This window comes from Pygocentrus nattereri, chromosome 3 (genome assembly GCF_015220715.1).
Source record: "Pygocentrus nattereri isolate fPygNat1 chromosome 3, fPygNat1.pri, whole genome shotgun sequence".
NCBI classification, from domain to species: domain Eukaryota; kingdom Metazoa; phylum Chordata; class Actinopteri; order Characiformes; family Serrasalmidae; genus Pygocentrus; species Pygocentrus nattereri.
In genome coordinates this window covers 19845333-20054947 of record NC_051213.1, presented here as the reverse complement: position 1 = coordinate 20054947, position 209615 = coordinate 19845333, and the positions used below count along the sequence as shown (strand labels likewise).

Here is a 209615-nt window from a genome sequence, read left to right as displayed (position 1 = left end):
TCAGTGGCAAGCACAACTTCGTGACAGGCCGTGGGCTCATCTCTGCTGCTCTGATTGATTAAAAGAGCAATCCGACCCAACTCTGCCAGGAGTGCGATTACTTTTCTGTGCCACTAGCATGAGGTGCTGGCCTGTGCGCCTCCAAAATGACGCCAGTGCATCAATATACTAAACTCAGCAGAGTGGGCTGCATACAAACCACAAACTGGCACCATGGTCAGCTCCCTGACAGATGAAACGCACAAGTATCAGCTGAAAACAATGGCTGATGAAAATCAGCAAGGCATGTGTTAATTAGGGACTTCAGAACATGTCCAGTCTTGTTGGCTCTTTCTAAACTAAATATTTGGGTTCTAAATGAAATACCCAACAAAGAAAGCATTTAATAATTGCCATCTTAAATGTGTAAACATGATGAGGCAAATGCAGTTTGCAAGTGAGCCCCCCACTCCCTCCACCAACCATGTGAACCACATGTAGGACTGAAAAACAGCACAAGCGGCCTTGGTGATTAGCAACGACATGCAAGCCTTTTCAGTGACCAAACATTTCCATAATATTCCATTTGCATTTTATTTTGGAGCAATCTCCTGTCAATGTTCCAGACGTCTACTGAGCGAGCAGCCCTGGAGTGGCACCAAGGTCTGCCAGAGGAGTCATACCTCTTTGTTTAAATGCTGTATTGCTGTGGGTTTTTTAATGAACTCTAATGGCGATCCAGGAGGATTTTAATTAATCTACACGCACACACAAAAGGGCCCCACATTTAGCGCTTTCAGAAGTGCGGCTGGATATTAAAATAAGACATCTGACAGGACTGCAGAAAAATGGAGGATTTAATTGCTCCAGAGATGGCAATTATTATGAGATTTAGAAAGCCATTTTCAATGGCAGACAGGAGTCATTTAGTCCCGGTCCTAAGTGCAGTGGGGAGCCGAAGGTCACGTCACTGTTGTCATTACTTCCTGAATAAAGATGCTAATGAAAGGCTTGACTTACTTCCCTCTGCTCTCCATAAAGGTTGCATTAGAGTCGCCCAGCACGGAGTCCAGGCCATCTTTGCTCATATTAACTCCCAGAGAGCCTTGCAATGTGCACAAGTGCTAAACATCTCCCATCATCCGCTGTGTAACCAACACCATTACACTCCCTAATGAACCTGACTGTAAAGGTGAGAGACCATGTGCAAATGTTTTAAATGGCGTGCATAAAATTGTATTTATAAGGGCACACTTTCACTGCAGGCTGTGTAAGAAGGAGCTCAAAGCCTTTGTTGTTAGATTACAAAATTGGGAAGTCATTTTGAAATCAAATGCAGCAGTTTATACTCTAATAAACATAATTAATAGAACTGAATTCTACAAATAAGGTGTGACAATTGCTTAGTCTAAAATTTTAGCAATGGTAAAAGACAATCTTGAATGTTTTGATACCTTTGGAACTCTTGTGCTTGATTTGAAACTGCACGTTTTTCAAAATACACGTTCATGCATCATACTGGACAGTTTGCTTCAATCAGAATAACCTGCATCTCCACTGCTTCTGGATACAATAATACTGATTACGTGTGTCTCATTTTTGTGTATACATCTATGAAGCGTCAACATTAGCAGCTGGAAATTTAAATTGAGGATCTCACCTTTTTTTGTCTGATTTATTCAGAATTCTAATCCTTTTCTTGCCTCACGCCTCCTGAGTATTTACTTTTTAGGTTGAATTCTCAACAACGATGATGTGCAAAAAAGACTATTCTAATAGATTAACAGACCAGCTTTACTCTGTAAATTCATGTCAAATTTTTATAGGGTCCCTGTTCCATGCACAGACAGTATAAATATAGTAGTAATGTCGAGGCATGGAAACGAACATATCTTGCTTTTAATCAAGCTGTCAGTTCGCGCTAAATTTATAAGCATACCTGATACCACTAGCCTATGTGATGTCAGGTTATGTGTGAAACCCGGCTTTTAGTACCACATTATTATTTTGTATTAATAGGTTGTAGTCTTACTTTTGTTCTCTTCATTATCAGTACATAATAGTGTGGGCTGTAATCTGCCGTGCAAAAAAATAGAGATTTCTCTGCAACCAAAAGATGTTGGTTAAGCAGCTGGTAAAATGTCTGCACTTGAAGTGTTATCCGGCACTCAAGAGTGCACTTTTAATTGTATACATAAATGTCCTACTCCTTACTAAAACTGATCCAGAATACATGTACAGATTGTTATCTTACAAAAATGGAGCTGTTCATAGACTCTGCATATATTATCAGATCTTTCTTGCAACCATGCTGGTTGGACCACTGTGGAGCGTATTCACCCCTCTTTCTTTTTAATGACTCTGGCCTGAGTTGCTTTGTATTGCATCAAAGAATATCCCTACTGCACTTAGAGCTACTAACAGACCTTTGCATTGTAGCTGGAGGCTTTTTGATGTAGCACAAATGCAAGGCTGACTTTGACTTTTCTTCAAATTATTATTCAGCTAAAACAATATTATGTCTATTTTAAAATATTATTATTTTATTATTATTGCTGTGATTCAATCAAAAGCTTTCTTGATTTTGAGTGGTCTATTCTTAAAAGCTCCCAACTGATGACAGACACGGCTCAGGTTCAAATAAAGGAGCATTACTCATTTTTGCTGTCTAAATGTGTTATAGCACCAGTTAGAACTTTCGCTGTTTCCCTAAGACCCATGATGAGTCTTGACAAAAACGTTTTCTGCTTTCTTTTATTGGCAAAAATATACTTTCATGACAGTCTGCCAGTTCAAAATCTCCCCTATGTATAAGTTTTGTCATAACCACTATACCAGTGTTCCTCAAATAAGCGCAAATAACACAACATAGAATCATAGAACACCGACAACGCTAACGTTATCCCACTTAGCTGAGTGGCTAGTTCACAGATTTGTCAGTCACGTTTAACATAAAAATGAAAACATAGCAGTCCCTCAATCACCTCCTGCTGTCTAGTCTGTCACATCTAGTAGTTCATTTTGTTTTCAAATGTTGACATAAAGGAATGGCTGGTTCTCTGGGCCTAAAACGGACACTAGATCAATGGCCACAATTCTGTTTCCTCTCATACCGCCTGACAAGCTGCCTAACCCGGTCAGCTTCGTGTGACGATGCCTCGGTCAGGACCTTGGGCATGAAACAAGCTGTTGACCAGCTGCTAGCGAAGCATGAATGATTGTAATATTTTCCAAATTTCACCAGTGTCTGATGGCCCGAGACACAAGTGTACAAACATACATATGAGACATGACCTGAGAAATTCAACAAAGCTAAAGCTGGCTTTAAAATTTCTTGTTTAAATTTCCCATTTCAGTGTTTCTGCTATATGTATTTCAGAATTTAATGAAATGTCATGAAGTTGCAATTACAAAGCTCTGCAGGGGGCTTTTAATTTGAAATGAAAGTTCCATGAAGTGGACGTATTTTGTGCAAACAGTCAGAGCGCAGTTGGGCCGAAGTGCCGACTGAAATGGTCATCAGTGAAGCGGACTATTCAGACAGTTTTAGCAAGCTGTATTAAGTGAACTGGCCAACATAGCACACCGTGAGGAGGTTGGGTTGACTTATTTTGCAATGTTATGTTCAGTGTTACATTGTGTGGACAGATGTGGTCTGAACTATGAAAAAAGTGGGGCAAAAGGAACTGTTTATCTGTTTTATACTGTGTAAACCTGACTACTCGAAAGGTTCTGCCCTGCTACTGCTGCTAAAAAAACAATCTTAGAGCAAATCCTACCCCCTACCTTACAGCCTGTAGGAGCATTAACATTCAGGATCGTGTACATTCAGTGCGCTACACTGAGGCAAGTGTAGAGGACAAAGGCTCAAATATGAGTGAGTGAAACTGAGTGACTGGTTTTAGAGTGTCAGAACAACAAAACATTTCTCATTATTAAAGTTGCAATAAGAGCTTTGTTTCTGCTCTGCCTCTTCTCACAAAACGTAGAGATAGCGTGCAGGTAGTGGGAGAAGGGGCAAAGTTTAGGAACAAGAAACAAGGTGTAATAATGCATATTCATATTTTATTTTTAATGACCTTGAAGGTTTAGGAATCATTTTAGTAGTTTCTGCGCATAATAACAATACATTAAAATTTGTAACAGTTTATTATTCAACAAAAATTACTAGTTTTTTTTTAGATATTTATTTATGCCTTTGCCTATAAGGGCTTCATATACACTACACTACTAAAAGTCAGGGATATTTGGCTTTCAGGTGATATTTCAGGATGAACCTAAAATGCACTCTAACCTTTACAGGTGAACTTAATGTGACCTTCTCTAAACTTCTGAGCGCACATGTCCAACTCTTCAATGTTTCAGTACTATTTGCACACTTCCTGTTCTCTAACAAGGAGCTTAACAGCAAGGAGGTGGTGGTGGTGTTACAATGTGGGCAGGTGTGTGTAGTCAATACAGAACTGCCCTACACTTTGTGAATGGTACAGTGACAAGCCCATACTACTTGAATAACAACATTAATCCAGTCATTGTGCCTCTGCATGAACAACACAGGCCTAATATCATCTTCATGGACGACAATGCTCCAGCTCATCAAGGTCGCATCATTAGGGAACAGTTGCTGAAGACTGGGGTACCTCAAATGAAGTGGCCTGCAATTTCTCCAGACCTGAATCCCATAGAAAACCTAATTTCATGATATAATCCCGAAAAGCCAAATATCCCTAACGTTTTGTGAGTAGTGTGTGTGTGTGTGTGTGTCTGCATATATATATATATATATATATATATATATATATATATATATATATATATATATATATATATATATACACTGTGAATACATTTTTTGGCAACACTGCACCCTACTGTATTATAATATTTAAAGGCATTATCATGATACACAATATGCAATAGGCATCACAATATCAAATTTTTCTAAGGTTTGATAAATTGTAGCAGATAATAAAAACATTAATTAATTAAACCAATTTTAAAATACTATCAAAATAAGTATAATGATTTTTTTCAACATTTCACACACTGTGCTGAAATAAATCCAGTTAAACATTCTCACTTTGTAATGAAAAATAATGGTAAACACAGAAAAGCATATTGTGATGCAGTTTATCATGATAATGATGAATATCGTCACATTGCCCACCCCTAACCACAACCTAATTGATGAAAGCACACATTCAGTTTCTTGTGATATGATTGTGAAACCTAACAACGTCTTAAATGACAATGGTCAGTTTGAATTACTGCGATCTACTCAAATAACTAGTCTAATGAAGAGACCAATATGTGGCAGAAAAAGTAAAACAGAGGGCAACTTTTCACAAAGACCCACAAACAGATTACGAGATCATTTTATTTGAATCAAATGTTGTTGCTGTCTTTGCCTAGTTAATGGTTTTCTGGAGTTTTTAACCAAGATTTTAACTAGTATTTGAATGATATTCTAAGGCAAAGTTCTCAGATTATTTATAACTACTCCTAAGTTTTAATTTTATATTACTAACTTGCTCATGCTAGATGCCAGTCAAAAAAACAGTACAACCAGTACATTTACAAAACCTTGTCCAACAGTTCATCATCTAGATCATTTCTACATAAGCTCTTGGCAAGCAAGCATGACCACATGTCCTGATTGACAATCTCAGTCAACAGCATGTGGTGAAAGGGTCATGTGTATTGGAACGTAAAGGTAAAGGTAAAGGTCTCTTGTTAATTTTTAACTCTTTAGCAATAGTTTACTGACGTTCATTTTACAGTGATACACATTCCACCAATGGCCACAGTGCAGTCCAGCCATGCTCTGCTCAAGCACGTTCACACTCTCAGCTCTTCCTGTAGTTAAGCAGCTACATTTACTCGCAAAGGTAGGCTGGCTTAGACCCACTCCTCCAATTCTCAGAAGACAGAGAAGGAAAGAACATGTGACACTCACGTGTCTGGAATAGTTATGAAATGCTTTAATGTGCAAACTGACAGTCCGGAAATCTGCATTAGCACAACATAATAAGAACAGCAGCTCACTTGGGAGGAGCTATATCTCTACCAGTTTAATAACAAAATGTTAGCTTATATAGGTTATGTGTACTGATTATGTAAAAATAACTACGGTTGTAACACTGTCAGTAATCAGCGTTAATACTTACTGTATCAGGCTATTAAAGCGTTAGCTCATAATGGCATAGCCTAAAACACGTTACTCGGATTTTACCGAGCATCATAACGGCTTGGCATAGCTCTTCATGTAAACACATACTTTCTTTAAAAGTGTCTTTTCTTCGAAAAACTGAGAAAAAATACCGGCCACAGCCTGCAGTAAAGGCAAATCCAGACGTCAGAACTAAACAAGTCAACTGTGACAGCAGTGTTTACCAACGCTGACGTTTCTCACAACACACAGCGGCTAACTTTTACCCAACCGGCTAACTTTCCACGAAGAAGGACGAAGTTAAGGACGCGGTAGGTAACGAGCACTGAGCCTGACATTAAAACGACAAATATGAACGTTAGTACACCACTAACTTACACCAGGTGCATGAAGAAGCGTTTCAGAAGAAGCAGTGGGTTGCAACGGTTATAGAACGTTACACAGGGCGTTTTTGAATCACAACAGCGACTAAAGGACAGCAGGTTATAAACGTACGTCAACACAACAATATAACTACGAAGAAGGCGAGGCTGAAATGGCTGCAGTGTTGTTATTGTTGTTGTTTGTGGAGCAGGGATAGAGGATAAAGGATAGAGGAGTGTTTCTACCTCGATATCTGGCAGGTCCTTGCTCAGCATTCTAGCCATTTTCTTTTTGCGCGGAACCAAAACACAGAGACGCTTTTATTTTCGTTTGGAGAGGCTACAACCGCGACGACGACGACAGCGACAGCGAGCCGTGTGTGTAGAGTCCAGTGACCTGTTGGATATCCCGCAGCCTGAAGAGCTGCAGCGGTCCGGGGAGGCTGATCCACACACACACACACACCTCTCACATTCACTCTCACACACACCCCTCACACCCACACACACACATCTCTGTGCACGAGTGCTTTTCACTTACTTCCTTGAAACTCTAGCTTTCGGGGGACAAGCTGACTGGAAATTAACGCTAGCTAATTCATGCGCAGGGGAACGTGCTGTGGGAGCAAAGTGATGGTGGGATAAGGGGCTAGAAAAGGAGGAGAGCACAAAGGGCAGGGAAACTTTGGGGTGTTACATATGAGACTGTCCACTCTGATTGTGGTCAGGATGACTGGATGCAGACTACTGTACTGGTTTCATTATGGATCACGGAGAATCTGATTCATTCTGCACATATTCACCCTGTCAAAAATCAAACTATTGAAAGTTTGTATTGGTTCCTGGTGGTGTCTGATAGTCACTAATGGTGTCTGTGTTTTTCTGATGGGTTGATATGGTAACCAATAAGACAGTTCCCATTAGAAAGCAAAGCCATCAGGTTTTAATCTTTTTGGCTCTGGTGGTCTTTATTCAACATACATTCTAGTAACATTAGTCTATACATGCTTCTGTACTTTACTTGGAAAACATGTAATACTGGTCATTCCTGTCAGCAGAGCTTCTGTGGACTGGTGGTTGCAAAAGTTGCTGCAGATGCTGCCTTTTCTTTTCTGAACCCAGTGTTGAAACCCATATCAACCAGTACTGATGACAATCCAATAATTCTCCTTTAAAACTACTAGGGATGCACAATGATATCAGTGAACTTGTTCTTTAGGTTGATTTTTTTTAAATGGTCCAATATACATCAAAAAGGCCTCAACTGTTATTATTATGTCAAGCTTGCAACAATAGAAGAACCATGTACATCTTAATCATTTATTTACTCATATATATATATATATATATATATATATATATATATATATATATATATATATATATATATATATATATATATATATATAATAAAATATTTGGAATTCAATATTTGGAATTTTAATATGATATTCTAAAATTAGGCTGTCGTGCTCAAATCGCTCAAAAACGGCTACCCCACAAGACAAAATACACAGTTAACATGAAATCCCAGTATTCAAAGCTAGATCTGTGACAGGATCAGATTGGATTGTTTTTGGGTTTTTTTTAACCCTATATCAATAGAGCATTTTTTCCTGATATCGTCTCGATGTTGATGTCAATATGCCATCTTTTTAAAAAATCACAAAGTTGGAAAAATTATTTTTTCATTTTATGCACAGCCTACAAAGTCTGCATATGTATGGAATTTAAAAGCACTAATAAAACCAGGAAGGGTCCAGACATGCAGGGAACATTCTCTGTTCTCAGCACATCAAGATTCTAAATCTGCTATAGAGAGAGAAAGAAAAAAAAGGAGGCAAATTCTGAAGACTCTCTGCTCAGCCACTGTCTCCCTAAAACATGTCTCACATTTCATGTTTTTCCCTTGCTTTAGTGTACACATAGCAAGAAAACTGAACACAGAAGTTGTGGAAAGATTTTAAAAGCAATCTGAGGAAAGTCTTAAATAACTGAGAAGTAAATAATAGGGACAGCCTGCAGAGAGAGAAGGCTAATCCAGATTTTCTCACAACAGCTCGCTACGTTTCTGTGTGAATTAACCATGTCAGCGGGGTTACGAGCTGCTGCGAGCTCTTTATGAGGAAAGAGCAAGAGCCCTTACTCACTGGCAGAAGAAGTCAGCATGGATGAAATATCAAAAGATTGAAATAAACAATATGCATTATGCCTAAATATGCATGCACTGCAAAGAAAAACATCTTAGCAATTTAAAACATTTTAAATCTAGTCAGTATATTTAAAATATATCACATTGAAGAACATTATTAGATTCTCCAACCTATTTCTGGACATTTCTAAGTAAATTTATCTTGAGAAATGGCCTTATTCTGTTGTCTGATAAATTTGCTTGATTCTGGACATATCCACTTATAACATATTATGTACCAAAAACAGTTGTAATTAATTTTTACATCATCATTTTCATCTTTGACTGAATCAGGCAGCTTCTTTTACTGTGCCTTTAAGACAGATGTGTATAAATTATCTCCATTCTGATTGGGTGCCCTATGTTGCGCCTAGCTCAAAAAACTAAAATATTCCTTATAAGGTCAGTGTAAGTGGACAGGGCCAGACTGCTATATTCTCTACATATGTAAATATGTTGCTTGAACAATGTTTGCATACTTCATCAAACTTATTTAAAAATATGCAAGGAAACTTCGGTTTACATGATATAGGCCTTTTAAATAATTGTATGGTATTCTTACAACAGTCTCCTAAAAAGAAATATTAGATATATTTATTAGATTTAAGATATTTTAATTTGACAAGATGTCACTCATACAATGTGGTGCTTAGTGTCACAGCTCAAAATGTATGCAAAGTTGATCACTGTGACCAAGCTAACTACATTAACCACAACTGTGGTAGCCTATGAAAGCGTATCAGTATCAAAATTAAAATGAAAATGTAATTTTTATTTTTTTGAGAAATAGCCTTTGGCAAATGGAGAAGTTTGCCTTTATATTTCACTCTCATGTATACAATGTTGAGCTCAAAATGAAATTTAATATTGTGATTTTAAATTGCGATTTGGTATACTAGTATTGACATTTCCTTTATGAAGAAATGTAGATGTTTTATGAGTAGCTTTATTTACATGAAAATATATTTCCAGAACTGCATATTTGTGCTTAACGTGATTATGCAATAATTGTGTCAAAATGATCATTAAAATGTAATTTATCGACATGTACTTTCACTTTCTAATAATGCGTTTATTTTACATTATCAGAGAGAGTACCATGCTAGAAAGAGGGCAGAATTCAAGTGTAAAATGACATCCCAACCTGTCAATCATCCCTTCATGGTGGGGCCAACAATACACTCAGTGGAAAAGGCTTTACCTAAAAAACATGGCAGTTGAAGAGTTTACAGCTACTCTTGCATAAGCAGATGAGGTGAAGAATAGATGTCCAACCATTTGTGATACTTTATGGCTTAAGTACATGACCCCATGAGAAAGTGTTTAATGAACATTTTCTGCTTTATCTTTCTGGTTAATTCAAATGGGGCTGAACTTCTCACCAGCTTCTTTTTCTAAATTTCCAGAAATTGTCTTTATTGCCTCAATGCACCCAAATGTTACAGCAGCACCGTTTAAGGTGGAATGGAAAATTTGAAAAATAAACTAACTTGTCCAACATGCCTCATTTCATAAACTGAGCACACTGGCTGAAAGTGAAGCTGGACATAGAGATTCCAGTTTGTGCCATGCAGGGACATCTAGAGTGAACATCAGAGGTGGATGTATTCAAATGTTAATACGTTACATGGAAGGCTGCAGAATTAAGCTAGCTAAAAGCCATTGTTAATGCTAGCTAACGCTACATTCCCAAACAAAGCTCAATGCTGAATTTACCAGCTGGGTAACATGATCCAGCTCACTGTGTCACACACAAATTCCAGCGATTTCTGTAATACTAATCTTAAAAACAGCAAAAACATAGTATTAGAGACGCTTTAGTTAAATACAATTCAAATCTGACACAGTACATTGACTGATGGCAACTCACCCACTGTGACCAGCAGGTTGTGTGATTTACACATGTCTATGTGTACCAGTACAATTACAACTAAATCATTTTTGGTAACAGATAAAGTGGAACAGAGCAAAATATCCACATGTAATGCTCACTAGGTAAGTTAGAAAATAGCCCTCCATGCTGGATTAATCGCTATCTGCCACAGCTGTAGCCTGCGGTTGCTTCTTCCCTTATGGGATGATTGACAGGTTGAGAAGTCCATGACAATGAAAATGCAATGCAGTCGTTTTTTCAAAGGTATTTTGCCACAGAATGAGCTCAGTAGCAGTGAGAATATGTAATGACAAAAAGGACAGTTGCTGTTTCCTACTTACAGTTTAATTTTGCCATCTTTATTTAGCTTGTTAATAAAATTTAAATGCTTTATTACAGAGTAAAATGCATGTAAGATAAATTACATTTCAACACAATTTTGACAAAATTATTGCATAATCACTAACTATAAATATGCAGTTCTGGAAATGCATTTTAATTTAAATAAAGCTACTCATAAGCATCTAAATCTCTGTGTATATGAAATGTCAATACTAGTATACCAAATATCAAATTAAAATCACAGTTTTGCATAAATACATTGCATAAATGACTGGAAACATGTAAATATATTTCAGTTTTACATATTGCATCTTCATTTTCATTTTGATAGTGATATGCTTCCGTAGTAGCTTCCTCATCAGTCCACATCAGATGCATTACAAGCAATTGGAGAAAATGATGTATAAAGCAATTTATTTGTTACTTTTTCTTTTGTTTGAACTAACAGCAGTCATTTCTTTAAAGAAACACTAACACTAGAATCAGTTAAATAAACAATATTTTGTGTTTGTGTGTGAGAAAATTAGCTTAACCCTTTCAAAGAAAGTGTTCAGGCATCATTACATTAGTATTAAATTAATCAGATGTGCTGCTTACAGAATTTAACAGATCTGTGCAATAGCTGGAGTGCAGCAAGAAGTCAAGAACCAAACCTATATTCCTCTAACTGTATTCTACTAAACAAGATATTAATAACTTCTGGCTGTATTTAGCAGGGGTTAAACATTTCACATCTTTTGTAGCATAACATACGAGTGTCTCAGTAAATTTTTTGTCAACATGACAAAAATAAGAGGATCCTGAAAATGCTAATATGTTAACGTTTCAAACTGAGGTTTATTACAACATTAAACATCATAAGTGCAATATTTGAGACTTCAGAGCTGCACAGTGGAGGTTTATGGGATCCATTCAGACTACAGCATATATTAAACGAAAGCTATCATTTTTAATACCCTGAACTAATGTGCTAATACATTAGCACCAAGCCAATATACTAGCCACAATACAATGCTACAGTACAATATGTTACAATGAAATTATTGACATTGTGTTGTTAATTCCCTACTATGTTTGTTTTTGTAAAGTTATATAGTGCTCTTACTGGCAAAAACACTCTAAATGTTGAAATAAATTGTTTTAAAGTTTTTTATGGCTACCTAGGACTTTCTCATAGTACACAGTACACCCTTTAATCTCTAAAAGTGATTGAATAGGTAGTTTCAGTGGTCTGTTTGCTAGGGAGTGTCTTTGGGAAGTGCCAGAATTCAAACTGGTATGTGCAACAGCTGTGCAGATGCATTTCATCACCCATTTATCTTGCAGGGTTTTTTTTTTAAAGTCCATTTCATCAATATCTTTGTGAGTGGTGGCTTCTTCCACAGTGTCCTCTTTACTTGGCAAATATTTAAAACATTGAAAATTCTTATTGGCAGTGATTGTGTGGTCTAGCACAAAAAGCACAATGCATTGATCTCCTTTGCATTGAAGCATCCTCAAGTCCAATACTGTCTCATTCTTAAGCAGCTCCTGTAATGCACGTTGTAAAGAGTGTTGATTACAACTCACAAGTCGAGCCTGAATGTGCAGAGATAACAATAACAGATAAATTACATGATACATTTTACTGTTCGAACAAAGGACTTCAGTTCATTCAGTCCAAGATGTCCGTGCTTAGAAGCAGTACATACTTTCTGCTGTCTTTTCAGAACAAGTCAGAGCATTTGAGTTAGCAGTGTCCTAACAACTTTATGAGTGATGTGGCAATAAAGTATTGAATTTGAACTTATTTAAACCATATATGCAAGTAACCTATTTCACCCATGCATGCACTTATGGTCATTCACAAACCTTAAGTATTCACAGCGAGCATCCAAAGTAATTGAGCAACACTGTTGATTGGCCAAGTATTTTACTGATTTTGTTTATTCAGTTCTGAGATTGCTGCAGCACTTTATTTCCATGTAGGAAATTGTGAATTGTTGAAATTTTGAAAGCTTGTAGTTTCATACATTTTGCATCTCTGACCTGATTTAACCTATTTTCATCCATTTAATTCCCATTGTTTGAGTAAAGTTTCCTTCTTGTTCTCTGGCAGTGAATGACTTGGCATTTTAGAAAGGACTGATGTTTTTTCCCTGTCCAATGTTAAGACATGGGTCAGAAATCGATTAATTCATATTAAATCCCCCACCCACTACAAGCTTCCCAGAGACACACTCTTAGGTCCTGGTCCTGCTGCTTTTTTGATGACGCAGCATAAATTTAGCACATGAGGCCTGTCAATCTGTGTGTACAGCCTCGGGGTGTGTGCTGCCAGTTCAGTCCTGATTTACAAAGACCGGTATCTCTAACTTGTGTTTATTTAACCTTTAGTGGTGGTACACATCCTTAGTCTATGGAAATCAGTATGTTTTCTGAGCAAAAAACGTGACAGGCTGCATAGAAGTCACCAAGTGTCAGTCAGCCAAATATGGTAATGAGAATGTTTAATTATTATTATCAGTCAGATTAGAATTATAGCTGATAACTAATGGCTTGCCACCTCTTTAATAAAACTTCTAAAATTACATTCATATACTGTTGTAAGTTGCTGTGGAAAAGATGAAGATCATCTGTTAAATTTCAATGTAAAGTTTATAATAGTCCAGACCAAGACCTGGACACAAGTCTGAGTCAAGACCAAGACCATAAAAAAAAACAATTATATTCACAACAAGTAGCGTAAAATGAATGAGTCAGTGATGAGCAGTGCAGGACAGCAGAGGAAACAGTATCTGATTTTCAATTTTTAAATTGTCTAAAAAAATTTAAAAAAGAATCAGAATCATGTTTCATTATGTAAATTATGTCTCAGTCATGTTTCTCAATATGTAAAACATGAACACATTATGTCACAGTATGCATTTCCGAGCACATTGTGGATATTGTCAGTACTGAAACTGATTAACTGCATGCTAATTACAAAGAAAGCAGATTTAGTCCTGTTTAATTGGATTCAGTGTAGTACAGTTTGTGAAACTGTGAATCACTGTAGCCGTAGGTTTTGACAGTACAGTCATATGCAAAACTTTGAACGCCACTGGTGAAATTATATGCTTTGTTGATTTTCTAAGTGAAAATAAGTTAACACATCCTGTTCAGAGAACACACTCAATTTTCCTGCAAATGTTAGAGCACAATTTCTGTTTATTTGCTGAGTTTAACATATTGGGGAAAAAAAAAAAAAATAAAATATATATATATATATATATATATATATATAAAATGTGTCAGAATTTCTGTATGCCATAATTCCATGTTAAGATGTTGAATTCAGCAGTAATGTGCAGAAGTGTAGAGAATATCTGTCACGATTGGCCCCTCCCAGTCCTGTCCATGTGTTCTGTTTTGGTTTAGCCCATGTGTATTTGTTTTGGTTTTTCTAGTCCTGCCCCCTCGTTTTGTGACTCCGCCCCTGATTGTTTTCACCTGTCCCTCATTGTCCCTTTGCTACTTAAGCCCTGTGTTTGCACTTTGTCTTTGCTGGTCTTTGTATTGGTCTTCGTCTGGTGTATTGGTCTATGTTTGATGTTTGTTTGAATCTCTGCTGTGTTGTTTGAACCTGTTTATAGTTTGAATGTCATGTCTGCCAAACGATCTGTCCGTATTGGCTCTACGACCCTGGACCGTCTTGACCCTGACTTTGGATTTGCCCTCAATAAAAGTCGCTTACCTCCGCACATGCATCCGCTATCTCGCTCTCCGTTACAATATCTAAACTTCTTTTCACTTAGAAAATCAAACATTTGTATTTGACCAGGCTCACCCAAACTTTGCATACAGTTGTATTTTTTTAAATGTGGCACTTTCTACTGAATAGATAGCATTTAGTTTCTTGTTTCTTGTCAAACTGATTACAACTGCTGCTTGGTTTAATAATAGAAATGTTATTGGAATGGCTTAGCAGTTTTCAAAGATTTAAATGATTGAATATTGATATTCAAATATTATTAAATATTTGTTGCATTTGTTTCCATGCTGGGTGACACAGTGGTGCAGGGGGTAGCACTGTCACCTCACCGCAAGAAAGGGCCTGGTTTGATTCCCGGAGAACCAGGGTCCTTTCTTTGTGGAGTTGTTCTCCCCATGTCCTCCAAGTCCCATTAGTCAATAGATTAGCCATATCTTTATACATCTATATATGGAGATTACAGCTGTTGTACCTCTGTTGTAGAAGTACATATCCTTTATCTGTCTTAATGGGATCATGCATAAATGGATTTACCAAATTGAGTCTAATTGTGTTTACATGCATCTGGAATGAAATTCAAATAAAGAAAATAAAGATTTTGTTCACAGCAAGTAGTTTCCCCCAGATATATGAGCGCTGAACAAATTAAATAAATGAATGACTACATCATTAATCTTTTTTGATGAAGTATAATATCGGCACAGGTTTAGGTTTTACCTTTATTATAAAAATATCTTTTGATATCCATTTTGTGTTTTGTGGTTTCAAGGCATAGAGGTCACTTACTGTAAAGTATGTACCTTTTTTGTGTAGTTGTAAATGAATGGGAATGTAAATATTAGGAAATCCTATAAAAATGACAGTACATTTATACCATTGATACAGTAATCCAACGTGCTTTATTTCTTCAGCCTAAAAGTGTAGCGTGTGAAATAAAACACATGACATGACATTGTATTTAAAACAATTACCCTCAAATAGGATTTATGTTATATGTGAGCATGCCAAATCCAATTCCCCAATGTCCATTTCACATGTTGAGAATAATCTCCACCTTAATGTGATTATTCCCTTTTTTAGATTGCATTTCACTGGGTCACTGAAGTTCTCTGCATATTTTTAAATAATTTCCCGTTATTACTTGGAAATGGGAACATTTCTAATCAGGTCATACAAATTTCATTACATTGCATATTTCATGACTTCATCAAACTAATTGAGTCATTTATCTAGCTTTTTTAATAGTCTACATGTTTAATACCCGTCTCTGAATTTTGCCATGTGCAACGAGCACCCATCTATCCTCTGAACAGTATTTTCACAGTCTTGAGTTCAAAGATTGAGATTGTAGCATTACTTTCCAACTGCTGTGCTGGAGAAATGAGTTAGGAAGAATTAGAAAGCAGCTTTTCTCATGTGTCACTTCACAATCTGGCTGCTCTTTTCTGCAGTACTACTCAGAACTGTGAAAACGACCAAGTCGTCTGCTTATGTTGATGAGTATTTGCTAATGCCGGTCTAACCTTGTAGTGGTAAAGATGACTTTGCACCTCGGGCTACTAAAAGTGGATGTTATCACAAAAATATAAGATTATGGTACTTGTAGGCATCTTCATGATCACAGTGGTTTGTTTCTCTGAGACTTGTGAACAGATGAAACAGACACAGTGCACCAGCAAAACAGTAATGCTACATTTTAAAACAGGCTATAAAAACAACTTAAAAATGACAGTATGTAGGTTACAGTGCACTGTAAAATAAAGAAAAATGATTGAAAATTCTGTTAAATTACAGTACATATTCTGTGTATATACAGAATTATTCCTTCACTTTATATACAGACCATTCAGTAATGTCAGTTTTATATGAGAAAAAAAAATCATATATGTTTCCTTCAACTGAAAAAAGAAAAATATTCCCTATCCCCCACTAGAATCCAACCAATATATTGGTTGGCTATTATTGGCAACCAATTTATCAATTTTTATTGGCAACCCACAGATTTTGTGATATCAACAAAGGTATTGTTGACAAAATACATTTTTTGTGGCTGTGGCATTCAAATATACAATATACTGACAGTAGAACAACGCCTTACAAGTAATACTGAGAGCCCAGGTAGCTACTGCGAAGCTTAACATCACCACCTGTTTACTTTTATCACCAAGACAAATTTTACTTGTAAAAAATTTAACACTAAACACCATCATGGCAAACAAAAACATCAAGTCCTACCTTTCAGCATGGAGATAACATGTTGTAACACAAAAAAGAAAGAAGAAATTGATGAAAAGTGAGAAAAAAAAGGTAATTAAGAAACTCAACTTCACAGAATTCTGGGTAACTCTGTCCTCAGTGATACATTAAGAACCGAGTACCTGAAGTAAAATCTCCATCTTTAAAAATAAAAAATCTAAGAGATTAACAGATTAATTAAAATGAAGTGTTTCTTTATTGTCTCCTTTCAGAATCTGCCCCTATATATGTGCCATGTACCACAACACATTCTTCTCCTTTAGCAGGAAATGCTTAACTAGTGTTAATTCACATTAGCTAACATAGCTAGCTGGCTTTAATACACTTGAGCTCCTTTCATGTCCGGTTTATGGGCAATTAACATTAACATTTAGTTAGCATTAACATTACTGGGAAATTAGATGAAAGTAGTTAATGTAGCTGCAAAATGTCAGAAGAAAAGAATCTGAAAATATATGGCTAATCTTATGCTGGCTTGTTCATGTTTGAATGCATCACCATGGCTGAAAAGTAGCTAGCTGCTCTAGGGGCAGTTTTTTTTCTCTAGTCTTATATGGTGCACTGTCCACCGCAGTAAGCAGTGGAGCAACAGGTAAAATACCCAGCATGCAACGCATGCTAGGAAATGCTGAAAAGTGACAGTGAAACACAGAAACAGAAGCATTTTGTTTAAATTGTAGAGGAATAACCGGTTAAAAAATGAGATTTTTTACTTGGGTGTGCACCATCCTGCAACAAACCATTGTTCACAGCGATGTGTAACTCAAATGAAGGCTGACACTTGGATGTTCCACTCTGAACATATGATAAATAGAAATGAAATGTGTTGAGTGGTAAGTTTGTCTGTTTTCATTTCTTTGTGCATTTCTTGTTTGTTATTATTTGCATTTTTAAAGCCAATAGTCTAATTGATGTCCCTTGTAGAAACCATGAAATGGTGATGTTAATCATCATTTTTATCACAATTTTACTTGTTTTCTCTTTTGGACAAAAATGCAATTTTGGCTGAAAATTTCCTAAATTCTCCTAAATTTAGCCTAAATTTTGGTGTGTGCCTATTTAGAAGACAAATAATAATAAATTAAATAACATGATATATTGACATTCCATCAGCTGCTTGCTGCCATGCAGATTATGCCATTACTGCTTGTTGTTGTTTCTAGCTTCTGTTGTTGTTTACATAGTCTGTCTTTTGAGATACTCAGAAAAGCCCACCCTTACATAATGGAGATACTTTTAGTTACTGTCAGTATTATTTTATTTTGCGAACAGGCACAAATAAGTAAAGCTAAAGTTTAAACTCATCTGGTCTGCTTTTAACTAGAGCATGATGCAATCAGAGCAAGTTCAAAATGTAGAGGTGCAAATTTGAAAGACATTCAAGCAATGTCTATAATGAAAAAAAAAGCACTTCAGTCAGCTTATATCATTAATGAAGTATTTGATATAGAAGTATTGGCTTAAAAAATACAATTAATAACAAACGTGAACTGAACAGAGAGATGAGAACAGGGCTACTTAACTGGAAGATAAACAACATTTAGACTTTTTGTTTTACAGAGCCTGCATGTTTCATTTCTATTTATCATGTGTTTAGTGTTAGACATCCAAGTGTCAGCCTTCATTAGAGTCACACACTGCTGTGAACAATGGTGTAGAGGCAGCACTCTGTCTTTGAACTGCAAAATAATGAGCATAAACATCATGGCCTATACTGCATACAGCATCCAACCCTGACTAAGGCACAGACACCGCTGACTGGAGGATGCTATGCGTAGGAATTGTTTCATTATATAACATAGGTTGTTAGATTATATGGAAGATAAAGTCTTTGGCTACATTGAGCCATGTGATAATTTGTGGAATTGACTAAATGCTAGTGAGTGACATAACCCCTTAATGCAAGTTCCTTAGAGAAATGTCCATTTTAAAACTGGTAAGACTGAATTGTTTTTTTCTTCTATCAATAATGGATGATATTTACTGGTAGACTATGGGTGGAAAATTGCCCAGGGATGCGGCTGCTTCCCCTCACTTCATTTGGCTGTGTGACAGGATCCATAACCCGCCCTGAATCCCATCAAATGATGGGGGATGAAGTGTCATCTTCTCTCTCGATGCCTTTGAGAAGTTTCACCTCTGCAGGGAACTGTCATCAACCTCCCCTTCCCTCTCTCTTTCTCTCTGTCTCTCTCTTTCACTCTCTCTCCTATCAAGTAGGCTGATCCAATCAGAGACTGGGTGAGCTGGCATGTCCGCAGCAGGTGAGCCGTTCCCCTTTGTGTCTCTGTGTGTTTGAGCCGCCTTTGTCCCGGCCCACCTGGGCAGCCTGTTCCCCTCTTGTGTATGGGTGAGTGTGTATGTCTTTGCTTCTTCTAACCCACCCCCAAAAAAGAAAAAAAAAAAAACATTGTATAGTTGGAGGAGCAGAAGATGTGACCTAGGAAATAAAGAGTTTAAAGTGTTATTGTTTTCCAAGAAATTATTTTCATATATTCTTGTTCAAACCTGAGTGAGGCAAAATAGCCTATACATCTTGATATGTCTGAAGAGTGGAATGCTTTATTATAATTATCGTAAACACAGAACATGCATTTTTTTTACACATTCGTTCATTATTAATGAATGTAATAAACCATTTTTGCCCATGTTATAGCATGCCAATGCCTTTCAAAGGTTATGAGACAAATTAGTTAGGCCCAAAGAGCAGAGTTATGTCATAGGACATGCAAACAATTTTGCATTTACATCTACCAGCCTTCAACAATACCTCCACATTCAGACTTACAAATCAATTATTATTTTCTTCTGGCTTATCAATCCTATTTTCTGGAATAATTGAGCTGTAATCTAATTGGTCCACTGACCCCTGACATAATTAAATGTTATCAAAGCGATCTGGCGGCGAGTGGCACGAGCAGATGTTGCGTTTCACTGGAGTAATCAGTCATCGATCTCCCGCCTTCGGTCCTTCACAATTACCTTGATTTGCTCAGTCCAGAGTGAGTGCCCCCTCGTCCTGAGTGAGTCCATGCCCCCCCGGCCTGGTCGATACCCACCTCCATCGGCCCTGTGAGCTTCTCTGTCTCATCAATGCCTTTGGTCAGGATCTGTGGGATAGCCCATGCTTGGGTGGATGGAGGCCAATCAGCACTCTTAGAGCCTGCAGGCACATCCTTAAGTTCACTCAGTCCATGAGGAACAGAATCTAGCGCACCTATGATTGGTCACTTTCTATTGCTGCCCTTCCACAGACCCCTTTTCTTTCTTCATGAGTGTCTTTCAAATCCCTGAACTGTCATAGCAGCTTTACCATTTAAGTTCAATGGCTTTCCATTCTGCACCGTGGACAATAGCGCTGGCTGCTAAGAGAATCAATAAGAAACCTTGAAGAATTCATGCCAGCTGATATGATGTAATCTCTCATTGTTACCTGGATAATATCTAGACTCTATGCCACAGCCTCAGCGCTCAGCTCCTTTGTGCTGTCTGTCTGTCTGTCTGTCTGTCTGCAGATTCTCTAGCATGTCTGTGTGGTTAGACGGAGGCCGCCTGATCTGCTGTTTCTCATCGGTTTCGTCAGCACAGCCGCACAAGCTGGATAATTAGATCAAACAATGGGATTAGAGCTCGTTACAAAATGAGTGCCTCCTCCATGCTTTGGAGCCATGTCCATGCCGCACTTTGCAAGAGTTCAACTCTAAGGACGCCAGGATGGCACTCCATCATTAATTTTGGTTGGCGCTCTAGCTGGCCACAGCAGGACATTCTCCTCCCGTCTTGCAGAGAATAAAGGGTGCAGGAATGGCTTGAAGTCCCGAAGTCAGGTGTATTCCTTTCTTCAGTGAAAAAAGCAAGCATCCCAGGTAATAAAGGACTCGTTTCAAAGCCAAGCCTTCAATTCTGCAATTTCAAAACTCAAGAAGCAGGCTAATAAGCATATTTTAATGTTAACACTTTTTCCACGAGTAGTTATTACCAGGAGCTTCTTTTTTGGCCTTGTGGCTGCAATACACACCAATAAGGTCAGACAAGATTTAATCGTGGGTTTAAATGTTTTATTTATAGACTCAAATATCATTACAGCAGTCTGCCAGGGACCCCACAGGCTGTTGGCAATAAAAATGGCATCTAATTAACAAAGAGCACAGTAACAAAAATCTAGATGGAGTTGATTCAACATTCACAGCGCATTGATATTTCACCACTTCACTTCAGGGGGTTTACTTTTCTTATACTTTTGCAGTATAATTCATGTTTTTGTCATGTTCTCTTGTTATTAAACCCAAACACCACACAGCAAGTACGAAAACAGAACATCATTATAGATGTAGGAAGTTCAGGCTATCACAGTAAGATACCTGCAAGGTCCATGGTTGTTACATGAACATGTTAATTATGTTAATATTGATTTCTGCAATAGGCCAAATGGTGGCATAATATTGGTGATTAGTTGAATATATAAATACGGCACTACCTACAATAAACATTTGCAATTTTAATGTATTTGTTCACATAGATGTACTGATATTCCTTTGTCTCTTGCTCTCTCTCTCTCTCTCTCTCTCTCTCTCTCTCTCTCTCTCACACACACACACACTCCCAATTCCAATACACAGCAGTCCAAAAGCTGCAGTATTTGGGGCTGCGGGGCGCTCTTGCCAAGGCAAACAGCACTCTGGTGCAGAACAACAGATTACCAGAGAGTGGAGTGTCCTGGCTGCTACCATGATGAAACTTCATGGAAATAACCTGCAACATTTGCACTTTGGGTGGAGCTGCAGAGCAAATGCATTTCCTCCCCTTTATCCAGCTGCCCTGCCTCAGATGCCTTACTGCATTGCTGGACAAAGAAAACACACATCACCACCCACCACCATTCCCCTCACTCCCACTCTGTCCTCTGGTGAACCCCACACACAGTGTATCAGAAAGACATCAGCTACTACTCATATGTTTGTGCACAGCCTCCCTCTGTCCGTTCCTCACAGCCGTCCTCACACCTCCACGTTATTCCCACTGTACCACAGAGACCAAAGAGGCATTAATTATAAATCAAGCAGCTCGGGCCGTTGCCAATAAGACGGCCGTCCCATGCAAATACTCTAAAATGAAGTGTTATTCTTAATTGCAGGTCACTGTGAAACTGATGTGTCAGCTGCCGTGGCTGCTAATTAATTCTGCTCACAAACGAAGCCGTCGACAGTCTCCATCTGCCGGTGTTTAACCTGGTAGAGAGTGAAGTGTCGTTTTGTCGTGCCCTCATTATGACAAAGCGCTCGCCTGTAATTATGACTTTTAATGGAACACGAAAGATGGTGCAACTTTTATGTACATGCACAAGGTTTAGTTTACTTGCGTCCCTCTGGAATTTGTTAAAGAACAGCCCATGGCCCGACTCTATTGAAAATGTAACTTTGCTCATTAAAAAATGACATTGAATAACATCTGAAGCATTAGGTGCATGAGAAAATCACCGGTAGAATTTCTTCCCCAAAAACAAGTCTTATATTTCTTCCCCATCTGAAGACTGTTGTCTATTGCCCTTCTCAAAGTATCATTAAAGGACCCCCTGAACAGGGGTGCCCAATCTTTTTGTCTTGGAGGGCCAAATGTTTTGCATGCCATGCTTTGGATAGAAATGCATTGGAACAACAACACTGGATTCTATGATGCACATTTTAATAGATTAAATAATCATTTTTGTACTGAGATGTGTGAATGTGAAGAACCTTTTTAAAATTTTAAAGAACCTCCAAATAATCTAAGTGCTCTGTACCACCTCAAATGTTTTTCCTAGATACATTCAACCAAGCCAACAAACTTTTGTTTTCAAGAGTGTACACAAAACTTTCTACATCTATATTATTATTATTATTTGTCCTAGTAAACACTTTTTTCCTTAGGCTTGGATTCATCTTTTGTGTGTTTGGCGGCTTCCATCTGTGCAGGCTGACCAGGCCTCCCTCACACCCAGAAAGCGATGATGATGTCAGCGTTGAACATCAAGATTAGCTGCCATAATGTCTCAGCCTGAGAGAACATGCTCATGCATCATCAATAATTCAACACTAAATAAGCTGCTTCCAAACTGCTGCCTGCTGAGCTGAGTCACCAAAGCTGCCTCATGGTGCACTGGACACCAGCTCTGGGAGGCCAGTGCAAGAGTGAGTGCTGGTGGCAGGGTGGTCAGAGAGAGTGTGTGTAGGCAGAGTTCACTCTCAATGAAGAGAGTCATGGTGGCACATGGAAGTTGACTGGGGCTCTCCACTTCCTCTCTGTGCACTTGCTGTGCTTCTCCATAGGCGTCAATGGCTGAGCCAGACAAGTGGCTGCACTTATGAGTCATATCAAATTCATACAGTTGGTATGAGCACCACTAACAACAGTGCTGAATGACAAGGGGCTGCACGATGCTGTAAATATACAAATCTGGTGGAAACCTGGAATTAGTTTACTATATGCTAAGAATATGCAACCATTCATAATTCTTTAGTAACATAAGTGGATGGATGTAATTACTGTTGTAATAAAACCTCATATCTCCAAAATGGCAGCTTTACAGGAGACTGAAAAAAAATGTTTTTAGTTTTTAATGTAATGAGATTTTATTCCAGATAATTTTGGAGCATTTCTGTTGATTATACTTTCTTGAACTGTTCACACTATGTGAAAGACAAATGGCATTTTTCAAATGATTAAAATAAAAAAACGGTGTTGATATGACAGCAAAGACACTAAATGTGAATCAGTTGTTTTGTTCATTATTTATGTATTGAAATTATTAAAAAGATGCTATACACAAATAAAACAATTATATGATTATTACCATGCTTAATATTAGTTATATTGGGGTAATAATGTAGTAATAATATAGTAACAACAAAGTACTATTAAAATAGCAATAGAAAAATATGCAAGCAGGGTCAGAGGGAGGACACAGACTCTGACACTCACTCTATAGTGTAGATCATTCTAGTAGCCTGCAGGACAGCATGTTCAGCGATTAATATTAGACCTTGAATATGCAACCCCCCTTTCTCTCTCCTGTTCTCTTTCTTTCACCCTCAAAGCAGCCCTCACGGTGCTATAATGGAAAGCATATTCCTCTGTTGCTATTTGCAGACGGCAAAGCCATTCATACATCAGCGAGGAAAAGGCAGTGTCTTGAGACTCTGTAGATAACAGAGTCTGGGGCAAGTGTCTGGATGCCCCTGCTTTGCATTTGAATGACACACCAGAAAACATCACTGGATTTGTCACCGTAGCCAATGGAGTGGAATAATGGGAAGACCATACAAGACCACATTACACTAGTAGGATAAACAGATGCATTTAAAAAGTATTCAGGACAATACTTGGATGAAACTACTTTCTAGAGATTAAGATGAATTAGGAACTGTAACTCTTAATCGCTTACGTTTACTGTGACTCAATAAAACTAAGTAAACATGTTTGTTGTAATGTAATAGTTTGTAATTTAACAGCAAGAGCTCACAAAGTAGTTTCATTGTTGCTAGTGGATTGCCAAATGTTACATGATACAAATGCCAAATATTGAGAATAAAAAGCACTTCACCTTTTTTCATTGTATAATGACTAATTTAAGCTATTACAGAAGTGTGGGTAGGATATTTCTCTCATTAGATCATATAAAATATTGCACACAAGAATGGCAAAGTTTTTCCAGCTAATGAACATTTCTACATTAAAGCACGATCAAGGACAAACGTCCTATTTCTGCATAGAGAGGCTCATTTAGGGATGAAGTGAATTGGCAATAAAAGTGACCTGACTGTGCAATAAGATCTCCACTGTCTAAGCCCACAGGCACAACTGAAGCATCTGCGTGATCCTGCACTGGCGCAGATTATTCCCTATCAATAACATGAGCCTGTGCTTAAGTGAGAGAGAGAGAGAGAGAGAGAGAGAGAGAGATAGAAGTGCTTGTGCTGCAGAGAGAGGCAGACAATAGATGTTAGCTTCCACTTGCACTGCAAATGCACATTTCTTTTTTTTTTTTGCTTCTTTTTTTTTTTTGACAACAATCCCTTCCAATAAGATTGAGCATCCTGTGTTCAAGGGTGGGAGATACCTATGGGCCTCAATGTGAGGGAGGGTCTCTGGGGGGCAGCCAGCATTTAGGAGAACTGATTAATCTTACTCTCTCTCTCTCTCTCTCTCTCTCTCTCTCTCTCTCTCTGTGTGTGTGTGTGTGTGTGGTGTGTGTGTGTGTGTGTCTGTCTGGGAGGTGATAGCTCATGGTAGTAGCAGGAGGCCTGGCCCTTGTTAAGCGTGCATCCAGCGAGAGATGGGGTTTACATAGCTGTGTGTGTGAGTGTGAGCAGGGGAGATGAATGAAAGGCTGCTGAAACTATGAATGATCACCCACTGCACCTCTGGAACAGAGCACACATTGAAGGGCCAAACTACAGGCTACGCACACACACAACCATAGTACTGTGCAAATGTCAGAGACCACCCACTGCTTATTTTATTTCCAGCCATTAAGTACAGGTGTATGTGAGGATATTATATATATGATAATCCACTCATAAAATTAATGAGAATTTAAAAAAATAGATTTCAGAAAGTAATAAAAGATGTTGAGAAAATGGGACTCTTAACAACCGTACAAGACCTGGTAGACCATCAAATGCATCACTATCAGATAAACGGTTCTTAAAGCTTATATCTTTTAGACATAGGACTCCACTCTTGCTTCAGAGCTGAAAAAATCCATACATGTTTGTTCCCATGCTTCTACTGTGAGAAGACAACTCAACACTAGGAGTCTGAAACAAGACAAGCTGACAAGAAGATTGTACTGAGAACAGGAAACAGACAAATAAGGCAAAAATATAAACACCAAAACTGGACATATGAGATGTGAAGTTGTTTTGGACTCATAAATGTGAATTTGTTATGTGATTTATTTGAACCATAAGGGGCAAAAAATGCAATCAAATGAACTTTGGAGGTATGGAAAAATATCCCTGCAGATTTCTTTGAAAAACCAAATATAAGCTAAAACTCATAAAGAGCAGAAGCTATGATAAAGGCAGCAATCACATTAATTGGAAATGGTTAAAAATGTGATATTAAATGAGTTCTTCTTAATTAAGGCTTCTGTACAATTATCTGTTAAAAATATAGCCATTTTCTGAACAAAACTTTGTATCTCAATTTTTTTCTTAATTTTTTCCTATTAACAATCCAGATTCCTCCCACCCCCTCTGTCAAGTTACTATTTTGTTTTGCTCAGAGAGCAGCAATACGTTCTCTGCTTTTTTTTACTTATGGTGAAAAATAAATAACTTGCACTCCATGGACATTTCAACTCTGAAAATTCTATAAATCTAATATAAGTGGTTTCTGACTTTTGTACAGTACTCTCTCTATCTCTCTCTCTCTCCCTCTCTCTCTCCACACACACACACACACACACACACACACACATATATATATATATATATATATATGTGTGTGTGTGTGTGTGTGTGTGTCTGTATGTATATATATATATATATATATATATATATATATATGTCTGTGTGTGTGTGTACATTAAATTTCAGAGCAGTTAAGCATCCTTCAACATCATTCAAGTCACTCTTCTCCAGACTACTGGGGATTTTCCAAACTGAAATGGTTTTTACTCAAAACTCCTCTTGGAGAAATATTAGTCACAAGAGTTTGTGAAGTGGGGTGAGATAAAGGAGTGGAGAGGGACAGAGAGAGCAAGCGATTGCGCTGGAATGGGATGAGTGGTGTCCATGGAGAATTTGGAAGTAGTGGATGTGACTCCTCCATTCAATCTGCACAATCTCCAATACTGGCTGAATAAATTGCTTTTTAAATATATTGCTTAGCTCCTATCTATGAAGCACTGATGTGGATACATTTCATAGACTGCTATTTAAACGAGCCTCAGCCCCTTCAGCAGTGTGCTCTTATTAAAAAAATACTGCTGGCTTTGACTGCCCATGCTAACCTGAAATTAATCGATAAAATAGCACATGAGGCAACACACACATACACACACACACACACACAACCCTGGCCCTTCATACACATATGCTGAAGAATAAGTAGCATGCACATAATTAATGTAATGGAGTTTGGTGTGCGCTATCAGCTCTTAGTATCAGCATAATGATGATCTGCACCCGTTATAAGAGTCAATAAGCCTGGGGATATGAGCTTAATGTCTGCCTCTGCCTTTTGTGCTCTACTGAGGGGCGGCAGCCATCGGAAATGCAGCTCGCTAATGCAGCACATTTCCAATTGATTAATGCTGCAGATCTTATTTGCAGAAACCACATTATGTTCCTGAAGGAAGTTGAGGCAAGATAGGGAATCATTCCAGCTATGTGTGAGGATATAAGGGGGAATCCCATAAAGGAATCCACTTAAAGGTGTTTAGGTTCCTCCCTTATATGAGCTGAAGCAATAATCAGGAAGATAAGTCATCCAGTGGGTTCCTATTAGTAAACAATGCGGTTAGATGATTCATTGCTAACACTTGCATCAGGTTTTTTTTCCTCGCTGATGTGAGAAATGAAAATAATAAATAGGAGAAAACATGAATGGGTAGAAAAGATATGGAGCATTCAGGCAGACGAATAGCCTGCAAGAACAGTAACACTCAGTGTAATGTACAATCAGTGAAGGCCCTACTGTACCCCAACCATTTTCCCCAATTGATCTAGTGTGCTTGGTCTAAAAACCCATTAGTGTAATAACATCTTAAATAAATAAGTATTGTGAGGACAATATGTACGTTGTTCAGCAGAGCTTTGTCTCACTAACACATGATAAGCTAATCAATAACCTTATCTCACACTGTTATGGCATTCAGATGAGCACACTGTCTTCTGTTCACAATAAATACTAATAAATAACTATTAAACAAATAAAAGCTGACTAATAATGCATAACCATTATTTAGGAAAATTATCATTAACAGCTTAAATACATTATTTTGTCTGTTTGGTTGTCATTTACTTTTTTTTTTTATTCATTACATTCATGAACTAGAAGCAGATTGGCCTTAGCACCGTCCACTAGGAACTCCTGACCACTGGAGTCCGCTGATGAATGAATTTGACTCGTACGCATGCTGACGAGCCTGACATGTGAGTGACCGGCACAGAGAGGATGTGATGGGCAGAGGCAGCTGTGCTTTGACAGAGAAATATCTTCATGTAAATGTCCCTCTCCAAGGATGACAATGAGCATTAGGGCCACTGTGCATTTGCTACTGAGCGCAGTATTGCTTTGCAGAGCTATGCTATAGGAGCATAAATGGATTAGTGCAGATGAAGCATGCAAAGAGCTTAGGCCACAGTCAGGCAGAATAAACAGGATAGGAGGTGATAATCTGTCCAACTGTGATAAGAACACGGAAATTCAAACTTACAAGCATATCAACATTATCTATAAAGAGCTGGGCAGTTCCTAGGAACACTGACAGAAATGGTCCATGTGCAGCATGAAATATGGATCATCTATGTTTTTTTCAAGCAGCAGTATAAAATAATATGAGTTTTTTTTTTTGTTCTTTATGAATGGATATCTGCCCTACTGTAAATGTGAAAATGTTCAATGATGTTTATGACACGTGGAGTTTTTTCTGTTTTCCTTTTAGTGGAACTGGGAATTGTAATGAAAAATAAAAGTTACATCTGAGACAAAATATACAAATGCATAAATTTCACTTAAACAAAGCTTTATTCATGACATAAAGAGCAGTAATATTACATAAATAAATATGTAAATTCAATAAAGTGCAGTCATTTTGAGGTACCTTGCTGTATATATTTACAATATTCTATAATGTGCTGTTAGATTGAGGTAATTCATGTGATGACATCGGAAGAGTAACAAATATATATATATATATATATATATATATATATATATATATAATTTCAGTGCATTTATTGATCAAAAATAGAAAATAAAATCTTAATGAACTGTAAGCTAAACTATGCACTCATGCACTCTTTTTATGAAGTTTTCTAAACTGCAGAATAATACTTAAAAAATGTATATATATATATATATATATATATATATATATATATATATATATATATTAGCTAATTCAATAAATATTATCTCACAGTTATATTATGGAGAATTTACTTATTAATAAAGATAATGATTAATACACTGGTATAACAAATCTGTTGGGGGAGGGGGGTGACAATTCAGTGCCCTTTGTTCAACTGGCTCTTTGTAGTCCTTGTCCTGCTGTGTTTTGATACACATTGATACACATTGATAGTGATTTGAAATTTGAAGATATTTTTTCCTAGCATTAGTTATCAGAGAACATATTATTTTAATGTGAGACTTAAGCGCTATATTACATTAAGCTCTGGCTATTGTTTTTTATTATTATGTACAATGCAACTGTAAGTTGCGAATGCCCTCTGTATGTTTTGAATGTAGTGGAAAAGCACATGATGTGGCATAGCGGAAAGGTTTTGCTGATCAGATTAAATTCTTTTTAAAGCAGCAAAAGCAAAACTATATCTCTGGTTCAATTACATAAAGGCTTCTACAGTTAATATGTTCCTTTAAAACAAAGCTATAATTATGCCATAGAAGAAAAAACACAGGAAACATGACATATTATTTTTCAGGTTTGTGGATCCCCTAGTGGTAAAGGTGCATAAAAAGGTTCTCAATTCAGCGGCTCTTCTCTGTTCATTAAAGCACAGCCAAAAGAAGGATAATTACAGGGTGATCAAGAGGAGAGCCACTGAATTGTTTTCTTTAGTCTGTCTGAAATGCTAATGTGTCATTTCAGTGTGCTTAATGATAATCAAGAGTAAATTGGACTGTTTGCAGATTTAGAAAACCTCCCTGTTAATACATCAACATACTTTTTTATTTTTTTCCTCCTGCTGAATGATATATGCCTGTTTTTCTAGAGCATTTTGAAAATAAAGGAAAATACATTCCTGCCAAAAAGAAGATCTCATGTATATTTATAAGATTTGACGTGTCTAAGGGTATGCTTTCATAAGTCAAGTAGATCCTATTACGCTGCTTAAATGGATTTTCATGGGTGTTAGAGTTTAGAATGCACCATCATATGCGGTGACTGATACATATTCATGATGTGTGCGTGGCTACATGGCAAGCAGAGCTCTAGTCAATCTAAGCCTGTGGTAATTGTTTATCTGCTGTGTGTTCTTTTAGAATCAGTCTTCCTCCTCAGCGCATAAATTGAGCTGTCGCTGGCTTGGTGGACATTTTGTTTTGTATTTTTTTTTTTTCCTGTTCTCAGCCCGTGTGGCGCGGCAGGCTTACGTGCAGAGCCCCCCACACGATAAATGTCATTTCAAAATCAATTTGCATGAAAAAAGGTGGAGTGGGAGGTGAAGAGTGTGTGGTCCTGAGGACAGATAATAAATATTGTAGACTACATGCATTTGCATCTGCAGCCGCCCAGAATGTACAGCTCCCTTTACCAAAGCTCCCAAGCTGATCAAAAATAAATAAATAAATAAATAAATAAATAAATAAATATTGTTCACATACATAACAGTAAGGCACCAAAGCTCACATTATATACTAAAAGCAGTGCAACTGGAATGCATAAGCAGATGATGAATAAAAATCAATTATAACAACATTACACACCATCCAAACATTCCTCTTCTTTTTTCGTTTCATTTTGGGAGATATCCAGTAAAAGGCTACGTGGTGAACAGGAGTGGCCAGCCCCATCTACAGAGACTCAACAGCACAGTCATCACCCTCAGACACAGGAGATGCAGCTCTGTCTGCGTGCTTGATAAATGGCCCTGTGTGTGAGTCTCGGTGCATGCGTGTGCGTGCGTGAACGCGCGGATGTGAGCCCCTGCTCTAAACGCAGCAGGGCAGGCAGGTGGGCTCTCTGGGCTGTGTGCTCTCTCTAGTCCCCTGCCGTCACCGCCGACATGACTCTCCTCGACTACGCGTATTCTTAAGCAATAACAACGTGATCCGTATTATCCACCCAAGAATACCCGTCACCGAAGAGAGTCTTCGTATAAGGAGAAAGCAATAACGGAATCGCAAGCACTGTCCTCGGCCATTTGGCAAACAGCAAGGCCTTTCAAAACAATTGATTGAAGATGTTTTGTAGCACAAGGCAAGACCCCATCAATGGCTTTTCTGCAAACAGAAATTAACATTTTTCAATCCATGCTTTTCAGAGGAACACGTGAGGCAATAGCTTGGTTTTGCTTTGTTAGTTTGTCCTCCAACAGTCTGGTGAAGCCTGTTGTGGTGAAGAGTGTATATAATGTAGAAGCATTAGATTTGGAGAAGAGGTGTGGAGAATGGGAGGGGGTGGGGGCAGGGGAGTCAAAGGTGAGGGAATTGCGCCCCCACCTCAGCATGCACGTACCTGAGTCTCCAGCATGTGGAGAGCGTGGCCCAAGCTGGGTTCCTCCAGCACCATAGCATAAGCTGCTGACCATCTCCACACTGCAGACAACATCCCACTGTACAAGCCCTCCTGCAAAACACACAAATGCAGGTTAGGGTTCAGGGCCTTTCAGTCCTACCTGCACATAACTTCTGATAACTACTGTCCAACCCATCTCGTGCCTCTACTGTGTCATCTGTCTACAATTAATGAGAAAATAGAAATAAATAGCAAATAGTACATTTTACGCATTCTGTACTGTAAAGGGAATTTTAATTAAGCATGTCAGGACTGGCTACATACCTCTATGCCAAGATCAGGACAAAATGAAATGAATTCATTTAAAAACGCAATTCTATTTTTATACTCCTATTTCCACTTTCATGAACAGACACAGGAAAACATATACTCTATAAAACACATTTTGACTGTAAGTAGCATTAAGGAAGAGTAAGTGTGTGAAGAATGTGTACACTGACAAATTGTCAAAAATGTTTGTGTATATATATATATATATATATATATATATATATATATATATATATACACATATATATATATACATACCTCAAAGAAAGCATAATTAATCATGTACAGTATTTCAGCAGTAAGTGCAAAATAGTTCCATTTTAACTGATCTCTTCACATGAAGACAAGCCTGCTCCATTTCATTGATTTACTTTTTTAATCAATAGACCTGATTCACTATGCAGGCATTAGTGCTTTTCCTTTTACTTATAATTTCTTCTGATTTGTATATTTTTAGAATGCTTATGATTTTACTGCAAATGTATTTACAAACATAATTCCAGAGTCACCCCAACATTCTGGAGTGACATAAAAGTGAATAACGAAAATGCAAATTTTAAATGGAGAAACTGACATTCTCATTTTGGGAGTTTTTAAGGGCACATTTGGCACATTTTGAAGCCCAAACTAATTTAGACACCTTCTTCTAACAGCAGAAAATGAAACTAATGTATATACAGTATTCATAATTCAAATAATAGAAGAGAAAAACATATAGCTACTTTTTACATTTTTGACAGCATGAGTAGTACTGCTCCTAACACTGACACAAGTGATAAAAGAGAATTTATGCTGTTTTATATGTTAAATCAGGTATAGTGAACAAATGACAGCTAAGAGCACATGCCGGAAAAAAAAAAAAAACAGAATTGAAGGGAATGAAGACAAGCTTACCCCTACTATATCCCAATATAGACAGACACTAAAACAGACTGGGGAAGATAGAGGAGAGAGATGGAGGCAGATGGATGAACAGTGAGAGAAAGAGAGAGGGAGAAAGAGAGCTGGACTGAAGCTGTGAACACAATAAAAGCGGCTGTGGAGCATCCTGGTGCTGTAGCAGCCTGCTGCACCCCCACCTCCCTCAGCCCACTAAACAACGGGACGTACCCCTCAAATACACAGACACACACACACACACACACACACAGGGCACACTCGCCCAGCATTATAGCCCCAGGGCACTCTCTCCACCTCGGAGACATCACACACTCTCTCCAGCTCCACACACACACAGAGCAGCGGCCAGGGATCCTCCCCCCATCACCCATCACCAAACTCCGAGAATTAATCAATGCCCTTCCATGCAGATCTGTTTCTGTTTGTCTTCAGCAAAGTTCCTCTGGGTGCACTCAATCACTTTCCTCTCTCAGAATGACTCTTTTCTTTTTTTCTTTCTCCTCCAATTTTTGTTAATTTCTCTTTCTCTGTGTGTGTGTGTCTGTCTCTCTCCCTCCTCTCTGAAATGTCTTTATGATGAAATTGTGTGATACACTGATTGCAGGTTTGCAAAAAAGCTGCGTGAAAACCTCCACTGATTTTTTCCCTCAGCCTGGCTGCTGAGCATCTCTGAGCGAATCTGTGAATCTGTATTCTCTCCCTGACTCCACTTCTCCCTCTCTCTCTCTCTCTCTCTCTCTCTCTCTCTCTCTCTCTCCCTCTCTCCACGAGAGCTCTGTGGTGCACTATTCCAGCCCCACAGAAAAAAAAAAACACCACTTCTGGCAGGACCCTTTACTGATTGCAATTTAATTGCAAAGAGCCCATGAATATGGTAATATCCTGCAATACTCTTGACAGGAGCAAAGAGCGGTTCTGCGATGATGCAGGTCTCTGCACAAATATGCACTAAAACACACAAAAAAAGAAGGAAAAAGGGGACAAAAACACATGAACTAACCAATGATTTTTTGGACAAAAGCTTCAAATGCAGACCTGAAAACTACCATTTTCTCCTGCCATTGATAAAGAAAGAGAAAGGAAAAAGGGAGAGTGGCGCTGAGAGAAAAGAGAAAAGAGTGGACGCTGAAAATAAAGAGAAAAAGAGAGAGTGGAGGCTATGACAAAAAGACAGTGGATGCTGAGAGAAAAGAGAAAGGAGAAAAAGAGTGGACATGGACAGATGTCCACATGCACGGCTGTGGAAGTGACTTACCCTCCCTGCCCTGGGGTCCGGCGAGTGCCTCCTGCAGAGCTAAATGCCGGGGATGAGGTGTCTGCTGCCTGCCTGTGATGTGCCGGGGGTAGCACGGCTGAGGCTCTCCACACGCACTCCTCAGAGAGCCACAGAGAGGGGGAGAGGGAGAGAGAGTGAGGCGGCCAGGCAGAGTCCCACTGTGTACAGGTGGACACCGCTGCTGCTGCTGCTGCTGCTGAGGCTTCCTGCTCCACAAAAGCATCAAAAAAGCCTACTCTCCTCGCTCCTGAGCCCAGTGATCACCCTGACACAGCGGATGAACTTACAGCAGCGGAAGAGAGAGAGAGGATGAGAGAGAGACAGAGGCAGACGGAGCAGAGAGAGGGAGAGAGGGCGAGAGAGCAAGAGAGCATGACAGAGAAAGGAGAGAGCTGTGTGTGTGTTCGGTGTGTGTGAGAGAGGGAGATAGAGAGAGGGGAGAGAGGGAGACGGAGAAGAGGGGGAGAGAGAGAGGAGGGTCTGAGTGAGTGATGGAGGGTGGGAGAGAGGGAGCGACAGAGAGAGAGAGAGAGAGAGAGAGAGAGAGAGAATATCTATCCACACTGCTGGTCCACAGCCTTGTAGCTATAGGTTTTTTTCCTTTTTTTGTAATACTGCGATTTCTCTCTCTCCTCTCCTCTCTCTCTCTCTCTCTCTCTCTCTCTCTCTCTCAGCTCTCTCTCTCCCTGGCTCAGAGGAAGGGAGAGAATAATTAGATTTGAGCCACACGCACACGCTTTCCAAGCGCACTGAGTTGTGGATGCGAGGCTGCTAATGGTGGATTAATTGAGGTAGATGTGAGGTGCTCCATGCTCCACAGGCCCCCCGTCCTGACGTCCCGAAGGGAGCGCGTCCCCCAGCCCCCGCGGGACCACTGTTAATACACGATCAAAAAAATTGCCATCGTGAAAATGACTGCGCTCGCCATCCCCCCTCTCGGCAGCATATGCTGACTGACACCGCTTAGTTGGCTATTAAAAAGAGAAATGTAAAAACACTGCCCAATCTGATTCCATCCCCTCAACAAAAACACCCTCCCAAAAAAAAAAAAAAAAATTGTGCTGTTGTCAACAGTGGACGCACAGGAGGACCACCACTCTCTCTGAATGGCACACCAAAGTGAAGAGGATTCCTTTGTTGAAAGAGGGAGGAGAGGAAAGAGAGAATTTCCCTGAAACGAAAAAAAGGGAAAACAACAAATGCACCTAATTTCATTCAGAATGATGTAAGGCTGTCTTAATGCCAATGAGCCTTTTAAGATCCCACAACGGGGCCGACTTTTGAAGCTGACATTTTCAATTACGACGGTCTAAAATGATTTCAATGGGAAGTGTTTTATTTTTATTTATTTCCTTTTTCCCCCTCTACATCTCTAACTCTCTTATCTGTGGAAGTAACAGGGTATCTTTGTCTTTCAATCCAGCAGATCAGATGAATCAGAATGAATTTGTGTAAACACACCCTGCGCACACCACCAGCCTCTTTCCTCTCTCTTCTGCAACACAGTATCCTCTGCATGGAGCCACAACTCAGATTAATCTCTATTAAAATGCTATCAAACAGGTATTATGCTGAGATGCTGGGATGCTGCAGTGCTTGGCTGAAGAACACTGGTGCTTTCAGCCAAAAAACAAGGCTTGTTGTGGCATTGTAGAACCCCAGCAGACCCTCCACACACTCCTGCGCTGCTAAATGCAATTCTTCCGATACTGAACACATACAAATCATATCTATATTGGGGATAAATGAAAAGAAAAACTGCTCTATCTGGTTATTGGATTATAATACAAAGCAGACAAAGGAATCGGACATGGTGAATTTCATGCCAAAAGCAGCCATCTACTGCCCCCTGTTGACCATTTGGTCAGCTGAGCATGAGGGCCTTTATTGTTCCAGGCAACCAGTCCTTATTGGTAAGGCACCTATTGCAATTATTGGAGAACGGCCAAATATTCTTTATCAAGTGCTAATCGCGCCTGGAGACAAACAACAACAGCTAAGATGTAAAAGGAAGCAAAGATGAACAGGTGACTGTGCGAAAGTGAGAGAAAGCCAGCAAGAGGAGGAGAAAAAGAGAAGGGGGAGAGAAGCGAGAGAGGGACGAAAGCTCGCATTCCAGCTTTCTGAAGGAGAAGAGAGGTGTTCTCTCACGAATGCCTGGCTTCTTGCGTTTTCATTCCTCCAAGGCCAACACAGCCTGGCACAAAGACATACACATAATGAAAAATCCATCCGCCTTCCTCTCTTCTCCCTCTCTTTTTCTGTTTTTTTTTTCTTTTCTGGACATAAAGTAGCAATTAAGGTGAGAGTGTGGCATTGTGTGGGGGGAAGGAAGGAGAAGAAGTAGAAGAAAGAGAGAGAGACTCAGAGAGACTGAATCTTATCCCTGCTCTGCCTTTGTTTGCTCGTGCTGAAGTAATTGAAATTGACTTTCAGAAGTGGTGGTGGTGTTGCTGGTGGTGTGGGGGGGTGCATTAATTGGTCATCATCACTGATGAAGATCCAGAGCAAATAACTCCCCACCAAAAAAAAAAAAGCCACTAGAATGGTGCACTGGAGGTATGATTGCACCCCTTTTCACAACTGCTCTCAGGCAGAAGACAGATCTTTTTCAATCAATAGTGTTTAATAAAGGATTGGTGACTGTCATTTTGACCACTCTTCCAGCTTCAAAAAGAGAGGAAGAGGTAGTGGTGGAGGTGGGGAGGAGAAACAGAATGCAAGGAATGACCTGATGAATGAATATATGCTTCATGGCCCAGTGTGGAGCAGGAGAGCACCGCTGATCACACATGCAGTGGCCTCTAGTCGGGCCTTCTTAGCTAACATGCATGTGAGTGGACCATAATGACCTGCTATTAGTGTTGTATTATTTGCGCTGCCCATCGTGCGGACTAAAACACATTACTTCATTAGCAACTGCTTCCCTGCCGCAACCGTTCCCTCTTTGTGCAGAGGGGGCGGTTTTCACTCTGTAGAAAAAGATGATTTATTCAAATTTTATGCACTCAATTTATTCACCTTGTGGCTCGCGCTAGTTGCAAAAAAAACTGTTCACCTACTCCCGCAACGCACAGTGCTGCGCCACGAGCCTGGCAACATTTCAATTCAGCACATAGACACACACACGTGCGCGTTCACAGCCACACGTGCACGCGCACGCACACTGTATGCTTCATTTGCATACACTAACATACACAAACAAGCCCACACAAACGCACATGTCCAGTAAATACGATTTCTTCAAACAGACGTGGGCTGCCGAAACGCGCTCTGGGGATGGAGGGAGAGGAGAAGGGTGGGCAGCAGAGGCCTGTAACCAAATGGCATTCTTCTCTCAATGTGGACATCTTAGGAATGCATTATTAAGGAGAGCGAGGCTTCGGGCTACAGCTGAGGGACCGACCAACAATAAACAAGGAGAAAACGCCAATACTTGACTGAAAGTCATAAGTGCGCTCTGTGCGCCTCTTTCTCTTACCTGCTGGAGTGGGCAGTTACAGCGTGTGCTCGCGTGACGCGCTCACTGTGGGCGTGCGTGCGCGTGCGTGTGTGTTGAACAAATATGAGGAGTACGTAGGTCCACCACACATCTTCTCCAAATACACACACACACACACACACACACACACACACACACACATATATATATATATATATATATATATATCTATATCTATACAGCTTTGATTTGAAACATTTAAATACTTATAAACATTTACAAGTTCAAGTTATGGTTTTAATCAAATGAAAAATTATTCTAAATTAAGCAAATTGGTAAAATGGGACATGTTAAAGGCTTTGTAAAAACTTTTTTTTTGTCCCTCCCACTAAAGCGTGTATTCAGACCACTCTGAGGTGGATTTGATCTACTCATCAGAAGCTTTTGCACACACTTGTGGAGTTCATGCCAGTCCACACTGTCATTAAAACAAAAGCTTTGTATCAAACATTTTGTAGATTCTACTTTCACTCAAACTGTTTTGCTCATATAAAACCCGTAATGACACAGTTTATATTCAATTTGAAAATAATGCAAAATAGACGTATTATCACTGTTGGTCTCGGGCTTTTGAAAATTCCAGCTGCTCTTTACTGTATACATATGCTTGTAATGGAATCTTGTTACATTATTGTACATTACATGTTACATTAAACAACCTTTTTCTTCTCCTATGAAAGTTTGAGGTTATTTACAACATTTCTTTCAGAAAATGTGCAAGTGTTCTTCAGTAAAAGGAATGATTATATTGTCATCTGCAAAACTTTTAACACCCCCAGTCAAATGTTTTGTTGAATTTCTAAGTGAAAATAAGTGATAATAACACATTCTCTACAGAGAACAAATTCCTGCACATTCTAAAGCATGCCTGTTGTTTATTTGCTAAGTTTAACATATTGGAATCTTTTGTTTTTCCCAAAAAAAGTCAGCAAATAAATAAAAAATGTGCCTTAAAATGTGAGCCATATTTGAGTTTGTTGTGTCTCTGTAGAGGATGTTTACTTATTTTCACTTAGAAAATCAACAGTGCACGTCATTTGACCAGGGGTGTTAAAACTTTTGCATGAGACTGTATACAGAACCACCAATACTCACAGAAGCATTTGAATTTCAATAGTTCCTTGGATGGTTAAATGGTTGTTCTATATGATGGAAGACTCACTGTTTATAAAGAGCCTTTGGTTTAACAAACAGTCCTAAATAGCATAAAATGTAGGTCTTTTATTGTTACATATTATGGAATATTTTTTGTTTTATTTATTCCTTTATTTATTTGGTACTAGAATGCTTTTTTATAGGAAAAGTGAATATAATAACTCAAATAATGTTCTCTGTCCCCTGCACGTAAGCATGTAGTGTTGTAGTGGTGGTCTACTGTGGTTGAGTCCATGGCGTTATCAGGCAGAGCACTGGAGACCCCTGGCTGCAACATTCTGCACACCAACTGCACTGGTGGTCCTGACAGTGACCTCTGCAATACACCCACACACAGATACACTTTCCATTTGAAGTTTGGGAAAAATTACCTTCTTCTGAAGTAATTTTTGACCCATGGATTTTACTAAAGAACCCTTGAAGAACCTCTTTTTAAGTGTCTAAGAAAAAATACCTTCACATACAGTTATGTATGTTAGTATAAAACAGCTGTTTACTGATATTTGGGTTTATTTGTAGCACTTGAGTTATTATATTCATTCATGTTCAACTAAATGTCATTCTTGTTGTGAAAAACAGGTTCATAAACCTAAGTTATGATTATGACAGATTTCTTCTCCAAATTATTGTTAAAATCACATATTAGACATATTATTTTTTTGGCCGAAAAGTTATATAAATACAGGAAAGCTTTGGGTGGTAAAGAGTGCTGCCATCTCAATGAGCAGATAAAATGCATGGGAGTTTGGTCTTATTCCCAGTGTAGAACTGTCACAAATACTGTCACAAACATGTACATGTGAAATTGTGTCCTTCAAACTAAACATGCTTATTTAATGCTATTGCGAACTGAAAAAGAAAGCATGCTCATTTGAAAATGACTTAATTATTTGAAATGATTTAAGAAATGTTGAGGTATTTGGCAGCAAATATTAAAAATGAAAGACTAGCTTATTAGCCATGCTTATAAAATGTATGCACTGAACAGTTTGGTAATATAAGCTCCGATCTACAGAGAGTTTGATGAGATGTTAAGCTGTGCTCTTAAAAAGCCTTCAGGCAGACAAGAAAAAAAAGAGAAGTTCTAAAGGGAAATGAAGTGTGATATGCTGATCATGATGAGTCTTAGGCAAGACTCACACACAGTCACTAACATATAGAACCAGTGTATTATTACACAGTAACACTCCTGCCCCATATAGAAAGCTCCATATGAAAGGTCACTGGCTCTAAATTGCCACATATTGAACAGCTCTACAGGAGCTGTTGCTGCAGTATCTGAAATGATGCTGACTGTGAGACCCTCTATACTCAGAGTTCCATACTTCAACCACCAGATCCTACAATAGTTAGGACCATAATGTCATTAACAAGCTGAAGTCTTGATCCGTGTTAGCCTGGCGGTGCTTCTTGAACAATATCCGGTGAAAACATAAGCCTTTGTTTAGAATAAATACGCAGTGCTACAATCGCTGGTACCCTTGGAAAGGTAGGTAAAAAAGGTCAGGCACATGTCTTTGTTCTTAATTAGCTCAACCTCACACTAATAATATAAGGAAAAAGTGTAACCTTTAATTGTATTTAGTCTAAGAAAACAAAAACACTTATTGAATTTTTTTTTTAATTTAACAAAACCACATCTGTCACAGCTTGGCACTTAAGCATTTAGTACTTTGTGCAATCTCCCCTTGCCAACATACCAGCATAAACCCCTTCTACAATGCTTGATGAGATTGGAGAATACAGAGCAAGGAATCTGAGAATCTTCTTCAATACTTAGTCTCTCTTTATACTCTAGCATGACATTTGCTGACATCAAAAGTTGATTTTCACATATTTCCTAATTATCCAAGACCATTTTTATGAAGGCAGTCTTTACAAAGGGTGCCAATAATTATGAAGTTAACTGCATTTGGTATGAGGCACTATTTCTGGACAGCCATTTTTACAATAATATATCATCACTGTCTGAATGAAACTGGTAACTAAAGCTTTAAAGTAATGCAAGTTAACCCCTTAATTTTCCAGGCCTAATGCTTTAAAGGCTTGCTATTCAGTGCTTACATGGAATACAATGCAAATTGGCAGATCCAAGCTATTAAATGGATTAATGTTAATGACATTTTATTAAGTAATTTTGAATAATTTCTATTAGTCCATTCTTCATGAAATGACTAATCAGTGTAAATGGGAGCTGGTTTTTGTGTGATGGTGTAAAAAAGACAACCACACAAACAAAAATACAAATAAATAATGGGCAAAGTTTCAGTCTGACAACAATGATATTTTAGAGTATTATATCTTATGCATACTTTCTGTATAGATTATAGAGTTCCTTTCAGAATTATTAGCACGTTTGCAGTAGAAGGCTTTGTCCTTGTTATTTATTCTTATGCTGAAAATAGGAAAGTAATCTTATTTTTCAGTGATGTGGAATTATTAAAAGAAGAAAATATCCTGCACACTGAATATAAATCTCATGTATAAACTTTATTATAACTTATACTTGTTGACTGGTTCCTTATTTTGGAATCCAGCGTTTATTTGGGTGAGCTAATTATAGGAAATACATCTAGAAACCTTTAAGCGAGGGTGGTGGAGTGTGTGCTTGGGGAGTAGAGAGAGATATAACAAGTTGAATTAAGCCCAAATCCTCTGCTCCTCCCTCTCAATCTGTTTTTACATTTTTAAATAACTCATTGTGTGCGTCTATGTTTGTGCATATGTGTGTGCACATGCAAAGCACCATCCACGCACTAAGGCTAGGTATGCAAATTGGGTGCTCTCTCATGCAAATTATTTGCTAGTTATTAAAAAAGGGAGAGGTTGTTTAGAAAATCTGCCACCCCAGTGAGTTTCAGTGTTTCACTGGCTGTGGACACAAGTGCCTCTAATGTACACTACATGAATAGGACAAAAAGGCTGATTAAAACACATGCTTAGTGCAACTCATTTGTGTGGGAAAAATGCCCACCATGAAGTATGCCAGTGCATACAAAAGCCTGGCTATATTAAGCTCTCGATCTCAGCAGACATGAGATATACCTTTCTCTCCGCTGGAAAGCTTTCTGCGCCGCTGTCACCTATCAATTGTGGCCGGTTGGCTGTCGTCGAGAGACTCAACCAATCTCATCCTGCCATCCATCTGTCAATACTGACAAAGCAAAATTATTGCACGTCACCGGATATTTATGGCCAGAGAGCTTAAAGCCGACAGGATTGTTCCATACTATTTGAGGCTTCTGCCCATAAATTGACCCAGAAGATGACCTCTGCCGTTAGTTGTGAGTGTCTGACTCTGCTCCACTCTTTAATAAAAAAGGAGAAGTCTTTAGTAGACCATCAGTGAATGCAATGGTGATATACAGAACAATGACTTAAAGAACCAATTTAAAGAATCATTACAGCTAAAGAAACCAAGACAAAGCATAATTACAATTTTTAAACTTTTTGGAACAGTTTTATGAAAAATCAAATAAACAATTTTGAACTTACCCTAGATGTTATCAATCTGCCAAGACATGTTTGGAGTTTGGTCTAGTGCTGCTAACCAACACTAAGTGTCAATAGTCACCCAAATCTTTTCTGTAAATATATCCCAAAAATTGCTCTCAACCTGCTCAAACCACATCTATGTCTTTATCCAAGTCACACAGACCTGCTAATTTGGTTTAATGCACAATATGACTAACTATGAACATATAAAGAACAGAGATGTCTAATGTAATTTCATATGTAAACACGCAAAGGGCAACTGGACTCCGTAGGGGAGGTGGAATTCAGCACAAGAAGTCTCTATGATTTTAATAAAGAGCTGGATGTGGTTTGAGCATGTTGAAAGAAGCTTTGAGGATGCATTTGCAGAAAAGATTTGGGTGATAATATTACAATAAACATGAAATCTAAATTAAACAAGGAAAAAGCAAAATGTATGAAAATCTGTTTCATTACAGAACTCAAAGGTTTTGTTGAGAACCTTTTGCATGTACTGTACTGTGCAAAAAGACTAAGTAAGCATGTAAGCACATTTAATTAAAAACACAATTTAACATTAGAATAAATCCAAATAAACATAAATATAGTAAACAATAATGAGAAATTCATATCTTAGGTTATCTTATGATCAAATTAGAATTTTTGTGAGGTTTTTTCTGAGCAAATAAGTACTTACTGTCCAGATCATTTTTTAAAATATAATATTCTCAGGTACCTACAACACCACACAGTAGTTCTTTAACAAACCTTTAATAACAGAGTGCTATATAGGACTATCTAACCATTGCTGAGGTAAATGGTGTGAAATCAGAGGCCAGAGGATAAAGATCCAAAGCATAGGCCAAACTCTGAGTTGCAGCGTCTCTTTGCCTGCCCTGCACTGCCCTGAGAACAGCCTCATTATCCAATTAACACTACTCTCGCAGGGGATGTGTGCGCACGTGTGTGTGTGTGTGAGTGCATATAGCAAGCACTCAGTTAGTGCACGGAAGAAAAGCCTGCTCAACTGTTAGCACTCAGTGTGAGCATTGTAGAGAGAAGCAGTTTTGTGTAAATTTAAGAGAGTTGTTTTTTCTGCCTATGTGTGTTTTTGTGGATGTGTATGCATGTGTGTGTGTGTGTGTGTGTGTGTGTGTGTGTGTGTGTGTGTGTGTGTGTATGCATGTGTGTGTGTGTGTGTGTGTGTGTGTGTGTGTGTGTGTGTGTGTGTGTAAGTGTGGGCGAGTGTGGGCGAATAGAAGTTTCAAACGTGACAGAATCCTAAATGCCACAATCTCAAGAGCTGATCTAGCTTCAAAATTAGATATCAGCACTAAAAAAAACACACATACTGGTAGATAGTTTGAAACTGGTATCTGTCAGAATGGTCTGCCTATTTAACCCCTTAACCCCTTACACGGGCCCGCTGGTGAGCCCAAAGTTTTTTTCACAAAAACACTAAAATGTAGGAATAGCTCAACCAGTTTGCATTGAAGTCAGTGTGGTTACTGAATAATAAGGCTCTGTATGTAATAAGGTTACATTTCACAAATGTCCACAAGCTGAAGCTTATTATTAAGGAATTATATGGAAAAAAATGCAAAATGAGTTTTTACCATGTTATATCAGTGAGGAATGGAAGAGCAGACTATCAGAACTGCCACTCTTGATTACAGTACTATGCAAAAGTTAGAGACCACTCTTCATTTATTTAATTTCCAGTGTAAATGGCCATGAAGGTACTGAGTTATTCATTTTTGGAGATATTTCTTATAATCTTATTATGGATCATGCTGGTTTGTGCAGGTCTGGTACTCGTTTAGCTAGTCACCCAGCATGGCCATGGTGTTGAAAACACAACATATGCTGGTTTTGATGGTGAAGCTGACCATCATACTCGCATCCAAAATACATTTGTTATGATGGTCACCAGCCATGCTGGTCTACATTGGCTTTTCTGGTAGGATTAACAACCCTGCAAGATGTGGTAGACCATCAAAACTGTCCCCATCAGATAAACAATACTTAATGCTTGTCATCAAGGTGACACAACACTGTGAATGTCAAAGGATGTGTAGCTGTCAAAAACTCATTACTGAGAAAATGAAATTGTCAAATAAAAGAAGTTGCTGCTGTTTTCAGAACAACAGACCTCCCCAGAGTTCAGACCTCAACATCACTGAATATGTTTCATGTGTTACATCACTGAATGACTTTATTGAACAATAACAAATACAGATACTTATATATTTGTACATTCATAACTTATAAAAGATGAGCTAGGGAGCCTTTAAAAGACTTTGAAAGTATTATAATGGGAGTGTCTATTGGGCTCCAATTTTTTCTGTTAGTCAGACCAGTAGGAGAATTTAAAATATGCATTATCATCATGCAAACTGCCAAATCATCCCCAATTCATCCAGCACTATTTAAATGAAAGTTTTTTTTAGGAAGTAATTGAGTTTAATTGATTAATAATGACACCCCGCCATGAATGTTAAAGGGCTCTTTTATGTTTTTTGCCCTCTTCTTGCCTCATGATTAGATGATTCTATAGGACATGGCACCTATCAGTGTGTGTGAAACCAAAGCTGCATAGTCATATATTCAGGAGCTGGGCAGAATTGTAAGAGACCCTCAAATCTTTTAGAAATAACTCTCTCCTGTGCAGTCACAGCCGCTGCCAGCATATTTGCATGCGTATGACTCCAGGAAGCGCTGTGTGCAAATGGAACTGCATAATGTTCACTTATTAGGTTTGATGCCCCCCCTAAAAAAAAAAAAAAAAGAAGTTAATTAACTGTCAGTGTTCTCATCACTCTATTTCCTTTACTTTTCCCCCCTCCTTCCTTTCTGCACGGCTTGCTTGCGTGTCATTATTTTTGGCACATTTACCCGTGTTTACTCTTGAATGAACAGATATTTATGTGGTTGAGGGAGAGTGAGCTGAAGTGGCGCCAGTTCACTGACACATTCTTTGAAATGTTCTGCTGGTTTCTGTGACACATGACACTGGAAGAGTGGGCTGAGAGTGACAGAATTACACTCATCCAGCCTGCTGCAATACTGCCATCTGCTTTCAGCACGGCAGTGTCATCATCACACACATACACACACATGCACCTTCCCACACCATACTACCAGCAAGCTATCTATAGCTATAAGCTATATGACAAGGGGTATCCAGACCTTTGCATTCATACAAATATGATGGGGTGTGTTTGTGTGTGTGTGTGTGTGTGTGTGTGTGTGTGTGTGTGTGTGTGTGTGTGTGTGTGTGTGTGTGTGTGTGTGTGTGTGTGTGTGTGTGTACATAGAAAAGCATTGCCAAAAGAATGGGACTCTCTGGAGCAGCCACACAGTCTATGGTCACCATGCCCCTTTGGGATACACTGAAATGGAGTTTGAGATTCCGTCACCTAGGGTCAAGTTCTCCAAAGAAGAACAGAGGCTGGTTAACAAAATCAGGCTGGTTAATCAAAAAGATCCTAAAAGGCTCTTTCAGAACATTCTAGACTAACAGCTACAGGGCCTATTTGATCTGAATCATTTTCCTCTGTGCTACACTGGTAATTTGCAAGTCAACATTTAGAAATATCATGGATTGCTCTCACTTATCTTGAGGGAGAAGTCCTAATTGTGGGAGTACTGTGTGTGCTGTGGGTTTGGAGAGGGTATGGCAGGATGATTTGGGTTTATGAGTATCTTAATTGATGCAGAGAGGCAGTGTGGTGAGGGCTGTATGACGGCTCTTACCAGAAGCCAGCCGTGAATCACTCAGACGAGGGGTGACAGAAACATGGCACCCACGAGACATACACCCAAATCACCATCACTTACTGAAACCCCACTGACGCACTGCACCGATCTGTCTGCTAACTCCACCCCCCTCTTTCTCTCTCTCTTTCTCTCACTCTGATACTCTCTCTCTCCCACTTTTTCTCACTATCTCTCTCTCTCTCTCTCTCTCTCTCTCTCTTTCTCTCTGTCTTTTGCTTCCTCTGTCTCTCAATCTCAGTCTCTTGCTTTCTCTCTCTTTCTCCTTATCTCTCTCTCTCTGTCTCTCTCACTCTATGTACCTCTCTTATATTCACTCTTCCACTTTCAATCTCAGATTCTTGCTTTCTCTCTCATGCATTCTTTTTACCTCTATGATACTCTCTCATCCACTTTCTCTGAATCTCAATCTCTCTTTCTCTGTTCTGGTTCTTTCTTGCTCTATTTCTGTTCCTCTTTCTGACCTTCAGTCTTGTTTGCCTTCTAAACAGTTATTTGTCATTTGTCACAAATGTACAATATTTACCCAGCAACAGTTTTTATGTCTGTCCTGAATTCTTGGTCAGTGCTGAAGACTTTGAGAGCAGAATGGTACTGTGTTTGTACTTTGTTGCTCTACTAGGAGCAGTTCTGACATCTCTGAATGGGTTGACTCATTTCAGTCCATTGCAGGACCCCTGATGGCCACCCTATAGATTCCATCTTGCACCACAGCCCATTGAGCAGAAATGGATACAGGGCAGGTGCCCTGGCTGCAGAAGCTGAGGGTGTTGACCTTTTCTACGGCAGGGCCAATGAACTTGTTCAGCAAGTGCATTACAACATAACATTTCTTGTACAGCTTCAGGGTCAGTTTGACACAAGACAGAAAGCTCATTTACCAGCCCCCGAGAAGAACTGCAGGATTCTCGTGCAAGCCCCCTATCCCTGAGAGATCAGGGGATTTGCAGTGGGGAGATTTTCATTGTACTCTTCCTGCTGATCAGTAATCTTTTACCCAAGCTCGAAGGTGTCCCACTTCCTCTGGGTGTGAGATTGACACCGAGCTGCGTATTCTGTGCCCTGCTTCTAATGCTAATGGTGCAATATTCCATTTTTCTCGAATTGTGTTTGACTCCTTACTGAATTATTTTGCTTGAAATATTGTACGGTGCACTGGGAGTGCTGCTTTCTGAAACAGTATCACTGTAAATATTCATAAATGAAAGACTATTTTGTTTACTCTTGTTTTCCATCCAAGCCAGGCATAACTTGTGCCTTTAAAACTATGAATTTATTGAAAAAGTACAGATCTCAGTGTTTAGCATTATTATTCAGATATATCTTATATCTCTGGTTTTAAAATTTAAATGTTTTACTTGCTCATAAAGGGACAGCTTGTTTGTTTGCATATTTGCTTGTTCGTCTTTCAGTTTTCATGATTTGGACAAAATGGTCAAGTAAAGGATTAACAATCACTCTGTTTTTCTCTTGCAGTCTCTCTCTTTCTTTCTCTCTCTCTCTCTTTCTCTCCTTATTACAGACTTCCCTACCATAAAGGACATAGCACTGTAAATGTTAATTTGCAGTAGTGCACTACAGACTGTGCAGTTTTCTCTCTCTTGATGTTTTTACTGGTGACTTTTTCCTCCATCTGGTTGCACATTTGGAACAGAGAGGGAGAATACCTACTCCTAATAATTATTATGTATTCTGTGTATCTCAGTGAGAATGTTTTTTTCCCCTCTGTCTCTGTAAACATCATCCTACAGCTGTGCGTTGATGTCCTCTCTGTTATTCCTCGACATATGGCATTATTTCCATGGTCCAATCTCAACCCAACTGCTGCTGGTGGAGTTGACTGCAGCTCTTCACTCGGAGGCCCTGATCACTGCCAGTGATTGATCCCCTTGTTTTTATCAGCCCTAATTAAACATTTAGAGCCACAGGCTCCCCGTTGCTCAATGTAATTTCCTCTAAATTCAAAAGTCTTGCGGCCCGAGAAATCTTTATTATTGGCAATGAACCCAGTGCGATAATGAGCAAATAGGATGAAACACCCAGTTTAGCAGCCCCCTGTCGCCATTTCTGGGGGGTGGGGGTGGGGGGTTGCAGAGAAAGAGCAGGAGGAGCTGGGCGTAGAGGGGGATCAGCTGCAGTGGCTCATTACCCAAAGATAAGGACACATTCACAATAATGCAGACATTCAGGGGAAAAGGGGGCCAACTCCACCAGTTAAACTCACAGCCACGAGCAGTACAAACAAAAAGGAGGAAAGTATATCATCACCCTTATTTAGAAACTAGGTAAAGTGCTAACACACATACACACACAGGCATAGTGTTCATTAGCAGAGAAACATTTTAAACATTTATTATGACTAGAGAAACTAAACAAGGGCCATTTTTTAAAATATCAATTTTAGATCTGACCAAATGCCACCTTTATGTGACTTGAACATGTTACATAATCCAGTATAGTGACCAGACATATCACACAGAAGTTAGGTTGTAAATCTGCTTTCAAACTGCTTTCTGTGAGGGGTACTCATAGAGCACAGACCTTAATCAAAATGCACAGACATCCAAATGCCAATGAAAGATTAGGTTTGGAATTCTAATATGCAGTGCCACCAGTCTTATTGCCTGTTTATCCTCTCTCACATCATTGTTATCTTGTAGGACTAGATATATGGTAGACCTTATATGTCAAAAAGAGATTCATTGATTAGATTATATAATGTTTGATTCTTAGCTAAAGTGATACAGGCTGTATAGACAGGGGCAGAGCTTCCCAGCCTTCCCAGCCTTCCTTGCAGGTATGTACATTTTTTCTTAATTAGCTTTTATTTCTTTATTTACAGGTCATTTCACATGATATTTTTTTATTTGTTGATATTACAACATGTTTTTAATAACATTCTGCATGAACATTCAAGCATTTGCTCCTAGACGCCAGGAAATATGCACATATCAAATGTATACAAGAAATACACGAGTGCTCAACTATATTTAGAAAGTATATTAATAATCTAGTAGTCTATATTATAATGTTATGAAATAGTATAATACAATTTGAGTTCTATAAATAAATTCAAGATTTGTTTACTCTCATTTGGATTCATAATACAGGGCATTAAATAATACAATGACATTCTTCTACTACAGCAGCATTCTCTTACATATAATATATAAAAATAGAAATAGAAATAGCAGCAATAGGGGAAGAAGTCATTGAACATAAAAGAGAAATACTGCACATACTAGACAAGTACACCAGACAAGAAGTAACAATAAATAAAGAAATTGCATGAAACAGTACCAGTGACTGGCTGTAATGGCATTGCACTGTGAATTTAAAGTGTAGCAAGATGTAGATGGATATGACAAGTATAAAAATACAGAGTAAGAGACCACATGTGAACTACTGAATATACAGTGTGCTCTTGTAATATATACAATGAATAAATGGTCATCTCACACTTAAAGTTTACCATGTGTTTACTCATATGATTATGCATTTCTTCTACTTCTACAGATTTTGCAATAATTGTAATTCCAAGCAAGTGCTTAATTCCAAAAACATTGCTTGTCATCCCTGCATGGTATTTTCCACAGAATATGTGTGGGTTACCACAGTACCCATAAGCAATGTCTGTGATGACCTGTGAGCTCTACAGCTATAATAACCACTCGTGCCTAATGAAATGCATATATCTGCAGCAGTTGCACATGTCCACAAGTCTCCACCAGAAGGACCTTCTGTGTCCCTTTCATGCTTATGTATTAACAACATTAAAGTCAATCTGATGCTTCAGTGCAGGGAAAGCATTACTCTTTTAAGAAGCACATGGCACTATCTGTCTCTATCTCTCTCAGTGTGGGGCCTAATGGCTCTGATTGTTCTCCAAATTCAATTTAGACAGGATATTACCGTTACATGAGCTCTCCTCAACAATGCCATTTCCCTTGCTTACACAGTACATTACCCAGCAAAGCTCAGATCCTCAATGCCTTTCCTCTTGCTAAAACCGAAAACATGTCTCCACAATCTTACAGCTCTGTGAACAATGGCGGCGTGATTGGCGATTTCGAACTGTATTTAACAGAGACTTAATTGAAATCCTGCTGCAGAGCATGCTGGATGTATTTGAACATACAAGCTGCCCTATTTTCGGCGTAGCGGCTCACACAGTGAAGTCAATCAGGAGAAGAATTGCATCCCGCAATTGGTGATGATCATCTCACACATGGACTCACATGTGCGCACACATACATGCGGGCTGTCTTCACCAATCACATCAGCGCATTCTCTCCAGTCATCATGGACATGTGAATCCATAGGTAAATATTCCTACCATCTTTCCAGTCAGATGAGTATAATGGTTAATGAAGGGAGATGATATTTGTCAGCAGTGCGGATCCCTGTAGCGCCGTGTGAATGAGCCTCCTCATAATCGTCACAGCCCATTGTGTGGGCCAAGCCTGTGAAGTTGCATAGGCCAGTCCAGCGCTGATTATTTTAACAAATAGCATTCCCATTCAAGTCAACAGAAAGGTTTCCAGTGACAGCTCGCATGACAAAAGGTCAGAGGCAGGCTGCTTGGCGTTAATTAAGTAAAACTGGTGAATGTCAGAACTACAAAGGTCAATGCTAATCCCTTGATATTGTCTGGTCTCCTCCACTTCCATGCAATGAGAGTGGGGGGTGGAGGGGAGAGGGGGAGGGGGAGGGGTTGATTCTGCTGAAAACATATTACGGGGCATATTCATTCAGTACTCTTTAAAGATTAATGCAACAGCACACTGCCAACTGCACAGCTGATGAAATTCTGTTCATCTTCCCTATCATAGCATTGTTGCATAGGAGTACATCTATACACAGCTAATTTAACTGACACTTACCAATAAAACTAACAAATAACTTTTTGAAAATAATTTGTCATTCAGGCAAAACCGTTAGATTAGTTTGTATATAATTCCATCAGTACACCTTCTACCATTACTACTAGTGTCACTACTACTATTACAGATCTTATAGTAATTACATTTCCAAGTAAACGTTTAAATACACTGTTAATCCAATGCTATTGTATGTCCTCCTCCACTTCTAGGCTATAAGAGAATGAGATGAGGGGGGTGTTCAGCTGGAAATGTGACGCAGGGTATATTCATTCAGTACTATTTAAAGATTAATGCAGCAACATGCTGCCAATTGCACAGCTGATGAAATGCACCATGGGAAAACAATACTCTAGATATCACAGAAAGGAAGGTACAGAAGTATTAGATCATGTGTGGACATGACTTGCTATTAGCTTTTCTATTTATCTTGGCAACATTTACATTATATTGTGATACCTAAACAACATGAGCAAGGTGTACTTGTTCTGTAACTAATGTATATAGAAAATGTAACTAGAGGATTATACAGAGTAATAATCTTAATGGGGAAAAGAAATTCTTCCACATTTTAAAATTAACGTCCAAATATAGAAGCCCGGGGAAAGATTTGGTGTGCGGGGTGGACGCACGTCCGCTCGCTGTTTGATTATTGGCAGTCTCTGGGGAGGCTGTGACACAGCACGGCCCTGAGTAGTTTATAATGAGCGATATCTCAGCTCTCCTCTGTGTCCTGCATTGATTATTTTTAGCCTTTTGCACTCACTATAATGCCTAATATAATTGTTCGTCCCACATGCCAGCATTCAGTACACAATACAGTAAGGAGCAGGCTAGAGAACAGTATAGTGCAACACTGGATTAATCATTGCATTAATAATCTTTTCTGTCAGTAGCAAGGGATCACTGGAGTATTGAGGAAAAATATGTATATGGTCTGTAAAGACTGTGAAACACAGAGAGACAGAGAAACAGAGAGAGAGAGATAGAGAGAGACAGACAGAGAGACAGAGAATGGGATTGTGTCAGTCAGTGGTAACACTCTGTAGTGATGTGACAGAGAGAGAGAGATCATCCATATCACATACAAAATATTGTTCATTGTCCCTATCAAAAACTTATCTTCTAAAACTATATTTCTGAATTGCTAATTTGATAAACCAACTTTTACCAATAAAAGTCTGAATAATCCTGAGAGATCCATTGATGCAAAATCATTTTCAATGTCATATTTTGAAAAATGGGCATTTTGTAAAAAAAAAACAAAAAAAAAAACAACAACTACTTTCACATGTGTTGAAGATGCAAGCTACCATTTACTTTGAGAGAATATTTCATGATGAATTGATCTATATGAATGAACTGCAATATGTCTTTGAATAAAGTTTTGTTACAGTAAGACATCTAAGAAAGCTTCTTCCTTCTCCTAAGAAGAAATTTTTCTTTGTTTAATGTTTTTTACAACTACAATATAAAGGGTCAATGTTGTTAAAAAATAAAGGTTTTACTCCTATGTCCTCTAAGTCTATGTATGGAAACTAACCTGCAAAACATCCCATTTTGAATTCATTGTTTTTTGTGATGTCACAAAACCCAAATGCAACAGTTTAGATCTGCCTATTCACATTGAAGTTATAGAGAGTGTTTCAGCCTTGAAGTTATAGGGAGTGTTTTTGAATGAAGAACAATACAAGGCAACCACTCAGAACAGGTTATTTGCATGAATCAGTTATAAAGAGCCCATATCCTATATGTTTCACATTTGTCTCATTTTGGTTCAGATTTCTGTCATTTTGGTTCAGATTTGTGTCATTTTGTGTACCAAAAGTGGTCATAATTCATTTCTACATGATCATTTTACAACCTCTCTCTAGCTCTTACAATTAAGCAGGGTATTTTGTTACCTGTGTCTGTAACACACATGCAAAAGAGCTCTGTTTTGATTGGCTGTAAATACTACTTATAATATATGTAAATTAGTTTGTTCCTGTAAACCACAGGGGTGTGTGTTCAATAACAAACAAAGTAACAAAGTATCATTATGTTATAATAAGTTATAAGTTAGACAACAGCATTTGGCAAGACTGGGTTAGTCAGTGTTATACTGCTTGACAATAAATACTGGATACTCAGGAAAAAGGTTCACATGGTCTGTACAAATTGTGATGTGCAGTTAGAGAGAGAGCAGAAGAGACAGAGTGATTGTGTCAGTGTCAGAGGTAACAGAGTAGTGTCAGACTCAGTGGTAGCACTGTGTATATGTGTGTGAGTGGCTGTATTGGGGCTAGGCAGGCACTGTTGGCTGCTGCAGCCCGTCACAGGCTTGGGCTCTGCGGAGACTGTGCATTAACTCGTCAGGAGATGTGACAGTAGCACAATGCCGCCGTACCAGCTGCCGGCCAGTGCTCCGCGCTCTCCTCGCGTGCACAAACCTCATTTCCATTACAATTAAAACCTCACCGATGGATTCAGAATGATGTTTGCTCTGCAGGGGGCTAATATGCCTTTCCTAACAGTCTGATATTGTAGTGATCCAGGTGGCTACACCCCCCAACCCCCCCCCCCCCCCCCCCCCCCCCAAACCCATCCTCCTCCCACACACATGCACGCAGAAGCACACCACAGAGTCTGGACGCATCTCACCAAATGCTTTAACTTTCCCAGAAGGTGTGTATGTGTGTGAGTTTCCCTGAGGTTATGTGTTCATTGCATTCATTAAGGAACTCTTGTGGAGATTAGGGCTGTAGTTGTTGTACTGCTGGGTACTACTTTGCATAGTTTATCCTGCTCCATCATAACATTTCACCTCAAATCTCAGAAAAAAAAGAACATCTATATATTATATGTGAATCTTATTTTAGTTGGCAGGTGGTATCTCACTGAGGTTTATCATTTCTTTGTTACACTGTCCCGGGAGAGTGGACAAAGTGTCATGCCAGGAGAAAGAAATGCAAAAAAACTAAATGTGCACACGAACAAACAAACACACACACACACACACACACACACACACACACACACACACACACACACACACACACACATATATATATATATATATATATATATATATATATATATATATATATATATATATATATATATATATATATATATATACATACACTCTTGGTTGGAATTATGTATACATACACGTTTTGCTTCAGCACAATACTTTCATCAGTTTCATGCATTTTTAAATGTATTATTTCTGTAGTTCCTAAATCATCAGCATTAAACCAAACCCTGATCTGTGCTTAGTCTGGACACTGAATTTAAGAGAGCCAGAGACAAGATAGCAGAGTATATGCAGCAGCCACATCCAGGAATTGGTTGTCATACATACTGTAGAGTTTCTGAACAGTTTTCTGATGTATCCACAGTTCAGTCGCCAGGTCTGATTGAACTCTTGCTGTGTCAATTTTACACTGAGTTAACAGAACAGTGGTGTTTGTTAGGCTAATGCTGAGGGCTGATTTAGACTTTGCTTGTGGTAGAGATGGATCTGGACAACTGGAAAGAAACAGCAGGAGTGTAGTTATTTGCAATTACACCAGGGACTCTGGAGAGAGCAAAGCCAATGAAAGACAGAACACTTTTCAATGCAGGACACCCCTGTAATTTGGAAAAACATTTTTCCCGCTTCCCCTCATACTCAGCATTAAGCATGAATTATTTATGCAGGTGCCTCAATGTATTTTTAATCATTAGACAAATTGAACAGTGAACAGGGCTGCTGTCATTAATATCTGTCGGCCATGAGAGTATTTCCTTTACTCCGGCGTGCATTTTAGCCCAAACTGTAATTGCTCATTTTTCAGGAAATGATTAGAATAAAAGGGTTGCATTACAGCAGGAATGTGAAAAGAAAATAATTAGTGCTGAGGCGCAAATCTAATTTGGAGGAATAGGGAAGCCTTTTAGCGAGAAACCACTGCATGTGCCGCATTGTTGATTAGAGCGGAATGCCACACGGGGGTGACAGGGGCCTCTGCTACAGAATGGGATGTGGCTCCAGGTCATAAGGGGAAAGGAGCCTTTTCAGAGGAGCACTTGCACCCCTCCTTCAGGAGTCAGGTTATCCGAACCTCTCCTGCATGCGTGGAATCATTACAGGCGCCTAAATGCTCCAGCGCTTCGACCAGCACTCTGAACACACTGGCCTGGAACACAGAAGCTGCAAGAGAACTGATAAAGCCAGTGGAGCAGCAGAGGGGGCAGAGAGAGAGGTGTGGGGGGGTACATATAAAAAAAATCCCAACTTCCAGGTTAGTCCTTCAATTTGTATTCATACACTTCTTTTTACTTTTTTTAGCTGGGAATCTGTTGTGGTGGTAGTGGACCCTCTGCCCAGAGAATGGGGGGACCCTATCACAGCAGCTGATGGAAATGTGATGGGACTGGTGATAGAGAGGGAAATGTCTGCAGCTACTAGGATGGACTGTAAATGGTTTGGACAGGGCAGATGAAGAGCATGAGCGCAGATACTGGAGGACCATGGGCTCCATGGCAGGTTTCATATGAGATGAAATTATAAATTAAAACAGCTTCCTATTTTCCAATATGTGCTACAATGGCAACATAGCCCCCATCTCAAGGCTGATTGTGTAATGTATTCAAAAACTCAAGATTGAGAACTTTTTATGGATTTGAAGAGTAGCTAGAATGACTATGTTTGCAGACTGTTTTCATATCCATGCAGACATCTCTGGGCTATAATACAGCTCATTGGACTCCAGTTAGTGGAAATGAAATGATATCATGGCTGAGATATAGTGTAGTGAGTTGTGATGCCCCACTGACCTGAAAATGATTCACTGCACTATGATCTCAGGCCTTAAGAGATACACTGACCCAAACATTACCTCACACAGGGCGCTGCACTACAACTCACCAGGCTCATTACACCTCATCAGTGCATTATGAGGCTAGTAAATGTTAGCGGAGACAAATTGAGCCATTGAATTTCTATATGGGGCATATAGTAAACCAACTGGTGGACCGGCGTGGCCCAATGATCTCATATTCCTCAGAATGTACAAGTAGTGACTGTTCTTCGGGTCACCTCTGGAATATATCATAAACACTGAGCACAGATGTGCTCTTTTATTTGCACTTGCACTGTGCTCTGGAGCATTTAGATGTCTGTAGGGAGATGTCAGAGAGAAAAGGGCTTGCTTTGGATAGGGTGGTTAGGTGATGCTCTCCGAGGGCCTGCCAAACACTCTTCGAGCCCCTCTCCCTCCCCCTTCATTCCCCCACCCCCTTCACCCCCACCCCATCTCCTTCACCCCACAACACTGCCTCATGCATAATGCACATGGCTTGCAACTCATTTCCACCCAAGACAGCCCCAATGTTATGAAGTGCAAGTTAATGGGTAAACTAATTGCAATAAACAGGAGTGGTGTTTAGTGTGTGCAAGCTCTTTAATAGGGAAAACAGGCCTAATTAGGGAGTGGTGGTGATGTGACAGCGGGTGCGGCTGAGGCTTCTCCATTCATCAGAGGGGGAGGGGGGTCACACCAAAGCGCTCTGATCATCACCCGTTCAGCCGGACCTGTGAGCGCATCTCAAAGTGAACCGCTCTGCTATTGATCTATTGCACCATGCGCCACCAGCAGCACCAACGAGACCTTCCTGTCCTTGTCATAAAAAGAGCCGCTGATGTTTTATCACCTTCACACACATACAGATGTGTGGACGTTGGCGCACACACACGCACAGACTCATGGGTTGAGCTATACACTCAGTCACGGGCACACATGATCACACACATTGGCTCAAACACAGCAGAGGAGCGTGCACACACACTCGTACGCAAACAAATGCTCAATAATGATGTTGGATCCACTCTCATTGCTTTTTGATGAGAGGGAATTGAAAGAGCGGGCCGCTATGATGTGGTCTAACAATGCTGGCCCTTATTTGCATTAAGAGCAACCAGGTAGCCTGGGTAATGGCTTTGTGGCTCTACAACGGATGTCTTTGAAGCTGCAGAATCAATGTGCCACTTCAAAACTTCATATCCTTCCAGACAACACTCCTCAGGCCACTCAGGCACTACCATGAGACCAAAGCAAAAGCAGGAGGGGCAAAAATGGCCTTGGGCATTTTCTTTTTCTCCCAATTCCGCTATAACAAATATTCCTGTGTGGGTGTCATATATAGTAGATATCTAAACGCATAAAAATAAATGGGAATAGACAGGTAGGCTACTGGTTCAGCTTGATGAGACATCCAAGCCAGCAATGGAACATATTATTAGATATTAAAAAAGAAAATCCACTCAAATGTCACTCATGTAAAAGAAAATTTGGTATTTTTTTAATGAGAACAAGCTCTACTCATACAAATACTGGCTTTGCCACATTCTGCTGTGGCTAAAACACACATTTTTGGATGAAGGCTGAGCCAGACTCCACTATTGAAAGTGACTGTGGGGATAATGTGAAGAATGGAAGGTGATGGTTAGTCATTACAGCCGTCAATGAGGGTTCTAGAAAATGAACCGTGGCAGGCCCGGCTTCTTCCCAGAGACATGCTGTCACCCCGCACCAAAGCAAAGGGTAAGCTGATTAAATGGGACCTTTTCCAGTGTGCCTGTTTATTTAGCTCCCATAAAAACAGCTCTCTCCATTATGAGATAGAGGCTGAATAGCAGAGCAGCATGCTAGCACCTCAAACAGCCAGTGTAATTGGGAAGCAGGTAGCATCTTTAGCAATGGAAGACTTGTAGGAAGGCCCCAGCGGACATGTTGGGGTCACACTATCCAGGCAGATTAACATAACTAAAATGATATGCCAACCTTGGGTCATTCCAAGGGATGCTAATTGCAGAGCCAGAGTTTAAATCAATACCTCAGAGAAAATGCAGTTACAAAAGGAAAAAAAAAACATATACAAATTATAGTTGGCTCTTTTTTTCCTACAAACACCTCATTAGAAAGAGACAGTGTTATCATTGTGCTCCTGAAGCTTCTGTCTTTGTGTCTAATGCCACCCAATTTGCTCTGTTTGCTGAAAAGGCTGTGCTGTGGTCGGTGCCTATGCATTACTTTAAATTTTAATGCTCCATGTTCACACTAGAGGCTTCTGGGGGCCCATCAAGGCAGGAGCAGGAGCCAGATGTCCATCTCTTCTCTAGAAGGATGTGGAAGTATTACATTAGATGGTAAATCAACACCGGCGTTGTTAATTATTTAGGAAAACAAAGTGCTGCAGTCATAGATACTCTGCTGTGCGGCCGTGCAATGTTTAATCTACATAATGTATCTGGAGGCAGAGAGCTGAGGAGTGGGATGGGAAGGGGAGGGGGGGCTGGTGGTGGATGGAGAGTGTAGAGGGAGAGACAGAGAGAGAACGTGAGATAATGAGACAGACTGAGGCAGGACTGAGGATGATAGGGGCAGAAGAAAGTACACAGAGGGAGAAGACATGTGAGGTCCAGGAGGGATGGAAGGATAGAAGTGAGAGATGGGATGATTAGGGCCAAAATAGAACAGAAGGTAAATTTCAGATGTTTGATATGAAGGACCAAATATGCCATGATAAACAAAAAGGGGCTAATCATGGAATGCCGACAGGGCTGAGAGACAAAAGAGTGAGAGGCACACAGAGAAGAAGAAGGAGAAAAGAATGAGGAGGACAGAAACAGGGAGAACAGGGAGAACAATGAGGGATAAGCTCACTGTGTACTCAGTGTACTTATACTACTGCTGCTGTGATGTTCTCAGCTCCTTGCTTCAGTTCTCTCACTCCTCACTGCAAAATGCTTTACAGAAATAAAAGAGTGAAATGGGGAAGATTTCAGCGATGATTTGCTATTCTAAACCTTAAAAACATTCCAGTTTAAACCCACTCCTACTTTGAGACTCTGAGCCTTTAGTTTAAGTAAAGTTACTTGAAAGTAAAGGTTCCCAAACAGTTTCTGGGTTGGTCCTACAGTTCTAGGACACAACATTGAAGGGTCATTTAATGGAAACTCAAAGTCTCCTATGTGTGAGGTAGTATGTAAACACTGTTAAAAATTCAAAATGTAATGCTCACTGCCCAGGCCATACAGTCCATTTACGGAAGTTGCAAACATAGCCTGTTTTCAAATCATTGTTTTTGTGATGTCACCAAAACCAGCATCTCCATACAGAACAGTCATGAGCAAAAATTCTGATACCCCAAGTCAAATGATGTTTTCTTAACAACCTTAAATGTGTCAATTTCAAACTTTAGTGCACAATTTTTATCAATGTGCTAAATTTAATAAATTGGAAAAAATAAAACATGCACATGTTTGCATCTTGAAAGGAGTTCAAATGTATTTTTTGAAAGAGTTCTATATAGCACCAAAAAGAGTCCTTCTATTGTAACAAGACTGACACTGTAAAAACAGAAGAACCCTTTTTGGTCTCATATGAAACCTTTCTCAAAAAGATTCTATATAGAACCATCTACAGCACATTCTCCATCAAACTGAAGAACCCTTTCACGATGCAAAGACCTTTTTTTTTAGGGGCAGTCGTGAGCTGGAGGTTAGGGATCTGGCCCTGTGACCGGAAGGTTGCCGGTTCGATCCCCAAGGCCAACAGTCCATGACTGAGGTGTCCTTGAGCAAGACACCTAACCCCCAACTGCTCCCCGGGCGCCGTGGATAGGGCTGCCCACCGCTCCGGGCAAGTGTGCTCACTGCCCCCTAGTGTGTGTGTTCACTAGTGTGTATGTGGTGTTTCACTTCACGGATGGGTTAAATGCGGAGGTGGAATTTCCCCAGTTGTGGGATCAAACAAGTATCTTTTTTTTAATCATGCAAATGGTTCTTTAAGAGTTCATGGTTCTACACAGACCCATTTTCTTTACAAAAGAACCCTGGAAGAACCATCGTTTTAAGAGTGTATTAAATGTGTCATACTTTTGGAAATGCCACATTAAAATTTTACCCAATTCGTAAAATTCAACAAATAAAACAGTAACTGCATTCAAATGTACAGAAGCATGTTCTCTGCAGAGGATGTGTAACTTTTCTCATTAAGAAAATCAACAAAACATGTCATTTGGCCAGGGGTGCCCAAATCTTTTAATAGGAATCTTTTATTTTAAAAGCTATTCATTTAGCTCAGAATTTCACAATTTCAACAAAATCAAGTCAATAAAAATTGACTTTTGACTTATGTATGTCAATGTTTTTGTTTAACCATTTCCAACCTTCTTCTCAATGAAGCTCAGTAGTGTTTGTGGTTATTATCCAACATCTGGAGTGGCTCAATCAATCTTTCACTGAAGTGAATCAAGTGTGCTGGTTGCAAAATATGACAAATCCATGCAATGGCTGGGAGCGCTGGAAACAAAATCTGGAACAAAAGGTTATCCATCTATCAAACTTAACAAATATTGATTCTTTTAATGACAATAAAAAAACTTTTTTTACTATATTATTGTATACATGTTATATGATCTTTTAACAATAAAAATATGCTTGCTTTCCAGATAAACAGTTTTAAACAATTTGTTTTGGTACCTAGGACTTCTGCACAGCACTGACTATCTACCTATTCAGTGTATAGCACATTAGCTCCACCCATTCACTTTGAAGAGGCATAGAAACAGAAACAGCCTGTTTAATTCTAAAGGATAAAGAGAGCTTGTAAAATGGTCATGCAAAAACGAATGATGATAATTGTTGTAGAACAATCTAAACGCTTTAAGTGGACCTCATGATAAAAATGAAAGCAACAGAATCAAAGAAAACTGCTGGATATTAACTTTAAGGTGCAGAACCCTTTAAGGTGTGGAACCTTTTCATCATGTGGAACTTTTATAAAGGTTCTTCATACATGTACTACACTGACAAAAATGTTTGGTTTTTTTCCTCTGAAATGTTTATAGGGAACTAAAAGGGAGAAGAGGTTCTATGGCATCACTTCATTTTTAAGTATGTACAAATGAATGCAAGCAAAGAGACAAATTCCTCCAGTCACTCAGGACATGTAAAACAACAGCAAATCAAGTTGTGTCATGAACATCTAAACAGCATCACTGCTGTTATTAATAAAAGAACTGAAGTGAAAAGGAATGAGAGATGTGGTGAGAGGAGGATGTGTGGGCATAAGGTCTAGGAAATGATAGTGTAGCAGCCATAAGCCTAATTGTTGAAATCAAGTCAGCTGTGCTGTGTGCCTGGGCTACATTCATCCAGCACCCTCCTCCTTCTGTTCCCTGCCTGCCTGTCCCCTCGCTTCCTGAACCCAGCCTTCTGTCAGCTTCTCAAGTTTGGAGAGTAAACTACAGAACACTGTGGCTCTGTTAGGGGTGTAACGATGCATTTAGCCCACAATTAGATTCTATTCTTGATTCGGTATTCTCATGACATTCTGATATTCTGCTGCACACTAGAGCTGGGAGGCAGGAGGGGCTCTAGATTAAATAGCTCAATTCAGTTAGATTCAAATGTATTTATGTAGTGCTGTTGTCACAAAGAGGCTTTGCATAAATCCCGGTCCAAGCTTCATGTGAACAAGCCAAGGGTAAACTTTGAGGGGAACCTAGACACAAAAACTCCTCCTACTCTGGTTAACACTGGGTAGTAATTGGTGCTAATTGTCTATAAACTTTTGTCGTCAAACAAGGCAAATGCATTAATTAATAGAACACAGCAGGAAGTGTGTTATCACGGCTGTGATTTGGTCGCCGTAGATCATCACAGCTGTAATATGATAGCGATAACACATGACCCTGAGTGTTCCATTACTTTTATACAACAGTTAAATAGATAAAGTAAGAAATAAATAAATTGGGCTGTGAATGTGGCATTTCATTGGTTTTAATGTTATTTTTGCCATTCCTTCTGCCAAATTATAGTTCAGCTTGTTGCTACGTCACAGTAACAAACTCCGCTCACTCGCTGCACAGCAGGCAGTTCGTTCTCCAGCTCCCTACACAAACAGTTTGGGAATTTAGTGTAGTCTCATCTTCAGAGTCTGACCATATCAGATGTAAGTCAAATATAATCTTCGAAGTATCCATTTTCTGTTTGTGTGAAAAGTAAAAATAAAAATGTTCAAATAGCTTGAGCGTCTCCTGTGAAAGTCATAGCTTAGCAACGGTGTCTCAGCGGAGTGATACAGTGTTGTGAAAAACCCGAGACGTTATGGCGAAGTAACAGCACAGTTAGAACGCTTCTCCAAACAGTTTGCATGGCCGGAACTAGCTGTTATATAAGATGGCATAATTAATAGAATGTCCATTCTCCTCCATGCATTGTCACATCTCTATGACGCACGCTGTCAAAGTTCTGAATTATGATCACAATGTCACAACACATAGTTACACGCCTGGGCTGAATGAATCAGCATTATGTATGTCAGATGGTCAGACATTGAAAATTAAATGGGCCATATCATATATACATTGAATTCATGTACATATATTTATATGTGTGTGTGTGTGTGTGTGTGGGTGTGTGTGTATGAATTCAATGTAATTTCACAAAGAGTAATCAGTGTGGGTTGTTTTTGACATTTTCTAAGAGGATAAAAATGACTGAATGTCCCTACCAAATGTTCATGGCATCTTGTTTAAAAACAGAAAGAAAGAAAATGAACAATGAACTCAGACGGCGCCAACCACACCTGATGCTCGGCATGTGTGCGACACAGTGATTTGGAATTCCGCTGAACGCACATGTGCATGTTCTCCACTTTCCTTATCTCCTCAGCTCAGCCTGCAATCGCTCGCCTCTCTATTCCAATTTATCTTATTTCTGGCTGATTGATTAGTAATGCTTTTTTTATTTGTTTGTGGAGGAGACTTAATTAGATTTCACAGGTTAGAGGTCTACATACTGAAAGTTCAAGATAATCATTATTATTCTAATTAGAGGATGCCATTAAAGCAGGTTGTTGTGGGACATTTGGAAGGCGAGTGGGGCAACGGCATGTGGCACTGCTGTCAGTGTCATTAAGACCGCTGTACAGTCTTCTTGTACTATGTGTTCTATGTTTATGCATAAAGACAAGAGGGAAGCACAACGCATGCCACACCTCACACATCCTCACAGAAAAATCACCCGTGTCTTGAAGAGAAAGACGTGGACACTAAAAAAGGAAAAGTTATGAAAATGTCAACGCAAGGATTGGAAATATGTCTGAATACGTCTCCCTGAAAGCTGAAATTTCTGTAGTCAGCCTTGATTGCCTTTGGCTGCTATGAATCATAATGTGCTCAAAAGGCATGAATTCTTCCTTTGGTGCCGGGAAACATTGCAGTGAATTTCTCAGAAGCCTAATAGACACTTCTGATTTTATTTTTTTTCTCCTGCATGCAGAAGAGTGACAGCAGATCTTTCATCACTAGTTCAGTCCCATCTTTGCACATCAGTGCCAATGAGCAGATGACTTGATAACAGGCTTGGTTACTGGCCAACCTTCAAACCTTCAGAAGCCATTGTAACATGTAATGGCCAAAGTAGATACACTGATGGCAGATGCTGAGTCTTTGTACAAGATGTGGCACAACACTGTATAGAAACCACGTGAAAGCATGGGTAGGTACTATTAGCTTGGTAGTGGAATGAATAAAAAGCAGAAAGCAGCACAAGCGTGTCGTAATGTGTGATCATTAATATGACGTGTACAAGCTTCTAATGATGGTGATAATCAAGCCACAGTTGCTGGATTGGACACCTGGTAGGAATTCAGCAGCAGTCACATTTAAAATGCATTTAGTTGCATGATTACATGCATATGAAATCCTATGTAATGGTTCCCTTCAGAATTCTAGAAATCTCTAAGAACAAAAAGGAAGAAAAATCATGAAAAAAGGTAATAACTAGAGTACACGTCTTGGGAGGAAGAAAATAAATAAATGTGCGCTTTGCAACTGTGCATCCGCCAGTAGTGAGAGACGCTAGTCTGCGTGTGGTTTTAATTAGAAAGCAAAGCTTTTTGACAGTAAATTGATTTTTAATTGTTCACTTCTGCACTCACTCCAGGTGGCTCTCAGAGTCTTCTTCATTTGCTGTTTTATGCGCTTTGTGCAGGGTACCAAACCAGCACTACATCACAAGATGTTGCAGACCTGCCAGCAATTTTACCAAATCACAAAGATTCCACGTTTGAAGCATATTTGAGCGTGTTTTAGACGTAATTGTCTGAACTGCCTTCCCTAGCCAGCGTCTGCACTCTGAAACAGCAGCAATAAGGCATTTTCTAAAGATGGTCTGGTCGGCCACTCTAATGGCCCTGACAGGAAGGAAATGTAATTTGAAAAGAGCTGATCTATGTAAGCCATTGTTGTGGCATAATGCTGATCTAATTATTAACTACCACTGATGGAAGAACAGCGCTGTGTGGATTTTTGTCAGGGCATATTTGGGATGGTGCCACAGAGCAGCGTTGGGTGCCAGGCTTCTTCTATTCTCCTTAGAGTGAAGTCATGAGTTTGCATCTGCCCTGCTGCTGCTGACTTGTTCATGAACTAATAAGAGAGCAAGATAAGAAAAGAAAAGAGCATATTGACACACTTGAGATACAGTTTTGCATGGTTATGTGTTTCCTGTACAGTTAAAAGTAGTCATATGAAACTCAAACCTAGTCTTATATCAAAGCTTTTCAACTGCAGAACAGATCCAGCGGGAAAATAATATGTTAATATGAGCATGGTCTGAGTTACAGCATTGAACAGAGACTTACAGTTGAAAATCACTGCTTTTGGTTTAAAACCATGTATCATTTTATTCAGATGCGCCCCAAGAAGCATGAGGATCAAAATCAAGTTTAGAGACTATCATGGAGTAAGCTGTTCAAGGCACTAATTTTAAAAGCAGACTTTGCCTTTTGCTGAGGTGCCATTTATCACTCACATTTTGTACAATTAAGGAGCAATTAATGCCCTGTATTGAACGGCTCCCACTAATACTGGCACTCCATCAAAGCCCAGCGCACTAAGCTCTCCCTTTAATACCACCATCAAGAACAGATCTCTGAAGTGCAGCACACTCATACTTGGATGGTCAACATAAGACCAAAAAAAGGAGAAAAAAAAGAAAAAAGTGGTTCTAACATCAGGTTTAAATCAATCTCATAGACAAATGATATCAAAAGGCAGCAATATAATATGATTGTGGCGCCTGTGACCTTTTCTGCATTCGGTGCACTACCAGTCTGGGTTGAGCACAGTAAAGGACTGACCTTTGTAGAATTATTCTAATACTGTCTAATCTGAATGGTTGAAGGATATGTTGCTTGTGCTTTGTGCAAAAGGTTACACAATCTGTGTGGTAGTGGCATCTTTCCAAGGACTTCTTATTTGTGGGAGTTTCAGCTGGAATCAACAGTCCATACCAGTAAGATATTTTATATTTGCTCTTCTGCGATTTCTAATTAGAGTGCCTCTGATCATCTGCACTCTCATTCATTAATGTTATTGCAATGATTGCCAGTGGCACCTACATTACATTACACTGCATTCCCTACAGCTTATCAACCCAGACCTGTATCAAATAACAACCTAAATTCACACATTCAGTACAAAAACACAGAAACTGTATATCTCAGTGTACATAATAAACACATCAGATTACTGGATCAATGAATAATTATGTCTATACAGAGTACTTCACAAAATCTGAACGGATACTCTGAGCATCTCTCTCCCTTTACATTTCCCTGTACTTAATTCTACCTGTTTGTTTATCTTGCTGCACAGACCAATAGACAGATCAACAGACAGACATGCAAAGCCCAGTTTCCCAAAAGCATCTTAGTGTTAAGGTGAGCTTAACTGTTAAAGGGAGGGTTCACTGTGTTGCTTGCTCTACCATTTCAGAGTCATCTTTGTGCTGAGATGCTTTTGGGAAATCCATCCCAGATCGACAGACAAAAGCAGACAGACAGACAGGCAGTCAGACAGACAGACATGCCACATGAAAACTTTTGTGGCAGATGTCCCTGTTTTGCCGTTGTCTGTGCTACAGTGACATCTTTTGGCGATGTGCATCAACTGCACACACAAAGACAACAAGACTGTAGTACAGGCAATCTAATGTAGGTTGGTTGAAGTCCTGAGAACTACATTTATTCAGTTTCTGGGCATAAAAAGTTTGGATCTGTACCTTGGTGAATATTTTTAAATGATGAGTTTTACATTTTAAGTAAACCTGTGAGGAAAGGAAAGGGCTAAAATATAATATCATGCAAAACCATGATGGATTGAGTTGTATGGATTTTGCAGTTTGTTTCAAAATGTGTCATTTACTGCTCAGTCAGTACAGTCCATATATGGGAATTCTACAAAAACAGCTTGTTTTGAATCCCATTGCTGTGATGTCACAATAACCCACACACTTAAATCCATCTATTCAGCTTACAGCAGTTTAGCTCCACTAACTCTGAAGTTATCAAGAGTGTTTCAGCTCTGAGTGCTTTTTGAACAAGGCACAACAGAAGACATAAAAATGGGATAAAATTGGCAAATGGCCAAGTAAAAATTAATCATGACTGTTTTTGGTACATAAAACCACACAAATGTAATTAGTGGAGGTCAGAAAAAATAAAATACAAGAAAATGTTAGAATACAGGCCCTTTAACATTTATGTGCTTCAGTTCACTGTATGTTTGGTGACAGCATCTGTACTGCTTTGCAACTGGGCACTCTAGAGATGGCATATTGGTATCAGTGGGTATCAGTATCGGACTGATATCAGCAGAAAATGCTGGAATGGATATCAAAGTAGGAAAAAAGAATGAATCTGATCTGATCCTTTAGCAAATCTGTCCTGAAATAGTGCACTCACACTGATGTTGTTAGCTGTGTATTTATTTTATGTTCTTCTTAAATGAAGTGTTTTCATTTTTTCTGTTTAGATCAGTGTTAATGCTTTGTTCTGGCATATCCAAAAATAATCATGAAAACAATCTACAGCTTATACAGAGTGCAGCAGAAAGAGTTGGAAGAATGACCATATTACTGCATATTGCTGCAGCGCTGGAAGCACTTTACTGGCTTCCTGTTCAATACACTGAACATCTGTTTATAGTAAGTCTGTTTATTTGTTTTTAGAAGCCATTAATGAACTGGAAGTTTTTACATGTCAGACTGAGCTTTCGCAATATTTACCAGCATTTTCAGTTAAAGTAACTATGTTTAGTAAAAACGTGCCTCTTCAAACTTATCTAGTTTTATTTTTGTATCGTTTTGACATTTTATGAGCAAATTGTTTATTTGAATTTTATTTTATTTTGCACATTTTTTATTGAACATTTTGTTTTATACATCTTGTTTTTTTGGCATTATCTTATCCTTTATACGTATTTGTTTTTATACTTATTTTATTTTTTAGAAATTTGTATTTTCATTTTTTATAGTTTTACCATTTTATCTTTCTCCACTTATGCTGGCATTTATTTAATGTATGAAAGGAGCTCTATAAATAAAATGTATAATAAATAAATAAATAAATATGATCAGACTGGCTTGTACTCAATGTGCCAATATTGATGTTGGCATCCATAAAAGTATAATTATACCACCTGTGGAACAGAACGCCCACTGTGGAGTTTTAGCTTTTTATATCAGTAAATAAATTCTGAATAATAAATAAAGAAGTCCAGTTCCTCTGCTGCTCTGTGCTGGATGAACTGAGAAGTTCCACTGCAGTTCTGAAAGTTACTCAGTACTTCAGTGGTTTCGAGCTGATCGTTACAAATCCACTTCCAATTCAGTTTTTAAATGAATTTGTTGACCTGCTGTTATAAGACTGACCTCCGTCAGAGCCTCTGCCCACCTCCAGAGCAGAGAGAGCACGCAGCGGTGTAGGAATCAGACTGGACTACACTTCCAGTTCATCCACAACTTTCCCAACCTGGTCTTAGCGCTCGCTCGCTCTTTCTCTCGCTCTTTCTCTCGCTCTTTCTTTCGCTTTCTTTCTCTCTCTCTCTCTCTCTCTCTCTCTCTCTCTCTCTCTCTCTCTCGTGCAGATTCAGCGCTCTTCGTTCCTGACGCGGCATTTCCGTTTCTGCGCACTGCGCCGCCTCTGCCCGACTTTCACACTTTCACGGAAAAGTTTGCTTCATGAAGAGCAAAGTTAGCTGAGAGAAAGGAGCGATTTAAGCCATGATGAGCGGGACTGTGGTGGACAGCAGCAGCCCCACTGCTGCAGCCCCGGACGACATCTCAGGATCAGTGTTGGAGCTGGACGAGGACGAGGATCTGGAGGTCTTCAGTAAGGTAAATTTAGGAGAATACTTCGGTCAAAGTTGGGACAGAAGACGGTTTCGCCTCTCTGAGACCCGAGAGACAGTGAGGTGGTGGCTGCTGCTACGTGGTCTGTCTGTCTGTCTGTACTGACACGTAACATCTCTTAAAAGAACTTTTATTGAGCGGTTGAGTTTGATTTAACGTTGACGAACAGGAGGAACTTCAACGCCAGACTGAAAGTTTCAACGATCCGTTCAGCTCTAATAACATGGCTCGGTGGAAAGAACGAGCGCTACTGTCTACAGCGCTACTGTCTACAGCTCTACTGTGTTCGCCTCGGGAATCAAAGGAAAGACAGAAACGTGTTGTCATTGTGTTGTGTTGTTGTCATTGTGTTGTGTTGTTGTCATGTTGGATTTTTAATGTCAGAAATCGTCGATTCAGCTCCAGCTTTACACCGTTATAGCGTAGCGAGGCTGTAGTGACTGAAGATTGGCTACAGTAGGATCACTGTGAGAGTGAACGTGAGAGAGAGGCTTCCTCCTGTGGCATTTTCGCCTCTTTTTAATAACACATTTATGTGCAGATTGAAAAAGAGTGAAGGGAAAAGTAGCCACTGTTTTTTTTTTTATTGTGTTGTTTTTCCAGCACCAGCTGAAATTTCTGCTGACAGCAGCAGAGTTTGTTATGACAGGAAGCCTCCATAGAGGCTCAGCCAGGCTGTGCAGGCCTCCTCTGTTGCTTGGTTATCTGAGCTGGTTATCTGAAGTTTTTGTAAAGCAGAATGTTTTAGTTTAGTTTAGTTGCCTAAAGCTTCTGATCAGGATACACAACAGACACACGTTTTGTGAAAGTAAGAGAGGAGTCTGTGGAGCCTCTGTGTTATAATGCCTCATAAGGCTTAATGGCGTGAAATGGTAAGAAACATTTGCCCTGAGTCTCTCTGAAACTTTAACATAGAATCGCCACGTTTTCTAAGGGTGGAACAGTTTCAGCACAGTATCAAAAAATAAAAGATATATGTTCAAAACAGTGAAACCACAGTAAATGAATGGTTTATTGATCAGTTATTTCAGGGTGAAACTATACTAAAAAAAGTTGAATCAGTACATTATTTATAATTGTCAGAATAGGTGTAGATTTGGCACCTTTTATTTGTGCTTCTGTGACATGTTGATGTTGATATTCTATTTTGGGGATCTGAAAATAGAGACATGCTATATAAAGCTTTATATGCGGCATTGCAGGTGTTTTGTATTGTTAATAGCTCAGCTGTACTATTTTATGCAATTGCTGTTTTATATATTCCAATCTGCAGTCTTTCGTTATTTCATGGTCATGAAATTGATGAGGATGTGCCATATAAATAGTTGCAGTGAACAAAGTAATTGTCTTAGTTGTTAGTTGAAGGCAACTATACAAGTAGAACACTAAAGTGACCAAATTGGATAATTAACTATGTTGCTGTCTTGCATCTGTTAATACTCATGTATTTCTCAAACAACAACAGATGCAGCTTGAGCTGAAATAAACAAACATTACTAACCACTGCCCTTTAAGGGGTTGTTAACAAACATCAAATAAACAAACATTACTCATTAGTATCTCTGAAGTTGTCATAGCACCAGTCAGAAGGTGGAGCTTGTTTTTGTAAGGCCCATGACATGTCTCAATAAATGCATTTTCTGTTTTTTAAAAATATTTACATGTATTTGTCTCAAACTAGCTGATGAAAATGCCCAAATTCACATTGTATTTTTTGAGATGTAAACAAAAGTGTCTGATTAACTGGAAAAGTGTGACAGGCCTGGTTTTGAAGTAAGAAAATATCATATTACTAGATTTTTGTAAGACCATTGCAATCTCAGATTGACATTCTTTGAAGACACATAATAATTTAGCCTGTTTTCTTGTTTTTTGCTTAAGGATACAAACTTCATGGACGGAAGCTCTTTAAACACCTCTATGCAGACCTCCCCTGGCTCTATGGTCAATCAGTACAAGTTTGAGGAGGAGGAAGAGCAGTCTGACACTAAAGACATTTTCGTCACAGTCGATAACCCTGAGAGCCATGTGACGGCCATCGAGACTTTTATTACATACAGGGTTTTGACCAAGGTACACCAAGAGCCACAGTTTTCTAAGTGAGCGACTGAACACAGAATCCTGCATTGTTGGTGTGCACTGTCTGAATGCTTGTAATTTCTTGTATCCCTCTCTTACATCAGACCACTCGTAGTGAGTTTGACTCTAGCGAGTACGAAGTCCGCAGACGCTACCAAGACTTCTTTTGGTTAAAATGCAAGCTGGAGGAGGCTCATCCCACGCTTATTGTTCCTGTAGGTAAAATTTATCCCACTTCCACACCACCCACAGTATGCTCTAGAGATTCACAGATACAAAAGGTTAGAATTTAAAATGTCAGGTTTCAGTCTAGACACTTGAATCTAGACATATATGTATTTTATTTTTTCAGCAAGCCAATTTGACTGTGTGCTTTCAACATGTAAATTATGTGCCATCACTGTCATAACAAAACCTGGTAAAAGAATGGAGTGGATGTGACAGTGAAAATACAGACAAGTGGCAAATTAGAGTAAAAAACATAATGTATCAGCAAGGTCTTTGGCTTTCAGTATGAAATGTCTTTACATTATACTGGAGGGATGAATCACCTTTCTTCCAAAGGATACTCCCTAATTAATGTTTGCACTTTTAGTGCATTGCCAATGCATAGAAGAATCTAGAATCTTCACACATGATAAATCCAGAAATCATTGTTATGTGCTTTATACTCTACTGCCATGCACAACAATGACTTATTTGTGCTGCTTTAGCCACTACCAGAGAAATTTGTGATGAAGGGGATGGTGGAGAGATTCAATAATGACTTCATTGAGACGAGGAAGAAAGCGCTGCACAAGTTTCTCAACAGAATAGCTGACCATCCTATTCTCTCATGCAGCGAGGACTTCAAGGTGTTTCTCACGGCACAAGCCTGGGTAAAACAAACAAACATACAACACACACACACACATGCATAAATAGTTTCAGTAACAAACTCCTGGACCGTATATTCAGCAGTGGCACATTACAGAAGCAATGCTATTTCAAAGAGAAAAATGCAGGTGACATTATCTAACCCATTTTAGATGGGCAGGTCAGATATGATTTATAAAACTGGAAACTCTTTATAAAACAGCTCCATAAAACTACACTTCCTTTCTGAAGATAACAGAGATTTTTCGTCCACAAAATCATTCTTACAGCTACCCTCTTCATCCTAATCTGATTATTCCTGAACTTCACTATATGCAATGTTCCCCTGTTCATATTCTCCCATGCACTCACAGTTCCTCTAAGAGGATCAGCCTTTGATAACAGGAGGCACACTGAAGGCTGTGTAAGATAAGTGCAAGATAAGTATAGAAGAAGGTCTTTGCTTTGTCTTGTTACATTATAGAGGAATGTATTGTTGTGGCAAATTAAAGTGCCACACAAGTGATCTACCCAACTGTTTTTTCAAAAACACTTGCACTTAAATTTTTAAACAGTTAACTTCCTTTGGATGCCCTAATATGTTTACATGGAATGTGTTTTAAATGTGCAGATTTCTCATCATTTCTATTAAAACCATTTGTAGGGCACAGCATCACACCTTAGTTATGCACATCATAATAAATGTGAACCTATCACAGTCTAGTATACTAAAATATGCTGGTTAGATGTTAGATTAACCTACAGCCAGAGATTTTCAAGCAAAGGCCTTGGGTTTATGAACAAGGAGGCAAGGCCCAAATATGCAAAAATAAGAGTAATCATGCATATTCGTGTATCTGCATTGTGAATAAGTGTAAAGGTTTAGGGATGCTCTCGTGCCATTTTTAGTAGATTCTTGGGCATAACAATAATCCAAAAAATTTAAAATGTTTAACAAATTACTATTCAACACATTTTGTTTTTATGTTTAAATTATTATGTTAGGGGTACTTTAACTGTGTCATCACTTTCATATGTAATGAAATATTCTTAATTTTTCTTCTACTGGCACTTCATGTTTCTAGCACTGGCAAACTCCTTGTTGTTAGTGTTCAGCAGTTCCCTTTCCACCCTGATCTTGTCTGCAGGAGCTGGCCTCACATAAAAAGCAAGGGCCAGGTTTCTTGAGCAGAATGGGGGATACAGTGCGAGCAGTAGCTGCCACCGTCAGAGGGGTCAGAAACCGGCCAGAGGAGTTTAATGCCATTCAGGACTACGTGGAGGCGTTCAGTCAGAAGATGACCTCGATGGACAAAATTACCCAAAGAATCATCAAAGAGCAAAAGGGTATGCTTTCATATATTCCCAGTAGGGATGAGAGTGTTTTTAGAAGAATATATATACACAATATATATTATATAAAACACTATTCCATGTGTAACATAGAATTGTAGAAAATGTCGGGACACAAGCAATTAATTATCTGTCTCACATTAAGCGAAATGGCATATAAAGGAGCTGCATTTAACAATATGTTCTGCTGGTAGTCTGTTAAATCACATACAAAGATAAATCGCTAAAACAACTAAACAGTCAGGTACAAGTCCTCTCTCACACTTTTGACAAGAACATTTTCAAATATTTTCTTGTTAGGATGTTTGAGTACTGCTCAGTAAAAATTCAAAGAAACAGTGGCTAAAATACCCATGCCTAAGACTCACTTACTCCTTTCTGCTTTGTGTCCAGAGTACTTGGAGGAGATGAAGGAGTGTGGACCCATCTACACTCTGTGGTCAGGTTCAGAGGAGGAGCTGGTGGAGCCTCTGAAGATGATGGCAAGTTGCTTGGACAGATGCTGCAGGGACAGTGAGGAGCACACCCAGTATCTCAGCAGCAATCTACTCCCAATCCTACACGAATATGTGCTCTCCACTGAGACACTCAAGGTACTCAATATTGTTGCCACCTTGGCTAAGTAAAGAGAAAATGATTGATATTTTTTTCTGAAGTAATATCAACAAAAACAGAAATGATTAAATAATCCTAGCCTCAAATAGTGCTTGTTTTAGGTTTTGTTTAGTATGCCCCCCCCAACCAAGACTTCTCTTTAAAACAAACAGTGCCGTGTTCTTTTGTAAGCCGTGTTTAATTTGTGTTCGACAGCGCTAGCATTTCATCTCATTTGTGCTGTAACTGGAGGCATAAAGCCTGGGTCAATACTGTGATCAATATAATGTGCATTATGTTTTAGCAAGGCTTATTATGTATTTCATCCAGTCCTACATTTCATTAAGGTGTATTGATCATGGTATTTGTAATACACAGGCAGTACTTCGGAGACGAGACAACATCCAAGCGGAGTTTGAGGCTAAGAACGAGGCTCTTGCCACTAAGAAGACAGACAGCGAAGCAGTGAGTGCAATATTGACTCTTTCCTTTTTCCATTTAATCCACCCAATGCTCTCTTGCAATTTCCCAAAGATTATTAGTAATAAAGCCTTGCTTCAGCAGCCATGTCTGCTTTCATTTGAAAGCAATCCATTTTAAGCCTAAAGAGGAATATGGTGAGATTATATAAATAACTCAGGAAAGCTGAGGAAGTCCCACTAAGCCTGTATGCATTTCAGCTAGAACATGGTAAATACGGTTGAATATAGCCTGTGCTAATCATGTCATGCTTAAATCTTTTGGGCTTTTGACTTCTTACATCAATTCCATCAAATGTCATGAGTGCAAGAATGATCCCCCTGTGGAGAGGGGAAAGGGGCATTATTAGGTAGAGTCCTTTTGGAGAAGTGCTTGAAGGTTGTGGAGGTGCCCCTCCAGCTTAGCAATAACCTTTCTCTAGAGAATTTAATTACAGACGGTGAGCAATGACTTCCACTGTGCTGTATGACTCTTGAAATGGAAAGATTATGTTTTATGTTTTTAGGTTGTGTCTGGTCTACAAGCATATAATGCTGAGCAATATCTCAAAGATCTTAACCCTACTCAATATTAAATTAAGAGTAGAACACACCAAATGCCACATAGCATAACCGTCCCCACACAACCCTGTTGAATTTGAATACAACCCTATGCAAACACTGTTCTCTATCCTTGTCTGCAGAATGTCACTTTGACTTGTTATGTAACCAGTAATGAGAAGCAACCAGAAATGTTGGCTTATATGTTGTTTCTGAAAGCATGATGGAAAGAGACACATTCTCAGACCTGTATCACTAGAGGGTCAGTCTCTTTAATAAAAGTGTAGACATTAATACAGTCAAATGCAGACCTGTGTTCACTTGTTGTATGTGATGTTTCATCCTCTATTGGTTGTGTCCATGAAGGAGTCTAAGATGCTGAGTTTAGCCTGGGACAGCCTGGTGGGCAAAGACCCAGACGAGATCAGACAGCAGAAACAGCAGAAGCATAAAGGAGAGATTAAAGAGGTACTGCTTTTGTAACAGCAGTTAGGCATGGCTTTACTAGCTTCTACTTCTGTTTTTGTAAGCTTCATTGTTTTGAGCTGGTAACATTTTCTGAAGAACTGGAATTTGAACATGGTTCAGGGCCAGTGGGTATTCACTTCTGGTCATGAAGAGCCGGTGTCCAGCACAGTTGAGTGATTTCCCCGATCAGACACATCTTTAATTAATATTTAAGACACATCATTAATTGAGCTTAGACTGTATTTTTTTTTCTCTCTTTATTGTCTTTTCAATTTAGCAATAAATGACAAAATACTCAAAATACAGTTTGCCATATAAAGAATATAAAGCGACACCCTTTTTCTGTACCATCTCTGTTCTTCCCAAAACCATACCACCCTCCACTCCCTCTCAGCACCCTACATACATTAATAAGTTAAAGAGGATGTCCACCAATTTTTCAAACCTTCTGCTTAATTCACTTGTTAAGATGGAAGCAAAGTCATTCTTATTGGTTTTATGTGAAATGGTACATTGAAGAGATTTCTTTACAGTGATGGTGGAACACTGCCACTTATTTTCTATTCAAGATGACCATTTGTGTTCTGTGTCTTTTCATACATAATGTTGGTAATGGTAAAATAGTGGTAAATGATAAAAAAAAAGGTTTTCTTTGTGTACTATGTTTGCCGTACAATGCCCTGCCTGTACCTCGCCACCATGAGTACGTTTAACGATGTAGATTTTAGACCAAATTTTTAACTCTAATAATGTTTCAGGCTTCAGGTGGTGTATTCTTAACCATTTTGTGGGGGATTCATTTCTTGAGATGTCTGGTTTGTGTCACCACCACTGTGAATAATTCTGCTGTGGTGAATTTCTCATTATAGAATGACTTTGTTGACAGGATGAGATGGTGACTAGCAAGCAGGTAAAAGCTACAACACTGTAAACATGGCATTCTCTAGTTTTGCAGTAACATAGCAATCACAGATCAATTGATCAATTAATATTATAAGCCATTATCTGTCACGGATTCGAAATTTCAGCTTAGTTAGTCAGTGTGTTTGAGCAGAGAAATCGCCAAGCTGTGCTGGACGCTGGTCCTACAGGGCTGAAAACCCGTGGTATAGGCTTATGAATGACTGTATTCCGTAATGCTCTGATGTGTCATCCTTGTGTAGATTCCCTAGTCCCTTTTACTCTGGCTGTCCTTGCGCTGGCTCACGCTGCTGCATGTTATCATTAGCTGTGCTGGTATCGTTGCAATGGCAAATGGATCTTCTAAATGCATTTCTTTCATCCACCAGAATGATGGTCCTCCTTAGAGAAAAGAGATTAGGGTGCATGTGGTTATCAAATAAATGCTTCCCTCTGCGTTGTCTGTGTTGCTGGCCGTGCTCAAATCTTGTCAATTTGTTGACAGTCATCTAGCCTTCTGAATGTGTGTGATGTAATATTCCATCCAGCAGATGTCAGTAAAGGTCAGAGTAAGCATATGGGGAAAACATTGAACCTCTCACTTCCACGCTACCAGAAAGCAGCAGCGCATATGGGGTCCTGTTTATGAACGTTTAGTTCAAAAAAGAGTGTCATGAAGCATTAAGTTGAGCTTCTTGCATTCTCTGATTGCCTGATTTCTCTCTAATTCATTACTTCTAATAGGCTTCAGACTATTTAATGATGAAATGGAGACCTTGATCCTAATGACTAAGTGTGCATGTGCAAACTAGTGTGTTTGTCAGTATTAATGCGCCTGCTGTGCATCTTGTAATAACAGTGAGGGCAAATCAGCGTAACTAATGATCTGTCCTGGTTGTCACCGGGGAGATGCAACTCCAGACAGTTACAGAGCACACCAGCACTGCCTCCCTCCCTCTGTGCGTCGGCCCCATTCAACCCAAGCCATCTCCCGTTCCACAAGACGGCCCTCACATTATCAGAGTCTACAGACACACACTTTCACACACTCACATACAGACGTGCACATGCGCCTCTCCGGAAAGCACCTGGGTGAAATGACAGCAAACACAGAGCACTTGACCTTCATCAGCTCATCTGTCAATAAGCGACTGCTCCCCCAATCTCAGTTTACTAATTTGACATGCACTGCTCCCCACAGACCTTAGGCATCCCAGCCATCTATTAGACTGTTTAATCATTTCGCTTCATGCTTCAGTGCAACATGATACTTTTTGTGTTATCAGAAACCAATTGGACCCAAGAGAACACTTGCTCACACAGCAAGCTGTTTGATAAAGACGAGTCATTAGGAACCACCTTGATGAGGTGGTCAGATCAGTGGTGGTGCAGTAACAGGAGAGCCATTGCACTGTAATTTAAAAAAAAAAATTGTGCACCTAAAAGGTACTTTAAGACTACATGGTGATACTTTAATAACAGGCCCTCCTTAAATAGCAACAATTCTCTATTATATAGTTTGTTAATGACAGTTTACAGTTGTGTTGTGCAGCAGTTGAAATGATTAACCATTTATGTAGTGACATAATGAAAATAAGTACGTTCTTCAGAAATGTATTATATTTACATGTAAAAAAGTAATACAGGATAAATGTATTACAAAGTTGCAGTGTTACAATGTGATTCCAATTAATGAAAGATTATTGTATGTGTGAAAACTATACATTAACCACTTAAATACTTAATCATTTAAAACATGACAGGGCCTTTATTTATACAACCAAGTAAATGCTTGATAGTTGAAGTTCCATATTTTTTGGGTTATGAGTATCAAATAACTAAATCATTATTAGCAAGCTATAATTAGTATTAATAAAGTATAAATAATAAAGTATTTGGCATCTAAAATTCAAATAATAAAAAGGTTAATATTTCAATTGGTACCATTTATTAATGCATATGTATCTATTATATAATTTTGAATGGTCATTAACATTTACACTATAACAAATTGGTGTAACTGCACCTTAGCACATAAGGGTTACCAGTGGGCAAAAAACCTAGAGCCTGAGCTTGTGTCATTGGTACAGTGACTGAGGCAGCCTTACTTAAAAACAGAGCTGAGAATGTGCCAGGGAACAAATTATCGTAATTACACTGAGTCAAGCCATCTCAACACTTCCAATAGAACTGACCATATGCATCATTATAAATTAAAATTGAACAAAAAACTTAATAGCAGTGCACTCAATAATGAAAGGGTTTTACAACACTCTGAAAATGTCCCTATTTCAATTGACTGGTTTGTGAATGAAGGGCTAGGCTGGACTTTTACATCAAGCATGATGTCACCAGCAGATGCGACTTGGCAGGCTTTTGGAGGGAAGCAGTGTGGGTGTGTGCTGGATATGTTATGTGATGGTGTGACTGTGTGCATGGGCAGTTGAAGGAGGAGATTGATAAGCTTGAGGACAAGCTGGAGTGGGCCAATAACACGCTGAAGGGGGACTGGAGTCGCTGGCAGAAGAGCATGAGGTCCGACCTTAAAGCAGCCTTCACCTACACAGCAGAGAAGAACATGGAATACTACGAAAAGGTGAGCAATGTCTGTTCATGTGCCATTTTGGAGAACGGGTAATCAGTCTAGTCTACTTGGTTATTTCTTCTAGAAGACATGAAAAACTTTAACTGCTGACAACTGTACCATAAAAATATATTGGGCAAGTTAAGAAATATATCTGTATGTAACTGTAAAGTTTTGTAAATTATGTTCACCATTTGCCACCAGGTGGAAGGCTTTGGATCTCTTACAAAGACTGTCTGATGGATGCATGTGGCTTTCTGCCTGCAGTCATTTGCATCTCCGCTTTGGGCATTTGCCAGTAGAGGGTGGTAGTATTTCATTGTATACCCACTGACAGTTTACTATAAGTAATGGGCCTCCAAGGCTATAAAGATAGGCTGGTATTTCCAGTTAAAAAGGTTTGGAGGGCTGAGGTATTATGATGGATGGCATTAGATGGGTATACTCTCTTTTTATTTGCTCTCTGTAGCTCTCTCCTTCATGCCTCAGAGTTGAATCAGAAATCGTGACCCAAGCATTGATGGTGCAATACAGTCTGGAAAGTGGAACTGGCCTTTGCGGATGAGGGAGGGGTGTTCAGGGACTTTGGCGAGAGATGTCTGATGTTTATAGAGTTTGTGATGCATCATCACTCTCACTGCTTCCATAGCCCCTTGAGGCCATCCTGAGCTTTCATAGAACCAGAGAAGATGTGTAATTATAGCAAGCGAGAATATCACACATTCACTGTATTCTAGAGCTCGCATTCTCAGTGTAATCCACTGAGAGCAGCAGCATCTACAAGTATGTGTTCCAACTGTGCACTAAAACAACAGAGTTTAATAATTACAATCATTAAGTACGTTATCATGCTTCAGAATAAAAAAAAATTAGAAAACATGTACTTGCTATCCCAAAAAAATCAAAAATAATAAAAAAGTATCCCCAGAATGGTAACTTTACAGGAGAAACCATAAACAAAACCAATCTTCACTTTTAATGTAAATGAATGTAATGAGATTTTTTCCACATTTTAACCATTCAGTTTTGAGACAATGTAAAAGACAGCAGCTGATGATGAAAGAAAAAAAAGACTGAAGAGACCTTTTTTGGAGAGTGTCAGCATATTTAACAGAAAAGTAAATAGAAACCTCAACAACTGAATATAGTTTCATTTTTTTCAGTATTTTTGTGTCCACCTCATCACCTTATCATAGCTTCCATTCATTTTGGGTGGCCTGCTTTCAGTTTTTCAATGAAATCTGCAGGGATATTTATTCGCACCTCCAAAGTTCAGTCTTAGAAATTGGTTGAATTTTCAGTTTCTCACAATCCAAGTAATCCTAAAGACATTCAGTGAGGTCTGGGGCGGCCAGTTAATTTTTCTTAGAATAGCAGCAGCTTCTTTGGTTGGTTTGCAGACTTTCTTGTTGTTTTTCATTTTCTTAGTAACAGCTTTTTGACGGCTACACATCCTTTACAATCTTGATTTTTCAAAGATCTAACAAAATGTTTTAAGTATACTTTTTATCTAGTGCTGACAGTTCTTATGGTCTGCCAGGTCTTGAACGGTTGTTAGGAGTTGTATATTCTTTATATCTTTTGTCTTTATTTCTTGAACTCCAGTTACTGAAGCTCTTGTTTTTCTGCTTATTTTCCTTTTACCTTCCAATTCCTTATGCAAGACAAGAAGTTTGTTCTAATCTCCTCAGAAATATCTCCTGACAAATGAACAACTTGTGCTTATTTACAGTTTTGACTGGAAATTAAATAAATGAAGCATGGACTCTGATTTATACACACGCCTGTAGCTTTCTTAATTTGTTACAGAGATGGATCCATATGGTGTTGTGCAGTGTTGTAATGCATGCTTATATATGTTTTGACCCTTCTTGGATCAGGGTGAGCAACCTTGCTCTAAGGATTCATTCAGAAAGCAGAAGAGCAAGGAAATAGCTGTTGGCTTCAAGTAATAATACTCAGCAACAGAGCCAAAGAAAGACAGACAGTGGGACAAGAAGTTTCCCAGCTCACACACCTTGATTTCTGTTTCTCATCTCTTTTATTGGTAGGCATCAGTCTGCTGTAGGCTGGTCTGTTATTGCTGTGTACATTTGAGGGGAAAAACAAGAAAGCATACTAATTGCTCCAGCTGTTCTAAATGAAACACCTCTGGGTCATTCATCCGTTATTGCAGGTTCCCAGCAGAGAAGGCCAAGGCAAGATTTGAATCAAGACAAGCCCATTCCTCATATTATTGTGTTTGTTGTAACCTCCAGGCTAAGGCTCATTTTTGTTTAATATCAAGGAAAAAAGACCAAGCAGGTGAGTGAGGTGAAACTGGAGAAGAAACAGAGTAAGAGGGAGAGAAGGAGCATGGAGCTCCTACAGGCTTAAGTGGACGGTTCACAGAAGTGTGAGATTTGTTCCCATGGTGAGATGCTGCATTAAAGTGTGCTAAAAGAGGTGAATGAAGCTGAGGATAGGGACTATGCATTAGAGTTCTAGCTCCAGAGTTTGGTATGCAGGTGGTGATGGGGGACGGTTGTGTGCCTGTAGCTGCCCCAGGCCCTCTAAATGATTAATGCACATCAGAATGACCTCAATAAGGTGAGGCAAGGGGATGAAAACCCTCTTCTGAGACTGGGGATGAAGGCCATGGGTACTGACAGGACCTGAGGGAGAGTGCTCCACTGTGCCCCCTATAGCAGACAATACCCCACAGTACTGTATACTCAGAATGTAGATTAAGAATGAGGGGGTGAAAGTAAGAGCATATGTGGGAAGATGGATTTGCCAAGAAGAAAGGAAATGGGAGAAAACTCTGAGAGAAGGAACATTGAATGGAGGTGAAGACATGACAGGATCTGCAGGGTCTGTTCAGACTACAAAGTCAGATTGTTTTCATTGTAAAATAAAATGCTTATTTTGTATTATATTTACAAATAAGAAGCCCATTTGTAAAATGGGTCTGTCAGTTAGCTCTTGGATTTAAATAATGGGCCTATGTTTAAGGAGGAAAAGCACAATGTCAGTGAGCAGCTGAGATGCTTCATGTAAGACAGAACCTATAATTAAATGGATAAGATGGGAGTTTTGAATATATTGTAATTAGAAAAGTATGTATCTTTTAAGTATAAGCTGATTGTGTAAGGTGACGATCCCCAGTCTAACCCTGTCTTCCTGCGTGGGCTGATATTGTAATTTTTAGAGGCATTTGCATGGTAGCCTATACAACACTGTGGGCACAGCAGGCATACACTGTAAGATGGCAAGTTCAGAGGATTGCCATGGAGACACCATAGCAACAAGGATGTTGCTCAGAGATGGGGAAGACAAGGATCCCATCATTATATGTTGGACTTAAATAAGACAGAGCCAAGCATTTTCAAGGTTTCCAAACATTGCCTCAGAAACATCCCTTATGAGACGTGCAGCACAGCAGGGGTTGATGTTAGGTTTTCATTTATTCATTGTAGGAGCCCTTTACACTGGATGTTTCCCCTTTGAATTCAACACTTCTCACTGTTTTCTCGAGCAGCAGTGCCATTGTTGACTGCAGTGCAGAAAAGTTTGTTTCCTCCTCCTCTCTGCATGCACTTTGAAGTAGCTGAAGTTGAACTCAAGCCTGTCTTAAGTCATGCGTTCTAAGCCGATGTTTGTAAGCATGCCCATCCTCAGACTGGTTGATTATTTGCTCTGCACTGCCTGTATCGTTCCCAGGTTAGCTCTGTTTACCTCCACATCAGCTCCACAGCTGGAGCTGAGGCAGAGAATTGCTGGTTAATGGGGACAGGCCCTCAACCTCATAATGGGGCCAGGCCCTCAACAACAGCTGAGGTTTCTACAGCAGTGTCCACTGAAGCCTGCGGCAGCAGCATATCTGATACAATGTTAAGTCACACTACTTTTCCCATTCCATCTCAACAGGAACAAATGCCTCTGAGCTTAGAATATCAGCCCGCTATCAGGGAGTATCGACAGCCCCAGTCCTCATCAGTGAACTAATACGCTTGTTGCGTCTGCAGACGTGTGTCAGGGCGTGTCACTCGGTGCTTCCACTATGTTCTCACCAATATTATTTGTCTTCTTGTAGTGGTTGCCACTGTATCGCACTTATGGTTACCCTCTGTGCAGTGCTTTGTGGGAAAAAAAAATCACAGAATTTAAAAGACGGGCCATGTGGTTTATTAGTAGATGCCACACAACTAAGAAATTTTATTTGCATTTAATTTTCCAAGGGTTATTATGAATACTCAGTTAAACTCCATAAAAAAGAACTAATTAAAATGTACATTCTGTAAGAATCTGGAGTGATTAGTTGGTAATTTGCATGATGATGCATAGTGTAATTTCTCATGGTCTCTCTTACAGTAAGAACCTCATTCTCACTTATGTTTATGGGGGATTTTTTGTCAAATATTTTAATTAGGGATGTGAATTTTGGCACAATCTTTTAACAAATATCCAGCTGTCATTAGCCACCCATTAAATCATTAAAGCCCAAAATCAAGGACACAGCCCATTAAAATATCAATTAGAAAACAGAAACCTCCAGATCTAAAAGCTGACTGACTTGAGTTACACTCGGAGACATTGTAAAATTGTAAAAACTTGATAATACATGCTCTTTTCAGTGCACACAAACTAAATTCTATGTTAATGCACCAAACAATTAAAAAATGGCCCTTGCATAGGCTGTGGAAGGTATTGCTGATGGGTGGGGCATAAACATGTATATGAAGTAACATGTTAAACATGGACTCACTGACAACTGTACACAGATCAGACATAACATTATGACCACCTCCTGGTTTCTATGCTCATTGTCTATTTTATCAGCTCCACTTACTGTATAGATGCACTTTGTAGTTCTACAGTTACAGACTGTAGTCCATCTGCTTCTCTGATACTTTGTTTGCCCTCTTTTACTCTGTTCTTCAGCGGTCAGGACCATAATGAACCCTCACAGAGCAGGTATTATTTGGGTGGTGCCTCATTCTTAGCACTGTAGTAACACTGACACGGTGGTGGTGTGTTAGTGTGTGTTGTTCTAGTATGAGTGGATTAGACACAGCAGTGCTGCTGGAGTTTAAACACTGTGTCCACTTACTGTCCACTCCTACCTTGTAGATGTAATGTCAGAGATGATAGCTCATCTGCTGCTGCACAGTGTGTGTTGGTCAGCCTCTAGTCCTTCATAAGTGGTCACAGGACGCTGTTGGCTGGATATTTTTGGTAGGTGGACGATTCTCAGTCCAGCAGCGACACTGAAGTGTTTAAAAACTCCAGCAGCACTGCTGTGTCTGATCCACTCAGACCAGCGCAACACATCAGTGTTACTGCAGTGCTGAGAATGATCCACCACCCACATAGTACCTGCTCTGTGAGGGTCCATGGGGGTACTGACCACTGATGAATGAGTAAAACAGGGCTAACAAAGTATCAGAGAAACAGATGGACTACAAAGTGAACCTATACAGAAGTGGAGCTGATAAAATAGACAATAAGCATAGAAATAAGGAGGTGGTCATAATGTTATGTCTGATTGGTATATGTTCATAATTATATGACCAAATACTAAAAGGGTGACAATGACTATAATATTCAAAAGTAGGCTACAGAAAATAAGCTCTTGAAAGCTGTTGCCATGCACCACATGCTTTTCTATAATCTGTCATTTTTACCTGTATGCATAATTCTTAGTATGAATGACAATTTCACTTATTCAAATAGTTACCTTAATACTTTTTTTTAGCCAAAGTAAGTTTATTTTTCAGTTAATACTATTTTGTTAATTTACATCCCTAGTTTTGATATACTTTTGTTATTGAATTGTAAAATAACCAGTAATATCTCAGTTAGTAATATAATCAATACTGGCAGCCCTACGTTTTACATTTCAAAACATTTCTGTCTTGTCTTGCTGCAGACTTCTCTTTCATCTGTGTCTGCCTTCTAACTTCTTTCTTCTGCCTTGTACGATCTTAGTCAAGTGTTCCTTTGTGATGTCTGCTTACCAAAGTGTATCATAGTGAGCTAGCAAATAGAGCAGTGTCCATCAGCTGTCAGTTTGTGGTCTTCTCCAGCCTGAGGGTATCAATAACCCAACTGCCCAAAGCCAGGGTCAGTCATAAGCAAGCAATCATTTCCAGAAAACAAGCGAGTGAGGGGACAGCCTGCCACCCCACTCACTTCCACAACTCTCTATTGTGCTTTTACCCTGAAGATAGTGAATCAAACACACTGTGTCCTTGAGCCTACCTTGCAGTATTTTTCTATGTCTGCTGTGAAAATTCAGGCTGTTTTGAGGGGAAACAGTTTATTCGGGTTTGAACTTTTTATGTGGTACAGTCATTTCTAATTCTCTCATTTGGAATAATTTCTCCAGCACAAATGGGAAAATCACTCCGACAGATCACTCACTGACTGAGCGCTTTAGTATGTATTACGCTTCCATCCTCCAATTTCGGGAGAGAAATGTGAAAGTGTCTTCTTTAACTCTGACTTTCCTACTCACTGTTGCCTGTTCATTGTCTGATTGGGTGTAAATTATGTTGGGGGTGTATGCGCGGTCAGCCAACATGCTGTCTTTGATGTTGTATTTTCTGGCAGGTATACTGAGTTTTCTCTCCTCTACAGGCATTAATATTCTAGTCTTGCTGAGTCAGATGTCTACACAGACAGCTCAGAGTGGGGAGTAGCTTGTAGATACTGTACCTTTTTACATGCTTCCATAACTCTGCCATTCATACCTCACCCCTGGCATGCCCTAATGATGAACTCAAACATTGTTCTTTCCTACAGTTTTCTTAGCTTTAAATGCTCTCTGAAATGTAGTTCTCTATCCAGAGACATTATAAAGGAGGAGGAAACCGTTTACTGGTTAAAAAAAACATGCTCAACATGGGGTCTGTTTACTAGGAAAAGCAAGCCAGTCAATAAAAGAAAATATTTGTTTGCTTAGTTAAGCTGCACATAGGAAAAGCCTTCCCTCAATGTGTTTATAAGCAGTATAAGAATAGACTGAAAAAAATCTTTTTGTATGTTATGTTATTATATTTGAGCTACAAAACATTCATGAGACTTTTGTCAGATTTTACCAGTGATGTTTTTGAAACATTGAAAAATGGTGGAATTTCCCTTTAGTGATGCTGCTTAATTCAGTAATTGAGATATAAACATTAGGAATAGTTTGATGAGAAAAGGTTTATTGTAGACAAGTTTACTGACTCGGGTTTCTTTACAGTGGTGGTCCAACAAACCATGTGTTTTTAAAAATGTTTTAGGCCAAAACTTTTTTAGGCCAAAATCTTCACAAAACAGTGTCTTCGACATCAGACCGCATATTTGTAACCATTTCATGCAAGGTAGGCTTTAGAGCTTTTTAAACTGTTTAGATGTCTGGTTCCTATCACCATCACTGTGAACAGGTCTGACTTGGTAAAATTTCTCTAGAGCAGAGCATTTCACATCAAACCACTCTGAATGACTTTACATCCTAACCTTTTAATTATGATAAATTGATGGAATTTCTTTACAAGCTTTTAGTTCTTTGCTTATACGTCCCACCATATTCAAAGAGAGAGGAGTCTGGTCTAGTATGAGTGGGAAATTAGCATTTTCCAATGTTTTGCCACAATGGCCACTAAATGGACAGACGCTTTGCCCAAACGTTTACCCAAATCTGGTCAATTTATATTCTTTGTGGTCAGTGAGCTATAGCCTTTTACTACAGCTATTTATAACTGTGGTCCGGTGAAGTGAAGTGCCATCCTGATTAAGTGCCTTTGACAGGCAGTCGGCCACAGTGAGCATGCCTCTGGTGTGCCAACCACGACACAGACTCTCAAGTGCCAGGCAAGTTGTGTGGGCTGTTGGCGGTGTGGGGGGGGTTGGGGGGGTTGTGGGGTGTTTGGACCTGAGAGCGAGGAGGACATTAATCTAGAGCCTGGCAAGTGACACATAAATGGCGCGCGAACCTACGCTCGGCCGCAGCTTGTGAATGAAATTGGGTGCTAAATTGAAAGTTGCCATGTGTCAGCCCTCATGGCAGCCTTCAAAATGGCCTCCCATTACTCTGGAGTCAGGGGGCCTTTATTGATGAGGGGAACACCGAAGCCAGACAAAAGTCCATAGGTGCAGACTGGGGAGAGAGACGAAGATGGAGACTTGCTGCTGTCATTCTAAATGTGTGTTCTCTTGCAGTGTCTGGCAGTGTGGGAGTCATTCCTGCTGTCTCAGAGGACTGAGGCCAGTGAAGGAGGAGACAGAGACGAATCTTAATCTCCCATGATGCGTTTAGCCAAACCACGATGACCAAAGACGAGTGTTTACCTTGCAGTCCAAATGCTCCAGTACCACTGCTGCAATATGAACTCAGCTGTGCCTTATTATCAACTGACGAGGGACAAAGATTTGTAAAGGACCTGTTATTTCTCTTATCCTCTACTGCTATGAGTGCCTTTTTTTTCTATGCAGTTCACAGAACTTGTCGAACTTGTGAAAAAGTGGCAAATATTTTAAATACGATTTTTGATCCTGTTTGACATTAAGCACTAAATGCACTATTGGGTTTTTAGATTTGACAATAAAAAAGAATTTATGTGAATGGAATAGAAACCCTTCATGGCTTTATTACCTTTTGGATGCCATCACTTTTGTGGTTTTATTCAAATGTTTGTTTGGGTGTAGGTTTTATCTAAAATTGCCTTTGCTAGTTCAAAGTATTTGACGTTACAGGTCGATCCTGAACTGATTGACTCATTGCTGACATTCCAATGTGAAGTGAAATAATATACCCTAATCACACAATCGAAAACGCATTTTTAATGGAATTACATCAATCTCTTGATTTGTTTAAGGGTCAAATATTCTATCACAGCTGGAGTAAATCCCAGATTCATTGCTTTTTTCTTTTTTTAATGTCTTGAAGCATCTAAAGCTGATATCTACAGTTTGTTTACATGATTCAAATTTTCAAGTCTTGAAACCATGAAACTAAAAAAAAGTGTACATATTTTTCGATACCGTATTTCAATAAAAGATGCATCAGTCATCATGCAAGTTTATTTGCATATTGTGTCAATTGTAATATGTGGCATGTTTTTGTTTACCCCTATTTTTAGATTCATAGCTATAAACAGAATAACTGTAAAAATCTCCTTTCGTGGTTTTTTCATATTGTTCGCTGTGGATTTTTTGTTTTCTTTATCATGGGATTTTGCTCTCACTCTGGGTGTGAAAGAACAGGCCACGGAGCTGCATGTTTGATGCTAAAGTAGGTTACTCACTTGGCCTAATCGCATTAAACATTTAACTGCTCTCTTTAAATAACACTGTGCCCTGAAATTATTGCTTTTATCAGCAGTTTATTTTATGCAGAATTGAAAGAGAGAGAGAAAGCAATAGGTCCACCGATGCTCACTCGCTCTCACTTTTGGAGTACAGCCAGAATTATGCCACATCCTGAGCGCTCAATCTTTGATTTACAAGTTGCTGCTCTGGTTGGGCATAGAGTATTCTTCCTGATTTGTGAGACTGGAGCTCTTGTGTTAACACTATAAAAGCCATCACCAGCAGAAGGTCATCTTGCTGTTTACGCCCCACAAACTGCATTTTTTACAATATTGCTTTTCCCTTCACAAAAATGTCCTGTCATTACAGTTCTTGTGCTTGAATAATCCGCTTTTGAATTACTTTGACTTTTACCCGTCTATGTTTTCAGGAGAAAAATACTTCTCGAGCATCGTTTTTCCTGAAAAATACAAAAGTTTCTGCATTCAGTTGTGCCTGCCTGCAGCTATGACAGCTTTTACATGAGTTGAAGCTGCTAAGCCGAATCATCTGAAATGTCAGGACCTCCACCATCAGTTAAGATGACCATATTTAAGTGTGACATTCTGGAGTAGATTCTCAAAGAGATTTTCACTGACTAAAATGTAGCTATATGTAACTTAAGCCTTTGCCTATTTATTCATTGTTTGTTTACTTCATTATAAGAAATGGCTTCATCACAGATATTCTGGTTATTGGCTGAATTCAGAGGCTAAACATCAGGTGGGCCCACTAGAAGGGAAACAGGATGAAGGTGACACTCAGATTTTAGGAGCAGATTAATTTGAAATTTGTCCTGTACATATCTTTGTAATTACGTTTTCCTGATTTGTAAATGATTTGTAATTGAAATTTAATTATGAAGGTGAAACCTTAGCAAATGAACTATATTTGAAACAATGTATTTTAGATACATTCAAATACAGTCAGAATTTAGATACAGTCAAATATACATACATTACTTTTATAAAACCTACTCAGACTTTTTGAGTGATTTTTTTAAAAACTTTTTTCAGACCTGAAGTGAGAATGGAGCTTGATTTTCTCCTCTCTCTCAAAGATGAAAGCTTTAAGGACTGTTTTATCTGATGGTGACAGTTTTGGTGGTCTAGCAGGTGTTACATGATTGTTAAAGGGTCCCATTTTCTCTATATATTTTCACCATTTTTTGTATTCCAATTTTGTCTAATTTTCCTCTCTCCTTTCTTATTCTTGTGGGTCTTATACCTAATCTCCTGAAAAAAATAATAACTGTCTGTTCTGACTGAAAATTAGATTAATGAAGGGCAGTCTCTGATTTTTGTACAGTATTGTATTGAAGTACGTTTTCCTCAAAATAAGCTAAATAGGCTTATGTTAAATTGAATGGCTTTTTACTGTGCATTAATACTTGCCTTTTTGTTCAAATAATTGTACAGCTGAGACAGATTATTAACATTTTATCAATCAGCAATTTCTAGGGCTAAGATGCCCTATCAGTTAATGGAAAATTACAGTATATTACTTGGGTTCAGCCTGGCCTGGTACCTTTGTGTGGATTGATTTATGTCTAACCCCAAGGTATTTCAGTCAAATACAACACTCATAAATCTGCTTGGTCAGTTAAGTGAAAAAGTCTCCATAGCAGTGAGTCATGATATAAAAGGCAGCTAAGCAGTGGAAAGTTCATTTCCATGCCGTCATTCTCACCAACTGGACCCTGGTTGAGGAATCTGTGCCTGGCACATCACAGCCTTTTACAAAGTTCCTCATCATTAAGAGTTATGCTGGCATTGGGTGAAATTCACATGCCTCTGTGCTCTATGGTCTTCACTCTCAGAATTCAGGACCTGACAATCCTGAGGGGCTGACGGACTATAATCCTAAAAGAATCTATTTAAACAGTTGACCATAATTTCTGGCCAGTTTATAGCAAGCTGTAAAACACTGGGAATTGTATAGAGTAAACAGATATTTTTGCAGAAAGTAAATCTACAGTATAAAAATGGCAGCAAGATTGGTACCTGTGTAGTTTGAAATCTTCCTATCTGAGCCTCTAAAGCCTTTTGTATAAACTTAGGAGAGAATGGAAAAAAAACTATGTAGTCTCTGTTTACAAGTAGAACCTGCTTTGCATGCTTTTTCCTGTTGACCTCATGCAACTAGTGAACCGTTACCAAGTTCCTGCTTAATGTTGTATGTCTCTGTGCTAGTGTGTCACTGGGTGTGAAATGAGAGTGAGAGAATGTGACTCACTGCGCACTTGCCTCAAGTCCACAAATCATTTAAAAGTGTGATCAGTGGACAATGATGGAATATGGTTTCTGCTGAAAATAAACCAAAGAAGAAAAGGTATGTTTGTTATTCATTTCTTTGTATTTGAACATTTTTCCTTGCCTCATGATGCAAACAAAACTGATTTGTTTCTTGAAGACATCAAATGACTACTTACAGTGGGTTAATTCCAAGGACTTAGTGTCATTTTGTGTGTGTGTATGTGTGGATAGATAGATAGATAGATAGATAGATAGATAGATAGATAGATAGATAGATAGATAGATAGATGGATGGATGGATGGATGGATGGATGGATGGATGGATGGATGGATGGATTCCCATCATTGGAATGTGAAAAAGTGTTGGCTCCCAGCTCAACTCATCAGCCCAGAGGAAAAAAAAAAAAACCAAGGCTGTGAGAGGGTGAAGGTGAGTCAGTGACATGAGAAAATAAGGTGTAATAAACAAGCAGATTCTGCATCCTCCATTCTGTTTTGTACTCTGCAGGCTCATTTTCCATGCTTCCAAAAGCTTTCCCTGAGTTCAGTGGCTGTGTCTGCCCTCATCTCTCTTAGTTATGCTGCCTCCAAGCCATCAGAGAATAAAGGACTAAAATACCATAGGCACACCATGATGACAGTATTTCAGTGAACTGAACATAGAGCTGAGATGCTCTGGGCAAGGCTTGTTACCATGGCTGTCTTAAATAACGCCATTTTGTGTTATGCTGCCACAGATGTGAACATCGAGTCATCTATAGGGCCGATCTGATCAGAGGTAATGGGACACATTCCACAGGAATAATTATGGACATTTCAGGACTCATTGGACAGGGAGTTCAGACTGCAGTCACTCTCAAATGAGAAGTGTGATGAGCTGTGGAAAAAAATGGACAGCCATTTCGCTCATGGCTCACAGAAACTATTTAGGATTTGGTGTTCAGGGCTTAAAAGTTCCTTTGCACTGTTAAGTAGCTTTCATATGCTTGCTGTTACCAAAACAACAGTAGATACCAGACACTAGCAACTGCGCTGAATACAATGAAGGTCAGTGTTATTTCCTTGTAGCAAACAAAACACACTTACACTAAACCCAATATGATGTACTTTAAGGTCACAGTCAGATTTTTAAAAATATATATTTTAGTGATACAGTGATACTGACTCACATGGCAGTGTGAAGTACTCTTCATGCAGCTACACACAGTTCAAGATCTTATACCACGAAGCTCACCATGTGACAGTAATGACAGTAAAACAAACATGTCACTCACACAGAAATACCTGCCTTTCTCTTATTTCAGTGACACAGGTTAACTATTTGTATTGCAGTGCTGGATATGCAGGACCGTGTCCTGTCCTCCACAGGCCATGAGAGATTCACTCGCTTGGAAGTAGCACTCTTGCTTAATGGCTTACTACTAGTTTGGGTTTGCCTCAACTGGTTGTCCACCTCCCTTGGTAGCCCTGGCTTATCAGCTTAGGTCATCGTACTTCTAGTTACCTCAGTAGCATCTGTATTGCTGGTCCTCCCAGATTGGCCCTTTGACCATCTGGACTGAACATGGTCACTACTGAACAGCACTACTAATCCAAGATTACCACTGTGACAAATAAAGAACTAAATCTTGCATTACTAACAGAGCTGGCTATCTCCAAGGCCTTGACTACAGCTACTACAGTGACTTAACAGCACCAACTGCAATGAAACAATGGGTTCCACACTGTTTTATCCATTAATATATATGTCTGACATTTTATGTATAGCAAATGTGGTATGAATGTGATCAATCAACCTATAGTTAGTTATATAGCTTAAAAAAAGAAGTGCCTCATTATAGAGCATCCAGGGCAGAACCTGAATGATGGTCTGTTTTTGCTCCTTGCTGGAGTAGACCTTAATGCAGATATTACCTTTTTGACAAGCTTTTAGAGAAGAAGCAACTAGCACCAGGTCTACAAAAATGGATAAGAATTTGTTGTCTATAACCATGTAGTATGACTTGAGTGTCGTCACTCGCAGCACTATAAACCGGCACTAAATGCAGAAAAGAGACTCAAATGACCATGGCTGTGGTGCTATGGCATAGAGACAGTGCTCTTAGGGAATACCTACACACTGTCTTTCAAAGACACATACCTGTGTCTCTTCACTTTAACCTACCAAGTGGGATGCATAGGCACGGATGAGCCTCAGGCATGGATACCCATTTTCTCACTTAGTAGTTGCACTGAACTTCTATTGTGAAGCCAGAGGAACTTCTTGATGCCTTTAAGCATTGTGCTATGCTGCTTGAGACTGTGGTTAGCGTTGGCTGTATCAGTACCCCTGATGCATGAGACCTGAAGGAAAAAATAGGTCCCCTGGTCCTGGTGTATGCACATCTTTCCAATTGTGCTGAGACGCAGGGTTTGTCATTTTCTGGCAAATGTTGCCATTTTTTTTTCTTTTACCTGCTTTTGTTGATTGTTGCAATTTCAACTGCAGTGGTCTGCAGCAGTTACACTGAAAGGCAACATTAAAGCATGTACTAGTATTATATCAAGAGCATTTGTAATGCAGGTCACATAACCCAAACCTTAACCCTAAACATTCCTGACAAGACATCCATTTTACTGTAGCTCTGCTGGTATGACTCTCTGTAATTTTTGTGCTACCTTTTGTTCTATGAATGTGATATCTTATTCATTTTAAAATGGGAGCAGAATCTCATCCCCACTACAATATAGTGATTCTCTCACTCAACACACACCCACTGCCATCAAAAATAAAGGAGCCCCACAACAAAGCATCAGGTCAACCCCTCTTGGTGTAATTTTTATGGGGCTCACCTCAAACTGGTGGTTCTTTTAGATCCACAGATTTGAAGGTTGCCTGGCTGTTGACTCATTTAAAGCTTCATTATCTCCTGCATGTGCCTGAGATATTCTTGGTCTATGTTTCTGCATCAGGCAATGTGGGTGGGTTATCTCTAGGTGCACATTGTTTGATCAGAGCCCTCCTTAAAGGTGCATTTTCCCTATACTTGCCTAGAAGTCTTTACTTCTGGTCTTAAACATTTTTATTCTTTTATTTATTTATTTATTTATTTACAATTATTTTTTTATTTTAACCCTTTATCTTCATCTTCTGTGTACAGTGTCCTTGGGTACTTTTTTACTGAGCCTGCGAGTTCACTACAAGCTGTTTTCTCAGGCCATTGCCAGGAACCTTATTTAAATATAAGGGAATGCTACGTCCATGCTCTCTGAGATCACTATGCTTGGGTTGGGGAGTAGACAGCTCTGATATCACCCTATTGCCCAACTCAGATAAGACTAAAGTCTTATCTCTCAATCTGTGTGTCAGTGTATTGAGCTGGCTTCCTTTGCCAGCAAACAAAGGTACTCATCACTTCCTTGTCCAGTCAGGGCCTTGAGGCAGCGTGTTGACTTAACTGTAGACTTTCATCAGATGGGACAGTAGGTTATCTGCTTTGGTGGGGACTTTAAAAAGGCTTTTTCACAATGGTGACAAAGTAGATGGGAGATATAGATGTGTGTCCATCCATCAGCCAATGACTGATCGCTGTCTTGCCACTGATTGCGAAGGTTCTTTCACTGGAGATCCATGTAGGGGTTACTTTGTCATGTATTGTGTACAGTGGCTATTTTCATGCAATCCATGAGTCTCCCACTTGAGCAAAATGTCTCATGTCTTATGCCACTCTGTGACCCAGCTGGGTCAAAAGAAGCATCTGGAAGCCATCCAGAATGCATGGAAACATAGCTGTCATGCATATTTAGCTCTAAAAATGATCCACACTAAGCTGCTTTCCAGAGCTTAAAATATCAACTTTTATCACATGAATTTTATGCAGTCTGAGATTATGCTTCTTAATTTGCAGGAGTCATTTTCATTTACATGGCATTTTCAAAGGGCCTAAAGCACTCTAATGATGAATGTATTCAGAGCATGCTAATATCTTTATGTATTTGTTGCTGATGTGTCAACAGAAAAGATGAAAAGAAAAACCTTTGCAGTGCCTGGGAGGGCTTCAATGCTGATAATGGCCCGAACGGTAAGCAATCAAACTCATTCAGCCCCTCATCAATTCATCTCATAATAGTGAGCATGTTAAAAGCAAAGCATCTGCCGCAATGAGCCCGAGGAAACTAAAATCACTGTGTTCAACACATGATCCTAATGCCTCCTCAAAGTCGTAAACACCTACTGAGTGGCACTCCTTCCATGCTACTCTTAAACGGTTTAGTCTGTGCAGAGAAGAGAAGATACTGGCGACATGGTCGGTTTTTCATGCTGCACACAATGGTGTGCACCCCGTGTCTAATCACACTGTTCCTTTACCTGAATCCCGGGCTACGATCAGGAGGTAGCCATTATGTGTGTGGCACATGCAGATGTGCTGCTGTGCTCAGCTGGATGCCCAGCGTGAGAAGAAATCAGTATGTGCTGTAGATAGAGATTGAGAAGCATGGCTCCCTGCCTGGTGTATGGTGTGCACAGGTTTCCAATCATTCTGAGATTCAAGGCAAGAGGCCTTATTTGCAAATGTTTGCTGGCTTTTTAAAATTGCTGCTATTCCAGCTGCAGTGCAGCAGTTACAATGAGGCTGGTAGTATAGATCAAAGCATGCAGCAGTGTGTACCTACAGCATCTGTCGTAACTTGAGCATTAGTCGTGTAGAACACATAACATTCCCACAATCCCATATATGACAAGACATCCTTTTTTACTGCAGCTCTTTAGGTTTAAATCTAAATAGTTTTTATGCTTTCTTTTATTCTTTGAATTTCACATCCCAACATCAACCTGTGTGAGCCTGGAAATTGTTAAATATGAGAGATTAAGCATGCCTTTGCCCTCTTTACCTCTGGATCATTGACATTTGGGAGTAATGACTGGTGTCCTGTCCTAGAGTGCCACAGCGGGCCAGTGTTGTGGAAGAGAGCCGGAGAGTAAGTCATCGATCAGAGCCAGGCTATGCCAGCTTTAGGTCTGACATTTATGGCTGGAGCCTGTGATTAATCATCAGCCTAACAAGGCCTGGGCCTCTCAGCATCCCTAATATAGCTGGTCTAAGACACACACGTAACCCTAGAGACTAAGCAGTGCTGAGCACTTTTAATTGACAATGGTCCTGATTAACGAATGCATGTTCATGTATTCCCAAAAAGATTTTTTGTTTTTTTACACAGGAACAAGTATGATTTATAACTTAAGTAAGTTCAAGCTGAGAGACTATTAATTGTTGCCAACAAGTAGCACTACTGCTCCCAAATTATACTTTTAATCAATGAATGTCTTGAATGTAAATAATTTAGTTTGGTGGCGGACTTCCCAGTAAAACTCTCTGAGGTTCAATGAACTTATTTCAATGCAAGTGCTTTGACAGACACCCTGAGTCAGGCTCCACAACAAGATTAAAGTAATTCCTTTCGCTGTCAGTAACCATGAACACTCTTTCATTTATTGCAGATGATAATATGTTTTATGGATGCCAGAAGCCTAAACAGCAGGTTAAGCAGAAATGTAGATATCTGGATGAGAAGAACATTATGTTGTCACATCATTTATTAAGTGAGCCCTGGTCCACTAGCTCAGAGGGGAGTGATGTGGCAGAAAAATTACCCCCAGGATGGGATGCATCTCAAGATAATACTCTCTCCACTAAATCTCCTGTGGCCCTCCCAGCAGAAGCTTGTTCTTTGAGCCAAAGCACTTTTGACACTGACTGTTTCCCAACAAATAACAATATGTTCACTAACTTGATAATCCATAAACGGAAAATCATTAATGGTCTCAGCCCAGTGCGCACAAGCAGCTTAGAACTGCAACGAACCCTGCCGCTGATACGATGGGCTCCTGCTACCTCTCAAGTGCAGATGACCGAGGAGCCAGTGGCCTGGCGAAGTAAAGGATTTGTTACAGTGAACCGTGAAGCAAGGCCTGCTGAACTAACACAAATCTGGAAAAGGGCACCTAGCAAGAAGCTGGAGTGGTGCCAAGAGAGCCTGGCCAGGTTGGCTCATCTGCAAGCTCAGTCACCCAACAATGCCTCGTTTGTGGCCAGAACCAGACCAGTGATCCGGAGAGCAGCCGGGCTAACTGTGGGTCATAGGAGGGTGCAGGTGCAGGACAGTCATGTGGAACAGAACTTCTGTCAGAAAGCAGAGACTAAACGTACAGGTCTGCCAAATGGCAGCGGGTCAGCCCCACTAGCACAGACACATAAACAAGGCCTTTGGAGCTCAACCCAAACAGAGGCAAAACACAGCAGAGAACTGGGGCAACAAGATGGTGGTCATTTTCATGGGGAACAAGGAACCATTTCCATGGGCTGCTCAAATTTGAGCAGGCTGTCGGTAAGAAGCTGTTTGTTGCCATACTTCTATTGTCAAATCAAATGATTAGAATGACCAGCCACTTTGTAATTTTAGCACTGTGTGATTCAGTTTCTGTCAATAGCATGCTTCAGTTCAAAACAAAAATGACATAAAAAGCCACTCCTTCAAACATTTCTTTATGTGACACAATGGGGCTGCAAGTCATTGTTCTGCCCTGAAAACTGCTGATGGATTCTTCTATAAAGGTATTGAACTGTTTCAGGGACGAGTGAAAATAGTTTTTTCCTACCATATACAGCCCACATATGGAGCCATTGCTCAGAGGAACATTTTCAGGTAGCTATTTTTAGATTGCAAGAAAGAGTGGGTCCCTTTTCCTTCAAAATATCTTACACTTCTATCTAACAATGTGTTTCTGTGACTCTGTAGATGCCTGTGGTAAATTAACAATTAGCATCCATGGCAACCAAGTGTGTGTTACAGTTTGAAACAATGCCATTCTTGAAAAGCCTGGCACACTAAATATGCATTGCACAAAACAATTAGAATGTTCAACAGATAGAGAGACAGAGATACACACCATTCAAGTAACTCCTCCGATCACAGTTTACTCACCGACTATGAGATTCCTGTGCTTGAAGAGCAACAGAATAATTTTTTTTTTGCTTAAAAAAAGACAATATATACTGCACCAAGTAAAGAGACCATTTATTTAATTTCCAGTTAAAATTAAGCCAATAAGTAAATGTTAGGATAAGAAGAAAAAAAAGTAATGAAAAAGTGAACAACTAAATATAGTGTCAGATTTTTCAGTGTTTGGTGTGTCCACACTTTGTCTTTATTACAGCATCCATTCTTTTTTTGGAGACTTTTCATTTTTTCAAAGAAATCTGCAGAGATATTTTTCGACACCTCTAAAGTTCAGTCTTAGACTTTGGTTGTATTTTCTTTTTTCATAATCAAGTAATCCTAAACACATATTGGACCTTTTTCCTCTCAAAGACAGAGGAAAGAAGTACAGTTTATCTGATGTTGACAGTTTTGGTGGCCTACCAGATTTTGCTGTAATTTTTTTTCTCTTTATCTTTTATTCAGTTTTGGAAACCCTTGTCAATAAGTCAAACTGTTTTTTGACTTATTTACCTTTGACGTTCCCCCTACTTATGCAAGTGGATTATCTTATATCTGATCTCTTCTGAAATATCTCCCTGTGCTTAATGACTGTTTTGACTGGAAATGAAATAAATTAAGGGTCTCCAACTTTTGCACAGTAGTGATTAAACTGGCTTAATTGATATTACGTTTCAGTGGTGATGAACTGGCTGGAAAAAGCAATATTAAGTTTGAAATGAAAAAAGTCAGTCTTCCATCACAGGGTGCACAGATGCATAATGAAGGGAATCGTGAGCCCTTCATGCACTATTTTGTCCCTTGGATTCTGTAAACTGCCATATCAAAATCCTGATGGTGACAGTTGAAAGTTAGCACAAGGAGCATGGCAAACCACTTTCAGTCCCAGTGACTTCACCTGCAGCAGGTGGCTTCATTTCTTCAGTAGAAGAGTTCTAGAACTATGATTGGTGACTGTGATAAGGTAGGAGGATCTGCTGGAGACAACATGAGAAAAATGACTGGCTGTGGAACAGAAGCATTATGTTGAAGGGTGAGAGGTATTAGACTCAGCTCTAGGCTGCTGAATGACAGATACAGATCTGAGGCTGATCCACTTCATCTCCCCTGATTGCTTGCTTGTGTGTTTTGTTCATGTCAGGACACACTGTCTTTGCTGGGATACCGAGGGTACAGTGAGACCACCACCATTCCCCGAGATGTCACCTTATTTCATGTTCTCCAAGTTCTACAGAGCAAACCAGTCAATTTTCAACAGGTCAAGGTCCAGAGACGCCTTGAGGCCCTTTAGAGTCTGAAGCCCTGAATACATCCACTAAGGAATGTTTTATTTTCTAAACTCAGAACAGGTCATGGAGACGTCCCTGTGACACACTCAAAGCAAACAAAGTCAGAGTATTATTTTTTATTCAAAGCCTTTAAATTTTATTTCCTCTACAGTGTAAAAGGTCATAATTTGATGAAAGTCTTTAAAGGACGCAGTGAGCTGGAACCATGTGAAACTTATAAGACCGACCTACAACATCCATACAAAACCAATAGCTATGCAGGTGGAAATGTCACAGGTGAAGAACGTAGATAGAAATCAGCAATTAAAAAAGTTCAGTAGGTTGTAAAAATGAACCTTTAACAACCAAAAATTCTGTACAAACTATAAAACAAATAGGAAATATAAGTTGTGAACACAAACAAATATGCAAAATATAGACACTATAAACAAATCAGTATTTCCAAATGAGAAAAGGAATCCAGCCATCCGGTTTGAACAGCAATCCAATGAGTTATAACACAAGTCATTTTCTTCCTTTTCTAAATTTAAAGTAGCTTAATGATGAAGTACACGTTGTACATTATGTACTTATTCTGTTTTTTTACAAACACACATATGCACTCACACACACACACACACACACACACACACACACACACACACACACACACACACACACACACAGCACGAACATAAGAAAATAAACAGCAAGAAAACCTGACAAACTATACTGTATGTGCATGTTCACTCTTTGTACACATTTCATTACTTTTGATATAATACTGTTACAAGCACTGTAATAATTTATATCCACATTACCAGATTACTAATGAATCCTGATTATCACTATATGTACTTATTAAAGCAGCAGTTTAAATGGATGTTATTTTTCTCTGCAGTTGACTTTTTTTTCGTCTTTTAAAGTGCTAGAATTCTAGTATCGATTATACTGAACTTTGTGTGAAGTGCATCAGCAAGGATTATAAAAATATACCATATCATGGGACACAGCCTCATGGGTCCATGTCAATGTGTTCTTTGTCTCTGATCCTCATGAAAGAGAAAGCTTCAAATGTTATTGCTCTTCTACGAATTGGTCACATCTGCAGGAAATTGCAAATACACATGGCAACTCATTCTTTTTAAGAAGAGAAGGTGCATATATTAGCACCTTAGAACTGCTAATCTTTCTAAGGGCTCTATACTGGGGCCAACAGACACCTAGAATACTCTATTGCAAACAAATGTGCTAATTCTGTTTTCAGGATTAGATTCATGTGATTAAGTTCTTTCATTATTTTCATTGCAACTGAGGTATCTCGGTTTGATTTTTGATGTTACGGATGAAGGGGGTCCTTTCTGCCATCGCTCCTGGCTTTACAGACATATCTGAATACAACATGCTGATTAACATGTTGGCCATTAGATTAACATGCATTTGAAATCAATAGAAAAGAGAACAAACAGTTAAAGACAGTCTAAAAACAGCCTGGCAATCTCTGGGCCTGAGAGAAGCGGAATCCGTTTTCAGCACAATTGTCTTTGCCCAACTGACTGTTTCAAGTGACTTATCGCTGCTATGAATGATTAAATCATTGTTCCAAATTGAACATTAGTTAGACTTCTATTTAGGAAAATTACCCAGAATGCCTCTGAGAGAGTGCTTGTGATTGTCTGCTCGGCTGATCCATTTTTCACGGACTGAGAGGGAGGACGACGCACAGCAGGGAAGGCTATGCTCATTTTGGGTGCCTTAAAGCTTCACTGTGGTCAGTTACTGTGCCTCAGCTTGAGCAGTGGTTCTTATAGAATATCACCAATACAACTAATATTACAGTTATAGAAAAACTGTACCATTTATAGTAGAGGTTTCTTTAATGATTGTTGACTTGGGATTGCTCATAAAAATTAATTCAAGTGCACTTCTAAAAATATAAATGAAATGTTTTGATGACTCACATTTACACAAATCCAGTTTGATTTTCTTTAAATGAAAGCATTAAAAATTATGCCACAAACATATTATCATACATATGATACAGTGGGAAAACAAAGCAAGAAAGCAGACTTATCTACAGCATTAGGTTCAGTTCACTTTGAATCTGAAACTTGGTAAATTCCATCTGCCACCATAAAATAGGTTTCTTACACAGACAGTCTCTCCAGTAACACACAGTGAATCTTCAAGCTCCAGTTACGAGGGGCCAAGAACAAAACAGAAACGGGAGAGGGGGGTTGGCGCTTGTGCAAGTAGCAGTACACCGTTATTCCATGATATGACCATCATTTTTTACACACACATACATAAGGGGAGAGTGATCCAAAACAACATCATAGAGGATATGACTGATGCGGTTAGCATTGCACCTTGACTATGATGACTGGACGGTAAAGAGCGTGGATGTCCAATGTGTCTGCCACACTGCCGACTCAAGGTCATGTGACTTCATCGAAGGCGATGTGATTCTGTGAGAGACAGAGAGACATACATAAGCATGCTTTGCAATATGAAAAACATTCACCATCCTTTTACATTTTAAATAAGGGATCACGAGTCACACACCAAGCCTTTCCTCACAGGGTCTGTTCTTGGACGACAAAATGACCATGTTTACCCTTCATGCAGATACAGGCTACAACATGTCACTTTAGTAAAGTGTCAGGAAATGGTAATGCGTTAGGACAGAAACTCCTTACATTTCTTGTAGATCTTACATCTATACCAGCTAACTTCGGGCAGCTTTCTGGTGCCAGTTTGGTGAAAGGAAAGGGAGGGGAATTTGTTTTGGGCAGCCATTCTAGCTTTGTGCCTTCAAAGCAGCCAAACCCGCCACCCGAAGACTGATGCAGGTGTTGGGGAAGAGCACACTTTAAAGCGGGGGGATGCAACCATGCAGCGCAGCCGCTATCGGCTTTGTGCTACCTTAATAATCTTGTTCAACTGCCATATAACCCCTGTCTGCAGGCCAAATCTGAAAGCAAAGGAGTCCCCATCAGATGCAGTCAATTGTACACAGACATGAGAAAAAGAGGATTTGTTAGAAAAATGCTGTTGTTATTCCAGTACAACCTCCTGTGCTTCCAGCATTCCATTTTCAACACATAAGACTAAAGGTGTCAAAAGGGTTCTTTGGCATGATACCATGTAAGAACCACTTTTGGCTCCCTAAAGAACTTTCAATGGATGATTCGTCAAAGGAAATAATTTACTGTATGCTAGAGATCAGCAGATCAAGCCTTTAACAACAAATTCCCTTAAATGTAATTTAAAGTCTTTTTCAGCTGCTCCCCTAGTGGCCATTCTGACAGTTAGATGGACATTCATAAAATTATCCAAGTCAATCAAATAAAATATTTGTCCAGTTAACTCTGTTATGAGATTAATTAAGATACAAATGTAATCTAATCTGAAATGCTATGACTCTGTGTTGAGCTGCTAATAAGCAATGAGGGGTGAAAAGGGAGGAAGTGAGAACCCCCTGCTGAAAATAATTCACACCTCTCCACACAGACAATGAAAAAGTGTTAATAAAGCATCCAAAAGGTTCTTTATGCAACTAAGAAAGGCAGTTCTTCTATGGCATCGCCCCAAACCCTTCATTTTTAAAACTGTAGCCTTTTGCTTTGATTTCTGCACTTACATGTACAGGATTAAACAAAGATTCTACTACCAGGTAAACACCACCACATAAAGCTTTAGAATATAAACTGAGTGACTTTTATAGTTAATCATATCTGACACAGCAGGGCTCTGGAAGATGATGAGATTATCATCACAGGTCACTTCTACAGTCTGACCCCTAAACAACACAGTGGTACAGAGTCTCGCCCTTTGCCCTTGACCGGACAAATTAAGTTCTGTTGTCAGTGATATTTGCTCTGAGCCAAAACATTTCTGCGTCAAAAGGGAGGAAACGTCACTCTGTTTTTTAAACTCTTTTCCATGAGGAGTGCTTTCAAATGAATTATATGTTGTGACAGCAGCCTGATGTAGGGGACATTTCTGTAGGCAGCAGAGTGGAATACAGCATGTCACTGTCCTCCTCTCACATACGCTATTCATCTATGTGTGCTTTGTCACCAAAGACAAATATCACTGATAAAGATCTCCTGCTTCCTCAAATCAGCAGCCTTGGGAGGACAAAGAAATAGGCCATTAGCATTTTTATTGGTGGAAATATAACTCTCATCCTATACAGATCACCCCATGCATTTCAACAAAACCAGCTGCAGACCCAACACATTGCTGATCCCAGCTTGTTTTAGCCAAACAAGCAGACAAGTAAAGCATTTAATCTCACACAATAAACAAAACTAATGTCACAGCAATCAATGATTAAATTGCTAAACTGTTTGCTTGTGTGTTTGTTCACTTGGTAACTATTATAAATTACTTTTAAAGGCTTACTTATGGTGTAATTGCCCTCTAACTGGGAGCTCAATGGTAGGAGTGCAGCATGTGGCTTAATTAATACCTGAATGTTTGGTCATAACACTGCTCAGCTGTGGAGGACAGCTGTAACAGAGGAGCTAAATACAAAGTTGCCTAAGGAAGAAGAATATTTTGAAATGCATTTCATCAAGTTCTCCTTGGGCTTGCTGGGGTGAATCACAGGTTTGGTAGATCTCCATCAGATGTGCAGTAGAAGACAATATCTATTTTTAGACTTGCCTGTTCAGAGACACTAATACAAATGTTTAGCTGTTTAGAGACCTTCGGAGATTCAAGATTTTAAAAGCAGCATGTGGACAAATCAGCCCTCATTAGCTCACCAGACCTTTTGGCTTGCATGATTATTTCGAACAAATTAGGCCAATCAAACCTGGTCTGTAGCCCCACTAACATACAAGAATAACAATATAATGCAAGTTCAAGGCAATTAATGCCAGCCTGATTGCTTCAAATTAAGGGAGGACAGTAGAAAACAAGCTTCAAAGGACAGGAACACTCAGCTAGCAGAGCCAAACACTCTGGATACAGGCTGATTATGAACAGGTAATTGGTTTGTTCAGAGCAAATGAATGCGATTGGGTTTTAACAGGGATTTAATGGCATGGCTGTGTACTCCAGAGGCTTGGCAGGCACTGCTCTTCACACAGGTGTTCATACGTTTATTGCCTTGTGCTCTGCAGGTGGCGGAAGCGGCTGCTTTTGCCTGCAATCCAGTCAAAGAATCCCAGGAGGCGTGCTTTCAGAGAGCGGGGCGCCACGTTTTCCTCTTCCTCTCTCAGCTCGGCCATCTGAAGCACGGCCGTATATGCACATACATACACAGACAAGTCAAGCAAACATTGACTGAAACAGTTCTAACGTATCTTAACCCATTCATGTTTTGATGTTGCACCAATAATCATAGTGTCACATGCTAAACAGAGTATGACTGTGGGTAGAACTATATAAATCCAGCTATGCTCTACCTGAGATGCGATGTATTTCTCCAGGGGGCTTTCAACTCTAGGCATGCTCATCATAGGCGCACTGCTCATGCTTTCCTGCTGGGGGTCTTCACTCAACAGAAGCTTTCCTTTGAAGTTGTGGACCACGCACACAACCTGAAACACAGCAGAAAACAACGCTTATGTTATTTGTTTTGTGGCTAGGTTTCTTAAGTGTCTACACTAGGGAGGGAAATGACAGCAGGTAATGCATCATACACTCTTGAGCTGGTGGGGGACCATATACAGTGCCCTCCACAATTATTGGCACCCCTCGTTAAGATGTGTTCTTAGTTTTTTTTTTTTTAAATAATATAGGACAACAATGCAAAAAAAAAAAGAAAAATCCAACCTTTAATTCAAGTGCATTTATTCAGTGGAAAAAGAATCCCACATTAAGAAATAATTCTTTTACATATAATCATCTGTGCCATAATCATTGGCACCCCTGATGCTAACTACAACCCCTTTTTGCCAACAAGACAGCACTTAATCTTCTTCTATAACATTTCACAAGATGGGAGAATACAGAGATGGATCTTCGACCATATCTCTTTGCACAATCTCTCTAAATCATCCAGAGTCCTGGGCCCTCTCCTATGCTTCAGCTCACCCCACAGGTTTTCAACTGGGTTGAGGTCTGGGGACTGAGATGGCCATGGGAGTAGCTTGATTTTGTGTCTGGTGAACCATTTTTTTTTTTAGATTTGGCCACATGTTTGGGGTCATTATCTTGCTGAAAGACCCAGTGATAACCCATCTTCAGCTTTTGGACAGAGGCCACCAGAGTTTGATTAAAAATGTCCTGGTATTTCATGAGTTCATGATGCCATACACCCTAACAAGGTTCCCAGGGCCTTTGGAAGAGAAACAGGCCCACAGCATCACAGATCCTCCCCCATACTTCACAATGGGCAAGAGGTGCTTTTCCGCAATACTCATCTTTTGTGTTACGCCAGACCCACTTAGAGTGTTCATTGCCAAAAAGCTCTATCTTGGTCTCATCTGACCAAAGCACACAGTCCCAGTTGAAGTCCCAGTACCGCTTAGTGAACTCCAGACATTTACGTTTATGCCTGTAAGTGAAAAAAAGGCTTTTACTGTGCACGCCTCCCAAACAGCTTGTTGGCATGTAGATAGCACCTGATGGTTGTTATGGAGACTTTATGACCCCAAGATACTACTCTTTGATGCAATTCTTTAATAGTGAGTTTTGGAGAACTTTTTACTTCTCTTACCATCCTCCTCACTGTGCGTGGTGGCAAGATAAACTTGCGTCCTCGTCCAGGCTTGTTTGCCACTGTTACAGTTGTTTTAAACTTCTTGATTCCTCTGACTGTAGATATGGGCAGGTGTAGGCGAGTGGCTATTTTCTTGTAGCCTTTGCCTGACTTATGAAGTTCGACACACATCTGCCTTACTTGAGTGGTGTGTTCTCTTGTCTTTCCCATGTTGAAGAGTGGAAAAGAGAAATAGGCCTCTGTGTTACATCATATTTATACCCCAGGGAAACAGGACGTGATGAATTACTAATTAAAGGCTCCTAGATACTCTATCAACTTTATGAACTGCAGTAGAAATCACAGAAATGCTTCAATTACATTCATTTTCTAGGAATTGTTAGGGGTGCCAATAATTGTGGAACAGGTGATTTTATGAAAAATAATTTCTTACTCAGGAACTGTTTTTTTTATTCACTTGTGTTAAAGGTTACATTTTTCTAGAATGTTCAGTGTGAAATTATGCTTCTGAAATAAAAACTGAATTTATTTTAAGGCTTTTAACACATCTACCGAGGGGTGCCAATAACTGTGGAAGGTGCTGTATACACCTTTGAATACAGGACTGAGGGCTGAAATGAACATCATGGGAAACACTGCAAAAGTAAAGACTGCATGACTGATGTGCTTCAGACACTAGAATAGAGCAGATATAAAAAGAGGCTGATGCAATGTACTGTCTAACCTCATATACAGAGCAGGGGAAAGAAGATCTTAGGCTATATAACTCTAAAAATAAGACTGAAATGAGGGTCATTTTTCAAGCAGCCTTGTAAAATCCTCATTCCAGTGGTCTCATACAAACAGACGCCAAACTCACTGCATTCTGTCTCGCTGCACACAATGCTTTACATAAGCCTAACTTATCCATCCTGGCTTATCCAGCTTGCCAGCCCTGCCGCAAAACATTGCAGTGGAAATGTGTGGCATATTTTTTATCAATGTGTTTTTGTGTGTTTATCCCAATTTGGTTGTATTTATTTCATTGTATTCCCAGCGTTGAAGGTCAAAGCCCTTTCAAACAGCCACTCGGATGAAAATAAGGCCCGACACAACATCTCCTTGAGTTGTTCACTCTTTCTTGAAATGCGGCAAAAGAAACTTTTGCCTTTAAATCTGTGTTCTCTCTGACATCTGGACATGCACAGAGGTGGCAGACATTTGGGTATGTTTTACATAGTTGCAAATGGTACGTTATTTATTTTCTGTCTGTATGTAAAATTACAAATATCATGCAGAAGAAAACCTGACAAAAATTGTATTACCGTATATCATAGTATATTATTTAGCATTCAATCATTCAGCGCTGATTCCAAAAAACTATTAACTTTGAATATTATTGTCACATCATTAAATATTGTTATATCACTGAATGTCATCAAGTCGATTCTGACTCCTGGTGACTGTATGGGTAGGTACCCTGCCTTCTGTTTGTGTCTTCAGACTTCTTAATCGCCTCTGATTCCTATTGCTGTATCAAAATCTTTTACTTTTAAAGGATCAGAGCATAAGTGTTTTTTCAAATGAATTAGTTCTTGTCATAATATGTCCAAAATACGAGTTTAGTTATGTGGGCTTTGAGTGAGAAGTTTTTTTTTTAAGTCCGTGCCAAAGTTCAAGGCAATCAGCATTTTTCTGGACAGCTTTTTAAATGTTGAAATTTCACATTCATAACGAACCACAGAAATAAGACACATCATTACATTTGAAGATCTTTTTAAGCTCTTTCATCCTTCATTCTGTGTACCAGTTGAGTAAAAAAACATCCACCACTTCTACATTCATTCTTTATTTATTAGTGAAAGTTACTGTTTCTTGATGTTCTTATGTTCTTAATGTTTCTTCCATCAATCTTGAATCATCAATATTTTTCCTCGCTTCTCTTATTAAATGTTCATTGCATAGGATGAACATACAAGGTGATAGCATACAGCCTTGTCTAACTCCTTTGCCGAAGTTTGTCCATTTTCTGTCTGGACTGTGGCTTGTTGATCAGCTTGTTGATTAGAAGAGTGAATTGCTCTGAGATACTTACTATCCTGAGGACATTCCATAATTTATATGATCGACAGAGTTGAATGCTTTCCTGTACTCCATGAGCTAGTGTAAGGCAGAGCAGGGCACAGCATATTTGATGTTATATTAATGTTCGATATATACATTTAACCTACACATCTCTGCTAGAAATGAAAACAAAAACTTTATTTGCAGCACATTTATTAAAAATTCAGTCAAAAGTAGACTGAGTACCAACATTAGAACTAACCCTTGCATGGGATAAATTGTAACAAATGAAGGGGCTAGTGGTAACAATCACTAAATGTCATGCAAATTGATGCAAAACACAATGAATTCAATGCATTCTATGTTATTTGAACCAAATGAGCTTTCCAAACTGATTATAATATATAGAAATAATATAGGTGTGAATTCTGTAGCTTAAAAACACAACTTAGTAACCAAAAAAACAGACAAAAAACACTTTATATGAAAAAAGTATGTTTATGGTACAAAAACGTTTTTTCTCAACATGAATCATGCATAATATTTGTCAGATTGTGATCAAAATTCACAGATGACATTGCTATAATAATACAAGATCAAAACTACAAGCCTGTTCTGCTTGAACCTGATTAACTACTTAAATTATATCCATGTCACATTTTACCCTGCATTAGTCTGTGCCTTGCTTTCCCCTACATGCCATATGTAAACGTAAATTCAGAAATATTGATACAGTCACAACTGCACTGCCAAGAGTTCACTTATATATAATGATATTACCATATCAATATTTTGGTACAGTTTTAATGACAAATTTGAACCGCAACATCTCTACACTGCTCTGTTTTTAGTCAGATCATCCTTGAGGGAAAGTATGTCTATCTCAAAGAGGCATTAACACTTTAAACAAAGGGATCTCATCTATGCACTATATGAGGCAAAACTCTTGAGCATTTGGGCCTCGTACATGACATGTTTTAATATTCTACCATTTGTTAGCAAACAGAATGCTACCCTGCCGCATTAACTAGAATTCATGAATATCTCAGGCCCTAGCTCCTTTGCATTAGTTCACTGCAGCACCCTTCCATATCTCACTAAATACAACACTTCCCCTTCATCCAGTACACTCTGACCTACTAAAGATACGTAATGCCATGCTTATTGCAAGCAACACATTATCTGACTTGTGTGCACAAGCTGTTGATAATTAATGCCATGAAATGCATTCCTACTGGTGGAAAGTGGGTCACAGAATCTAATGGTTTGCTCATACATCATCCATGCAGCTCTCATATATAATAACAAAATATAACATGCATCACTGCACTAAAATAGTCCAATGATTACTGTAATAGCATCATTTGAAGATGAAAGCACAACTCTTCATACAGAAGAATGCTTAGTTGTAATGTGCCACACAAATCATAGCAACAGCAGGAGTAATTCATACTAGATAAAGGTGAAGGCAATACTCTGTAGTCGGAAAGGACAGTGGCAACCTAGTAAAACATAATGCAGTGTTGCCAGGATTTCGGATCATCAGAAAGCACTGCAGCTACATTACATATCGTCTTGTTTTTTTTGTTTTTTTTACAGCTATGACGAAGGTTTAATTAGATATTTATGCTTTTACTTCACATTCACTTAGACAGAGCAGAACGAAAGGCTCTGACACTCTCTGATCACTGCAGACACACTCTGGCCTCTGACAAATTAATTGCTGAAGTCAATCAAATATTAATTGAAGGCTTCTGTGCTTGGCAGGTCATTAAAACAGATATCAATGTCGTTCTTGGGCCGTTCAGTATTCTTTTTGCCCATGATGGGATGAGATGTATTCAGAGAGGAATTATGTAATTTCATATATTCCAATTCTTAATAACGTCATGAGAGCTAAAAAATCTTTTTGCAAGGAACAATGAAAAGGACATGAGAAAGATTTATGTAATCTACCATCCAAATGATACCAATTTGAAACTTCAGCTCCCTGAAGGCTGTGCAGTAAATTGATGGGTGCCAGGGTGACTAAGCAGCTCCTCCGTACCGTCACAGTGTATATCAGCCCTCTAGTTCTCTTGGCTCTCAGACTTCTTCACAGCCTGTTCTCTTCATCTTTGTATCTCGCTGGACTAAGTCTCTTTTATTCACCAACAGGCCTTATCGAGTGAAGTCACTCAAATGGAAATGCGCAGTGTGAACTTCAGTATCATACACACACACAATTCCTACAATATAAACACTTATTCACAGCTATGCAGCAATACACGACCTTATCACATTCCTTCACCTGGTCTGCATGAAATGCAAATTTCTAGGGAAAATATGGGCAATCATTTAGGCCTAATAACAGCTGTTCAATCTGAAATTGTAAAAAGGTGTTTTCACAAAGCATTTAAATGGCCTCAGAGCCAGCCCATTGTAGCCAACTGGCCAAATCAACAGCTAATGTAAACCCTCACATTCTCCTGCTGCTGCTGTCCTCTTCTGTCAACATGGCATATACAGCCTACAGCAACAGAACATACCAGACTTCTCTCTACTCCCTCAGTGTGAGACATCTCATGAATAGGGGTTATACATTTGTAAGGCTGTATATAGCCCATGCAAACATGAGTATTCTAGCCCTTCTTCTGTAGAGAGGGGGTAGGTTTGCATCAACTCTAAAGGCTTAATGCTCATGATTTGCCATTTTTGCCAGCAATAAAAAAAGGCATGGTGTAGTTTTATATTTCTCATTTGTGGCTCATTAAAACAAGCACAGAAATTTAACATAGAGGTTTTAAAATGGGGAAAATTCAAACTGACTTGGTTATTGGTGCCAGATGGGTGGTTTGAGTAGCTCTGTAACTACAATTTCCTGTGATTTTCATGCACAGCAGTTTCTAAAGTTTACACAAAATTGTGCAAATCAAAAAGGTAAGTGAGAAGCAAATGTGTGGGCTGTAATATCTTGTTAATAAAACATGTTTCGAGTTGACATTATCAACAGTGATGATCAGAAAAGCATCTCTGAATGCACAACATGTCAGACCTTGAGGTGGATGGGTTACAACAGCAGAAGACCACATCAGGTTCCACTCCTGTCACCCAAGATCAGTAATCTGAGGTTACAGTAAAAAAGATGCCACAATAGCCACAATTTGCTCATCTTCTAATGGCTACTTCCAGCATGATAATTCACCTTGTCAGATAGCACAAGTTATCTCAAACTAGTTCCATAAACATGACGATGAGTGCAGTATACTTCAACAGACTTTCCAGTCACCAGATCAGAATCCAATGTGGTAAACCAGGAGATTAGCAGCACAACCGCTGAGTGTATCATGATATCAATGTGATTAAAAGTTATTGTTGTTAGTTCTTGTCTAATTACATTTAAATAGTAAAGAAAAAGCCAATGATGACTCCCAAATTAAAAGGATTAACCCACTGTGGGCTACAGACTAAACCTTCCACAGACAAAACCCGGCTCTCTGCTTAGAGAATGCTTTGGTTCTTTTTTGCAATTCAGTTATAAAAGGTCATTAGAGGACACGATGCCCACAGCAAGTGTCACTGCGGTGCCCTCCTGCTCACAGGCTCCATACAAGGAATGAGACACAGGCAGGGAGAACGCTGTCATGGCTGCTACTGTATTTATCTCCTCTACCACAATGCCATTTGCAGTAAAGCTCCATGAGCTCTCGGAGAGCTTTTACTGGCTGGTTTCTGCACAATAACACATCTAGAGCTGGCTGCTGGAATAAGGAGGTAAATCCATCTCCCTGTGCATGCTAGCCCCAAACAGCACAAGCAGATTTAGGAGGGAGCTGGTATATTCGTGAGGAGAAGAAAGGACTCTTATTCACGGAAGGGGAGAGCTTGGCTACGTGAGCAGTGGGGCAGTGCCCCTCTGCCTCTGCATCACTGCCACACAGTAAAAGAAAAAAACAGTCTTGCAAAAATCAGAGTTACTCATATGATTGTAGTATCTATCTATCTATCTATCTATCTATCTATCTATCTATCTATCTATCTATCTATGTGATGTTAACCATTTACTCATTAACTGTTTACTGACAAATACATAAATGTTTGACCAATACATTCAGTTAAAATGTTGACTGAATTCCAATTAACAACAGACATTTGAATAGGTGGGTTTTTTATTCAAATTAAGGATTATTTTTAAATTGTACATTTGATGGCTGAAGAGTGCAACTTGTTCTTTTTTTTTGTTGTTTTCTGGAGTCTGCTGCTGGAGTGGATGGAGTTCACTCCTTGACTCTACTTAATTTTAACTGGTGGTACCAGAGCCATTGATACAGGGGTATAGCAGATATTAGGGTGCTTTCATGCCCACCTTGTTTGGTCTGGATATTTGCCATTTTCAGCAGGTGTGAAAAGTGACATAGTGGGTAACGCCGTTACCTCACAGCAAGAAGGGCCTGGGTTCGATTCCTGGCCGGGCGACCAGGGTCCTCTCTGTGAGGAGTTTGCATGTTCCCCCCATCTCTGTGCGAGTTTCCTCTGGGTGCTCTGGTTTCCTTCCACAGTCCAAAGACATGTGGTCAGGCCGACTGGACATGCTAAACTGCTTCTAAGTGTGTCAGTGTGTCTGACTTGTGATGGACTGTCCAGGGTGCATCCTGCCTTCTGCACAATGACTGCTGGGATAGGCTTCAGCTCACCCCTTGACCCAGAACGATAAGTGGCTTAGAAAGTATGTGTGGTCCAACAAAAAAATAAAAAAATGTATAAAATGCTGAAACATATGTAATTTTCTGAGAGGATGAGGACATTCAAGTTTTCTCGATTGAAACGGAGAAGCCACTTGTGGAACTGACAACACACTGATGTCAGACACATGCTCCTCTACAAACCAATCAATGTTATGTTGCCACTGTAGGTGACGACAGGACGTAGATATGTCTGCAAAAATTCTTTAGTGTGCTAGCTAAATCGAAATGTGAAACCAAATCTACTCAGATCAAATGTATACAATGTCACAAAAACATAAACCATGGTTCTTGGTCTGAACATTCAGGTGTGGAAACACGCAAAATCATCCTAAATGTACTTTACAGAACTATTGCAACTAAGCTATTTAGCCACATGATGCAGTGCTAAGATAGGCTACAACTGAATACTTTTAAACACCATGTTGTTTCTGTTATGTGTAGGTTATAACCTACAGATGTATTTGTTGACTAGACCCAATGACAAAAAACCTTAAATCCTGTGAACTACCAACTTTAAGTTGATTGTTGTTTAAACTATGCATATGAACTTGAAGCCAGCTTCCATACATGTTAGTGTTAACTTGGGCTAATAATATATAATAAATGTAAGTAAGTAGACAACATTATGCTTCTGTCATTTCTGTTACATTGGGCTGCATTTCTTTTTTCATTCAATAAAGATTAAAACTTTGCTCATATAAAATGCAGTGTGAATTTAGTCTGCCAGATTTTATGACTAGTAACAGGCGTATATGGGTCAAAAGAATTTGCATCTCTAACAGGACCTAAAATTTGTTAGGCTCTGTTCTTCTCTTTTTGAGGTCATTTTGGTATAAAGCGTCCAAAGGAAAAGCTGTGGGTGCTGTCACCAACAAAATAGAATAGAGAGTTTGATATATATATATATATATATATATATATATATATATATATATATATATATACACACCTTACATATTTTTAATTATGACTGTATAGAGATGGTACAAAAACACTTTTTCTTTTCTGATTCCAATTATGAAAACTTTAGGATCTGCTGATACCAATATCAGCACATATCTGATATTATTTCTTTCAAAAATAATAAACTTTAAAATAAACTATTTTTAACTCTAGCTTTTCACTTAAGACGATCATGCTCAAACTGCTCAAACATGCTACTACACCACAGGAATAAAAACACAGCAAACAACAACACAACACAGTGTGAGTGAGTGCTATTTAAGCTATTATATATAAGGTAAAAGCTATTTCAGATTTGTTACAGGGCTGGAGCAGATTCACCCCCCCAACACAATATCTGTTCCAACGTTTTCTGCTCATGCTGGCTCAATACAATACCACTGATAACGACATGCCATTTCTAATCAACACAGTTATGTAGTGTCAGTCTTACATGCAGATGAAAGTCTGAAATATAATGTACTGTGGAAAAGTTTGGAATCACTTTAAATAAGTCTGGAATCACAATAATTGTTATTCATATTTTTAATAATAACATCTACAGTGTAGACTAAAATATTATACATGAAACACCAAAATGTATTCAATATTAGTCAAAGTCATTCTCACTGTAACTTTGACTGTAACAAAAATCTCTTTTCAAGATCTCTACCTCAAAATTTCCTCATCCCTTTTCAAATACATTATTATATTTATCATACAGCATTCATGATGAATATTTTATTGTGCCATTTCTATACTTGTGTCATTTTGATGACCAACTGTTGCTAAGTAACAACAATGGTTTCATTACTCTCAGCTGCAGCAATCTCTATTTTGGTAGAAGAAGATGCTAAGATTAAAATGAAAATACTGTCCAGGGTTTCTTTACTTTTTCCTTTACTTTTCAAAACAGCAACACAGAAGCAATGCAACAGTCACGGTTATCAAGAATAAAGTCACAGATGTGATGTTATTGGTGATATCTCCTCTCATGTTCTATTGCCTAAAACATTAGCGACATCCAACACAGATTCCAACCTACAGGCTATAATCTCTAGTGCTTTCAGTAGAGACAAGTGGAAGAGTCAAGCAGAGCCATCCATCACTTACAATAAGCTCACTAGTATACATAAAAGACACAGGCAATATCACTTTCAGCAGTGCTTAATTATTGTTTAATTCTATGAGAAGAGTACACAGTATGTTTATTAGGCGTAAATGGGTGTAGAGTGCCAGGTCACAGCGCTGTGGCGTACCTGTTTTCTGCACTAGATGTGTAATTTCTCATCACTCCCTTCAGGCAGTTGTGTGATTGACGATTTCATAATGACTGTCAACTTGTGCTAGTCAACAGGCAATCACAGTGTCTAGCCCACTGGAACCGCCCATTACACAAAGAGCATGAAATGACCATAGCACAGATAAATGCTCCTTACCAGAAAGGTGGCTATGGCCACTCCAATGATAAAGCCGGCGATTACATCCGACCAGTGGTTGCGGTACTCTGCCACCCTGTTGATGCCTGTGAGGAAGGCCAGGCACATCAGACCGAGCGACATGACCGGCTTGGCCAGCCTGGTTCCTTTGGCTTTCACAGTGCACGTGATGTACATCTGAAATGAGAGGAAAAGAAAAGGAATCCATGTTCATGTCATCTCCATCAGATAAAAACATTCCACATCTCTTGCAGATAATCAATTACAGTGTAGAGTGTTAACCTGGATTACTGCAGCTTTAGTGCTCCTGAGGGAGGAACACTATGCCGTATCAGCGAGAGGGAGCAGAGCAACAAGACGGCCGTGAGCGAAGCTACAAGCGCACTGGGGCTGCTCATGCTTTGCTGTCACTACTGACAATATGCATTAGAAAAAGCTCTAATCAAGCTGGGCCTATAAATGCCACGCAGTATATGAGGAATCACATGAGGGTGTAGAGCAATATGCATGTCAAATAAAAGCAAGTCATGTGGGTGCTGGTTTTGTTTTTTTCAGAGCAATATGTTGACATGATTCAGATGTATTGAATGACTGCAAATGAATAAAATGTATTACATGAACACAATTTTGTTGATGTAACATTTCATTTGTGTGTAACATAACATATTTGAATCAAGAACAGTTTTTGTGTACTACGTCATCACCAAAAAATCATCTTAGCAAGGTAAGGGTCTTTTTACAAAAGCTACAGGGTTTATTATAGTTTTTTTTTTTTCCCAACGGGTCAAAATACACATGCAGTACTGTACAAATGTCACAGAATGCTGTCATGTGCCATTCGGGACAAGTTTTTCCAAGAAATATTTCTGCTGAGATTAGATGCAAGATAATTCACTTACATAAGAAAGGAAAAGGTAAGAAAAGGAACATAAGTGGGGAAAAAGTCTCCAAAACTGAAGTTCAATTCAATTGATTAAAAGATATAGAGGACATGGGACCCCTAACAACCATGCAAGACTCAGTAGACCGCTAAACTGTTTAAGAGAAATGACAAAATCAAGCTCCACACTTGCTTCAGATCTAAAAAAAAAAAAAAACAACAGATATTTCAGTCCATCCTTCCACTGTGAGAAGACAACTAAACACTATGAATCTAAATAATGTGCAGCTGTCAAGAAACTGTTATTGAGAAGGATAAGTCTAAATTTGTAATTGCAATTACTTGGATTGTGAGAACCAGAAAATGCAACTTATGAGACAAAACTGTGGAGGTCTGGAAAAATATCTCTGCAAATGTCCTTGAAAAACAAGATTCCCAAAAAGAATACAAGCTGTAATAAAGGCAAAGAAATGACACTAAAAGGGAAAAGTTTTATATTATATTTAGATGCCCAAGTATGTGTGTGTGTGTGTGTGTGTGCGCGTGTGTGTGTGTGCGTGCGTGTGTGTGTATGTGTGTGTGTGCGTGCGTGCATGTGTATGGCCCGAAGGAGGTGACTGCAGTGTGCAGCTGCCTAACAGTCTTAGTTAAATCAGGCTGGCTGAGGAAGAGGCAGACAAACTGCCCAAGGCAGCCCTGTTTATGGGCCAGCTGACCCGCCTTAAAAAGAGAACTGAGGCTCCAGCACTTTGATAAAACTTAACTTCTGACGTTTTCACATTCTACAAGCAAGGCTATGCTGAAGGTCGTAGGTAATCGCCAATCACTCCTGAGGACACAAGCAACAAAGGCAATAATTGTAATCCTGAGCCATCATCCAGCACCATCTCCCTTGTTTGTTTAACTACTTGTTTGGGACTCAAAGGTCAGCAAGCTGTGACGCAGTTTCAAAGAATCTCCAGGGGCGAGAGAGTTGTGTATAGTTTTATTGTGTCCTCCAGGCTTGATATATACGTATGTGTGTGTATAAAATATACATTAATTTTGACTGGGTACTACACAAAGGACTCAACAAGGTTTGTTTCATGAGCTGTGTGTTCATCCAAAAAACCTTGCTCAGCTATTACACTGATACATTTTCTGAAAGTGATGCCCAACATTTAAAGGAATAGTTTGACATTTTCCAATCTGTATCTACCACATCTGTATTGTACTATTGAGCAGCACACAACTTTTTTTTTACTGAAGACCAGCAAACTAATTTACTTTATACACTTATAACAGCAACCTCTAGCAGAGCTACTGAATTCCATTAATAATCGTTTGATATGTGAATAAATGTTTTTGAAGCTACAGAAATTAAAATACAACGAAATTACCATTACAATAGCAATACAGGACACAGGGTGAGAAAGACATGAGAGAATGTCATACCAAACCTGTTCATAACTTCTGAACACAGGAGCAACACAGTAAAAAGCAATTCAGGTTTCATTTGTTCTATCTATTCTTTTCTGGAATGTAGGAATGATCAGAGATTCACTCTACTACACTGGTAACATATCACACATTCTTCCCTCTGTAAAACTAGTCTCATCTCTAAAAGACCAAATTAGACATATTTATACCTTCATTTATAAATGAATGAGGAATTTATGATAGTGTACAAAAACAGTACTATGCAAAGGTCTCTGTGTTTAAAACTATTTATCTAAGCAGTGTGTGTTTGTGCTTACACAAAAAACCATATAACATTAGAATAAATACAAAACACAAAAGCACTAGTGTTACAATAATTATAGGCATGTCATGATCTTGAAAATGATTGAACAATTAATTGCTGCACAAATAACTGCAATTAAAAGTTTTTTGCTCATTGTATTCAACTATTAATGCGCAAACTAGAGCAGCTAAACTGGATGATGTTATCTTTCTTCTTAGATACCAATAGTAAGTAGCTCCAAACTGACCACAGACATAGCTCAAGCTCAAATAACCAAACATTAATGTCACTCTCTAAACATCTTAGTACCAATCAACCATAATGCATTTTAATAAATTGTTTTTGTTTTCATTTGTATACATCTATTTACCTCAACCCAACTTATGAAAATGCACCCGATTTACATTCTGTTTGCTGCAATGTAAACATAGAACCGTAAAAAAAGATTTTGATATTTGAGCTGATTAGAAGAAGTTCGGTTCCAGAATTCCCAGACATCATATATATCTGTTTTATCACAAGCACACCTGATCAACTTAATGAGGCTTTGATTGAGCCAAACCAGGTATTGGATAACAACTACAAATAGCACTGTGCTGCCACCAGGAGAGGTTTGGAGGTGGTTAAGAGAAGATACTAACATACATAAAATCACTACCTTTTGTATTAATGTCCTTTGTGTTTATTCTAATATTATGTTTTTTTTTCTTCATGGAATTCAGACGCAGCCCATTAGCCTAAACATAACTTTTGAGCAAACATATTTTCTGTTGTGTTCTAAGCACAGGCAAATGCATCAAAATCACTGTCCATGGTAAGTGACTGCGCCATGGACCATATTTCTTCAACCCAATTCTTTTTCCCTCTGTAATATCCTTTCCAACCTTCAAAACTGCCTGGCCCTGGTCTTCCGACACATTAACCTTAGCATCTGAAACAGTGCTCACATTTAGCTCAGGCCTGAGTCACCCATCCCCTGGAGCTCCATCAAATATCATGTTGTCTCTGTGTGCAGCAAAACTTTGTCTTTCAGGTCAAGGGCAGCGCTTGTGGCAATACTGAAGGCTGGAGTGTGTAAACTGTCAGAAATATCAATTTTACACACTACTGCACACCAGCACTCCCTCACCCATAGAGGACCTTCCTTTCTGTTAGGCCAGTCTGCCAAAGGCTGCTATATCAGCTTGATTTACATCACTTAATGGCTTAGAAGAATATTTTTCAATTCACTCTTTTAAGAGCTCTGAAATGGACATATGGCCTTAACAGAACACTTTATCACTTTATCAATGATTTTCTACTGAATGTTGCAGTGCAAGTCTGTACATCTTTCTGCAAAGACATTTTGTACTGCCTTGAAATATCATTAACTCAATTTAAAACCCATCTTTACATCCTGAATTTTTTGCATTTTAAAAAGCATTTTTGTACGTCATATTTGTATACCTCATATCATATATTTCCTATGGTGTGCTATTTTTGAAATGCACATACATGTTAATCACATATGTCTGTGGCTAATTTTTGCCTGTAGTGACATTAGGACAGGACAGAATATGTGTGCTGATACATAAGTTCCACATCATGTATTTTCAGAAGGGCTCTTGATCCAACTATCAGCCTCTTAATGACCATTTCTAATATTCTAAAAAAGCCCATTTTCACAGACATCAGCAGAAAACAATGCCTGACCTACATAAAGGCTGATGTGCTCGACTGATAGGATGAAATAGTCCAAGCAAAGAGGCCTCCTGGGGACCAAGACAGAACATTTGCATTCTAAAACCCTCTAGACACAGAATAAAAATCCTTAAAGACTGAAATCCCAACTCGTCCCCTACTCTTTTTACATGCTAAGGTTCAGGTACATTAGGATTCCTTCTGATGGCAAGCCATCAGCTCTCATCCCCCCAGCTCCGGTCTTGTGTAAAAAAAGCCCAGAGTGAAGAGTCCATTTCACACCTGGAACTGCATCAGGAAAAAGACTGGACTGAAATGAAACAGATGCTCATTAACTACAGATTTTGGATCCTCTCTCTCTTTTGCTTTTCATTCAGGAGCATGGAGTGTCTCTAATCATACCTTTTCATTAAGCACAGTTGGAGTGTGAATTGAGAAATAAAACAGAGTCACGAGTGTAGACATTTTCCAAAGCCACAGGAGGAATGGGAGAGAGATGCAGATGCGAAAGTTGGCTATAGCCTGATAGGGCCATATCTCATCTACACTATATTTCCAAAAGTATTCGCTCATCTGCATTCACACGCATATGAACTTGAGTGACATCCCATTCTTAATCCATAGGGTTTAATATGATGTTGGCCCACCCTTTGCAGCTATAAGAGTTTCAACTCCTCTGGGAAGGCTTTCCACAGGGGCTAGTAGTGTATTTATGGGAATTTTTGACAAGTTTGTCAAGTTCTTCCACACCAAACTTGCTCATCCAAGTTTTTATGGACCTTGCTTTTTGCACTGGTGCGCAGTCATGTTGGAACAGGAAGGGGCCATCCCCAAACTGTTCCCACGAAGTTGGGAGCATGACATTGTCCAAAATCTCTTGGTCTGCTAAAGCATTAAGAGTTCCTTTCACTGGAACTAAGGGGCCGAGCCCAACTCCTGAAAAACAACCCCACATCATAATCCCGCCTCCACTTTAAACTTTACACTTGGCACAATGCAGTCAGTACCATTCTTCTGGCAACAGCCAAATCCAGACTTGTCCATCTGATTGCCAGACGGAGAAGCCATGGAAGTGATTGGAACACCTAAACTTAGTGATTTGGATGGTGAATACTTTTGGAAATGTAGTGCATCACAAATGTGACACTAGACTCATCTTTGTCAGAATAATTTGCAAAACAATAAAGATTGAAATAGATTTAATTAGGTGCTAGGTTTGAAAATAATCTAAAAGCATTTAGATGACAGTTGTGTTATGTAGGCCCATAAAGCGAGGCCTTCGAAAATAAGCAGGCTAGTCTTAAAGCTATATTTTCGTTCCGCATCAGCAATATATCAAATCGACAGATTGCATAGGCAGTTATGGCCAGAATAAGAGTTCCCATTTTCTGTTGGCACTCATTAAAAGGGAAAAAAAACATAGCAAACACAGCCATCATTGCGGCATATTGCACTGTGCCTTCCAAGTCCATGTTTTTTCGGGCTGATGAACAGAATGCAAATTCACCTCCTGCGACTGCACATCTGCATTTCAAAAGCAACCAAGGGTGATGTCATCTCCTCTGTTTGCATGGCAGATTAAAGCGTTCCATGAAGACTGCTCTAAAACAATGATATATACATCTTTCTTTATTCTTTGTCTATGACAATGCTCAACAGGAAAGCAGCAAAGTGAAGGAAAAGTAAGCTATGGCTCAATTGTTAAAATGTAGAATGTGGCCATCACTTGAGTGCTTCCACACCTGCTCTTGTCTGAATGGCCTTCCAGCTCCAAACCAAGACGCCTTAGTAGCATGAAGAGCAGTTAAATATATGAAGAATATCCTTGTTTTTAAAAAAATCATCAAAAGTAATTACTTTCTTCCAGATGCATGCCTAATTTTCAGAAGGATGCAGGAAGGAGAAGAGGAGGAGCTTGTAGTAATGCTTGTAGTTGTAAATAAGCTACTTACGGCCAGATAGAGCGCAGCATAGACGCTGAGGGCTGCTTCTTTGGAGGGGAAGGTTTTGCGGGCACGTAGAATGTCCTCCTCATTCCCAGTGCAGGCCTCCTGGTGGCTGATGTAGCGCAGGGCCTGCTGGCAGCCCAGAGCTGTGTAGTTAGGCTTACATACTGTCAGGAAATGAGGCGCAAGGTTCCCTGTTACCACCTGACCCGCATTCACAAAGATGTCTGTAGTGAAGAGACCGAACATGTACACACCTGTAGGAACAACAGTAAGAAAGAATAAAGCAAACTCCTTTTAGAGAGAGACATTCAGCTCACTGCAGTCCGCAGCACTGCATACTACTCTGACAAAGTAGACTCTTCCTGCAGGCTCCATAGAGGTCATTCTGCTTAACCGTATCAGATTAAATATTTGAGACTCCGTGTTGAGTTGCTAGTGAGCAATGGTGGGTGAATGGGCTGGGCTGTAACATCAATTCACACCTCTCCAAAAAAACAGCTGTGCCGAGATAAAACAGCCAGCAAATCTGCTGCTTTCTTGACATCAAATTGTCATGTACATCTGCCACAATAACAAATGCACTTTAATATGATAAAAACACTCGCTGGTTCATCTACAAAGATGAAAATGTACTTTGCTTCCAATTTTGTAAATTACATACATTTTCTTCAAAATACTGTATATTCCATCAACCTTAAATGAAATGAAAGAAATGCATAATTCAAATGATAGACCCCCAAACTAGGAAGAAATTGTACTCATTTTATGGCTACTGTGAGAAAAGGTTAAATCAACACAGTTCAACACAGAAAATGCAAGCTGCCCTGGAAGTCCACCTATAGTTATACGGTATCGTTAATGTCTAACATCTTAGAGTTCTATACAGGTTTCTGTAAGAAAACAAATGCATAAAATAATTCACATTGTTGCATCACACAGAATTTTTTTATATGCAGAGCATTAGATAATGCACACTGAAGAGTTTTCCTTTTAAACGGAATACATTTCAGAGCTGTCTCTTCCCTTTGCAATTCTGACATGCTGCATATTCAAAGCTCTCAATGAGATAAGAAAAAGACAAAAGTCTGTTCCACGACCGCTTTAATTCACTTTAGAGAATTATGAACGGTTAAATAGGATTTAGTTGAAGAAAGAAAATATTTAGGATGCAAACAGCTGACCATGAACAGTGTGATGAAAGCCATTTGGAGTGGCGGGATTATAGCCTTTAGCAGTAACCAATAGCCAAAACCAACACATAATTGGCCAAAGCTTCAATGCAGGCTCCTAGCCTGTCATCAGTCTGTGTCCATGCATCCAAACAAAGCTTTTTCTTCTTTGAAGACCATTTTGCTGTCAGACATTATCTACGTTGCCTTCACTGTCATCAGTGGAGAACGCCTTGTTTCTTTCCTGTTCTGAAATGTCACATACTCGTTGCCAGGTTTCCATTTTTCCACCTTAAAGGAGCTCAAAAGCTAAAATGACAGAGCCATTATTACAGGCATCAGACTTGAGTCAACAATGAATCATTTGAAAATCATGAACAAAATGCATTTAGATGACATTAACAAAACTCCAATTAACTTTTGTATACTATCAAACAGAATCTGTCAAAGGACTAATTGACAGTTTTTAGGCCTCATGACAGAGCAAAACTCCAATTCTGGCACCAAAACATAGAGGATAGGATCTTGTCATATAAGGCTGATATGCCTTATTGCACCCAACACCACAGTATAAAGATTAGATTTAAAGCATCAATTAGGAATTGCAGAAACAGAACAATGGCTGCCTGAAACGATCTCTAGGCTTGTTTAAATATACTGCTAAAAATATATTAATTATGCATTTTAGTGCCTGTGGCCATGTAGCATTATTGTTGTTTGAAAGATTCTGTTGTTATTGCCTGGCAGCTGCAGTTACTCCTTACTGGGGCTTTAAAAGGTCTTCGGCTGGCACCACATTGATCCCATTCCCTGTCATGTAGGCAGTGTTGTTGAAAGTGCCTGGGTGGCCTTGATAACTTTGATGCTGACTGGGGTTCACTGCAACAGACTGCAGTGCTGGGCCCTGGCTCCAGATCAAAGCTGCAGGTGCAATGCTCAGCACGGTCCACACAGACGGCGTGGGAGTCTAAATGGACCTCATCATGTCTTTTTTAAGCCAGGCAAAAATGCTACACTCTGGCATCCATCAAAGACTTTTGTTAGGATATTCGGATTTGAATGAATTATATTTCTTTTGCATCAGTGTATGTGTACCATAGCAGTACAAATGTCTTCAGCAGATTATGCCGTAATTAGTCTCTTCTGTATTTAGGGAATCAATCTTTGCCGCAAATCAAAGGGAATAAATCATTCCATCCATTGCATTACAAAAAAATAATGATATAATAAAAAAATCAATCAAAAAGTGTTTTTTTTATGTAACTTCCGAAACTATGCAGTACGTTTTTCTTCCCTTGAAAATGCAGTTGACACTTGAGTCACTCAGTAACTTAGTTTCAATAGAGCATACTTAGAGCTCCATGACACACTGCAGCACAAACAGTCTTTGAAGTCATCTTCAAATGCTCATTCTTCCCAGCTCTCTATTCCATACTAGGACTAAAACCTAACAAGGTGCCTCTCATAGTTGCAGAGCAAGAGAGCTTTTTTTTGAGTTAGGCATGAGCGTGTCATGACCCACAGCCAATTTCTAAATTTAATCTCTTACAAAGAATAGCACCATGTGAGTCATTATGCAAATAATAAGAGGCAGTGACTCCAGGTCATGAATCAAATGGCTTCAGCTAAGCTCGCTCTACTGACAAACAAAGAATTGGATTTACAAGTGTCACAAACACAAACACCGGCAAAGAGCTGATGGAAATGACACTATGTGTTTCTTTCACAATATAACAAAGTCAAGGGTATACGTACTACAAGATTAAATAAGCCTGCTCTTCCTGATAAAGGGTAAATCATATAGAGAGGAAACATGCATATCTCTGACTGAAAGTTTTGGAAGAGGGCCTTGTGATTAATCAAATTAAGATTAACCTTCTCAAATAATCAGCAGTGATTAGTTGGCAGTTTGGACGATAAACATGCATGCTGTCAAAATAATAAGCAGAATACTTATATAATTCTTATATAAGAACTAATATAATTTGACTCTGTATCTAAGCTATATTACAGCCTCAAGTGTGTTAATGTGCTCCCAATATAACAGGAGATAACAGCTTTGAACTGCTATCCAGATGGGGTGGGGATACTGTTTGAGCCCACCAATTCATCAATTGTAAGGTCATTCATAGAGATCTCCAATGAAACGAAAAACTGCATATTACTGTCACATATGTAATGTCGCTTCTTCTGGATCAGTTCTTCACACATTCTGGGAATGTCCTGATATTTTAAAGCTTTGGAATCATGTACATTTCGATTCTTATCTAATCTAAATAAACTACAAATGTACAACACGTTTACATTAGTTCTTGGTTTAAATTTAATACAAATTAAAAATGTTATTTTGTTGCTTTTTAGGGGTGTAGTTAATGATCAGTAAAATTCAATGTTTTTTATGAGTCCAATTGGAAAGAAAGTTTTATTTATGAAGCAAAACACTAGGGAGTCACTAAAAGCGGATAGAAGCAGCGCATCTTCATGCACAAGCAGTGGTTTCTAGTTAGCTGTTTTTCATGCCAGTCCAAAGGCCCTTTCAGGTAAAATCCCTGGTGATATCTCAGCAATAATCAGGTAGAAGTATCGAAATGTTTCTATCTGTCTGTATTAGAGCTCTAATTTGAGACAAAAAAGATGGTTTTAAACATCTGGTGTAGTGCAAATGCTTTTCCTATTGTTCTGGGTTGCTAGCTAGCATGCTCTCCCCTGAATTTATTTCGTGGAATAACAACAGTGCGCATGCTAGTCTGCACTGCATTAAGAGTAATGCAGCCAAGCTTAGCAGTTTTTTTTTGGGTGGCTTTTATAATCTAAGCAAATTCATACAGAAAATTCATGTAAAAATTCACATAGAATCTAAAACATGGTCACCCCTACACTCACTGACAAGAGTTGTCTGTAAGTATTTTTTTTAATGTTTTAAAACAATGTGGTTAAAGATACACTGTTTACTCTGGTGTTGATAAGATAAAGAAAACGTTTTTTTTTAAATTAAGCATTAAAGTGATAGGTGTACCAGGCGTTCCTTGTTGTTATAGAATATTCAAATATTGAAGGTAATATTTGATTGAATATTCAAAAGTGAAATGACATAAAAGTGACAGACCCAGTAATTTTACCACTGCTAAGAATTCTACAGAATTTTATTACACTCAGGATCGGTATGCAATTATTTTGGATACTTAATCTACTATAAATTGTCAATATGACAAGATCACACATTTTGATATGAAAAAAGAATCTGTAATAACACCAGTTTGAATAATAAGGGATGGTAAAAGGAATCACAGCTACTGGAGTGCTACAGCCACTGCTGCTGAGCTTGCAGTTGCTTTTAGTGAGGTTTTGATGATTCTCTTGGCACTGTGAGGGAGGCTTAGGAGAAATTCTTGATGTGATCTGTGTCAGCTAATGCCTTCAGATCCCTACCTCACTGCAGTCCACAGCACTGCACACTACTCAGATACTTTGAAGCAAGGGGTGTACAGAAACTGCGGTCCACCCACAGTTAAACAGTACCATCATTATGTGTCTAACCATTAAGGCTTTTATAAAGCTTCTGTGTAAAAAAAAAACAAAACTATATAATGATTCATATTTTACATACATTTCAGATGAGGCAGTGAAGTCATTCGGGGGGGAAATAGGTTGAGCATAGAAGGGAGCCTATTTGACTATGTAAATGCAGGACTTAACAAAAGATGGGAGTGGATTTCCTCTGAGGATCAGGCTAATAATCCCCTTCACTTCTGTATCCTTATCTCGTAGAGACATGAGAAAGCATGAGAGCGAGCTATACGCAGCCTCCTCTCCATCCGTTCTTTTTATCAGCTAGAGAAATGCGACTAAGGCATGAACTATAATGGCATTAGAAACAAAGAAATATAGATGCTGTAAGAACAAAGTGAGGACAAAACTACCTGTGAAATAAAATATCATATCAGATTAAGAACATACCCAAAAAGCGGAAAGTCCTGCGCACCAGAGGATTGAGGTAACAGCAGTCTCCGGTCACAATGGTCTTCTTTCTAGTGTCAAGATCTTTTGATGTATACTGCATCAGGAACAGCACTGCTTCAGTCACTGTTATCTGAAACAGTATAAAATCACAGAGGGAAAAGAGGTTGAAAATTAATAACTCATACTGTCTTAATGACTACAGAACTAAGTGGATGTTTCATAGTCTCAAGTGAGCAGTAATTACCTGACATAACAGAAAAGTCATAATACAAAAGGAACCAGCCACTGAAACAAGCTCTTTAAACCACCTGCTGAATTCACCGCAACATATTGAGGTCGATTAACTTGGCTTAGACAGTCAGTTTACATTACTTGGGCACTGAGGGAAGACACACAGGTGTCCACTGTTCATAGGTACACCAGGAGATAGTAGTGGACAGCATGGCCAAAAACTAACTCCCAGGAGAGTATCCATTCTTTTATGTCCAGTAAAATTGACTACCTCTGACATGAATTTCACAACAGGAGGTGACGGAGGGACAGCTGTATTTTTTGTTTTCATTTAAAACATGACAAACATCTTTGACTCATCCATTCAATTAAATGATTAATGATTGAACATTAGACAAATGATTGAACATTAGTGTGTTTTACGCTGTTTGTATGTTGTATTATCTGCACTTGTTTGTGGCATACAGGTATAATGTTATGTAATGCGTTATGATAAAACTTAGAGGAAGAATTTCATAGGGAATGAACCAGATATACAGTATACCGCCCACTGCTACCTGGAAATGAGTGAAAGCCTGAGGCTTGAGTCTTACTCACACAGTTTTAAATACAACCGCCTCTCTCTGTCTTCCATCTGCAGGAGTTTGAGGACACCAACAGGTGGGATGTTAGACAATAGGTACAGTGGTCCAGCAAACCAGAGATGGGAGCAGTCACCAGTGTGTGAAATGCTATAATTGAAAAAAAGTGTCTGCCGTTGCCAATGGAGACCAGAAAAAGAAAGAGAGCATAAAATGGGAGAGGTGCTTCAATTAGCCTCTCTCAGCACTGCAGGATTCCACAGATAGCTGCTTCCTGTCTAAACCTTTTTAGGGTTTGGCCTAAAAACTCATCCACTTTGGGATTTGCAAATGACCACTAAGAAAATGACTTGCTTTTTGTGCTGATGTCTATGAAGCATACAAAAACCATTAATTATAATTGTAGCTTGCTTCATGCACATTTTCTCTGTGCACCATTAGTGAAAGACCACTTAAGTGTAGTGGTCTTCAAACCCTTGTGCCTCTTATACTTCTTGTAATAATGTAATACAATAAATTTGTTAGCTGTGATTGCACTACTCATTTGGGACTTAATTAGGAAATACACTAATGTATCAAAACATCTACTAATGTCTAAAGGTCCTCTATAATTGGCATTACATCCAATAATGGTGACATCTATTAAATCATTAAATAATGTTTTAATGCTAATGTTTTAAAACCATGTTCAACGTCCTTTTAACCATATGTTACAAAACAAATTACAGATACAGTGACCTATGGACATACAGTGTCTTGTAATACTCAAAGATTCAATCTTTTTTGGATTACAAATGATACATATACGTTTCCAATTTTTTTTTTTCATCTGTAGATCATTTGAAGAAAATGAAAAACTGAAATAGATGAAAAAAGAATCGCTAGCAAGAACACAACTATCTCTTAGACATAATTCCTACTTGTAAAATATTAAATTATCACAATTTTATCCAAACAAGATTTATAATTATGAATTTCCAAAAATCACTGTAAATGAGCCACAGAGTTTAGTGGCCAGAAGTGGAGTAAAACTGCATTGGTCCGCAACATGAAAAGCTGCATAAAACCGGTCTAGAAAAGCATCAAGGTGTTACCGAAAAAAATCCAATGAAACATGTCTGAAGTTTGTCAGAAAGCACAGAAAACGTTTTGTGGTCAGATAAGAACAAGATAAAACTATCTGATATCAACTTAAAGTACTATGTATGATGCAAACCTAACACTGACCAGATTTCATTCTTACAGTGAAGTGAGGTGGTGGCAGTATCATGCTATGTGGATGCTTTTTGTCACCGCAGATGGGCTTCTTGTTAAAAATAAAGGAATAACAGGTGGAGCAAAATATGAGGAAATATTTCCAGTGAACCTGTTTTGGTTTGCTAAGAAACTGAAGCTTAGGAGAAAGTCGACATTTCAGCAACAGAAACATGATTTCAAGCACAAGGCCAAAGCAACTGGAGGGGGGCAAGAACAAAAAGGAGAATCCCCCACAATGGTCCATCAATTCCATTGTGGCGATGTAGAACAATTCTATAACTGTAGTTTGTGAATTCAATCCAAAACTGATCTGTTCAGATTGATAAAAAATATTGCAGTATAGTATGCACAACTGATACATACCCCATAATACATACTTACTAATGCAACAAACATGTTTGAGATTTATTTATTTATGTATTTAGCACACAAACTATTTATTTTTGAAACATTAAACATGTTTGAAATCTGAAAAAAAAAAAACTTTTCAGGAAGGTAAACAGTTCTGGGAGGTACTGTGCATTGAAGGTATAAGACAGATTACAGGGCCATGGAAAGAGTCCCCCTGCTTGATAACTTTTGAACTTTGCTGGTCTCCTCTCTTGCCTTGCTCAGTAGTGCTTTGGTCTGCTCCTGACACACAAGGAACCCACAGGAGCAGCTCTGGGGCAGCGTGATTTATGAATGCCTGTAGTCCATCTTTACACTGCTCACCCATGGATGAGCTCTTAGAGAAACCTCCACATACACACGGATTTATACACATGAAAAAAAGCACAAGACTTTATCTGTTCCCCCAAAACCCTGCCCCCAACATCTTCACCACATGGTAGAATCTGGGTTAATCTTTAGTTGAACTCTGTACACTCTGCATTTCATGCTATTGGTGTAACTGTGGTGCCAAGGCCGAGTCCTGTGAGTTGCACAACATTTGCATGCTATTCCAAAAAGAAAATACATTTTCTGAATGTAGGTATGTCGCTATGTATATATTAAACTTGTTTAAAATGATTTGTATATACATTTGCTACATAATATTTTTCTAGACAGTGTTTCTGCTACCATGCAGTTTGGAATCACATGTCATATAATAACTGATTTATACACAGAAATGTTGCAAACTAGACAACAAAATGTAACCTAATGGTTCATTCTCAATTTAAAGTATTCTGGGAAGAGCAATTTATTACATAAAAAATGAACAGTAATGATCCAGTTATAGTAGTTTCTTAGCCCAAAATAACAATGAATAGCTGTGTATTCAGCAAGACTTAGATCTTCACCAAAATTAGTTTAACATTGTTGAAAACATTTACATTTTTTGAAAGAAGATGCATTTTTCATTATTTATTCTATTGAAATTAAACATTTTAGAATGTTTTTACGGTTTGCTATTGTTCAGTTATTTTATTAGCTTATGCTTTTGAATACTGTTCACTCAAATAATCATTAGGTTGCCTGACTACTAATATAATTGATAGTGACAGTGCTCGTGAAAGCATAACATGTATGTGACAGAAACCCTTTGACTTAATAACACTTCTTTTCTCTACTGTTGGAGAGCAAAACGTTCATGGTATTGTTGTCACTGTCTTTTACATTCAAAAGCCGCAAATGTAATATGTAAATGACTGCAATTAAATGGTTATTTTGCACACAAGTGCTGGGCAGTATCACTGAAATTTGATATCACAATATATCAGAGGGTAATTAACCTCACATTACTAAAATGAACTCCAGTCACTGGAGTGCAAAAATACAGTGAAACTGCATGGCAACAGAGATGCTTAATTTTTTGGCCATCATATCGTATATACAATGAACATGTTGCTTGTCATGTATTGAAAAATCTATTGAAAATATCACTAAAACTGAAAAGCAATATCATGGGGTGTCAATGTAGGACTATACTAAGTACACCAGTACAGAAAATATACAGGCTAGCACTACTGTAAGTTGTGTTCTATGTGGTAGACAAGTCACGCTGGAGTGAGCAGCATATTAGCATATGTTCTCAATGATGTCGATGATGTAGCATATGTTTTCTATGATGTAGAATGAAAATATGCAGTAGAACCAATTTTATTATAACATCCATGTAACTGTAACAACCAGCATTTTAACACTGCCATAGAAAAAAATAAAACAGGGACACAATGCACACAAAATAAATAGTGACTATATAGTTATATGCAATTTATGCACAATGTTTCAATCCATCAAAATACCCACATGCACACATCAGAAACACCTGAGATTTGTCAGGGTTCTCCCAGCATGAACATTAAGGCAAGAAGTGGAGATTTGAATGCTCATTTGCATATTGCAGCCATCTGCAACTTGCATATGATTGATATGGATACTGTTATTGCAGTAGCCAATGCTGTGATAATGCTAAACTAATGATACACTGCGCAGCACAATCCTCAGTCTTTAAACAGTATAAAGGAGAACAAGTCTGCACAGATAGAAGTGACAGCATACCAGCACATAAACAAAGAGCTAATCTGCATGAGAACAAACCGAGGCTAAGCCCTCAGTTCTAAGCTCTGAGAATGAGGCTCCACTATCTCCCTTGATGGCACCCTCTACTAGAGCGCTGCACAGCCTTAGCAGCCTGTCACCTCCGCTGCAATCACATGCCATGATGAGGCTTGAGGAGCACAGAGGGGAAGGCATCTCTGCCAAAGCCTATGCTCTCACGCCTGCAGAACACAGCACATTTCATAGACTCTTCTGTGTTTGCCACAGGGGACCAGCTCTGCTGGGACAGCCACTTTTGCTGCTGCTGTAGCTGCATTTGCTTCCTAGTTATTGTTCAACCTAATCTACACTTAATAAGAATAAAGATTCTTGCCTTGGATGTACAGTCTTAGGAAAAACCTTTAATTAGTAAAGAATTTTTGCACTGTATTAAGGTTCTTTAAGCTTAAAAAAATGTTTTCATATTACAGATCTCACTTACAGAATGTGCAGAGTGAAAAAGTGCTTTTGGCATGGGGGGGGGGGGTCATAGTGCTACATTTGTGATGTGCTGAGGGCCAAAAACACAAAAAAAAAATATATATTTCCACATGTATTTTGTCATCTGCCTTCACACGCATATGAACTTGAGTGACATCCTAATCTTCAATCCATAGGGTTTAATATAATGTCGGCCCACCCTTTGCAGCTATAACAGCTTCGACTCTTCTGGGAAGGCTTTCCACAAGGTTCAGGACAGTGTTTATGAGAATTTTTGACCATTCTTCCAGAAGGGCATTTGTGAGGTCAAACACTGATGTTGGACGAGATGGCCTGGCTCAAGGTCTCCACTTAAATACACTCCAAAGGTGTTCCATCGGGTTGAGGTCAGGCCAGTCAAGGTCTTCCAAACCAAACTCATCCATGTATTTATGGACCTTGCTTTGTGCACTGTTTCATGTTGGAACAGGAGGGGGCCATGCCCAAACTGTTCCCACAAATTTGGGATCACAAAATTGTCCAAAATCTCTTGGTCTGCTCAAGCATTGAGAGTTCCTTTCACTGGAACACCAGAAGGGGCCGAGCCCAACTCCTGAAAAACAACCCTACACCATAATCCCCCCTCCACCAAACCTTACACTTGGCACAATGCAGTCAGACAAGTACCATTCTCCTGGCAACTGGCAAACCCAGACTTGTCCATCAGATTGCCAGACAGAGGAGTGTGATTCGTCACTCCAGAGAACACGTCTCCACTGCTCTAGAGTCCAGTGGTGGCGCTTTATACCACTGCATTCGACGCTTTGCGTTGCCCTTAGTGATGTAAGGCTTGGATGCAGCTGCTCAGCCATGGAAACCCATTACATGAAGCTCTCTACACGCTGTTCTTGATCTGAAGGCCACATGAAGTTTGGAGGTCTGTAGCGATTGACTCTGGAGAAAGCTGGTGACCTCTACGCACTATGGGTCTCAGCATCCACTGAACCTGCTCTGTCATTTTACGTGGCCTGCCAATCACTTTCACGTTTTTTACGTTCCCAATCACTTTCACTTTGTTATAATACCACTGACAGTTGATTGTGGAATATTTAGTAGCGAGGAAATGTCACGACTGGACTTGTTGCACAGGTGACATCCTATCACGGTAGTATGCTGGAATTCACTGAGCTCCTGAGAGCGACCCATTCTTTCAATAATGTTTGTAGAAGCAGTCTGCAGGCCTAGGTGCTTGGTTTTATACACCTGTGGCCATGGAAGTCATTGGAACACCGGAATTCAATGATTTGGATGGGTGACTGAATACTTTTGGAAATATAGTGTACAACTAAATAAGAAGTTTTAAAAATGTATATTATAGAAGTACCCTATATGTTGTTACCTCACTCTTACTGGGTGAGTGGTAGGGATGTCCATATGTACATGGTTAACCAATTGGTATAGGTATTATAACAGTGAGATCACTTTTCTGGTATTTATTATGTTTCTTCATTGAAAGGCAGAGAACACACACACACATTATATATATATATATATATATATATATATATATATATATATATATATATATATATATATACACACATACTGCTCAAAAAAATAAAGGGAACACTCAAATAACACATCCTAGATCTGAATGAATGAAATATTCTCATTGAATACTATATATATATATATATATATATATATATATATATATACACATATACACACTGCTCAAAAAAATAAAGGGAACACTTAAACAACACAATATAACTCCAAGTAAATCAAACTTCTGTGAAATCAAACTGTCCACTTAGGAAGCAACACTGATTGACAATCAATTTCACATGCTGTTGTGCAAATGTAATAGACAACAGGTGGAAATAATTGGCAATTAGCAAGACACACTCAATAAAGGAGTGGTTCTGCAGGTGGGGACCACAGACCACTTCTCAGTACCTTTCTGCTTTCTGGCTGATGTTTTGCTCACTTTTGAATGTTGGTGGTGCTTTCACACTCGTGGTAGCATGAGATGGACTCTACAACCCACACAAGTGGCTCAGGTAGTGCAGCTCATCCAGGATGGCACATCAATGCGAGCTGTGGCAAGAAGCGTCGTGTCCAGAGGCTGGAGGCGCTACCAGGAGACAGGCCAGTACACCAGGAGACGTGGAGGAGGCCATAGGAGGGCAACAACCCAGCAGCAGGACCGCTACCTCCGCCTTTGTGCAAGGAAGAACAGGAGGAGCACTGCCAGAGCCCTGCAAAATGACCTCCAGCAGGCCACAAATGTGCATGTGTCTGCACAAACGGTTAAACACCGACTCCATGAGGATGGTATGAGGGCCCGACGTCCACAGAAGGGGGTTGTGCTCACAGCCCAACACTGTGCAGGATGCTTGGCATTTGCCAGAGAACACCAGGATTGGCAAATTCACCACTGGTGCCCTGTGCTCTTCACAGAGGAAAGCAGGTTCACACTGAGCACATGTGACAGACGTGACAGAGTCTGGAGACGCCGTGGAGAGCGATCTGCTGCCTGCAACATCCTTCAGCATGACCGGTTTGGCAGTTGGTCAGTAATGCTGTGGGGTGGCATTTCTTTGGAGGGAGACCATCCACCACCTCATCAGGAGCATGCCCAGGCGTTGTAGGGAGGTCATACAGGCACGTGGAGGCCACACACAATACTGAGCCTCATTCTGACTTGTTTTAAGGACATTACATCAAAGTTGGATCAGCCTGTAGTGTGTTGTTCCACTTTAATTTTGTGTGTGACTCCAAATCCAGGCCTCCATTGGTTAATAAATTGATGATTTTTGTGTGATTTTGTTGTCAGCACATTCAACTTCATCCATTCAGATCTAGGATGTGTTATTTGTGTGTTCCCTTTATTTTTTTGAGTAGTGTATATACACAATATGCAGGTTCAGTGAACTGCCAATTATGTGTTTTCATAGCTTGCATGTGCAACTAAGCATGTATATTACATTTTTCTGCAATGAATCACAAGTGCGTGAGCACACTGCCAAGGCTGCACTGTTAAAGACATCACTGGAAAGGCAGAGGTAGTGGTGTAGCCTAAGCTGTGGTTTTAGCTCATTAACTCATTTGAAGAGACAGCCTCAGTTACTAATCTGACACAAAAAAACCTACTGACTCCTTTTGGCAATTTTTGAATAGCAAAATGTTTTCAAATGTAATCCTCAGAATGCTTGCCAATTGTTATTTAACACAAATGCTGCCACCTAATAAGTTGTTGTTTCCCAAAGTCCACAACATATTGAATGTTGAAACTGAGAAATTGTATTGTTTTTTGAAAAATATATGCCCATTGCACATTTGACACCAGCAACACGTTTAAAAAAAATTGAAATGGGGGCATGTTTACTACTGTGTTGCATCACCTCTTCTTGTGACAACACTCTGTAAGGGTTTGGAAACTGTGGAGACCAATTCTTGTTTGATACAGTATTTCAGCTGGTCAATAGTTCAGAGTCTACTTTGTCATAATTTACATTTCACAATGCGCCAAATGTTTTCAGTGGGTGGCAAGTCTGGACTACAGGCAGGTCAGTTTAGCCCCTGGACTCTTTTACTACAGCCATGCTGTTGTAATAATTACAGAATGTAGTTTTGCATTGTTACGCTAAAATAAGCAAGATCCTCCCTGAATAAGACGTCTGGATGGCAACGTGTACTCCAAACTTGTATATATCGTTCAGTGTTAATGGTGTCTTCACAGATGTGCAAGACATTCATGCCATGTACACTAATGCACACCTATACCTTCATGGACGCTGAGTTTTGAACTGTGCATGGATAACAAGCCGGATGGTGCTTCTTTTTAGCCGGGAGGATGCAGTATCCATAATTTCCAAAAAAGAATTGTAAATTTTGAATTGTCAGACCACAGCACACTTTTCCATTTTCTCTCCACCTTAAATGAGCTCAAGCCCAGAGAAGGCAATGAAGTTTCTGGATCCTGCATATATGATTTCTTTTTTGCATTTGTGGATGCAGCAATGAACTGTGTTCACAAACAGTGGTTTGCAGAAGTATTTCTGAGCCCATGCAGTGATTTCCACTACAGAATTGTGCTTGGTTTTAATGCAGTGCTCATAAAAGGCCAAAAAAAATCACAGCCATCCAGTTTTGGATTTCACCCTTGCCCATTATGTAGAGATTTATACAGATTCTCCGAATTTTTTAATGATATTATGTATTGTAGATGTTCCCCAAGTTCTTTGCTATTTTACTTTGTGAAATGTAACTCATGAATTGCTGCACTATTTGCTCAGACTTTTACAGAGTGGTGAACCCCTCCCCATCTTTATTTTTGAGAGACTCAGCCTTTCTGTGATGTTCTTTTTCTAGCCAGTCATATTAATGACTTGCTGCCAATTAACCTAATTAGTTGTGAGATATTCCAATAGGTTTTGTTTTAGCATTATACCACTGTACCTGTGTTTTGTTGCCCCATCTCAACTTTTTAAAAATGTGTTGGTGGCATCAAATACAAAAAGGGCATATATTTTTCAAAAAACAATTTCAACAGTTTCAGCATTTGATATGTTGTGTTTGTACTATCAATCAAATATTAATAAGATGTAACTGATTTGTACATCATTGCATTCTGACACTGTTGCACAGTGTCCCAACGTTTTTTGAAATGAGGTTGTAGAATATATGTCCCTAGTGAGGGGATGGGGTCAGGTCAGGCCAACATGTTCACAAGCTAATTTTACAAACCCTTTCAAACTGCTTTAAAAACAGTTAGCAGCTTTTTTTCAAGCGTCTGTCAGTATAGCTGTGTAGAAAAAAGAGGCAAGAGTGTAGGCAAGAGCGAGAGAGTGGCAGAGAAGAAGAGAGAGAGAGAGAAAGAGAGAGAATGTGAAAGAGAGAAAGAAAGAGGGAGGACAGGAGTTCAAGTTCAAGTTCAAAGTGTTTATTGTCATTTGCACAGAGGAAACAGGTTTCCTTATATACAATGAAAAGCTTACTTTGCTCCTCGCTAAGAATGCCAAATATAACATTAAAAATACAGAAAGAGTACATATACAAGCATATATATTAATCAAGAAATAACGCACTAAATATAGGCTACTAATAGAGGTTTTTAAATTTACAACAGGTTAGGTTGCAATGTATAAATTACAGTGGTATGGATGGATAGTGCTGTGCCTTGCCGGGAACATGATTATCTGCAGCAGAAGGGGCGCATTGACATTCTGCTATTATAAACAATGAAACAGTGATGCTGACAAATGCTACTGATGCCAGTCTACATTGCTTTGTATGACACTCAATCTTTTCATTAAGACTGATGCATGTACATCAGAGATCGAAGCAATTCTTCAAATATTAATTTAGAACTGGCAGAAATAAATCATTATTACCTCGGCCAATAATGTTTGAAACATCATTATTTACGTTACCTTTTGCTAACAGCATTTCTGCTTTCTTGGCCTTTTAACACTAGTTATTCTTGTCATGATCCAGCATGTACTTATCCAGCCTTCTGCTGAGTGCACAGTAGAGATCAATTAAGACTTTAAACATTGAGCCAGTGCATGGGAACATTTGTCAGTGTTTCTGTGACCTGAACTGTGGCTAATCTCAGGTGAAAATAGAAACTCCGTTCACCACACCTAATGAAGAGGAAGCAACATGCTGCGCCTCCATTTTCAACCAGCATGCAGTTCCCAACATCACAGCAAAACCTGGAGACTAAGCAAAGCAAGTCCATCAGGACCACAGACTGAGCTAATCAGTCAGGTATAAGAAAGGTAGCTGCTCTTTTCACTTTGTTCCATATGAATGAGACACTTACACTTTGAGAGGTTACTGAGGTCTTTCATAAGCATAGAGAATGGAGAGGGACACAATCCTTTAAAAATTAAGCCAACTCTTGGCGTCGAGATTCTTGCTGCTCCAGGCAATTTCTCTCTCATTACTTTTTTAGGGGACCACAGGATAATATTTCAGTCGCCCTCAAACCACCACACGAGAGCACTGAAATACTAATCACTGGAAGTGGGATCTTCAAAAAGAGAGTGATTTGCATAAGGTCATAAATAATTAAGACTACTGAAATGGAACGGTCAGGGATTTAAGCACAACCAAGGAATGGGAAGACTCCAGCATAATCACTGAGAATTAAGTTATACAATCTAGTAACCATTTAAATTTGCACCAAGGCCTACTCACTACTGTAAATGTATACTATAGATGGCTCCTCTAAACCATCATGAATATGAATTTATAATTACTTCTTGAAAACAAATAAATTACAGCTGCTTTAGGTGAATGCATCATACATTCTTTCCAGGCATCCATGTCACCTCATCTTGGAGCGCAACAACCTTCACCACATTACATGTGGCTATTGAAGCTAAGGACCAAAGACGCCTGAGAAATCATGTGTGGGAGAATTTAAATTATCAGATGATAAGAAAAATGTTCAGTGCAAAATTTTGTGATGAGAGATGTCTACCATGGAGGCACATGTTTGATGAAACATCTGAAATCGGGATATTTTGTACATGCATGTTTACTTACACAAAAGCATAATGATCCTCAAGCAAGTACCACCATGTGTCCAATCCACTGTCTTCAACTCTATATATTACGCAATCGCTTGCAACTACCACTCCAAGACGATAATCACATTTAAGTATTTTAGAACACTGTAGAAAGTGAAAGTGTGTGATTTGACTGGATCTCTATAGAGCTTAAATTTCACTTTTAAAGAACAACTGTGTGAACTGAAATAATTATTAAAATGGAAGCGTACCTGTCAGACGACTAAAAATCTTCAAATAATACTGTTTTTAAGGGTGATTTTGAGAATGAATGTTTCAGCGCTCATTCAGAAATACCAATGAGCAATTGAAGCCTCTAAAATGCCTTTCGGCAAAGCCCTAGTTTTCGCAGATTTCCTGGTAACCCTCCATACATTTCAGCGAAGGGTATGGAGAAGAAACAGTGTCATTAATATTTATAAAGCATATTGTGCTGCCCACCCTCTCATGTTTTAAAATTGTTTACATTCAGCTCTCTGATTTGTGTTTTTATGCATGTGTGACAAACACGTGTGATGTCACATGTAATGCTAGGAGACAACAAAGACAAATAACATAGGGTAGGGGCAATATGAATACAGGGCAATGTGAATACATAGATAAAATGATTTTAAATTACGACTGGAGTGAAACTGACATTGCATGACCCTCAACAAAGAACATAAAAGGTTTGAGAAAGACGCTTTCGTGCAGGCTTCCATGTAAGCAGAGATTTGTCATTTGTAGGACCTAAAGAAAAAAATGCCCATTCACTTGATTCACACACCTTTTCACAAAAGAACAGCGCACGCCAATTACAAGAAAACATACAGGCAATTTAACTAGACCAGACCTGTAGTGGCTAGTGGCAGGAAAATAAAGCGTATTTCTTAACAAGAAATGTCAGACTGACCTAGTTTCTCAAAAACTCTGAAAATTCACACATCAATTTATTTCAAATATTCATTTTATCTGTTCGGCTAGTTTTGGCAGAGTGAGATGTTCAGCTACATCCATAATTCACAGCATCTTCTGAAGTGAACTCAAACATGCAAAGATAGTTTTAAACATCAACCTAAACACTGCTAGTACACACAGCTAAAAATGTCCAAATTCTGTCAAGTCGTGAAGTTTCATTCGCACTGTCCAGGGGTATAGTTCAAAGTGATCATTCTGATATATGTGGACTGTTATGAGCTGTCATGATTACTGTTTACAACTGTCACGAATCCGCAGAGTCCTAGCAAGGATTTGGACTTGATCTCCCAGAATCCTCTGGGAGATCAGTTGACTCCTGGAGTCTTCTCAGGTATTGTTTCTGTTTGTGAACGACTGAGTCTTATATCTTTTTTTGTATTTTAGTGAATGACCTGTACTTTTCGTTTCTCCAACTCTGTGTTTTGCTGTGCCCTCTGGATTGTTTGCCCTGGATCTCTGATTACTGTTTTTGACTTTTTTGCTTGTTTTTGAACATGCCTTATGCCCACTCCCTTTTGGATTATCACAACAGTGCTATGTTTGTTTATTTATGTCGTGTCTTCTGGATTTGAAGCCTGCCTGTTTTTTGACTACGAACTTGGACTCTGATTTCACTAGTAAAGCCTCCCTTTTTTTCTTTAACCTCGAGTGTCTCAATTCTGTTAAAACATTACAACAACCATGGCCCCAGTGGGTTTTTCAAATTATCAGATCATCACCAGTGAGTGAATATCACAAGTTTACAGATGCAGAAAGTACTTGTGAAATGATGTTTATAGCCAACATGCTGCATGCAACATACTGGTATGTTCACTTTCTTTTGTTGCTTTATTTAAATAGCTTTGATTTTCCTACATTTCTGTTTCTTAATGGTTTTTATGGGCTAAATTGGCAATTCTTAATCCTGGTGCTTGAGTGCCTCTATCCTGTGTATTTTTTTATAGTCTCTTTTGTTTCCAACACATATGATGCACCTTATGAGGTAAATAATAAGTCCTTTCTGAGGCGAAGTGGGTGAACAGTAGAACATGCAGGGCAGTGGTACTCCAGGACCAAAATTAAGAATCACTGGGCTAAATAATACACTTGTTCAATGGATTGGCTCTGCTATTACTGGAGCAGCTATGGTAGTAAATATTGCTGACAATATCTTTAGTTTGCACTGTGCATGTTAGTTACCTCCCTAACTCCGACCAACATTAACAAACATTAGGCTTATTTAATTTAAGTTAAACTTCTAACACACTTTTGTGATCTGGTATTGCAGGCCTCTGGCAAACATGACCTGCAATCTAAAACAGCCTCTCCGATAAGACTGAAAATTTTCTAAAGAAGTGGATACTAAGGACGTCCCAGTCATGTTTTTGTCTTTTTCCTTGAGCCTGATCCAAGTCTGAATCCAATATTTGTCTTGATCCAATATTTGATTTTTTTTATAGATAAAACAAATGCACTGTACACTTTTCAAATACATTACATTTCAGCATAACTTGGGAAACAATTATTTAAAAAAATACACTCAGTTGTAGACAAAGTCTGTTTATGTCACCTCAATGACAGTGGCATGAATAGACCACAACAGAGTAAAATAACTTTAATGAAAGACTGGCTATTTAACTTGCCTTAGCACAGCCAATATCAATCACCAATATCAATATCAATCTTTCAGATCACACCAGAATATTCCTATATTTTGGAGTCAGAATATTTGAATATGTTTAAGTATGCACTACTTTGTCGCACTTGTGTTCCATTTGAGCAAGCAAAGATCTCCGAATTAATTAAGTACCACCATATGATTGCTTCAGTCAAATGTTATTGAACATCAGATAGTATTGACGTCTATAGATAATCCTCTTGTTACCAAGGTGTGCTGAAATTTTCAGAGTCTTGGGGCCTTAGCTTAGGGCTAGTGGCCTTTCCTTAGCTCTCTGGGAATGCTGTTCCTTCTTTCCATCAGGTTTGGACTTTGCTAAGGCAAGAGGGCTTTACCTTATCTTTTAGCCATAAGAAAATTCCAAGCACCATGTCTTGCTTTCTTAGATGCAAAAAGCAATTGAGCTTGTTATTGTACTTCCAGTTGTACAACCTGTTCTTGCATACAATATATGGCTCAAAAGCAGAATGTGCTCCAACTGGTTTGCATGAGGACCTGTGAGTCTTAGATGACTAGCTTGTGCCACAGCTTAAAGACTAGCTACCAATGGTCTAGTGATCAGAGGTGGTTAATATGTAGTCACAAAGGCCCTTCAAAAGCTTATCAAGCTGCATCATGGACGTGTCAAGAGTGAAAACCTGATTAGATATTAACTAGCTAATTAGACGGTAATATGGCAGGGTATAAATTTTAGAAGTTCTAGCACACTTGAAATCCAGAACATACTGTATTGCCTGGATTATGGCTATGGATTATACTTTCACATGATATTCCTCTAGTAAATTCCTATGGTACCAAGGGTGTAATAAAAAGTGAGATAGGGATTCAATCATGATTTAATGTGCATTTGGCAAATGTCTTACTAGTGCACTAACAACTATTTTAACACAATTTTTGCCTGATAGACCAAGGGTAACACTTACCTTGGTCCATGTTGGAACTGACAATAGCCTAACAATCAAACAAATATCAGACAGCTATTCCATTAGCATAAACTTCTAGTGCTAACAAATGTCTATTAATTATTTCATAAATAATAGAATATAAAATAGAGGATCAGATGAATGTCAGCTACATCTCTTCTAAAACCGCATATCAATACATTTTCAGCTACATTTAGAACTGTGTATCTTGTTTGTACATGCTAGTGATTTTTAGTGATTTTGATTTTAGCAAAAAATCAGTACTGTCAAATGAATGTCAGTTGACTCTCAAATTTATGGAGAATAAAACACACACAGTCAACCTTGTCAGAGTGCAGTCTTTTTTAAGTCTCTAGTGCATGTCAGATTACTCTCAATATTGTGTGATATATGTCCATAAAACTCAACAAAGAATAAGTTGTCTATCCAATGACATTTTTCTAGCTCCAAAAATGCACAACTGGATGCACCTAAATAAAATGAAAGGTCCTTTATTATGTACTGTATGCATTTTAGAATAGAGAGACAGGTTTGTGGGACGATTATCCATTCTTTGTGTTTATTGCAGAGAAAGACCAGATGGTGCGGAGATTGTCTATAGTATGTTTTCAGTAGAGAGAGAAAGTTCTTGTCAACATGTAGTTAATATAAACATTATACAATGAAAAAAAAGTTGCGAGTAATCTGACATTCAGTTGAAAACACATCGCATTTTATCAAGGCTAACCATCTGTTTTGTTCACTGGACGGTCCAAATAGCAATTCAAACATAGAAAAGATGAGTTTTCGAATACCAACATATACATTATATAGTCAATACATCAGAGTGAACTTACATGCAGTTGACAATACTGATTTTTTGCCAATATTACTAGTAGTGTCACGCATCCCTCTGGCTCAGAAAATACGATGATTTGCAAATCCTTTTCAACCTATATGCAATTGAATACACTACAAATACAAGATATTGAATGTTCAAATGGATAAACTTTATTCTGTTTTGCAAATATTCACTAATTTTGAATTTGATGCCTGCAACACGTTCCAAAGACGTTGGGACAGGGGCAACAAAAGACTGGGAAAGTTGAGGAATGCTCAAAAAACACCTGTTTGGAACATTCCACAGGTGAACAGGTTAATTGGAAACAGGTGAGTGTCATGATTGGGTATAAAGGGAGCATCCCTGAAAGGCTCAGTCCTTCACAAGCAAGGATGGGGCGAGGTTCACCACTTTGTAAACAACTGTGTGTACAAATAATCCAACAGTTTAAGAACAATGTTTCTCAACATGCAATTGCAAGGAATTTAGAGATTTCATCATCTACAGTCCATAATATCATCAAAAGATTCAGAGAAATCTCTGCAAGTTAGCGGCAAGGCAGAAAACCAACATTGAATGCCCGTGACCTTCGATCCCTCAGGCGGCACTGCATTAAAAACCGACATCATTCTGTAACGGATATTACCACATGGGCTCAGGAACACTTCAGAAAACCACTGTCAGTGAACACAGTTCGTCGCTCCATCTGCAAGTGCAAGTTAAAACTCTGCCGTGCAAAGTGAAAGCCATATATCAACAACACCCAGAAACGCCGCTGGCTTCTCTGGGCCCGAGCTCATCTGAGATGGACTGACGCAAAGTGGAGAAGTGTCCTGTGGTCTGACGAGTCCACATTTCAAACTGTTTTTGGAAATCATGGATGTCGTTTCCTCTGGGCCAAAGAGGAAAAGAACTGTCTGGATTTTTATCAGCTCAAAGTTCAAAAGCCAGCATCTCAGATGGTATGGGGGTGTGTTAGTGCCCATGGCATGGACAACTTGCACATCTGTGAAGGCACCATTAATGCTGAAAGGTACATACAGGTTTTGGAGCAACATATGCTGCCATCCAAGCAACGTCCCTGCTTATTTCAGCAAGACAATGCCAAGCCACATTCTGTACATGTTACAACAGCGTGGCTTTGTAGTAAAAGAGTGCGGGTACTAGACTGGCCTGCCTGCAGTCCAGACCTGTCTCCCAATGAAAATGTGTGGAGCATTATGAAGCGCCAAATACGACAACGGGGACCCCAGACTATTGAGCAACTGAAGTTGTACATCAAGCAAGAATGGGAAAGAATTCCACCTACAAAGCTTCAACAATTAGTGTCCTCAGTTCCCAAATGCTGTTAAAATTAAATTAATTAATTAAAATCATTATTTAATAACGGTTTTGTATGCTTCAAATGCTTAGTCAGGTAGCTAAAAGGGACTTGCCTGAAAAGATGCACTACCCAGGTAAGGTGAAACTTTCTGCTGACAAACAAGTGATGCAAGTCATCTCATCATAACCAAATACGAATACATTTAATGCATTTGGCAGAAAATGTAAAACCATGCTTTAAAAAAACAATCGTAAATTATCGTCAGCACACAGTGCATTATAAACTCTAAATATGTTTTGTTGCAAAAGCCATTATTGCAAGTTCACACTGAAAATTTTACAGAAGAAATAGTCAAACAGTAATTTATCTGTATTTTGTTGGGTTATTTTTTCTTAATCAAACTGACCCAACAGCAGTAACTGATATAACCAAAAATGAACAAAAAAAAAAAAGGATTTTTGAAAATTAATTAAAATGGAGATTTTTTTGCAAATGAACTCTTATATATGGCATATATGCCTTACATGCATCAGAGTCCAGGGATTGTTGACATAGCCATCAATAAATTTAAGAAGAATGTTTCCAATAAGGCTGCCCAATAAATTAAATTTTATTTTCAATTACGATTTGGCCTCCAACTATAATGAAAACAAGATAATCAAGATAAAACTGTCATTGTGACACATTCCTCAATGATGTTCTCATTTTGTGTTATAAATCCAGTGCACCCTCTTCCTTTATAGGGTGCTTTTGTCTCTCCCTAAAAGCCCAAACTCACTCTCAGCCAGAGTGTTGCATGTTTAGTTCAGCTCAAGCAAAGATGACAGAAAGAGAGCCAAAACAGTAAAATCAATTCAGCTGTTTGGAAACGTTTAAACGAGTCTGCAGAAGAACAGTAATAAACACTATGCAAGATTGTTACTCTCCACAATGCAATACAACTAATCTGTTTAATCACCTGAATTTCAAAAAACAAACACTTCAACAAATACATCATGTTTCCAAAGACAATGAGTAATTGTGTTAAATAATTGTGAACTCAACACTGACCAAAATAATCGTGATCATGAATTTTACCAAAATCAAGCATAGTTTTTAAACAATCAACACAACACAAATATGGTGAGTAGCACACAGACAGATGCACTACTTCTTCAGTGCATATCCAGAGCAACAGGCATTAGCCACTGATGCAAGTCATACAGCAAAGCTTCTAACAACAGCTAAAAGTCAGGCTCAATCTGTGTATGCACACACAAGGCTGAAACAGCAGGAATCAGACCAGGTAAACAAATACAAAAATAGGCTAGCGGTTCAGGCTATAAAGTATGCCAGATCTATCTGTTCACGCTGCATATTTTTTGGTAGTGGAAATTCATTAAGTCTCTAATCAAACAACTGCAGTGTAATATAATGCAACATTGATGGCATAATTTGTACTTGTATCTTGTTTGTTACATAACTGGCAAAAAATTGTGCTTCTAAATGGAACACTGCTGTGCTGAGACAAGCGAGTCACAAAAGTAAACAATACATTTTAGCAAAGTTGTTTGATTCACGCAGTATCTTGCTTTGAAAATCAAATAGCTGATTTTAATGTGCATTATGGCAAAACATCCCAACTCCAATCAGCACAAGAAAATCTACACTAATGAAGACACACTACCAAAATCTACATCTATGAATGCTTACTATCACCTTTGTTCACATGCTCAGGTCACCTTATTGTACAAATATACAAAGAGAAACAATGAAAGTAACACAAACATTACCTCTTTCCCTCTGAGATAGGAACTGACAACTGCTCAATGTGTGAAGAACAATTTAAATTAGTCTAAAAATAAGATGAGATATGACAGATTAAATAACAGACAGTGAGAGCATTAACAAGTATGCATGCAAGAGTTTCAGCTCAAACTGAAACCTTAAGCTCATCATTTTGCCACACAAACCATATTTTTCAACAGTGCAGTGTGAGTGGAAGTGTGGTGGCATGTACAACAAAAGACTGGGAAAGTTGAGGAATGCTCAAAAAACACCTGTTTGGAACATTCCACAGGTGAACAGATTAATTAGAAACAGGTGAGTGTCATGACTGGATATAAAGGGAGCATCCCTGAAAGGCTCAGTCGTTCACAAGCAAGGATGGGGTGAGGTTGACCACTTTATGAACAACTGTGTGAACAAATAGTCCAACAGTTTAAGAACAACGTTTCTCTACGTGCAATTGCAAGGAATTCAGGGATTTCATCATCTACAGTCCATAATATCATCAAAAGATTCAGAGAATCTGGAGAAATCTCTGGAAGTAAGCGGCAAGGCAGAAAACCAACACTGAATGCCCGTGACCTTCGATCCCTCAGGCGGCACTGCATTAAAAACCCACATCATTCTGTAATGGCTATTACCACATGGGCTCAGGAACACTTCAGAAAACCACTGTCAGTGAACACAGTTTGTCGTTAAAACTTGGAAATTATGGACGTTGTGTCCTCTGGGCCAAGGAGGAAAAGGACTGTACAGATTGTTCTTAGCGCAAAGTTCATAAGCCAGCATCTCTGATGGTATGGGGGTGTGTTAGTGCCCATGGCATGGGTAACTTGCACATTTGTGAAAGCACCATTAATGCTGAAAGGTACAGGTTTTGGAGCAACATATGCGTCTTTTTCAGGGACGTCCCTGTTTATTTCAGCAAGACAATGCCAAGCCACATTCTGCACATGTTACAACAGCGTGGCTTCACAGTAAAAAAGTGCGGGTACTAGAATTGTTTAGAATGCACCTGAGCTGTTGTACTTCACTGCACCCCACAGGAGACATAGGTGAGAACCAAAAATAATTGATTTTAGTTGCCACTTTTTTAAATGTCAATCTGCCTGGAGATCAGCCTCCATGTGCATCAGAGAGAGTGCAAACTTTTGACAACTTTAATGAAACTGTCTTGTTCTCGTTTATGTTATTTATTTCTAAATAACCATGCTAGCTGTACTGACTACAAACCACAGCAGACAAGAACATGTGTGCCAAGGGTATCAAGCTCAGACAGTGTCATAGCAGAGTTACACAGAAGCAAGATGATTTTCTTTCTGTATTGTATCAAAGTGAACGTGAGCTGATTTTGTTATCACTCATCTGTAGCACTATTTCACTCGGCCTGCCTGATGGCTTATTGGAGAAGCTTGCAAGCTGTGTATGGCCTGGCATCTCCTTCAGTGAAGAAAAGTGTTGAGTCTACCAATACCACTGGGATATACAAACAGATGACTTTTTTCCGTCAACACAACCAATTTCCTCAAAAGAAATGACATGATATATAAACTGTACCAGGGCACATACGTGGATTAAGAAGCAACACACAGTGAAACATGCTTCATTGCTGATTAGACCATGAAGGACAGAAACAGAGTAAAAGCACGCCGAGCACTTTACAGAGCGGCTCCAGTCTGGCTAAGGCAGACATGATAAATATCATGTGAAAGGTAGACCTGTCACAATTATTGCATAATTGCCTGACTGCAATTACCTCAGCTGATCACAATTATTTAAGAAGATTGTGTTCATATGTTTATGTTGCAACAAACAGAATGTGAGTAAGTTGGTGTTTTCCTCTTTGGTTTGTTGCAAATTAGTGCCACTAAATCACAGACCTTAAAAAAAACAACAACAAAGCTCTGTCTTTCAGTTAATGCTGCATGTACACTGAACATGGTGAGCACTTTTGACATACTCAAGAGAAACATACAAGCGCTGCTTGACACAATACATGAGTCGGTGTAACTGTAGACATTTGTGTGAGTGCACATGCACAACAGCGCAATCTCATTTCATGTCTGTACTATTATCCCAAATATCTCCTTGGAGATCAGCAAAGTACATCTCTCTGTCTGAGGATCAATCTCTATCTCTCTCTCTCTCTCTCTCTCTCTCTCTATCTATCTATCTATCTATCTATCTATCTATCTGTCTAGCTCTTAATCAATAAATCAATCTGATAATAATGACAAATAGGCAGCAAGATCACTAACTGGCAGCTACTTTAATAGTAATTGTTTATAGGTAAATCTACATTCCAACAGAGCGACTAAGAAATAATCTCAGCTAAAAAACACCAGGTCCCATGTTTATCAAATATGTAAAAGTAATAGCATTAATGTTTGATCGGGGTCAATATTTTTGAAGCCTCTTAAAACCAGAGTGCTGTTCTAGGATCATCTCTTATTTACTGTGGTTTCAGTATAAGGAACATGTTCCTAGACTATTACCATACTTTAAGAATTTTCATGAATACAGGCCCAGGCCTCATCATATCAGGAAATTCTACTCAGTTGAATATGAAGTTTTCTGACAATTTGTAAGGATTATTATAGATAATAAAGCTGACCTAAGTCCATGTTGCGGACTTGGTAGCCATGTAAAGCCATATAATTTGCAAGCTCCATGCAAAAGAACATCTTATAAAGTAGGTTGTGCTAGGTGCTCATTCCTCAAGTGGATCAAAAGTTTGTGAGAGCACTGAAAGAACATTCAAGGAGAACTCAAAATATGGTGAAGGGTGTGTCTTCGGGGCGAACCTTCTTTATGAGACTGTGCATCACGTTAATACATGAAGTCGGATGACGCTACCCAAAAAAACTCTGAGAAACATGAATGAAGCCTCTGATTTTTAAACAATTATTTCAGGCTTTACAGAAAATATCACAACAGAACACAGGACTCCATATTTTAGTGTGTTCTTTTCTTTCTGATTCATACATACACACAAAACATACATTTTTTCCCAAGTGGAAAAAAAAAACATTCAGACAGATGATGTGCAAAAACAAAACATGGCAAACATGTTAGACAATGATCTATGTGAATAACTCACAGGTAGAAGTTTACACTGAAACCCAAACTGTATTCAGTTAAATGAAACGCCTACTGAAAACAAGCTGATGACAGATCCAGCTTGTAGCATCCTCAGTGATAAAACGTACATCTGACTCACTGGCCGCTATGATGATGTTTAACAGGCAAGATTTCTGGTGATTACAGACAGGCTTAGCAGAGTGTGACATGCATGAAGGTTCTATCATAACTGAGACTCTTGTGCTTTCGTGGATGCATGGTGTCATTTAGCATCTGAAACAAGGGCAAGTTAATTACAACATCAAACAGAGAATGTACTGTATCACTATGGAGGTTTGCATCAAAGAGCTTATGAAAATGAAAGGGCAAAGCTTTCATGATATATCCACTTCACTTAGACATACACAAACCCTGGCACCTCATTATGTCTCCTTATTTGATGGAAAAGATAGGGAGATAGAGATTATGAAAACAGATCAAAGCTACCATACCAATTATACAACATTTATACCATAAATACTATTCGACATACCATGTATATGTACATAAACCTTATAGTAGACTATGGGTACCATATAATACTGTATATGCCATTTAACATATGATATGCATTGTATAATAAATCATTATAGCTAGTGTTCTAAGATAAAAGGCAATATTTGGTGTTTGTTTTGGCATTTTAGACATTTGCTATTCGATCTAACACAGTAAAAGATAGGAGTAATGAAGAACAGATTAAAGCTAACATACATCCTGCCCTAATTTATTACAGTGCTATGAGACCAAAGGCAGGACTTTGCATTTATTTGTGGTCCAGTTATTTGATAATCCAGTTCACAATCAATACTTAACACAGTGGAAAACAGGTGTGATGAAGAACACATTACCACACAGCCTGTGAATACTTGGCATTACAAAAACAAGATAAGTTATTTTGATTTTCTAAACATTTTCTTCACTACTCAACTTAATAGCGTCTACACTGTCCATCAGGCCACATAAAAGTTTAGACCCACGACCTGACCCCTCCCCTCAACCACTCTGATACTCCAGCAAAGGAAACTCACCACCAGTGTTGGGACCCCTGCGACCACTGCGTAGAGCACTGCGGGTGGGATGGCACTGGTCTCCTCGGGGCCGAGGTAGGGCTTGGTGTATGCACTGTCGTAGCAGAAAAATCCCTGCACGTGCACGTTGAACGTGTCCGTGTACTCGAAGTAGTAGGCCAGCATGACTGTCCCCGCCATGATCACCAGCTGAAAATAGAGCATGGTCGTTAAAGGTTGGGGGGCGCGCATTTAACGATCTGCTTCTTCCTGCTGGCCTAAAAGCAGCCTGACCGCCTTCATCTCCGCTCACACTCTCCTCCACCTCCTCATCACGCTGCTGCTCCAGCTCCTGCTCGCTCCGCCGCGCGAGCTCGAATGAAAGTGCACTGGAGCTTTTTTCCACACCCGTATTCCGACAAGGCACGCCCCCTACTGCTGTACGATTGGTTAGGGTTGCCGTTTGGCGGATTGATTGAGAGTATGAACGACTGGCCAAACTCAGAGCGGGGGCGTGACACTACTAGCCAATCCTAACTGAAGAGGCCGGACGTTATTGGCCAATTACAACGAAGGTTGAGAGACACCGCTGACTAATCAACGCACAGGAGGCGGGACTTGCCGGAATAGGGGTGAAAATAACGGCAGCAGCTCCGTGCGTTGAGCAGCTGATGATGGGGACTGACGCAAACGAGCAACCTGTAAGAGCAAAGCTGCTGCCTTTGCTCAGCCTCAACCTCTGACTGCTACAGCGTGCACCCACAAGGGCCGAGTGGAGCCTCATGAGAGGTCACTGAAGTAAGCCTGTAATGTGGACCTGCTCTGAAAGGGTCATCCTTCCATCCTAACTAAACTTAGATCTATGCTTAATCAAGATTAAGTGAACCTGCAACTCAGCAGTGAATGTGTATGAGGTGGAAAATTTGCAACTGGACTCTAGTATTTATTTTATTTTATAAGTATTTATACTGCATGTTCTCACTACATTTAATGCCCAAAGGTTTGTAGACACTCCTAATTGGTGAATTCAGCTCCTTTAAGGAGGATCTATTACTGACAAAGGTGTTCAACTGTGCATGCACAGCAGGTTAATAGAAAAGCACCGCCAACTGAATGGTGATGCTCTGGAGCAGCTGCACATTAGCTGAAGGTCAGTATGCCCACTATGCTTAGTGTGGGCTAGAGGAGTATAAAGCCCTCCCCAGCACTGAAACTCAGTTGTGCTCTCTCAACTGAAGAAGCTCCATCCAATACTTTAGGGATGAGCTGGCGTGCCATTTGTGATCCAGAACTACTGACCCAGTGCCAGTACCTGGCCTGGCTGAATGCAATCCTCAGAGCAATGTTCCAAGTTCAAACGTTCCCAGAAGACTAGAGGATATTAGCACAGAAAAGCTCCTGATTAATTTCTTTGATTTCAGACAAACAGGTGTCCACAAACTTTTGGACATGTGATGTATCAAAATTATAAACATGGCTGTGGTTGTGGGGCTGCCTGCCTTTTTGTATGTGGGAGTTTATAAAATGAAATCCATTCAGATATGTGGCATTGGGAAAGAACAATACACATATTTTTATGTTTGGAGCAAACTTTAGAGCTTCAGTCAGCACTTTAACAAAGTGGGTTGAAGTCTGACCTTGTTGCTGCACCATTGCAGATATCAGAACACACTTCAAAGGACTGAAGGCGACCTTATAGAAACAGTACAATGGCTGTGAAGGATCAAACCAGGCAGAAGCCTTCAACACATCCAATTACTGTGTGCAGTCATTTCAGGATATTTATGCTTATAATTATCTGATGTCTGTTTGACTCCTCATTTTGTTCCAGTGACACTACAGTTTATATTTGTTAGTATGTAAGCAAATCAGAAAAGAAGAAACAGGGAGTTAGCTGGCTAAAATCAATGGAATGGTTTAACTGTCATCTAATTGACCTTAACACATTAGGATAACTGTGCGAGACAGAAAATACTATTTTTTCATAGTTTGCTGTTTTAGTGATGAACATGAATTATTTTAGACTGTGCTCTCTTGTGTATGCTTAGCTGGCACAAAATGGCATCACATGTCTACTCTAAAATCTTTTGACGGTTAATCACTTCTCAGAATCATTCATAAACTAAAGGGAGCTCATGGGAGGGAGTCGTCTTCTGCTTCCAAACCCCCAGATGTTCACATTAACCTAGTAGAGATACATTGACAGAGCTGGCATATGCATGATGGGCTGATGATTTGGTGTACACTATGTAAGGAGTTCCACATCTGCTGTGCTCAGAGAATTAATCATGATAATTGGGCAGCTGTTATTTACATCAGCGTGACTGCCAGCATTTGTCTCAGTGTGAGCACAGCAGAGAAGAAAACAGCATGTGTCAAAGTATTTGTGAATTATGTGTGATTTCTAAAAATACAGGGAAATAAGGAGTTGAACAGAATTAAACATCTTTCTCTTCACATGGCAAGTGTTTATTCGTTTACTCAAGGTCCTGTAGTCAAGAATTTCAGGAATGCATTTTATTATTTGAGATTGTATTACGTTTGTGTAATTTATGCTGCTAAAGGTTTTAAGAAGTAAATGCAGGCTCTTACTGAGTATCATACATAATGTTACCGAACATAAACAGCTTACTTTACACTTTTAATAGGCAGATACACCCACAGGAACATACTGACCTATATTAGGTAACCACAGACTCTTCAGCTACCCATATACAGATGAAAAGAAGCACAACAGAACCACCAAGTACAGTAGCTGTCTTCCTGCCATGGAAATCCAGAAAATTACAGAGGAATATCAAGAAAACAAACAAAAAAACTATCAAACAATAAAGCAATCATCTGCTAAAAGAGATCATGGCTGGAGATTCTTTAAAGGCAATCCCCTTTCTGTACACATTTCATCTCTCTCACCATGTTTAAATAAACAGCACTTATTAAAAGGCAAAACAACAGAGGAAAACTTAAAAGCGGTGAGCTTCAAGCTGCTGTGGCTTATCTTGTGTGCCACACTTCATAAGAAATTCATGCCCTGTCTTCAGGAAGATTTGACGGGATCCTGTATTTTATTTCCTTTTTTCTTTTTTTTTTCAGAAGGAAAGTATTTGAATTTTTTTTTTGGAATGAAAATGCAGGTTAGCAAGTACTGAGGCAGGGAGAGGAAAGCTGTCCACGTGGTGTGACGCAGCTCTTTTCAGTGGCACTCTGTATCAACCTCTCCTTTCTGTGGTGCAGGTTAAAAGACTGGTGGTTCTACACTATGATTTCAATTTGTCCTAGTGCTAAAACAACATTAATTGATTAATGTTGCTAAAGAAGCGCCTCTGAAACTATTGTGTAGAAACTTATTTTATTTACAGTGCTTTATAGTTGCAATGTCTACAACAATTTCATATTGACATTTTATTTACTAACCAAACTACCAGTGATCCAACAGGTGTCTTAATTTGGTCTTTTATGTGTAATGTTGATAATAGTTGAATGGTGCTAAATATGAAGAAAATATGTTTTCTTTGGGGACTATTTTACCTTATAATCTCCTGTATATAACTCCCTCCCATTGATGGCTTTTAGAAAAGACATTTTAGGCCAAAACATTGTCTCAAAACTATCAAACAATGCCCCAGACATCAGGCAGCATATTCATAACCATGTCATGTAATAAATTTATTCGATAGGATTTAGAGAAATTAAGCTTTCAGACATCTGCTTTCACCACCACTGTGAACAATACTGACTCAGTAAGTTTCTCTGAACATTTTATATCAAACCACTCTGAATTTGTTTGTTTAGATATTAACCAGTGACTAATGAATAAGTTATGATAAATCGAATTCTCCTTTAATGCCTGAAAACTGAAGAATGGCTCCATTTAAGATAAAAATCTCAAGGAACAGTCAAAACAAGAGCTTTTCTTTACAGCTTTTCTATATCCATACAGGCAAAAACAGCAGGTATCCATAAGAAAAGAAGGAAACTACCAACTCTGCATGTTTGATTCAACACCTTTTAAGAAGAGTCAAGATTAAATGATACCTATGAAAGACAGAGGATTGTGGATCATTATACATGAGCAAGAAAACAGGTTAAACTGAATGTGCTTATATCTTTGTATCTCAAGCAAGCAAGCAAGCATGTTTCCTGGTGAATGATGTGAAGATAATTAAAAAGTAGATCAAGCTCATCAAGACCCTCCCTTAGGTCATTATCGTTTTAATTAATAATACATGCAAATATGTTGAACGCTTCAAGCAAAGCCCTGCTTGTTTACCTAAGAATTGTGTCTCACTATTCATGGAAAGCTTGAGTGCCGTTATGATTGTTCTATAACCCCATTTCCAAAAAAGGTGGGACACTGTGAAAAATGTAAATAAAAACAAAATGCAATAATGTGCAAATCATTTAAACCCTATATTTAATTGAAAATGCTTCAAAGATAACATCAAATGTAGAAACTGAGAAATTATTTTTTGAAAAATATATACCTGTTTTGAATTTGATGCCAGCAACACGTTCCAAAAGAGTTGGAACAGGGGGCAACAAAAGATCTGTAAAGTTGTGTAATGCTAAATAAACACCTGGTGGTTGATTGACAACAGGTCAGTAACATGATTGGGTATAAAATGAGCATTCCAGAGAGGCTGTCTTTCAGATGTAATGATGAGGAGGGGGTCACCACTCTGTGAAAGACTGCATGATCAAATAGTGCAACAATTCAAGAATATTGTTTCTCAATGTAAAATAGCAAAGAACTTTTGCTTTTCATCATCTACAGTAAATAACATCATTAAATTCAGAGAATCTTTGTATCTCTGTTTGCAAGGGACAAGGCCAAAGAACTGTATATGTTGGCCATGATCTCTGGCCCTTCAGGTGGCACTGCACTAAAAACAGACACAATTCTGCAAGAATTGTAGAAATCACTGCATGGGCTCAGAAACACTGTCTAAATCAAAAGTAATTTAAAATGGACTGAGAGGAAGTGAAAAAGTGTCCTGTGGTCCGACGAATCAACATTTGAATTTCTTTTTGAAAATCATGGACACTGTGGGCTAAAGACCACTCAGCTTTCTATTACTGCAAAGTTCAAGAGCCAGTGTTCATGATGGTATAGGGGTGCATTAGTCCACATGGCAGGAGTGACTGGCACATCTGTGAAGGCACCACTAATCCTGGACGATATATACGTTTTGGCAACATATGCTGCCATCCAGACGACTTCCTTTTTAAGGGAAGGCCTAGATTATTTCAGCAAGACAAACCATATTCTGCATGTTTTGCAACAGCATTGCTCTGTATTAAAAGAGCGCTAAACTGGCCTGCCTGTAGTCCAGACCTGTCACCGCTGAAAACAAGAAAAAAAAACAGAGGAAGACCCCAAACTGTTGAGCAGCTGAAATCCTATGTTAAGCGAAAATGGGAAAACATTTTACAAAACTACAGCAGTTGGTCTCCTCAGTTCCCAAATGCCTACAGAGTGTTGTTCAAAGAAGAGATGATGAAAAACAGTGGTAAACATGCCCTTGTCCAAACGTTTCTGGAATGTGTTGTTGGCATCAAACTCAAAATGGGCATGTATTTTTTCAAAAAACAATTGAATTTCTCAGTTTCAACATTTCGTTTGTTGTCTTTGTACTATTTTCAATGCAATATAGGGTTTAAATGATTTGTGCATTATTGAATTTTGTTTACTTGCATTTTGCAAAGTGTCCCAACAATTTAGGAAATAGGGTTGTACATGAGGCTGGGTGCGCATATTTCTGTGATAGTTCTGTTTATATAAATGTTGAAAAAAATGCCCAATCTGTATGTTTTAACTGCTAAAAACGAGGCTCCAAGAAGTAAACTTTAAGGACGGTGTGTGCTGCTGGTCACTGGCGAGCTATACATCAATAACTGATGATTATATACAAGCACTGGACTTCACCAGCAGAGGGAATGATGGACGTAACATTCTGACTACGGCTCACTGTTGTGTAAAAGTGATACACAAGCTCAGTCCACGCATCTAGTTTAGAGGGATGACAGAGGGAAGTGAGGTATTTCAGCTGTGATAGTCATTTAAAGCCTACTCTGTGCAGACGGTGTATATTTGCCTGCAGGCTCGAGATTTCCCTGGCCTCTCTGAGGGACACATCTTCTCTTAATAACTCGTCCAAGTAGTGGGAAGCTCCACACTCTTGTGAAAAATGCCTACAAAGTACATGAGATGGATATGAGTGAGACTTCATCAAAGGCCAGCACATATTGCACTGTATTAGACTCTCTTATGCATCATAAAAAAAGAGAAACCTGCTCTCTCCGTCTGAAAAAGTTTGGCTGCGCTCAATAATCCGCTTGTTCCATCATTTATTAATCCTACTCATGATTCTTTTAAAAGACTCTTAGGCTTTGTTTAAAAGAGATGTGTCACTGATGGCTTTAATCATGTGCTTTATTTTTCTAAAAGAGAAGCTTAATTAAGATATTTGTGTGGGCCATATTCATACTGTGGCAAAACACAGCTAAGGGTAACTGAGGATTAATGAAGTAAGAAGGCGCTTGAAGTAGTGCTATTATACTGTGTGTAATGCGGTGTTGCTTTTTTCTTTCCCTCAGCAATCCATTTTACATTCTTCAGTCTTTTATAAGTCACAAACAATAGAAGAAGCCCACATCAAAGATTCATTCATTACAAAGAAGAGGTAGAAGTTTCTGGAATATAAAAAGAAACCTCCTCTTCAGTTAAATTACAGGAGCCTTTTTCTGTCATTTTCTGAACCATGACAGAGATGTTCAAAAAGTTGGAGAGTAAAAATGTGGGCATTATTATCTCCAAGGTACAGGTACAATAGGCATACTTTGGATGTTCCAGAAAGGTCTACCTCTTGGGTAATAAATCTTTGCCACCATGACCAGAAATGCTCTCAAGCCAATTCATGTGAGTCTGAGTTGAATCTCAAGTCTCTAGGGTGCGAGTCAGAGTCAAGTTTCATGTCACTGGAGTGTAAGGGTGTATCAAGTTTTGGCCGTCTAGTAGAAAACGTCAGTCTCGTTATTAGCTACAGGCATTATATTCCACAAAAGTTGCTACTTGTTATTTAAACTATGACCTAAAACTGTGTCAAAACTGTGCCAAAGGTTTAAAGGTTTCAAACCACAAAAAACTAGTGTCTTCCTAGCATTGTTTTTAAACGATAGTGTTTAAATCCTGTCCTGTGATGGACTGGCGACCTGTCAAGGGTGTATCCTGCCTTCCGCCCGATGACCACTGGGATAGGCTCCAGCACCCCCCCGCAACCCTGAGGGAGAAGCGGCTTAGAAAGTCTTCTTCTTCTTTCGGCTGCTCCCTTTAGGGGTTGCCACAGCGGATCATCTGCCTCCATCTTGCCCTATCTACTGCCTCCTCTACTTTTACACCAACCATCTCCATGTCCACCTTCACTACATCCATAAACCTTCTCTGAAGTCTACCTCTTCTCCTTCTGCCCGGCAGCTCCATCTCCAACATTCTTTGACCAATATATCCACTATTCCTCCTCAACACATGTCCAAACCATCTCAACCTGGCTTTATCTCCGAACTGCTCCACCTTCACTGAAAGTGTGTTTTTAAATCTAGTATGTAAACATTGTTAAAATTTACAAATTGTACCATTCACTCCCCAATTATTTAGACCATGGATGGAACCTAAACGGCCTAAATAGCTCATTTTGATTTTATTGAGCATTACAATCTCTAGACTATGTGTACAATAGGAGTATTTCCACACAGATGTCCTGCCACCCTTAAGACCACACCACCAAATAAAGTGGAGCGCCAAAATTGTAAATGTTTTAGTCACTTAACTCTTGGAGCAAAGCTTCAAAGCAAGAATGTGCAGCAAGTTCTGCTGTCACTGCTGTTTCCTCACGCTAACAAATTCCAAGCATTTAGCATCCTGTTTGGCTTGCTTTCTTTCAAAAAGTTTTCACCTCCACTCATGAGTTATTAAACTTCATTCAGTTTGGAATCATTGCACTGCTCTTAGGAGATTCAATTGAAGTTCATGTTTACACGGTGGGAAAGCATATGAGCATGTTCAAAATCATTAATGCAGCCTTCCACTGCATTTTAAATTCTGTCTGCTGCCAGCAAGCCTCTAATGAGCCTCCACCAGTTAAAATCATACCATAAATGTAAACACATTCTAAGTCAGCAGATCTGAGGCTTACATCCTTTTGAATACATAAAACACATAAAAAACAATGAAAGATGATAGATGCAACTGCAGTAACAACCATTAGGTGAGCGTTTAGAATATTTCTGTATGACAGATCAGTAATAAGCAAATAAACAGGTTGTTCTCAGGCACACGTTCACAGAACGCTAACATTTTACTGTTGTGTCAGCAGTGTATTAAATTTTATTGCTGACTGAAGGATTGGGCTATATATAATCATATGTAAATTTTTGCTGTACTACTTACTTTCATACAAAGAATTTTCAAGATATACTAGAGATGTACCAGTTTTAGTACTGAACTGATTCTGCCAGTGCTATTCTGTTTTGTGTTGTTCATATGTACCATTTCAACTCATGCTATACTGGAAATTGGGAGAAACATTTTATTTTAAGAAAGCACACAAGTACCAACTCTTCTGGAGAGTGAGACAGCAACAATAAGAGCTTAAAACATCAGGAGAAAGTTGCATGATGTAACTATCTGTAACAGCATTTCATTTTATATTACTTGAAAATGTTAACATTATCAATATTACAGAGCACAGTCATTTTCATGGCAGCGTATCCCAGACTTTTTTTTCCAAATTGATAGGCACATTTGAAAAGGCTAATTAAATTACAATTGCATTTCCCATGTGAGTGTGCATTATTTGATACATTATTTGTTGCGTATTTGCATTTATGTGAATAACAGCTGGAAAAAGTTAATATGGAAAAGCAATGAAAGACATTTAATTCTCATTGTCTTAATGGTCTGACTGACATATTAAGAAACAAAACAATCGCAAATCGCAAACACATCTGCATTTCCTCATCGAAGCACTTCACCTCTGTCAAAATTAAAATGTTAATGATACCCTCTTTGCATTTTTCACTGTCAGCATGGCACTCCTGTCAACCAAATGCTTCGGGCAGGAAGTTGGTAGGGACATTGTAGTGCAGGGTGTATGAAAATGTCTGAACTTTGATGGTACTGGCGAAAAGCTAGATGCTGATTTACAATACAAAGCTAGTAATAGTAACCACTTCTAGTGACACATTTAACATCTGCTAAACAGGCTGAGGATAATTCTGATGAAAGTGATTTTGTGTTGTTCCTTGTGGAAGTGATTCTTGATTGACTAGGAGAACTTGTGGCTGCACAAGCACCAATGTTAGTGACATCATGACCAGGTTTGGGCAGAGGCTTGCAGGACTGTCAGAACAATACTGGTGCTGGAGGACCACTGCTCTGCACATCTCAGCGCTTTCCCTGCTTCAACACACCTGTGACAAATAGTCAGCGGTTGTTAACGAGCTGTTGTTTTGTGTGGAGTTGATTCCTGACTGACTAGGAGAGCCAGTGTTAGTGACACTGTGACCAGAGGCTCATAGTACTGGTGGAAAAACATTGCTCTGTACTTTTTTGTGCATGCATTGCTGAAACACACCCATCGCAAAGTCAGTGGCTGTTAACGAGCTGGGAGCCCGGTTGACCAAAAACATATTATTGTTAAAATTCTTCAGGACCAGGGTTGGGAAACACTTTGCTGGGTAGGCACAGTGTTTCCCAACCCTGGTCCTGGAGAAATTGCTTGGGAAGTGTTAAAATATCACTAGCAGTGGTTGCTAATGCTCCAGTACCACTAAAGTTTCTTTTTTTTCATTGCTTCTTCCTAAAATATGTCCCACACTAAAAGCACCTCCCGACCTCCCACCCCACGTTTGACTGACAGGAGCACATTGCTGACAGTGAAATGCAAATACATTTTAATTTGAGCAGAGCTGAAGCATGACAATAAGGAAATGCAACTGCAAATGGGTGATTATTTTTACGTTTTTTAAAGTCAGTCAGACCATTAAAATTATGAAAATGAAATGTCAAAAAGACTTTGCTTTTCCATATTAACATTTTCATTAATGTTATATATAGAAATGCAATTGCAAATACATTTATTTTGCCTTTGAATTTGAATTAGGCCTTTAATAATGCACACTCACATGGTAAATGCAATTGCAAATACACAATTTAAGTAGCATTTTCAAATTAGCATTTACATTTAAAAACATTCAGAACACGTCTATATTTTGGATGGCGAGGGATTATACAAATCACAATGTATCTCCAAATAAACCATATATACAAGTGTTGAATGGTTAGAACAGAAAAAAGCTGGAACCAGTGCTTTGTATCAGTAGGTACTTCAAGTTTCACATTTGAAAGGCATCAGCTGTACTACGCAGTTACAGTGGGTTGCAAAAGTATTCAGCCCCCTTGAACTTTTCAACCTTTTGCCACATTTCAGGCTTCAAACATAAAGATATGAAATTGACATTTTTTGTGAAGAGTCAACAACAAGTGGGACACAATCGTGAAATGGAACGAAATTTGTTGGATATTTTAAACTTTTTTTAGAAATAAAAAACTGAAAAGTGGGGCGTGCAATATTATTCAGCCCCCTTGCTTTAATACTTTGTAGCGCCACCTTTTGCTGTGATTACAGCTGCAAGTGGCTTGGGGTACGTCTCTGTCAGTCTTGCACATCGAGAGACTGAAATTTTTGCCCATTCTTCCTTGCAAAACAGCTCGAGCTCAGTGAAGTTGGATGGAGAGCGTTTGTGAACAGCAGTTTTCAGCTCTTTCCACAGATTCTCGATTGGATTCAGGTCTGGACTTTGACTTGGCCATTCTAACACCTGGATACGTTTATTTGTGAACCATTCCATTGTAGATGTTGCTTTATGTTTTGGATCATTGTCTTGTTGGAAGATAAATCTCCGTCCCAGTCTCAGGTCTTTTGCAGACTCCAACAGGTTTTCTTCCAGAATGGTCCTGTATTTGGCTCCATCCATCTTCCCATCAATATTAACCATCTTCCCTGTCCCTGCTGAAGAAAAGCAGGCCCAAACCATGATGCTGCCACCACCATGTTTGACAGTGGGGATGGTGTGTTCAGGGTGATGAGCTGTATTGCTTTTACGCCAAACATAAGTTCGATTTTGGTTTCATCTGACCAGAGCACCTTCTTCCACATGTTTGGTGTGTCTCCCAGGTGGCTTGTGGCAAACATTAAATGAGACTTTTTATGGATATCTTTGAGAAATGGCTTTTTCTTGCCACTCTTCCATAAAGCCCAGATTTGTGCAGTGTACCACTGATCGTTGTCCTATGGACAAAGTCTCCCACCTCAGCTGTAGATCTCTGCAGTTCATCCAGAGTGATCATGGGCCTCTTGGCTGCATCTATGATCAGTCTTCTCCTTGTTTGAGCTGAAAGTTTAGAGGGACGGCCGGGTCTTGGTAGATTTGCAGTGGTCTGATGCTCCTTCCATTTCAATATGATCGCTTGCACAGTGCTCCTTGAGATGTTTAAAGCTTGGGAAATCTTTTTCTATCCAAATCCGGCTTTAAACCTCTCCACAACAGTATCTCGGACCTGCCTGGTGTGTTCCTTGGTCTTCATGATGCTCTCTGCGCTTTAAACAGAACTCTGAGACTATCACAGAGCAGGTGCATTTATACGGAGACTTGATTACACACAGGTAGATTCTATTTATCATCATCAGTCATTTAGGTCAACATTGGATCATTCAGAGATCCTCACTGAACTTCTGGAGTGAGTTTGCTGCACTGAAAGTAAAGGGGCCGAATAATATTGCACGCCCCACTTTTCAGTTTTTTATTTCTAAAAAAAGTTTAAAATATCCAATAAATTTCGTTCCACTTCACAATTGTGTCCCACTTGTTGTTGATTCTTCACAAAAAATTACAATTTCATATCTTTATGTTTGAAGCCTGAAATGTGGCAAAAGGTTGAAAAGTTCAAGGGGGCTGAATACTTTTGCAACCCACTGTATGTGTCGTCTGGGATGCATCAAAATGACCCAAATTCCACAGCTGTATTAACTAGGTCTTAGCCTGGATAATCAACAGTTGATGAGTGAAGATAAGAGATATGTCACAAATACCTACTTATCTAGATCTATATTCATATGGTGTTCTTTATGCTGCATTAAATTTGATATGATCTGATACTCAAGTGATTTACTTGTCATTTACCTCACCCTGGCAACACTGAGTTTTACTGAGACAAGTTTCCTAGTAGGGCTGGCAAATACTGATAAAATTCAATATCACAACACTTTCCAAACATATCACAGTATCTGATGATGTTTAAATATTAATAAAGTTAATGCACCCAGGCAGACATAGCTTGTTTTAATTGGATTGTTTTGAACTGTCCTGCTTGTTGACACCAAACTTCATATGATGTTGTTAAACACACAGAAATCACATTTCCAGAAAATAAACTTTTTTGTTGTTCTGTGTTTTGAACTGCTCTTTGAACACAATCTGAAGCATGCATTACAGTTAACCATGTTCTTATTATTTATTAATCCTGCTTAAATTTTTTGTATTTTTGCATAACAAGAGTATAGATCATATATCTCTCAGCACTCTTTCCCAAGGTGCTATATAGTATTACTACTAGATAAATACTGCAGCAATGGAGACTATAGATTTTATGTGCAAATAAAGTGCCATCTGGTGGCCCCTAAGAAGATAGGCTATCAGGTAAGAATATCAGAAAAAATGGTATCAAATTACTCATAGGACTAAATATGAAGTAGAATAATAGAAGAACTTGCCATAAAGCAGAATATTATTCTACTTCATATTTTTTGCTACAATAGCAGAAAAAAGTCTCCACCACAAACCATTTCCTGTGAATAATATAAAATATTGTCTCATTTATAACCATAAACACCAGGCTTGTCTATCCAGCTGTTGCATAAATGACAGTTTTGTCACAAAATGTACTATAGTGAAATTATTTAGTTGTATTACATTCAATATGCAGGTTCTTTGAAGCATAACATTACTCTATATTTTATCAGATCCAAAGCCGGTCTATAATGGTCATCCCCCAGCAGAGCAGAACCAGGCATCTCAGCTAATTGCAAATATTTACAGGGCAGTGTAGCACTGATTGCTCTGGCATGGCAAACAGCTGTCTCATTCCAGCAGGCTTGTGCCAACCTCGGCTCCTCAGATTAATGAGCCTGGGCCAAGAGGGAGCGATGACCAAGCATTTCATTACAGGCTAACAACAAAAGCACATTCAGCACAGCCACTCATCCCTGCTCCCTTTAGACGGATAGAGATAACCGCACTGCTGCAGACAAGGGAACTCTAAGTCTTCTGCCCCACTTACAGTAACACGCTTAAAACTGACATAGCATGAACTTATTTATGTGAACTAATTTATAATGCGAAACTGGATTTCCCTTGAGATTGATGTAGTGTCTTACACTGTTGAAGTTTAGCAACCTCATAAGTGGACCTCTAGCAAAAATATTAATCACAAGAAAAAGGATGGATATGGGCACTTTAATAAACTACTCATGTTGTCTATGTGCACTTTGAATAGTGGTGGAAAACAATTGGGACAAAAGGAAGCAAAATAATTAATTCTCATATAATATATAGTAGATTCTTATTTGTTGCAGTTATATGTATGAGCATTTTTTGTGTCATGCAGACTTTATAATTATTTTAGACGTATGGCCATCAATTTAGTAATTACATATGAGGACCTGCAAAAAATTTCCGGCTAACTCTCCCTAGTCTCTGGAGGCCCTGCAGATATGTACATGAAAAACAGCACATATTGACAGAGTTCCCATCTGTGCATCCCTAATCATATTATTCAATTTAGTGATTAGGTTCTCTCAGAAGAATAAAGAAGTTCCAAGATACATTTTTCTGTCCTAATTTTTACACTACCTATTAAAGACACATCCTAGTATAAAACATTTGTTATAAGTATACAAATTTTCCTAATACAATACATACCTATGAATGTTTTTGTCAGTGTGTGTCATAGAGTCCTCCACTTGCTCATGTATTAGCTCTTCCAGTCCCACTTCTGCTCCAGCGTGAAGCCCCCAGACTGCATCAATTGTTGTCACAGATGTTGTAAAGTTTTGTGCACACTGCTTGCATTTCTCTTGTGTGTAGTTTGTCTTCCTTGTTTATTTTTGCATTTTTTCTGGATAAGTATGAATACCTCAGTGTTAACTCTGCCTTCCTTTCGTCTTTACCTCTGCTGCTTGTCATGACATATGAATATGAATATATGTATATGAATTCTGTTTGTTACAGAACAACCAAAATAAATGCAATAACACAAACAATAATTATTTTCCAATTTAAGAAGTAATTTGGACCACTAATATCTTGAATCTGACAGTAGCATACAATGTCAGAATTTACTAACATCGTCTTAACCATCTTCTCATCAATGAATTTAGGCTGATTGTGAAACCAACTAACATGGCAAAAAACTGAAAAGTCAGAGATATGAATCTCAGCAATGTCAGCAGGCAGGTAGCCACAGATTCAGCCTAGTAGCCATCAACAATAGTAGCAACAGGTGTAAACAAGCCATCATCTACTGTCAAAAGTGCCTTTGAGCACAGCATTTAACCTCCATCTGCTCTAGGGGTGGGGGAGCATGGTTGACCCTGCCTCTGGCTCTGTCCTCTCCAACTCTAGACCACATGGGGCCTGTGATGTATGCCGAAATACAGGTTCACACATTTACAAAGAAAATGTATGAACCTAAAAAAGCCTTCCTCTGTAGGACAGCAAAAAATATGTAAGTAGTATAAGTGTGCCAGTCACAGAGAAGAGAATGGCCCATGCAGTGAATCCTCTCCTCTTTGGAGTATTAGGAGAGCAGTGAGAGCAGAGTGATTGAAGGCAGTGAGACTGACCATGGCTCACAGGTGCTGCTGACAGATGGAGTGAATATGTTGTATGCAGCAGGGGAGCCCTTAAATCGATGGAGATGCATACGGTGTACGATGAAAGAAGGCCGACTTTGGCTGCCTTGCCCAGACGTCTTCCCTACAGTGATTTAAAGCTCTATCTTTGGTGTCTGGAGGGGGTGGGGGGTCTATGGCGAACATACCTTATAAAGCTGGTCACAGAAGTGTGCTGCACAAAATAATTTCATGGATAACATAAATTGCTTTTCGTTTCATATTTCTGCCAAATGTGAAACATTTCTTCTAAATAGATCTCTTTAAATTCTAAATAGACTGTTTACCTTTCTGGCTACTATACTGAAGCATTCAGTCTCTTACTATACCTTACATTGATGGAATCCATTTTAAAATCTAGGTCAAGCACGACTAGAACAATGCCAACATTTCTGTTGTCTGCCCACACAGACAATTTAATAGATTCCAGGTATTCCAGGATAGTACTGTAGTTCCTAAAATTAAGGCTGAATTTAGAGGCTTGAATGATAGAGTAAGCTTGGGAAGACATGTCCTTTATTAAGACCTCTGCAGACACTGAGAGCCCACTCACTGAGCCTGAACCTGAATCTAGCTGCACTGCACCACTGCGGGGGATTCTCTCTCCTACAACCCACTCCACAAAAATACCAGAGCTGAATTTATTCAGTCTAGATCTGTAAGGTGGTATCATCTATACACCAAAATAAAATTGTTATATGATCTACAGATTAGTGTCACAATATGATACATGATATAAATGATATTTTTCCAACTTCTCGTTATCCCATAGAATTAAACAGGCTGTTTTTGTGACTGTGTCTTAAAGACTGATACATGTAAATGATCACTGTTCTGAACACTGGCTGCCCTGGCCTCGTTCAGAAAGCAGAACAGGCTGAAATTTCCCTTGTAACTTTAAATTGAATGGCCAGGGCTAAAGTGCAGTAGGCAAAAAAGTGCATAAATGTAAATTTATCAGTTTTTGTGATACACTATATTGTCAAAAGTACTTGCTCGTGTGCCTTCACACGCATATGAACTTGAGTGACATCCAATTCTTAATCCATAGGATTTAATATGATGTTTGCCCACCCATTGCAGCTATAACAGCTTCAACTCTTCAAGGCTTTCCACAAGGTTTAGGATTGTGTTTATGGGAATTTTTGACCATTCTTCCAGAAGCACATTTGTGAGGTCAGACACTGATGTTGGATGAGAAGGCCTGGCTTACAGTCTCCACTCTAATTCCTCCCAAAGGTGTTCTATCAGGTTGAGGTCAGGATTCTGTGCAGGCCAGTCAAGTTCTTCCACACCTAACTCGCTCATCCAAGTCTTTGTGGACCTTGCTTTTTGAGCACAGGTGTGCAGTCATGTTGGAACAGGAAGGGACCATCCCCAAACTGTTCCCACAAAGTTGGGAGCACGAAATTGTCCAAATGGAGGCCCATTACATGAACCTCTCTACACACTGTTCTTGTGCTAATCTGGAGGCTGCATGAAGTTCGGAGGTCTATAGCGACTGAGTCTGCAGAAAGTTTTGAACACTGTGCATCTCAGCATCCGCCTGTGGCCTACCACTTTGTGGCCAAGCTGCTGTCGTTCCCAATCGCTTCCACTTTGTTATAATACCACTGACAGTTGACTGTGGAATACTTAGTAGCAAGGAAATTTCATGACTGGACTCGTTGCACAGGTGACATCCTATCACAGTACCACGCAGGAATTCAATGAGCTCCTAAGAGCGACCCATTCTTCCACAAATGTTTGTAGAAGCAGTCTGCATGCTTGGTTTTATACACCTGTGGCCATGGAAGTGACTGAAACACCTGAATTCAATCATTTGGATGGGTGACTAAATACATTTGGCAACATAGTGTATGACAAACACAGTGAATTCAAAAATGGCCTTTTTTGGAATGGAACTCAAAAATGCTACTCAATTTTGATATATGGACCACATGGAATTGGGAGTGAATGATATGTTTTGAAACTTCTTAAACAGTTTATCTTTTACATCAAACATTTGTTTTCTGTGATATGGGTCCCTTAAAGGTTACTATTATTATTATTAACAATCAATAATTGGTGTACCAAATATGTCCTTAACTCAAACAGCATAACACATACTTGTGTACTAATCTAGCAAGAAACATCATTGCTTCACAGAAATTAAGAGAGTCTAGAGAGACAAGATCTGAGTGATCATGAAGCCAATTTGGAGCTTTTTTTCCAATACTTTGTCAAGTCAAACTGACAAGTCATGCTGATTAAAAGAGCCACTTCACTTAACTGAAGGTGGGCAAAATAAATGGACATGCCTAACAAAATATAAATAGCCATTCCTTAATAAATAACATGGCTAGCATTTGCTTTCAGAACTACTTCTTCTAGGAATGCTGTGTTAGTACTAATGAGTGTACCGAGAAGTAGGAAAGGGGTAAAAGACATCTTATCAAATTCATTTACTTTTTTTCAGTGCTCAGGTTTTGTGCTCCTTACACCAGGACTTGGGAACTGCTTTTGGATATAAGCCCTGCCATTACTGTACAGGTTTTGTTGAGCACAAAGAAACTGCTTCAGTTCTGTTGTACTTTTGAGCTTTAGTAACCATCTTGTTAAGTGTTCTTTCATAAATGTCAGTAAGCATTGAGTTGTAATACATTTCCTATTGCTAAAGCAATTTGTCTGTGTTTGGCTTATGTTTTATGATTTCCAATACTGTTCTCTTATCCAATAATTTTGTAGTATTTGTGACTGATGTGCTTTTAGTTCAAGTAGTACATTAGTACATCTAAAGTTAGACCTCTAACCATTTATAGCATTTATTGTGTCCATTCAGAGCAGTTTGCTCTGTATGCTTCAGTACCAGCAACGGTTCCCTAAACATGCTGGCAAAAATGCACAATTTTAGTATGAGTGAAGCAGATTCATGTATATTTTATGTTTTCTACTTTGAAATAATACAAAATGTCAAATCACTCTCAAAGAAAATATATGGCAGACCAGACAAAAGTTCTTCATGCAGGTTTCATTTTGAGTAGTCCATCTAAAAGACACTTAATATGTATTTAAAGATGTTGTTATTTAATTACAATATTTAAAGATGCTGGGGCTTTGTATTTTGAACACACGAGCACACAAGCATTTTGACAGTCCACAATTATATTTAGAACAAATGCACCCAAATGTATGTGACAATGCAATTAAAACTCATACCCCCTAACACCCGCCCCTAATACCCATGGAATATATCACATTTCCAGTCTCAAATAAGTCAATGCTCATAATATTTTGACATAAACAAACTCACCTTCTTTTACAAGAACAAAACTAAATTTCCTCTGCAAATGGAAGGAGTGGAGTTCACACTTAATCCAGGGTGACGAGCCTCCTAGCTCAAATGAGGCAAATTACGACATTATTGCAGGGCTCTTTAGTGATAATGACCCACTGATTAAACATCCTTCTCATCTTTCAGGTGAAAAACCTGTCTTTAATAACTTCTGCCATAGTCTGTTTAATCTACTGTGATATTTTCACAAATTCCTGGTTTCTGTAATGCAGGAAATATATTTCTCATGTGAATGGAACAGTTTGAGGTCAAAATGCATTTAGTTTACAATAAAATGTTTCAAAAGAGGTCCTGCATTTAAATGTGCCTGTGTTTACTGTCCTTCTCAAGGTTTTAGAGTAATGACAGTGATTTTCTACAATAAAGCAAATAGCTACCAGGGTGATCCTGTGCTTCTGTGGCTTACCTCCACACCAAAATAAGTGTAGAATTCACGGTGATCTCGTTCAGGTGGCATCTTTTCTTGGACGCCTGAAAAAAAAGAAAAAAAATCTTTTTTTTTTCTTCTGAGAAGTTTACAAACATCAACCACTAGATGGCACCTGCTACCACACTTTGACTGTTCTGATTTTCTACACTGCTGTCACCCTTCTAAATTCTACTACATTGCTAGCACCCTTGCAAACTGTGTTTTGTTTGTAATATTTAATAGTTCACACTAACTTGGAAAATAGCATTTTTTGTATTGAAATATGTATTTGTGCAACATAAGCCTACCTTAGAAACACAAAAATGTTGTGAAGGCATTCAACAGCTTATATTGCACTTTCTTGTGCATTTCTCACAGGTTGAAAATGCTTGAGTAACTGTACTTTATTACTTTTTTTACATATTATTTTGGAACATTTGTACTTACCATGGGTATTATTGAAAATAAGCACTATTACAAAGAAAAATCATATATTATACTCAGATTAAGTCAGATTTTATTCTTTCCAATCAGGTGTGTTCCTATACATTTCAATGTATTGCTTTTATTGAACCAAATTATACATTGTAAAACATTAATGCCCACAACTAGGCTAACTTGTTTTTGCAAGAAGACCAATACACCACCACCCACACACCACCGCATTACACATTAATAAACAAAGAAAACTTTAATCGTATTTGTTAAAACATTTACTGTTTACTGTTAGGTCCATAACAAGTTTAAATGTAGACGTCTCTTACATGCAAGTATATTCAGGCTCCATTTTTAGCTGAGTAAGAATATGGCAAAGCACTCAGACTTTCACTTCAGAGTAATTTTTGCATATTTCTTGCCTTTATTTTTGACACCCAACATGTCAATCATAAGTGATGAAAAACAAGTTTTTGATAACATTATTTTTTCTTTTTCCTAACCACATAATAACCTTAAAGCACCTTGATAACCTCATTGTCATCACTAATATCAGGAGCAGTAGTTAAATGAGGGAGAATTTTCTCAGTGCACCAGAGCTTTAAGATCATCTTCAATGTTCATCTTTTTTTATAAAACAGAATTGCTGCCAGACATGAAGTCTACTCAAAATGCATGTTGTGAAGCTCACAGCAGCCAGCTATTGTTGAGACAGCACTGAGGTGCTACTTCAGTTCTGATGTTTTTTGAGGCTGTTGTTTTTGCAGTTTAGCAAGTATCTTTTTATATGTCCATTTATCTCTGTTGCGAAGTCTTGACTTGCACTTTTTCTTTTGCTAAAACAACTTGCCTGCTCTTGGCTTTTGCGGTGATGATTTCTGAGACTAGCACCTTTAAATAAAGTATTTGCAACTGATGTTCCTGTAATTCAGGCACTGACTATTTAGCAGCTTTGGAACGCCATGTTAGGTTTGAAAACCAGTAAAACAAGTGCTCACTAGGTCTGCTCAATAAGAGTGTGGTTTTTTCATTGCAATCAAAGACCAAAGACTAAAGGTCCTTACTTACTATTCAAAAACTTGAATGCAAGTTTTTCATTTACATCCCATAGTGGAGTCCTATCACCTTAAAAAAAAAAGACGTATGCCAACGTTACAACATACTCAGAAATTCCACTGCAACATTACTGATTGTTTAACTACACTCCAGTTAGTATAGAGTATGGCAGCCTACCAGGAAAAGAAAGTCAGAACATAATACCCTGAATAACATTGGCATCCCTTTAATCTGTGCATTGACTGCAAGGTGCTTCTCACAACATGTAAAGCCCTTATTGGCCTAGCACCAACATATTTAGCTGATTTCTTGAAGTATTACAGACCATCTAGTCTACTTTATTCAGCTGAGGGACACGGAATGGCTTACTGCTAATCCTTAGGTCAGCATGCAACACGGTGGAAGATCCTTTTTGTATATAGCTTCTAAACTATATAACTGTGGTTTTCAAGTTCAGGGAGTGTTTGTAAATACAGAATAAAAACACATTTGTTCAGGCTAGTACATACATAGTAAAATGGGCCTCTTTGTTCTTTTATAATTTATATCTGTAGGTTTTATCTTTCCAATGTTTTGCTTATCTATGAAAAGTATTTTGAAATTATGTAAGTAAAATATTGTTAAGACATCACTGTAATACAAGCCTGCTTCCAAAAAACTCGGGATGCTGTGAAAAATGTAAATAAAAACAAAATGCAAATGATGTGCAAATTATTTAAACCCTATATATCATTGAAAATAGTACAAAGACAACAGATACAAAGACAAATGTTGAAACTGCGAAATTGTATTGTTTTTTTGAAAAATATATACCCACTTTGAATTTGATGCCAACAACACGTTTCAAAAAAGTTTGGATGCGGCAACAAAAAAACAGGTGAAGTTGTGTAAAGTTAAAAACACCTGGTGGTTAAATGGTAACAGGTCAGTAAAATGATTGGGTACTCTCTGTCAAAAGACTGCAAGAGCAGATTCAAGAACAGTTTTTCTCGATATAAAATAGAAAATAAATGGAGATTTCAACATCTACACTAGATAATATTAAAAGAGAAATCTCTGTTCATAAGGGATGCAGCTGAAATACTGGCTGGCTGTGACCTTCAGGTGGCACTGCATTAAAAACAGACACTATTCTGTAGTAGAAATGGGCTAAGGAACACTTTGGAAAACCATTGCCTGTGAAAACCTATATTAAAAGGGTAGCTATAAAAACACTACTGTTGAGCAGCAGAAAGGGATTTGAAGCTGCTGGTGTCTCTGGAGTCTCAAGAATCTCTTAATGCAGGATCCTATACAGACAGCTGTGCATAAAGCTGTATATAGCCCACCCCTAAGCACAGTTCACAAAGGTAGTGCAGTGGGCTCAGAAATACATGAAGACTAATTTACAAAGTTGTATTCACTGATGACTGCTGTACTACACTAGATGGTCCAGATGGATGGCATTCTGGATGGTTGGTGAATGGCAACCCTGTTCCAACAAGACTGGTGCCCTCACAGGAGTCACCATTGGCTCCTCCCTCTCCTCTATGTGCTTTTTATTTACTTTTTATCGTCCACGTGCTTCTTTGTTTTGAGTCTAGTCCAGTCCCCTTGTTGTCTGAATCCACCTCTGATCATTGCCAGCTGTTTTCCACCTGTCCCTCGTTATGTTTTGTATTTAAGCCCTGTGTTTGCCCCTTGTGTTTGTTGGTCTTTGTTTGTTAAATGTTTTGTTTGTTTGATGTTTGACTTTCTAGTCTTTGATTGTATCCTGCGTTCGTCATGTCTCTCCCACGATCTCTCCGTGTTGGCTGTATGAACCTGGACTGTTACGACTACAACCCTGGATTTGCCCGAAATAAAACTCGCTTAACTCAGCACATGCATCTACCTCCTTGCTCCATGTTACAACAGGCAGAATGTTGGGAAGTGAGACAGGATGTCCCTTTAGGCTCCCTGAGTGTGTTAAATGACCTCTGCAAGATATGCAGAGTTCTTAATCAACCATTCTCTACCATGGTATAAAAAAGACAATCATGCCTTCTTGCATGCCAGAGCACTATCCATGCTACAAAAACACCACTGACTCTTGGCTGCTATGGGCATAAAATAAGGAAAATAAAATCATTGTTCAATTTTTGAAATCAGCAGTCCTGGGAGGCAATACTGGCATGCTCAAATAAGACACAGACAGAAACCGTACATGGAGTTGTTAAAGTCATTTCAAAGAAGGGCTCATATGTCCATATGAAATGATCTTTAAATATAATTTTTGATTTAACTTTCTAGTTTTTGATAAGTTATCTGTCCACGAAGCAAATAAGACAGATTTCTGTTTGAAATTATATGAATGTCATTATGATCTGTTGAACGTTTTCAAAAAACGCTGCACTCTGCATAAGATGTTCATTTAAGACAGACTGAGGTGAAGTGGAAAAGTTCAGAAGCCAGCATCCTTGATGGTATGGAGCTGCATTAGTGCACATGACAAGAAGGCACTATTAAAGCTGAACAAAGGCCCAATCTCATTTCACCCCTTGCCTCTAACACTTAGCCCTCCATTTTGCACGTTCACGTCTAGGGGTAGGGTTGTCCAGATTGTTGCTGAGAAGGAGTGGTAGGCTGAAGTGTTAGGGCTACATGGCCCATCAAACTGAGATTTTTCAGAGGTACAATACGAACGAAGGGTTACGAGAAAATTCCCAGAATGCTATGTGAATCGTCGGCAAGATGGCTGCACAAGTGGCCAAAGACACGCATAAAAATCGCTAGTAATACGCTGATTTCCCATTCTACCTTAAATGGTGCTGCAGTTATGTTCTGGTACCTGAGGTTGCTGCACCATTTAAGGTGGAATAGGAAAGCTTGATCTTGAAGCAGGCGATTAAAAAGCTAAGTTCAGCTTCATATCACTTGGTGGCGATAATAAAAAATTACCCCCGTTTGAAGGCATATGATGCCCTAAATGTATTTAAGCAGTGAGGAGCTGAACTTTACCCTCCTCTGCTGTCAGTGCAGACTGGCAGGGTCACTTACAGAGCAGCTCTAATAGCTGTAAATGAAGTGATGTAGTTTTTTATTTGTGTTCTTTATTCATTCTGTGACTTGTTTTATTGATTGATTGATGTGTAAAACTGAAGTTGTGAATGAATCACGAGCGCCCATGCTTTTCACTCTCCTTTGGATAAATGATTTATTTGTTTTAAAGCTGCTTCACTGCATACAACCAATCTGATAATCGCAAATAGATGCCTAGAGCACACAATAAGTGAGATCACCACAGCTGGAGGCGGCATACAGGAAATGGCCGGAAACCTTGTCTCGTCTGTTTACATAAAAGTCGCTGACGACAACTGATGACATATCCGGTTCTTGAAGGGTTGTCCCATTTTATAGGGGGAAGATTTCAACCACTACCCCTTGTAACTCAGTTTAAAGGGGGAGGATTGCACTCGAAAACAATGGGTAGGGGTAAAAATAAAAAATGTGATTGGGAAAAACTATACAGGTTTTAGCACCATATGCTGCCATCCAGACAACATCTTATTCAGGGAAGGCCTTGCATACTTCAGAAAGATAACGCTAAACCACATTCTGCACATATTACAGCAGTATGGCACCCTAGTAAAAGAGTCCAGGTGTTAAACTGACCTGCATGCAATCCAGACTTGTCACCCATTGAAAATATCTGGCACATTATAAAATGAAACATACAATAAAGGAGACTCCAAACTGTTGAGAAGCTGAAATTCTACATCAAACAAGAATGGGAAAACATTTCACTTCCCGAACTACAGAAACTGCCTTCCTCAGTTCCCAAACACAGAGTGCTGTTAAAAGAAAAGGTGATGCAACGCGAAATAGGCATATGGGCATAATGAAATTTCTCAGTTTCAATGTTTGATATGTTGTCTATGTACTATAAATTATTCTGACATCCACCATGGGTCATACTGTGTTAAGGAGCTTAGAGCACCTAACCATATGTGCAATGTTTTCTGCATCTCCTTCTACACTGACGCTATATTGGTGTCAGGAGCAGGAAATGTCCGACAAGCTGGAAGAAGTCAAGCAGTGCTGAGCGCAACACGCCATTATCAACTTCTTCTATGCTGACACTATACTGGTGTCAGGAGCAGAATATGGCCACCAAGTTGGAATAAGTCGAGCCGTATTCTACATAGATGTAAGTGGTCATCCGGCTTTATGGTTTGATGGCAGCTGCCACAGTGACACAGCTGTTTCTGGCACAGAAGGGGAACGCACTCTAGGTGCTTTTGTATCTGCCACTCAAACAACATGGTGACCTGGTGGCACTGACTTTGGTGCTCCAGTGATGTTTTGGGCAGGTGCTGATAGTGTGGTCTGCCAGGTGGCTGCTCCTGGAGAGGTGGAAGCTAAAGGGAGAGTGGATAAATGTGCTTGCAGTAGAGGTATGTTGGTTTGACAGGCATATCCAGCATTTGAGAAAGCTGTGTAGGAGGTGTTGGCCCTGGAGCATTTACTTAATGTTCTACTGCCAGTGGAGCTGACACAGCACATGCAGGGTGGCCTTTGTTCCCCATAGCGGAGGCTTCCAATGCTGGAGGAGTTGAAAAAGCAATGTCAGAGCCAGTTGGTGGATTTCTGAGAGCAGTGGGCAGCACATATGAGTAGCACTCTCATCAGCGTTGACAACATAGTGGACAAGGAAGAAAGAGGAAGTCGGCGGAGCGGAGGGCCATTGCTACTGTCGGTGCCCCCAACAGCACCGGACTTGACATTGTAAACTATGAGGAGTTCCACTGTGTCCAGGAGGAGGACACAGCGCTCAGTATCTCTGCTCTGGCATGAAGAGAGAAAGGACATTCATGGAGCTGTACAAGGCACCTGGAGTAGGGTATAGAGAGGAGGCAATAAGCCAAGAAAACAACCCTGAAACAGGACTGTGGGTTTCCACAAGGTTTAGCAGTGTGTTTATGGGAATTTTTGACCATTCTTCCAGAAGCGCATTTGCGAGGTCAGACACTGATGTTGGATGAGAAGGCCTGGCTCACAGACTCCGCTCTAATTCATCCCAGAGGTGTTCTATCAGGTTGAGTTCAGGACTCTGTGCAGGCCAGTCAGGTTTTTCCACACCAAACTCGCTCATCCATGTCTTTATGGACCTTGCTTTATGCACTGGTGTGCACTCATGTTGGAACAGGAAGAGGCCATCCTCAAACTGTTCCCACAAAGTTGTGAGCATGAAATTGTCCAAAATCTCTTGGTCTGTTGAAGTATTAAGAGTTCCTTTCACCGGAACTAAGGGGCTGAACCCACACACCACAATCCCCCCTCCACCAAACTTTACACTTTGCAATCAGACAAGTACTGTTCTCCTGGCAACTGCCAAACCCAGACTTGTTCATCAGATTGCCAGACAGAGAAGCATGATTAGAAGTGCTCTAGCGGCACTTTACGCCACTGCATTCGACTTTTTGCATTGCCCTTAGTGATGCAAGGCTTGGATGCACGGCCATGGAAACCCATTCCATGAAGCTCTCTATGCTGTTCTTGAGCTAAACTGAAGGCCACATGAGGTTTGGAGGTCTGTAGCGATTGACTCTGCAGAAAGTTGGTGACCTCTGCGCACTATGTGCCTCAGCATCCGCTGACCCTGCTCTGTTATTTTACGTGGCCTACCACTTCATGGCTGAGTTGCTGTCATTCCCAATCGCTTCCATTTTGTTATAATACCAGTGACAGTTGGTTGTGGAATATTTAGTAGTGAGGAAATTTCACGACTGGACTTGCACAGGTAACATCCTATCATGGCACCATGCTGGAATTCACTGAGCTCCTGAGAGCGGCCCATTCTTTCACAAATGTTTGTAGAAGCAGTCTGAGTGCCTAGGTGCTTTGTTTTATACATCTGTGGCCATGGAAGTGATTGGAACACCTGAATTCAATGATTTGGATGGGTGAGTGAATACTTTTGGCAATATAGTGTATATCTGCAATCTTATTCTATGCAGTGCTACTTTATTTTGTTCTAGAAGGTTTGTAAAATGTTACTGTAACTATTTTACATGTGGATGGATCAAGCACATATAAATAATAATAATAATAATTATCATTATTATTATTATTATTATTATTCACTGTGAAAAAAAATAATCCAACTGATTTACTCTTTTCCACCTCACAATGATCTGTTCTGTATAATGTTTAGTGACATGGCCCATTATATATGATCAGAAGTTGGACCAGAAGTCATTTGCAACTTTTATAGAAACATTACTGAGCTCTTAACTTAACTTAATCTTAACTGAACAATGTAGGTTTATATTTTAAATCCATCCTTTAACACAATTGGGTTAGCAATCATGTAATTTCATTAGAAATAAAGTTAAACAAAAATGTCATAATGCACACCATCAACAGGGATCCACAGCTCTTTTATTTAAGAGAAATCTAAAGATCATAGAATACTGTCTGACTTGAAGGCACCGTTACACCACACAAACACAAGATCCCTCAGCAAGATGGGGTTACAGCAGGCTATCTGAAACAGGCTAACCTCTGACAGATAAGGATACAGCATAAGGATTTTATAACTACTGGAATGAGACATAAAGTAGCCATTTTCATGAAATCTTAAAAAGGCTGTTTTTGCATTTCTTACACTTCTTTGATGTTAGAGTGAGGTACAACCAAAAGACTTCAAAAGGTTTTAACTGTTTCACAAACTTCAATGGTCAAAGTATTTTAACATCTGAACACAAATCACACATAATTATACACACAGCATTAAGACAGTGAAATAAGATTTTCAGTATGGGACAATCTGAGTCTTTTATTGGCCACGTTTTCATTTTCTAACACTGCAGAGTTCCCAGGCCTATCAATATCAATATCCCTAAGGCAACTATGTTTTCCATATGTAATTTACTTAGAGTAGCAATCAATATCAAGAACAGAATTATGTCATCTAAACTATGCTGTTTCAGTGCATCAACCTACAAGACGCTGAGTCTTACCCTGGTCTTTTCCTCACATCAACATGCTTTTCATCTCAAACCCACTAATCCACGTTACTCTGAGCAGTCCTTTGTTTGTGATACTCTGTGGACCATTGTTGTTGCATGTTTTTATGGTTATCTTATTGTACTTTACCTGCAACATTCACTGAATCTGTGGAAACGTGTTATATGTCCTATGAGCCCAAAGGCATTCAAACCTAAACAATGATCATTTAAGTAATAAGCAAGACTTCTGTACTAATGCTGCATATGTCCGTTTCTTCACTATTTACGTTCCTGTTGCAGCCTAGTGTTTTCCTCCAGCTTTTTCAAACGTTATGATAAGGCTTAGTGACTAGCTGTCCAGTAAACAGCCGGACAGGGCAAGAGTGCCTGAAGCCTGTGGTGCAATGCTGTAATTCTCTCCTCAGTGGAGCCACATGGAGCGAGACCGAGTGCTAGAAAAATAACAGCCCGAGGTTATGTGAGTTATGTGGCGAGGCATATGAGAGAGTCCTACCTTAGCTAGCTCGAGTTTTAGCGCTGCAACAGCATCAGAGGTACCCGGAGGAGAGAGAGAAGACAAGTGAACTACGAATTTCTCTCTCTGTCTTTCTCCTCACGATAACTATTCACAGTCTCCGGGTTAACTTTAGAACTAATGACACATTTTAAACAGCAGCGTCATCTGTGGCGACAAACATTTGTTGAGACTTTCAAGCAAACAACGTTACTAATTTACTCCACAGCACACTGCTCGGCCGCTACTGCGCATGCGCCATGGTCAGTCATCCGAGCACGCGACAGCAAGCTGCTCTTTTTCGCGCGTTTATTCCCACCCGCATTCCGACCGGTCCCGCCTCCTGTGCTGCGATTGGCCGATACTTCTTACGCATAAGCAGCCCGTTCTATATTTTCCTCAGCGCCTCCTCTGTCTGAACTGGTCGGCACCTTATACACTACCGGTAGTTTGGATAAGGTGCTGTAGTTTAGCGCTTGCGGCTTTGTACTGAGTAGAAGTTCAAACTTGTAGGACTAGTAATCTACATGATTTACCTCTAAGCCAATCCCCGCGGAGGAGGCGGGCGTGTGTCGGAATTCGGGTGGAACAAAGATAAAGCATCCTTTTCAGTCCCTATACTGTTTCTCCGTGATATATCTGTTTACAGGACACCTACACCACACCTGTTCTTGCGGTTTCAGGAAGAAACCAAATCTGAGAGTGGATTTAGGAACCAGCCAGTCTTTATGTAACTACCTAGAGTTTCAGGTGTGGGCCAGGGTACCGACCTTACCCTTTGTGCTTCATAAAGGATTAAAAATGATTGTTTCAGTCAGGCCTGTTTCTCCCTCTACCACTGAAGGGACAAATCCCCAAGTTTTGCTGCTATAACATAACAAGTTTGAGAATCCTTTCTAAACCTGCGTGAAGGGTTTCACCCCCCTCCCACCCCCCCCATCCCCCCTAGACCCATTCTGAAGTGATTTAGCCTCCTTGGTCACTGGATTGAAGGTTGTTAGTCATTAGCATATTGTCTGAATGCCCTAACTAATCATAGGAATATTGAGTGTTGAGCTTTCTAACCAATTTCAGATGTTCTTCAGGATGACTAAACTGTTAAGGCATTCTTATGGTCTGACAGTCTGACATCTATGCACGCTTGCCTCTTTCACCATACGTCACATCACAATTATTCACCACTGCATTCACTAAGCTGTATCACAGCTATAATGTTAGCAGTGTAATCTCATTATTGTATTCTGTCCCTATTATGCGACTTAAAAATGCATTTAACACTTAGACTAAAGGATTCATTAAATTTGCCCCAGATGGAAATTATTATATCATATATCACTTGCTATATTCAATAGAGCATAATATGAAAGCATATACTATTCTGAATATTACAACTTTGGTCTGACAGGAAGAGAAGCAATCTTGAAGTGTTTGATCTATGTTTGAGTGTCCCTTTAGATTCAAAATAATAATGAAAAAAAATAACTCAAAAAGCGTGTTATTAAGGAACCATTTACGAGGAAATGTTGTTTCTTAGATTTTAGTGGAAACAACTATAATTTAAAATTCCAAACCCACAATTAATCCTTTTGGTGGAATGTTGTGATGGCACCTATGGGGTATCTGGACCAGGGTGGCATTAAGAACACGTGTATAATGGTGCATGAAAATTTTCATTCAGTCTTGACCTTAAACCAACTTTCTGCAAGTTAATGACATACAAATATATACGTTGGTTAGGAACAGAATCTGGGCAGCCTCCCTTTGCAAATGACTGGACAGGACTTCGGGCAATAATTTTCCCCTTGGTCTGAAAGTGCTCACACTTTAAATATTTAAACAACTCTAATTGCTATTTAAATGTTACAGTGTTATGAAAAATGTGCTCACACTTTTACTACTTAAACAACTAAAAGATCCAGGCTACCGTAATTTCTACCAGATTCCCAAGAATCTTCCAGTAAAATTAGTTACTAATACTATAGGACAGTAGGACAGTACACATATATTCTAAAAAAAGCAAACAAGAAAATACATTAGTATTACACATATGCTACATTTATTCTTTATGCTTTATTCAATTATGCTTTTTTCATTTTACTGTATTAGCAACAGTATATACACTGACTGGCCACTTTACTAGGTTCAATTCCTTGTTAAAACAAATAACTAATCAGCCAATCACATGGACACAACTCAATGCATTTAGGCATGTAGAGGTGGTCAAGACAACTTGCTGAAGTGCAGACTGAGCATCAGAATGGGGAAAGGTGATTTAAGTGACTTTGAACGTGGCATGGTTGTTGGTGCCAGACGGGCTGGTCTAAGTATTTCAGAAACTGCTGATCTGCTGGGATTTTCACACACAACCATCTCTAGGGTTTACAGAGAACGGTCCGAAAAAGAGAAAATATCCAGTGAGCGGCAGTTGTGTGGACAAAAATGCCCTGTTGATGTGAGAGGTCAGAGGACAATGGGCAGACTGTTTCAAGATATAACCACTCAAATAACCACTTATTACATCCAGGAATGCAGAATACCATCTCTGAATGCACAATACGTTGGACCTTGAAGAAGATGGGCTACAGCAGCAAAAGACCACACTGGCTGCCACTTCTGTCAGCTAAGAACAGGAAACTGAGACTACAATTCGCGTGGGCTCACCAAAATTGGACAATAGAAGATTGGAAAAATGTTGCCTGGTCTGACGAGTCTCGATTTCAGCTGCGACGTTCAGATGGTAGGGTCAGAATTTGGCGTAAACAACATGAAAGCATGGATCCATCCTGCGTTGCATCAACGGTTCAGGCTGATGGTGGTGGTGTAATGGTGTGGGGGATATTTTCTGGGCACACTTTGGGCCCCTTAGTACCAATTAAGCATCGTTTAAATGCCACAGCCTACCTGAGTATTGTTGCTGACCATGTCCATCCTTTATGACCACAGTGTACCAATCTTCTGATGGCTATTTCCAGGGAGATTTGTATCATAGATGTGCAGCAACTGTGTGACGCTATCATGTCAATATGGACCAAAATCTCTGAGGAATATTTCCAACACCTTGTTGAAAGTATGCCATGAAGAATTAAGGCAATTCTGAAGGCAAAAGGGGGTCCAACCTTTTACTAGGTGTACCTAATAAAGTGGCCGGTGAGGGTATGTGTATGTATGTGTGTATATATATATATATGGCAAGCCAAACGTCCAAACAACAAACAGGGTAGGGGTAGGAGTGACCTACTTCAGTTTTCAGCTGCTTTTCAAATGGCATTGTTTCCCTTGGTCTCAATAAAAGAGCATTTCTCAAACAGAAATGATGGCCTCATCTGGCTCTTCTTCTGCACCATATCAAATTACATACATATTGAAGCTCCACCCATCTGTAGCTTCACATTATATATCAGCCACTCTCAGATCACTCTGTCCAAGGGATCACTGTGTATACATACTGGTCACTTTATCAGAATTCTCCAGAAAGCTCCACCTGGAGTTTGTTAATGCCCATTTATTGATGCCCAGTTTTTATTGGCCATCCTCAACCCTTCAACAGCGACTTTCATTCAATATATATCAAAGTTTATTCAGTATATATCAGTGTCCATTCCACATATTGATAACGTGAGATCGGACGCGCCGTAGTTGACCTGCGCTTGCGCATCAGCACGAGGGAGCCGCTCTGTACCCCATAAATCAGTTTTCCTCCTCCGGCATTTTGGCGCCTGTATTGTGCAAATGAGACTGTAAGCGCTGCTCGGCGATGCCCATACGTATCGTAAAAGGTGGAGACTTTCTAGTGGTCGCTGTCATTTAGGTCCCTCCATCCTTATGGAGCGAGCGGCAGCTGTTTCAGTCTCCTCGAGTCGTGTGGGGAAGGTGGTCGCGGTGCATTAAAAGGCTACAAGTTAGCCGGGATTCTTCTCGGACTGGGGTGAAGGAAAGCAAGAGCCATGTCTGCGCGAGAAAGACTGAAGGAGAGGATGACTAAGGACAGCGTTACTTTGCTGCCGTGCTTCTATTTCGTTGAGGTGGGTTCCCGTTGGTCTTCTGTTATGACTGGCTTTTCACTGAGGGAGACTACAGTGAATGGCTTCTTTGGTTATTATGATACCAAAAAACTATGACTTCCATCTGCTTCTCCTATTGCAATATAGTGTCATTAGACTCAGACGGGCTGTTTCTACAGTGGAGCCTTTTTCAGGAAAATCGATAGGTGTGCATTCATTATTTTAGTTGTCACATTTCTGTAACATATTTTTTTAACATATTTTTATATGTTGTATAAAGGGGGGAGGGGGGCTTTTGGAAATATCTACCTTCAAAGCCTGCTGTAAAGCAATCTGCAATGATCCCGTTTCTGTTTTGCTCTGAAATGAGATTATTTTCTTTTTGGCAGCTTTGGACTGTGCAGCTTGGTTCCCCACAGAGTTGGGCGCTTTGAAAGCTTTGAAAAACTGAAAGCAAAATGAGTCACATACATCAGTATTCACCTTGCATTACAGGCGGTGAGACAGTTTGGGAGCAAAAGTTACTCATGAACAAGCATGCCGTATCGTTATTTTTCCATGAACGTTTTCTGTGAGAACAGGCTTATTCAAATAAGTCAACTTTGGCATCAAATGCAGTGGTGCCTGAAGGGCTCAAGATAAGATGGATAAAAAAGTAATGAGGTCTCTCGTTTTTAATTAAAGTGGGTCAGAGTCTTTATCCTGAACCCCAGCCGCCTCATGTTTGCCTCACTTGGTCAATGTGCACTGAGGCTTTGTTGTCAGACTAAAAAAAAAATTGCCCTTTTATTTACTGCATAGCAGCATATCTTAACTAGAAGGAAGGGGCACTTTGACGTTAAGGCATAGATGTGGTCACTGAGACACTATGATGTCATGCTCTGATACATGGCAGAGTCTGCTCTATAATGGGATGAGTAGGCTTACTATCACTATAGTAACACTTGTTCCTCTTGGGTGTATTAGCCAGTGCTTTGCTGGAGGTGCAGTCTTCATCTGTACAGTCCTCATCCATCTGACCTACTAAGGAAATAGAGCATATATGGTGCAGTGGAACATACAGAATAGAGGCATAAGGAGTATTAAACACATTAAAGGCAGTGGCCTGTGCCAGCACTCTCATGTAAATGGACATGAATTTCACAGATTTTTTTTGATGGTATTTTTTTTGATGGTAAGAGAAAATGGCAGGTTGCTATATTATGCAGACTCATCAAAAAGCTGCCCTCAACAGAAGGTTTTAGTGCTCCCTAAACCCTGTGTTTTTGCGATGGAACCCCTTTCTCATGTGACCACTTACATCTCTGACTGTCACCTCCCAAAGATGCTAAGTAATAAGCTAAGCTGAATTTTTACTCTGTAATGAGTTGGTTTGTAGGCATTCATTGTCAGCAATGCTTGCTGAGGTATCTCCCGCGCTTTGAGCTTCTAAATATATCCAACAAAAAATGATCTGGCCTCCATTTGTATGCATTCATTATTTAAACTTCAGTATCACCTTCTATTTCCAATTCTTTCTGTTGCTCATTTGACGTGCGCTACACTTGAATAAGCTTAGGAGGCCATTTCCAAGCACAAGAGCCATTTTTAATCTGCCTCTCTAGATTGGACTTTGTGTCGCTGAAATTGCATCCCTGCTTAACCCTAACAGTGCTTGCCTCTCTTTGAGTGTGCCAAATAGTTTGACATTAAGAACAGCACTGTGTTTGAACTACAACATGGTTTTGTTCCATTTATTTCCAGGAGCACTGAAGATGCTATGGCTTATGCCATAGAATTCTGTGGTTTGTCTTGCTGTACTGTGTGATGACTGTATTGTGACTGTTTTTCTGCCTTAATCAGCTAATGGAGTATGGCTTGGAGGGTATATTATGCAGCTATAAGAGGCCTTGCAGCTCACTACTGCTTGATATGCACAATGCTACAGCCAGCATCTGCCTCTGTTTGCTGATTCAGCTAAGTTTTAGTGTAGTCAAGGTGGTTCCACTGACCTATATTTCCTTCTCAACATGTGTATGTGTAAAGAGAGGGGGAGTAAGAGAGATGTGAACTATGTGAACAGCATAGCAGTACAATCGAGAATCTTCTACCCAGTGATAACCCACCTGTGACCCCTTTACATTTTGGGTTGATGTTTTCAGTGCTCTATAAAGCATTCCACTTAATTATGGATGCACAAATGGGAATTGTGGCTGAGAACAGATATTTTTTATGTACATGCAGAACTGTGGAATAGTGAGAGACCATTCTTCATTTATTTCCAGTAAAACAGATATTAAGTACAAGTTATTCATTATTCAGCATAAAAAACTATGCTTAACAGATAATTATACAGAAACCCCAACAAACATATATATATATATATATATATATATATATATATATATATACACACACAAATATAATATCAACTTTTTCAGAATTTAGTGTGTCCATCCCTTTATTGTAGCTTCCATTCTTTTTAGGAGACTTGCTTTTAATTTTTCAAGGAAATCTGCAAGAATATTTTTCCATATCTCCAAAGTTCAGTCTTAGATGTTGGTTACATTCTCCGCTTATAAAGATTAAAGAAATCCCAAACACATTCAGTGATGTTTTGGTCTGGACCCTGCGGTGGTCAGTCCATTCTTCTGACAATACCAACAGGTCTGGTGTTTTGCAACATCCTTTCTTTTTGTCTATTCCCTTTTCTTTCTCATTATCAGCTTCTTGACATCTACACATCCCTTCAGACTCATCATCATAGTGTTGTCTTAGTGAAAGGAAGGACAGAAACACTGGTGGATGCTTTGTGATCTGAGTGGAGCTTGAATGAAGTCCCATTTTTCTATATCCTTTAATAATTTTTGAACTCCAGTTTTTGAATCTTATTTTCCCTTCTTCTTCCCTATGCTATTCCTAGATTGACAGTAAATTAAATAAATGAAGTGTTTGTCTTCGACATTTGCTCAGAACCGCATCTGCTCAAACATAAATGTTTATAAAATGTAGAAACTGGGATTAGAGATTCCTGGAGAAATTTAAAATGTGATCTTTTTTAAGCAATTGTCTACTGATACCAAAATGATTCTGATATTATTGCAAATCTCTATTATTACCATTCCACAGATACCCCAGACTTCAGTCACTGTCCACTGTCCCTAATGGAGTTTTAAGCCTTTATTAATGGCATAACATGAATTCTTAACACAGTTGGAATTGACAGCTGTCATTTTTTGTCTAATTAAATACACAACCACATTAAATAGCATACTCCTTTTTTTTTATTTTTTTACTCTAACATTTGTGCGATTTCTTGTGGTACAGTGTGTCTGGGAGTGTGTTTGAATTCAGCAGTGAATCTGTAAACCCTCCTCAGCTCAGCAGGAGGCACTTCATTGCTTTGACATCAGGAGATGTCCTTCTGTTCTGCTAACAGTAGGGTTTCAGCACATTCTCTTTTCAAGGCTGCCCATTTAAGCTTGAATGTAAAATGATTTTGTGTGAAGACGCCACTGGCCAAATTCAGACCACATGCCACAGTGTCACTTAGACAGGACATTTCAGTGTGTTAAGCTACACAAGGGCTCTTCACAGTGCCAGGCGACATCCTTGAATCTTCTCTTACCACATGTTGTAGTGCATATGGATACATAATGCATAAGGTGGTTTTAAAAGCCCTCTACTTAGTCATCTCATTTTAGCCATACAATCTTCTCAGTTGGTTGCCATTGTGGGTTTTCTAGGTCTGATCAGTTGCCACATATTATGATCCTAATTCACTTTCAGTGCTCCTTTATTTTGTCTTATCAGGTACCTTCTCACTCCTCATATATGGTTTTCACAATACATTGATAGCGTCTGTCTCACTTTATTTAGTTATAATATTATTAGGATTTGTAGTCCTGTGAAGAATGAGTTCCCAAAGAGAACATGCTCCCTGAGTACTTAAAGATAATTGCTTAGCTGTGTATAGGAGCTATTATTTGTGTGTTTGATTATGGCAGTAAGAGGCCAGTAAGTTGATGCATTCTTACATAGATAAACCAATGCGTTACAGGCAAATCCTTTTAGAGTTTCTTCTAATGAGCAAGTGTCTTGCTTCCTTGAGAGCAGCCAATTCTCTACTGGTTTCAGTGTAGTGGCTGACATGGTACTTGCATCCTTGGGAACTAACAAATTACCCTTGTTATATTTTAGAAGAGATGTTGTTGATGGAATTTCTGCTTATTATGTTCATTTCACTATTTTATTCCAGCTTCCAATCCTGGTCTCATCTGTGGTGAGCCTTTACTTCCTAGAGTGGACAGACATCTTCAAACCGGTGCACTGGGGGTTTGCTTGCCATGACCGCAGTCTGAGTTTGCCATACATTGAGCCCACGCATGAGGTCATTCCCTTCCTCATGCTCCTCAGCTTGGCCTTCGCTGCACCTGCCATAACGGTCAGTGAGACACAAACACATAGCTAGTATTCCCTATCAGGGCACATCTACTATTTTACTGGTACTGTAAAATGTCCTCATGCTTGTGTCACTGTGTTGGTTCAGCTGAGTGGAGCTATTGCCCAAAGCAATGCTCATTATAGGATATTTAAAATCAGGACAAATAACCTTGTCTTGTTCAGAATAGCAAAGGACACAATGGCACCGTGCTAGACTTTTTTATTTGCTCAGGAATTTATTATTATTATTATATTTATTATTATAGCTGTATTATTTGATGATGGAATGTGTTTGTCAGATTGGGCATTTCATTAGCTATGTTTTCAGCCCAAAGATTTCAATGGGAAATGTTTTAACACTTCAAAGATTTGACGATGTAGGTGTCTAGAAAAGGCTGTAGGCTTTCTAAATGGAAAGCACCCGGAGAGACTTATGGCAGATGGATATGGTAGAGAAATGTGAGAAAGAAGGCAGAGAAAGTTTATTTATCAGTCAGGGAGGCCAAAGGTACACAAGTTGCAATGTGAAACTAGAGATAGAAACATGTCAAAAGGAATTAAAATATTATTTTTACTAATATTTTTTTCAGGATTTAAGCATTTTTATCACTTAATATCAGGTTATTGGAAACGAGCATTTGCAGTTTACACAGAATGAAAACGTAGCTATTGTAAAGCAACATGTGTTCGGTCATTAAATTGAATTATAAAGATAAATCCAGGTGAAGTACAGTGGTATGCATCTGTGTTCCATTTATATGGATTGCGGTTCCTGAGGGTACTGTACTGTACTGTGTTCTGACATGATTGCCTTTAACCTTTTTGGTGAAAGGGAAAAAAAACTCCTAGAGTGGAGATGGCTCTGTTTTTCCTTATGTGATTCCTCCCTACTAGATGTTATTACCAACTACAGGTGACTCATTGATGGTGCAATGAATGTATTCTGGCAAAGTGGAAATTAGAGAAGAAGGTTCTGAGTCATTTCAGGAGTCTGTCATTTGCATGTTGTCATCTCCTAGAAAGCAATTTGACTTTGAAGAAAAATTCTGTCCTTGCCAAGGGGAGTTCTGATTGCAGTTTAGTGGTCAATTACGTCCAGATAATACATTTGCACAGAAATCAACACTGGGCTGTATTTTATGCTGGATGCAATAGGGGGACTAGACATTAGACCTGTCAACAGTGTGTCTGCCTGAACAGTTTTGTTGGTAGGGCTGCTGCATAATTTATCATCTATTAATTGTTAGTGCAGTATCGCCTTCTCCATTTGCTCAGTATGCAAATTAGCTCTCTAACAGATCACAGAAATGTTCCGTTGTGTGTCAGATGTTCTGATGAGTCACTAACATGCAATCTGGGATAATTTTTGTCAGTCCTCAGATATAGCATGTAACATTGAAATGTCAGCTTCTATGCGTAACAATGTCATTTCTTTGCACGTTTGATCATGGAGCTGTAGTTGTGAGTATACTGTGTGGAGTCAACTAGTTACTGTTCTACACTAGTTAATGTGTTTAACCTTTTTAATGGCCTGTAGGTGCCAGTAGGTCCAGGCTTGCATTCGTCACTTCTGTGACTTAAGTTGCAGTAAATTTGCAGTATTTTCTGTGTGGTTAATGAATAACAAGCCTTAGGATATAATAAACCTGGGATTGTAATGCGTTATGCTTCAATACAACAGACATTTTATACATTTTGGCTAAAGCATCTTACACTACTGGCATTCAAATGTGTTTCATTGAAGGAAATAAGTCTTTCACTTTGAGCAACTGACTTTTACCCAGTTCTTACTTATTGGGTCCTACTTTTCTTTTCTTTTTCCACACTATAGAATTCACATAGCAAAGCTCATCACTGCCTTTGGACCAATCATTTCTTAGCATCACTGGGTGATAATGCAACATCAGTGTCAGTCACTTGACTGTTCTTCTAAGAACCACTGGAACTGTGTATGAATCCCCTCTCTTGTAAACAGCTGGGGAAGCACAAGTGAACTGCCAAGTCTCAAACCAGGCAGTGTCATTTCTGGTGGGCTGTGTTACACAAGCCTATTATTGTGGATTTATGGTATCAAGTCCTGCAGATCACTCAGGCAGAAATGTGGTGATTGTTTCACACTCGGCTTGTTGAGTTCTCGAGGCATATTAGTCTGTTCATAGGGAAATGACAGGATGGCTAAATGGGTTTGAAGTTTGAACTATAAAAAGACTCCACTGTTAATTTGTTGGGTGCAGTGTTCTTCTCTGTTCAGCAGTGAATGATGAAGAGCATTGCCACAAGTCTCAACAGCTAAGAAGACTGCAGTAGGCTGTTATTTTTTCCCATGTAATTCTGAAAAACAGATTTGAAAACATCGTAATCTGTTTTTGTCATATGCTGAAAAATTGTTTTACTTTGTCAGTTTTGTTTTCTGTGTAATTTGGAACCAGAGAATAACTCATTCTTTTTAAATATGAACATTCTCACTTATTTTAAAGCAGTACCAATGAAACTGATCTCATGATCATGATTCCCACAAATTATATTTACAGTACAACTATTAGCTATATTATTAGAGATGGCACCAATCCCATAACCAGCAGAAAATGGTGGATGGGCTATCAAAGGAAAAAAATCCATCTGGTTCTGTAGCAAATCTAGTCTGAAAAAGACTGTGTACACTTGGTCTTGTAAACATCATGTTTTCGGGTAATATAAACCTCTTATTTTTTCTGTAGAGAAGTTTAATTTTGAACGGTTTGAGCATGATCCTTTAAGATGGACATGTGAAGTCACTTCATTCATTATAAATAGCTCAGTTTAAGTAATCGTTTTTACGGTATATAGGGTTAGTGCATTGATACTCAAGATTTCAGATTCAGTATTTGAAAAGAAAAAAGGGGTAATGTACTATGGTACTAGCTATGTATTAAGCTTGTAGGGAGATAAGTGTACCACAGTAGCTAGTAGTTCTTTAGTAAAGAAAATTATTCAATGTAGAATCATGAATATTCAAAGAACACTTTTCATTATTAAAGGGTTCTTTGCATCATGAAAGGGATCTTTAGACTGATGGAGTATGTGCTGTAGATGGTTTTATTTAGGCCTTTCTGAAAAGGGTTCTATATAGCACCAAAAAGGATTTTTCTATTGTTACAATGTTAGACTTGTTACAATAGAAGTACCCTTTTTGGTGCTATAGACAACCCTTTCCAAAAATAAGTTCTGTAAAGAACCATCTGTAGTACATCTTCCTTTGAGTGTTCCTTTTGTTCTTTGAGTGATTTTGGCTCTATATATCTTTTTCTTTACTAATGAACCCCTGAAGACCCATCATTTTAAGTGTGTAGAGAGTAATATGTTCATATTATGATATTTTGACTAGAACATATTTAACTGTAACAAATCTAATCATAACAAATCTGTACATTACATATACATCTTTGTAAATGGTAATCTTTTGTTTGTAAATTATCTACAAAGACGGTCTCTCTTTTTGCTCAGCTCATTTTTTTCTAAAATCTGTTTACCTAACAGGCCAGATTTAGTGTCAGGGAGGAAGTGACTGCAGGCTCTGGGGACTCCTGTGGCTTTGCCAATTGTCACGGTGTAGAGGAGAGTCTGTGTAGCTGTAATTGGAGGGCTAGAGTCAGTCAGATGGAGCTGTGTGCTGTGATCTGCATGCTCTCTGGGCTCACATTCAGCTCACAGCATGGCACGTCATCAAGCCAACGGTCGGCCTATATCCTTAGGACTTCACCTGCCAGGCCAGCGTGCGGAGCGACGCTCACATCAAACACACAGTCCTGCCGGGATTTAAACTTCTCCCTTGGCAACCAAGGCAGTCTAGTCTATAAGAACGTAGAAGTGCCAGCTGCTGTGTCTATATGCTCTACAGAGACTACATTCAGCATAACTAGTGCCAGACTGTAAGCAGTGACCTAAGCAATTTGACTAGTGACTGTTGTCTTCAGGAATCATCAGTAATAGGGCTCGATTACTTGGCAGTGTGACACAATTTCTCATGACAACAATAAAATATTATGTTGGCCACTCCTAAAAACCATGGTTAGAAATGTGAGGCTGTTCTGAACAACTACCAAGCATAATGTTGAGCATTAAGGGGTGCTAATAATTCCTGAAAACAAGTTATTTAGTACTGCAAAAAATCAGCATTAATTTTTTCACTTCTTGAAATGTTATAACTCAGTTATTCATGATGACTGAGTAGCATAGTGGATAACATCACTGCCCTACACACAGGACAGTGGACTCTGTGGACATTCTTTGTTGATACTGTGGAGTTTTTTTGTATAATTTTTAAGACTTTATATTTGCTCCCGTTTGACGGTTCATCATTGTTTTTATGTTAATTTTAAGTTTTAAGGTTAAGTTATTCAACCTTTTACCCTGTTCATCAGGTACGAGGACCTCAACAGGACCACCACAGAGCAGGTATTATGTGTGTGGCAAGTCAAGTAACATTTAACTTCACAATCAGTTGCATTTAACATTTAGTTGAATGTTACTTAAAGATATACTGAACATTTACAAAGAATCTATAGTGGACCATCCAAATAAAGTGTTACCAATTTTATGAACGAATAAATGTCCAAACAAGACTTTGTTTTGCAGATTTGGGCTTGTCTTTAGTCCCTACACTGAATCAAGTTCAAAGAGAAGCTATTCTGCAGGAATATAACAGAAAGAGAGGGAAGCTAAGTGGAGTTCCACAGAGGGGTGTTTGATCTCTGTCTCTGCTGTCTGCTGGCTTTCTGCACCTCTTACTCTGTGTCTCCTCTGTCTGCAGATAATGATCGGAGAAGGCATTCTGTTCTGCTGTCTGTCCAGAACTCAGAGCGGCCCTGGAGCTGAGGCCGACATCAATGCAGCCGGCTGCAACTTCAACTCTTACGTCCGCCGTGCCGTCAGGTTTGTGGGTAGGTTACTTCAACTCTACTGTGGCTCATTTCCATAGTTATGATTCCATGAACTGGATACAGTGAGCGCACCATGACACCTGTGATTCATTTTTAGTGTAATATCACCCGTGATGTTAATTTAATTTTTCCTGTGTTCTTGTAGGGGTTCATGTGTTTGGCCTCTGTGCCACCGCTCTGATAACTAACATTATCCAACTGTCGACGGGTTATCCGGCACCCTACTTCCTCACTGTCTGCAAACCTAACTACACCCACCTGAACAGCTCCTGCGATGAGAGCTCCTTTATCCTGGAGGACATCTGCTCTGGTGCTGACACTGCCATCATCAATGCCAGCAGGTAAGACTAGCACAAGATTAAATACAAAACAAGGTCCCACCATGTCATTGATGAGAATCACTGCTCTTATTAAGTATTAAAGGCTACTAGAGTGTTAATAGTGCTCATTTGTTGAAAATCTTCAGCCTGTTAACATACAAGAAAAACGTACCATATGAGACCTTTAACATATTATTTAAAACGTAATAACCTCAACATTTTAAGGCAAACAGGTTTTACCTACTTTTATAAGTTAAACCACTGAATCATCAGCTATTATTGAGTATTACACCTGATGAATAACACTGAAATGTACATCTAGGCTAAGGCATTTCAGTTCAGGCTAATTTATCCTGTACGAATCATCTTGTCAAATCCCTAACTAATAACGTTACAGAACCTACTCTGGTAATACTAATGTAATGGCTCAGTCATGTGCTTCTTAGCAGATATCACCTTTGCCTGTTTTTTCATGTGAAAAATTTGCAGCCTTCTTTGATGCTAGACAGAATACTTGGAAACTGAGGCAAAGTACAGTTCCTCAGCATGACAGACAAAAGTTTTGAAAGCAAGCAGAATCTGGCATGAAAATGACCTAAATATTATCTCAGCTGACAGAGTAAAGTGTGCTGGAGCTTTCCACAGACTGGATGTTTGAACACAAGATTTCCTATGTTGCGTTTATACTAGTGAGCTAGGAATTTCAAGAGTCTGCACAGACAAGAGTCAGGCTATTCTGGATTCTAAGAATAGCAGTTGTAGATTAAGAGACAGGCTTTTGATGTTTACTTTAATGAGGCCAGTTTCTGTGGAAGTGACGGCGCTGTGCATCTTCCAGCTGCTGTGTGGATTCAGTAAATAATGAAACAGTGGAAAATGTATCTACAGTTGAAATGAAGAACTCAGTGTAGATACTACACACCGGCAAAACAAGCAAAGCTTCTGAACGAAACACTTTAGCTGAACAGACCTTTTATAAAGATGATTGAGTGGATCATATTGCACAGTAAGCCTACTGGCATCCCGCTGCATCCCAGAGAGTCTGAAAAATACATTATTTCTCACTCCTTAAGCTTCAGGTTTTAGGCAGCAGAAATGCTGAAATACAGGACATCTTTTTGCAGGGTGCTTGCAGCCAGAGTGAGTGCATTTGTGAGAGTTATATCTGCTCTATCTATAAGTGAGACTGCTCTGGTGTCTCACTCATGAAGCACATAATGAACAGCCTGAGCAGCTTTATTTGTCCTCCAACCAGATCGAGGAAACAGACCATTAAATTCAGGCTGGCATGGGAAACACCCAAAATGGCAGTAGCTGTAGGCATGTGCAGTGCCCCCTTTTCACTGTCACATCTCAATCGGATCACACAACAGCTGCTGAAATAGTCCATATTCTCTGTGCTGGAATGTTTTTTTTTTTCTCTTTTCTACATGGTGAACAACAGAAGCCAAACATAAAATTTTCTGTAAAAAATAACCAAAAACAAAGCCAATTTTTTGCTGACTGGTAATTGCTCAAAGTTCCTTATAGTAGCTTATACAGTGGATTATCACTATTAAGTCATTCGAGATGTTATGTTGAATAGAGAACTTGTTTTTTGATAAAAAAGTATAATAGTATGCATTCTGATTTGAGTTTTACTCATTTTTCAGAAAATCCTTTCCTTCTCAACATGCCACATTAGCATCTTTTGCTGCCGTCTACATCTCAGTAAGTAGTGTGTGTCTCACCCACACAGTGTACAGTGTCTTCTCTGCACTACCCACTAATTCCTAAATTCAGCCTCCTCACATGAAAGCTTTTTATATCAAGTTTAGTCTGCTGCACCAAAGCCATGCATGTAGCTTTAATGTGTAAGTACCAGCCTCAAGTACCAGTTTTATAATAACTATAACTTTGGAAAGGTGTTAATGAACTTCATTAATGTTACTTGAGGAAAAAGTAATTTAGAAAAAATAACCTTTACAAAAATATGAAGTATCTTCAGAATCCCATTCTTGATGTCCTGTACAGTAGCTTGTCAAGTCAGTGGCATCCTGGAGTAGCAGGTGTGGGTATGTGTATGTGCTCATGCTGAGGATAAATATGCAGTTTTAATGAAGTGACTCTGTGAGTAGGACACTGACTCATGCATCTTGGAACAGTCCCAATTACTGCATAAGGCTGAGTTCTACTTACAACAATAAGTGTCAAAACTGTCATGAGATAGGATGAAACAGATGTTTCTGTTCCATATCATTAGTCATACAAATATCTAAAGATTATCCATTAGTCTGTTTTTATGGCCTATGACAAATTTAGTTTATTGTTAGATAATAAAGAGCTCTGTTTAGTCTTAGTTCATCATCAAGGCGTGTCAGAATCATGACATTTTAACTGATGTTAAATTGCTATATAAATAATTGCAGTTAACAATTTAATTGTCTCTATTAAACTGCAGGTGGCCAAATTGACTGACTAGCTATCTTGCTACCCAGCTGTTAATATTTAGCAACTCTCAACTGACAATAGAAATAGCTCAAGCTCAAATAAACAAATATTACTCATTAATGCCCATTGTGTTAGAGCACCAAGTCTGAAGTTACAGCTTTTGTTGTTTTTTGTTGACCTATGAGGTATTTTCTGCTTTCTTTTACTTACATGCATTTACCTTAACCCACCCAACTTTTTGCAAATATTCACTCATTTTGAATTTGATGCCTGCAACACGTTCCAAAGAAATTGGGACGGGGCAACAAAAGACTGGGAAAGTTGAGGAATGCTCAAAAAACACCTGTTTGGAGCATTCCACAGGTGAACAGGTTAATTGTAAACAGGCAAGTGTCATGATTGGATATAAAGGGAGCATCCCTGAAAGGCTCAGTCGTTCACAAGCAAGGATGGGGCGAGGTTCACCACTTTGTGAACAACTGTGTGAGCAAATAGTCCAACAGTTTAAGAACAACGTTTCTCAATGTGCAATTGCAAGGAATTTAGGGATTTCATCATCTACAGTCCATAATATCATCAAAAGATTCAGAGAATCTGGAGAAATCTCTGCAAGTAAGCGGCAAGGCAGAAAACCAACATTGAATGCCCGTGACCTTCGATCCCTCAGGGGGCACTGCATTAAAAACCCACATCATTCTGTAACGGATATTACCACATGGGCTCAGGAACACTTCAGAAAACCACTGTCAGTGAACACAGTTCGTCGCTCCATCTACAAGTGCAAGTTAAAACTCTGCCATGCAAAGTGAAAGCCATAAATCAACAACACCCAGAAACACCGCCAGCTTCTCTGGGCCAGAGCTCATCTGAGATGGACTGACGCAGAGTGGAAAAGTGTCCTGTGGTCTGACGAGTCCACATTTCAAATTGTTTCTGGGACAAGGACTGTCCAGATTGTTATCAGCGCAAAGTCCAACAGCCAGCATCTCTGATGGTATGGAGGTGTGTTAGTGCCCATGGCATGGGTAACTTGCACATCTGTGAAGGCACCATTAATGCTGAAAGTTACATACAGGTTTTGGAGCAAAATATGCTGCCATCCAAGCAATGTCTTTTTCAGGGACGTCCCTGCTTATTTCAGCAAGACCATGTTAAAGCACATTCTGCACGTGTTACAACAGCGTGGCTTCGTAGTAAAAGAGTGCGGGTACTAGACTCGCCTGCCTGCAGTCCAGACCATTGAAAATCTGTGGCACATTATGAAGCGCAAAATACGACAACGGAGACCCCGGACTATTGAACAAATGAAGTTGTACATCAAGCAAGAATGGGAAAGAATTCCATCTACAAAGCTTAAACAATTAGTGTCCTCAATTCCCAAACGCTTATTGAGAGTTGTTAAAAGGAAAGGTGATGTAACACAGTGGTAAACATGCCCCTGTCCCAACTTCTTTGGAATGTGTTGCAGGCATCAAATTCAAAATGAGTGAATATTTGCAAAAAACAATAAAGTTTAGCCGTTAATTATTAAATGTCTTGTCTTTGTAGTGTATTCAATTAAATATAGGTTGAAAAGGATTTGCAAATCATCGTATTCTGTTTTTATTTATGTTTTACACAATGTCCCAACTTCATTGGAATTGGGGTTGTATATATTCAGGCTTTGTTTCTCAGACACACAAACTTAAAAAAAGAATGTTCTTTAAGTGATACCATAAAATAACCACTCTTGCTTCCCTAAATAACCATGTTGAAAACAGAATTTGTGAGTGTGAAGAATTTGTAAAGGCTTCTTCAATGTTCTATACCAATTAAAGGCCTTGTCAACATGGTTACTTATATACATATACACTATATTGCCAAAAGTATTCGCTCATCTGCCTTCACATGCATATGAAATTGAGTGAGATCCCATTCTTAATCCATAGGGTTTAACATGATGTCGGCCCACCCTTTGCAGCTATAACAGTTTCAATTCTTCTATGAAGGCTTTCCACAAGGTTTAGGAGTGTGTTTATGGGAATTTTTGACCATTCTTTCAGAAGGGCATTTGTGAGGTCAGACACTGATGTTGGATAAGAAGGCCTGGCTCGCAGTCTCAGTTCTAATTCATCCCAAAGGTGTTCTATCGGGTTGAGGTCAGGATTCTGCAGGCCAATCAAGTTCTTCCGCACCAGTGCATTCGATGCTTTGCATTGTGCTTGGAGATGTAAGGTTTGGATGCAGCTGCTGGGCCATGGAAACTTATTCCATGAAGCTCTCTACGCACTGTTCTTGAGCTAATCTGAAGGCCACATGAAGTTTGGAGGTCTGTAGTGATTGACTCGGCAGAAAATTGGTGACCTCTGCGCACTATGCGCCTCAGCATCTGCTGACACTGCTCTTTCATTTTACATGGCCTACCACTTTGTGGCTGAGTTGCTCTTGCTCCTAATAGCTTCCACTTATAATACCACAGATGACTGTGGAATATTTAGTAGCAAGGAAATTTCATGGCTGGACTTGTTGCACAGGTGACATCCTATCACGGTACCACGCTGGAATTCACTGAGTTCCTGAGAGTGACCCATTCTTTCACAAAGGTTTGTAGAAGCATTCTGAATGCCTAGGTGCTTGGTTTTATACATCTGTGGCCATGGAAGTGATTGGAACACCTGAATTAAGTGATCTGGATGGGTGAGTGAATAGTTCTGGAAATATAGTGTATATTTATATATATCTTATAAGGACCCAAAAGTGACTGTTCTGTTGCATATCACCACTGATAGCACTGTTAGCAAGACAAGGTTAAGAATGCATTTGTTGAAAGTGTATTTGTTCCTTCATAGATGTACTTCAACAGCACTCTAACAGACTCATCTAAGCTGCTGAAGCCCTTGCTAGTTTTCTCGTTCATCATCAGTGCCATCATGTGTGGCCTGACACGTATAATCCAGTACAAGAACCATGCCATTGATGTCTACCTAGGATTCCTCCTTGGAGGGGGCATTGCTGTTTACTTGGTGAGTTATGTGTATAATTAAGTGAAAGACATAAATTTCTTCGTGGCTTTGCATTTCATTGTTTACAGTAGAAGAGGAAAATATTGTCAATGGTTAATGTGAAATAATAAACCATTTCAGGTCCATTTCTGTTGTTCATTTGTCAAGAAATGTTCTTACACAACGTAAAGGGCAGCTGGCATTTTTATCTGATTCATTCGCCTCCCTGACCATTGCAGGGTTTGTACGCTGTGGGGAATTTCCAGCCCAGTGAGGAGAAGCACAGCAGTGAACCCCAGGTGAGGGATCCTGTCCAATCCATGACTGATCTGGGTCAGAGGGTTGGCCACCACCTGCCTGCTAAAAGTTGCAGCAGTAGTGACGGCCTCTCCTCTTCCCACTCGGAGGGAATCCTGCACCGGAATCTGCAAGCCCGGCAGACTAACTCCCTCACCAACCTCAAAAGATCCAGTGCAGATGTGGAGGTCATCACCCCCTGCAGCCCTGCAGTCAAGGAGAGCATGGTGACCTTCAACACTCTGCCGAGGATTCACTCACCAGCCATAGATGATGCCCGGCGCACAGCCACCATCCATTCCTCCATGGACTCCAGCCGGTCCAAACAGCTTCTGTCACAGTGGAAAAGTAAGAACGAGAATCGAAAGCTCTCCCTGCAGGCCATGGAGAATGGGCCAGGCCATTCACCCACCAGCAGCATAGAGACTCGCTCGAGCTCTGAGCCTTATGCTGTTGGCGTCAATGGGGAACACCAGGGTCCTGGAGCTCCATGCCTCAAACTGGCCACAGGAAGTACTACATTACCCAACAATCCCAGTGGCATTGCTGGAGGTGCTAGAATATCCCTCCAGTCCAGGCCAGGGTCTTCTCAGCTGGTGCACATCCCAGAGGAGACTCAGGAATGTATGGGCAGCTCACCTGGCGGCAATGTACGGGACAAGTGGCTAAAGAGCATGGAGAAGAGTGGGCCAGCACCTGTAAGGACTAATGTCAATGGACAGCCACGAATCATGCAAGTCATTGCCATGTCAAAGCAGCAAGGTCTGCTGCCCACAGGCTCTCCCAGCTCTGAGAGCAGCAGCCACACCAGCTCCACTGTACCTCTACACCGATACAAGAGCCTGACGGAGGAGACAGGCTCAGGGGCCACCAGCCAAGGCTCTACAGGGGCTATAGTGAGAGTAGAAGCTCACCCAGAGAATGGGCGACCCCTGGTGCATGCACATTCCACTGATGGCAGCGGCTCCTGGACCTGGAAGTCTCAGAGCAGCTTGAGGCAGTCCTTTGAGCTTAATGATCTAAACCGGGACTCTGAAAGTTCAGAGTCTTTTAGGGACGGCTACGGTTCCACAGACAGAAAAAGAAGCAATTCCAGTGCCCCAATCCCTGTCACCGTGCCAACCGTCCCTACCGTCTCCACTGTTTCCTCTGTAGCCAACGCAGTGGGGGACCAGCAATATCATCAGGCCATCTCCACTATCCGGGTGACCCCCATGGAGAGCACCGATAGTGGCCCAGAGAGCCGGGACTCAACCCTGAACAGGAAAAGCAAAAGCAATATGATCCTGATCCCTGAAAGAGGGAACAGCCCTGACAACACTAGAAACATTTTCTACAAAGGCACCTCCACCACCCCAGCTTTTAAAGAGTAGCCAGCCAGTATTTTCACTGTTTATTATGAGAGGATTGATCAGATGTCAAACCTCACGTGCATCACGCTGTGGGATTCACTGTATTTATCCAGACATATTTGTTTTGTTTTTCTACTTTGCACTCTAAATAACCTACATTATTTTGATGGCTCTCACTGTTTCTTACCATGCATGAGGTGTTTCACTGGTTTATGAAGTAGCCACAGTGACACAAAAGCACAAATGTAGAACTGTTTAGAAGCTATTGATGCTTGCAACAGTGAGGAAGTATATTGTAGCATATCAAAAAATTATATGTGACTAGGGCTGGGTATCTTTTTACATTTTTTGATACCAATACTTTGCTTCAATACTGATTTACTGACCACAATGGATAACAGACTAATAAAGTTGTGCTGACATGTATAACATGCTTGCAGAATATAGACAGAGAATCACAAGTCTAGATTTTCGTATATTTAGGTATTGAAATTTAGTATCGAACAACATGATATTTTTTGATACTTGGTGTGCAGTACCATAAAAGTATTGCATTTCGATACCCAGCCCTATATGTGACACACTGTGAAGTTGACCTAGTGCCAAGTCTTAACTGAAACACTGTAAGCATCTCATGTTTCACATTTCTAAAGGTAATTTTTCAATGATTATAGTAGCCCTTATTTTTTGTAAAATAAATATACCATTAAATTGGTGCTGCCCTATCTAAAAAATGTAAAAAGCTGTAAGTTAGTATGAAAGGAAATCTATCCAAGCTGGCTCTTGAAAACCAAGGGAAATGATGTTGTATTCCTATACTCTTCAGAAACTTGCGTTATTGAAGCTTTTGATGACCATAAGTGCTTAAAACATTCTCTGTAGCTAATAATATAGTCTTAAAGTACCATGCACTATATCCTCCTACTTGCAATACAAAGGATTTGCTCTTTTTTCAAACTGTGTTCTTTCAGCAGGACTTCATAATTAACTTACTTGATTTGTGTCTCTTCCTCTCAGCAGCACAGAAATGCTTCGTCCTGCTGTACTGAATGATTTAGTAAATAGTCCCTGTCTCTTGCTCAGGTGAAAGAGGCAGCATGCATTATGTTCTGTGGTAAATGAAGGTGTAAATGGGTCACCGTCTTCCTTTAGTATGTATGGTAGAGCAGGGCACTCGGTGACACAGTCTGCTGCTACTGTAAGCTGAGTTGCTGCCCGAGCCTCCAGCTGCTCTGTTCACTCCTTGTATATTTTGCACTTGAGTGGACAAAGTAAGGCAGAGTAATGGGGGAGAAAGTGTACACTCCCTTTCTCTGCCCTTTGTTTCTTAAACTTCCAGTGTACACCATAAATATTTCCTTTATGCCACTGTCATCCTAGTTCTTGTGGGATCTGTTAAGCATTCAGACTGTGTCTATTGTTGATAATTGAACTGCACTGTAGCTCTTCGTTCATCCCAAGTGTATGTATGTTTACTTAGAATTTCCACATGGTCAATTTTAGGATGAGAAATAGAGAAAATACAAACATGTTACCTATTTTTAGATTTACCAAATGTGGTGTCATATAAACTGTTAATGAAATAGAATCTAATCTTTATTTTAATAGACACAAAAATGAATAATTTTTCTTTGACACTGATTTTGCTGTATGACTTTTTATAAAGTGTATATAAATGTGCCAAAGGGTATTTTAAAGAAAGTAGCCTGTGGTTTACTATAGTATTTCTATATCAGCCTGTATTCTTCTATACCACATATACTGTGTCAGCACAGGTAGAGCATCTGCATGATGGTGATTTGATAATCAGCACATTTATTTTGTTCTCTTTTTGTAAATGATATGTTAACATAACTGCAGGATGTGTCGCTGTTAATACTGGACATGATTACTGGTTGACAATCTTTGTTGATGTCTTACTTTAATGTAGATCTTTGTTCATCAGAGTAGCAACCTCAACATGCCAAATAGGCATTTAAATTGTGTACATCTGTTTTGAGGAATGCATCGAGCATGCTGTGTTCTGAGACAGCTGTAGGGCACTGGCCTGAAGTACTGTGTTTGCTTCTCATCAGGAAAGTTTATTAGGATAGCCGTGTATGGGAATGAATCCAGCCGTGTCCATTACACCGATCTGGCTCAAGGTTAAAGCTTTAGGCTCTTCCTCTGCTTCACTTGTGCCAGGTCTACATACAAAATGGGGTCCGTGGAAAAAAACAGTGTGGTGTTTTGGTGTTGAAATAAATGTTTGTTATGTTCTCCAGAACAAAGTCTTCTTCATTTTCTGAAATGACTGATTTGTTGTATTATTTGTTGTAGAGGTAGAGTTTCCCTCTGCTGCTGCAAAGTCGTTTTGCTGTCAGGATTTCTGTCAGGGTGTCTGTCAATGGAAAGCAGCAAGAGCTCTCAGATAAATATGGCTGCCTGTGGAACAAGGTGAAGATTACACTGAGAAAATTACAGACACATCTGTGAGAAAAGCTTGGGGCGGTTTGATCCCAGCATTCAGGTTTTTGTTCTCAAAGCTACTCCTTGTGCACTACCATTATTGAAGTATTGTCTGTCTATAAATTAACCTGGTCAGATTACTTATATCCCCTCCACCATCAAGCATCTTGGAAACCTCAACATGCTGTTTATAGTGATAGCCTAGACATAAATCTGTGAATTTGAACTAATTTGTACATGGATATGTGTTGGCATGTGCACAGTCTGGCAAAAACACTCACAAAGCCCCAAATGAGTGAGGTCTTAGCATTGCCATGTGTAATTACAATCGTTGGGTCCAAAGTAGGTCAGTGAATTGACCTAAATTGAAAGAGAGCACTTCAAGCTTCAATACTGTATCTCTCTGAGGAGCAAATGCAATGAACTTGAATAAAAAGGGAGAGAACTTCCAAAACTGCTGCTTTAGATCATACTGTACATGTGCATGCACTAACTGACAGCTACAAGAGGGAAGTCATTTTATGTTTACAGTACAATGAATCAGCCTTTTTTATTTAAAATGCCATGATTCTCAATGAATAGATGATTGTGGAGATACACGAGTGAATAGCATGTCTTTGAGATGCCTCTAATGTACACTAAAACAGCTTGTAACTTCAGCAGAAAGTGGAAACCAGTGTGACGTATTGTGTTAGGACAGCATGAAACAGGATCCTGCACTGTAAGTTACAATAGACAGCACCCTAGGAGGTAATGTGCTAATTGTAAAACTGATCTGGTCAGCCTTAAGGTTCAAAGGCAAACATTTAATGAAGCACAGACCACTCCGTACTTAATGCATTTTATTTCATGTCATGCTTTTCAGATGAATGAAGAATTTTATGTTTTTCCCTTGAATAATAATATTGTGTATTAATGAATAATTCATTGAGGTATTTTTTTCCATCCAAACCACGCAAAACTTATCCAGTGGCCCCCAGGAAATCAAATTTCCATATTTGACAGAAAGAAATCTCATAGTTATTTGAATTTGTGGTTCTTCATGTGATTGCCTCAGTGTTGAGCTGCTTGAAATGTCTCATTTATGCCAAAGCCTCAGCTTCAGTTCTCAAAAGCAAATATTTACCTCTTGTGGAAGCAATTAAAAAGTCCCCAAAGCTAACTGCCTTACAAGCGTAATGTCCTAAATGTTAAACTTGGTATCTTAAATGTGCAGACACCAGGGTGCATATTCTGCCTTTAACAAACATACTTAAGTATAAAGTGCCCTCTAGAATTGTTGGCACCCTTGAGAAGATAAATGTGAGCAAAACAGACTATGGAAAAACTTTTTAGAGCGGAGAAAATTTGTTTTTTTTACTTTTCTGTGAATATACCTTAGCAGAAGAGAAAAAATTGTTATATTCATAAATTATATATATATATAATTTATATAATATATATATATATATATATATATATATATATATATATATATATATATATATATATATAGCAATTATTTGAAAAGCTTATAAGGTCATCAAACCACTAACACAAATGCTTAACAACACTTCAGTCTTTGACTGAAACTGGGTTTTATGGTATGATGAATCAAATATGAGCTTTTTAGCAATAAACATCTGTAATGAATTTGGCATAAATGTTTGGCAACAACTGATCATTGGCAACAATCTGTCATTCAGAAAACAACATAATCCCCACTGTATATGTACCACCAAATATGGTGATGGATCTATGATTTTGTTGGGTTTTTGTTCCAAAGACCTTGGAAAATTTGGTCATGAGATATATAGGTTGTGGTAAGAAATGTTCCAAAATTTCATATCTATCACAAAGGTTCATGAACCAAAGAGCCTTTGTGGCGGCAATCCCAATGCACTGGCCCAAAATCCTTCAAAAACTGTGGAGGGATTGCTTAGATTCCTTTATATACATTACATATCTACCTTAAGAAATGATTCAGTAGTATCTTGGCAAACGGAGTGTGTAAAACTAAAATGCCTTACCTTGAAAAAGGTTCTTTTTCTATAAGAATTATTTTTCTCATTGTTTTCTTTGTTATATACTTAATAATTCCAGTCTAAACTATTAAAGCTATTAAACAACAAAAATGGGCTTCCATCCATTGGAAAATAAAACGTGTCTGGTTGAATCCATTGTCTCTTCTTGATTATGTTGGTAGTTGGTAACGTTCTATTTCAGTGAGGGGAAGTTTTCTTCAGTTTTGTAACGAGGAGCGAGGAGGAGGCTGATGCATAGCGGAGAAAAGCGAGATTTATTATGGGCAAATCCAAAATCAGGGTCGAGACGGTTCAGTGTCAGACAGCCAACACGGAGAGCAGGAGGGACAGATATAATGAAATAAACACAGACTAATCAAACAACGGAAGGCAGAAGAAACAAAACCATACAGAGACCAAACAATACATATTAAACAAAGACCAGCAAACACACAGGGGAAAACACAGGGCTTAAATTCAATGGTTCACAAGACACAGGTGGAAAACAGGTGGGAGCAATCAAGGGCGGAGTCTGGAAACAAGGGGGCAGGACCGGGAAGGAATCAAAACAAAAGCACATCGAGGAGTGGGAGAGGTCAATCGTGACAAGTTTAGTGAACTGATTCTTTTGAAGCATCAGTAATTAATTGAATCACATATTAATAACTATTTTTTAAATATATTTTATTAAAATATATACTTTAATATAATAAACTTTGTTTATTGATTGTTCTCTACTCCATATACAAAAATGTTTGATTTAGGAAGTGAGATTGAGCTATAGTATATGGAAAAAGGTATTGAGACACCCCTCCAAATTATTGAATTCTGGTGTTTCAGCCCCACCCATTCCTAACAGGTGGATACAATTAAACACATAGGCTTGCAGTCTTGATAGACAAACATTGGCTGTAAAGAACGCCGCAACTGGACTCAGTAGCTGTGGAAAGGTATTCTGCAGAGTGATGAATCACGCTTCTCTATCTGTCAGTCTGCTGGACGAGTCTGGGTGGAGGGTGGGGATATGGATTTAGAATGGGATGTCATAAAAGCTACTATAGGTGTAAAGAGTAGGTGTCCCAATACTTTTTTTCCATAAAGTGTACTTGTACTCACTAGTGAAGCCCTGTTTCATTAGCATAAAGACACCAAAACTAAAGACACCTCTGTTCCCATGTTTGCTAAGATGTGAGTCATTTGCTGTATAATGTTAGTTGTTAACATGAACTAGTTTGACAGGATAATATGGAAAAAATAATTTTAAAATGTGCAATTTTATTTTTATTTTAATGTGCAGCCAAGCGTAAAGTTGACATATTGCGCCACCCAAATCTCTGTTCACTTGAAAATGGTGTTAATGTAAAGCTGGTGTTGTCCGGATTTCCCGGCTGAGACAAACTTGTTTTAATCTTGTGCTTTATTAACAGAGAAAATAAGCAAACCCACCTCAAGTCTAGAGCAATAGAATTTGACAATTTGTTTCCTGCAATCTCTTTTTAGCCCAGACTTTGTTATGCCCCTTCCCAATGGTAAAACCACTGCCTTTTACACAGGGAACTAAAACATACTATATGACCTTTTAAAGCAGTAAAGACATCAGTGCAATAGTCACAATGTCAGCAAGACATAGCCAAGTGATACAATTGTAGTATGTTATTTGGCAGTGTATTCCTAAGCAACTACTGCAGCTGCTGTCATCACTGAAAGGTTAAAGCTCCATATCATCCTGGATGGGGGTGCAGGAATGTTAACTGTACAGCAGGAGGGAAAGAGCAGTGTGGACAGCAAAGCAGAGAGCATGAGCAGCCCATCCAATACCAGCTGCCTGCCCTGTTTGCCACAGATGGAAAGGTTTGGCTTGAGTGCTATAGATGAATTCTTCTCACTCAGGTGAATACAAGGTCTTAATGTGCATGTTCAAATAAGTGCAGGGCAATTTCACAAGAGGCAAGAGGTGCAAAATAGAAGTGCAAAAATAACACACTCCCAAAATGAACCCACTAAGCCACAGCACATTAGCACTGTCAAGGTTCATTGTTGTTTGCTGACATGAATATGTGCTGCAATTCCGTGAGAAGTGTCTGTGTTTGTGTGGGCCTTGGACCGGTGGGATCAATCTGGGCACTTTGCCCTCAGATGAGTACAGAACTGGTAAGGCCAGGGGAGCATTTGACCACAGGCATTCAGGAGAGTGAGAACCTGCAGTTATCTAGGTTAGGGGGCTCTAGGGTCTATGCCAGGGTTGCCCAAAGTGGAGGAGATTTGACCTCCTAGAAAGTTGCCTTAATGCCTCCACCTCCTCACACAATCAGAGAACAAACATATTTATATAATTTTTTTTATTTTAACCTCTTTGTGCTTTGTGCACTCTATAGGCAATTCCACTGGCAGAATGGAGAAGTATTATGATAATAGAAATTGAATTATCATGATCAAATAAAACATTGTCCATTGTACCTCTGCTATCAGATTAACTAGGACATTGTTGGCCTTGTGTGGAAAAGACATGGATAATGTGAAATGTAGTTACTCTGTGTTGAGCTGCTAGTGAGCAATACGGCATACTGGAACAGCAAAGACCTACTAGAGAGCAAAGGGGATGGGCGAGAACCCCCTGGTGTGAAAATAATTCACACCTCTCCACAAAGTGAGCCATGGTGAGATAAAACAGATTCTGGCCAAGAAGGCAGATTTTTTCATATTTCTTCAAACAGAGGGGGACTTCATTTTACGCCTGCCACTCTACATGATGTCCAGTGGATGTGCCATGCCTCACAGAACATGACACAGGTTCATTCACATAAATCACCAAGGGTTTGAATTTTTTATTGCTTGTCCATTTTGTTCTGATTTTAGCACCACAACTGACATGCAAATTGTTACATGTTCTCAGGGCTGCATTGCTGCTGCTATATCCCTGTTGCAGGCAGTATAATGTAATCTATTTTTGGTTTATTTGTTTCTTTAAATAGGTTTAGCCTTGGAGGATGAGAATGAGAATGAGCTGGTCTGTCCTCAGGATTCACATAACTTAGTTGTGAGAAGTTAATTATTTCAATATAGAGTGAAGTCCTCATTTTCATCTTTTAATCACAGTTAAAATCACCTCAAATTGAGTTTTCTACAAACCCCAGTGTGTTGCTATGACAACAAGAGAAGAGCTATTGTGAAACACAGACTCAGCCTGAGAGACGAAGTAATGCCATTTTCTTTATTCCTCTCGCTACAGAGCCTCTTGAAACCTATATTACTGAGAGGAAGCCTGAGAGATTCATGGAAGGGCCAAATCTTGTTCCTAGTGTTAGTATACACCCCACTCATCTAGATGTAACCCAGATGCAACTAATCTAGCATGGTTTTACTTTTTTCTGTGTAGTTCTGACAGTCTAATTCTCTTTTTCCCTTACAAAGTTCTGACACTGTAGGGTGGTATCATTAATTTGGCCTTAGAATATTGTAGCATCTGGCTACTGTCTCATGTTACCATGCAGGATGTATGGCCATGCAGGGCAGCCATAGAAGCTCTTGGTAGGTGCTGCTTTCAGGTTGGAGAGACATTCTTTGTAAATAAATTGGTGTGGTTTAATTAAAGATGCTTTTAAAGCTCAATGTATCACAATTCTTCTTCACTGATGCTACAATGGTATCAGAAGTAGGATAACAAGCCACCCCACCCCCTCCCTTAGGATTGGAGAGGAATGGTGCTTCAATGAACTCAGAGGCAGAAGGCAAAGAAAACCGAGCCAGGCCGCAGATTGTGGAAGACAAAGCATCGCGTAGAGGATGAGTGGTGAAGACAGCGGAAGCGGAAGAAGTGTGGTGAAGCTCAGCAGCGGAGACTGAGAGACAAGGCTACAGGTGCACACTAGCAGCACCCTCACTAGTGTTGATAGCCTGGTGGGTGGCAGTGCTTAGTGATGCAAGAATTGATGTGAGTTTCAAGGAGTTCTGCTGGGCATAGGAAGGAGGACACAGCACTCAGTCTCTCCGCTGTGGTGCCGTGAGGGAAAGGCATGTCCCCAAGGCTCTGCTTAAACTCTGTGAGGTCACCAGGAAAGCTCCTTTTGAAGGGTGGGGCTACATAACAATCTGCTCCTGGCTCGCATTGCTGTGGGCATGCAGGAGGCCCTTTGGCAGGCATCAAGTTCATAGTAGGAGAGACGTTCTTTGCCGTTTCAGCAGTGCTGTGTGGCAGATCTCCGGTGCTGCCTGTTCAATAAAAAAGCATTTGCCTTTGAAGCAACAATGTTTCCAGAGTCTTAATATATGCGAATGCCACAATGTTTTGAGATATAATGTGGGGTTAAAATGCAAAGATCCTGCATAAGGAGGCTGTGTCGCTTTTCTCACTATGGACTATGCTGTGCCTGCAGAAATATTTTGAGTTTAACTATTACAGGAATATTAAATGTACATTCTAGTCTCTTTTCAACCTAGTCTCCACCTGCTGCATCTGTATCTTATTGTCAGTTACTTTTGACAATTATTTTGGCCTCCTTCCTTGTAGTAAACCTCTGTAGACTCAAAACTCACACAGAAGCCTAAGTGCAGTTACTGAATCAAGTAGTTTGCAAAAGAATAACTGACATGACTCTTTGTCAATCACAGTTGTCTCTAAGCATTACTTCCTCAGTCAAGCATAGGAAAAACTCAGACAAAACTCCTCAAAACAAACTTGCAGTGTCAACATCAGTGGCAGTGGCTTTTAATATGATACCTAATGACAAACAACATTACAGAACAATGCTAAAATCAGTTATCTAGTAAAGTTAGGTTTTATTCACGAAGCTGTTTACAGACTGTAGCACTGATGGGCTGGCATTAGCTCTTCTGAAAGGATAACTTTCATTCATCAAATTTCCTGTTTATTAGAGATAAAAACCTGTTACTTTAGTAGCTAAAAGTAGCTAAAGGTTTTCTCTGGTTTAATTAATGCGAATATGGCTGATGAATCTGGTTTTGTTTGTTTTTGGTGACATTCAGTCATTTTTTAAATAATAAAATGACAATCACTTTGTGCTTGTAAATTTTCCTTTGCTGAACTTTAATTTGTAGCAAAGCACTATAAAAGCTATTAGGTGGTCTGAGCTGAGGCTTCTTAGAATTTTGTAAATGGTCAAATTTTGAATGAAAGTTTGGAATATGTGACTGTATTCTTACAACACTCCACAGGTCTTAGAACCAGACAGAAAATCTGTTGCCAATGGACAAGCAGTAAAACACTGGAAAGACATAGTGTTGTATACAAAATACATGTTTTGCATGCATATTTATTGCTGGAATTTAATAGTAGCACAATTACTTAAACTCTATATGTACTCTGAGTACAGGTATATGTGTGGAAATTACTATACATGGTAAACAAAATGGTACAGATGTGACAGATAAAGATGAGATTGAAAAGTGCTGGAATATTCTTCTAAGCTTCACAAAACATTATTCTGACACTATGAGTCAGAAAATTCTTACAAATAAGAACTTTCTCATCCTCTTTTCTTCTTTGAAGTCACATTAGCAGGCAGTGGGAGGTTACAGGAGGAATGTTGCTTGGTGAGGTGTGCATTACGGGACATGTCCTCCCAAATAAATCTTTTATGGATGGTCTCTGGTGTGGCATGGGCATACAGGCTTTTTTCTTAATGAAAAGCTGGCAGTGCTGGTGCAGTGGAGCAGTCCACCGGGATGCAGCTCGTCATTCACGTCCTCCAGAAGTAGGTCAGAGAACAGAAAGATGTATGTTGTAAATGAAATATACAATAATCTCAGAAGCTTGAGGGAGCTGATGTTAGTTTGATGCTGCACTTGTACACTGAGAATCATAATAACCTTATAAATGACATGAAAAAGGGATAGTACCTCCGTTTGTAGTGGCAAGCAAGAGGTTTATTAGGCTCTTTCTGCAGCCTATAAAATTGTAATGAGATGGTTGGAGAAAAGGTTGAGGGATGTGTCATGTCAGGTACGATTAGCCCATAAAATCATCAAAGGCTCCTAAAATAGATCATGATAAAGAGCTTTGTTCAGATACAGTACTGTCTCAGTAGGAATAGAGATGTATATGTAATCTCCTCCTACAAACTGGGCCAAGTGAGATAGAGATTGCAATTAAATTTTAATTCTGTGCACAACCAAGCATGATTTAGTCACTTAAACTTGCTATAGGGTTTCATAGTTTCACAGTTCAAAATAATCATTTTTAATTGTCACCTATACAGCACTATAAATAAAATGAACACAATGTGAGAACATCTGACTCATCACAACTAGAAGAACCAAAGGAGTCTGAAATGTCTGTAACATTAACCATATCTTTGTTTTACTGTGTTTCCAGGCTTGTCTTTTCAGATTAATTGTGTTGCCATGGTAGTGTGTCAGGTCTCAAGGCATAGCACTTGATGTCAATTTAACTGTAATTTGTAGTAAACATGACAGGAAAATCAAGTGGGTGTTCACTCAAGACTTGTTTACTTCACAGATAGCAAAAGCTCATTGAATCAGTGTCGTATTGCTGTTGGTTGCCAATCATTATGTATTTGTACTGCATGTTTAGAGGTACTTTATATTTGATTAACTTCAAAAATAGAAAAAAAAATAAAAAAGCAATTGTGTGATGTGTGGCAAGGTTGGACACCCTCCCAGTTGTGTCTGAATTTAATTATGTCTTAATTGACTCATTAAGGCAAGGCAAGGCAAGTTTATTTATATAGCACCTTTCATACACAACGGTCATTCAAAGTGCTTTACAAATGAAAAAATACAGAAGAATGTAATTAATGTAAATAAAATAAAATTTATGTAAATTAAAAAATTTTTAAAAACATAATTAAAACAATAGATTTAAAAGAAGTTAATCAAATTTAAAAGAAGGAGATAAAAAATTTGAATAAAAATAAGAAACATGATTAAAACAATAGATATAAAATAAGTTGAATGAATGATTAAACTGAGCTAAAGGCCTGCTCAAACATGAAGGTTTTCATTCTGGATTTAAAAGTGTCGAGTGTTGGGGCTCTTCTAATGCTCTCTGGCAACTGGTTCCATTTCAGAGCAGCGTAGTAGCTAAATGCCGCCTCTCCGTGTTTAGTTTTTACCTTAGGCTGCACTAACTGACCAGTTCCTGATGATCTGAGAGTTCTGCCCGGCTCATATTGCTGGAGCACATCTAATAAATATACTGGTCCTGCACCATTAAGACATTTATAGACCAGTAATAGTACCTTAAAGTCTATCCTGTAACATACTGGTATCCAGTGTAGGGATTTAAGGATAGCAGTGATGTGCTCCCTTCTTTTACTCCTAGTGAGAACTCTGGCAGCTGTGTTTTGAATCAGCTGAAGCTGTTTGATTGTCTTTTTTGGGAGTCCAGTTAGGAGCCCATTACAGTAATCAATCCTACTAGAAACAAAGGCGTGGATGAGTTTCTCCAGGTCTGCTTTAGCCAAAAAATCTCTGATTTTATTGATTAAGAATGGTTAAATAATTCTAGAGCGTGATAAATTCTTTGATTCTTCAAATCTTGTTCTAACACTCAACAACCATAGACTTCTCTCTGCAGCTGATTGAGGATCTGAAAATAAAGCTAATTGATGTCTCTCAGAGTGTTCCTAGCAGAGGAATGCTATAAGAAGTCAAATTCACAATTATCACCATCTGAAATGTCATTAGGAAATACCAGTTAATGGGAACTGTGGAAGACATAAAAGATACGAAAGCTTTAGTGCAGGTTCTGCCAGGGAGACTCCAATGCTACATCATTCATTACTTTGACCAATCACAAGCTTCCTCCTGTCTTTAAAATGACTCAATTTACACGTCTGCTTTGCTGCTGACATTTTGTCATTCCCCACCTTCCTCCCCGCCGACATCAATTGGTCCCCAGTAGGTTACCCAGGGGGTAGACTCCATCCACTGCCTTCCCTATACTGCTCATTTGACCAGAAAGGCAAAGGAAAACCCCTACGTGACAGCAAAAGACCTGTGTGAAAGAGTGGTGGTGCATCGTTCTACTGTGCAGCATTGATTACACAAACATGATCTGCATAGAAGAGTCAACAGGGGAGGATCTTACCTGCAGCCCCATTATAAAAGTCAACACCTGAAGTATTTAAAACAACAACTATATAAGCCAGAAGCATTTTGTAAACAAATGCTAAAGAGTAATAAATTAATAAATAAATTAAACTCTTTGGTCACAATCACCTAATTTCTCAATGGAGAAAAAAGAAGTATCATTATGCTTTTGGGTTGTGTGGCAGCCAGTGGCACAGGAATGATTTCACAGGTAGATGGATTCCACTGAATATAAGTACATTCTGGCACATTGTATGACACAGTCAGTCAAGAACCTGAAGCTGAAAAGAGGCTGGCTGCTCCAACAGGACAATGATACAAATTTCAGCATACATGAAAATCCTCTATGAATATCTTCAAGAAATGCTAAATTTTGAAATGGTCCTCACAGTCCCCTGACATTAAAAGCCCCTGTTTTTTTTATTTAAATACTTGGCTGGAGAGTGCATTTTGAGATTCATATTCAGTAACAAGTAGAGCAGAAAGAAGAGAGAGAAAAAAGGCATATTTCACACCACTATTTATACCTCAGACTAATAATAGTATATATTAGTCATAAGCTAGCTCACTGCAGCTCATTTTCATTAGCACATTATTGTATAAAATGGCTTCTTGTTTGCCAAAAAGACACTATAATTAATGAAATGCTGTGCACAGAACAGCATATCATTAATTACTCTGAATAATCTTGAGTCCTATTATTCAGACACTATAATAAATCATTCTATAACATCTGTGAAAAATAATATATAATGTATGCGGTTATATAAGAGTGA

At 39.1% G+C, this 209615-nt stretch overlaps 5 protein-coding genes and 1 long non-coding RNA gene across 11 annotated transcripts in view; 4 read left to right on the top strand and 2 right to left on the bottom strand.

The window, feature by feature from the left end:
* Positions 1–7079, bottom strand: part of dpyda.1 (dihydropyrimidine dehydrogenase a, tandem duplicate 1) — a 166847-nt gene extending 159768 nt beyond the window's left edge. The window contains exon 1 of the mRNA XM_017700381.2: positions 6757–7079. Within this exon, the coding sequence (XP_017555870.2) occupies positions 6757–6795 (39 nt within the window). The 5' untranslated portion in view covers positions 6796–7079. The remainder of the gene's footprint in view (positions 1–6756) is intronic.
* LOC108428974 lies at positions 6383–22876 on the top strand. Its single transcript, XR_005130097.1, has 4 exons — positions 6383–6459; positions 19126–19255; positions 20421–20771; positions 22812–22876. It is a non-coding gene; the product is annotated as an uncharacterized LOC108428974 (long non-coding RNA).
* A 44749-nt stretch (positions 22877–67625) lies between these two features.
* Positions 67626–86744, top strand: snx7 (sorting nexin 7). Of its 2 annotated transcripts, XM_017700382.2 has the most exons (10): positions 67626–67827; positions 69724–69915; positions 70026–70136; positions 70635–70799; positions 71925–72123; positions 72523–72722; positions 73102–73188; positions 74109–74210; positions 77554–77706; positions 85882–86744. In XM_017700382.2, exons 1-10 carry the CDS (start codon positions 67714–67716, stop codon positions 85957–85959), a joined length of 1401 nt encoding a protein of 466 aa, XP_017555871.1. In that variant the 5' UTR covers positions 67626–67713; the 3' UTR covers positions 85960–86744. The 2 variants fall into 2 exon arrangements, with proteins under 2 accessions (XP_017555871.1, XP_017555872.1); XM_017700383.2 differs by lacking the exon at positions 74109–74210.
* Positions 86745–87116: 372 nt separating this feature from the next.
* On the top strand, positions 87117–98196 carry LOC108428976. Its single transcript, XM_017700384.2, has 4 exons — positions 87117–89340; positions 93261–93325; positions 94744–95630; positions 97384–98196. The coding sequence occupies exons 1-4, from the start codon at positions 89306–89308 to the stop codon at positions 97531–97533; spliced, it is 1137 nt and encodes a 378-aa protein (XP_017555873.2). The 5' UTR covers positions 87117–89305; the 3' UTR covers positions 97534–98196.
* On the bottom strand, positions 97641–175804 carry plppr5b (phospholipid phosphatase related 5b). 5 transcript variants are annotated; one of them, XM_017700387.2, is made up of 9 exons: positions 175597–175803; positions 166618–166682; positions 147891–148079; positions 124696–124828; positions 119573–119823; positions 113338–113514; positions 102931–103065; positions 100436–100484; positions 97641–99978 (listed from the first exon to the last, which is right to left on the bottom strand). In XM_017700387.2, the coding sequence occupies exons 2-8, from the start codon at positions 166666–166668 to the stop codon at positions 100437–100439; spliced, it is 984 nt and encodes a 327-aa protein (XP_017555876.1). In that variant the 5' UTR covers positions 166669–166682; positions 175597–175803; the 3' UTR covers positions 97641–99978; position 100436. The 5 variants fall into 5 exon arrangements, with proteins under 5 accessions (XP_017555876.1, XP_017555877.1, XP_037392645.1 ...); XM_017700388.2 differs by lacking the exon at positions 100436–100484 and having other exon boundaries at positions 175597–175801; XM_037536748.1 differs by lacking the exons at positions 97641–99978; positions 100436–100484 and adding an exon at positions 100493–102753 and having other exon boundaries at positions 175597–175804.
* Positions 175805–179233: 3429 nt separating this feature from the next.
* On the top strand, positions 179234–198584 carry LOC108428979 (2-lysophosphatidate phosphatase PLPPR4). Its single transcript, XM_017700389.2, has 7 exons — positions 179234–179618; positions 183835–184020; positions 188809–188938; positions 189084–189279; positions 190911–190968; positions 194517–194690; positions 194909–198584. The coding sequence occupies exons 1-7, from the start codon at positions 179541–179543 to the stop codon at positions 196337–196339; spliced, it is 2253 nt and encodes a 750-aa protein (XP_017555878.1). The 5' UTR covers positions 179234–179540; the 3' UTR covers positions 196340–198584.
* Positions 198585–209615: the final 11031 nt, after the last annotated feature.

Coding starts and splice junctions, on each gene's coding strand:
- snx7 (XM_017700382.2), top strand. CDS start 67,714: ATGATGAGCGGGACTGTGGTGGACAGCAGCAGCCCCACTGCTGCAGCC. Junction 69,916..70,025: donor CATACAGGGTTTTGACCAAG/GTACACCAAGAG, acceptor CTCTTACATCAG/ACCACTCGTAGTGAGTTTGA. Junction 70,800..71,924: donor TTCTCACGGCACAAGCCTGG/GTAAAACAAACA, acceptor TCTTGTCTGCAG/GAGCTGGCCTCACATAAAAA.
- LOC108428976 (XM_017700384.2), top strand. CDS start 89,306: ATGGTTTCTGCTGAAAATAAACCAAAGAAGAAAAG. Junction 93,326..94,743: donor TGCTGATAATGGCCCGAACG/GTAAGCAATCAA, acceptor CATTTATTGCAG/ATGATAATATGTTTTATGGA. Junction 95,631..97,383: donor CAAATTTGAGCAGGCTGTCG/GTAAGAAGCTGT, acceptor TGTTCATGTCAG/GACACACTGTCTTTGCTGGG.
- plppr5b (XM_037536748.1), bottom strand. CDS start 166,668: ATGCCACCTGAACGAGATCACCGTGAATTCTACACTTATTTTGGTGTG. Junction 119,824..124,695: donor CAGGACTTTCCGCTTTTTGG/GTATGTTCTTAA, acceptor TTGTTCCTACAG/GTGTGTACATGTTCGGTCTC. Junction 103,066..113,337: donor TGGCCATAGCCACCTTTCTG/GTAAGGAGCATT, acceptor GCTGTGTTTCAG/GTTGTGTGCGTGGTCCACAA.
- LOC108428979 (XM_017700389.2), top strand. CDS start 179,541: ATGTCTGCGCGAGAAAGACTGAAGGAGAGGATGACTAAGGACAGCGTT. Junction 184,021..188,808: donor TCGCTGCACCTGCCATAACG/GTCAGTGAGACA, acceptor CTCTGTCTGCAG/ATAATGATCGGAGAAGGCAT. Junction 189,280..190,910: donor GCCATCATCAATGCCAGCAG/GTAAGACTAGCA, acceptor CTCATTTTTCAG/AAAATCCTTTCCTTCTCAAC.